This window comes from Haliotis asinina, chromosome 9 (genome assembly GCF_037392515.1).
Source record: "Haliotis asinina isolate JCU_RB_2024 chromosome 9, JCU_Hal_asi_v2, whole genome shotgun sequence".
Classification (NCBI taxonomy): domain Eukaryota; kingdom Metazoa; phylum Mollusca; class Gastropoda; order Lepetellida; family Haliotidae; genus Haliotis; species Haliotis asinina.
The window spans coordinates 56,202,703-56,471,540 of NC_090288.1; the positions used below are offsets into that span (position 1 = coordinate 56,202,703).

The 268,838-nt window shown below is 40.9% G+C and overlaps 13 protein-coding genes across 20 annotated transcripts; 5 read left to right on the plus strand and 8 right to left on the minus strand.

Moving 5' to 3' along the window:
- Window positions 1-9,800: 9,800 nt before the first annotated feature.
- Window positions 9,801-11,048, plus strand: LOC137297338 (probable G-protein coupled receptor B0563.6). The gene has a single exon (XM_067829349.1). It carries the CDS (start codon window positions 9,801-9,803, stop codon window positions 11,046-11,048), a length of 1,248 nt encoding a protein of 415 aa, XP_067685450.1.
- Window positions 11,049-14,943: 3,895 nt separating this feature from the next.
- LOC137296194 (uncharacterized) lies at window positions 14,944-29,156 on the minus strand. 2 transcript variants are annotated; one of them, XM_067827925.1, is made up of 8 exons: window positions 29,132-29,156; window positions 24,996-25,089; window positions 23,528-23,827; window positions 20,092-20,175; window positions 19,345-19,404; window positions 18,871-19,009; window positions 18,594-18,690; window positions 14,944-17,469 (listed from the first exon to the last, which is right to left on the minus strand). In XM_067827925.1, exons 5-8 carry the CDS (start codon window positions 19,391-19,393, stop codon window positions 16,150-16,152), a joined length of 1,605 nt encoding a protein of 534 aa, XP_067684026.1. In that variant the 5' UTR covers window positions 19,394-19,404; window positions 20,092-20,175; window positions 23,528-23,827; window positions 24,996-25,089; window positions 29,132-29,156; the 3' UTR covers window positions 14,944-16,149. The 2 variants fall into 2 exon arrangements, with proteins under 2 accessions (XP_067684026.1, XP_067684025.1); XM_067827924.1 differs by lacking the exons at window positions 23,528-23,827; window positions 24,996-25,089; window positions 29,132-29,156 and adding an exon at window positions 28,359-28,458.
- Window positions 29,157-33,204: 4,048 nt separating this feature from the next.
- LOC137296198 (uncharacterized) lies at window positions 33,205-42,322 on the minus strand. The gene is made up of 10 exons (XM_067827932.1): window positions 42,212-42,322; window positions 40,398-40,503; window positions 39,395-39,508; window positions 38,724-38,854; window positions 38,217-38,301; window positions 37,212-37,252; window positions 36,668-36,847; window positions 35,767-35,914; window positions 34,819-34,870; window positions 33,205-34,305 (listed from the first exon to the last, which is right to left on the minus strand). The coding sequence occupies exons 1-10, from the start codon at window positions 42,315-42,317 to the stop codon at window positions 33,823-33,825; spliced, it is 1,446 nt and encodes a 481-aa protein (XP_067684033.1). The 5' UTR covers window positions 42,318-42,322; the 3' UTR covers window positions 33,205-33,822.
- A 9,169-nt stretch (window positions 42,323-51,491) lies between these two features.
- Window positions 51,492-57,735, minus strand: LOC137296279 (uncharacterized). 2 transcript variants are annotated; one of them, XM_067828033.1, is made up of 5 exons: window positions 57,624-57,724; window positions 57,199-57,267; window positions 53,520-53,649; window positions 52,681-52,802; window positions 51,492-52,330 (listed from the first exon to the last, which is right to left on the minus strand). In XM_067828033.1, exons 1-5 carry the CDS (start codon window positions 57,688-57,690, stop codon window positions 52,023-52,025), a joined length of 696 nt encoding a protein of 231 aa, XP_067684134.1. In that variant the 5' UTR covers window positions 57,691-57,724; the 3' UTR covers window positions 51,492-52,022. The 2 variants fall into 2 exon arrangements, with proteins under 2 accessions (XP_067684134.1, XP_067684135.1); XM_067828034.1 differs by lacking the exon at window positions 57,199-57,267 and having other exon boundaries at window positions 57,624-57,735.
- A 2,225-nt stretch (window positions 57,736-59,960) lies between these two features.
- On the minus strand, window positions 59,961-66,877 carry LOC137296697 (uncharacterized). Its single transcript, XM_067828521.1, has 5 exons — window positions 66,774-66,877; window positions 65,683-65,754; window positions 65,301-65,430; window positions 64,123-64,268; window positions 59,961-63,059 (listed from the first exon to the last, which is right to left on the minus strand). Exons 1-5 carry the CDS (start codon window positions 66,838-66,840, stop codon window positions 62,725-62,727), a joined length of 750 nt encoding a protein of 249 aa, XP_067684622.1. The 5' UTR covers window positions 66,841-66,877; the 3' UTR covers window positions 59,961-62,724.
- A 3,751-nt stretch (window positions 66,878-70,628) lies between these two features.
- On the minus strand, window positions 70,629-74,843 carry LOC137296618 (uncharacterized). The gene is made up of 5 exons (XM_067828428.1): window positions 74,731-74,843; window positions 74,236-74,280; window positions 73,497-73,629; window positions 72,939-73,090; window positions 70,629-72,517 (listed from the first exon to the last, which is right to left on the minus strand). Exons 1-5 carry the CDS (start codon window positions 74,795-74,797, stop codon window positions 72,210-72,212), a joined length of 705 nt encoding a protein of 234 aa, XP_067684529.1. The 5' UTR covers window positions 74,798-74,843; the 3' UTR covers window positions 70,629-72,209.
- A 3,289-nt stretch (window positions 74,844-78,132) lies between these two features.
- LOC137295996 (ankyrin-3-like) lies at window positions 78,133-95,634 on the plus strand. 3 transcript variants are annotated; one of them, XM_067827616.1, is made up of 13 exons: window positions 78,148-78,401; window positions 79,884-79,973; window positions 80,541-80,762; window positions 82,517-82,645; window positions 85,504-85,593; window positions 87,612-87,719; window positions 88,572-88,691; window positions 89,467-89,556; window positions 90,467-90,583; window positions 92,010-92,075; window positions 93,157-93,270; window positions 93,489-93,587; window positions 94,091-95,634. In XM_067827616.1, exons 1-13 carry the CDS (start codon window positions 78,345-78,347, stop codon window positions 94,226-94,228), a joined length of 1,440 nt encoding a protein of 479 aa, XP_067683717.1. In that variant the 5' UTR covers window positions 78,148-78,344; the 3' UTR covers window positions 94,229-95,634. The 3 variants fall into 3 exon arrangements, with proteins under 3 accessions (XP_067683719.1, XP_067683717.1, XP_067683718.1); XM_067827617.1 differs by having other exon boundaries at window positions 78,174-78,401; window positions 93,517-93,587; XM_067827618.1 differs by lacking the exon at window positions 90,467-90,583 and having other exon boundaries at window positions 78,133-78,401.
- A 2,083-nt stretch (window positions 95,635-97,717) lies between these two features.
- Window positions 97,718-105,732, minus strand: LOC137296081 (26S proteasome non-ATPase regulatory subunit 6-like). Its single transcript, XM_067827743.1, has 8 exons — window positions 105,566-105,732; window positions 103,502-103,707; window positions 102,978-103,123; window positions 101,168-101,387; window positions 99,804-99,912; window positions 99,215-99,383; window positions 98,498-98,603; window positions 97,718-97,930 (listed from the first exon to the last, which is right to left on the minus strand). Exons 1-8 carry the CDS (start codon window positions 105,708-105,710, stop codon window positions 97,862-97,864), a joined length of 1,170 nt encoding a protein of 389 aa, XP_067683844.1. The 5' UTR covers window positions 105,711-105,732; the 3' UTR covers window positions 97,718-97,861.
- Window positions 105,733-109,795: 4,063 nt separating this feature from the next.
- On the plus strand, window positions 109,796-206,572 carry LOC137296189 (DCC-interacting protein 13-alpha-like). Of its 3 annotated transcripts, XM_067827906.1 has the most exons (23): window positions 109,811-109,976; window positions 113,225-113,323; window positions 116,166-116,225; window positions 117,560-117,631; window positions 119,502-119,589; window positions 120,956-120,997; window positions 123,292-123,404; window positions 154,945-155,123; window positions 157,120-157,284; window positions 160,151-160,235; window positions 160,839-160,862; window positions 165,888-165,997; window positions 166,692-166,734; window positions 167,268-167,339; window positions 168,594-168,667; window positions 170,289-170,426; window positions 173,552-173,673; window positions 173,990-174,098; window positions 174,307-174,393; window positions 175,277-175,367; window positions 176,685-176,735; window positions 177,810-177,869; window positions 198,528-206,572. In XM_067827906.1, the coding sequence occupies exons 1-23, from the start codon at window positions 109,923-109,925 to the stop codon at window positions 198,726-198,728; spliced, it is 2,139 nt and encodes a 712-aa protein (XP_067684007.1). In that variant the 5' UTR covers window positions 109,811-109,922; the 3' UTR covers window positions 198,729-206,572. The 3 variants fall into 3 exon arrangements, with proteins under 3 accessions (XP_067684008.1, XP_067684009.1, XP_067684007.1); XM_067827907.1 differs by lacking the exon at window positions 160,839-160,862 and having other exon boundaries at window positions 109,796-109,976; XM_067827908.1 differs by lacking the exons at window positions 160,839-160,862; window positions 198,528-206,572 and adding an exon at window positions 179,186-179,270 and having other exon boundaries at window positions 109,796-109,976.
- On the minus strand, window positions 133,214-138,903 carry LOC137296657 (angiopoietin-related protein 1-like). The gene is made up of 4 exons (XM_067828476.1): window positions 138,658-138,903; window positions 136,638-136,720; window positions 134,530-134,695; window positions 133,214-133,631 (listed from the first exon to the last, which is right to left on the minus strand). The coding sequence occupies exons 1-4, from the start codon at window positions 138,797-138,799 to the stop codon at window positions 133,252-133,254; spliced, it is 771 nt and encodes a 256-aa protein (XP_067684577.1). The 5' UTR covers window positions 138,800-138,903; the 3' UTR covers window positions 133,214-133,251.
- Window positions 145,192-153,439, minus strand: LOC137296656 (angiopoietin-related protein 1-like). The gene is made up of 4 exons (XM_067828475.1): window positions 153,264-153,439; window positions 147,343-147,425; window positions 146,511-146,676; window positions 145,192-145,607 (listed from the first exon to the last, which is right to left on the minus strand). Exons 1-4 carry the CDS (start codon window positions 153,403-153,405, stop codon window positions 145,228-145,230), a joined length of 771 nt encoding a protein of 256 aa, XP_067684576.1. The 5' UTR covers window positions 153,406-153,439; the 3' UTR covers window positions 145,192-145,227.
- A 2,491-nt stretch (window positions 206,573-209,063) lies between the features above and the next one.
- Window positions 209,064-216,342, plus strand: LOC137295801 (toll-like receptor 13). Its single transcript, XM_067827353.1, has 2 exons — window positions 209,064-209,097; window positions 213,762-216,342. The coding sequence occupies exon 2, from the start codon at window positions 213,782-213,784 to the stop codon at window positions 215,927-215,929; it is 2,148 nt and encodes a 715-aa protein (XP_067683454.1). The 5' UTR covers window positions 209,064-209,097; window positions 213,762-213,781; the 3' UTR covers window positions 215,930-216,342.
- A 4,622-nt stretch (window positions 216,343-220,964) lies between these two features.
- On the plus strand, window positions 220,965-262,010 carry LOC137297099 (uncharacterized). Of its 2 annotated transcripts, XM_067829082.1 has the most exons (6): window positions 220,965-221,320; window positions 255,397-255,456; window positions 257,222-257,342; window positions 257,937-258,091; window positions 260,818-260,950; window positions 261,588-262,010. In XM_067829082.1, the coding sequence occupies exons 1-6, from the start codon at window positions 221,275-221,277 to the stop codon at window positions 261,820-261,822; spliced, it is 750 nt and encodes a 249-aa protein (XP_067685183.1). In that variant the 5' UTR covers window positions 220,965-221,274; the 3' UTR covers window positions 261,823-262,010. The 2 variants fall into 2 exon arrangements, with proteins under 2 accessions (XP_067685183.1, XP_067685184.1); XM_067829083.1 differs by lacking the exon at window positions 255,397-255,456 and having other exon boundaries at window positions 220,966-221,320.
- Window positions 262,011-268,838: the final 6,828 nt, after the last annotated feature.

Consider the following 268,838-nt stretch of genomic DNA (forward strand, 5'->3'; position numbering starts at 1 on the left):
CCAGTTTGAACAGGTGCCCCTGTCTTGCGCCGAATATCAGGAATGAAACAACACGCGATGCATTGTTGTCCCAAGTGTACACAGCACTGATGAATGGATGATACAAAGAGCAGGAAGATAATGCTCTGATGAAACATGTTTACACAAGGAGAAATGAACTCTCTATGCATAAGGGTTGTGTGGTGTGGGCAGTGAGAGTTGTCATTCTAATGAAGATGAAAGAACATGTATTACAATAACTACACATGGGCCATTTTGGTGTAGTGAAGATGAAATCAGTAGCCAGGAGCTACATTTGACAGGGACATTGGGGGTATCGCAAGACATGCTCAACATGCCAGAGTAATCAACGAATGAATTTGCTTCAAGTCTAATATAAAAAAATAAATAGAGCAATTAATATTGTGAAGTGCTTATGTAACCGTTTAATGATATCAGCAAAACACTGTCAAAAATGGAAATATATGTTGATCCTGCCTGAGTGCAAAACTACAGAGCTGGTTGATGACAAACAATCGACAATAGTATAAATATTTCTGCTTGTTGTTCAGGAAAATGATGTCATTTATCTGTAAGGTAAATTGCTACTATTAATATATTTCATAATGACATCCATTTTGATAACAATTAAACTTTATTTCAACAAGAAAACTTATAATCAATCTGTAACAAGTATCTTTTATGGAAAACGACATAAATTCGTCAACCATCACAACTATATCTCCATTTTGAGAGACACATGTATGCTACTCCCGTTTTATAGTCACGTTACTTATGGCAGCAGTTTTAGCCATTGTATCAGAAATACAATCTACTTGACATCGTTCCATCAATGGTATGACAACGTTTTCGCAATATTAATTCAATCATATCTGGAAGGTAATGAAGTAATGTACGTTACGATAACGATGTGCCTACCAACACCCGTGAATGTAGACAACTGAACTGAAAGATACTTTTGATGAAGTATTTCAGTCACAGCCCCTTTCACCTAACAATTTCAAATCAAACTCACATATTGATACTATCTAAAAGTCTGTCATACTTTTGTTAATTTATATCTCACATATTATAAGTATATATCAGAATTCAGTAGTATAATCCTATCACAATCCATTCAACAAATGGAATTTGGATGCCTAATTATATTTCCTAACACTAAACGAACTGAAAATGTCATCTTGTAAAACTATTATCATTCAGCATTCTTCGATTCATAATTCATATTACCACAATGTAAATTACGTTACTTATACATTAACGGCGAAACCTATCTAAAACTTGTTTCACTTGTCAAAGTTTTATTTACATTGCTTATTTATCGTCAATACCAGACAACAAAACTCAATACTTCCACGATTTTTTCCAAATTACGAAATATGGCGGTAACATGAATTAGTTCTGATCATGAATAAATGGCAAGATGAGTAAATACAGAATGCTTAGTTGGGGCACATATATAACAAAGAGATCGCCAGGCCCCAAATGTACACTAAAGTAGACTATTACTGGGATGCTAGATTTTGAGTTATAACGGTAATGTATGATTACATGCTAAAATAGTCTCAACTGATGAGCATATATTTCCATATTGTAAGAAAAATCAATGTTAACGAAACTATATGTTTTAACATACCGGGATTTGATGAACAGGTCAATCAAGAAAAGTGATCATGTAGGTCTGTGCGATGATGTACAACAAGAAAAGCTGTAAACAAACACAAAGTAACATGGGCAAATTAACCCGTGTGTATTTTGGCTCTTTTATGGCACTATCTATAACAAAACTTCCGCTGGATAAAGGTTTACCGCAAGCTCAATTGCAAAAAGTACACACTATTGGAAAAAATGCTGTCATAGAGCCAAATGTTTACTTCTGACGCTGCAATATGACTTAGAACCATCTTTAGAAGGTTGATACTGATTATTGTAAACAGTATTATTTACAATATCTGCACAGATACATCTTAATTTAACATCAAATTTGAAATCACTAACAGCCAAAAGGTCGGTGACAGGAATGGTCCCAATTATCTGAGAATGAGTGTCAAACGGTGGGAGTCAGTACATAACAATCACAATGAAAACAACAGAAATCAACACCCAGATTGGCAGAATGTTTCGAACTGCTGTCACATTTATGCCTGTTTTACTTCACATATAAATGGCGTTTTCTGATTTGCCATGCTGTCTTCTATTATTTTCAATGCCCCCCACTTACAAGCGAGGTACATTTCAATATAATCGTTTCATTCACAGAGGTTCGCTAAGTGCACGAATCGATACCCATGTTTCAGACGGTTCAGAGTTAACATTGAGGTGCTTGGTAAGATAATACGTTGTTCATTGGTTCCTCGGGGCCCATGCGATGATGTACCCTCGATGTTTGTTTATGGTATCGTCGTCCTTTGGGCACAGGGAACATAAACTAACATCGAGGGTACATCAACCCATGTTCCCCTCGTGACTAGTGAACACCTTATATAATCTTACGTCACACATAAATGTCGCTTTCTGATTGGCTGAGCACTCTTCAGTTATTATCAGTGTATCAAACATTGCCAGTCGCAACTCATTCGGTACTTCGTGGTCGTACTTCTTATCTCGAGTAACACTGATTCACGTATGATGAACGGAAATTATCGATGTTTTGCGACTGCAAGTCGATGGAAGGGAAATAACTCTAAATCTTTTTCTTGTGTCGTCTGCAAAATCTAGCGATGGCTACGAAAAGATTTACCTCGCATTCCACTAAATATATTTTGACAAAACGTTCAAATTTAGTCCGTGTGAATACTAAGCAGAGAAATTACACCGCGGTGACTTTACTAGGACAATACCTGCGGGAAAAACAGCAAGATTCATATAGGTTGACTGAAGTGTGTTTAAAATAGTTCAGAATTAACATTGAAGTGTTCTGTAAGATAAATACCTTGTTCACTGGTACCTCGTGGACCTTGGGCAGATGTACCCTCGTGACCACTGAACAACTTATAATGTATGTTGCATGAAACAACGAATGTTTCCTTCCCAACTTCCTGGGTACTCGTGTCAGTGAACACGCCATTTTTGATAAAATCGCTTCCCGATAGTGATGCCATGCGTATGTCAATGTTGTTATGTACTTTTGATATTTTCATTGAGGTGAAGTGAGGTTAGAAATAAAAATACACACGACCCTTTCTATCTTGCTGCTTACATTTTCACTTCTAATGCTTCTTTTGTATTTTACATCCGTGTGTTCACCTGATTAATGCCCGTATTTACATCGTTACGTCGGTAACTCTAGCCTGTTTAGCTCGGCAAACTCGCCCTCATAATGGCATAACATTTCAGCTCTTATAGTGCGGGTTATGCATTCACTATAAGACAAATGAGTGTATATTCTCAAACATTGAATATATATTAAATATACTGACACATAATAAAAACGCAAAACCCATTTTGGTCATTTCAAAATTATTTTACATAATGAATTCAATTATCACACTTAGATCACTTGATGTAAGGTCGCCAAATGAAACCATAAAAAGATTTGGGTTCGAGCCATTTAATGTTCCTGGCAATGGAATAATTCGACAAAACACAACTCTGGCAGTTTTCTTAGATCTTATAGGGTGCATGGTTACCGTGACATGAACGAGCAAAATGTGGTTTTCGACACATAAAAGGCATCATGATTCGATTGTTTCACTACCAGTCACAAAATGCCACGGCTCAACGAACCACAGAGGAATCAAGCCATTGGGATGCTGTTGGCCGGAACATCACTGCGCGAGGTTGCCCGCCTCTTTGGAGTGCATCCATCAACTGTCCACAGACTCCAGCAACGTTATCAGCAAACAGGAAGTGTTCGTGACCGTCCACCACCAGGCCGACTTCCGGTTACGACACCACGTCAAGACCGACACATCCGACGAGCACATCAACGGAACCGCTTTCAGACAGCAGCAAACACAGTTCGTACCACAGTAGGACGTAACGGACGGCAAATCAGCACTATGACGGTGATAAGACGTCTGCAAGCTGTGGGTATGAGATGTCGTAGGTCATACCGTGGAAACATCATGAAACCACGTCATCGGGCTGCCAGACTGCAGTTTGCTCAACAATATCGCCTTATGCTACCCAGATTCTTCAACCAGTGTGTCTACTCTGATGAGTCAAGGTTCTGTCTATGCTTTGCCGACGGACGTCAGCGTGTGTACAGACGGCTACACGAACGTTATCAAGATGGATGCGTTATTGAGAGAAATCGCTTTGGAGGAGGCAGTGTAATGGTTTGGGCTGGAATCAATGCCAGATTTCGAAGCCTTCTGATTGTGATTAACGGTACACTGACAGCACAGCGTTATGGTCGACCAGATTTTAAGACCTGCTCTTCAACCACTACTGAACAACCATGGACATCAGCAAATGCCCTTGACATTCCAGCACGATAACGCCCGCCCCTACACTGCACGTCTTACCAGAGACTTTCTACAGCAAGCACAGATACCAGCCCTTCCCTGTCCAGCTGTTTCACCAGATTTAAACCCCATTGAACATTTGTGGGATGAACGTGAACGTCGTGTCCATCAACGTCAACGTCAACGTCAACGTCAACGTCAACCAAACAACGTCGCTGAATTGGCCCTTGCTCTACAACAGGAGTGGCAGGACATTCCTCAAGCATCTGTTCTACGTTTCTGCAAGTCCATGCCACGACGACTCCGTGCTTGCTTGCAATCTCAAGGGGGTCACACTCGTTACTGACTTTGATAAGGGGGTTTGTGTGTTAAACTTGACGTGCTGCGTCATCAGTGTGCAACACATCATCTTCTTAACATGCAAAGGAAAGACAATTAAATTCTTTACATGACTGTATTAAAACTTATTTGCAAATGATATGGTTTGTCATTTTTTCCTAGTATGAAATGGGTTTGCGTTTTCATTGTATGACAGTATATAGCTAAAAAGTTCCATTTTGGTTCCCATTTTGCGAGTTTTTCGTATACACTTCCCATTTCAGTTACAATTTTAAAACGTTTGAAACTTCGCATAATTTATTAGGCTTAACAACTGAATTCTCCAATAGCCTTTCATTTGTAATACACTTGTTCTAACAATGTCTACTGATTGAAATACTTAGCGTGTGCTTCGTTACTGTCTAGTTCAGACACATTCAGTCTGCCACGTTAACATATATCGTATGTGGTCGTAAGATCAATTGTAATGTCGACAATCTAAATTTCGAAATTTCTGTAGGCGTATATGTAGGCACAAGTGTAGGTTACTATGTTCATACCTGTATATGTTGATATGCAGGGTCTTATGCAGGTAGCTGTATAAGTTGATATGTAGGGTGTTATGCAGGTAGCTGTATATGTTGGTATGTAGGGTGTTATGCATGCAGCTGTGTATGTTGATATGTAGGGTGTTATGCAGGCAGCTGTGTATGTTGGTATGTAGGGTGTTATGCATGTAGCTGTGTATGTTGATATGTAGGGTGTTATTCAGGTAGCTGTGTATGTTGATATGTAGGGTGTTATGCATGCAGCTGTGTATGTTGATATGTCGGGTGTTATGCAGGCATCTGTGTATGTTGGTATGTAGGGTGTTATGCATGCAGCTGTGTATGTTGATATGTAGGGTGTTATTCAGGTAGCTGTGTATGTTGGTATGTAGGGTGTTATGCACGCAGCTGTGTATGTTGATATGTCGGGTTGTTATGCAGGTAGCTGTGTATGTTGATATGTAGGGTGTTATTCAGGTAGCTGGGTATGTTGATATGGAGGGTGTTATGCAGGCAGCTGGGTATGTTGATATGGAGGGTGTTATGCAGGTAGCTGTGTATGTTGATATGTAGGGTGTTATGCAGGTAGCTGTGTATGTTGGTATGTAGGGTGTTATGCATGCAGCTGTGTTTGTTGATATGCAGGGTGTTATGCAGGCAGCTGTGTATGTTGATATGTTGGGTGCTATACAGGCATCTGTGCATTTTGATATGTGGGGTGTTATGGAGGTAGCTGTATGTGTTGATATGTAGGGTGTTATGCAGGCAGCTGTGTATGTTGATATGTAGGGTGATATGCAGGCATCTGTGTATGTTGATATGTAGGGCGTTATGCAGGCAACTGTGTACGTTGATATATATGGTGCTAGGCAGACAGCTGTGTATGTTCATATCTAGCCACAACTATGTAGATGTATGAAAAGACATTTGCAGTTTGGTATGTAGGCGTCCCGGTAGATTCATGTAAGCACCTCTTTAACTGGTGGTGAAATGAAAGCCAAACTCTTTTGGACCATGCACTTAAAATTGCAGTGGGAGCAAACATGAACTCGTCACTATATGGCGTGAATAATGCCGATGTGACGTAAAACCAACTCAACTCAAATATGTGTTCAAATGCAGGTAAATCGATTTATCATGGACAGCGTTCTCGGCAGGATAAAGCCACCGGATGTTTTCTGTATTCGTTGGGGTTATTGGCGGATATCGACGCTAATCAGAGAGGTCATAACCAAATTTTAGGGACTGCTTTCACAGGAACATATGTTAGATTTGGGATAGTGCCTAACTCCGGATTCGAATGGGACTCAGCCCAACAAAAGAACTGGAATCTGTACTGAGAAAGTGCAATCCCAAATATGGCGTAGGTTACATATGATCACTTTCTAAATGGTATTATGTAATCATATTTAAACAAATATGGCGATCATGTCCGGATTGACAGCCGTATTCACGTTACTATCAGTGCTTTCATCCAAACAAATTAATGTCTGCTAATGACAGATGGAGTGGATTACGAGACGAAGACAGAAATCCATACAACACCAGTTCCCCGACCGACTGCCAGTTTTAGGGAGCATTGTGCTTTTGCTTGTGACTTGGCAAATTACTGTGCACTAATTTGTGACGCAATATGTGTATGCACATTCCACGTTTAGTTTCATGAATTGTGGCACTTGAAAAAAACACAAAGCAAGTATGGCATTGTCTGAAAAATAGGTTACCACACTCTGCATTAGGAATATACACAACATATGTGTACAAAATTGTACATATGTGTACAAAATTGTAAGGATCATTTTTGAATTTCATTTTGCGTTTCTTTTTTTGAAGAGTGTATTTCCTCACTCATCTATATGGTTTTAAATATCGGTTAAAAGCAGATTCTATTGTACAATTCAGACTTTTTATTACGAGTTCGTATCTATATAAATAGTGATGACACCAGGTGTTCTCTGAAAGATGAGTGTACGTTGTTCACCGATGGCACACTAAGCTACACACACAAAAACAAAAAGGCAAGTAACACGTCGAGAGAATACCTTTGCCGATTCAGCCTGGTACGGATGTTTGTGATTGTTACTGATTAAGTATGCCGGACACACCCTGTCACGGGATACACAATTACGCCTTGTATCTACGTGATTTTATGTGAAATAGTTGTTTTTTTCCTCTTGTATGATCGACAGTCATTATTGTTAATTATCCTCAAAACATTCAGTTATCTTCACCTGCCGCTGCATTCACACATTATTAGCCAAACTAGACTCACTATCGATCAGTCAATCAATCAGACAATAAGTATATATCCGTAAGACTAGCTGCAGTAAAACACGCGGCTTATGACTGAGGCTTATGACTGAAAATACAACCTCGCGTAATCAATATTTGCGCGTTATGCGGAATTAACAAGACACATGAAAATCAACAATTAGCATTTTAACATTACCTTCACCTTTTAGCATCACCTTTTACCAATGCATACAGCCGGCAGATCGGTCACGTCATGAGTGAAAACTATGTTTTAGGGTTCATTTTCGTCTTGATGTTTTTGCATTAGTGCTGAAGAGTAAAAACACATTTGCTGGTAAACTTTGGATAAAAACCTCTACTTTGAAATTTGTGATTTCAGAATAGTGACAGCAAGAAAAAGAAGACTTTTTGTCTACAAAACACTGAATCTTACGTCACACGTTTAAGTGCGCGAAAAATAGATGTCCGCGAATTTACATTACATTACATTACGCATTCTTTTTTCTGTTAACTGTGTTTGCACTTGCTGAAATCGTTAAGACAGATATTCGATGACGCATAGGTTTATCACTCTCATGTCCACTGCCACTGCAGAACAGTAACTACAGGCCATATCTAAAACCGTTTTGGAAAGCTAATTGCCTAAATGATGCTCATCATGATATGCGAGTTGCCAGGCTTACATAGGTCAATTTCGGTAAACCTCGGGAACATGACTTTTAACAACGTTTTCGATGTCTGTTTCGGAAATAAAAGAGATCTCATAAAAAAGAAATGCTAAAAGAAATTGAGTTATCTGCTGAATTGGACGTAAACACTTTCTACAAACTGTCCGAAAGCTACGGAAGCGTATTAGGGCCACGGTGAAAATTTGTTTTGGTGTCACTATCTCCTACGTAGGACTTAATATCTCCTACGTAGGACTTAGTATCTCCTACGTAGGACTTAATATCACCTACGTAGGAGATACTAAGTCCTACGTAGGAGATATTAAGTCCTTACGTAGGACTTAATATCTCCTACGTAGGACTTAGTATCTCCTACGTAGGACTTAATATCACCTACGTAGGAGATACTAAGTCCTACGTAGGAGATATTAAGTCCTACGTAGGTGATAGTGACACCAAAAAAAATTTTCACCGTGGCCCTAATACGCCGCCGTAGAAAGCAAAGAGAAGTAGTTACAGATGTATCTACACTTGATTACGGAGGCGAGAGCGGCTCAACGCCCTCTGAAATGTGCAGAATATGGGGCAAGTACTATGCTGATGTAGCTCAACCACATGAATCAGAAACAATCGATGATGATTTAAAAATTCATAATTATATATCAGCTATTCCAGGAAATTGATAAAAGCAGTACCGACAAATACGATGAAGACTTTAGATTTGATGAAATAAAGGACGCTATTAAGTCTCTCAGCTAAAACAAATGCCCAGGTCCCGACAAAATTACAAACGTGCATTTAATATATGTTGATGATATGTTCATTCATCATGTATGTAAACTATTCAATCATATAATTATATATCAATATGTCCCATACAAGTATATAATTGGAATGGAAATATACAAATATAATATACAAAGATAAAAATGATAAAAACGACCTTAGAAACCACAAGGGTATCCCGATAACATCTAGCTTTGGTCAATCAATCACACATTTCAGTTCAAAGCGTCTCTGACAGAGAAAATAAAAATGGTCTAAGAGTCAGTTTCTTTGGGGCAAACCGGTTATGGCAAATATTTGAACTGGTCACAGAAAATCAGTGATCTCATGAGGTCATCGTGGAAAGAGTAAGCATGTCATGTTTCAACTATTAATAATACCCACAATTGACATTTCAAGACTCATATTGTCACATGGGGTCATATGGATTGAATGCTTATCAAGCAATATCTGGAGTAATTCAAAAAGGACTTTAACAGAGAAACCCAAGTTTAATTCAATAATGAAAACATGTTACTTAGTTACATTTATGGAATAAGAATAGTAATCGATATTGCCTTATTGGTAAATTTCGTCATAAATGTTCCTCATTAAATGTATTGGGGCGGGCTTGTGAAATATCTGATTTGGGGCGGGCTTGTGAAATATCTTATACAAACGTGAGAGAGCCCCGGATTCAATGATTTTACTGATCTGAAGGACAAGCATCCGTCCTCGTTAACCTATAAAAGGCCGCTGAAGGAGCGGTGTTATCAAAAGACATCATGTCAGGCATTCTCGCACTCGTGGTGTTATTTCTTGGTTCCACCCACAGAAATATGTTAGCTGTAACCGGCAAACATGTGAATCTAACGACCACAAGCTTGCCTTCTACCAACACAAGAAGAATTGGCACAACGGTCAAGGAGCTAAACACCGAGGGAAACGTTGAAGAAACAACGCTAATGCCAACAGATACGACTCCCTCAGACATGCAACAGCACTCCGCATGCAACAGCACTTTCAACTGTTCATCAGATCCTGTGACTTCTATGAAAGACAGCGTACCTGAGGAAAAGCTTCTCTCGTTGGAAACATATTTGGCTTTTCAGAAGTATAACGATCCTGTAAACGTCTTCCTGTTCATGTTGGCCCTCGTCTTGAATGGTTGCAACATCGTAGTGTTCATCTCACAGGGCCGGAACTCGACCAACTTCTACCTCATCGCAATAAGTGTAATGGACATCTTGTATGTAACATGTGTCATGGTTAAAACCGTATATTACATGACGTCGAGTGATTTTACGACATTGTTTTTCAGCACCTACATTATCTACATCGAGTTGTACTTCAAGCCTGTGTTCCAAAGAACCGTCTTCTTTCTTGTGTTCCTGGTGTCTGTGGAAAGACTACTAGTGGTAGTCTTTCCCCTGAAAGCTAAAACCTTTGTGTTCATGAGACGTCCCAAGTCAATAATCATGATGGCATTCTTGATCCCTTCCATTTACTACATCTTCAGTCCATTCCGTTATAAGATTGAAGCCACAACAGACCAAACAACAAACGCTACGGTATACCCTGTTGTTGCAACACATCACGATCAGGCGTTCCTCCGAGCTATGAGCACTGCGGGTAATTTTATATTTGTCTACGCACTTCTCCTTGGAGGTCTGTTGCTTAATCTACTAGTGGTGTGCGCTCTGAAACGCCATTCCAAGAAAAGACAGCAGTTAAAGACTACAAAAGACACAGAGAAAACAGCAAGACAAGAAAGGCAGACAACGGTGACGATCGTCACCTCGTGTTCAGTGTTCCTCTTCCTGGCCTTCCCACATGCAACCAATGCGTTGGTTTTCAGTATCATTCCAGGCACATACGGGCCGTACGGACGTTACCAGTATCTCTTTAACATTCTGCAGGATCTCGGTTCAACATTGACGAACCTGGGCCTGTCTACTGATTTCCTTGCCTACATCTGGCTCAGTACAAGTTTCCGGACCACCTTCTTCAGAATCGTTCGTATCAGGCAGGCTACAACTCCCACCAGATATACTGACCAGAACACGGGCCATACACGTACGTCGTAGATAAATACATGATGACATCTTTGGATCTGAAGCCATAGAAATATGAGAACTTTGTCACATTGTAAAGTGTTGAGCACTGTTTGAGTGTGGTGTGTTTATTTCGTTACAGTTAGTGCATACGTTATGAGTTCAATAATGGTTTGTCTGTTTTGTGCAAATGACGAATATGTTTTCTAGGGCTTGTTAAAGAGATCGATAATCGGAAATATCTTCGATGGGAATCATCATGGAGCATTATCGACATGAAAATCATGTAAGCGATTACATCATCAGGGAAGAGTTGTGTTGAAGTAGTTACAAAATGTTTTCAGAAAATATACAACGTTGGGTCTTTATTATTAAAGTTGGTACAGGGCGGGTGTTAGCTGGTAATACAAGTCTTAGCATGTCACCACTGATGTAAAATGTTGTTATAGTCCAAATATGTCATCAATATTTCATACATTACAACTATTAATTTAAAAGTATATATGAATTCTCAATTATGCCTATATTTCCGTACACAAACGAGTGTAACTCAGGTTGTAAAATACTTAAAACCAGACATAATGTAGACAATAGATAAATGTTTGCACTGGAGTTACCGGCAGCATGTCACTTCCTGACTGACCATCGGCTGTCAATCTGAAATGCTTCTGGGTAAACGAAACGGAAGCCTTTGTGTTGGTATTACCACCGTCCAGTTACAGTCGGACATACATTAGGGAATTTATGAGAATATTGTATCAACCAGGAACAACCCATGAAATAACAAAGGGATAATGGTGACAACAATTTACAACTCCTACGTGTTCGTCCGACTTATAATCAGGTGAGGTTTGACTGTCAAGTCACTGTGCATCTGAATAAACCTTGGAACGCTGAATTCATCTATTATACTTTAAGGAAAGACATTTTCATGGGCTATTTCTGTGTTCGTTTGATTACATGTTGAAAGTGTTTTGTGATTACAGTGTTAGATTTTGGCAACTTCAAATCATATATATTATTGTAGATGTTCAGCTACAGGCGTACGTTTATTTTCAATGTATTGTATTTAGGAAGGGGTGAACCGTGGAAACACTTACATCAATGTAAAACTAGTACGCATATTCAGGCTGATAAAAGCTTGTATGAGAATGAGTACGGTGGTGCGTATAGGCACTGCCGTAAAACATCTACAATGCGTGCACTAGTTACTGTTTCATTATTTTAAGCTGAGGATACCAATAGTAATGTAATGTGTTATCGTATGTTTTTGTCGTTCTGTAAACTTGAAAACATGCCCTAGTAAGGTATTAAAACAAATATATTAAATTTTGAGATCCTTTATTTATTTATATAATGTTCCAAACATGTTGATGTTCTGCTAAGCTCAATGGTTATGAAGATTCAAATAATATGTTCACGTCAGTCAACTGTGTATAATTTTTTTTATATCTTCTTATACTGAATGGAACTGTAATTATTGAATCTGACACTCTGAGTCTGAATACACCCTGGAACGTTAGCAACGCGGATGTCAGCATTACCCCGAATCCATGTATTTTATTTCAAGGCAAAAATTACTATGAAATAGCACGTTCGCAGCTGGTGGAGAATCAAAAGATCCCAACCTTCAAAACTGTGAATCATGGGATAATCAAGATAATCCATCTGAACTAGTCAGCTTAACCCATACAATGCCAACACTCCCGATCCTTCTGGCAAAGTTCTCTGGTGTCGCTTAAAAGTGTGGCCCATAAACCTGATGAGCTCAGTAACAAACTACTTGCCAAACTACTACGTACACCAAGGAAAGTTAGCGACAGTGGATCAATGCATCGGTAAGAAAACGCATTCTGGGAGTCAGCATCCAGAAGGATATCCTTGCATCCTATGTCACTAAGGCCATGCACCTTCCATGCATTCTTTGGGTGAGAGGTAAGGATCCTCAGTCCCTGGATGAGATAAGACAACATGCCCAGTTCGTTGAACAGCACCATACATTGATTTTATAAGGAGCGTTCAAAGAAGAAGCTGACCAGATAATCGTTTCACACATACATGCACACAGACACAGACACACACACACACACACACACACACACACACACACACACACACATCAGCTGTGTTGGACTAATTAGAGAGCTGTGATGTTTTGAAGGAGCTGTGGTGAAAATGTAAAAAAAAAAGAAAGCAAAAAGTGTTTTACGGTACATTTACATTATTCATGGTGATGCATTTACATATCAATACATCCTCACGTTGAGAGGGGAGCAACAATGGCTATAATCACTCACTTCTATATCATCCATTGAAGAATCAATGACCCCAGCCATTCCGGTCAGATGATTAACAGACAACAAACAATCGCCAGTGGGGTTCCCCTATCTCACCACTGATAACCGAAATTTACATGACCAACTTTGAAGAGTCTGCCCTATCATCACCCCCTTTCCAACGACTCTGTTAGTTCAGAAAAGTGGATGACATGTGACATGGATGAACTCAGTACTCCCCTCGACCACCACAACCAATAACATCCCTGGATCCAATTCGCTATGGAGACTGAATATCAGTAGAGACTACCTTTCCTTGATGTGTCCCTTACTCTCATGACAAGATCACCCCTTCTATTGGAAACCCACCCACACCGATCATTATCTCCATTACCTGTCCAACAATATTCCTCAGATCAAGCGAGCCATATTAGCAACCCTAACTAGACGAGCCAAAGTCATTTGTGACCCCGCCCATCTTCCAGATGAAACAGACCACCTCAGAGCGAGGTTACCAGGCTTAACGGTTACCCCAAACGTCTAGTAGAAAGAACTATAGCTTTAACTCTCCAGCAGCAAGATGAACGACCTGCCTAACCTGAAACTTCCATCAGAATCAGAATATTCTACCATGGCCAAAAAGCAGTTACCACATCAGCCGTCCCATATAGAAAACTACCGGCAGCGACGTAACATTTTACTCTGATAAGACCCTGAAAAGCAAAAACCTGAGAGCAAATGGACGAGTTTCCTCCACTAAGAAACCAAGCAGACCCAGGGGATGCATATACTAACTGCATTGTGATTGTGATCCACATGTATACACTGATGAAACATCCCTCCCATTTGAGTTACGACTGAACGAGCACAAAACATCTATGCAAAACAATGGAACAAACATCAGCTGTTTCAGGGCACATCATCAAAAACCCTTCCTACTCCACTGACTTGCAACATTCAGACATAGTAACCTCTAATGTCCATGATTGGCGCAAGCGCAAGCTATCAGAGCTTTTAATGATAACGCAGTTACAACCACAGCTGAAAAGGGACCAAGGAGTTGACATACCCTGTGTCTGGGAAGTCGATTACATCATGGTTAGCCTCTGACCGCATCTGCTAATCACTTGTATAAACGCTTCCCTAGTGTCAAAATATACTTATTGCCTTATATACTTATCTCGCCCTCTCATCACAGGCTTCGTATTCAATATTGTATATACATGCAACACTGGCTTCTTGTACAAATTAGTATATATACTCATTGATGTATCGTGTTTGTGTCAGTTCACCTGACGAAAGGGCAAGAGTTAGCCCAGAAGCGTTGTGACATACAATAAAGAAGGAGTTGTCATCTATGTTAGTTTTCTTTACTTCAATACCAACTTCTAAGTGCCTCTCATGAATCTCAGCTATCCATGTGTACAGTCATCCATACAAACATGTATTCATGTTCATAGCTATTACTGTTTGTACACAAGTATTCTAGTACATACGTATTAGTGAACATAGATTTTACGTACTCGTTTGATTGTGACTGTACACAGTCCTGTATGAGGGAAGATGTTCATGTACACAGGTACAGTGTATAGACATACTCAGTAGACCCGGTTAAAGTCTTGCACAGAGTGAAAACAGAAGTTATTTAATTCTTTTTTGAAAAATACTTTATTGGGACAAAGAAGAACTATAACAATAGTCCTGTTGTATGTGTAAATGAACAACAAGGGTAGACAATTTCCAAAAGCAATATTGCCACGCACCATTTTAGCTGGCGAGTTTCAGCTATGGCCAGCATTAAAAAGAAATATTTCTCAAGCGTAAAGGAATTAACCTCAAGAGGGAGATTCTAACAGTATCATGACAGCGTTTATGAATGACTACCAAAGAGCGACGACACCAGTACAACCAGTGGTACTTTTGTAGAAAACAAAACAAACAAACAAAACTAAAAAAACACCAAATGAAAAAAAACAAACACCCCCACCCCCCCAACCCCCCAAACCAACAACAAAAAAACATCCACCGCTCGTCGAAACCTTCATTGAGAACAGCATGCTTGGTAGCTTTAACCTTAGTCTGTGGAATGTTCTATATCATACAGATTTAGGGAGGCTTTTTAGGGTCACACTTTTAATAAAAAACATGAACTGAAATTGAGTAAGTATTGTTTTAGCAGTAATAAATGCATCACAGCAAACAAAATAAACATAGGAGCATGAGTACACATAGTAATGCCCTACGCTTCAACTCCGAGCCATGGCATTTAGTTCGCTGATCCACCAGTGCACACAAATGTGGACAAAGCACCACGCATGCAGTGCCAATATCAGTTAGGAATATCCGTCATGACAGATCTAGAGTCCACTTGACGTAGAAGGCAAATGGTGAAAATGATATGAATGCACCACTGTAAATCCTGCACGACACTATTTGTACGCCGAACTGTCAGCATACGAAAGCTGTTTTTAATGTGAAATGACGATGGAATTTATCTCATTTTCTTTAAACTCATAAATTTTCGAAGGCGCTCAAAAGTGTGCTGTGTGACGAGCTCAGACAGATAACTCTGAAAAGGATAATGTCCAACGCAAAAGCAAAATAAACATTCAAAGGTAATTCATGTAACGCAAGGATAAATTCAACGGAATTGTCTTGTACCTATTTACAGATTGTAGGATTGTCATATATTCATGACATTGTTTGTACAGTAACTGCAACGTCAGATGTGTAGCACGGTACACTTCGGCTTCTGGTGGACCCTGTGACCGCGTTGACGGTGAAAGTTAGTGGCTGCTTGCTGCAAGATGTGTTAGAAGAGCATTAAAATCACACCAGGGCCAGACCTAGGTTCTTTTTCAAAAGTCAATCTTATTTGGTGTTGATAATAATCTTGGTCGATATTCTTTTTTGCTTTTGTGGGAAACAGACTTAAATCGTAGCCTGTCGTATAAGCTCTCCTCACTGTCACGAGATGTGACGTCATTTCCGGAATCTAGTAACCTGACAACTGTTACGCCACAACTATCGTTCTGTCCTTGCGCTGTACCGTGCCCTATTGAAGAACCGGAACCACGAACATCATCTTTCGAAGCTGCATCGTCTTCTACAATACGAAACGTCGCTCCACCCGAAACTATCCGTTCTGTTTCAGATTCAAGCACAAAATAGTCATTTCTGGGCAGACGGCTAGATACCGTCGAGACGTTGTCTTGGTCACAGGATTGGGTGTCGTTTTCAGAAGTGAAGCTTCTGGAAGACGAGGAATAGTTTGTAAACGTTGGCTCTAACACAAAGTAGTCATTTCTTGGACTCCTTAAGCTAACTCCAGCTTCCGAGGGACGGGAATTGGCGCTGAATCTCAGAGCATTTCCACTTGAAATATTGTACACAGCTTCTGAAGAAACCACGCTGATTGCGTCTGGAGTATCATTTGAACGAAAGTTGTCCTGGCGTTCCGGAAAAGATCTGACTCTTCTTCCATTCTCCACGTCCCCGTGACCACGCCCTCGATGTGAGCTGACGTACCTGTCCCCGTTTAGGGAGGACCTGAGGGAGAACGTCCGAACGGGAACAGGAGGCTTGTGGTGTCGGTCGTTCCGTAGCTCACAGATATCTTCAAGGACAAAGTAATCATGCCCAACTCCTGGTCCGGTTTCTGTATCGGAAGAAGCTGGAATGTCCGTAGGGGAAAGCCTGTTGCGTTGTATGCTTTCCATATCGAAAGTGAACAGCTTTTTGAGAATTTGTCTCTGACTGAGACGTCGGACCAAGCTATTGTTGTTACCGTCCGGATTGTCCAGACCATCGGATACAGACAGATTCTTAGGACTTCTGTCCAACCTGTCATATCCACACGACGGTTGGTCAGTTTTTTCCAGTGTTTTCTCTTCAGTATCCAAACCCCTGTTCTCCCTGTTCAGTCTCTCCAGTTCCTTGAAACTCAAATGGTCATATATACATGGCGCAGGTTTAGACTCCTCTTTGGAAGTGTCAGAATTTTGTCTCGATCTTGACCATTCTTTGCCATCAAGAGTTTCATATATGACCTCTTTCGCAGCGGCCGGGGTTCGGTAGGGCTTCACGTCTTGAACCTCGGCATAGATGTTGTCTGCGTTGTCGTTCTGCGACATTGCATACGACGACGTCTTACATAAGCAGAAGCAGCAGGACGAGCCCTGTGATAAATGTAAATACTTTTGTTTAGTTATTAGACATAGAAAAAATGATCAGTCATTACGGAAACGAGGCATAATTTCTTGTTTTAAGACGATGTATTTCACATGAACACCGCAATCGATGATCTAAGTACATAGCACATCTAGCTTTATTAATCCTGCCTGCCATGGACATTTACATATAGCACATCTAACTTTATTAATCCTGCCTGCCATGGACATTTACATATAGCACATCTAGCTTTATTAATCCTGCCTGCCATGGACATTTATATATAGCACATCTAGCTTTATTAATCCTGCCTGCCATGGACATTTACATATAGCACATCTAGCTTTATTAATCCTGCCTGCCATGGACATTTACATATAGCACATCTAGCTTTATTAATCCTGCCTGCCATGGACATTTACACATAGCACATCTAGCTTTATTAATCCTGCCTGCCATGGACATTTACATATAGCACATCTAGCTTTATTAATCCTGCCTGCCATGGACATTTACATATAGCACATCTAGCTTTATCAATCCTGCCTGCCATGGACATTTACACATAGCACATCTAGCTTTATTAATCCTGCCTGCCATGGACATTTACATATAGCACATCTAGCTTTATTAATCCTGCCTGCCATGGACATTTACATATAGCACATCTAGCTTTATTAATCCTGCCTGCCATGGACATTTACATATAGCACATCTAGCTTTATTAATCCTGCCTGCCATGGACATTTACATATAGCACATCTAGCTTTATTATTCCTGCCTGCCATGGACATTTACATATAGCACATCTAGCTTTATTAATCCTGCCTGCCATGGACATTTACACATAGCACATCTAGCTTTATTAATCCTACCTGCCATGGACATTTACATATAGCACATCTAGCTTTATTAATCCTGCCTGCCATGGACATTTACACATAGCACATCTAGCTTTATTAATCCTGCCTGCCATGGACATTTACATATAGCACATGATCATTAACATTTTCACTTAACTACTTTGCTAATCTACCTTAACGATTAATAGCATGCCAAAATACCATATTTGAATCTCCGAGACTAAATTCACTTGAAAGGAAGTACAATTTGTCGGCACACCACAACCTACTTTAGGTTCGATCTCAGAGTATATGTCGACGTCAACGAGTGACTTCTCAGTGTTCTCAGGGTTGTCTCCCTTGATATCTGAAACTTTACCATTCCTCCTAAAAGAGAATAGACAGAAATTATTGATAATTATTGTCACATATCGCAGCCTGTGTATCGTTAATCTAAGAAAATAGTAGACGATTTATTTATTCATAATAACAGATAATTCTACATGCAAGACATTTTATGCTTGGAATTGTCAGCTGTATTCAGTTCCACATTGCAGTATAACTTACTTATTCCTAGATCGTTTTCGTTTGAGTATGGCGGCTACAAGTACTGCTATTAGGACGCAAGATGTGATGAGGCATCCCACAATAATAACTGTCGTCATGGTAACCTGCGGAACCTTCCTGGACTGGCTTGGTTGCATGTCTGTAAAAAAGGTTCAGTAATATTGATAAGTCATCATATTTTCTCTTCTCCTCATTACTTCAGGATAGTGATGAGGTAGACTAAGCCATTGCTAGAAGTGGACATATCATATTTCACCCACGTGGGGAATCGAACCCGAGCCTTAGGCGTGACGAACGAACACCTTAACCACGAGGCTACTCCACCGACCCATACCAGTGAACACGTTTGTCTTCGTTCATTTGATATGTGATGGCACCTGTGCGGAGTAGCGCTGTTTCAACAGATGAAGTTTTCACAATGAAGTTAATTAAAGCCCAACACATTTGTTTTAACCTACAATCCGCTTTACTTACCATATTTATTTGGGTTGAATGGAAGAAGCGGGATAACCGGGGTTGTCATATCGTTTTTGCCTGAAACAGAGAACACCAGCTGTTTACCAACAATCCTCTGTGACATATTGCCACGTATTGTAATAATGCAAGGACCAAAATAATTACTTGTTTGCTGTTTTACGCCACACAGAGCTAAAATTCAGCAATATGACGGCGGTCTGTAACTAATCGAGCCTGGACCAGAGGATTCAGTGATCAACAACATGAGTATCGATTTACGCAATACGATGGCATGTGTCAACCAAGTTAGCGAACCTGACCACCCGACCCCGTGTGTCGTCCCTTCCGATAGGCAGGTGTTACTGAAGAGCAGTTCTAACCAAAGAATTGAGGGGATAACAGATAAAAGAGGAAATACGTATGACATATTTACCGGTAAAAGTTTGCATTACATTTAACTAACAAAGCACCTGGTACATGCACAAAACTGACGCATGTACACAGCTTGACATGCTTGCAATGGGTGGATGTACAATAGATATGAACCCATCTGTTGATAACCTATGTGTATCCAGAATTCAGCATGTCATTGAGTAGTGTACACCCATATGGATAGATGGTGAATATTTAACATGTGTACATCCAGATATATTGATACGTCTTTCTAATGAGAAGTGTACATTTCTCGACGTGACATGCCTAACACCGTTTCTGACCTGATATGAAGTCGTCCAATTAAACTTCAGTTCATCAAATACTGCTCACCTTCAACGTGGGTCCGAACCAGGTCCGGCGGTGATCGGTGGGTATTCCCCGTTTGAGGACGTCTGATTATCCTGCCGTCGGCACCTATGGACAACCAGGTAAACATCTTTTCATTGATCAGTGAAATCTCCCTCAATCATCTTCCACATTAAAGGATGATGATTATGCAAAAGTGTAGAAGTGTAGAGACAAAAGATAGCTGTACAGGCTGACAGAAAAAAACTGAATTCCTGTCTCGAGGGCTTCATTCGGTAAGCTAACAAAGACGAACGGTTCATCATCATGGTGTCACACATCTGACGCGGGGATACCTTGTGCTTAAGTAAGCTCATTTAATAAGGTCCTTTGTCAATGAGGTTAGACTATTGAGCTTATTTCCTTATAGGGCCTCGGCTGACGCCTGTTGAATACCGGGACGTGAGATATAGCGGACGCTGGGCGCTTATCGCGGGGAAGTTTCTTTACAGAGGATGTTCGTTAGGAGAGGGTGAAGCCCGACAGCTATTTACAAGGACAGAATCACGCAATGTGAGAATTGTGAAATGTTGCCGTAACGATCGAGTCGCCATGACTGCCACCTCTGCACGGACGGTCATGACACTGGCGATTGTGGGCGAAAATAGATCTATACAAGCTGCCACAGCACATATCGACTCGTTTACATATTATTTTTACACAATGTTTAAAACGTTGCACGCGAACTATCACACAGTTAGAAAACTGGGCGACTGCTAACAAGCATTTGATATACAGGTCATATCCGTCCTGCTAAGACTGTGTAATGTACAAGTGTTATCCCAAATTATCAAATTATCAGCTTTTCGATATCGTTCGCGTTCCACTCTGTTAACTTTATAAAATATGTAAAATACATATCCTCTTCCTTCGAGGGTAATACGTAGTGTGTCATTACGTCAATGTGTCAATGATCACAGTGTCATTACATCAATATGTCAATCACCAAAGTGTAATTACGCCAATGTGTCTGTGATAAAACAAATCATTACGTCTATGTGTCAATGATTAAATGCGTCATTACGTCTATGTGTCAATGATTAAATATGTCATACATATGTCAGTGATATAATGGGTTAATATGCCAATATGTCAATGATATAATGTGTCATTACGCTAATGTGTCAATGATTAAAAGTGTCATTACACGTCAATGTGTCAATAATATAATGTGTCGTTGCGTCAATGTTTCAATGATTACACGTCTCATTACGTCAGTTGTTGATAATATAATGATTAAATGTGTCACTACGTCAATGTGTCAGAGACTAAATGTGCCATTACGCCAATGATTAGATTATTATTACGTTAATGTGTCAATGATATAATGTGTCAGTACGTCAATTTGTCAATGATTAAACGTGTCATTAAAGCTGAAGTGTACTGTTTGCCCACAGACACGCCTTCCTGAACCATGGCAGTCCAGCAGTCTAACCCAACACTTACAGCCTGACATACTCCATACTGTACAGCCTTGTACTTAGACAATAAGGAAAAAACATCGATGAAATGACATCCGCCTATTCAGCACATACAGGAAAATACTGGAGTTGTTCAGACCCTTGGCTATTGAAACAGAAAATCAGGAGACGTGACAAACGATTGCACAAATTGTTCAACGCGACATTTCAGAAGGAATAGCAATTGCTGAGTCGTACGGTGACACAACGTCTTCAATGAACACAATCCTTACTTATCTGGCTAATACTGTCTCAGCCTTTACGTCCCGTATTAAGCACAAAAGCTAATCGCTCAGTCATCACTGCAGCTGTGCCTTCATTCAAACGATATGACGGTTTGGCTAAGTATTCATGATTACTGAAAAGGTTCAGTTATGCACCGTTCTACTAATATTCCAGCAATATCACGATTCCAAACACGTGACAAGAGGATTTCATTTTATAAATATCTAAGAAACATGTTGCTACCTCTCAATTCTCTCCCTGGAAGAAGAGTGAGTGACTTTCATTTTACGCCGCTGTTGGTAATATTTCAGCTGTGTATTAAATGGAAGTACTCGAAGCGGTGCCTTCGGTTTAAGTCCATGACTTTAACCACTAGCCCACTGTGTATACCTTTTAAAACATGGTTCCTTCGTGTTTTCAATCTAGATATCGATGCTATTGCTTCTTTACAAGACTAATGTTCCCATTACGCTGTTATAAGTGTTTTACGATTTGTCTTCGTGTTTCTGTGGGCAAAAGTGATTTTGCACTAGGTGATAAATTGGACGGTCAACTCCAAGAATTATACGTTGTTACGAAAACTGCTTCGTCGAGTGAATGTAACGTCAACGCCAGAAAATAACCAGTCTCGATTTTCTGCCGAATCAGATTCAACTGGACCGATCGAGAAGACCATATACCGGCGAAACTTCTTGATAACAGCGTAAACAACAACAATCCCCCACCCTAGAAGATCACTTAATGAATATAAACAACAAACACAACAACAGATAAAAACAACAAAAACTGACACAATGCATATGAAAAGGCAGTGCATTGACAATGCACAAATCAAGACGCTAGAAACAGAAACTGTTGACAGCTTTGATAGACAGCTGTGCCATGTTACAAGTTACACTATAGTATATCATTATCTTAACAATAGCCATATTTTGATGTACATCCTCATTCTACATTATAGTCACAAACAATGCCCGGGGGTAATCATGTCGTATTGTGCACGTGAAGCCAGGTGAATTGACTGACAGTCACTTAAAAAACCCAGGACATAATGGGGGAAGCTTATATGATAACGATTATGATAATGAAAACGATGATGAAGGTGATGGGAAGAACAGACATTAATATTATTGGAATTTATTGGTCTTTCGTCGGGATTTCAAGACTATTCGGGAAAGGCGTATACATTAACTTCATTCACTTTGTGCTTAAAACTCATTCTATATCTCTGATTACTCACACAGACACACTGAAACCCCAACCACATACACGCACGCTACTTCATCATTACTTCATCATTACTTCATCATCTCATCTGGCCCACACCTTAACATCTACCTATGTTCACTCGATGCAGCCACCTAAGAAAAATGTCACCTCACTTAATAAATTTCTGTCTAAATTCCATTCACCTTACCTCTAAACCATAAACCACGTTCCTTGTAGCGGAACACGCCTCACCCCTCCTGTGCAGCACATAGGATCTCATGCGAGAACACACCACAGGGTAGGAAGATGTACAACAGCCATGTCACAGACGTTCCTGCCTTCCATACACTAATATTGTTTGTTCCAAGGCATTCATTACATTAGTTCATCAGTACTTGGATGAAATAACGAAAGGGACACGATTCAACTCAAAATACATTTTTTCAACCGTACATGCATATGTAAACGTATACACTCTTCAGACAAAGTATTAGAACGAACTGTCAAGAAATATCAAGATGCCATACCTGTGAGAGATAGAAGGAATCTTGACACGAAGAGATACCAGTCCTATATTAATCTTGTCCACTAGCTGAGTGCACATCTTGAAGATTTGACCCAACATTCATCGTACACACAATGCCATAATCAAACAAACAGGATATCTGTGTGTCATAAGTGAACCGCTCAACCGCTTAGGTTGAACGTCTGTCAGGCACCATATGGCTTGGTTGGGCTGTACGTACGTGACCTCTCCTTGTAACGGTTTCTAGAATCACATCAGATGTGTCCTTTTGGATGCTTAAGGTCGAGCATCCAGTTCCGGCCTAAGGGATAAATGTGCATTTGTATTGTGTACCAAGTCACGAAGAATGATTTCATCAGTATTATAAATACCGTATCTTAAATGGGTCACGTTATTGCTATTTGTAATACAGCAAACACACACACGTGCATGCGTGCATTTATTCATGGTATCTGTCCGTGCGTGCAGATGTTTGTGATGGGAGTTGCGTGTGTGTCTGTGTGAGTTGGGTTTGTGTGAAGTGTGTGTCTGTGTGATTGCAGTTTGTATGTGTGTCTGTGTGATTGCAGTTTGTATGTGTGTCTGTGTGTGGATGGAGTTCGCGTGGCTGTGTGATTGGAGTTTGCGTATGTGGCTGTGATTAAGTTTGCGCTTCTCAAATTATCCAACCGATTACACTTGGCAACACATACGATGCATAGGTTCTCAGAGATACGTAGAGGTAGTTCTTGCATATACACTTTTTTAAAGATTCAGATCTGACAGCTTTTCTGTATGATCAGCTTTTCTGTATGATTTTCTTCGCAGCTGCGATCGGTATCTTTGTTGACACTGCTGGCAAGCTCGTTGTAATGACTGTTTAGATGATTGGGTGCTTTGAGAATGCAGAGCCAGCAAAGGGAGGTAATAAAATTATCGTAAATGCATCAAGGGAAAAGTAGAGACTTATTGGAATGTATACCCTGGATTGTGTGTGTGACGTGTTTTGTGAGTGTGATGGGGTTTGTTTGTGTGTCTGTGTGTGATTGGAGTTTGCATGTATGTCTGTGGGAAGGAGTTGTTGGGGTATGTGTGACGTGTGTGCGTGTGATGTCTGGTATGTATGTGTACATGTGTGTTTTATCACAGTTATCAATAAAGTGACCATTCTGAGATAAGTTGTATGTGTATTTATGTACATCCAACTCTCTTCTATTTCGGAAAATACTATATATTAATTGTAGAATAGTCAAATTTATTTACAATTTATAAACATCCATTACAATTATTACCAACGTCGCCCATTCATTTTTCGATAATTTCTGATTTATTACACACACACGTTTCATATTTATAGAATGATGTGAAACCTAAATATCTATATATCTGCTGAATACTTGAGTAACCTGAGTTCCAGTATGTATGAGATAGGTATGCGGATTACGAAACACTGTATCAAGAAAGTGGAGAAGGAAGACGAGAGTGCCTACATTTCCAGTCTTGTCCTCAACAACGGATGCACATTTCCAGTGTGTTTGGTACCGTCTGCATTTTTTAGGATGATTTGTCGAACAATAGGTGGTCCTGTTAAACATATGAAGCTTACTGAAGATATACTGAAGTGAGGTGTAAAAAGCGTTTTGGATCTGTAACCGAACACATATACAATTCACACCTTGCTGAGGATCAAATCTTGGGTTCTACAGAAAATTATATTTATGACGTGGGATTCCAGCATGGGTCTGAGTTTTCAGTATGTCACTGCATCTTGTGGATCCTATACCTACTTTTGACATGTATTGTTGATCTGTCAATGACTCGTTCCATGATTTGCAAAAAGGTTGAATGGTGCTATGAAAACTATTATTATTAACTATTGTGTATTAGGTGCATAAGGTTAGAATAAAGGGTCTGTTTTGGTTAAAGACGGGTCACCACATTATTATTTATCCAGTTTTAAATGGATACAATTACAAATTATACATCTACGTTTAAGTGAAGTTGTGAATTTTTGTGAATCTTATCAAAGTGTGAAAAGTATATTCAATCTCTATACATATCAACGTTACGCAAAGCAACCATCTCCCCTCACCACAACGACTGAAACTATCGCCCTCCCACTCACCACAATAGCTACCACCGCCACATCACAACCACGGCTACTACATGACCAGCATGGCTACTGTCGTCACCATGACTACCACTACCGCCACCAAAACTTCTGCTTTCATGCCCACTACCGTGACTACAACCACCACTGCACACTCGCCATCACTGTCCACTGCTAATTACTATGACTGTCTTTTTAAACCTGTTTCTAAGATAGAAATGCCCCTATGTACTAAACCACCAACACGACTACCACCACAGTTGCTACAACGACTACTACCATTGCACCACCAACACGACTACAACTTCCACACGACTACCTCTACCATCAGTACAGGCCGCCAATGTCCTTCCCTTCACTCGCCACCATGACTACCACTAACACAACGACTACCACTACCAAACCACCTAGAAAGATCCACCTTGACTACACATCTACCACAACCACCTCGACTACACAGCTACCACAACCACTACGACTACACAGCTACCACAACCACGACTACACAGCTACCACAACCACCTCGACTACCACAACCACCACGACTACCTCTACCAAACCACCTAGAAAGAACCACCTCGACTACACAGCCACCACAACCACCACGACTACACAGCTACCACAACCACCACGACTACACAGCTACCACAACCACTACGACTACACAGCTACCACAACCACGACTACACAGCTACCACAACCACCTCGACTACCACAACCACCACGACTACCTCTACCAAACCACCTAGAAAGAACCACCTCGACTACACAGCTACCACAACCACCACGACTACACAGCTACCACAACCACCACGACTACCACAACCACCACGACTACCTCTACCAAACCACCTAGAAAGAACCACCTCGACTACACAGCTACCACAACCACCACGACTACACAGCTACCACAACCACCACGACTACCACAACCACCACGACTACCTCTACCAAACCACCTAGAAAGAACCACCTTGACTACACAGCTACCACAACCACCACGACTACACAGCTACCACAACCACCTCGACTACCACAACCACCACGACTACCTCTACCAAACCACCTAGAAAGAACCACCTTGACTACACAGCTACCACAACCACCACGACTACACAGCTACCACAACCACCACGACTACCACAACCACCACGACTACCTCTACCAAACCACCTAGAAAGAACCACCTCGACTACACAGCTACCACAACCACCACGACTACACAGCTACCACAACCACCACGACTACCACAACCACCACGACTACCTCTACCAAACCACCTAGAAAGAACCACCTTGACTACACAGCTACCACAACCACCACGACTACACAGCTACCACAACCACCTCGACTACCACAACCACCACGACTACCTCTACCAAACCACCTAGAAAGAACCACCTTGACTACACAGCTACCAAACCAACTAGAGACAACCATCTCGACTACCACCACCACCTACCCTTCGCGACACTACGACTACAGCCAGTACAACCACCAAGACTACTACTATCAAACCACCAACCCCATTCACCACCGCGACTACCACCACATCACCCCAACACCATCATTTATCAACAGGTAGGCATTTCACAAGGTCAGCTAAATGAAGACTAGTTTCATCCCGGACCTAGACGGGATCTTTCTAGAGTAACAAACAGGACAGACTCAAGTGTCAGTCTCCTGTGGAGTCCAAGATCAACATCTCAGTCACGTGACGACAAACCCAGCCATTGATTTTCTTCCTCAGGGGCTACATATTTGTTTAGAAGAAGCAAAGGGTTTTTTACTCTTGTTTGTCGTCCTGATCCTCCGGCCCGTTCCCGCAAATAGCACCTGTGTCTTCTGAAGATACTTAGAACCGTACGTTAATCCTTGTGGGTACCCAAAGGATGACATCTTACAGGCACAAACCGTTGGGGTGTGGCGAAGGACTCACACTCATTCAGACCCAAGAGATAAGTGTTGAATGTAATCGTTGGCGAGCCAACGGAATCGAGTGGTCAGACTCGTTGACCTGTTTGACACACGTCATCTGTTCTCAGTAAGGGTCACTGGACTGTCTGGTCCAAACCCGAATAAGTTGGTTAGGTGGTTGGTGGTAATTACTCTGCAGTATTCCAGCTACATATATAGCGGTCAATAACCGAGTCTGGACCAGACTATCCAATGATTAGCATCATGAGCATCGATCTACACAACTGGTATATGATGACAAGTCATCGGGCCGGACCACCGGATCCAGTGAGTCGCCTCTGAAAACCAACTGTCACCTGGATCTTCACGGGTAGACGGAACGAGCGTTATCATGTCCTTAACGTTACCCGCATGAGTACATACGTCATACATCTGGAATATTGTTGCTTGGAGCTTTATATAAGGAAACAAACAATTAGATCAGTATACCCCTTCTCATAATTACGGTGTCTAGCTCAGGAATTCAAACTCAGCAATATCCACCCATATGACGGCGGTCTGTAAATCCAGTGATTGATGTCATGAACATTGCCCACGCAGTTGGCATACAATGACATACATCAGTCGTGTCATCGGCCTGACAACTTGTTGGTCTCTTCTCATTATGTACCACAGATATAGGCCGAATGGGGACGTAGGTTATCCCATAATCCCTCGATATACAACCTACATGTTACAACTTGTAACAGCTGATGTTACAACCCTTGTTACAACCGATATTACAACCTGTTACAATAAAGTCCAGTGCGTGCTACTGTCAACTCACCCGAGTACAGACAAGGTCTTCGTGTTGACATACTGGTCAGTACGTGGTGACAGCTCATGCGGGAATAGACATGTGAATACAGTACACAGCCTCTGATCTCGAGTACATTCAGACAAGAAGGGGGACAGGAAGAACAATCGGATGTTAACTACAGCCAAACCCCAAAGCTCTCACAATTGAGATAGGACAGCCTTCGTGGGCAAGAAGATTGAGCGTTAGCCCGGATATCGAAAGGTGAGTATTTCGAACCTCGGTCGCATTGAGCCAAAAGATGTTAAAGGGTGGCACTTGTTGCTGCCTTGCCTAGTTTTCGGATTCATGGGGGAGTTGGTCAGCTTCGCGTGTGTAAGTATGGTTTTACGCCGCTTTCTAGCAATATTCCAGCAATGTCACGACGAGGAACTCCAGAAATGGTATGACCGTTGACGTAAAACCCTATCCCATGCAGCCTAGTGAGGCAAATTATTCGGATAAATGATCTGGAAACCAATTTCAGTAACACTTCTAGATGAAATAATATAACATACAGCTGGTGGTTCGGGTAATGCTTATACAACAAATGTTCATATACTATATATATAACGAACTGGGTGATACGAAGAACTGTTTTCTTTGTTTTCCAGGCCACTAACTGTGTAAAATACTATAATACTACGGTTATAAACCCAAATCAGTGGCCTGACTTCGATACAACCGTAGTTTACGGTGTACAAATATGAGATGCACAAAACCATGACTGATCCTACACTAAGTGAAGACAAAAGGCAGCTTACCTCCAGAATATCCGTTAAAATGATTAAGAAGAATCAATACAACTGCCGTTTTATATACCGTTCAACAAGACCATAAACAACTTATAAAACACTTCACGGGGGTCGAGATCTCATCAGAAACAATGGGCCTCGAATGCATCCCATAATAACAACAAAAGCGCCAAGTGGGTGTAAACGTGATAATATCGACTACAAAGAGACGGCAAGTGGTCGCAACAAGTCCCACTCAACTCGAGTTCCTGTCCTAGCTTATCTCACCCTCAGAACTCTTATCCCGTCCCCCAGGCGGGCACAGCTTGAGGGGTCCTCGTGGTGGGAATGTGTCCTTACCGATAGAGCAGACGACAGACAGCGATGGCGTCGTGTGGCCGTTACTGTAGGAGGAAGCACACAACGCCTCAGCTAGTCCAGATGTCGCTGACGGTAGTTCATTGGCCAGGGACGTCTGCGGCCACTTGCCAAAATGCAATTAGCGTTAAATTTAGTTGTTTTGAGTGGGCTGTCAGTAGTCTCAATCTACTCTATGCGACATTGCATATTCTGATAAACTAATCTCTTTTATTGGTGTGGTTGATAAGAGTAGTTTACAATCTGAAATTGCTGGCTTGGTAATCTAGATGAGTTGCATATCGTGGTCGAGTGCCTGGAAGGGATACTAGTGTTGTATATACGGTTTAACATTAGTCTGTCTCACAGTTCCTAACACAGTATTTTCCCCACTGCAAAGCCAGGCCTGCAATGCCAAGTCTCTAAATGAAGCAAGTCTAGATTTCCTCAGATTTTGAATCTCGGTCTCACTGGGGCTCTTTTTCAATTTAAATGGGTTTATTTGTAACTATCAAAGTAATACATATCCAGAGATTATCATTAGTCTGTTCCTGAGCCGTATTGTTTCTCCATCTTAAACGACTGGAATGCTTCAGAAGGGATTAACTTAAAGCTAGTGTAGGATTTCAATCTGTTCAGGTTAAATCTGGCAGCTCTCTTGGCCTCCGCTCAGAATGTATGTGATTTTTACCTGTAGAAAGTATATATCTTCAACATCTGAAGCTGATAACGTTTCACGACATCATTCCATTGTATATTTAAATTCATGTAACTGATAACTGTGAAGATCCGTGTTAAAAAAATTATTGATCTCCATTAACCCATGTTTGCCGTAAAAGGCGACCAACATGGTCAGTGGTCAGGCTTGCTGACTTGGTTGAAACATGTCATCGTATCCCCATTGCGTACATCGATGCTCATGGTGTCTATCACTGGCTCGTCTGGTCCAGACTCTTTTAATTACCGACCGCCTTCATGTAGCTGGAATAGTGCTGCGTAAAACTAAACTCATTCACTTAGTAACTGAATGTGTCACTTCTATATTGTTTGACTGTTGGGATTTGTCAGGTACACGCATATATAGATACGTTATGCTTTCACATTTGTTAAATCTGCAGGTGACCGATGGGGTGAGTTATTTAGGTTACTCAACAATATTCCAGGTATATGGCGGTGGTCTGTAAACAATCGAATCTGAACCAGACAATCCGGCGATCAACAGCATGAACATCGATCTGCGCTATTGGGAACCGATAACATGTGTCAATCAAATCTGCGAGTCTGACCACCCGATCCCCTCTTACACTCCATTGTAGCAAGCAAGGGTTGCTGATGACCTGGTGACCTGATGATCTTCACGGGTGATGTATAGGTGAGCTGCAGTTGGGGTGGGGATTATACCGGCAATCTTTGGGTTGGAATCAAGAAGAATATAAGTTACAACCATCTTCACACGTGCAGCCGCAGCCGCTAGTATTTGTAAATAGAATCATATGACCTTCTCCTTGATGTATATTTTTGTACCTTGTGGTGACATTGTAGACTAATACATAGACTCTGAAGTGAACATATTTTACTGAAACAATAGTTCCTAAATAATATTCATAAACTGTAATAAAACTTTCTACATTTTCAGAGACTAAACAATCCACAGAGCATCTGCAATACATAAATGCGCATGCGTGTAAAGATTCGTATTACCCAACACTTAGTCTGTCTCACAGTCCCTAAACCACATTATTTTGCCTAATGCCAACCCTTCTCTGCAGTGCTAAAGCCTTGAGTGAAGCAAGTCTAGAGTTCCGCAAGTTTTGAATCTCTGGTCTGCCCTGGTCTGCCCTGGTCTGCCCTGGTCTCCTTTTCAATTACAATGGGTTTGTTTGCTATTATTAAAATTATAATATTTTATATATTCAGAGACTGGGCCTTAGCCTACTCAACACGAAATCTGTGTGTGACAGGGATGCTTGTTTCTTTAGTACGAGCTCTCAATGTTACTCACTTTAAGTCATTTTTAAAGAATTCATCATTTCTTTTTACCAAATGCTGTTATACAAAGCAGCCTAAGGACTACACCAGTCACATGTCTATGTTAAGGCTTGGCAGTTACGATCACCTTAACGCTAAGATTGTTTTGCACAACGACTCCCGGGGCTTCAATGAAACAACTCAAGACAACACGGGGGTTGTGTATGTTAGTGTGTCATCAGTGTGGTCACACGTGTCCGAGTGACGACAGTGAGGTAACTTGAGGTCTTGGATCAGGAGGATCTTAGAGGTTGGTGGTGGAGTTGAAGTATACGAACGATGCTAACAAGAGATTAACTGATTACTAGAAACTAGTGTCCTCGCTAGTGAATTTGGCAGATTTTCACTGTGCTGAAAAATGGCTCCCTTGATTTGCCACATATCACAGACTTCCATGGGCTGCACTGGGTGCATTTCTTTCATGGTCTGCACTACAGGCTAGGTTTAATTCAGAGGCCAGGTGGATGTCAAAGGAAGTCATCGATCTATACCCACAGCCTGGAGGACCTAATGTATCACATGGCATAAATATGTCACAACATACATGTATTTCACATCCTGCACACCCCACCAGCATTATATCTTGTTCAAAATCATGTGTAGAAAAAACAACATCAAAGCTGAGTAAATGCAATACTAGAAGTCTTACAAAGTGTAATGAACGCTTGGTGAATTTGAGGTGATACTTGAACAAGACAACACTGCACAAACAGAAGAAAGAGAAATAGTGAGTCAGCTTCCCGTCGGGCCTTACCACTTCCGCCAACATTTCCGGTTAAACTCAGTGACATGAGCACTTACATTTAATAGACGAGCTAGTATTATTTACAAGCCTATCACGAAATGCGTTATATAGACATTGTTATAACGCAATGAACATCGTGATCATCTTGCTGCGTGCACGATGGAAGCTTGATCGAAATGACGACAATGAAACCTTAATTATGAGTGTCACGTGACGGAAACAGGGAATATTTTAGTGTCAGTGTGGGATGTAGACACCACACGTGAGTCCCGGTGTATACCACTGGGATAGGTCAGCGTTAGCAAGAGGAGACATTATGACATCCAGTGTTTGACTTCATGTGACAAGTGTGCGAAATAGTTTCCAAATGTCGTTAGCCAGTCGGGTTAGCTGTGCCTGAAGAGTTTCCAGCTCACAAAATTCTTCAAAAGCTTGAATGTAGACACGGGTTTCATCATTAAGCTGCTAGTATGATGAACTGTTTTTATAACTGTATAATAAATTGACAAGACGGGGTGAAAAATATATTTTACAACATAACCTCATAAAGCTTACAAAATTGTAGACGTGTCGCCCATACGCCAGGTCACGCGTGCATTCCGGAGAAACTAATTATTCAATTCATGGTCGAGGCTGTCGAGGAAGTTTTGATGTGATAATTCGTATTCGTAATAGTAATATATATATACACAGACAAAAGACAAAAGTTTGAAAATCATTAGGACACCTACAATTTCTTAAATTCTGAACCGATTTCACACTTTCATGTGATCCTGAGAATGACGTTAAATACGTTGCATAAGACCAGGTTCGATTCCATACACGGAGCGTATAGTTGGTGTTCCCCGTCCTGACGAGGATATGACCGGCAACACAGAACATTCTGCAGCCAGGTCTTGCGATCGCAGATAGGTTTAGCGATGAATAAATTTATAGGTAGTGCTACAGAAGCATACAAGAACACAAATGGACAAACATTAAAATATTTAATCAAGAAGATGGGAACATTAACAGTGTCACTCTTTATCAAAATGAAGATGTATGTGCAATAAAAGTAACAGTTTATCTCCTGATGCGTTTATGACAATTACAGTCTCACACAGTGAACCGATCTGTCTATCATCTGTCTGTCTACCTATCACATAACACACACACAAACATTTTCTGTTCTGTTTATGTTTTAGTGTCACATATATACAAGTAAAGTGGGACGGTGGGGTAGCTAAGTGGTTGGTGCGTTCGCTCGTCACGCCGGTGACCCGGGTTCGATTGCCCACATGGGTACCATGTGTGAATCCCATTTCTGGTGTGCCCCGCCGTGTATTACTGGAATATTGCCAAACGTGGCGTAAAACACAACTCACTCACTCCAAATAAACCAATCCATGTATAACAGAAGCGAAAGCACATAGATATGGTATATCGAGTATATTGTGCCAAGAACTCTTTCAGTGCAAATATGTCGGTAATGAATATTTTCTTGTTGACAGTTGCACCAGCAAACCAGTGCCTGTACTATGATTCTTCCGAGGGTGGTATTCGCCTCAAAAGTCGATGCACAATAGCCTACACCAATTGTAAAGGGTAATTGTTAGTCAAAGGAAAGCTTTGAATAAGGCGGTGTGTCCGGAGTCTCTTGTGTTTTCTCTAGGACAAAATATTTATGATCAAGTCCCTTCCCCGAGTCCTCTTTGTCAATCGTGTTATAAGGCGGCTCAGCCCCTTCAGCAACTATTGTGTCAGACGTTTCCTGTCTGCTGGCCTGATGCCGAACATCATCCACAGTTACCTCCCCTACCACAACTGCGTGATTATACTCATTGTTTATCACTTTTTGTTTCAGCTTCAGCTTTGCTTTGCTCAGGTGGTCATACATATGCGTCAGCCCGTCATGGTTCTTCACGTGGTCGCCCAGCCGGTTATACTCATCAATATCACCTGATCTTACTTCCGGTTCAGTCAAATCAGCGGAAGTTGCGTATGGTGGAAGTGTTCCGATGACATCCGGAAGTTCGTAGGTGTGATATTCCGAACTAGCTGCGTCACTATGTTTGTCACAGAGGGCACGTCGGTCCTGAAATGAACCACAGTGCATGACATTTTCAGGTACACATACAACACCTGCCATTCACAATATTTGCCTGAAAATGGAAATATTTTTTCTTGAACTCGTACAGAAGTATGCAAGGTTGGTCTGTAAACATCTCAGACAATCAAATGATCGAATGGCCGAATAGTCCAGTAGGAGAATAAGCAGACGTGTGATACGATATCTTGCACAGAGAAGTTGTAGGTTGACATGTTTAATTTTAGGACGCTTCGGTGCAGATTCCTGTGAGTTTCCAATTTGATTTACACTAAACTTTCACAGACGCTTATTCCTAGTAACGTGAGAATACTTAAGTGAAACTCAAGTCTTTCACCGTACCAGATACCGAGCCAAAAGAGTTCAAATGGCTAACTTATTGCCGCCAATCTTCTGTTTCAAAATAGAAAACTGGCGGATGAACTATGACCAAATTACTGTCAGTTACTAGTATTCATAGCCTTGTCTCCCTTGAATATGATTATGCATAAATATACTTACATCTTCTTTAACCTTGACATCTGAAGATGTCACATTTCCACTAGAGGACTTTCTGAAAGAAGAACAATATGAAATACAGTGTAATGTCATTTAGTGGCAGAGATCTCATTAACACTGTTACCAGGCCATCTTTCTCAGATTGCAAGAGGCTTTCTGAAAAGAACTCAGGTCGTCACCTAATAGAGTGAATAAAACGTTCATCCACCTGTGGAATTAACTTCCTAGCCAACTTTGTAAGAATCGAAAATGTAATTTGCTGATGCTGCTTGGGTGTAATTTTAGTCTGGTTGTGTCCATGATGTATGATAGGTATATTCATAGTGAAACAGTGTCCCAAGTGTGATATATTGTATACGCGGATAGTTAGTTATTGGCAGCTATTTTTAGACTTGTGCTATATTTACAAAGAGTTCTAGAAGGTACTACAGAGTGGTACATCTATTAGAGTCTTCCGCTTCTAGATTATTTTTATTGCTATAATCACCGCTTTTGTATCACACTGCCTGTGAATTTGTACTGCTGCTGTAATAACTTTACAGAGGTTTGACTTAATTTGTAAAATTAATTAATTTTTTAATACAATTGTTAGTTACGAAGCACTTGTTTGTTTCGAGGGTTCTTTAACTGACTCACTCATTGTTAACTACTGCATTAGTTTCAGCTTGAGAATCAACATGTAACAGTTGATACACCGGTCACACACAACATACCGCTTTAGAGTGAACACTCCTTGTTTGTCCCAGCCACTAGTCACGATAACAACAAGTGAAGTGTTACGAATTTATATAGGGAAAATAATATTGCGGAATTGAAACCATAGACATTCCGCAATCAAGACCCAATGCCTCTCACCATGATGGGGTCGCCCCTTCCAAGGCCACCTTATAAAGCTACAGTATTACTGACGCTAGCGTTATACAACATTAGCTTACTCATGACATTACTCACGTCATTCGCCGCCTGCAGAAGCTCCAGAGGAGGATGAAGGAAATGGTAAGGACTACACCCCCTGCCACGCCCCCAATTATCCCACCCAACAGGCGACCATTCCCATCTTCGAAGGTACCAGTGTTCGAGTTCAGACTAACCCTAGTTCCTGAAAAATATATAATCAACATGTGTCATATAAAACCAGAAATATATGTACATATTCAAATAGATGAGCAACTAATTTTCATACTTAACTGACATGTACGGTATTAAAGAGTCCTTATAGTAAACAGTATATAACATATACTGTAAAGAGAAAGGGTAGGTAGGCCTAGAGGTTCGCCGGAAGCCTTAACTCGCTGTTTACCTGTTTCAGATGCGGAACCCTCTGGTCTTGTGTTCGAATCCCGGTTTCGACGGTAAAAGATCTATGTCACTATACCTCTGTACCCCATATTGGTACGACCCGTGACGATACAAGATAGAACTGATCTTCAGTAACCCATGCTATTCATAAGAGGTGACTAACGGGATGCGATGGTCAGACTCGCTTATGTGGTCGACACGTGTCATCTGATCTCAACTGACAAGATCAATGCTCATGATGTTCGTCACAGGATTGTTTGGTCCAGACTCGATTATTTACAGACTACCGTCATGTATGTGGAATATTGTTGAATGCAAAACTAAACTCTACAATGTCATGCATAATGCTTAAACATGACAACCCATGAAAACTGACACACTGTTGTAGTGTGAACTGCATTGACCGCTGGCGGTTGTGTAGCCTTGCCTCATGAGTGTTCGCTTGTCATGTCGATAATCCTCTCTGGTACAAGGTGTGGAGCCCATTACTGGTTTCGCCACCGTGATATTGCAGGAGTATTGCTTAAGATGGTATTAAACCATACCCACATACCATTAGATGAGGTGGTCATTTCAATAGCACGGGTGTCAGTTGCGGGAGTGGAGACGGCTGATGTCATGCTGGTGGATGGTACTGTTGACGATGGAGAGGTCGCGTGTGTGGTGGTCATCATCGTCGTCGTCGTCGTCGTCGTCGTCGTTGTTGTCGATGTCGATGAAGAAACACCGTCACCTTGACAAAGAATACAGATCACAATATATCAGAGTCACTTTATCGTAATGCACAGTATCGTAATGCATCAATGCTCATACCAACACAAAAAAGAGCTATTTCAGCAGTATTACTACTTATAAAGTTATTTTGTTTAGAATTCAATATTCCAATTATTCAATCGCGTAACCGAGTGAGTAAGTATGTTCTTGTACCGCTTTTAGCATTGTTCTAGCAATATGCCAGCACGGATCACACATTATACTCATGTGGGCAATCGAACCCGGGCCTTAGGCATGACGAGCGAACACTTTAACCGGTAGGCTACACCACCGTCCATCACATTTGTTTGTGAACAATTCCAGTTATAACAGCATATACTCACACACGTTGAGTTTCAGGTACCGACATATCCTGATGATAAAACTGAAACACAGAAAGTAGATTTTCTTTCGTTCTTCTGTGCGAGTGCGTGTGCTTATGTGTGTGTACCAAACAAAATGGTGATTGAAAAGCTATTATAAACACTGATCCAAAAGAAGCATATCCCAAATAACCATCACATGGACTCATACGAGAAGCAACGTTTCTGAGCGCCGACTCCAACGGAATTATCATGGAATTTCAATTCCTGTTTTGTTGTTGCTTAACGCCGCACTGAGCATTATTGGAGCTATATGACTGCGTCTGTCAAAATAACTGAGTATGGACCAGATAATCCAGTGACTGATATGTTCTACAGCAGTCGTATACAATCACATTACAAATCAGCGAACCTGATGTCTTTGACAGACTCTTACGACACACTGGGAATCTCATTCTACTATGAGAATTCCAATCAGTCTGTCCAATCAGTCCAATCCAGTCGGACCAGCAAACTCTGCAATCACTGGCTCGACTTGCTAGTGAATTTTCATGGGGTCATTTTGTAAATATATCGCTCTCTCGGCGTATTAAGTTAACACACTTTTAAATCATGCAAGAGTATGGCCCGATCAAAAAGTTCATCATATTAGCAGTTTAATTATGACACCCTTGTCTACAGTCACATTTCGGGCTAGTGAATTATGTTGTGGGCGAGTAATTTTCAAATATAGCTTTGTAAACTATTTCGGACACTGACTCCATTTAGTCACCATCCTACATGAGCGGAAACCAAAAGAAGATTATTCAGTTTATCCAATAAATATTCATTTCTGCCAAGGGGGTGCACTATCTCTTTGATGTAATCATTCAGTACTGCGCTAAAACGTGAAAGATAAATACCGACCCAAGTTGAATATGATACGTAATAAACAAGCATATTTATTACAAGATCAAAATATCGTGATATATTTCAATCGAGGTCCATATAGAGAGGAATAACGTTGTTCAGCACGTCAACACTCACCTTTGACATTTGGGTGGTTTTGGTCGACGCATGTTCGGTGACTTGCGGCATGACACGGTCTCTTCTTTACACAGACACTTGAACTCTGAAACCATGATCCGGGTATGAATACAAACGTAACTGTCTAAGTAACAACGCTGTTTGGGAGAAGCACACCCTCCTTTACTGAATCATGACTGAATTCACAACATGCACCAGTTACAAAGACGTCAACAATACCATGGTAGGGGGGGACACCAAAGCGAGTTCACATGTTGCACCAATATGGGGATTCGAACTCGCATTTCCGGTGTGAAGAACGAAGTTCAACGCTTTAACCACTTAGCTAACAACCCGCTAAGATTACTGAACTACGTTGACTGCCATAAAACTGCCATAATCTCTTACTTTATACCTATAAATACCAACTTCTATATGCCTCTCGAGAATCGACTATTCATGTCTACGCCCCCTCCCAAATGAATGTGTGAATAAACAAATAAACGAACGAACGAATGAAAGAGGTACCTGCGTCGTTACAATTAATACTAAAACTGTTCCCACACTCTTGCAACACGTCCTCCATGACAACGTAGCTCAGTGTGTCATCGATCTCCAGTTCACAGGTGTTTCTTCCATGCTGAAGGCAGACCAGAAATCTGAAAAACATACATGTTCACAGTATCCGGAGCGTCCGTAGGTGTCATAGTTATTGTGAAACAGATTACAGTAATGGGACCTACGTAAATACTTCGAGTCATTCAAAGTTCGATGAAACGTGAAGGTCCGGGGTAGAACAGACTTTCAGCAACCCATGCTTGCCATAAAATACGAGTATGCTCGGTGTGAAAGGCAACTAACGGGATCGGGTGGTCAGGCTGGCTGACTTGGTTGACACACGTCATCTGGTCTCGTGGAGGCGTCGAATGTGGCCCCAGTACTACTTTATGACAACAGGCAATGACATGTTTCATGACATTTCAATGCTTCTGGTTTTTTGTGAAGTCTCCAAATAGAAGACTTAAACACGAACGCTTACTTTTATTTACTGAGATTTCACTTTTTCGAAAATAGCATTGCTTTTGCTGTACAGTATTGGTATGCTTGATAGTAACTGTAACAACTAGCTATTGGTTGTTCAACTGATAACACACATTCTATATACTCTTTTGGGATATGTTTTGCTATTTAACTATTACCCAACAGCGGTGTCAAAATCCTGCAGGGTCATGGTGACCCCTTGTACCGCAGAGCTGCCGCCATTTGCCGGAGGGGTTGACGTTGTCGAGGAAGAGAAGATTGAAGTCTGGCGTCTGAGGAGCAAATATGTATAATTAAATACGGATCATACATTATTAGATGTGAAAGATATAATACGAAATATGAATATGATATGATCAAATGTGAATATTTTGTTAAATGGGAATAGCTAGGAATCATATATACCAAATATAAGATTATACTGTTAAATATTTATTGTATATATTAACAAATAGGAATCATATATGCATAACAGTAAATTTGAATATAGTGTATATTATTCACTTTCGAATGTCAAATATAAAGGATGCATATACTTAAATCTGAATAATGAAAAGACGTTTTTCGAACAGATAGATTTCATAGAGTTTCAAGATCCTCTGTATAGATTTTAGAAGGTCAAAGTTATGACTGTTTATGCTGTATCTTAATGCTATTGAGATCAAAGTAAAGAGGTCAAATAGAAGATCCTGTGAAGATCCTGTGAAGATCCTGTTTAGAGCTGATCTTCAGCAACCCACGCTGGTCGTGAGAGGCGACTGACGGGATCGGGTAGTCAGGCTCGCTGACTTGGTTCATATCATCCGTGTTATCATATCACAATTGCGATGTTCATGGTGTTGATCACTGGATTGTCTGGTCTACACGGGATTATTTACAGACCGCCGGAATATAGCTGGAATATTTCTGAGTGCGGCGTTAAACTAAACCCACTCACACAATCAGAAGCGTCTGACATTGCATAACTATTTAGCATAACTCCTGGCAATAATAGTGATAAATAATATTAAAATATGTATTTTTTCACTAAAGCAAGAGGTTGTGTAAATTCTTATAAGGTTATAATCCACAAACCTATTTCAGGTGTCCCCTGTCAAGATAAGTTGTTAAAAGCGTCCAACAAACATTTCTCGCTCTGATATATCAGATTCAGTGGTTTACCTGAGTCTGGTGTGTTGGGGAACCCCGGGGGAGGGTAAACTGGCATAAGTCGCACCCCCTGGGACTTCCATACTCATTGCAGTGAGGAGTCTCAGGAAGGCCATCACTGGTGATAAAACCATTAATAGTTGTGTAAGGAAAATGACATTGAGCATTGTAAATAGTAAATACATGACTGTGTACTGTGGTAATCATTAAGATACATTTATACTTTAGTATTTAGTGTTGACTGTCCATTAACTGTCACCTTAACGCTGCACATGCCAAATTGCATAACAAAACAACTAACACTAGGAAATGATTTCTATATACATTATTATAATGTAAAAATGATGTGATTAATGAATGGGAATATGTCAAAAATTCAATTATGATCATCCTACTTTTTAGGTTTTTTGTACACATCCATGATGGGAAACCCCTGGTGGATCCACTAAAAGCTCCAGTGACTGTTAAGAGACCTTAAAAGTGGATTGGGTGGTCAGAAACTGAGACTGCATGTTCTGTTGCCCCTGCTTCCAGTAAGTGCCGGGCGACGTGTTAGGCAAGTGGTTAAAGCGTTCGTTCGTCACACCCAAAACATTTGTATGTCAGTTTCTCCACTTTGCCCTGTACATGCACCAAATGTTCTCGTGAGTTATCTCTAGAGGGAGTGATTTGCTTTTGTATGTCGTGTCTGCACATTGGTGTGCAGTATACCCTCAACACATACGATAGTCACTCGTTTATGATAGGGACGGAATCACACTTTATACTCTCTTTCAGCCGAGATACTAATTACAACACATTTGTTTTCAATTTTCCTAGTTATACTCTAAACAGCTGATAGTAAGTAATACAGTTACTTATTGCACAGTTCCTACTCATAAAGCCATGCAAAGTTATAAACTTTTGGAAGAAATACATAATGGAATTGCCATAGATTGTTTTAACAGTACGAGTCAACAATCAATCATAACCCTGTCCCATATTAGGACGGTACGTGAAAACTAGATCAGATGAGTAATACACATGCTCAGTGCCATGGGGGCCATGATTCAACAGGACTGCGCATGCGTATAACTGTATATATTGCCCTATGGCATAAGATGCTAGAGATGCTGTGATACAAACGTGTCATATATCACGGACCCAATATTATCCAAATGCATAACCAAATTGATATTTTATTCAATGATATGACATCCGATATGTAATCGAAACCTTAGTTCTCCAAACAAAGAAAAAATGCAATATTTTTTCACACTTTTATTATGAAAGTTTATAAGTTTTCGTTTGTTAGTTAAAAAATCACCGCATAGAAAAGATATACATAGGTACATATTAGGGAACTGTAACATACATGTACATATGTCGTCCTGTGTATCAAGTTAAAATATAATATCTTCCAACAAAGATGCATTCAGTGCGACAAATGTGCAAAAGTAAATGCCGTTTGGACAATTGTCACAAATCACAAATGTATGAATACATTTCAAATTATATACTTTATAGACAACGGGGAGGCTTACATGCACATTCAGATCCAAAATGTTGAAAAAAAAAGATTTACAAAATTCTGAGAAAACAGTTCAGCTATAAAGTAGAAATTATTTAATAGTATCTACAGTATCTACAATAGCAACTGACCTCATGTATCGATCCACGACTTAAACTTCCCATATGACTGTAGTGAAAAACACACACGTACATAAAATTCACAGCTATATTTTTAGTGTCAGTGTAATAATAATAAAAAACCCTTTGTTATAAGACACTACTAAGTCAAAATATATCGCAGTTTTTGAAGTCGAAATTGAGCGATAAACACTTACGGTATATACAGATAGATGCGCACATCTTCCCAGTGTGAAGCTTGTCTAACATGTGTGTTCCAGTGCGGGCAACAGTCCATGACTGGACTTCAAACAGGAAGTCCATCCCCGGAAACACGCTTAGCCCCCTTATTCACAGATACTGACTCATGTTTCTTTAATTCATACACCATACACTGTTCTTTGGAGGTGTAGTATAAAACAACTTTATTTCTTAACAATGTATCTTTCTAAGAACATATTTGGGGAAAAAGATAAAAACATTACTTATCAATTCCCGTTGATTTTGCATTGCACAGGTAAAATTATGTGATTGGTTCTTCGTGACGAACTGCAATTTGTTAAGGTAATATGTGATGCATATCAAACTTGATATTGCATATTATCTCATATCTGAATTCAAAAAGAAACACCGGGGGCGTGACACGACATGATTGATGGCCATACGTCATGGTGAAATCAACAACTCCTCACCAGGAAATGAATATGAGGAGCGGGATCACGTGACGCCATTGCACCCAGATACGGACACTGTTCTGCGTGTGAAAGTGCACCTTGCGATAACCCCATGTGTTGGAAACATACATAATGAATATAGTATATGGCTCATGTCATTTGTTGCGTAGTCTGTTTATCTAATGTTGCTTTTTCACATATAGATGGATCAACTAGGAATACAGCAAAAGAAAACTTCCTGATTCAATGCTACATTATATTTATCTAAACAGAGATGAAATACTAAAGCTAACTGATATATACTTTTAATTTTCAGGAACTGCTTTGTGCAAGTCCAAATGATAGTATCCTTGATGTATATTTGTCAAATTGTGGCGACATACATGATATCAAAAGACAACCGGGAGAAATTTTGTTATCATACGTATCACATGTTTAAACAAAGATGTTTCAAGGAGCATCATCCGTGGTGTCCAGACACGGGATGGTCACCGCAAAGAGGTTTCAACATCTGAAAAGCGATCATTCCTATTTTACCCAATATGTGTTCGCCCCACTAATCACGTTAATATATAAAAAGTTCCAAATGAAACGCGAATCATTTAACACAGAGGTGAGTAAAGAAATTGATATTTGCTTATAAAATCACGCTTGAAGTGAACAAAGAAATGATCTTAATTCATAATCACGTGTTTGATAATGATAGACTTGTGACGTCATTTAGGAGTCATGTGGAAATTGCATGAAAGGGCGCGGTGGGAGAGCTGGGTGAAGCGCCAGGGTAGTGATCCAACGAGGATGAGGTGTCGGTATCGAGCCCACCTGTGACCGGGTGTAAAATCCTAGGACTCAACTTTGTATGCAGACTCTTTCTGTGTTGGCACAAGCCTTAGTGTACAGTACACAACCCTGTGCTCTTAAAAGAACCCATGAATCCGTTGGTAGATGACCAGATGACCAGATGGTGGCCACATGAACACGTGCAAACGCCTAGATGCTGGTACAGCAAGGTGCAGTGAACTTGGACAATGTACCGTGACTGCCCAAGTCCACCCAGCTGTGAATGGGTACCTCGTCAGGATGAGGAAGCCACTATAAACTCGGTGCGCCTAGAGGCTGTAAGAATTGTATACTCCCTAGGGAGTTAAGATTGACATAAGATGCGCCATTAAGACTGACATCCAGTGATCGGTTGAAAAAATATCAGCACCATGAGCAAGCACTATGAGCGCTGTATAAAATACATAATAATCATCAAGTCGGTGCCATCAGACCACGCAACCGACAGAAGGAGTATCTGAGCACCACTCTACCTTGATTTCGTCGTAATAGTATAAGTAATACTAGCACGCTTATATGACTCTCATACCAGGCCGACTGCCTTCTCACGGCGCTACGTACATCGCTATTACACGATAATTGGACACTATCGTACCTTTTCGATACTTTTTAACTCCCAGCCATGTTGTCAACCGCAGTGAACTAATGACTCACATAGCCACTACATCCTCACGGTTACCAATTTTACAGCTGGGTGAACTGAGACAATGTGGATCTAAGTATCTTGTCCAAGGATACCATTCAAATGTTCCCACCTCGGAACCCCAACCTAGGTGCTTCCACTGCGGATCAAACCCGGAGCTACAGTGTGTCAGTCATAAGCCATAATCACTGCACTATTGCGCTGCATTTCCTTCATGTCCTTCAAACGTTTGTAATATTCACGTTTGACCCGGATGAAATGTTGTCTATTTGGCAATGACACCGGCACCGGCACCGGCACCGGCACCTCCTTTAAGTGGCGTGATGTCGTTGAGTAATCGCATTGTGTTGGAATGGTGTATTTCTTCTGAGAGGTTCAATTTTACATTGTAATGTCCAAAAAGAACTTTTAAGAGGCATGGCCGCTGATGGCCTGAATGGTGGACGAACTGATGGATACAGTGATTGTCCTGACCTTGTGGCGTTATCCGGGACGCCACACGAGATCGTCTGTAGAATATCCGTTGGGATCATATCATACATGTCTGCATTATCAACTATCACTGTTACATATGCATAACTGTCATAATTGCTACATTTACACCTGAACCATTTGTTTGTGTGGATAGCATATCAGTCTACCGAGGCACGAAAAATCAGTGGTGGTATCAGATATCATCACACTCGGTGAATGTCAAGGTCATTGATCATAGCTAGTGGTCAGGGACACAACACCAAGACCATTCGTTAAATACAGTCTTACCCTCTGACGTTGCTTAAATACACAAAGTCAGACATTACCCAGTCTTAATCAAATTCCACGGGAAATGCATCCAATATACAATTATAGGTTGGTGATAAGGCCAATACCTGTTTTTAAGGACCCGGGAAAGTAATACTGACCGAGGACGAAGACCGAGGTTAATATTGCTTTTCGCGGGTCCATAAAAACAGACGCGGGTCCATAAAAATTGACCGACTTCACCAGTCCATAACCGAAGAAAAGCTTCTTAAACCAAATCATGATCATGTAGTCAAGAACGGTAATTATATTTTCACTACAAACCAGTAACGTTCTCGTTGTGGAAACAATGTCTATGAATTTAGATATGTGAATAACAGGGTGAAATATACTCTATGAATAATAGCCTGAAAATAGGTGCGTTTTGAATTTTGATTTGAATACAGTTAACGATGATGAAAGTATGCTGTCCATAGGATTGTTCCATAGTTGAGGAGATGCGTGACTGAAGGTCTTCTGTCCATAGCTGTTAAGATTTTACTTTGGTATGTTCAGATGTTCAGAGGATGCAGATTTTGAGATCGAAAAGTCTTTTTAGGGATGTAATGTACTAGCATATCAGAGAGACATGATGGTGCCGTGCCATTCTGACATTTGTACACCATACATGGCACTTTAAATTATATTTACAGACGAGTGTTACATGTTGGAATATTGCTGATTTCAGCGTTAAAACAGCCCCTAAAAGACGAACAAAATCCCAAACGACAACAAACAATAACAAGAATAGACAAAGTCACCGATATCACCCGCAATGACACAATACTCTTCACAAATGTGTCCATTAGTTATCACTATGTGGGTTTCATTTTATGTCACGTTCAGCAGTATTCCAGCTCTATGGCAGCGGTCTGTAAATAATAAAACCTGCACCAGATAATCTTTGGATCAACAGGATGAACATCGATTTACAAAATGGTAAGTGTCAACCAAGTGTGGACTTTATTGCAAAGTGGAAGGGGACTTCTGAAAGGTTTTAAGGTTCTGTTCCGGAAAAGAGCATCAACACCAATTTCAGTCAAAGTCAAAGTTGACTTGCTATGTAAACGCAACATATGTTTTAATCAGAAATCCCAAACTAGGAAGAGCCACCAGTACACTACAAATTCTATCTATTGCCAAGAAAACTAGTCAAACTTGTTGCCATGGATGCATAAAAATAGTTTATCTAGAAATCCAAAACTAACAAAAGACACCAGTTCACCACCAGAACTATCTATGTGTCAGGCTTAGTGAAGAAATAGTGAAGGGTTTTAAAGTTCGCTGAAAAAGCCCAGAAACATCAATTTCAGTCAAAGTCAAAATTGTTGCCATGGGAACGCAAACAGATCATATTCACCAATCCAAAACTACCACAAGGCACCAGTTCACCATAAGACTTATCTGCGAGGGGATGTCAATAAGTTTTGAGCCTTGAGCATTTTTCATACCCAGGTGTCACAGCCTATGGTACGACATTGAACCTTGGGGTGTAGCTGATGTGATATATAAGTTTTGGTATCCTACTCTCAGAAGTTATTGAACAACTCACATTGACATAGAGACCCCCCTCACGGCAGTGAAAATGAATAAAATTAAGTATAGAGCAGTAATTAAGTTTTTAGTTCTTGAAGGAAACTCGGCGAAGAACATTGAAGAAAAGCTTTCAGCAGTTTATGGGAAGTCTTCCCCTTCATCTGCTACCATCAAACGATGGGTCAATGAATTTAAGCATGGTAGAGAGAGTCTTGAAGATAACCCCCGTCCAGGTCACCCAACAACAAGCACTAGTCAGGAAAACATTGACAGAGTGCATAGATTTGTGCTGGACATAGAGGAGACCACGGGCATTTCACACAGATCCATCGAGACAATTCTTCATGAACGTCTTCATGAACGTATCGTCATGTCTAAGGGTTTCGCCAGTTGGGTGCCAAGAATGCCTACAGATGAAATGAAGCAAACCAGGGTCACCATAAGCAACTCCATGCTAACCAGATACAACAAGAACCCAGAAGATTTTCACTTTAGGCTAGTAACCTGTGATGAAACCTGGATCCACCACTATGATCCTGAGAGCAAACAAGAATCCATGGAATGGAAACATGTCACTTCTCCCAGGACCAAAAAGTTCAAAGCCTCCAGATCAGTGCAGGGTAATGGCGACAGTCTTCTGGGATAGCAAAGACGTCATCCACATAGGTTACTTGTCAAAAGGAAGAACAATGAATGGGGAATATTACGCTAACTTGTTGAGGCAAGTGTGACAGTCAATCAAGGAAGATCAGACGTGGTATTCAAGACAATGCTCCAGTACACACCTCTCGCGTTGCAGCCGCTGCTGTCCAGGAATGCGGGTCCAAAATCTTGCTGCATCCCCCCTACTCTCCAGACCTGGCACCAAGTGATTACCATCTGTTCCCAAATCTCAAGAAACACTTGCGTGGTCGTAGATTTCAGGATGATAATGAGCTTATTGCTGCTACTGAGGCTTGGTTTGAGGACCAAAAATGGCGCCTTCTACAGAGATGGCATCAGAAAAGATGGAACAAGTGTCTTGACTCACAAGGGGACTATGTTGAAAAATAAATGTGGTTCATACCAATATTTTGTGTTTTTTTATGCAAGGCTCAAAATGAATTGACATCCCCTCGTAAGTGACAAGTTAGGTGAAGACATATTGAACGGTTTTAATGTTCTGCTCCGGAAAAGGCAAATGTGCACAGACGCTTGGACGGACGAAGCACATTTTTAATACCCTCCCCAAAACACGTTGCGGGGAATAATAAACAGAACAAACAAGTGCAAAGAGGAACAAACGGGAAAGCAACAAGATAATCCCCCTAGAAACTCCAAAGCTTTACCGTCTACCACGGACAACATCTGAAAAACCATGCACCTTTAATCAGGTTAGTACCATCGTACAGGAAATCACCACTTTCATAATAAGCAATTTCTAGGTGAACGAGCAACAATCAAAACCTGGAATATTGGCCTTTTACTTTTAGACACCTGGAGTAACGAACTTGAATGACCGGAACAACGGCATCTTCACTAATAGTGAGTGAGTTTAATTGTACGCCGCTTTTCGCAATATTCCAGCAATAACACGGCGCAGGACACCCAAAATGGGCATTTCACTCGTTGATAAGAACTGACTTCAATAAGCTGTTGCCCAAAGTTCGATATTTAAACGTAGAACAAGTGTGCACGTTTTGGGTAAATCTGTTGCATCCATAAACGCATAACCTTATTAACGAGATAAAGCATTACTAGTGGTGTAATCATAATCCGCCATTCAAGCCGTTGTGAATCGACATGAGTCTGTGGAAGTGTTTCTCGTCTAAGACACACGCGATGTGCCGCCATGCACATACGCAAATGATTCACCCTAAAGGTACAGCAATACCGTGTGCATATTGCACGTGGATTCCTGCTTTGTAAACAAAGATGTCATACAATCAGTAAAGGTCGACGGCCTTCATCAATTCGGTCGCTCCCGTCCTTAACGCTGATTCACCCTGTTGTAGGCGAACGGAAATATAAGTGCAAGCTTTGATTCAACTGACTCAGTTGGGCCTTCAGAAGCTATACTTAACACCGGCCACTTAATAACAGTGTGAGTCATCGTGATGTCCCCGGTTTGTGGCCGACTGCATAGAACAGTACAAGAAACAACGCCAACCGTGGAGGAGTTGATAGTGTGATCGATTTCAGAAGAGCTGCACCAAAAAAGTTCTCGACATTCCCAAATTTGAGCTATATGTTTCCACATATGATTCTATTGAACGGGTGTCTTTGTTGTGAATCAGCGTTGATATGATACACCTAATATTAATATTATATAGCAATTAGATATTACAATAAAATGTATGGTATAGATCCGCTTTCACTGGGTTATCTATCCTACCCGTTTCAAGCGGATTTTCCATGCAGTGCCAAGAAATGAGTTAAGGAGACTCAAGGGTCATGTTGAACATTTACCATGCTAATAATCGGAACGTTTCACTCTTGTGACACAAGTAACTAATTTACGTTATCAAAATGTACGTTTTTGTGAATTAGGGTGACAATTCGACAATAATTCCAGAAATAGGAGAACTTCATGCCCAATCATTAACATTTAGGCATAATTTCAATTTACATAAACTCTTCCATGGAAACAAGATTCAGTTATGTTCTAAATAATGAGTATCTTGTTTTCAGAAGACATGCCTAGATGGCGGTATTGGACAGAAGTTGAAAGGGGTCAAATAACTAACCTCAGAGATTCTGGGGTGACTTGGAAGAATATGCAACAAATCATTGCTTCAACATTCAAGGCAAGTGGTAGTGTAACTGATCGTATAAGATCCGGCAGGACCTGATGAACAACTAAGCGTGGAGACAGAATTATACCAAGACTGTGCCTGAGAGACAGATTTGTGACGCAGCATATACAGGGGCAGACTCCGAGGTATTTTAAACCGACGCATCAGTCGTTTATATGAATTTGGCCCCAAATGCTACGAACTAAACACTTTTTGAACAGACGTCAACGGAAAAAGATATTTTTTGAGTCTAAGCACATGAGCGTTTTGGTGAGCACATGAGCAGGATTGGAACAAGGTCATATTGTCCGACAAATCACTATTTTGATGCGTCAGTAATAGACGCCGAATGGAAATATGGTGTTGTTCTCCCGAGAGTTATCGTCATTACTGCTCTCAGCGCACGTTAAAGCACCCATCCCAAGTCCATGCGTTGGGCCTCGTGTCACCTAATGACCCGGGTATCCTGAAAAAGGTGCCTGGAACCCTGAAGAGTTTGAGGTACCAGCAAATAATTATAAATGATATCAAGCAACACCGTGAATGTCGCGTTTATGCCCACAAGGAAATTCGTATTCCAGCAAGATAAAGCCCCTGCCCATGTATCGAAATCCACGCGCCATATTTTGGCGACCCAAGGGGTACCAGTGCCTGACTGGCCCGAAACTTCTCCTGACGTGAGTCCCTCCAGTATGTCACTGGTAAAAGAAAGTTGCCACAGACACGCCTACATGAAGCTCAGAGCTTAAGGAAGCGGTTAAGTGATGATTTCCATAAGCCAACATTAAGCAGAGAACGGGGAATATACCCTTAACAACAATCACCGACAAAATTCAAAAACAATTTTCGGAGAGGAATATATTTTGTAAATCATGTCATGAATAGCTAATGACTTAGATACGAGAAGTGAAAATATATTCAGAGTCACCGCCCTGTTTCCTTTGCAAAAGCAATCTCTCTTAAAAATCTATTTCATAACAATGTCACAAAGATGAAAACAAATATATCATTATATCAAACGTGTTCAGAATGTAAATTCCTCTGGAATTCCAAGTTATAAGTAATCCCGATGTTGTGAAATACGTTTCACCACAGCACATACCAGATGTGTTTCAGCACACGTGCGCAAACCCTCATTAATGAGGTAATGAAACTACTGTCTCGCCAAAAAAAAGACCATATCGCCTATGACTCACTATCAAGTCGTCATGATACCGGGTGTTCGCCCGCCCATGGGTCACTATTTGAGCATCTTGTCTCTCTGGTGACAGCCGTCGAAACACATGCATAGTTAAGACAAGTGTTCATTTAAAGTACACACAACATATGGCACAAGTCAAACTATGGAAAAGCATCTGACAATGATTTTAAATGCTTGCAATTTGGAAATGTCGTGAACATTAAACTTTCCGGAAAGTGAAATGTTAGATCATGATCAAAGTTTAAATATCCCCGACAATAACTTTGATACAGAGTATACTTTACATAATTACTTGAAATACATTTGCTGTCAAAGGTCCAACTTTGTACCTATTATCTCTGGTTATATAGTGTTTCGCATTCTCACGCGCATAGTAAAATGTAATACATATTTCAATGCTCATTAACTCTGCAATGTGAATTTTCCCCGGCATAATGTCAATTTATTGTCACGTCATGAAATTGCAACGAAAACAATAAAAAATAAATAAATATATAATACAGTCTTATCTGATGTCATTAGAACAGACCCCAACAGCCTTTGCTGAGCAGTAAGTGGATCCTGAAGTAGGCATACCACGTGGATCCGGAAATAGGGCACTTCGGCGATCCGGAGGTAGGGTGCTAAACGGATTCAACACGGTGACTTGGTTCACTGGTGTCATTATTCCCTGTCGACATAGACGTCGGTCATAATATCAACCACTTGATTACCCATGAGTTGTAAATCAATAAGCAACATAATGCAGAGATATGGGATATCCACGTGCACAGTTACCCAGAACCGTTGTTGCTCAGCAAAGGATACGTATTTGACCAAGGTGTTTGGTGAGACACATGTGTGATACATGCTTACCCAATCATATGTCTGAACTAACCATGTTGTCTTGAGGCATTTCGCTACTGAGTGAACATACAGAGCCTTTGCAAATGATAATCACTTCGTGGTTCATCGTTGCTAGGCTCGGTATTCAATATAGATCATACAGAACGATCATCGTTAAACGAATATCGATCGATTATCGATAAATATCGTTGAAGTAACTCTGAGTAAACAATAAATTCCATTTTTATTAGAATTTGTAAAAAAAAATGAAAGAAATCAACATATTTCACATCGGTAAATATACATAATAAAGATTGGATTACCAGTCGTGCAGAACACGTCAACAAGAGATCAGTCAACAATTAAAGACCTAACCTTGTGTATTTCTGAGTAAATGTTTTTAACATTTTATCACAATTGTCCATTTATGATATTGTCGTTTACATAATTTTCATATCGATAATCATTAACAATAATTCCATCGACAGCATTTCTGATTATCGATCTTGTTTATCCAGTCCTAGTGGTTTGCTATTTTCCCACTCATGATAAAGGTCTGACAATTTCGCTTAATCAGTGCCAGTATAAAGTGTAGTCTAGTGGCTGAAGCGTTTCCTCGTCACTTTGAAGAGCCGGTTCGTTTCCCGACATGGGTACAATGCGTGAACCTCATTTCTGGTGTCCCCAGCCGTAATATTGCTGAAACATTGGTAAAGGCGGCCACAACTAAGCTCACTCACTCCCTCCCTCACTCACTCACTCACTCTTATGTTCATACAGTCTACTGGGGAATGCATGCGGATTTCGTATGACTTCAGTATAGGAGGGGGGCGGGGCATCTGGTGGAGGAACATCGGGAGCACATGCAGGGGGTGCTGTTGGGGACATTGCGATAGTAGATACAGGCTCGGTGCCGGGTTCACGGTGGAAGGCAATGCTGGCACTTGTTTGGGTAGTCCTGTTATCAGTCTCTCCAGTAGTCCTGTAAGCACCCCATGGGCTGTCCAGTGCAAAGTTATTGCGTGTGCCGTTGTTCCATGTCAAGTCTAATGGCTTGTCTCGACCTGGAACCAAGCAACACAACTTTATTCAAAATGTAGGGCGTCAACACCTGAGAAGAAGCGATGCCATTTCACGAAACATCACCATCCGTCTTACCTGACACAGTAATCTTAGTAATCAGCTTTACTGCACTTCATCATTCGTCTCACTTTGCACAGGTGCACTGTGTCTGACACAGGTGTTGCACACACCTTAAATATCATAGTCAACAGAATATACCAAGAGCTCCCAAAGACGCGGGCATACATGAGTAGCTATCATCGACAAAACAAATATCTTTGTCTGGGGCAGCACAGTTGTCTATGTTTGCCTGAGATGTCTGCGGGGAAGTCGTGAAGGGGGTAACACTCACCTTTACAGCAATCATTGCAGGTATACCCCATGGACTTCAGACAGCAACACACTATGAGAGCAATAATGATCAGCAGTACAATGGCTCCTGCTCCAATGCCTAAACCCAGCTGAAGAGCGACTCTGAAACAGAGAGGAAACATCAAATATCGTTGCTCTGATGACGCACGTCTGGCTTGATCGTCAGGCGATATTCATGCATACTCTTCACTCACCATAGTTGCTGTGTTTAATGAACACTCAGTCTCTCCGATACGAAACCTGTCTGCGCCAGGATCTGACGACTCCTTCTATCACAATCACAATGAAGTAAAGGTGCTACTTGAACCAATCACGTGTAAGCTTTCTTATATGATTCGGCTTCATTTCTTACTTCCTTTACAAAGCACAGATACGATGTACTCGTATAGGTGACGAGGTGTGAATGCAATAGCCAAAGTCAAAGTGTGTTCAGGTTTCAAAATTGTCCAGTGTAAATGAAACAGTTGTACATTTCAGAGAAAAAATGTGAATACAAACCCTACATACAGCATGTGTGTACAACAAGGATGTGATAAACACAAAGAACATTCAAATTTGTTCAGCACCCTTTGATATATCTTACTGTTGAATGAGCCCCGATCTTAAAACTATGGAGCATATCTGGAATCTGGCCCTAGTGAAGCTGCTTTACACGAGTCATTGCGTAACGTCCGTTTAGAAGAGGCTAATAGGGGCTATTTATCTGCTTCGATAGATCCGACTGATCCGCGAAGCTGATTGGAAGCTGACGTATTCACCTGCCCATGAAGTGACTTCCTGTGGGGTGATCAGATGTTCCTGAACAGAAATGAAACTTACTTGTCTAGATCACAGCAGTACTGCTTGTCGACTTCCCCACAACACCCGCCTTTGGAGGCACAGTCGAACCGGGAGGTTGAGGTGAATGAGCTGTATTTGTCGGCCTTACAGCAGTACTTGGCATACTTCTCTGAAATGTTCCCGCAAAGATGCGGATTAGGAGCGGTCTTCACCAAACTATGCTTACAATATCGGGGGACCTTTGCTAATGCATGTTATAGATGCTCATGGCGATAATCACTGAATTGTCTGGCCGATCTGTTAAAAACTGCTATCATATAGCTGGAATATTGCGGTGTGCATCCTCGATATCTCCAGTGTATACGTTCCGATAAGTCTCCATTATTCCCTGGACGCATCTACGGCTCTGCCCGATAAATTTATTACCTCCCTTTGCTGGCTCCGCCTTCTCACAGTAGCCAATCAGCTAGGCCGCCGTTATAACCGAGCTTGCCAGTGTCAACAAAGGTAGCGGTCGCAACTGCGAAGGTTTGCTCGCAGTGCGTCCAAGAATTTAGGGAAATCATACAAACAAATTGACAGGTCCGAAACTTTAAAACAACATATGCAAGAACGCCTTCTACCTCTTCCAGAGAACCTCTGCATGGTTTCTGCTCCCAAGTACAACCGGTTAGATAATTCAAAAAATGAAAGTGAGTTGTGATTGGTTCGCTCAACTTTCCAGCGTAGACACCTGACAGTCAAAAGACAGTCAAGGGAGGTAATAAATTTATCTGGCAGAGCCGTAGATGCGTCCAGGGTATAGTGGAGACTTATCGGAACGTATACCCTGGAGATATCGAGGATGTGCGGTGTGAGGCTTAAAGGTTACATGCAACGTAAAACACAACTTTGCAGATTCTGATACCTTTCGGTATGCACTTACCGAAACAAATCAACAAAAATGCCAGTTCAACCTATAAAGTTAAAAATCACGCGATAAAAAAATTCCGCGAAATCGGAGTTCAAACGATGCACTAAATTTCCCCCAGCACCGGGGAGCTTGAAACAGTATGCATGCTCTGAGTATGAGGTCGTGAGCAGCTGTTTAATCTTGGTTGTGTACACGAACAAGTAAATAATCTACTTGTTACATAAAAACACGTGTTGATTGTGGTAAGCAGTCGCTCTCACAAAGAAACCTCAATGTCTGGTTTATTGACACCCATATGTCTGCCTGCCTGTCTGCTTAAGACAATATGCCATACCAGGGAGGGAGTGAGTGAGTGAGTTTAGTTTTACGCCGCTTTTAGCAATATTCCAGCAATATCACGGTGGGGGACACCAGGAAATGGGCTTCACATATTGCACCCATGTGGGGAATCTAACGCGGGTCTTCGGCGTGACGAGCGAATGCTTGAACTTTACAAAATATATTGATTTATGACTCGTGCACCCGAGTCCTGTCTCTGCCACACTATGTATTTAGGCATGTGTGATACTTGTACACGTGGCATGTTATTATATCTGTGGGTTTGCAAACAAACTACATCGAAAATTTTCTCGGATGACTGGATCTGACGGAAACTGGTGCAAATCCTTGTCGGTTTCAAGTCCTGCTTCGTATGTGGATGAAGGGCAGTTTCCAGCCACGCAGTAGTTTACCATCTCTACTGAGATGATATTGATTGGATCGAACGCAAATTCAGAGAACATGCATTTACAAAACCGAACATCTCTATATACATTCTTTCTGGATAACAACTTTTTCTAGTAAGTGTATATGATTTTGCTTGACAACGGTATATGAATCCATACTGAAACGACGGATCAAGTACAATATTAAAAGTTGTTATCCAAAAAGAATCTTACCTTCTTGTGACTCGCCATATTTCTAAAATGTCCATCAAACAGATAATCTTTCTGTACACACAATGAGCCCTCGGCGTATCAGCAAATGAGCCCGCCGTTACATTTGAGTGCACACCCGTCCGCTATGACTGGGTTCGGTATCCCGAGGGTTTCGTTTCGGGGGAAGTAAGCCCAAGTACAAAATATTGCACGTTTGAATTGCGATTGTACGTTTATAATTTTATTTGTTTTTTAGAAGCAGCAATGTATACTATAAGTCATGAATAAGTGATAATTGTGTTTTAATTATGTTTGATTTTTTGGTTGCATGTGACCTTTAAGACAACACACAAACATACAATCAAATGAACTGAAACAGAATCATAGATGTGTGTTTGTATAGGATGTTTCGTCTTAATGCAGTGTCATAGTAAACACGGTTGTTCATCAGCAGTATTTACTGACTCATACTGGTCATACACTGTGACCTGATGTGCCGGCTGCTCAGATTCGGTGACTCATTTAATTGTGTATCATCGTGACCCGGTGACGCACTGATTGTGTATCATTGTGACCTGGTGACACTGATTGTATGTCATCGTGATCTCAAGAGTTATTGTGTGTCATCGTGACCTGATGACTCATTGTGTGTTATCGTGACCTGATGACACTGATTGTGTATCATTGTGACCTGGTGACGCTCATTGTGTGTCAGCGTGATCTCAAGAGTTATTGTGTGTCATCATGACCTGATGACTCATTATGTGTCATTGTGACCTGGTGACCTATAGTGTGTCATTGTGACCTGGTGACACTGATTGTGCCATCATGATCTCAAGAGTCATTGTGTGTCATGGTGACCTGATGACACTGTGTTTTAATGTGACCTGGCGACACTGATTGTGTCATCATGATCTCAAGGGTTATTGTGTGTCATCGTGACCTGATGACTCATTGTGTGTCGTCGTGACCTGGTGACCTATTGTGTGTCATTGTGACCTGGCGACACTGATTGTGTGTCATCGTGATCTCAAGAGTTATTGTGTGTCATCGTAACCTGATGACTCATTAATTGTGTTTCATTGTGACCTGGTAACACTGATTGTATCGTGATCTCAAGAGTTACTGTATGTCATCGTGACCTGATGACACATTGACTGTGAGTCATAGTGATGACTCATTGTGTGCCTCAATAGTTGTTTGTCACCGTGACCTGGTGACTTATTGATTGTGTGTCATCGTGATCTCGAGACTTATTGTGTCACGGCGACCTATTGTGTGTCATCGTGATCTCGTGACTTATTGTGTTGACCTGGTGACTCATTGGTAGTGTGGCATCGTGACCGGGTGAAATTTTCTGAACAATGGTCATTATCGAAACCACTTGTTATTTCCGATTTGGTATTAAACACTTAAGTATTTTGTTTTCTTGTTTAACGGGGCATTCCAGCTATAGGTTTCTTATTATTTGTATTCCGAAATCCTCATATTGAAAAGGACCCTTGGAGTCTGTTCCACTATCCTATATTGTTCTCTCTTGAACGTGATTGTGATTGAACAGTTACACACCGTTGTGTTTATGTTGCTTGATAAGCCGAAATACTTCCAGTTCAACACAACCTCATTGTGGATGGCTAAATTAAGAATAGGTCGGGGCCAATGTTGTACTTCGAGACTGCTGTTATTTCGACATATCCAGGTTGATTCATATTTTAAGAGATCTACAACTCTGTTGATAAAAGTCGTTTCCATAAAGCGTGCATCGACCCTGTTATGTTTGACCTTCATGGATATCGTTCCCAAAGAGCTGGGACAAAACGCTTGTGTTTTTTCCATGTAATACCGTGGACCTTGCACCGACACATTATTGAGTTAATATCATACATACCTTCGGGTATATCAACTGGCCTCCCGTTGTTGATATAGGGGCTGTCACAAGCCGCGCCGCCGTAGATCACAATAAATAATGCTTCTGTTTACATTGGAACGTGTTGCACTCATAGGATATAATATCACAGGGATAAATATTAACGGTGAACCGTTTTTATGACAAGACAGTTTAGCCAGTATATATTATTAATCTAATAAACGTTGATTATTTGTTGAAATTGAAAGTGTGTATTTACACTTTTACTTGATACGTGTGACAGTTGTGAGGTTTCAATCTATTCACTTTCTACAGTCTGAGCTTACAGGTGTGAAAGTAGGTCATGTTGTCCGGTGAATTCACCTTTAAACCTTTGGATCTGAATTACCGCTATAAACAGGATGTTAATGACGAGAAGTAACAAATATGGGTAAACAAAGACTTACCTGCTACATAGTGTACAAACAGAAGACACACAACAGGGAAAGTTGATGTTCTAAGTATACAGTCCATGCACCACCGTAGGTTATAGTGACGCGTGTTGAGTGCAGCGGTGTCACATGTGATAGTGTCCCGTGTAATAATATACACCAGGAGAAACCATTTCCTTCACGTTTTTACGATTTAACACTCATTAAAACGTTAAAAGCAAAAGCAAAAGCAAAGGGAAACCTGTTTGTTACTTATTTCATTTTACTGAGTACACGACAAGCGGTTTTTGTTCGTTGCCCTCACACAAATAAAAATGTGATATGGGAAAATCGTAAGATTTTGTCTATAGGTGGCATTAATTTAAGGTGTAATTTAGGATATGTTGAAGATGAATTCCATTTCCTTCTGCTGTGTCCTTATTATAAGACATGTAGAGAACTATTTGTACCACCATATTATCATAACAATCCATTCCATGATAAATTTGTCTCACTTGTCAACAACAAATTCTGCTCTTGTAAGGATGTCACTGTTCCTAAAACAATTATCACGTTCAGTAGTCTGATATATCGCTTGTACACCGTAAGATTTGTAAGATGTATGTATCAGAGCTGTTTCAAAGGATCGCTTAAGAGAGTACCACTCAATAGTTTGTTGTGCATCGCATGAACTGAGTGTTTATTTACTATATTGTTCATTAGAGATCGTGACCAAATATTGTGCTCGAAGTGTGTGGCAGCATCTCTTGAAGACCAATTTCACTTCCTTCTGTCATGTCCTTATTAATAGGGATTTAGAAAACGTTTTACAATAAATATTATGAAAATCCATCCCGTGAGAAATTATGTGCATATGAAGAAGATGTCATTGTTTCTCAAAAGAAAAGCTTCCTGTAAGTACCGATGCATTGTGGATCGATGTATCTTGCGCACGGTGTGATGATTTTTGTGTCTTACTACTATGGGCCACAGCAGTATGGGCCACGAGACCTCAAATACAAATAAAAGCTACCACTTGTCACATTAGTGTATTGTTTCTAAACGTAAATACGAGACGAACTACTTGTACAGCTGACATTATGACTACTGACTAACCAAGGTTCGACACCTTCAACACTTACCTGATCTAAAAACACTTGCGCAGTTATAACCGAATTTAATTGTATGGAAATAAAGCTTCCGTCTTACTACCTTTAAAATACACACATAACTGAATAAAGTGAGTGTTTTACCTCTAAAAGCCTACACAGCAAAATGTGTCAGTTCGCTGCACATTTGGTACACTGGTATACAGTTAAAGCATAACATAAACAATTCTAAACGCGACAAACCCCTTCCAGTATTATACAAGTTTGTCGTAACATTTTGAGCGAATGAGAGAATGAGTATGGTTTTATGCCGCTTTTAGCAATATTCCGGCAATATCTCTGCAAATAACATCAGAAAAGAGCTTCACACATTGTTCCTATGTTGGGAATAGAACCAACGGCGACGAGCAAACGGTTTAACCATTCGGCTACCCCACCGCCCCTGCTACATTCTACCTCAGGTGTTAGACCGTCAGGTGTTAGAAGCTCGGGTGTTAGACCATCAGGTGTTAGACCCTCCCAGTTAGACACTGACTTTCAATATCGGTTTTATCTCAGCCGTTTTCCAAGATAAGATTCTTGATAGTTGATCCTGACATCACATTTTTTCGGAGGAGACCCTGTTTCCAAATCGTGTATTCCTAGTCAATCTATTTTGGACGCGTGGTTCAAGTCTATACACATTGAAATGAGGCAGGAGTACTAAGGCATTGCAATAATGTGAACGTGTCCACTGAACATCCCGCAGTCAGGATCAGTTATCTGGTTGGCCTGGATACCGGACTGAGTTAGAACTTGGTATGGTTACCCTTCATAGACAGGTTGACGGTCGGTTTCACTTTGGACTTTCTTTCACATCGTTGTTGTTTTACGCCGCACTCAGCAATAATCAAGGTACACGGCAACGGTCTGTAAATAATCGATTCTGGACCAGACAATCCAGTGATCAAAGACATGAACATCGATCTACGCAAATAGGAACAGATAACATGTGTCAACCTAGTCAGCGAGCCTGACCACTTGATTCCGTTTGTAGAGTGAGTTTAATTTCATGCCGCACTCAGCAATATTCCAGTTACATAGCGTGATTTCGTTTGTAGTACCTCACGACGAGCATGAGCTACTCAAGACCGGTCCTTACACGGATGTTCATGGTTTCGAGCAGTATGAAGGCGGTGTGCAACAACTGCGCCTGGTCCAGATAATCCACGCGGTGGTGGAGCAAGGGAGGTAACCGATGAAAAGAGTAGAACAACGAAATATCTTTGTCAAGGAATATTTTGTCAAACATTTATTCAGTTCACATGAAATGTAAGGGTTCACACACACACACACACACACACACACACACACACACACACACACACAAAAAAAACAAAAACAAAAAAAAACCAAAACAAAACAAAACAAAAACAACGACAAAACAACAAAAAACAAAACAAAAAAAACAAAACAAAAAAAAAAAAACCCAAAAAAACAAAACAAAACAAAACAAAAAACAAACAACAAAAAAACAGAAAAAAAAAATCTCCCTAAAAGGAGAATCACTAAACAAAACAAAAAACTTCAATCACCTGATATTCAGACACATTTCTTTCTCGGATATACATGTTTTGCCAATTGTGCAATAAACATAATCTTTAAACAAGCATGAATGTAAAATGTAAACGAATATTACTCAACCGAGTAATCCACAGCCAAGCATAAATACAGGATGCCGAAATTAGCGTTAACATGTAACACACCTTAAATGTGGGATGACACTTTCTCATTAAATTTCCGATTCCAGTACATATTTCGGTTGAGTCACATGCAAGATTTGAACCCTGTGAGTAAGGCAACATATCGCCAGCACACGAAATCAGCGATCTAACCCACTCAGCCATGCTTCTGAAAACAAAGTACTAGAATCTGTTTTACTGAGAAAAAATAACCACCAATGTACCACGTTTCACAGCTAAATACATTAAAACCACGTCTCTAGGTAGCGATGTTTCCTACCAGTAAATATTGACATAGGAATGAAAAACGTAAAAGTGTTTTGAAGAACCGCGAAGAGTATTACTGCTAACTGTTCTCACCCAAATAGCTACAACAGCAGATCTTCATCGAGTGGACGAATATGATTTTACGTCAGCCATAGCACTATTCCGGCAATATCACTCTTGAGACAGCAGAAGTTGGCTTCATTCATGTGGACTATATATCGTGTGACAAGTGAACGTTTTAATCACTAGGTTCCACAATCGTTCTCTTATAGAACTGCCTCGACTACTAGAATAATTGCAAGCGTGTTTGCATCGCGTTCTTCTTCATACTTACGGGTACAGAACATAGTTTGTGCCTGAAGGAACTCACATACAACGTGTTCAAGACGCATGTCTTAGTGTGAAATGCTATTTTTTAATTTGGGGGATTTTAAATTATGTACGTTGCATATGATGTAGACGGAATGAAACAGAAGTGTACATAAGAACACTGTTCCCTAGATTTACAGCTAAGGTAAAAATAAACAGTTTAAATGACAACTTCTAAAAAATAAAAACACAATAAATAAGACTGGGGTACTGGTCACGTATCTAGATTTGTCTCTTCGAATGATAGAATTGTTCATCATCCATGGGCTCAGCATTCAGTAAAGCCTTGATGCAGGGCTACTCAGATTACAACTTGCTTTTTAATAACATATTCGTTAAAAGGGCATTTTTAATAGTAAGTACCCATAACGGTCTCTACAGCAAGATGGGCGCAAGTGATTCACAGAAGTTTACGCAATAGGCAAATCTGATTTATAGATCTTTCGAAAAGTATTTTCAAGAAATTGATCGAAATGTTTTCTCCAATACTCTGAGATACTGAAAACATAGTGTTGTCTACAGAGTAATCAACAGTCACAACATGTTCGAACTGGCCACTAATTTTAGTTCGGTATAACCATAGTTGCTTCTACGAAGTGTGTAAATTGTAAAAAGTATGTTGAGATCGAAATCCTGTGATCCTGGGAAAAACAGTGCGCCTTTGGGCAGCTGAGGTTCGCTATATTCAGAACTTGTTTTAAGATTGTTCTCTATAACATATACTGAATATCAAAAGAAACTTAACTTTGTTTTTGTCAACTTTTTACATAGAAGACATCAACATGAACTCTTACTGTGTGATTTAATGTTTTTTTAACACAATTTCTAAACTTGCCTTTCCTTTGCTGTTCCGTATAGTTTACTGCATATCGCTCTCTTCCAAAATAACACACCATGTCCATGTGAGGACAGAAAATACTAACAGATACTAAGGCACAATTCGAAAATACCATGTTAAAAGCCTTTGGAATCCGACAAGTCAAGGAGAAATATTTCGACTTACATGTTTACTTACATGTTTATATCAGAATGAAATGTGTCTTTACCCTTTGAAACTCATAATCAATCTCCACTAGTATGACAGAGCTAATGTTCTTTGTAAGGTGCATTGCTTGGTGAGATTCTAGGTGTTGTGATGCTGATTAGTCAGGAAGTGAAACATACGGCCAAAGTAAATGATAATATTAATTTCGTATGCGTACTCTTACAAGGGTGTGTGCTTGTGTTAGTTGATACAGCTGTTAGTCGTAAATGACCAATGGTTGGAGAAATGGCTATCGTATCAGGCTCCTTTTGGCACTATTTGATCAATATCACTGCAGAGGACACCAGGCTTCGCACATTGTATCAGTGTGTTGTAACAAGCGCCGAGCCAACACTTTAACCACTGCGCTACCCAACCATCCCCCATGTACAGATGCAGTATAAGGAAGGTTGATACCCACGTCCTACGTCTTCCAGGACTTGACGCCCTACGTCTTCCGGGACGTGAAAGCGAGTGAGTATTGTTTTACACCGCCTTTACCAACATTCCAGTAATATCACCAGAACACCAGAAGTGGGCTTCACACATTGTACCCATGTGAGGAATCGAACTCGGGTCTTCCGTGTGACGAGCGAACGCTTCAACCACTACGCCACCACCCATGACGCTAAAGAATGTCTGACCAGTCATACATTCGTTGAAGCGTGGTGCTTTCCAGTCTGCGGGAATATGTGCGGGTTCTGTATGACATCAGAGTATGACGGCGGTGGGGCATCCAGTTCAACACGTGAATTGTACGCAGGGGGTGCTGTGGGCGGTGCTGGGGCGGGTGCTAAGGCGGGTGCTGAGGCGGGTGCTGTTGGGGTCGCCGATCTAGGTGCTGTTGGGACCATAAGTGAGATAGGTTCAGGGTCGGTGTCTGGCTCATTGGTGGACGAAATGAAGGATCTTTGTTGCCTCCTCCTGTAGCCATCATCGGCCAGGTGGTCCCAGTAACTGATTCTTTGCTCCTTGCGGCGAACTGCAACCAACCACGCACGTATCATACTTTACTATTTTAAGGCCTTTGGCATTTCACTTACATATGTAATTACCTTTACCCCTTCACATTACCCCTATGCCTTCAGCTGAAGTGGTCGTCGTCTGCACGGGTACTACAGATATGTACCCATGACGCATTTCTGTATACAGAAGAGTACCCCAAACAGCACCAAAATACTCTGTACCTAACACGGGAGACGAGTCCATATTCTGTAACCCCCAAAACCGAAAGCGTAAACTATGTAGCTGACCCCGTTCAACTAATTGCGAGTGGTATTGTGCACTGTGAAATATTTGTTAGGGTGTATTGCCGTGTCCGATCAAGACACAGTTCCGATCAAGAAAACTGCAGAATGGGTCCTTGGGTACGTTTCTGCATTATGATTTTGGATAGGATACGTCTGTGTACACGGATACGTACCAGGGGTACGTATCTGTAGCACAAGTGCCGACAATGATCCCTTCATCCTCAATCCTCATTTGTATATGTTGATCCACTGTTTGTTTAGTTTCTTGTTTCGGTAACGCCTCGATCAACAGTATTTCAGCTACATAACCAACAGAGGTACGGTTTGATAAACCAGTGGGTGATATCATGATCAACGACCTTCCTCGTTCAATGACATCCAGTAAGCAGCCATGTTAGTTTGTCTAACCAAACAATCCACAAATCTCGTTGTACAAGAAACAATGCCTGTTTGGTGTGCTGACCCCTATATCGTCAGTGAAGGCAGTTAATACAACGATTACAGGAGCAGTGCTTCATGCTGATATTTAAGTGTCATAGTTCTGTACTCCCAGCACGAATGAGTGTGTTACCTGAATTCTTACACAAGTTTCGTGAAATCAGTATGGCAGTGTGACAATCTGTCTGCTACATATTATGTCTTAATCCCTTTGAAATCCCCTTCGGAAAAAATGCACTGATTAGAACCGCCTTGCATCCGTGTTGGTTTCATTGAATTGATGAACAGAAGCGGATGTTTATTGTTTGCAATATAATGTGTGCGTGATGGTGAGAAGTCAAGGGAGATAACTCTAACCTCTACATCTGCAGCATCCGTCGCAGTAGATTTCCTGGTTCAGATCACTGTAGAAAGACCTTACGCAACAGTATAAGATGAGCGCGATAATGGCCAGCAAAACCAGGGCACCACCTGTTATGCCTAGTCCCAGCTGAAGAGCAATCCTGGAAGCAATTCTAAAGGGAAACATATATCGCCACACCTTCATTTGTTGACTATTACGAGAAAGTGATTGAGTGAGTTTAGTCTTACGCTACTCTTAGCAATATCCCAACAATATCACGTCGGGGAACACCAGAAATGGGCTTCACACATCGAGTGACCAGCGAACGTGTTTACCACTAGGCTACTTCACCCATACTACAGCGTCAAGAGTCTAGAATAGTGGTCTATGTGCTGGGGACAATCTCAACCACTCGCCTCAAGAACAAATGTTATTTACAGGCGCAGCAATGCAACTTCACCAAATTACATTTCTGACTTCACTCCATTGTCTGATAGCTCCGTTTCTTTTCAGGAATGGAACGATATGCACCAGTTTCAATTGTAAGATCTTGATAGTTCGTACTCTTTGTCTTACATTTGGCTTATGAACTTTCCAATACTTTGAATGTAATTTAAGTGAGGTAATATTACCTAACAATAATGAACACGAATGGAGGGTTACTCGGAAATTACCCTCTACATAATACTGACAGGGGCGTAAAACCATATCTATTCACAGATTTCCCTTTCTCTTTATTTACTATTTAATCTGACAACTTCTTTAGTGAATGGCAATGTCAGTGAAGCATGTACAGTTTCCTGAGCCAGATATACGTTTTGCAAAAACAATTTAGCCTCATTTCTTTAGTTCTTTTGAAATTATTTTGGTTACTCAGTTCAGGGGACGGCAAGGGTAGCTCGGTGGTACAACAGTCACGCGCTGAAGATCCGGGTTTGATTCCCGACAAAGCTTGAAGACCATTTCTGGTTTCCTTGGACGTGATGTTGCTGGAATGTTGATAGAGGCGGGTTAAAACTATAGTTATTTACCCAGTGCTCTACTTAAAATGTTATAAAATCCGCTCAGAAACGAAAGTGGAAATATCCACAATGTAATGATGCGCCTGTTAAGAAAGTTCGTTTTTTTCGCGGCACTGACGTGCACTGGAGGGGAGATCGGATCTGCCTCGAGTATTGTCTCGAATACTTACTTGTCTCGATCACAGCAGTACTGCTTGTCGACTTCCCCACAACAACCTCCTTCCGAGGCACAGTCGAACCTGGAGGATGCGGTCCACGAGCCGTATTTGTCGGCCTTACAGCAGTACTTGGCATACTCCTCTGAAACACAATCAGGGGCAGATGCTTGTATATCTGGAAGCCTTTCATCTTACCACCTGAGATTTCAAGAAACCATGTGGAAATTGCAAGACCGAAGCTATCCTAAAATTTGTGATCTTGAAATTTCACTATATATGTAACATACATGAAATCAGTCTCTCTTTCTGCGTGCCTAAAATATACTCTCTGGTAACACGCTCGTAAGCATGCGCACACGTACGCGCGTGCGCACGCACAGTTGAATTTTCGTACCTGCTGGTATATGAACTGGCCTTCCATTATCAGAGTACGGGCCTCCACACACTGCGCCAGCAACGGGGCTCTCTGTAATGCATGAACGCGTTGTTAATCACTGGGCGACAGATATAAACACAGTAACATTATCAACGATTTTACATAATGGAAAAACATATGATATACTTTGCAATGAAGGACCAGCATATGCATTCATTGTGTTTCATGTCTTTCAGTATTTGTAACGAAACTGTAAATGGTAGAATGTACAGGAAAACACATATTGCTAAAGTTACTTTCTTTCATGGCAAATATTTTTTTAAACGCAGTTTGAACATATCGTCGGTGACCGATGCATTTGTACTTGTAATATATATATTTTTGTACCTTGTCTATAACTGACAAAAATTGGTTTTATGAAGTTATAAGCACTGAATAATTCAATGAGGCGACTGCCATCATACAAAACAAATTGGAGAAGAAAATGATTTTGTTTTACGTGCATTTAGAAGGGGAATTGTATAGACTAACAACTAGTCTCTGAAACAATCATATTTCAAAAAAGAAAGATCAAAGTAAGAAAACATAACATATAATGAAAAGGGGAATATCTTCATTTTCAGTGACTCTGTAAATCTACACTTGTCACATTTTCTTGGCTTGGACAGATTTGCTTCTGGGTCTGTATGACAGACTAGATCACTGTAACTGCCCGTTTACATTTCTGTTTTAGTGAACCACAACGGCGAGAGGCTAAAACGTAGAAGGTGCACAGAAAATGTTATGCCAGTGACGCGTTCCACATGAATACATGTGACAATATATCACAGGGTACAATAAAACTGCAACACATGCTTTGTTGTCATCCAAATCAACCAGGACAGAATGACTCTGAGGACTGAATTACTTTGACACATGTTTTGATATAACCTGTTTCATTTTAGTTCTATTTAGCCACGATCCGTTGCAAGGGAATGTGTGTTTGAGAAATGGGTCAACCACTCGCAGCCCCGTGAAATGGAGGCTATTGAAGTACGTCGTGTCTACCTTGGAGTCCATTTTAACTGGATGGAAACACAGTAATAGTTGGTGGTATATCAGTTACTTACCAGCTATATATTGTACAACTAGAAGAGACACGAAGGGAAAACTTAACCATCGGAGTAGACTGTCCATACACTTCCGCTTGTTGACACAACGCTGATGGAAGCGGTGTCTTGGGTATTAGTTCCCCGGAAAATATGACACAATCAAAGCAACAAGCTCATGATTTCGTGTCCGAGTTAAAACTGTTTCGAAATCTACAGCAGTCCTGGCTCATTTTAGATGCATTTCACAACAGTTCAAGAGACATTCGGCAACCAAGAATGCTGTAGTATGTGATCGTAACACTGTTAAAGACGACTGTCACTTCATTTGTCATGCTGTTGGGTCAAAATATGTTTCTCTCATATATTTTGTCCACCTCGTCCAACTGAAATCAGCTGATATTCTCCTCTAATTCATGTACAATTAGATGTAAGACGATTGGAAATGTTGCTACTTATACATATCATGCTTTGTTCTTGACGAAGCACATTGAATTCACAGAGTATGTATTAATCTCTCTCCACTATAACATGATCATTTTACACTTTGAGACATGCATCCAAGGGACTCTAACATATACTCACATAGCTGTGTTTGGTTCAGCAGCTGCAAGCTAATATATTATAAATAATTACAATTTGAGATTGACAATAACTTCAGAGTACGTTTATACATATTCTTAAACCATTATGACTCACGGTGTCTTTATTCAAATAAACAGATGAGGAAACAACTGACCAGTAATAATGTTATTATGAGGAGGGTGTGGTTTTGTTCACTAAAATGTCACATTGATTAGACAGACTGGGCTAGTACCACAACAATAATAATAATAACAATTTTTTGTAAGTGTATACTTACACGTTTTACTAGGAGTCTGTAGATTCAGGTAGAGAGTGGTAGACTGTCCATTGTATACATGTGTGTATTCTATTCTGATGACCTGTGTTCAAAGAGATTTTTTTCTTTTTGTCACACATCTCTTTTTGGTTCATTTTGAAAAAACATTTAGCGATCGTTTGACATTTGTAGATGTAGATTTATAAACACAAAAATCGTGTGGCATCAAAGTCTAATAAATAAATAAATAAATAAATTCAAAGTAGTTCTGGACTCAGATTCATGTTGCAAATACCATACTGCTATAAAATAACCCCTATAATACTGATTCCGTGACTCCCAGAAAATAGGTTAAACACTTCCATGTTCTACGCTACATAAACTGAACAAAAATTTCTCTGTTTTACTTATTCTATAATCATATTTGTGTTTTTGTACCTTGAGTAGTAGTAAAACGTTTTGTATAATATTTTTAACGGGAACGCTGGCAAAGCAGACGATCAGAAACCGAACTAAGGGACGCAACTCCTGTATGTAGACCCCCCAGACTGATATCGATCCGATCTCGTATCCATGACACAAACACGTAGCCTGCTGCCCCATATATACCGTCATAGTGTTGTCAACCCTTACGGATCAGAGTTAGAACTGGTCTTCAGTAACCCATGCTTGTCGAAAGATGCGACTTACGAGAGATTGTTTGATCAGGCTCGCTGAGCTGGTTGACACATGCCACCCTATCCCAACTGCGCTGATGATCACTGAGTTGTCTGGCCCAGACCCGAGTGTTGATTGGCGCCGCTATATAACTGCTGTAAATATTCCTGAGTGTAGCGTTACGGTTACACGCAAACAAAATCTTAGTTTTGTCGACGAAGTATTATCCGGTTGAGCCAGCAATTGGCAGAACTAAAGTTTCTTCTGCCATTGCAGGGTAGATTAATTTTCAGACAAATGTCTAACGAACGAAACTGAGTAGTTACACGTTTGATACATAAGATAGAACTTGATTCGAACAGACTCGGACATAAACCCACATCACCCTCCAAACAAAAAACGCTTTAACAGCATTGCCAACACAAGATAATATAGGATTGTTAAGACATTATGATATGCTTGACAAGTATTAGATAAGCCAGCGCAGTGAACACATTTGTGACAAGCAGGCGGGGCAAGTAATCTGGACGAATACACATGGTTGCTACTAGTAGATTGGCGATTACTCATGCGCAATACATGCTGATCGTGGCGTGAAATCAATACCGCTACTGTTTACACATGTCTCGTAGAGCGATTCAGTCCAGCAAGCCACCTTCACGACACGATTCGCACGAGGCAATGGAACGTTTCACATTTTAGTCGACAACCTGTTTCCATCTTGTTTCAAACGGAAAGTTCTGGAGGGCGTTCCCATGTATACAAACTGGGGTCATTTGTCAGGTGGTGGCTCATCTAATATTTCCCAAGCAGTAAGAACCAGACCTATAACATGGTCAGTCAGAAAAGTAGGGCATCATTTCGGATTTATCAGTATTGTCAATCAATACATACGTTTTATGCATATAATACACAATAGAAATTAATTAAACAGCACAATTAATGAAACTCAGCCATGTGGTGTACTATAAGTAACATGGACATTCATGCCTGAATCATCCCCGCCAGTCCCATAATGTCTGCAGAAAGTGAATCAAGGAATCCCGTTTATGCATGGTGTCACGTGTTGTTTATTCAGTGAAGGGTATTCAAACCTTGGGATTATGTTGTTGACGGTTAAGGGAATAATGAATGTTTAATAATGTGTTCCTTGGTAAATGTTTGTGTCACACAACTTGATTATTAAAGTAGATTGTTCGGGGATCTTGTGTTTAAAACTACATTCAGAGACATCTCATGACTTCTACTCATCAAATGATAAGTCTGAACTAGACAATCAGGTGATATTAGCACGGTTGCCCTGCGTGGATCATAATTGTCATTTCGTGTCTTGTGCCCATCCGAAACCTTCTGAAACATTCCTAACCAGCGTTAAGAATTTCGGGACAAGCCGAAAGATTTTGGGAAACAGGAAGTGGTGAGTAGTGCCTTACACACGACTTCCGTGTAAGATGGAGGAATATCTATGTCAATGTCTGGACTGGTCTGACATGAAGGGGTCACCGGCGTTGACAACACGTTGTATCCCGGATGACTCAGAACAAACTTAAACTCAAAAGCAAAGAGATAATGCATTTTCCTTGGTCCTGAGAAATGGAGGTCCAAGGGTGGAGTCAACTCACTGGATTTTGACAATTCATGTATATGTTTTTTGTCACTTGCTTGATAACGGTGTTAGCACCTACACCAAACTGTCGCACTCAGTACAATTAAAAAGTTGACTATATGTCACTTGGTTGATAACATCGTCAGTAACTATACCGAAACGTCGCACTTATTGATTAAAGGAGGTGCCTATCCATAAAAGTGATGCCTCTCAAAGAAGGAATCAAAATTTACTTATTACTTAAAGACCCTTTTTCTTACTTCGACTAGTTTGACTTGTGTGTATTGAGCACATGATTGACTCTTTAATGCCACAGCGTCATGCAGGAAGTTAAAATAGTTTCATTGCAATTTGGTCTACCCCTTTTGCAAGTATTACTGTACTATACTGGCACAACAGGTCCACGACGGGTCTCCAGTAACAGTGTGACGTGTGTGGGGAAACGAACTGGGGTTTCATTCTGGAGTACATATATTTCTGTATGTGTCTGCACTGAGTTCGTTGCCAAAGTCAGAATCCTCTGATCGTGAGTTTGTGTCTACAGTGTACCATTTTTATACACCATGGTCCTTTAACTCACTATCCATGCTCGTCGGTTTCACCAAATAGGAGAATGTCTCACAGAACAGAACTTGGTACCGAACTCACTCACTGAACATAATCGCCTGCCTTCGGTGGTATCATCGTCACAGAAGAATGTAAGTGGTTAGATATTGTTAGACTTATTGTAAAATTTCTAAAGTGGACACAATCAAGTACACATAATTTAATATGGTAATATATTCATGTAATATGCATTCAAAATTCAAAATGAACACACAAAAGTGGATCAGGGCCACAGTAAAATCATGGAACATGGATTTCCTTCCTTGCACGTGATATAAATGCTCTTTCTACCACTTCGGTCGCAAACAATGGTGAGAGAGGTAAAAAAAACCAACACAATTAAATTCTTCCATTTGGAACACACACACACACACACAGAGAGAGAGAGAGAGAGAGAGAGAGAGAGAGAGAGAGAGAAAGAGAGAGAGAGAGAGAGGGAGAGAGAGAGAGAGAGAGTATTGTTGTAAACGCTTGTAATGTGCGTGAAGAAAAAGAAATCTCTCTCCCTCTCTGTGTGCGCGTGCGTAGAAGGTTGGGAGGTGCTTTGTTCGTACTATGCACCGTTTCCAGCTATCTGAACATTCATGCAGTTTCGATGCGTACGCCAAGTCAGTGAGTCTTACCACCCAAATGCGTTAGTATATTTGCGGGGACAAATGTCTGCAGCAATCGGATGTTGACAGTGGGTAATGTTGAGGTCACCGGACGCATGCGTTTTCTTCCAGTGCATGCTTGAGATATACATATTCAAGAATTTTGTAACTGTTAGTTGACTTGAGTGTAAACCCTTTACTGTCGTGGTACAACTTCACACAATTATGACCTCGCGTGACCCTTGATGCGAGATTCCCAGGCCAATTATCTGTGAGTTTGTTGTTTAACGCCCCATTCAGCAATATTCTAGCTGTAATGCGGCGGTCTGTGGAAAAATCCAATCTGGACCAGACAATCCACTGATAAAAATCATGAGCATCGATCTCGCAATTGGTAAACTGACTGTGTTTGGTTTTATGTCGCTTTTAGCAATATTTCACCAACATCAGGGCGGGGAACACAAGAAATTGACTTCACACACTGCACCTATGTGGGGATTCGAACCCGGGTCTTTGGTGTAACGAGCCAACGCTTTCACCATCAGGTAAAAGATGACGTGTCAACCAAGTCACCAAGACGGACCACCTGATCCGTTAGTCGCCTCTTACTACAAGCATGGGTTGCTGAAATGACCAATTCACACGGGTACATCGTTGCTACTAAACAGGCAAAAAAGCAAGGCTAAAATGCTTGTGTGATAATTTCCGATGTAGTTCTGAACAAAACTAGATGTTATAAAATGTATTTTATTGTAAACCGACCCACCAACTGGAAACGTTCGTAGCCCTGAGGATTCTTAATTTGAATGTAGCCAGTGTGTTAAAAAAGAGCTTAAGAAGTTCGTAGGGCCACGAATGTTTTGAGAATAGCTCTCCAGATGAAAAAAAATATGCTATCCTCATGAGGTATAGGTTCCCAGGTGAATTACAATATGGCGCCACCATGTCATGTACTGACAACAGTAACTTTAAAATAGAGGTGGGTATCCCAAAACTGGATAAATGAGGTAGCCTGTTAGTCGTTTAACACCGTACTGAGCACTGTTAATTCAAGCAGTATTTCTGCCAGTAAATATTCCAGTCTGATCATTGTTATGGTTGTCCTTCGTGGATCTCAAACATCACCTTGACATTTTTGGTCATTGAAAAACTTCTTAAACATTGAAACCAGTTCTATAGCTACTTTTTTCGGGACAAGTCGAATCACTTGATGGTTGCACACACTGTCGAGAGGAGACGAATATTTCTGGATGGGACACGGCATCCGTGTATGATGGCGGGATATGATTTTCTGTGTCGGGACTGGTCTGACTTTGAGGGGTCACCGGTGTCCTGAAGACGTCTGGATCTGGGTAGGGCTGGTGGCGGGGTTCATACACCTCTGTATCGAATGTCGAGTCAGCGTTGCTCAAGTTGACAGGGATGCTGCTGAACGGCATGGCCGGTTTCGTTGAATCTCGAACTATTGGTGGAAGTGATATACACATAGTGAGGACAGACATAGACATCAATGACTAAAATGGCAATATTTAAGTAAAGCTACCTGGCAAGACGCTACTTATATCCTGATAATGTATGTCCAGTCTGCGTCCTGGCTGAACACCTGGCATATCTTGCCTCACCACACGCCACACGCATTTGAAACCCTTTCAAACCACACCTACAGAACATCCTTTAACACCACAACATTAAACCCTTTCCACTCCCCATATACATCACATCCTCTCCATATCCCATTAGCGCCACATCCTCTCTACATCCCACTAACATCACATCCTCTCCACACCCTACTAACATCACACCCTCGACATACCCTCCCTAACCAGTATCACGATCTACCCATGTATCACTGTATCAGTCAATAGTGCGTTGCCCCTGCTGACCTTTACACCTGCAGCAGCCGGCACAGTAAATTTCCTGGCCCTTCTTGTGGTAGCTGATGTTCAGGTAGCAGTAGATGACGAGAGCTACGATACCCAGGAGGACGAGGACGAGGACAGTGAGGCCAACTCCAAGGCCAATAGACAAACTGGAACTAACAACGGCATCTTCTATCATGGTCGTGTAAAAGTGAAACACACACACTGAAGTTCACGCAGTTTCATATAAGGATACACGATTCGTTCATAGGGAAGTAGGGCCACTCCACACGTTCATTGTGGATAAAAATGTTAAAGGTGCACTCGGCTCTGTAAGGTCGAAGAGGCCCCGTGTTAATGAATTTCTGAAACCTAAGCAAGTAGAAAGCTCTTTGGCTGCTAACTGGGTGCCGTTATTTGGAATGACTCCTGAGAGGCTACGGTTCAACCCCACACACCTCATATGTTTTTGTAAACAGATGACGAAACCACGAAACGAGCTAACAATTTAAATGCATACCAACCCAGTGACAGACCCTCCAGTGTGGCTCAAATGAATAAAAGACGTCCTTGCAAACTTACATAGGGACGTCACAGCAGTACTGGGAGCCATAGACCCCGCAACAGCCACCTTCGTCCTCGCAGGAAAAACGCCGGACTGTAGTGCGCCCTTTGAAACTGTTTTCCTTACAACATGGTCTCGCCAGCTGGTTATCTGAATCACATGAACAAATAAGCACTCTGTTCAAATTCATGTAACTGGCCAATAGTGCCACAACTGTCTGATCAACGTTACCACGGTACAACCATCGCAATCTATCAGGTCATATGTGTATTGTTTCGGCATAAGATGCGAGCGCATCCTCATCCTACACATATTTTGCAGCCATTGTGTCAGTCGAATCCACATAAAGGATCATCGACCGACAAGTGCGATGGGTTTGAGGACAAAAGCTTCCAGTTACGAATTGTCTCTTGCATACAGTAGAATTAAATCCGGGCCTGTTTTCAGACTGGCTGACATTCCTTGTGACATAGTCACCATAACCACAATAACAACCCAGGTAGGTGAAAGATGGATAAACGTAGGCAAATACAATACCTGAGGGAAAAACAGCAAGATGGAAGATTCGAAACGTTTCATTCACACATGTTGGCCGAAGTGTACGATCCGATATCCATGCTTCAAACAGTTCAGAATTAACATTGATGTGTTCGGTGAGATAAATACGTTGTTAACTGGTTCCTCGGGGTCCCTTCAAGTGTACATAAACCCCTGCCAACCCAACATATGATATTACAAATATCGAGCTACACTTACCCTTCGTCACACTGCTCCTGGGAAAGCATGATTCAGCCCGGCTAACTACAACAATTCAACAAAATATTAAGACGTGATCAACAGCAACTGTATAAAACGATTTGAACTAATTTAGGCTACACTAAATGATAAAAGACTCTCTAGAAACACCGTACTGGCGAGTGTTCGCACATACGGAACAAATGTCATGAGAAACAAACTAGAGACGACACCGGTTTAAACTAAAGCTGTGTTCACATGCGAAACGAAATTTCCCCTGTAACAAAAATAATCCCTAAATTAGGTTCAGTATTTTAACACTTGCTAATTATGTAAATAATCCACACTTTTATACACATATGAAGCGGACAATTTTAGCAGATCTCGGGATGACCCATTTAATCCGGTTGCCACTCTCGGGACACAACTACTTCTCTCAATCTATCAGTCATGAGACCGTCAGTTGACATCACAATCGACAATGGCCACGAGCCAGCAAAACCATAAATTACGTACCTGAAACATGGCCGAGGAAGAAGAGAGACAAAACCACTAAAACTGAATAACCGATACCGATGTCCATACAGGTTGATGGTTATCATCAGGTATTGAGCAATGTTGACACAACCGGTGTACAGGTAAAAATATCACCCGTAATTTTAGGTGCGTGTTGAGAATTGGGTCAGACAAGGGACAGACCTGTGTGTGCGTGCGTGCGTGCGTGCGTGCGTGTGCGTTCGTGCCAGTGATATGCCTCTGTTATATTCTAATCTTGTTTGTTCTTTCAAAGGGGATGGACATAATCAGGTGTTTGGACAAGCTACTAGATGCCTTGTAGTATCCGTTGAGTACGATGTGGACGTCACACGAGTAGAGTAAATATTCAACGGACAACGGTACCTGGGTGATGGGTGATCTGATGTCGGTGTTGGGTTTGGTTTCTATCAAACGAGTATATGGGTATCATGCGATTTAGATAATGTCTTTATCAAGTTGGAAGAGGCTTATTCACTACTGTCCCCTGTATAGTTCTCGAAATCTATGATAACGGCTTCTCACCGTCACAATGTTGTACATATACGTGATAATTGTGGATATGACGGTGTGTGCCTTAAACGAATAGGAGTACAGAATTGCTTTAATCTGAAAAACACCCAAGAAATAAATACTAGCCTTCCAAAGTGGCGTTTTGTTTGCCTTAATGTTGGTGTTATCTAATTTATATAATATTTAAATCTTACGTTGCCTTGTATGGTACACGAAGTACAAAATGGAGTTACTATAGTGCTGTTCTATGTTTGCTTCGCAGCAAACATGTATGTACTATGTACATAACGTGGCTGCTGATATCTGACCATAAGCGATAGCACGTTAATTAGACACACAATGGCGATGAATTCCTATAGAAACACGCGCCGCTTAACATGAATATATTTTATGCCAAACATTACTCCTGAACATGAGAATCTCCACTAGCATCCAAAAATTCTGCTTGCTGTTTGATGCAACTTTAACATCACATGAACAAGTGAGAGCGATACTGTTGGATTCGGGCAGTATTTACCATTAAGTATGATGGTGAACTGCTACCTGTAAACAATACGTATTATTTTGTATTTCTAATTTCCAGTCACAAACAAAAGGAGGCCAGACAGGCGAATGTGTAAGTAGTTTTACTTCATGGAAAACGCATATTTATGGAATATTTCAAAACTAGATCCTTTTGCCACTTTGCTCCGGAAACAAATTTCTAGGGACATAGATGAAGAGAGTGAGTGAATTTTACGCCGCTTCTAGCACTATCCCATCAATATCACGGCGGGGGACACCAGAAATGGGCTTCACATATTGTACCCGTGTGCATGGAGAATCGAACATTCGAAACTAGGCTTTCGTCACGTCTACAAGATAACACCACGCTACCCTTCAGTAAGTGCGTGTCGTGACGTCTACAAGATAACACCACGCTACCCTTCAGTAAGTGCTTGTCGTGACGTCTACAAGATAACACCACGCTACCTTTCAGTAAGTGCGTGTCGTGACGTCTACAAGATAACACCACGCTACCCTTCAGTAAGTGCGTGTCGTGACGTCTACAAGATAACACCACGCTACCTTTCAGTAAGTGCTTGTCGTGACGTCTACAAGATAACACCACGCTACCCTTCAGTAAGTGCTTGTCGTGACGTCTACAAGATAACACCACGCTACCTTTCAGTAAGTGCTTGTCGTAAGAGGAGACTGATGAGATCGGGTGGTCAGACTCCCTGACTTGGTTGAAACAAGCCATAGTATCCAAATTGCGTAGATCGATACCCATGCTGTTGGATTGTCTGATCCAGACTCGAATAATTGCAAGCTGCCACCATATAACTGCAATAATACTGGGTGCAACGTTAAACAACCAACCCATAAAAGAGTGAGTGAGCTTCTGAGGTGACATTCTGTGCAGCTGTATGAACGGGGGAGAATGGGTTTAACACATTGTATCCATGCTGCAGGGAATCGAACCCGATCTGTGGTCACAAGGTCACCACACTGCCTTCCGTATCATTATAATACACATCTACACCAGCTTTTACAAGGCCTTTGTATCAAATCACTGTTGAGTAACGACTTGTGATAAAAGTAACGACAGCAGTAGTAGAAGTAGCAACAGAAGTTGTAGAAGTTGTAGTGGTAGCAGCAGTAGTGGTGGCAGCGGTAGCAGTAGTAGCAGCAGCAGTAGAAGTTGTAGTAGTAGTAGTAGCAGGAGCAGCTGTAATAGAAGTTGGAGCAGCAGCAGTAATAGTTTGTGTTGTAGTAGTTGTCGTAGTAGTCGTTGTAGTCGTTATAGTTGTAGTCGTTATAGTTGTAGTAGTAGTTGTAAAAACAGTGCGGAGTAGCAGCAAAATCACCAATAGCGATATTATCATCGTCGTCGTCGCCATCATCATCATCATCATCATCATCATCATCAATATTGGTAGCACCGTAAATATCCGGGTTAGAATGCTGTCTTAGAAAAGGCATCGTAACCTGACTGAACTGATGCTCATGATGTCACACACTGGATGGTCGGGTCCAAGTTCTATTTTTAAAGATCATCGCTATCTTTTTGGAAGATTGGTGAGCACTGGCTCGACAAAACATAAACGTTGTCGGAGTAATGTTGCAGCAGTAGCTAATATTGTGATATGATATTTGTCGTGAAGAGCTGAAGGTTATTTAAGTTTCACGTAAACACCCTGAGATTGTCAGTGGTCCGAGTCTAGTGTGTCCTAATAAAAAAAGACATGGGTTTGCTTTCAATAAGCAAGTCTGGGATTACTGCTAATCCTATTCAGTGAGCTCCCGTCCGTCACACTGATCGTGTTTCAAGCTGCCTTCGAGATTGTTGATCGTAGCAACCAGTAGATTTGCGTGCCCCACTCACGCCCCGTTTATCCATTAGAACGGTAGCGGAATTAGAGGGGCCTTGTCAGGGTTGCACATTATCTCTACACCCGATCCCGTCCCATCCTTCAAGCGGTTAATCCACTATAGAGGCATCTTGAAAATGCGATTATGGTCAAGACAAATAATATAAGACCGATAAACACAAATTACATAAAATATGTTGATATAGCTAAGGCAACCCGTATTGGTTGATTGGTAAATAGTTGATCAATAACTGATAATAAGGAGTCAATAATTCCCAGCTAGACCTGTACCAGCAAGTCTTTCGACAGTATAATCAATGCTTTAAACACACATCGGCCCTTAGACAAACATAACATGAGCTTACAGCTACATGTATATTTTTAATCAAAAAGAACATATTAGCGTTTTATTATTGAATACTTGTCTGATAAACGACAACATATAAGAATTTAATCAGCTGAGGTATTCTGAGTATGGGGGGTTCAAAGATCAATTCTATTGTTCACCCATACAGAGCCCCTCCAATACTTGACAAGGCATTGTAACCACCACGAATCATACAGGCAATGAAGGTTGCCCAACACGCACGTGTTTGGCTGGGTTTAATTTCCTAGCCCACGCGAAGGAACCAATATGGACATATTCCACAGACTTCACAATGACACTTTGTAGGATCTTGGACTGTTCACGTGCCATGTGGAGTGATATAATCCCAACAGCTCGTGGAAATGACAGAAATGACGAAACGGGTACAATTTGAAGATGACTACAGTAACAGCGAAGTTGTAAGTATGCAACCCTGTCTGACTGTATACAGTTGAACTATCGAATTAGTGTGGATAAGAGAAAGCCATACGGGCCTTTTCTGCCAGTCATTTATATTAGTGTGCTGTAGTCAAGTAATGAATACTGGTAGTAATAATGCTGTGCCATTCAGCGACAGATTAGATAGGTATTTTGTGACGTCAGTGTTGTATAGTGATGTGCAGCATTATCTTCCTACCGTCACAGACTGGCTGAACAAGCGCTATTTGTGTACGAACGTTGCCACCACTGTTGCTACTTATTTGATTTATTAATGATTAAAGTTATGGGTGTGGTAAACAAGGCAATAACATGCCATCTTGGATGGTCAAAGAGGAACTGTTTTCGATCCTGAGATCACACAGTGTGCGAGATCTCATCATACACAGTGTGAGGTGGACAGTAAATATAGGGCTTAGGAAGCAATATAAAATATCAAGGAAGACCCGGTACCTATACATGGATCACGGCTTAATTACGCTGAGTCTCTGAATTTGTATTGTTTGATTGTTTCTCTCTCTCTCTCTCTCTCTCTCTCTCTCTCTCTCTCTCTCTCTCTCTCTCTCTCTCTCAATAATCTGTCATTCCCACCCCACGAACCCTCCCTTCAGTACTACAGTATTCATTACGACCTTCTTATAACGGTATCTTACAATATACTATAATCATAAATCTTCCTATGTAGGTCAGTGTATGATGGAGGTGTCCCTCATTGTGTTTATGTATCGACACGGTCTATCGTCTCTTGTACCTGTGCGTTCGCTACATGTTTAGTGGCCCAGTACAATAGGCCGGGGTCACTAAACATACCTGAAGGTGAGCAGGTAACATGGCATGAAAGGAAGGCGTTAGTTCTGTTGTAAACACTAGACCTGTTTCCCGGATACAACGATACGATATGTGTTAATTTCTGAAGACATAACTACGAACATTTCCGATTATATAGATATGGTAATTTTAGAGGGAAATTGGTTGATTATACGTGGCAATGACACAGTTGTGTAACAACAGTCTGCTGTTCAAACCTCTACATGATCACATGTACGTATTTACACTTCAATATCTGTTTGGAGCGTTTGGGTAGTCCAGTAGTTAAATCATGCACAGACTCGGATTCGATTCCCCTTACAGGTGCAATGTGTGAAACCACTTCTGGTGTCTCCCGCCGTGATATTTAGGATGTTTTGCACAAAGCGGTGAAAATTCCAAACCAGTCTGAATCTATTTTCAATATCGATACGTTATATATTTTAAAATCAAATAAATCTCACGTTTTAAAACTAACTTACGACAGTCGTTGTGCCAAGGTCTCTTTGTGGAATAAGATCCAGTGAACACACTTTCTATCACAGATTAATTTGTTCTCGGACAGTCAGAGGGAGAAATATACAATGTATTCCACTTTAATGTACACACATATAAATGCACATACCTTTAAACATCCGTGACTTTTATTTTCACAGGAACCGCTGCATCGCGATTGTGCGGTGGGATCCTTAGACGACATCCGGAACTTCTTCAACAGCAATCCTAAACTAGACGATCTTTTCTACGTAAGTGTTGTTCACCTAACCTTCTTTTCAACGGTACATATTATCTAATTTTATTCCAATACAAAACACTTGGATCTTGTAAGGCGGTGTTACTGGTTCCTGATGCCAGCTATGTTTCACGAATATATGAGTTGTCCGTTTATCATTACAAGAAACGAAGGTATAACCCCATCATCGCTTCACTTACAGTTTTTAAGGGGTGGCCTAGCGTAAAGACACGATTTTCCATGAGTTGTTTCCCTTAAACTTGCCAGGAACCTGGGATCATCGATTAGCATTCAAGATCTGGTCATGCTACGATGTTACCATATCTTGGTGTCGCCTAACCTCTTACTCCATGAGTAGTATCAAACTGACGTTATACTCTGCTTACCTAAATTGCGCATAGAGCAAATGCAAACGTTTCAGAACTTTAGATGAAAGAAAACATGCGTTACGTAACCACTGCCGTTTGTGGACGTATCTAGTATCTTTATAAACCTAGCAGGTTAGACGCATGATATTTGAACAATATCACTGACATGTGGGCTCATTTTCGTGCTGGATGTTTTTATGTACTGATAACAGGAAGGGTTGTCTCCCCTGCACGTTGCAATACTGAGTGACCGCAATGACATCATCGATGTGATTGACGTCCTCATCAACAATGGCGTTGACGTGAATGCTCAGACAGAGACGAATAAAGATACAGCACTGCACTTAGCAGTAGAAAACGGAGAGTTTCCTCAGAACTATGACGTCATAGTCAAACTAATCGACTGCAAGGCCGATGCTGAAATCCGCAATAAGGTGAGAGCAAATGTCTACGTGGAGAGATGGTATGGAGTATTAGAAATAGTAGCGGAGATAACCCAGGGAAATCAGGCTGCAGGGCACCTCTCTTGGAGATTTCTGGAATTATCCAGTTATGCTCCATAGTTTACCTGCATTATGCAGGTAGTTTTTGGTTTTAATTTGGTATCATTTCAAACCGACATCACTTTCACCATCACCAAATATCTTTATGTTGAATGAGTTTACTTCTTACTCAACCTGAGGGCGGCACATGCTGATCGTGGTAGCGTCTTAAGATTGCTCAGACCATAGATCTTAACATAAATATTGTTAAATATAAAAGACAACAAAGGATAGGCGAAGAAACAAGATTGGACGGACAAAGACAATCGCATTGCTTTGAACCTGTTGACCTTATGTCAGATCATATAATATAAATAACAGTACTGGTAAACACATATAAGATGATCCACGACCTGACAAATGACCCCAATTTGCATACTTGGGAACGCCCCACAGAACGATCCACTTGAAACAAGAGGGAGACAGGTTGTCTGATAAATATCGAGAAGTTCATTTTCCCCGTGCATTATCGCCACCTAAACCCCATGTCTTTGAGATCATTTCGAAAACTTTCCTTAGAACCCTTGTAGTTCAACAGACACTTTGCCATATCACACATCGTATCCAGAGTGGGTAGTTGTGCTTTTACGCCATATAAACTTTGTACAAATGGACGGGCTGCACACCGGTCGAAATCATCAAGTTTGTAACTGCAAGTTATGGATTTGCGCAACTTGGTAGGACTGATAAATGTAGGTCCACTCGCACTCCTACCACCTTCTGCCTTAATGCGCTTTAAAGCTGCCGTTGAGAGTCCAGTAGCAAGGCTACTTTGTAAAAGAGAATCTGCTTTGGTTCCACAATTTTTTTTCTTATACATGATGACATTGTATGCTATCTCCCTTGCCTGAGAATGAACTATTTGCCCATGTTTTCCTAACTTGTACATTTTTTACTACCACTGAAATCTGTTTAACAGCATTGAGACAGGTGTACAACAGTAGTGAGACAGGTGTTAATCAGTAGCGGTGTTGATTTCATGTCACGGTTAGCATGTATTGCACGTGCATAATCGTCAAGCTACCTGTAGCAGCCAAGTGTACTCGCCCAATTCGTTGTACCGCCTCTCTTATCACAAATGCGTTTAGTGCGCAGGATCATCTAATATGTGTCTAGCAGTAAATAGTGACAATGGTACAGGTTGGCTAGCTAGTCAGTATACAATACAGTAAAGTTACATATATACTGGTTTCATTGTGCTTAGCCTTTGGACTTATTGACATATCATGGCAATGTCTATGAAAGAGATAAAACTACCCATCAATAACAACAAAACATAATTGGTTTTGTAAATTCCCGTACGCTTATAAAACCGTTACCTTTCATTGCCATACATCGCATCACAAATATGTATCATCAGTACGTAAGATTTCTTCTTAGAGTGGCATTCTCGAAGTTGGGTAGATGAAGGATGAGGACTATTGTTTATGGATATACAACTTCATTATTCTGTATAGGCGGCGTTTCGATCACTTGCTTTACAACGACATGAATCTGTGTCGAAACTTTCTATTGTGTCGAAACTTCGTCCATGCAGAATAGTGAAGCTGTATATCCATTAAGAATAGTCCTCATCCTTCGGTACGTAAGGTGATAGATACCGTTGAGTGCCAAACACAAAATAATCATTTTCCATATTGTTGCAGCGACTCCGCTCCGCCTATGACTGTGCACTGGCCAAAGGCCATGACCTGGTAGCCTCAACGCTGGACGGATCCAAGAGCACCAACGAGGTGCAGAATTCCTTCCGTGAACGATACGGGGAGAAGTATGCTGTGAGTGGCCTTCTGTACTTTGAGTGTCGTAATTCCTCCATGAGGATGAGTACCCTTTATGGACCCCAGCAGGACACGTACTGTTAATCCAAGAATAATTGTTGTTCAGAGGAGTGAGTGAGTGAGTGAGTGAGTGAGTGCGTGCGTGCGTGCGTGCGTGCGTGCGTGAGTGAGTGAGTGAGTGAGTGAGTTTTACGCCTCACTCAGCGTTATTCCAGCTACATGGTCGCTGTTCCAAAGAACTAAAATGGGATTACAATATCTTGATGGAAAGGTGTATCGGCTGTGTAACATATCTGTCTCTTCGTTCAAATAATTATAAGGCCCACGTGGTCTACAGGACACAGTGCCTGTCCGGAGCCTAAAGGTCGGGGTTCGATCCCACCCGCTTCAGACTAAAACACGTTAAAAGATGATACTTCTTGTCACCAAGGCTGAATCTCGTCATTGACGGGATAAAACAAGGAGTGGTGTGAGTCGCATTCCGTGCGGGTTATCCATGTTAAACTGCATGTAGATATATCTGTCACTTAACTCTCCATATAAAACTGGCTCTAAAAGACGAATCAGCTGCAAACACACTCACGTGACGTTAAGCCACATTTCATCCGGTCAGTCCGTGCAAGGTAATTAGTGTGCCGTTACAGACACCGTATCCCATAATACGCCAGTTGGCGTGTACCAGACAATCAGCCCAGGGTTGTTGAGAAGTTCACTGTTGTATTGATGATCTTGAATTGATGTTCATTGATTGACGCTCATTTGGGATTGTTTCATGCACGATATCCTTAACTGGTGAGTCATAATTATAGGCTACATCCCTGGCTGACCATAACGTAACTGGACTTATTACTTACCTGTCAGAACATGTTCCCCAAAGCCGACGTAACAGGCGTGCGCACTGACCTGATTGATTCTGTTCGCGACTGCAATGATCGTTGCTTTTCGAAATCTGAAACTGGATTGTCTAGTCCTGACACGATAATTTACTCCTGTAATTTGTCTAGCACGGCTCTACACAACCTACGAGGGCTGGCTGAAAAGTTCTAAGCCTCACTGTGAAAAAAAGTTACAAAGTCCACGTTTGTAATTTATTTTTCTACATAGTCCCCTTCCAAGTTCACACACTTTTGCCAGCGATGCTGCAAGGCCCGAATCCCGGTCAGGAAGAAATCTTCTTCAGCTACCCTAAAAAAATCAGTCACAGCGGAAATGACGTCATCATTACTTGCAAAATGGCGACCGGCGAGTTCCTTTATCATTTTGGGGAACAGGTGGAAGTCAGACGGAGCCAAATCAGGTGAATAAGGACTATGGTCAATGAGTTCAAAGCCACAATCGCGGATTGTTGACATGGCCACCACCGATTTGTGAACAGGCGCATTGCCTTGGTGGAAGAGGACACCTTTAGCGATCATCCCTCGTCGTTTGGCTTTGATTGCTTCTCGCAACTGGTTCAGTAGATCAGCATAGTATCTGCCGTTGATAGTTTGACCTTTTTCAAGATAATCAATGAGCAGAATACCCCTGGAATCCCAAAAGACTGATGCCATCACCTTTCCAGCTGAAGGAACAGACTTGGCTTTCTTCGGAGCTGGTGAATCAGGATGCTTCCACTGTTTTGACTGTAGTTTTGTTTCTGGTTGAAAGTGATGTATCCAGGTCTCATCCATGGTTACAAATCGTGCCACAAAATCATCGGGATCTGCTTCAAAACGACGCAAATTGTCAAGGGACGTCTGGAACCTGACACGTTTCTGTTCTGCTGTCAAGAGCCTTGGCACCCATCTTGCAGAAACTTTAGTCATTCCTAATTCGTTGGTGATAATATGCTCAACCCTCTCATGAGAGATGCCCACTACACTAGCAATATGTCGAGTAGTCAATCGTCGATCATCCATCAACATATCGAGCACTCGCGTGATATTTTCTGGAGTGGTTGCTGTTGAAGGCCTTCCTGGGCGTGGGTCATCATGAAGGCTTTGTCTGCCATGCTTAAATTCTGCAGCCCACTTCTTTACTGTGGAAAATGAAGGAGCATCATCCCCTAGAGTGGAGACCATGTCAGCATGTATCTGTGTTGGGGACATCCCTTTCTTTTGCAAGTACTTGATGACTGCCCTGTATTCAGTTTTGTCCATTTCTGATGATTTCAGAGGGTAGGTTTACCAAAAGAGCTGTAGTTGAGATAAAACTATTAGTACGTTTGTAGTTCTTGTGTCTATGATTCACTAAATGATTGTCCTCATTGGTGGCAAACACCTGTCTCTACCTGGTGGGGAAAAACCACTCAGACTGAGAACTTTTCAGCCAACCCTCGTACCAACGAACTAATGAGATTGATAACACACGTTCCTTTCCCACACTTTAAAACTTTGTTGTTTTTTTATTTATTTTAGTGTGTTTGCTTGTTGTTTATCGCCGCTTCTAGCAATATTCCAGATATATGGGGGCGATCTGTATATATTCCAGTCAAGACCAGACAATCCAGTTACTGACATCGATCTACGCATTTGGGATACAAGAGCTTGTGTCAACCAAGTCAGCGACCCTGACCACCCGATCCCGACTGTAGTCTCTTAGAACAAGCATGGGTTGCTTAAAACCAACTCTAACCTATCTCCATTGGTCTATACGCCTTAAAATAGATTAAACGTGTTTTCTTTGATCCTGGCGCTACTGATTGGGAACAAAATTTTTTGTGTGAACGAAAGTTTTATGTGATGGTAGCTATTGCAATCAACCACCTGTTACCTGACAAAGAGTATCATATTTATGGAATTAACAACGATATGGCGGGAATGGTGTAGACTGTAACTAAAACAACATTCAGTTTGTCCCTGGCGTCCGTGTTGCAGCCCATCCTGAACGAGGCGGTGTTGGAGAGTGATGAGGACACTATGAAGGAGTACATCAAGAAGGGTGCAGATCCCAACTACATCAACAAGGTATATACGTAGGCTTACAAGACACAACTTACCTGATAGGGAGTAGTTTCAGGCGTCGTTATGGCAACAGCACAGGGTGCGCTGATCTATTCTCTTTGAAGTCGCCTTACAACCTGTAGACACGTTCACTCATTCTTATATATGTGAGAAGAAAGGATTTATTTCAGTTAGTGACAGTTTTCTCCTTTGATTTAAAATAAAACTTTTTGGAAAAGGACAAAATTGCAGAAATATATGTCACAAGTCACTGTCAGGAAACTGTCTTGGATTAAAATTCTTGATGAAAGAGAACATGTACATATTAAAGGTCACATGCAACCAAAAAATCAAACATAATTAAAACACATTTATCACTTATTCATGACATATAATATACATTGCTGCTTTAAAAAAAACAAACAAATAAACAAAATTATAAACGTACAATCGCGATTCAAAAGTGCAATATTTTGTTCTTGGGCTTACTTCCCCCGAAACGAAGCCCTCGGGAGACCGAACCCAGTCATAGCGGGTGGATATGCAATCAAGTGTAACGCCGGCTTCCGATTGGCTGTTTCATTTGCTAATATGCTGAGGGTTCATTGTGTGTACAGAAAGATGATCTGTTTGATGGGCATTTTAGAAGTATAGCCAGTCACAAGAAAGTAAGATTCTGTATGGATAACAACTTCTTTTTGTGTACTTGATGCGTCGTTTCAGTATGGATTCATATACTGTTGTCAAACAAAATCATATACACTAAAAGAAGTCGTTATCCATGAAGAATGTATATAGAGATGTTGGGTTTGGAAAATACATGTTCTCTGAATTTTCGTTCGATCCAATGAAAAATTATCTCAGTAGAGATGGTGAACTGGAAACTGTCGTTCGTCCAAGTACAAAGAAGGACTTGAAACTGACAAGAGTTTGCACCAGTTTCCGTCAGATCCAGTCATCCGAAAAAAAATGAATGTAGTTTGTTTGCAACCCACAGACATAAAAACATGTCATGTGTATCACACGTGCCTAATTACATAATATGGCCGACACGGGACTCGGGTGCACGGGTCATAAATTATCTTATTTTCTTTATGTCGTATAGTCTGATAGGTGCTAAGTTCAAATTGCACGTGGTCAATGATTGAAGCTGTGTATTGCATGTTGTCTTTAGCAGACAGGCAGACAGACATATAGGTGTGGATAAACCAGGCATTGGGCTTTCTCTGTGACAGAGACTGCTTACCACAATCAACAAGTTTTTTTTACGTAACGAGTAGATTATGTACTTGTTTGTGTACACAACCAAGATTAGACTACTGCTCACGACCTCAGACTCTGGGCATGCATACTGTTTCAAGCTCCGCGAACCTATTCACTGCGCATGCGTCATGAACGCAGCGCATCACAGCTGTTGAAACCAGTTTTTCCCCCAGCGCTGGGGGGAATGTAGTGAAACGTTTGAACTCCGGTTTCGCGGGCTCTTTTTTCATCGCGTTTTTTTCAACTTTATAGGTTGAATTGGCATTTTTTATGATTTGTTTCGGTAAGTGCACACCGAAAGGTACCAGAATCTGCAAAGTTGTGTTTTACGTTGCATGTGATCTTTAAGTTAATAGACTCGGTCACTCATTCTTATATATGGGAGAAGAAAGAATGTATTTCACTTAGTGACTTTTTTTTTTCCTTTTGATTTAAAAGAAAACTTTTTGGTAAAGGACAAGAATAAAATGCAGAAAAATGTGTCACAAGTCACAGTCAGGAAACTGTCTTGGATTAAAATTCAGGATTTATTTCAGTTAGTGACAGTTTTTTCCTCTCCCCCCCCCCCCCCCCTCTCTCTCTCTCTCTCTATCTATCTCTGTGTGTGTGTGTCGCTTTCAAATTTCCGGGATCCGCCCATGAACACACTTTCTTCCTGGCAGCACGATTAGATAATGCAATCTTGTATTTGAATTTCGTTCGCAAAATGTGAGCGCTTGTTGTCCTAATGTACGTGTTACAATTAATGCCACAATGCTGTTTGATATGTATTTCTTCAGTATGGCGCCGGCGCTATCCACTATGCACTCACTCGCTGTACACTTCCTGTCATGCGCGTGCTGGACATGCTTATATCCGCCGGGGCCGATGTTGATCTCCGAGACGATGTAAGTATCAAAACACAAGCACTGTACATGATTTTAAACTGTAGACTTGATTAATTTATAAACAAACATAGAGTGAATCTTTGAAAAAGAAATTATGAGAGAAAAGTACAGAAAACAAACTTTGGGATCAGCTTGATGAACGCAATCGGTAAATGCGGTAGTGTGTCAACGGTTAATTACTTGATTTCGTGGTTAGTAATGCGTGAATTTCATTCAGGAGTTTCGTATTGCGACGTTTAAAAACAAAATCACATTTTATTTTCTATATCAGTTGCGTGAGTGGCAAGTTGTACCAACGGGACATATTTGCCCTTTATTAACTTTCAGGGCCCATATTTCCGAAGCTGTCTCACCGCTAAGATAGTCGTAAGTGCCATACATTGCCATAAACTTACGACTATCGTAGTGCTGGGAGAGCTTCGAAAATCTAGGCCCGGTGACCCATATATTTTTACCGTCAGTTTGCCAGTTTGCCAATTTGCCAATCGGAATCTGTAAGAACCGATTACCTGTACTGGTTACAATGCGACGTAAACGTAACATAGCATAGTTTTTAAGGTACAAAGAATAAATACACATCACAGTTTTATCATAACAAACCTGGACCTTGACTTTCGAAGTTCTTTTAATGTAGTCATAAATGCCATACATTGACATTAACTTACGACTGTCTTAGCGCTAAGATCTAGGCCCAGGGCATAGATGCCTCCATCGTTTGAATTAGCACTCAACTAAGGACTAATATTTAGGAGTAGACACGGTTGTTGTGCTATTAAAGCTCATATGTTGCCCATGAGCTCCTTCGTCGTGCCAATGTAATGTGACCGGAGATAATCGGAATGTTTCTTTCAGGAAGGCGACAGTGCTCTTAACCTGGCCATCAAGAGCGATGATCTCCGCAATAGCGGTCAGATGATGCAAGTGGTCAACCTTCTCCTTGATAGTGGCGCTGATGTCACCTTTAAAGATCTGGTAGGCAATGCCCAGCTACACTAAAGCACCTCCAGGTATTTAGGCGGTGATTAACGCATGTGTTTGGATTGAACGTACCAATGTGTTGTTATTGGTTCACCGGCAGGTAGGGTACGCTCACACATTCTCTTCCTACAGAGGTTACTTATCATATCTTCCTACGAAGCACGACTCAAAACGCCCATATTTCCCAGTTTTCGTAAAACCCCCTAGCGGCAACAAGTCGCAACACGAATTATCTCTCTTACATGGACTTAGATCCAACTTGACTAATACAAGGAAATGTGGAGCCACAAATATCCCTCCCTTTGGGGACATGTGTTGATGTGTCAGACATGACTCTTAATAACTAGCTTGTCTGTTGTCAACGAGGGGCGATGAAGACGTCATTACATGACGGAGTTCTGTCTAGAAGAAATGTTTGCGCATCGCACAAAGGGAGAGGCACCAGTTTTCCCGAAGCATAGGGAAATTATTGAGGCTTTGCGAATGATCCATTTTGAAGCAACGTCACCGACTGCACAATTAAAATCCTGAACGAATCCTGAACACTCGCATCATGAAAGCGACGTGTTAGAACAGAGGTTATCTGGGAAGATATGACAAGCAGTGGGGAGAGAATGACACTCGTCAGATAGTGATTCGGAAATACCTGCTTTTGATACAGACCGTAGCACACAAGAGACTCTTTCAGCAGCCATTTGTTATGGCTGTTATGGTAAAGGTTTTGTCGCTTTTTCATCATCATCAGTCAAACGATTATGATTATTAATAGGACGGCAAGGACGCACTCAAGCTAGCCAAGGAGCGACAATACAGTGACGTGGTTGCAGTGTTGAGCAAGTCCAAGTCGGAACATGTGAAGGTATGTAAATCAAATGAAACCTTCTGTTGTAACTTCACTTACGGATTTGCCGCAAATCTTTCGTTCGAAATTTGAAAAAAATGAAAAATAAAAACCAAAATCAATGTCTTAAATCGGTTCTCTCGTAACAATAGTGTTAAGAGAGACTATGTACAAAGCATGATCAGAAATATTATTAAATAATTACAAGGGGTGCATCCCTGCCATATGGTTCGTTTCGAATACATTTTCGTTTTGCTTGGCCCTTTTTGGTTGGTTCAAACGTAGAAGATCGATAGTTGTCCAAATTGTTACCTCAGACTTTGCAGACCGACAGATCAATGTCGTTAATGGCACTATAACTACCCCACACATATATCCACATCCACATATATTTGCAGCAAGAGTCGAAGAGAACACCAATCGTGTACCTGCCAGGTTTCTATTGTCAGCTAGTTTCAGATCCATAGGTTTGCTGGTGCTTGTCAATGGATTCGTCGTCCAAACAGTCTTTGATATTAATGATACCTAGCTGATGCAAGATATTTATTTTTCGTCAAAAGGCAAGCATTTTTTCAAGCACAGCAAATCGGACGGGGTTGTTTTGTAGACAGTAAATGTTTTAACGGTCACGTTGGAAAGTAGCACGACTATGCTATAATATTGTGTTATTTCTTTGGGCAATCCCCCTCCCCCCCCCCAAAAAAAAAAAAAAAAATAATAAAAAAAATAAATAAATAAAAAAATAAAATAAAAAAATAAATAAATACATTGTTAAGAAAGGGATACCTCATTGCAAACCTTTTCGGTATACTTTGCTATTCATGTAATCTGTGCATGGTAAACAAGCAATATACATGTAGTACTTCAACACAAGGTCTTCACAGTACAGTGAGCTCCAATAAAATACACTACTACATGCGTAATATAGGATGGAGAACACAGCCCCGAGCCAATGCCCGAGAGTAGTTCGGAGCAATCTCCGGAACCAGAGCCAGGTACCTCTCCGGTTTCCAAACCGGAAACAATGTCATCACCGGAACCGGAAGTGAGTATGGTGCATGTGAATAACCCCCTACGACGACTAACCTTCTCACTCCGTGTGTTTTGTTATACTGATTTCTCTTACTGAAAAGGAAGACCAGTCATTAGTACTTACTGAATAAATGGTGTGTGTCTGTTTTACTTGTTTTGATTAAATTCGGTGTGTTGCACATTTATTTGTTGACGTAGAAGCAATGCACTGTTCATGCATTATATATGATATAATGTACTTATTATTCAGTTGAAAGCATGTTTATGTTTACAGCGTGGTGCACGATGTATTTATATGTAGAAGCATGTTCTCTTTATGCTTAATAAATTCTATACCGTCGTTTTTATATAACTTTTTGTTTACAGCGTGATGCACGATATTTATTCATGTAGACGTGATGCACTTTTCATTTATGCATGATCTGTTATACTAACCTTTTTTGCAGATAATAATAAATATTATTGTAGTTCTATCCAAATGGGTCAGCCTATTTGTTTTCTGAACATATTCGAAAAGACCAGTTGCAGTGACTTTTATTCTTTCGAGTGACACTCCAAGACGCTTTCCCCCGATTTGAATATCTCCTTGAAGCCTTCGTTCATGACTTTAACATATGTCTTAGTGCTGTGTATTTATTGGAGGGGCGAGTGGTCTACTGTGTTTCAATTGGTTTTGCCTAATTGCTTCCCTTTGGCAGATGTGCTTGTCGTGGATTTGTATCCTGAATATGGGCGTTGTATATTAGAATCATATAGTGGTTTTACCAACTTGTACACATTCACGACACTGTCATGGCTATAAGCGTAACTGCTATAACTGAAAGCTGAGAAACAACTGCTCAAAACTCACTCCAAGCGATTTGTCAACGTTTCGTACACTGAAACCGACATTCACCCAGCAATATCAGTGTAAGGCTGGTTATACTGCCATCAAATAAGACGACGTTTTCAGCTGTATAACGGTTTTCAGTTTATCCTACGAGATCAGTAAAGTAGAGAAATATCTCTAAAGCAATCGATTGCCTAAGCACTAATACCAGACATCTTTGGCAGGTCTTTGGTTAAGTGTCTTGACACTTGCAGAATGTACTGAGACTACAAACGTCCTCTCAACGTTAGTCACACATGAATTTTCACTTACTGCCTTTTGTACTGACCCCAGTCGGAATTCCCAAAGAAACAGGCACACAATGACCTATTATCGAAAGACCGGAATAGATCTTTTTGTCCCCTGATTTTGTGGGCGAAACGAAATCATCCACTGGTATGTCTGATCTAGACTTGATTTGTGACAGCCCGGTGTTACATGAATGCAATCAAATCACTGTTACAAGGTAGCACAGCCGCCTGGACTATCTAGTTGATTCAAATGACTACATTTGTTCTCTATGACCATGTTTTACAGACAAATTCCTCTTCACAGTTTTACAATATTTCAGCATGTGGTGATGGAAGCCCTGGAGGACACACGCGAAACCGATGGCAGCGTGAACAAGGCGAATGAGGTGCGTTGATGCAAACCTCCACAAAAAAAGATCGTAACGTTTGTGCATTACGACACACATCCTACACACATGACGACATGATTGTAACGTATGTACACGGCGACACAGACTGTACTACATGACGAAATGAGTGTAACGTCTGTACATTACGACACATATCCTACACACATGACGAAATGATTGTAACGTCTGTACATTACGACACATATCCTACACACATGACGAAATGATTGTAACATCTGTACATTACGACACATATCCAACACACATGACGAAATGACCGTAACGTCTGTACACGGCGACACAGACTGTACTACATGACGAAATGATTGTAACGTCTGTACATTACGACACATATCCAACACACATGACGAAATGATCCTAACTTATGTACATTACGACACATATCCTACACACATGACGAAATGATTGTAACGTCTGTACATTACGACACATATCCTACACACATGACGAAATGATCCTAACTTATGTACATTACGACACATATCCTACACACATGACGAAATGATTGTAACGTCTGTACATTACGACACATATCCTACACACATGACGAAATGATTGTAACGTCTGTACATTACGACACATATCCTACACACATGACGAAATGAGTGTAACGTCTGTACATTACGACACATATCCAACACACACGACGAAATGATTGTAACGTCTGTACATTACGACACATATCCAACACACATGACGAAATGATTGTAACGTCTGTACACGGCGACACAGACTGTACTACATGACGAAATGATTGTAACGTCTGTACATTACGACACATATCCTACACACATGACGAAATGACCGTAACGTATGTACACGGCGACACAGACTGTACTACATGACGAAATGATCCTAACTTATGTACATTACGACACATATCCTACACACATGATAAAATGATTGCAACGCCTGTACATTACGAAAACATATCCTACACACATGACGAAATTGTCGTAACGTCTGTACATTACGACACAAACCCACACATGAGCCGAAATGATCGTTCCATGTTTACACTTGACTAGACAGATTATAATGCGTATGTACATTCTAGGACGGGCTGTATCCAATTCACCAGGCTGTGTTGAAGGACGACCCTGAAGAGAGGCAGAAGTTGTTGGAGACGTTGACGGAAGCTGGCGCCGATATCAACGTTGTTGTCAAGGGGGTGAGTAAAATAGAGGAGAGATATCTAGATATATACACAGGTACAGCAATACAGCGACTGGAATGACAAAGGTATTGCTCAGATCACGTCCAGTAGCCGAAAAAGTGCTCAGTACAGCATTAAACAACGTAAGAAAAAAACGATATGATTCTTTCTTTGTTCAACACTGGTGTTTCAAGATTATGTGGTAACATTTAGCACCCCGTGATACGTTACAGCTTGGTACGACTCCTCTCCACCTTGCAGCGGACAAGAACAGGGTCGACTCTGTCAAATTCCTCCTGGAACATGGTGCTGACAAGACTAAGAAGACGCTGGTAGGTCTTTGTATGGCAGATTCCTTGCTGATACATATCACAGGATCAACCGAGGCGGCGTGTGGTTCTCCCATATATGTAGCTATGAAATGTGTACTGTGTGATTTCTATCACTGGGAGTGGGCATGGTTATATCGTGTTATTTAGCTGGGTGATATTCAGCTATCAAGGTCTTCGTTACCGTTAACGTACCAAACAACGGGATTACACATCTTTGTCGCTGAAAATGTTAGGCACGCCCTCAATACGATATAATACTATATCTTTGCAACGCCACTCTTTATGTTTTACCACCACGTATCCTTGTTGCAAGGATCGGGTGGTCACGTGTCAGACCCGCCGTCTAGATTGGTTCATGAAGGTCATTGTATCCCGATCACAAGATCTGTGTTCTTGATATCAATCACTGGATTCGAATATTTACCCATCCCCGTCACATAGGCGAATATTGTGGCGCAACCAAATATACCAAACGTTCACTTTACCCACTGGTATCCCTACAGGTCGGCAAGACAGCGTTTGACATGGCGTCGGAAAAAGGACATACAGAGGTGATGGAGCTGCTGGGTGACCGCCATGACATCGTCCAGGACAGGTGGAGGAAGGGGGCCAAGAAGTCCAGCTCCTGCATCATATTATGACCTGCATACCTGCAGCACCACAGACTCACGTGCAATCCATATGCTCCACGTCTTGTGATACTGAACTGTGATACCAAGTTACAGCGTGTGACGTTTATTGAACACGATGCTGGCTCATCAGGCCAAATGTACACCCTCTGTGTAACCGTGTACACCACAGCTTAAAAAACACAAGAAAAAACCCACAGGGATAGGAATTGTCGCAATATTGGTAGGTGACATCCAAGATGATTAAATTTACATATTATATCAGAACTTGTGTATGTCATGCGACACCCTTTTGTCGAAAGCAGATTGAAAGTGTCGGATGTACATTTATGGGTACATAAGCTTTTTTCAAAACGTCATTTGCCAATAAAATTCACGTACTTTGATTGTAAGACAGGATAAGCTAATTCATGTTGTGAAGTGGTGAATGAAAAGGGAATTACAGCTGGAATAAAATATACAAGTGGGCCTATCCCTCCAAAACACAAAAGAACCCCCAATATCGTCAGTCTGTTACAGAACATCGGTAATAGCAATGTGCTTACAGCCACATCGCAGCAGAAGGTCTTGAGGGGCCGTAACTCGCCTTCACAATAGTACCAATGCAAAGAAGAGAAGCTGTAGGTGTTCGGCGAGACCAGACAGCACCTTCGTCACCGGCTTTCACCACCCTTCTTGATGTCAGTTCAGGATAGGATCGGGTGAAGATCTTGAAAAGTGTAGAGACCCAGTAAGTGGCTCCGATTTTAAGAATCGGCAGTCGCTGACATAAATGTCGTAAATAATGCAAGAGAAATCCTTTCAATCTTCTTCCCAAGTCAATTCCACGACCTACCCATAAATGGACTGTGGCCTAGGAGGTAAAGACAGTCAGCGAACTTATAATGCTGTAGTTAAAGTCGGTAATAGCTCTATGATGCTTGATGATGCTGTTTGTTGTGTTACCCCACATATTCGGCCTATTGGACGGTGTTGTGTGAGGAATATATCTTGGCAATCCCGTGCTTGACATAACGCGCATCCACCTACACAAGTACGATACAACAATGTGTATCAGCCACACGACCCGTTAATCGTATCCTACCACCACGGGTAACTGAAGAGAAATTACAACCACAATGTATAAGACAAACATGGGGTGCTGAAGACCCATTCTAACCCGGATGTTTATGGTGTCTTAATCATGTAACCGGGGTTTGCATAATGAGTGCCTACGAAACAGCATCAAACACATCACAGTTCAAATTAATGAGTGCCGCTCCTGAATGGGGATGTATCCGCCCGCCCTGAAACAGTGGCTCCTTGTATACTCCTTGTATACTCCTTGTATTTATTACATGATATTACATTGTAAATTATTTTACACCGGTGTATCTTAATGCAAATAGCTGTTCAAGAAAATAAATGCTTTCCAAATACGTGGTTCTATTTTTCCGGTTTTCAATCTTTCAACCGTTTCTGGTAACCAGATTTGGCATCATCGTTTAAAACACTAGCAAGACTCAAGCAGGAAATCTCGGCTCAGTTCCGCGAAAAGATCTCAACGTGAAGGTGATAGTAACTTCCTTGTTATAACCCCGGTTAGCACTAGTAGTAAAGTTAAGACGTCTTTGTGGAACTGGGTCTAGATTTTCGAAGCTCTCTTAGCGCTAACATAGTCGTAAGTCTGTGTTAATGTATGGCACTTACGACTATCTCAGCGCTAAGAGAGCTTCGAAAATCTATATCCTGGGCCATAATACACACGTACTCATTTAGATTGCCTTTTCAGCGAGTGATCGAAATTATGAGTCAGGTTGAGGTTGAGATCGATCGCAGGTGCGTGCACAGGGTTTTACTTGCCCTAACTAAAACGCCCAACTAACAGGCTGCACCATTGTCTACAAATGGATACTCTGAAGACACACTTAAACACGAAAGGTCCCGAGGATGAGGAGGGTGGAAAACGGTACATTTCCTGTCAAGATGTGAGCGGGATTGAGACGCCGATCTTCTATGAACTATCCACTACACCACCGAGAGTCATCTCTCAGAAACGGATACTGGGAATATCACGTTCTCGGAAATCCCTCGAGATAAAATAAAACTGAACCAAATCAGGCACATTAAACATATGCTGCGTTGTCTACAGTAGGACCATGTCTTGCATATAGTACTTTCCAGAAGAAAAGTAAGCACCGAACAGCTCAGAGTTTTCAATGCATTAAGCCCGTTTCATGACTTCCTCTATCAGTCTTAAAAAGACATCAAATGGTCAAATAGTGCCAGAACGTCAAGATTTATTACATCACAAACAAATTGCAGTAACAGAGGAGTGTTGTCATCCAAGTGACAGCCATATATCAAGACCAGTGACTCCAACAATGGTGTGTTATTGCAACAACAGTACCTATCATCTATTCAGTCTCTGTGAGCAAGTGTGGTTTTACTTTTAGCAATGTGCCAGCAACATCATGGCAGGGGACACCTCAGAAAGGCTTTACAGATGGTATCCATGTGAGTAATAAGAGCAGGGGACACCTGAGAAAGGCTTCACAGATGGTATCCATGTGAGTAATAAGAGCAGGGGACACCTCACAAAGGCTTCACAGATTGTATCCATGAGTAATCAGAGCTGGGAACACCTGAGAAAGGCTTCACAGATGGTATCCATGTGAGTAATAAGAGCAGGGGACACCTCACAAAGGCTTCACAGATTGTATCCATGAGTAATCAGAGCCGGGGACACCTCACAAAGGCTTCACAGATTGTATCCATGAGTAATCAGAGCTGGGGACACCTCACAAAGGCTTCACAGATGGTATCCATGTGAGTAATAAGAGCAGGGGACACCTCACAAAGGCTTCACAGATTGTATCCATGAGTAATCAGAGCTGGGGACACCTGAGAAAGGCTTCACAGATGGTATCCATGTGAGTAATAAGAGCAGGGGACACCTCACAAAGGCTTCACAGATTGTATCCATGAGTAATCAGAGCTGGGGACACCTGAGAAAGGCTTCACAGATTGTATCCATGTGAGTAATCAGAGCTGGGGACACCTCACAAAGGCTTCGCAGATTGTATCCATGAGTAATCAGAGCTGAGGACACCTGAGAAAGGCTTCACAGATGGTATCCATGTGAGTAATCAGAGCTGGGGACACCTCACAAAGGCTTCACAGATTGTATCCATGAGTAATCAGAGCTGGGGACACCTGAGAAAGGCTTCACAGATTGTATCCATGTGAGTAATCAGAGCTGGGTCTTTGGCATGAGGAGCATATGCTTTAACCAGCTGGTTACCCATCACCTTGTCGTAAAGGTTTTAGGTGATCAGACTCGCTGACGTTGTCGACAGACGTAATCCTATTTTAATTGCATAGACTGATGCTCATAATGTTGATAACTGGATTGTCTGGTCCAGACACCATCATTTACAGACCATGGTCCTATACTGGAAACAGTTTTGAGTGTGGCGTTAAACAATAAACATGAAAGTAAAAACTCAAACAATTACTGAATTGACTGTTTGATACCTTTAATACACCTTGAAACAAAGAATGCATACATTTTGACTGACATGAAGTAAGCACAGGGTGTGTTCATGATTATAAATATGACAGCATGATGATGTGGACTTATGTACAAAAACTTGGATCCTAACATTAAATGTTGATGACTCGACTCAACTTCTGGACTCTGTTCAACAAGATGTCGCCTTGTTTGATGGTTGCCTGCAATGAAAATGCAAGGGGATGACATGCCATTCAAAAGTAAGCATTACAGAACAATGCAGACAGTTCAAAGCCTGTACATAATCAACAGCTGGTCTGGAAAACAAGTGCTTGAAAATTATAATACTTCTGTTCAGTTGACAAAACCACAGGGTGGGTTTGAAATGAACATGTTAAATGTATTTCTAAGTCTGAACAAACACTCATGTTGACAGACCAAGGGAAGTAACTCTGTTGGAAACGTAGGGGAATAGTCATGGACAGCTCAGATGTTTACAACATTTTTTGAAACCAACAAGCATGGTTATGGTGCCGACAAACCTTGGAACTATTTGGGGGTAACTGGGAATCAAACCCAGAATCATAAGTTTCTAACAAGTCTGAGGGACACAACTCTGCACTGCTTCCTCCAACTGATAAACAAGAAATACAACAGACAACAATATCTGACAAGAAAGTCTCAAAATATTTAATTTTCTGTGCAATTTCATTTTTTTTGTATGCTGCTGTAAAAGTCACACACATCACATGTAGAACAGTCTCCTGAGAAAGTACAGAATTTCTTACCTGGTACTGCCAGTTTTTACTGTCTGGTCTGTTGGTCTCAACAATCCCTCCCACTTTGTCAATCTTGCAGTGAAGACGCCCAGCTGCTATAAAGCGAGCCAACTCCCTGTCAACACAATCCCTACAATTACAGACTACCTGACACAGACATCACTTCATGCATGTAGGGGACCAGCTATTCGCATGCACATTGTGGAACTGGATTTGATGCCTCTCCATTACCAAACAAAACTGCACTACATTTCTTAGAGTGAGTGAGTGAGTTTAGTTTTACGCTGCACTCAGCAATATTCCAACCATATGGCGGCGGTCTGTAAATAATCGAGTCTGGACCAGACGATCCAGTGATCAACAACAAGAGCATCGATCTGCGCAATTGGGAACCGATGACATGTGTCAACAAAGTCAGCGAGCCTGATAAGTCACCTCTTACGACAAGCATAGTCACCTGGGTTGCTGAAGGCCTATTCTACCCCAGGACCTTCATGGGTCACATTTCTTAGAGGGGCATTTAGATGTTGCTGAGAGTGAGATAGGGCCGTTTACAAATGTTGACATTTTTCAGTGAGGATTCTAACATCTGCATCAACATATAAAGCAATGAGTGAATGCTTATCACACGCTTGATGAAAATGTCATAAAATACACATTGATCCTGCCTCAAATACATCACAGACTACATTACATGATTTTACAGGGTTTTTTATCCAGACGCACCTGTCCATGAAGTCTACTGTAACCCCGAAAGCATCAGCCATGTAGTCTAGAGTAAGACTGCGGTAGGACTCGAGAAGCTGAGCATACGCCATGATCCTCATCTCCCTCACGTAATAGCGGAAGTGTGGATACAGGTAGCGGTCGTACTTCATCAGTTCTTCAACAGCAGCTGCAAACACAAGCATGTGAATAAGAGAGGGAGGGTAGAGTGTCAGATTCACTGCCACACAGGTATTCAGTATTCAGTGATTTTAACATACAGACTGAACAGAACCAAGCTGATTCAATTGAAAACCTCAATTAAAATATTATTAATCCAAATGGAACTCCTTCCCACAAAGTAAAGAGATATCAATACCAGCATAACATCCAACAGAGTCATGTCGGTTTGTATTCCTGTCACTATTCAATATCCAGGAGAGTTCATATATTGATTAGAGAAACAGGCATTTAGTTATAATGCAATGCAATTAAACATGTTAAAAAGAGTATTCTCAAATAATTGAGATATTGGTGATGCAGCTACAGTTCTCTAACTGCCAGTCAGCTGGGAATAACTGGGAGTGTAATGAATAATGTAAGACCTTACCCAAAGCCCTGAAAAAATCTCCATAATGGCAGTCGTATAGGGAGAAGAGATACGACCTGACATCAGGAAGACTGTGGAGAACTTCTAATATCTCAGATCCTTTAACAACCTGCAAGAATTAGCTGAGTATAATTTCCACAAACAAATCAAAACCTACATGTGTTGCTTCAATGTACTGCTGCAAAGGTCCAGAATATCAGTTACAAACTATCAGCAGCAACCATCAGGTACCAATCACCAATCATAATTGCTGTGCTAATCAGTGAGTGAATGGTGTTTTATGCTGCAGGTATACGATGGAGCACTGTAAATAATTAAATTTTGTGCAGACAATACAGTGAATAACACTAGAAGTATCATCCAGAGCAGTTGTATTCACAAGGACAAGAAATTACTGGCAAATTTAGTTCACAAAGACTATTTGAGCCCAACTCCATCTCAGATGTTGGGTTGTCCAGCAAAACATCATCCACTGATCATTTGACAGTGAAACTATTCACTACATTTTTTTAACTATGTTCACAACTAAGCATAAAGCCATTTCCCTGGAGTTCAAAGTTTTAAGTTATGGAGGACCCCAGATAAAACTGCTGCAGGAGCAAAGTCAATGATCTAAGGACCCTATCCACTCAAGGATACTGATCAGAGTCCAATTATGACAACATATTCAACATTTTCTAACATCATAGTAATAAACACTTCATTCCCTGTCAGAAAGTCTGAAGTGATGCAGTCCCTTTGCCCATTTGCACAATGCGATCATAGAGCTATGACGATCATAAATTTCATACTTAGACATTTTATACTTTAACATAGGCGTATATTGTTGTGGTGTCAAAAGAGCTTTCTCAAGTGGCCTCTTGGCATCTGCATGTCAGTGAAAAACCTAGAAAGAATATCAGCGGCCAATGACCACTGATGTCTGGCATACCAAAGGCAGCAAACAGCAACACCTTTGACGACGGCCACAGCTGCCGCCCATTCAACCATAAACTTTAAGTTAAAGTGAATGAGTTAAGTTTTACACCGAAATCAGCAATATTCCAGGTATATGGCAGCGGTCTGTAATTATATACATATGGTGGTGATCTGTAAATAACGAAGTCTGGTCCAGACAATCCGGTGATCAACAGCATGAGCTTCATAACTGAATATGATGACGTGTGTCAACCAAGTCTGCGAGCCCAACCACCAGATCCCGTCAATCGTATTTTAGGACAAGTATGGGATACTGAACTTCACTTCTAACCTTTTTCACAGGCTCGTCATCCTTAAATCTAAGGATGAAATTATCATCATATAGCATCTACCAACAGAATAGCATATCTAAAGAAAAGACATGACCATAGACAAAAAAATCATACCTTCTCCCTGAGATCTGGCCTCTCTAGCGCTATCATGCTGCAGAAGACTGTGTAGGTTACAAACATGTGGTAGTCCATCAACTCATATGATGTGAAGGTGGCTATTGTGTCCAGGAACAAGTTGGCTGCACTCTTGAAGTCCCTGATCGACATGTTGTAGATACCACGGTACACCTTCAGTCGATTACGTCTGTCCCAGTCACCACCTTCGTCTATCAAACTGAAACAGACAGTATTCATGCCCAATACCAGTGTATGCAACTCCTAAAAATAACAGGAAGCCCACCGGGCTGCTAACTGAACAATGCTACTGTCCCTGTAAACATTTAACCAGTCGTGTATTAAAAATAGGAACCGGAGAGGTGTTCGAATAATGTAATTTATGAACTATCAGAAAAGAACAACACTGTTCATTGGCTGAAAGCATTCTCTAGACCAATCACATTTAATGTTAGATAAACATGATAAATGGGCAGGCTGATATGTGGAAGTTATGGTTTGATTGATCATGAACTAAACAGACATTGTCTAGCTACCACATTTGTAAATTATTTTACAAATATTTCCTGTAGTCACTGACATGGTCAAATGTATACCCTTGGAAAATGTATTGGCCCACAGGCCTGGCTATGAAATAAAGCTGTGATGTAACTAGCAACCAGAGGGCCCCCAGGCAGACACTATTTCATACACTACCAATACTTTCAGCTTGCCATATTCAGCTTTAATCATGTTAATTTATAATTAGATAGCCTTTTATAAATTATATTCAAGACCTTATCAGTATTTGAAAGTAACACAGATGTTACAGAGAAAAGCAGGACAATAGCAAGGATGCCAAAATACAATGATACAGTGAACTTTAAAGAGTCTTAAGAATATTCCACTTTGTTCACATGCAATCTGACACAAAAACAAAACATACCAATCATCATGATCTTGATAAATATCAGCGCAGCAAGCACAGAATCCAGTGTTTTGTTAAATACCAAATTTTGATTGGGCATTTTTACATACAGATGGGGCATGTGTCTGAAGCATATGACTTCAGTCAAGTCATCACTGGTTCATTCTTCTGAAAAGAATGGGTGCTGATAACTTACTGCAACACTCAATATTGTGGTACTAATAGTGCGGCATGTCATTCTGAATAGACCCATGAAGGTCCGGGGTAGAATAGGCCTTCAGCAACCCATGCTTGCCATAAAAGGTGACTATGCTTGTCATAAGAGGCAATTAACGGTGTTGGGTGGTCAGGCTCGCTGACTTGGTTGACACTTGTCATCGGTTCCCAATTGCTCAGATCGATGCACGTGTTGTTGTCTGAACTAGACTTGATTACTTACTGTTTTGTATACTGCCATATGGCAGGAATATTGCTGAGTGTGGCACTAAACTTAAGTCACTCACTCATTTTGAATAAATGAAACAGAACAGAGTGAGATGAAATGGTATGCTTCACTCATATAGCAATGTCAAAACATGGCAACCCAAGCTGTCTTTGAGGTTGAAGGTTAACAGGGACAGTTTTCAAAAAACTTACTAGCCTAAGCTTATACAACATGTTAAATGTGCTTTGTTTGTGGAGCTGGATTCAAGTCCTAGATATTCTAGAACCACACTACCAAACATGGTGACTCATCCAAGAACTCTCAAGTCTATAACTATGTCGTGTAACATGCTTGAGTTCATCTATATTGTGTCCACTGCTCTTTGAACCACACTATATACCCCACACATAATCACATTAATATTTCATGGGGTGGTTTATGTTTAGATGGTGTGATGTAAAAACAAAATCATAGATTACCTTTGTGCTTTTTCCAGATTCTTTGTGATGATATCATGGTCCATGTAGAACAACCCTAGTCTAATGAGATGAAATACAATATCGAGTCTGTAGCCTAATGTTACTGTCTTCTCATACGTCTTGCGGAATTGGGACAGGCATTCATCCTGTAACACAATACAACCAAATTCTAATAACATTTCGATCAACAAGTTGCTTGTCCTTGGAGAAAGACTAAATCTACTGCTGATTGGTCACATGATTTGTCAATCATAACGACATGCCTACACATGCTACTAATTAACAATTCATGTCTAACTTACACTTACAACGTCCAGCATTATTATGAGTTTAACACTACATATACCAATATAAGCTGAATCTGTTGCATGGTATACACATAAAATTAGCACAGTTTGACCAGTTATATAAGATGGACCCAAAATGGTTGAGACGGTAAAAGCTGGGGACACAATAACGTAGTTGTATCAATAATGTAATCACTTGAACATCCGTATCAACATACACATCCCTACACTGGCTACCTTATCTCCGATCTTGCTTAAGTATTCAGCCTTCTCCAACATGAAGTCACGGATCTCTGTCTCTCCAAGATTCTTTTCAGCATCTTCAATAGCCTCATCCAGCTTCTTCAGTTTGTCAGTATTAGCTGCCTTCATCTGCTGGAGGAGCTTGCTGTCTAGGCTCCATCCCAAGTCTCTACAGACCTCTTCATAGTATGGGGCCATATCTGAGCAACAGAAATAACATTTATGGACATTTCCTATATGTTGACCTTGTTAACCAAGACAGAATGCAAGAACATATTATACAGACCATAACCTACCTTACAAAAGAGAACATATTATCCTACCCTCCTTCTTTAGCTGACCACACCAAAAGCATAATGAGAGTTTTGCCATAACCAAGACAACATGTTGATAACAATTGAATCATCTAATTACACTTATTGGCTTATGAATTTTCAATCCTGTGTGGACCAATGTTTGAATCTGATGGGGTGATTTATTGTTTGATCTAATGATGCAACATTGTGATACCCACTTTGAAATGATGCATTATCCCCTAAATTGTAACCACATCCTGAAAGTTCCTGAGTCAAATATTTTCAGAACTTTCCACCCATTTTCTATCATAATTGAGTTCATTTCAGTTCTGATGTCTCCTAACACAAACCTAACCCTATGCGTCTTTAAGTGTCATGTAAGAAAATAAGTCAACAAAAGTTGCTGCAGACATTGACAGATGTTCAAGTTATTTGAATGGCATGAACATAAATGTAAACAAGCTGGGGCAACCTACCAATCTGCCTAAAATAGGCCAAATGGGATACTATAGGTCATCCTGCCTATTTTGCTATTGGCTGATCAGCCTTTAATTATGATATTTATTATAAAAATTTGAGGTGGTGCATTTCTGCATGAGGACACTAATATGATTCAAGTTTTGATGTACTAAGTTTTTCACTCAAACCCTTTTTGAGAATTTTCATCACAAAATAACGTTAAGTCTTTGAAGGGCACTTAGAAGTGAAATACATAACAATGAAGATTTTTATGGACATCAACCTCTTATTATGAGAAAACAATGTTTCAGAGTTAATGCTTACTCCTTCATCAGGTGACCTGATGAAGACTTACTCTTCATCAGGTGACCTGATGAAGGAATAAGCATTAACTCCAAAACGTTGTGTTGTCATAATAAGAAGTTGATATCCATAAAAATCTTCATTCTCAAAATAAAGTTGTTTGGAAACTGCTCATTAAGAATGAGTCCATAACATTTCTGACAATTTTCACTGAAAATCAATGACATGGATATTCAGTTCTAGTTCTCAGAGAAAATCTATGAAAAATTGTGTTCTTAATGAAACCTCTTTTCCTGAACATTACATAAATTTCAATTTTGCCCCCAAACATTGTTGTTTTTTTTAAGGTGAGGAGTCCATTAACTGTTCATGTCTATGATCAAATGTACCATTTCGGGTGGAAATTAACAGTTTGTGAAATAATTAGAAACAAGTCCAACTATAGTGCGAATGTCCTACAGTACAATATTCCGAATGGCCTATAATATCCCGCTTGGCTGGCCTATAATATCCCGTTCGACCGATTACAGAGAGATCTGTACGTTTCCTCAACCTGGTAAAAAGAGGAATTTAAATAGTCAACTACTGACCCCAAAATTACAGGCCCCAAAATATTTACTCTTTACCATCACATCGCTGAAATATTAAGTACTCAAGTAAACAAGCTATGTCCACTCACACACTAATGATGAACTAATCTCACACCAATAATTCATTTGTTTTGTTTTTCCAGATTTCTTAATCCTTAAATCCTTTTTTCGATCGGCGTCCTTACTAATACTACCATGTTATTACTAAGGCGACCAAACTACATACCCGAACCATAGTCTATTTCTCACTGAATGAAGAAACATTACTCAAACTGGGTATATACATTCTAATTACGTATTTAGCATAAGAAAGGTCTCACGATTTTAGGATACATTATCATTCAGGCTTTATTATGGGCACTTTGAACATGACACATCAAAATTGAAGATGGAAAATATGATCAACTCACTATCTGTCTTGATAGCTTCAAGCAATTTGTTTTGTATACTCTTGTCATGTTTATGTTTGTCCGACGCTAACATAAACTTTAACTGTGCTAGCTCTAAGTTAGGGTTTTTAGGTAAACCCTGCTCCTCGAGATTTTCAGCCGGCATTTTGGTGAAGGAAGTGACGTCACGAAATGAATACGGACTAAATATGTGTTATATTATATGTATTTATCAAACCATATATGCATTACTCAACAGATATTGCTATTTCACTGTGGAAAATTATATAATCAACATTATCTTTTCAAAATCAGAAACGTATAGACTTATTCACAAATTAAATTAGACGGTTTTCATTGCTGCGATACATAGCACAAATATGCTAACTTCCTATCAACCAGTAACAAAAGTCGACATTCTGCGCGTTCTCACACGGCGAACTCAAGTTTGATCTCTTATGATTTTCGTCAAATTTCGTAATTTATACGTACGGAGGTCATGTTGTTGTGAAATTCATAGAAGGACGCGTTTAAAAGAAATTGGAAACAAAATAGGAATCCTGCTTATGGGTGTATTTTGAAATCTGTATGTCGTTTTTGACAATCTCAGGTGTCACTATTAAATGGCATTCGGCAAACCGAAATTCGTTATAAAAGAGTTTGAAGCATGATAATTTGCAAATTCATCACAGGGCGGGGAAACGAAGTAGGCGCGATACCGAACCCAGTCAGGGCCAGTGGGTGTTCACTCAAGTGTAGCGACGCCGTTTCATTGGCCACTGGTTCATTTGCAGATACGCTTAGCGATACGCTTAGCCGGCCCATTGTTTATGAGTTATGGGCCCGATGGGTGTTAATTTCAAATTGCATGTGGTCAAAGATTGAAGTTGTACATTGTATATTATTATTAGCAGACAGGCCGGTAGACATATAGTGTCAATAAACCAGACATTGAGTTTTCTCTGTGACAGAGTCTGCTTATCACAATCAACATGGTTTTTTTATGTAACGAGTAGATTATTTACTCGTTTGTGTACACAACCAAGATTAGACTACTGCTCACGACCTCATACTCCGGGCAGGCATGCTGTTTCAAGCTCAGCGAACCCATTCACTGCGCATACGTTATGGGCATAGCTGTTGAAACCACGTTTTCCCCCAGCGCTTGGAGAAAATTAGTGAATCCTTTGAACTCCGATTTCGCGGGCTTTTTTCATCTCGTTTTTTTCAACTTTACAGGTTGAATTGGCATTTTTGATGATTTTTTTCGGTTTAAGTGCATACCGAAAGGTACCAGAATCTGCAAAATTGTGCTGAACGTTGCACGTGGCCTTTAAGTAACATTAACAATATATCTGAAGATGAAAACAAGTGGATTTAGAGATTGAGGAGCTTTCTCAATATTTGATTTGCGATATTTGGCTGATCAGTAGTCTCCCCTTCACGCCTCAGAATATGCTAATAGCGTTTGTTGGTTTATGTCGCAACAAGCAATATTCCAACTTTACATGGCGGTCTGTACATACCCACGTCAGACAAACCACTGATTATTTTTATAAGCATTATTCAAACCATCGGGTATGATGACACTCAGTCAGTCAAACGACCATGGCCTCTAGATTTTTCATTGGTGGAACTGTATTTGTTTATGTCAAATATCCCGTGAGACAAAATCTGGTAGGCCCGAGAAGAACCAGATAGCATCTAGTCTCCAGCTCGCTGACTTGGTTGATGCATGTCATTGTACCCTAACTGCGTATATGGTGCTCATGATGTCTATCATTGGGTTGTTTGTTTATGACTCGATTATTTACAGACCGCGCCATATAGCAGGAATATTGTTGAGTGTGGAGACAAACAAACAAACGGAGGCTGTTCATGAACCTCCAACACTGTCAGACAGGGTACACCTGAACAATGGGGATGAAGAAGTGCATGCGAAGTTCAATAACACCATAATGGCTGGAGAGAACAGAAGAGACACTCATCCGATGATTTTCCAGGAAGTGTTGCAAAGTATGTCTTGTACAGATCCATGAACGTAGTGTAACCTCTCTCAGGGACATGGAGTTGAAGATTAGATAATGACCAGGGTGTTTTAAGATGTTCACCTAAACGATCTAAGGCACTTTATCAGGCGATAAAGTACACTTTCTGCATTACGCCATGCTGCCGTTCTGGTCTGTCCCCTCGTAATCACACGCTCTTGTTAACTGACGCCTCTCAAACATGTCAGTTGTCGTTGTCACATCATTAGAGCAGCAGATCAGTTTGCCTTGAACGAGGACAGTTTATGTAAATGAAACCGTCGCTTTTCTGCGTAGATAAATGGATGATTAGTATTAAATTTAGCATCTTGAAAAGAAAAGCGAACTGTATATCTGAAGTATACATGTATGTGGTTACGTAGTACATATCATGACCTATGGAAGATGAAGGAGGGACATGAGAAAACTTGGAGAAAAAGATACCCCAACACCTGGCAGACGTTTAAAGTATGTAATTTAGAGACGACAACGCAGCTGAAATCAACTAAGGGACCGTTCATAATTTATCACTAGGTGGGGGGTAGCTCCTCCTTCAAGACTTAGGACAAAACAAATGGCTCCCCCCCCTCAACACACACACAAGCATTCTATGTACAAAAAACATGCCCACCCAACCACCCCCCCCCCCATCCCCCGCCTATTTAAAATAATAAATTAAAAGCAAATAGTAAAACTGACACATTCGTTTTCGCCTTTCAGTGTCGTAAATTAACACCGTCATGTTTCAATAGGCAATCAGTGGTTTTAAGTTCTAACAAGTAACAAATATGTTCAGCTGTAAAAGCAAATGATACGATACGCTTGACACTAAATAAGAACGGGAAACTAAAATCAGCATTTGGGGAATATAAATTGTACACAACATTTTAAGAAATGATATTCAATTTGCCATTACAGCATCACATTTTAGTCTAGTTTGATATGACACGCCTACGGATATACAGAGGGGTATCTACCTAGTTCAATCATTAATTCTGATAGAAATACCTGTTTTAAAGATAATTCATTTATAAAATTATAAACGGCTGTTTTGATCTCTATTATATGGCAGGCCTTCAGGAAGTATCGATGTCGGCCTGGCTGCTCCATACCTTTGCTAATCTGTTTCATTTTGTGTGTGTCTATCGATGTTCTTTGTTGGAAACAATAATTGCTCTTTTGTCTTCTGTTTAATCAACTCATTTATGAACCATGCTTCCTATGGGTATTCTCCAGCAACTGGGGAGTTCCCACTTTCTTTGTAGGCATGTGGAAGCACCAGCCATGTGCACTCAACCGTTAATTAACGTGTCTCATAACTGGGAGGGAGTTCCCATAAATGGGAGGACACCTCTAATGGGCGCCAAGAAATAAGCGTCGGGCTTCTAATAAGCGCAGGGTATGTTTTGCATAATGTACATTCATGTGACACAAAAACAAACTGTTCTGTCTGTCTGTATAGTCTCCTGATGCAAAATTAGCTTTACGCTCACTAACACCCAGTAGCGCAAAAAGAGCCGGGTCTCCAAAAAGTGCCTTAAGCGGGTCTCTTGATGTTCGTTCGTAAAAGTTACACAACTGACTGAAGGAATGTTTAGGTTAGAAAACGATAAAAAAAAGTCCAAGAAAAAAATTTAAAAAACCCCAAACAAACCAACCCCGCCCACCCCCCAAACACACACACACACACACACACACACACACGCGCACGCACGCACGCACGCACGCACGCACGCACACACACACACACACAAAAATAATATGAAAACCTTGGATGGTAATGAAAAAGAACTAGAGAAACATATTTCACTCTTCTCGTTTAGCCTAAACTGTCTCCTACACAGCCAGTAATTCCAGAAATTAGTGAACACTTCTTGAACGGGAATTCTGAGAGAATTATCATATTCAGTAATGGTAATTTGTATTTAACGCATAACATTTTCTCACAGCATCGTCAAACCACAACTTAACCCCAGTCTACGGCTTATGTAAAAACATACAAAATGTGATAGTTCAGTGTTACTCGAACATGAATACTTCAAGCGTTACCTCGTCTCAGTTGTATTCACTTATGTATCGTAGACCTAAAACAACGACTTACAAAACGAAGAAACACGATTTATTCCGTTGTTTGTAAATTAACGATTTAAACAAACAGGATGTCGGCATGAAACACACACAACGGTGGTTGCCCATAGGATTAACCGTCGATTGGTTGTTAGACAAATAGTATGCGAGCAGTCGGCGGTAGAATGTCATGAAAACTACCGAAGACAGTAAACAACTACGAGATATATTGCTCTCAGATAATAGCGCGGTAACAGTGGTCGACTAACTGTATATGTTTCAAAATGCCAGACATAGAGAAGTTGCACTTAGAAGAGGCACTGGAAGACAGCCCTCAGGTATTTAGTTTGGCAGATTGAAATCGACATGCTATCGAGTGGGAGTGACCCCAACTTGTCGGTGCAGTTGTCAATATCCAGTCATAAATAACCCTTTTAATTGAAATCGTTTCTGGTACATATGTATGCATGCAGCGCATGGCGGATTTAATGGTGTTTGTGGTAAATATGAATTGAGATGCATTTCTTAAGAATTTGTTTTTCGGTGTAATGCATTTAACAGGTGCTCATTTTTGACATAAACATTGGACTTCTCTGCAGCTAATCTCGAGCTACCTCGGCGATATATCAGCTGTTTCTCTGTTGCAAAGTCGGCATTTAGGGCTAAGATTGTGTATGCATGGTTATGCAGATACCTATTATGCATGTTATGATTCACAGGTCGTCTCTCAAGTAAACCTCAGTAATTAATTGGTCCCATTGATGGATGACCCGCAATTGTGTGATTGTTCAGTGCAATAAATGTAACCACTGTCTATAATCAAGCTAACAGAATGACAACATCTAAGTACTTTTTCATTGATTGATTCAGCTTATGACAATGCTTGCATTCCTTACTCATTGATCAGCTGGTATGTAATGGATCAGTGCATGCTCAGCAATGCATTAATGCATTATGACTGGAACTAAATATTCTGAGTGTCTGTAGCTGTATTGGTAGTTTTTAACTGAATGGCTTTTTCAACCTTTTTAACTGAATAATGTTTCACAGCACATTCGATATGTCTAACTTTCAATAATCATTTGGAACTGATTTGTAGTCTTGGAGCCATTTAAAGTTTAAATTGCATGTGCTTGCTGCAGCTTATGATGGTTATGGATGTGACTTTTAAGAAATAAGCATATGCTGTAGCTTTTTTGAGCTGGGTCATTTGAGTTGTGAAAGGGCCTGTTTGTTTTTTAGAAACTGAAAAAGTATAACCAGGATTTATTTCTTGACCACTAATGGTGCCAGATTCTCCTTGACCTTACTTCTGTTTGTTTTTCCGTCTTCTGAAATATGTTTCATGACTTGTTTCAAGTGCTCTTTTCCTTGAAATTCATAGAATATTGATATTCCACCAGGAAGTTTTTCACGAATAATTTGTGACAGACAATTTAAAGAAATAATGAATTTAATCAGATATTCTGTATACTAAATCACATTGAGGAAATTTATATATACCTTTAGCCATAGGCTCTAGAGGGCCTTAGGTCAGTAGAGATTATTGTTGGAAAGATGTAAATGTGTTATTATCAGTAGTTTATATATATTATTATTAGATCTGAATTAATTAATGTAAAATTTTATTGTCTGCACTTAGCATTGATCACTAGATTGTCTGGTCCAGACTCGATTATTTACAGACCACAGCCATGATGATGGAATGTTGCAGAGTGTGGCATAAAACTAGACTCACTCACTCACTGACAGCACTTAGCAGTATTCCAGCCATATGGCAGCGATATAGCAGATTACTGTAAATATTGTAGTCAGGACCTGACACAATAGTAACTGAGCAAATATTCACATCATCAGGGTATGATGACACATCACCAAGCTTACCAACTGATCCATTTTGTCTTCTCTAACCCTGAATTCAGGTGGAAGCTACAAAATCAGTGCATATGCTTATGTGAATAATATAAATCAATGGGTGAAACCTGACAGAGGTGCATTGATGTTTATTGACCAACTTGTTTTGGAAGTAGCAGATTGAATGGGTAGAAGGAGGACATGGCAACTCCAGCTGTTGCTGATATTGAACTGACAACTCATTCCATTTCACTGACAAATCTGAAGCATGTAGTATGTACCTGACAACAAATTCCATTAAACTGAAAACTGTTATACCAACGTAGTATACATTATTCACATATGACAACAATTTCCATTAGAATGAAAGGCATTAGCATGTGCAATATTTGGAAAGCAAGACACTTGAAATTCCTGGGAAAACTGGAAGTGTAAAATGTGCATACCAGGAAGGAAATTACTCAATCATTCCTAGGTAGATACATTGTGGACAGGTGCTTCAAGGAAAAGGGTCAGATTTTGGGAAAAAACCACCAGTCTTTCAAGAATTTCTGTTTTTGGAGGTGAAACTCAGAACTGTGTAACTAGTGAAGATCTGGGTCAGAACTGACCTTCAGTAACCCATGCTTGTTGTTAGAGACGACTAACATGATCGGGTGGTTAGGCTCACTGACTTGGTTGACACATGATCATATCCCGATTATGTAGATAGATGCTCTTGCTGTTATTCACTGGCATGTCTGGTCGAGACTCAATTATTTACAGACTTCCACCATATAGGTGGAATTTTGCTAAATGTGGCATAAAACTCACTCATAACCATATGGAGAAATCAGGTAATTGATCACACAAGAAATGGAATATCAATAATTATCTTCCCTCACGCATTAATGTCTGATTGGCTGAGTACTCATCTATTATTTTCAATGTGCCCCATGTACCAGCAAGGCGCATTGCAATACACCCCGCTGCCAATAGCAACTCATTCGGTACTTCGTGGTAGTTATATTTTTGTCTCATGTAACATTAAATGACGCATGATGCATGGAAATTGCCGATGTATTGTGAATGGAAATTGATTGAAGTTAGATGCCTTTCAGTCTGTTATTCAATCTAGTGATGGCTATGAAAACTATTACTGTTGTAATACTTGTACATGTTTATCGAATATTTTGCAGTGTTTAATTCACTGTGGTAAACAGTGTTTAGTTCACTGTGGTAAACAGTGTTTAGTTCACTGTGTTACGATGGGTACAGGTACATGTTTATCGAATATTTTGCAGTGTTTAATTCACTGTGGTAAACAGTGTTTAGTTCACTGTGTTTCAATGGGTACAGGCACATGTTTATCGAATATTTTGCAGTGTTTAGTTCACTGTTAAACAGTGTTTAGTTCACTGTGTTACAGTGGGTACAGATACATGTTTATCGAATATTTCACAGTGTTTAATTCACTGGTAAACAGTGTTTAGTTCACTGTGATAAACAGTGTTTAGTTCACTGTGTTACAATGGGTACAGGTACATGTTTATCGAATATTTTGCAGTGTTTACTTTACTGTGGTAAACAGTGTTTAGTTCACTGTGTTACAATGGGTACAGGCACATGTTTATCGAATATTTTGCAGTGTTTAGTTTACAGTGGTAAACAGTGTTTAGTTCACTGTGTTACAATGGGTACAGGTACAGGTTTGTTGATGATTGAACTACTAGTGTTATGTTTACTGTTGCAGACACGGAGTCTTCTGTCAGTGTTTGAAAAAGATGCTTTAATTCTGAAGAAGTACACCAGCAACCTGCATAGTTGTTGCCAGAGAGTCATGTCTGCACAGGTGAGCTTCTTCCCATGATTTTCAAACAGTCCTTTCTGTTTTATTCTCATTTCCCATTATAGGGCCAAGTTGACTGTGTCACTGTACTTTAATGTGCATAGTTATGTCCCTTGGGATTGCCATCACTCTGATCAGGGGATGTATCCCATTTCCATCCCAATTATGTTTGCCATCAGTAGTCAATTTGTATCAGTAGTCCTCACCAAAATCGTGACTGTTTGAAACTTGCATCGTTACAGGCTATGCCAGTCATATAGCTTGCACACTGTTATTTTTCTGAAATACCATTGAAAGCAGTAACCTCTGCTCTCATTTCTGAATTGTTGCATTTTATTTTTAACTTTTTACTAAATCAATCAGGCGTGTTGGGGAACATTAAACACTGGTGTAAGGCAGGGATTGGGAAAGGCAGGGACCATGGGTCATTTTGCACATTAGGATGAAAAATGGCACATTAAAATTGTTTACTGTTTATACAATGACAGTTGCCCATTGTAAATTTAGAAAAGGCCCATTGTCAAAGTTCTCTTTTGCAATCCTTGGAAAGGTGGTAACTAAATTTCAAGTAATTCCATGACATTTAATGGGCTCAGTGAATATGTTTTGGGTTAATTTTTCAATGAACTAGATAAAACTACAAAAAATCAGGTGACATCCACTTAAGGAATACCATTTCTTGATTTGTGGGTAATAGAATGGGTTTAGCTTGAGCTGCATTATCGCGCTGTGTGACGTCACTGATTTCATACTGTTGTGCATAATATTCATGTGTTATTAGTGATATAAGCTGTCAGTGAGGTTATTGTTGGTGTATATCTCTGTCCTTTGATGGACTGCCTCTTTGATTTTCAGGTCATTTTTTCAGTTATGCCTCCACAAAAGCCATATGTCGAGAGGTCAAATCTGAATATGTCAGAGTATGCTCTGAATGTTGCTATTTAATAAGTGGTTTACGGCTTGGAGGAAAATTCAGTGTGATTTCATTTGTATTCATAGCATGATGGTCCAACTGTGATGAGTGCTAAGATAGTCGTAAGTGCCATACATTCACATTAACCTACGACGATCTCAGCGCTAAGAGATCTTTGAAAATCAGCGCCCTGGATTTAGAGCCCTTGCACTGAAGCTTTTAGAGTAGAGTGATGACAGTGAACATTGAATAGTGGGAGATTTGTATGTTGATTTGTTTGTTGCAGTCTGCAGTATTCCAGCTGATTAATGTTAGTGTGTAACTAAAGAAATCAGTCACCTTATATGACAGACATAGTAAGCTGGGCCTAGATTAAGTTCTCTTAGCACTAAGATAGTTGTAAGTGTGATACACTAACATTAACTAATGACTGTCTTAGTAACTACATGCATCTTCATGTGTGAATAGCAGAAGACATTAGAAGGCTGCAAGGCTGAGTGACCCCAGGATGACCCTCATTAAATGAATTATTTCTTTGGTCGAAGTGCCAAGAAAAGTTTTTCCTTCTTATGTGGTTAAAGCATCTGCAGAAGATCGGAAGGTCGATGGTCAGGTCCCAGTCTGGGTCATTCCAGAAGATATTAATTAATAAAACAATGGTTGTTTTGGTCTGGTGTCTGGGAGTCTGTGTCAGGTGTCATGTTCAAACTTCGGCACAGTATCACTGTTATGCTGGCGACAATCAAACAGACATCAATCCAGGCAAGTGTGCAACCACATGTACCTCAGTGTAAGTACCACAGCCTTGAACTCAACATCACTTCACACCACCTCTTACACTAATGTGGTGATAAAGTTCGAGCCAACAACTGGACTAGCCTGGGCGTGTCGTGGTGTTTTATGGTACACTTCCCTCTCAACACGTAGAATCTTAACATATTGACCCAGGTCATCATTATCCTGTTATGACACTGATGCTCTTCCCATGGGGCCTTACTAATCGTGTTGTCCTTGATAAGAAATGTCATTGATTAATTGTCTGGGACACCTTAGTGATCTTTACAGACATGGTACACAATACAATTTATGTGTGTATAAGGCTGATATCTTTGCATCATGGTTTGGATACTTCAGTGCATGGTCATTTGAAAAAAACATCGCAATTTTTAAAAGATGCTCTAAATGTAGTTTTTTGCTTCAAAGGTTTAAATTTGCAGTAATTTGTTGTGTGTGTTTATAAAAATCCAGTTTGATATGTTTGTGTTTAGGTCTGTAGTAACAGTTCTTTGATGTTTCTTACATAACCATGATGTCAAGGGCAAATGTTGCCCAATCATTCTGCTAGCACAATTCAGAGCTGCCTCCCTTTGGCACTCCAGTATGTTATGATCATCAGATCAAATCATAGATATGTACTGATCATGTTTGTTCATTTGACAGCTACATTCACACACCTGTGGGTTAAAGATAGTGTTAAATATGTCAAATGTGATTCACATCTGCAGTTCCTAAAACATCAGGGGTGGTGTGCTAGCTCAATGGTTAAGGCATTTTCTCAACACGGACAGGTTCTATTTTATCACATGGGTACAATGTGTGAAGTGTCAAGCCCATTTCTATTTTTCCTCACTTTGATATTGCATAGATATTGCTAAAAGAGTTGTAAAACGCAACTCATTTCCTTCTCCCACATCAAGTTGATGTGCTATGATATTACCCATCACTGACTAGGTCTTTTCTCTGTGGGGGCGGTGGGGTAGCCTAGTGGTTAAAGCGTTCGCTCGTCACGCCAAAGACCTGGGTTCGATTCCCCACATGGGTACAATATGTGAGGCCCATTTTCTGGTGTCCCCTGCCGTGATATCGCTGGAATAGTGCTAAAAGCGGCGTAAAACCAAACTCACTCACTCACTCACTCTTTTCTCTGTGCAGAATGAGCTGTGTGCAGCAACTCAGGCCCTAGCTCAGCAGCTCCGAACATATGAAGTGCAGGTAAGTCAAGTACTGAAACCACACATTAATGTGTATGGATTTTGAGGTAACAAATTCAGTATGGAAAAATATTAGAATATGTAACCATGGGGATGGTTTTGGTATAGAAAGATAGATTAATGTTTTGTGCTTATTAGGAAAATATACTGATGATTCTCGAGCAGGTGGGCAGGATGTTGACGACTTTACTACATATGTTTAATGAGTTGCCAGAGATTATTTATCAGTATACTAAAACATTTAAGTGATATTTCTTTGTTTCATTTTTATTGTTTACTTTGTTGCCTTGTCAATGAAAGCTTGTTTAGTGATAATTCCATTAGAGCACTAAGTAAGTTATACATGATTTCTTTCCTTTTGTGTTGATTATTTTTAAGTAAATCTGTAAACTATCAATTTGAACAGTCATCGTAATAATTATAATCTAATAGAAAAACAAATACAAAATGAATATGTGTGTACATGTATATCAAATTTATCCTTTTCAAATAACCAAAGAAAAACCCTTGAAATATGCCATGTTTGTTCCTTGAAAAGTGCAAGTGGAAACTAGTGCCCCAGTCTTTTCTTTTCTGTGCTGCAATTTTAGTTATGTGGAGTTGCCTCTTTTTGGGATGTCAGAAGCCTATGACGGTTCAAATTCCCCGGATTAAACCCTTACTCATTTGAGGTCTGTCAGCATTGGGCCCATAACTACCTTGGATGTGGGCTTCATGTGGGATCCCATCCACAAAGCGTTCGTAACATTATGACCTAGTTAATCTTATGCTTACGAATGTTGTAGCTTGACGACATCTTTGTGGATGGGGGCTCTGCTTTACATCAGGCTTTACTAGCAGTTTGGTCTCTATGTTATGTCTGAAATACTGGCCACTGTGTCTTAAACCAAACCAATTTCCACACTCACATATATGCTTGTATGTATCCATTGTTGTGAATATTATCAGTTACATCATCAATTGCAATGCCATGACTTACCAACATGTATAACCTTATGTCACCTCTTTATATATCTAACGTATGTCTTTTTGTGAACTTACAATATAGACTGTTGTGCCACGATTTACCAGCATGTATAAAATCATATCATCTCTGTATAACAAACATACCTACTCTTGTGAATACTACCACTTACAGCAGTGGGCATAGTGTCATGTTTTACGAACATGTACAAGCTTATTATCACTCTGTAAACATGAATGTACCTACTGTGGTGAATAAATATTTTCATTTGAAAAAAAATATTCCTCCGTCACACAAATGTATTTCTTACATGGCTGTGTAGTATGATATATGTTTTGTTCATATGTGTATGTTTGGGTTTTATGTTTCAGAAATTCCCCCTGGAAAGTGAAAACAGTATTTTAACCACAACTCTCAATCAGTTTGCAAGTTACCTTGATGATGTAAGTGTATAGGAATACATGACGTTAGAAGGAAGATTTTTGTGGATATCAACTTCATTATTGTGAGAACACAACATTTCGGAGTTAATGCTTACTCCTTCATCAAAATGCATTAACTCCGAAACGTTGTGTTCTCATAATAAAGAAGTTGATACCCATAAAATCTTCATTCTTGTGTATTTCACTTCTAAATGCCCTTCAAAGACTTAATACATGACATTGTTTTGGAGCATAATTCAGCGGTAAAGAAATATATTCAAATTAGGTTCTGATATGATTCAGGATTCCAAAACATTGAGCCAATAGACAGGGTTAAAGGTTCAATGACTTTTTGGTTTTGTGTGTATATTTCAATGTATTGTTACCTATGTTTTGTGAGAGGTGTAACTGGTGTGTTACTGTGTGTATGTTTCTAAAGTCATTCCCTCTGTTTCATGAGAGGTGTAGATGGAGTAATTGTGTGTGTTTATTTCTATATGTCATTCCCTCTGTTTCATGAGAGGTGTAGATGGAGTAATTGTGTGTGTTTATTTCTATATGTCATTCCCTCTGCTTCGTGAGAGGTGTAGATGGAGTAATTGTGTGTGTTTATTTCTATATGTCATTCCCTCTGCTTCGTGAGAGGTGTAGATGGAGTAATTGTGTGTGTTTATTTCTATATGTCATTCCCTCTGTTTCATGAGAGGCGTAGATGGAGTAATTGTGTGTGTTTATTTCTATATGTCATTCCCTCTGTTTCATGAGAGGCGTAGATGGAGTAATTGTGTGTGTTTATTTCTATATGTCATTCCCTCTGCTTCGTGAGAGGTGTAGATGGAGTAATTGTGTGTGTTTATTTCTATATGTCATTCCCTCTGTTTCATGAGAGGCGTAGATGGAGTAATTGTGTGTGTTTATTTCTATATGTCATTCCCTCTGCTTCGTGAGAGGTGTAGATGGAGTAATTGTGTGTGTTTATTTCTATATGTCATTCCCTCTGCTTCGTGAGAGGTGTAGATGGAGTAATTGTGTGTGTTTATTTCTATATGTCATTCCCTCTGCTTCATGAGAGGTGTAGATGGAGTAATTGTGTGTGTTTATTTCTATATGTCATTCCCTCTGCTTCCTGAGATACGTAGATGGAGTAATTGTGTGTGTTTATTTGTATATGTCATTCCCTCTGCTTCGTGAGAGGTGTAGATGGAGTAATTGTGTGTGTTTATTTCTATATGTCATTCCCTCTGCTTCATGAGAGGTGTAGATGGAGTAATTGTGTGTGTTTATTTCTATATGTCATTCCCTCTGCTTCGTGAGAGGTGTAGATGGAGTAATTGTGTGTGTTTATTTCTATATGTCATTCCCTCTGCTTCGTGAGAGGTGTAGATGGAGTAATTGTGTGTGTTTATTTCTATATGTCATTCCCTCTGCTTCGTGAGAGGTGTAGATGGAGTAATTGTGTGTGTTTATTTCTATATGTCATTCCCTCTGCTTCGTGAGAGGTATAGATGGAGTAATTGTGTGTGTTTATTTGTATATGTCATTCCCTCTGCTTCGTGAGAGGTGTAGATGGAGTAATTGTGTGTGTTTATTTCTATATGTCATTCCCTCTGTTTCATGAGAGGCGTAGATGGAGTAATTGTGTGTGTTTATTTGTATATGTCATTCCCTCTGCTTCGTGAGAGGTGTAGATGGAATAATTGTGTGTGTTTATTTCTATATGTCATTCCCTCTGCTTCGTGAGAGGTGTAGATGGAGTAATTGTGTGTGTTTATTTCTATATGTCATTCCCTCTGCTTCGTGAGAGGTATAGATGGAGTAATTGTGTGTGTTTATTTCTATATGTCATTCCCTCTGCTTCATGAGAGATGTAAAGGTTTGTTTTTGTGTTCAGATCAGTTCGGTGCAGCAGGTGTTAGCATCTCAGTTCTCAGAGACCATGATGTACCCACTCAGCAAGTTCCTTCAGGCAGACATGGATGGTAAGTATCTCACATTTTACAGCTGTCTAATTTGAGATTTTAAGGCCATTGATATTTTACTGCTCTGAAGTCCGTTTCTGAAATAACTGATGCACTCAATTCATTGTTTCAATAGTAGGAACTCCCAAGTCCTGTATTTAAGGAACTGGAGCCCTCAAATCTGTTATTTTGATAATTGGGGATTTCAAATCCGTTAGTTTGTTTTTTGCGCCCTCAACTTAATTTTGAAGAGTGGAGCTCTTAAATCCATTATTTCCATAATTGTAAATGGTAGTCCAGTATTTCAGAATTTGAAGCTGGTAAAGTTCATATATAATTTGAGCTCTGAAATCCATTATCATGATAATTTGAACTCTCAACCCATTATTTACCCAATAATAAAGTAAACTTTGGCCAATAAGATGAGACAGTGCATGACAGTGCTTGCTTATAATTTAAAGCATCATCCAGGAATATTGGTTATGCTTTCAAAATTGTGATGAAAGATTTACACAGAATGACATAAACGTCTATCTTCATCCAATATCCTTTTTATATAAATTCTGCCTCTCAGCAAACTATTGTTCAATATCCATATAGGGAATTTGATAATTGCTTTAATGCCTAATTCAGTTATTCACCCAACTGCAAAAATAAAGCAGGAGGTGGAGAAATTGTCAAGTGTGTCCTGAAATATTGTTCTACTCTTGGTGCCATTTCACTTCAGACACAAAAGAAACTGAAAAAGAATTTATTTGATGAGGCCAAGTTTGAAACAGGATTTTGTTAAAAACAGTGGAACCATGTTCACATAAATCATACTGTTGAGGTCAACATTCCTGCCCACTTTGGACAATTCAGTTCCACTGATCTCAAATCACAGATTACCCAAAACATATATCTGAAGATATGAGGAATTCTTACTAAAAGCGAGAACAAGATATTTTATCAATTTACAGTGAGTGAGTGAGTGAGTTTAGTTTTACGCCGCACTCAGCAATATTACAGCTATATGGCGGCGGTCTGTAAATAATCGAGTCTGGACCAGACAATCCAGTGATCAACAACATGAGCATCGATCTGCGCAATTGGGAACCGATGACATGTGTCAACCAAGTCAGCGAGTCTGACCACCCGATCCCGTTAGTCGCCTCTTACGACAAGCTGAGTCGCCTTTTATGGCAAGCATGGGTTGCTGAAGGCCTATTCTACCCCGGGACCTTGACGGGTCCAATTTACAGAGTTTATGGTAATGGATATGGCAACAAAACTTTAATGGCCCACCCCTCATAACCAAGGATGGGTTTTAGGTTTTCTATGTAGTCCTAGTCCAGTGCCATTATGAAATTAGCTTTTTTCTCTCTTTATGTTTGTGTTTGTGTTTCAGAAATCAGCACAATGTTTGAAATGTTCCAGATTGCATCTCATGGTGAGTATGGCTTTAGAGTTATCTCCCTTACAGTTCCATCACCATGACATCAGATCAGTGGTTCAGTGCATGCTGCTTTTATGTTCAGGTGACAAATTGATTCATAAATTTTAAACAAATATTAAACAGTCTAATAGGACCCTTTTTCTTTGTATTTCTCAGATACGTTTTTAATGCAGGGGGATATAGTCGACGCCTCATCTGTCCGTCCATCCGTTCGTCCATCCGTCTGTAATCATTTTGTTTCTGGAGCATAACTCAGAAACCGTTCCATACCAAACTTTTGCTATTTACAGAGTTTTGGCATTTTTATTTTTTTGTTTTTCCATGGAACATTTTAGTGTTAGTCGAATGGTGTGGTGGGCTTCGTTTCTGGAGCAGAACTCAAAAACTGTTCAATATCTTTCTGCAAAAGATAGATATATCGATCAGAACCTGAAATGGTGCCTTTTGCTATTTACAGGTTTTTGTGGTTTATTATTTACTCGGTTTCCATGGAAAAGTTTCAGTCTCAAAAGTGAGAGGTGTGTTTCGTTTCCGGAGCCAATATCCAAAACTTTTGTAATATCTGTCAGCAAAAGTTGTAAGATATGTGTGACAGATCCCAAAGTGGTGCCTTTCGCTCTTTACAGGTTTCTTTGATTTATTATTTTCTCTGTTTCCACGGAAATGTTTCGGACTTCATCTCAAAATGGAGGGATGGGCTTCGTTTCCGGAGCAGAACTCAAAAACCGTTCAATATTTTTCTGCAAAACTTGTTACATACATCACTTACTTAAAGTGGTGCCTTTTGGTACTTACAGGTGTTTGTGATATATTATTTCCTCGGTTAGCATGGAAATGATTCGGATTTTGTCTCAAAAGTGAAAGGTGTGCTTCGTTTCCGGAGCACATCTCTAAAAGTTCCTAATATCTGTCAGCAAAACTTGGTAGATATATGTGGCAGACCCCAACGTGGTGCCTTTTGCTATTTACAGATTTTTGTTATTTATAATTTTCCTGGGTTTCCATGGAAATATTTTGGACTTAGTCTGATGGCTCTTGTTGTTCGAATTTGTCCCAACTTGTTTCAAAGGCATTGAAAGGATTTGAAAGTAAGTTGACAAAAGGATCAAACGAATTTTGCGTTATTTCCATACGCTTTGGGAAAACTAAAACCTATTCCCCTGCATAATGCACAAACGTTTATTCTACACAAAAGTCATAGATTAATGGTGTCTCAATCGCACTCGTTCACAACAGATAAGCTAGCCAAATTAACTGTCTTGTGTGTCACATCAACGTAAATCTTCTGCAGAGGAATGATATTTGTGGCCCCACTATCTGTTGCTGGTTTCTGATTTTCATTTAGACACGGAATACCAAATCTATACTTCGCATCCTCCTTATCCTTCCGTTGGAAGTGAATGAAGGAAAAGAGAATGTTGAACAATTCACTTTGAGTAGTGACTCATGACAGAGCGAGTGAGTGAGTTGGATATTCTGCTGCTATTAGTGTTAGCAATATCCCAGCAATATCACAGTGGAGGACACCAGATATAGTCAGCACACAGCTATAGATTTAAATGATTTTTTATTTTATTTTACCACTGTGAACAGACCGAGATCACTGAATGACTAGTCATGTCCTGAAATTTTTTGAAGTACGATGATGGTCTTATCAGACATAACATCTTTGCTATAATGAGTTTCTAAGTCATATTTACCCAAACTACAACTGTACTTTTGAGTCAACCTGTTATTGTCTGATGTGAAAAGGTCATTACCTAATCCAGCGTGAGGAAGTAGGTTTCATGTCCTTAAATGAAACCCTGATTTTGTTTGTATTTGTCTTGCACATATGACAATAACTGAAGAAGATGATTGTCTTCATTCATTTTGTTCTCTTTAAGTGGTCAGTGTGGGTTTTGTCAATCATCTGTCCAAATGTCGTAGTGAACATGACTCAGTGGTCCAGTGGAGGTGTCATACTTCACTTGCAGCGTTTTGTCCCTTGGATTTGTAATCTATGACCATGGATGACCTGATTGTGCCTCAAAGTTTCTCTGTGTCTGACTCTATAATGTAATCAATGTTTACACCTACATCAAATAGAACCTTCCTTCCAACATTGAGCTAGCTTGTCGATACATTTAAAGCAATGTTAAACCAGACACTAATGAATCTCAATCTGGGCATAGTGAATCCTAGTAACACCAGTCTTCCAGTATTCCAGAACAAACAGTGTTAAACTAATTCACTCCATGTTCAACTGATATAGTGATGTCATGATGACACCTGTTTGTCTATTTCAGAACACGAGCAGGCTTTAACAAAATACATGAAACTTCCTAGCAAGAAGGACAATGAGAAAGCCAGGGTGGAGGTTAACGAGGAGCTCTATGCAATGAGGAAGAAGTTCCATCAGGTGAGACAGTAGTCATTCACCTATTACTTCTTCAAGAAAAGCAAGATTTATCGGTGTCTGCTTCTTTATTGTGGATAGCATGACCTATCAGTATATGCTCGTTCTTTCATCAGGTGATTGGTAATGATAAAGGAGTAAGCCAGAACATCATGATGTTCACAATAAGGAAGTTGACATCCATAAATCTTGCTTTTCCTATGCATTCCACTTCCAAATGCCCTCCGAAGATTTTTGACGTCCTTACTCGGCTGTATCTCTCTCATCAACATTTAGAGGCAGGATGGTATGGTCATCTTTGTGGCTGAATTTGTTGTGTATCCCTTTGACCAGAAACCTGGGATTCCTGGTTGGAATCCTAGTTCAGTTTGATTATGTTTCTAGGTGTGATGGCATCATACTCGGCTCGTGTCTCTCTAAGATGGTTAACACTGCTCAGCTGCTGCTATGCCTGTATGCCTTGATATTACTGGAATGTGTGGTTCAGAGCAATGTTGAAACTGTTATTTTAACGACCTTTATTGTTCTGAGAATACTTTTTCTTTCACAACCAGCCCTTTTCACAGATGAGATTTCCAGGTGAGAATATAGGTCTCCATCAACCTATATTTCAAAAGAGGTGACGAATTGGAAATACGGTTGTTTACTTGTCATGAGACACAGACTTAGTAGATTGTTGACAACATGGGTGTGTGGGCAGGATCAGTTGCTTGGTAACAGGGTTGATTATTTGTCATGACATACATACTTCGTAGATTGTTGCGAGTCAAGCATGAGTCAGTGGATTGTCTTGTCCAGCTGGCTTAATATAGCTGGAAATGTATTAGAAGCTGCCAAGTTTACATGGCAATTTGTCAGGGCAATTTATCTACCTTTCCTGCAGGATCCTTAGGGAAATTTAGAAATTATGAAATTTGGGACATTATGTTTTGGTAACTGAAATGTATGTTTATATTTGCCTAAGTCAAGTAAAAGCTTTAGAGAACTAAGGCCACTGTTCTTGATAATTTGGGATGGTTAGTTAACCAGTTAGTTGAAGATTTTGCTAACTATGCTTTGGGCTAGAGATCAAGTCGTCACTTAGAATATGTGAAGAATACTTGTTTGTCCCCTGCCATAATATACTCTTAAAAAAAGGTAGGGGAACCTGAAGTTTCAATTTGGATAGGAAGTGTAAATGTTAACAAACATTTCAAGGACAGACATCTTGTGAATGCACCTCCATTTCCCTCCCCTAAACACAACGCATGTTATGCACATGCACAACGCAGTAGCCCCATACACGTGCATGGGGTCCCATTCTTGATTTTGAACTTTTTTCAAGAAGATCGAGAAATCACACAGAACATTAATTTTGACACTCATCTTGCATCACACATTCGTTAACGTTTGTTTCTAGTCATTTGTTTTAAAATGAAAATTGTATACATGCAAATTACATGCCATACAACAATCATCTTTCAAAAGCGACTACATGCCAAATAACTATGGTTGTAAGGAAGTGCAAATGGTAATGCACTTTCAAAACATTCAAATTTCAATAATATCATATCAACATTAATTGACTTCCATAAATTTCCTAAATATCGGGGTGTGTGTGTGTGTGTGTGTGTGTAAATGTCAGTGGGGGATTCCCTGTGGGAGTGTTGCGGCATAGGTTTGCCGGATTATTGGATTGATTGATTAGGCTCGTTATAAACTCCTCTTGTTTAGGGGTGTAATTCCGGTTTGGATTTTTGCGAGAACAAAGTGAGTTTGCGACTGTATTGTCAGAGGGATAGTCTGACAGACTATGTGTATATAAGTTATTTGTAGTGAGATTTTTTACACATAAATTGGTAGAACAGCATGTGTGTTTGTTCTGTGGAACGGCTGCTCTCTGGGTTAGAGAGTTGGCATCCTGAGTTAAGACTTGATAACTGGGGAAGAAAAAACAGCACTACTGGTGGATGAGTTACTCTATATAAGATTAAGTGATTGAAAAGAAATTTTTTGCACAGATAAATATATGGCACTGGGGTGCCGCGACAGCAAGTTAGTTGTCGCACTTCACATTGCTAGTTGTGAGTGGAAGCAATATGGAAGTTCTAAAAATGTCCTTATGAGTGGCACCAGGTTTAATTTCCTGGTATTCATCAAGAATTTCATCCACGTGTGCTGCATTTTACTGTCAGAAGCGGTTTAATTAGCTGACTCCCTTATGCCTTTATACAGGGACCTCAGAAATGCTAACTCCGAGTGCATACAGACTTTCTGGAAGCATGTCTCCAAGGAAACACAATTCCCACACTTGTGGCCAGCCCACCACTGATACAAGCCACATACCCCATTGAGCTTGCCCTAATCATAGCTCAAGCTGCAAGAACGTATGCAATTACTTCATTGCGCATGCAAATCCAGCTCCGAAATGCCCAGCTGGAGAATATTGAGAAATCTATCACAGAGATCCAAGCGAGGGTCCCACCCACCACCGATACTGCCTCAATCCACGCTATCACCACCGCCATTGAAACCATATGGCACTCACGACCTCCCAAAAAAAAGGTACTGCAATAGACACTAAACTTGCGCCCTCTTACGCAATCTTTATGGGCAAACTAGAAAATAAGCCCAGTACCCCAACAAACCAACCTTTACTTAAGGTTTATCGATGAAATTTAGGCACTAGGACAAGCACACCTACAGTAATTTCTCAATTATCTCAATAATTATCACGTCGCACTATCAAATTCATGGCTGAATTTTCAAGAAACAAAGTCGCATTTCTTGACACTTCGGTCTTTTACAATAACAACCTCCACAAACTGGAGTTCACACTCTATTGCAAACCCACCCACATGCACTCATACCTGTTGTATACATCTTGTCACCCTAGACACATCAAAATGAAAGGTCCTTTCAGCCAGTTTCTATGATTGAAACACATCTGTTCAACACCTGAGGAATATGAAAAACACAGCCTCAATCTCATCAACTGTGACCTGAAACGAGGGTATCCAAAGAAACATATACAACAAAATTAAACCTGGTCAGATCTTAAGGACAGGAAATCTCTCTTATCCTCCCCCATTAAAGAACCAGGAAAACCCTCAGAATGGTTCTAGTCAGCTACTATAATCCCATGAACATGGAACCCAATGCAATTGCCAGAAAACGTCGGCACCTATCAAGTGGCTAAGACCTCTGTCAAGACACTTTTCCCTCACCACATATTGCTGCTTATCGCAAAATCAAACCCCTCAAGGATCACTTAGTCAAGTGCTCCTTTGACCCTTGTGAGATAACTACCACAAATCATTGGACAGACAGTGCAACTGCAAAATCTGCGAAACACTAAGCAATAGTGACACTTTCACAAGTTCCGTCACCCAAAAATAAGGCCTTCAAATTACGAAGCTACACTTGCCAATCCTGCAATGTAGTACACCTTCCTACCCGCAAACGCTGCCAGAAACAATATGTAGGTGAAACTAAGAGATGTTTCAGAATGTGACTAACAGAACACTATGCTGATATCACACACAGACAACCCTGTTGCACTTCTTCTCAATTTGGAACATCATGGCAAAAATGATTTATAATTCCAAATCATAACCCAACTCAGAGATAACCCAGACTCTGATACAACCACCATAAAAATGAGCTCCATACGTTCCACTCGCAAGGACTCAACGACAGGATTGTAGGCTGTAATATCCTTTTCGCCTTCTCTTTTTCTGTGGAGGGCCAAGTCTGAATCGTGTCTGATGTAAGCCACTATCTATCAAACGTAGCCTCCTTTCCCCGCCTATCCTTCTGAGCGACTACTTTTCGTTCACGTCCTAAATTTACTGACCAGAAATATAGAAAGATTTTAAAAATTATTAAAAGAGTCTGTTTGTAGACACAGTCCCCCAAGGGAGAATTAGAAATATGTTTTGTGCGTTTTTCCTGAGTGGGACTGCATTGGTGCCTTTTCTCACCAAGAGAGAGCCTGCTCAGCAAGGCCCTTTTCACAGACCCAACTGATATGATCATGATTCCTTGCTTCACGTGAGGTGCAAGGGTCTCAAGTCCCTCGCGTGAAGGACTTTTCATGCATGTGGGTATCGATCGTACACTACACCCAACCTGTGTGAATCGAAACATTCGAATTTTGCATCTGGCTGTTTTTCTCTCAAGCTTTGTCTTAGTAAAGTTGCTGCAGTGTAATTCTCCTTCTTAATATTTACGGGGACTACATTTGTGAGTTTTGTCAAAATTTATTGGGGTGCGAGGCAGACCTATTCACTACATTTTGCAGATGACACAAGAAAAACAGATTTAGAGTTATCTCCCTTCCAATGATTTGCATTTGCAAAACATCAGTAGTTTCTATGCATCATGTACCTCTCTGTATGAGTGCTGAGCCAATCAGAAAACGACATTTATGTGTGAGGTAAGGTTATAACATTTAACATTAGCCAAATAATTTCTTCATATTATGTTTAAACTTCATTGTTTGTAGGTATATTTTACATTTCTCATTATTTTGAAAGGGGATTTTCATGTTTAGTTGTTAACTGGGGATTTTACATTTACTTGATTGAAAGCTAAGTAAAAATTCATGTAGTTTAGTGTAACTTTCACTGCTAACCATTCTAATTTTTGTTTATTTTTCATTACATTCCTCTGATCATGAATGATTATTATGACAAAGAAGCACAGATTGTTTACCTGCTCTTCTATACAGGTGTGATGGTTGGTTTATTGTTCAATGCCACCCTCAGAAGGTTGTTCCAGCAATATGACAGCGGTCTGTAAATAATAGACTCCAAACGTGTGTTACACTCCTTGTAACTGTTGGCATTGTAGAAGTTTGTGAATTTATGACAGACGTTTTCTGGATGATAACACCTTTATTTGATGTCTCTAGGGAGATTCTTAGACTGGCATCTTAGACAAGATTTTTGATGCTCTAATGTACTAGAAATCAAGATGCTTTCCTAATGCTGATCGAAGTTTAGCAAAAAGTCCATGTAGATGTTTTTCTTGAACCTCCCAGCAAAGAAAGAATGCATAGTATTTTATGTTTTGTTGTAAAAAATGTACATTTCCAAATGACTTGTCCTCTAATATGTGCCTTTCATTGTGAGGCTGAACTAGATATCATCTGATTTGCTGGTGAACCTCCCCCTCATACCGTCTGACCTGCCCTATGTCGAAATATCCAGTCTCTAAGCCCATTCCACTCCCAATATATTGTAATTTCATACTCAGCTGATGTCAAAGTCCTTTGACCTGTGTTGAAATGAACAAGACTTTATCAAGGTCCCTTCTCACATGTGTTCTATATTTTGTCATGTTGTTAAGTGCCTCATGGCTATCGTACTTCAGCTGAAGCTGTCTGTTAGGAGATACTGTGCTTAAAGGGGCACTGATGCGGAGCGAATAATGTTTCTCGCCAACGGTCTAACTACGAAACCAAACTGCAATTTGGTCAGCGCCCGCTCCTTAGACCGTGACGGACAAAGGAACTGGGTTCCTGTCCATATCAGCAGAATTTTTTCACCTAAACAGTCTGGAGGCCGGATGCCCATCTTATGCCATTTCTTTGAAAATATCCATGGTATTCCTTGTCCGATCGTAACCAAATATCCCAGCAGTGTAGTACTTTTAGGATGCTTGGATGGTATAGTTACTGATCCAATTTGATCCTATTTCTGCGTTTTTAACCTCGATATTTAATCATGTTACATGAAAATATGATGTCTACAGGCACGTAGCAAGCCATTTGTTTCAGTACGGAAGATTGCAAAGCTTTATATTTAGGTAGTTTTGAGTGTTGGTTGAGCTGTGATAGCAAATATCATACGTAAATTTTGGTAGCTATGGTAGCTACAATAGTTTCTTATTTATGATAATAAAAACACAAAGTTGATTTATTTGAATTCGTAAACAAAAAACGATGACTTTGCCTTTGGTAGAGAAATCTGAAAATTTTCTTACGTAAAAAACCCCTTATTTCACCTATTTACCAAAGTACACAGCAAATGCCAGTGTGTATTCCTTATGTAACGAAATTCCGTTGGTATCCTCAAAACAGTTTCGGCCCATAAGGGTTTTCAGGCTGCATGCGACACAGAGATTACATCTTCCTTGCTGTAACTCGCGCTTGATGGTGTAAATACACGTGTTATTTGTCATCATTCCCTTAATGATATTTATACAGGTATAATTAGTAGTAACACCACTTCGGTTACTCAACAAAGGTTCCCATTTGGCATTTCTCCTGTCTGCAGTAAATGCTCAACATTATAAATTAAGGTCTGTAATGGCAAATGTATTGTACGTTATGTAATATGTGCATGTAAGTGATGCAAGAGGTTTTATCAGCTGAGTTACAAAAGCAAACATCGATCAAAGAATTAACCGATAACACACTGATTGATTAATTACTTTTATCTTCTAGCGGATTTGTCAAAAGGCAGAGTGTGTAGATGACAACACCCTGTCGTAAAGTGTGAGTGCAAAAACAACATGCTCCCTTCAAAGAATTAACCACCCTTGCGTTGATTGATTGATTGCTCATTATTGGTTAACTAAATTACTTAGAATAGTGGACATCATACAATTAGTTGCCAGGTGTGCTATCTTGGGAGACCAATGAGAGGTTTATCTGGTTTTCACCAACGAAAGACGTGAAACGATGTGTTACTTTTTCGCAAATTAGACAGTTGTAAGACACGCGACACAGAGCAGGATTATTTACCAGCTGCAGATGAATGGAATACGATTTCTTTTACGTGGATATTGATGGATACACTCCTGAACAAGGTAGTAGCCTGACATTGTTGCTATAAAATTAGTCTGTTTTACATTCAGTATTTGCACTTTGTTTTAATATATTTATTGTAGCATTCAGCAGAATCTGTATGACAGAAAACAGACACTAGATCGCGTATGTGTGTGAAATAGGATCCACATTGGCAATCTATACAATGTATAAATGTTGCTGTTATGTTAGAAATTTACTATGAGTATAAGCAGATCGTGTGTTCTTTTGTTAATTTTCAGAATCATACAAATATGACAATAAACTAATTAGGGTTATGAGGCAAAATATAGAGACGTTCATTGGCTTCGTTATTTTTCCGTCCTAATAGTGTTTTACCATTTCTACCACTGGCAGATGATTAACCTTCAAAGTGTTTCATTTGTTTTCATAATACATTTGTAGCGAAGTAAAAAATGACTTCACCTCAGTTGATCTGTCTATAATTAAACTATCAGTTGCGCCTACGGACTGCGCAGCAGAGGTCACGAACCAGTCACGAATTCTGGGATATCATCCGGGTACTCACGGGAGAAAAACAATAACAAAAGTTTACACCAGTCCACGGAAATTGCTCCGCATTAGTGCCCCTTTAAGCCTCCACGGGCCAATGAGCAGACTGTGTGTGAAGTTGTCATACAAATCCTGAAACTAATATACCCAGTCACACATAGACCTTGAAACAGACCTACCCAATTACATAGAGACTGTGAAACTAATATACCCAATTACATAAAGACCCCTAAACAAATATACCCAGCTACATACAAAACCTGAAACAAATATACCAAACTACATACAGACCCTGAAACTAATATACCCAGTTATATACAAAACCTGAAACAAATATACCCAATTCCATAAAGACCCAAAAATAAATATACCCAGTTATATACAAAACCTGAAACTAATATACCCAATCACATACAGACCCAAAAACAAAAATACCCAATTAGACACCGACCCTGAGACAAATATACCCAGTACATAGGGACCAGGCTGAGGAAAATATATCCAATCACATATAGGCCTTGAAACAAACCTACCCATGACACTAATATACCCAAATGCATGTAGACCCTGAGACAAATATAGCCAATCACATATGGACCCTTACATAAATATGCTGATGCATATGCAGACCTTGAACCAAATATGCCCATTCATGATGTCTAGAATATGTTGTAAGCCAAATACACAGTTATAAGAGATTATCAAGAAATGCACTAAAGGATGTATAAAATACATAAGATAGTATTTGTATGATGCTATAAGGTAAAATTAAAAGTTTAAATGCATACAAAATTTTCACAAGAAATATGATATACATATACGGATATAACACATGTCAACACTTGTGCAAGGTCATGTGATGCTTCACATGAGCTATAAATAGATTGAAAAGTTGTCATGTGACTCCACTGGTGGTTGCACAATACTCTCTCATCTCACTGGTCTGTCACATTGACCCTGAACAAATGTACCCAATGTAGACAATGCAAATCTAGAAGATGGGGCAAATGTAGGTACTATAGTTTCATGAATGAAAAAGAAGAAAGTCTCTGCACTCCTTTTCATCATATTTCGGATTATAATGAATGAACTGTTTTTCCATGTGAAATATTTTGTTAGTAAGTTGATGTCAGTCTATACTCTTAAGTGTTGCAGGCTATATGTTCATGATACCTGTAGCCTTGATACCATGGTTATACAACATTTCTGTCATTTAAGTGGCGAGTCTAGATGAGAAAACAGTACAAGGATACCAGTCAGCTTGTTTTCATTATCTCTATAGTTTAGAAAACATCATGTTTCTTGTTTTACTGATCCAATGATCGTATCTTTTTGAGAATAACAAAAATCCCACTTGAAAAGTAAAGTCCTTATTTTAAGATATATGGGAGTGAGACTTCGGCTATGCAAGGCAGCTTGTTTGATAGTAAGACTCCAGTATCTGGTGTCAGAGACTTTAAAATAAATTATCTACAATATTTGCATAAGAATGGCCCATGTGGCTTTTTACTTTGACTGGTGATTTTTTTTCCCTCCTACCTTTAGGTTTTCTGAGGATGAAAGTCTGTGAAACAAGAAATATAATTGATCTGGCCTAAAATTTTAATTATTGCTTTAGAGGTGTTTGATGTTTTGGCTTTTGTGCCGTTGGATGGAATCCAAGGTGGAATGTCAAGGTCACCAAGTGCACATTGCGAGATACATGTATCTACATGGCAAAGTTGTTGATGTTTTCAACTGACTGGCACTGGTTCTCATATATATTTGCATTTATATAATTTTACCTTGTATAGATAAATGGTCATGTGGTGGAAAATCTGTTGGGGTAAAACAATTTTTTGTGAAGTGTAAGTTTACAGATGTTGAAAAGTAGTTGGTGATAAACCAGAAATAGGCTTTTGATATCATTCACCTGCAGAAAGATTGGTTCCAGTAGAGTCTTTTGATAATAGACAGGGTAGCTTTTTCATTTTATATCATATTTTTTGTGCTGCATTTTCAGTGCTGTGTTACTTAGTGCCATGTATGAAAGTATATCAGAATAAAACTACATAGGACAGTATAATAATGGCAAAGCATGTGTCAGTTAAGCTTTCATCCATATTATCCCGTCCACATGTAGAGGTGATGTTTGTAGAGGTGATCAACAGGATGCTTGGGCTTAGTGATAAGGTTTATTGCATCATCATGTTGAAGTGTATTTTTTACCTCTCTTTTTTGACACCATAGTCTAACCCATCTGCCCAAATTTGTCTTAAACTCTAGTGTGTCAATGTCCCCATTCAAACCTATTAGTGGGATGCTGGGGCTGTAGTAAAACATTGCAGTTGATGATGATACTATTTAGGCAAAGTCACCAGGACAGTGTCATGCTATTAAACTCCAACAGGGGGGAGAAACTCTCATAATATCAAGTACTTGTTCATATTGCCCAGATCTTGATGACTTACAGGTAAATAAATCACAGGAATATTGCTATATGCTGCCTTAAAGAAGCGAAAACATGTCTTGTTACACTAGTTTATTAAAAAAATCTTCTGTGTATTAAATGTGAGACAGAGACATTGACACAAATTTCAAGGAGTATCCATATCCTCGCCAGTCTTTCCAGTAGATGCCATTGTAGTACGCGCCGGTTGGTGTGTAGCTGCCGCCATTGTAGTAGACTCCATTGAGGAGGGCATAGCTGCAGTAGTTGTACCACCATCCTGCACTCTGTTGGCTTGCACAGCCGTTCCGGTCTGGGCGGTCATATGTGGCGAAGGGCATGTTGTTGTTGAAGGATAGATCATCAGTGATCGAGCCAGAAAACCCTCCAATGTTCAGTGTGAAATAGGTCTGGTCTTGCAGACGGAAGTAGGAATAACGCACATTTTGAGCTACGTTATCCCATGTCTGCATGTTGATTGTTAACACATTATTACCTGAAGAAAATAAAGTTGCAAAAGTTGGTTGTTTGATAAGTTATGAAAGATGTTTCATCAGGCAGTTCGAAATATATAGGTAAGGAATTCACTGATGAAAATGGCAGTTTAAGTTAATTTGTGTGTTTGTTCTTGGATGCCAGACTCAGCAGTATTCCAGCTGTATGTGTCTGTATATAATCAAGACAGTCCAGTGACTAACATCATGAGCATTAATCTACACAATTGGCAAATGTCAGCCAAGTCTGTGAGTCTGATCACTAAATCATGTTAGGCGCCTTTTACAACAAGTATGGGTGTCTGAAGACCAGTTCTTATCCGCATCCTCATCTGTTAGTAATTTATGAAACTCTGTGACTCCACAAGAGATGGACCAGGTTTGTACTGCTAGGTTCAGATTAGCAAGGGGCTCTGTCCTGTGTTAAACACTTTAAGGGTCTGACTTTTTCAAAAAGGTAATCTTCAAGGATTGGTTTCCTCATAGGGACAATGGGGATAGCCATGTGGTTTTAATGTATTTCATTGTCACACCAAGGTCAGGGTCAATTCCCATGCACACACTTGTGGATTTTTTCATTACACTGCCATAATGTAGCTGGAATGTTGTTAAAAGTGTGAAGGATTCACTCACTCACTCTTGTTGGGCAATTATTGCGAAATTGGAATGGACAGTTTCCTTTTTTGTGCTGCAGTATTGTGAAAGAAAGTCTGTACTGCTTAGTGTTTCATCACTGTACTGGAAGCTATACAAGAAAGTACATACCATTAATAGTAATGATAAAAGTAGAAAATATAAATATTTGAACAATGTAATGTTTTCCCCATTGTTTTCTGCCAGGACCTCTTCACTTAGAATTCTGGATAAATTTTGGGTTATAATCTTCTTGTCCACCATTACCTGTAGATGTGAGGTAGTAGATTTGATTGAGTCCTGCCCAGTAGCTGTCCTGAACATTGCCGAATCCTGTAACATACTCCTGCCATTGTCGGATGAAAGTGACGGTGGGGGACATCCGTCTCTGTATGACTGTGAATGAGTTGTCTGCTGTGTGCTCACAATATACCTGTAGACATACACAGTATTGACAGCGCTGAAGTGACACAGTACTGACGATGCTGAATAGAGACCGTATTGACACTGCTGAAGTGACACAGAATAGACCATGCTTAAAAGAGACAGTATTGACACTTCTGAAGAGAGACAATGATGCTGAATGGAGAGAGTATTGATGATGCTGAAGAGAGACAGGATTGATGATGCTGAAGAGACACAGTATTGACGATGCTGAAGAGAGACAGTATTGATGATGCTGAAGTGATACAGTATTGACGATGCTGAAGGGAGACAGTATTGATGATGCAGAAATGACACAGTATTGACGATGCTGAAGAGTGACAGTATTGATGATGCTGAAGAAAAACAGTATTGTAGATGCTGAAGTGAGACAGTATTGACGATGCTGAAGTAACACAGTATTGATGATGGTGAAGAGAGATAGTTTGGATAATGCTGAAGAGAAACAGTATCGTTGATGCTGAAGTGAGACAGTATTGATGATGCTGAAGTGACACAGTATTGACGATGCTGAAGAGAGACAGTATTGATGATGCTGAAGAAAAACAGTGTTGTAGATGAAGTGAGACAGTATTGATGATGCTGAAGTAACACAGTATTGATGATGCTGAAGAGAGACAGTTTGGATAATGCTGAAGAGAAACAGTATTGATGATGCTGAAGTGAGACAGTATTGATGATGCTGAAGTGACACAGTATTGACGATGCTGAAGAGAGACAGTATTGATGATGCTGAAGAAAAACAGTGTTGTAGATGCTGAAGTGAGACAGTATTGATGATGCTGAAGTAACACAGTATTGATGATGCTGAAGAGAGACAGTTTGGATAATGCTGAAGAGAAACAGTATTGTTGATGCTGAAGTGAGACAGTATTGATGATGCTGTAGTGACACAATATTGACTATGCTTTAAAGAGACATTATTGACATTGCTTAAGAGAGACAGTGTTAATGATGCTGAAGAGAGACAGTATTGATGATGCTGAAGAGAGACAGTATTGATGATGCTGAAGAGAGACAGTCTTGTAGATGCTGAAGAGAGACAGCATTGATGATGCTGAAGAGAGACAGTATTGATGATGGTGAAGAGAGACAGTATTGATGATGCTGAAGAGAGACAGTATTGATGATGCTGAAGAGAGACAGTATTGATGCTGCTGAATTGATAGAGTATTGATGTTGCTGAAGTGACAGTATTGAGGATACTGAAGAAAGACAGTATTGATGATGCTGGAGAGAGACAGTATTGATGATGGTGAAGAGAGACAGTATTGATGATGGTGAAGAGAGACAGTATTGATGATGCTAAATTGACAGAGTATCGATGTTGCTGAAGTGACAGTATTGATGATACTGAAGAGAGACAATATTGATGATCTTAAAACAAGACAATATTGATGGACGATGCTGAAGGGAGATAGTATTGATAATGCTGAAGTTACACACTATTGACAATGATAATATTTGACTGTGCCTCTCCATTATTTTAAAGAGGAAGCTAATTTTTATGAATGAAAGAACATGAATCTTGCAACATAAGTCATATTTGGGATTTTTTACTTTCCCAATAAAGTACAAACTTTCGTACATTTTTGGTTAAGTCCCATCCGGAAGTCTTGGAAGTCGTTGTGGCTGAACGGGCAAGACGTCTGACTTTGTGTGCTGGCGATTAGGTGTCTGATTCTGAGGATGCGGGTTTGAATCCCAGATGAGACTCAACCAAAAAAGTCCAAGAATTTGTACTTTACTAAGAAAGTGAAATTCCAAATATGACTTATGTTGCATTTGACCACTTTCTAAATGGCATCATGTAATGATAACATGAATCTTGCTTTCCTTGAGGAAACTTACAAGTTGAAGGAGGCAAGTTATAACAGAATTATGTTTATCTTTCACAATCAATCACCTATGCACACATTGTTAAGTCATACCTGGAAGGGTGTGGTCTTGTTCATGTGTAGTGTGTACACGCCAGATACATTGTAGCCTCCAACCTTCCGTACCTCATGACAGTCTGAAACCAATAAAAAGCTGTAGCATCTTCATACAGATATATACTTCTCATAAAAAGGAATACCCAGTTGTTCCATCCTGCCACACTTAATATAGCAATGCATGACAGATTAATTATAGTAATTGTGAAATGCTTTTGATGGTGCTGTGCTCTTTAAGTAGTATATACGTGAGTCATGTTGATGAGACTAATTGTCCTGAGTTGCATCCCGTGCATGTTTGCTGATGATGGGAGTCAAAGATTTTTGGCATGTCAGAGTAATGCTTAAATTTATAGGGAAATTAACATTTAAATTTACTGGGAACAAATTTACAGTTTGTGTTTCTCATTTTTCTAGTTTGCTGAAATGTCATGTTACTTGATGTATGTATCACTCCTTCATTTTGTGTAAATTTATACTGTTGTGATTATTTGTTGTTGTTGAACCATTAAATGTCTGCAATTTGTTTTTGCTATCAAAATGACATGTACCATAATAAGTTTAACATTGACTAGTGACACTCTCTCATACATAGAATGAATCCATTTTGTTAAGCTTATGTTAAATATCCATTTTAATAGCGGTGCATAGATAAATTGCTTTATCCAGCTTCATGTAAGAATGAGGAGTTTTGACTTGTTCCTGTGACTCTGATGAAAAGCCATGTACAACCGTCACAATCTGCGAACAGGGAGTAAAAAGTCTTATCATCCCAGCATGAATTGGGGACCACACAAAGTGAGAAAAGCATGCATTGCCAAGCCTTTAGTAACGTGTGCTGCATTGAGGTCAGTCGATCAGCTGGTGTCAACAAGGCAGCAAGGAAACGTGAACCATGACATCTCACATTAATAAGAATTAGATGCGTATTGTTTTCTTGTCATAAGAGGTTACTAACGGGATGGGCTCGCTGACTTGGATGACAGTTCCCAGTTTTGCAGTTCTATGCTCATGCTGTTGATCACTGGAATGTCAGGTCGAAAACTGACTAATTTATAGACCGCCACCATGTACCTGGAATGTTGCTGAGGGTGACATAAAATTTTAACTCGCTCACTCACTCACTCACTCACTCACTCACTCTTGTGACGTACAAAGTCACTATTGTTTGTCTGCTAACATTGTAAGTATTTACTGGCACAATACTTGAAATAGCTTTCAAACTAGACACAAGGGAAATACAATATTATCTGACCTACATTCACTGTTGTGTGTAGTGTGGGTGTCTTAAAGTATTGCCAAATCCATGGACCCTGAGATAGGCACTATAGTGAAGGAGGACTGTATTTTGATACCACTGATATTATGATATTACGTTTTCTTAAGGTTGAGAAACAATCAAATTGAGCAGCACAGAACATTTGACAATGGTTGAGAGTGCTGCTTGCTCAGAGGTGTGCCATTTGACTGACTTTGTATAAGAGTTAAAAAAAAATTGACCAGAAAAAGTGAGCAAGCACACACACACACACACACACACACACACACACACACACACACACACACACACACACACGGACACACACACACGGACACACACACACATGGACACACACACACGGACACAGACACACGGACACACACACACACGGAAACACACACACATGGACACACACACACACGGACACACACAGACACACAGACACACAAGAATATGGAGATGCACCTAGGCACTGTGTGATAGAATGTTGAAATTCAGCACTTGGAGCTTGTAATGTGGTGAATACAGTTGATATACTTAATTTAATAATTTATACGCTGCAGGTATTTGGGGACTGCAGCCTGTGCTTGTAGCATGAGGTGGTTGCACTTGTAACATAGTGTCGGCTAAGTCATGAATCGCTGGGTTCAGGCATGTTTGTTTACTGGTACACCCACCTTTAGATCTGTTGACTATTCCACACAAGGCTCAATGCAACAGTGCTGAGCACAGCGTAACGTAGCACTCAGTTCTTACCTCCATAGAGTTTTGTATCATCTTTGTTCAGAGCTTTGTGGTGATACTCGGGCCCGCTGTGGCTGCTCTGGGATGAGCTGACGAGGCTGCCCATCAAGACAAGTCCCAGAAACACAGAAAGAGTCAACATAGCGTGCATCATGACTCTGGGATGGAGTGTAGTCAGTTATGGAAGTACAGCATTATATACTTCCATGTAGGTCAGCTGACTCATATCTCCTCACAGTTGTAGTCAACTGAGCCAATGGGGAGCCTTGAACAGCCTGAAACGGATCAATATGTAAATGCTGAGTAAAATGTGTACCTGAACTTTAACTGACTCTATTGTTAAGGACCTTTGCCCGGGGAATTTGAAATACCTGTTTGGATTATTGTATTATTGTATTGTTGGACCTTTGAACAACCTGGATAGTCAGTTCTGTGACTGACACACCACTTTTAGCAATTGAATTTACCTGAGTGTATGTACATGATGAAAATTAGATATGTGCAATTTGTAATCTTGGAATTAAGCAGTAGAATAAGTTTTAGAATTTGTCTTCCCAGTATGTGTGATTATGGACACACCACCATAAGGCCAGACAAATTGTATTTCTTGTTTTATGGATTCTTATCCTCAGAAATCCTAAAGGCAGGAGGGAATAAGTGATATGATTAAGAGTATAACAGGGAAATATTAACAGGCTTTTATGTATATATGTGAGATGAAAGGTTTGAATTAGTTGACAGGGCTTCGTTTTAGTGCCTCTTGGCATGCTAATATTGCCATAAAACATAAAAAATCTTTATGTGTTGTCTTGTACACACTGAGTTGGTTCAGTCAGTTTTCCTCTGATATAGCATGTCACCTAAAGTGGGAGAACTGCCACAAATGAAGCATGTCTGAGGTGTTTCGTATTTTAGTAACACTCACTCACAGGCTTGTGAACAGTGCTGACATAGTTAGAAATATAATCAGGCTGGACTGAGGTATAGGTTTCTGTCCAAGGGACATAACTCAACACTGGTGCACCTCAGAGGTCTGGGCCACTCAAGTCTCTAAGTATGTGGTGGATTGAGAGTTTTCAAAGTAATCATAATGCCCAGATCAACGAGGAGGTCAGGCACACGGATCGATGCATATCCTCATCCACTGTTGTAGAATGGTGCTCATGATGTCAGTCACTTGATTTCTGGTCCAGACTCAATCACTTAGAGACTGCAGCCATTTAGGGGTGTTCAGATCAATTAAAATAATCAAAGATTGGTTGCAGTGACTAAACGACCAAGCCATCAATTGCATTATTGAACACAAACGAAACTCTTGTGATAGTCTTTGAAACAGTTGACAGTGGAACATATATTTTAAATGGCCAGGGCCTGTTTTATTAGTTCACACTTTATTGCAAACCCACCCACATGCACTCATACCTGTTGTATACATCTTGTCACCCAAGACACATCAAAATGAAAAGTCCTTTCAGCCAGTTTCTATGATTGAAACACATCTGTTCAACACCTGAGGAAAACACAGCCTCAATCTCATCAACTGTGACCTGAAACGAGGGTATCCAAAGAAACATATACAACAAAATTAAACCTGGTCAGATCTTAAGGACAGGAAATCTCTCTTATCCTCCCCCATTAAAGAACCAGGAAAACCCTCAGAATGGTTCTAGTCAGCGACTATAATCCCATGAACATGGAACCCAATGCAATTGCCAGAAAACGTCGGCACCTATCAAGTGGCTAAGACCTCTGTCAAGACACTTTTCCCTCGCCACATATTGCTGCTTATCGCAAAATCAAAACCCTCAAGGATCACTTAGTCAAGTGCTCCTTTGACCCTTGTGAGATAACTACCACAAATCATTGGACAGACAGTGCAACTGCAAAATCTGCGAAACACTAAGCAATAGTGACACTTTCACAAGTTCCGTCACCCAAAAATAAGGCCTTCAAATTACGAAGCTACACTTGCCAATCCTGCAATGTAGTACACCTTCCTACCCGCAAACGCTGCCAGAAACAATATGTAGGTGAAACTAAGAGATGTTTCAGAATGTGACTAACAGAACACTATGCTGATATCACACACAGACAACCCTGTTGCACTTCTTCTCAATTTGGAACATCATGGCAAAAATGATTTATAATTCCAAATCATAACCCAACTCAGAGATAACCCAGACTCTGATACAACCACCATAAAAATGAGCTCCATACGTTCCACTCGCAAGGACTCAACGACAGGATTGTAGGCTGTAATATCCTTTTCGCCTTCTCTTTTTCTGTGGAGGGCCAAGTCTGAATCGTGTCTGATGTAAGCCACTATCTATCAAACGTAGCCTCCTTTCCCCTCCTATCCTTCTGAGCGACTACTTTTCGTTCACGTCCTAAATTTACTGACCAGAAATATAGAAAGATTTTAAAAATTATTAAAAGAGTCTGTTTGTAGACACAGTCCCCCAAGGGAGAATTAGAAATATATTTTGTGCATTTCTCTCAAGTGGGACTGCATCGGTGCCTTTTCTCACCAAGAGAGAGCCCTGCTCAGCAAGGCCCTTTTCACAGACCCAACTGATATGATTGTGATTCCTTGCTTCACGTGAGGTGCTAGGGTCTCAAGTCCCTTGCATGAAGGTTGCAAGGGATCTACAGTTTGTTGATAGCACAAACACAACTGCTTTGTGACAAGGACATTTTTAGGCTGCAGGAGATTCTGTGTGAGGCTCGACTGCTTTTGTTGGACTTTTCATGCATGTGTGACAGGTTGTTAATGGGTAGCTCTCTCCAACTAGAATAGTACAGGTAAAATAGCAGTAAAACAGACATATTTGAGAGAATTATCCATTATAAGTTGTTCACAGGTGACAAGGGGGACATGGGTCGATGTACCTTGGATGTTTCTTTATGTTTATATGCCCAAACATATTTACTGAACAGCTGAACTGTTAAGCCAACCTGTGTGAATCAAAGGATTCAAATTTTGCATCTGGCTGTCTTTCTCTCAAGTATCGTCTTAGTGAAGTTGCTGCAGTGTAATTCTCCTTCTTAAGATTCACAGGGACTACATTTGAAGTGTTGTCAAAATTTATTGGGATGCGAGGCAGACCTACTCGCTGCATTTTGCAGATGACACAAGAAAAACAGATTTAGAGTTTTCTCCCTTCCAACGATTTGCATTTGCAAAACATCAGTAGTTTCCGTGCATCATGTGCACATGCATCTGTGCATTGAAACGTACCTCACTTGTAAGTGTGGTACATTGAAAATAATGTATGAGCGCTAAACCAATCAGAAAATGACATTTATGTGTGAGGTAAAGGTTATAACATTTAAAATTAGCCAAAAAGTTTCTTTATATTAAGTATAAACTTCATTGTTTATAGGTATATTTTACATTTCTCATTATTTTAAAACGGGGATTTCATGTTTAGTTGGTTAACTGGGGATTTTACATTTACTTGATTGAAAGCTAAGTAAAAATTCATGTAGTTTGGTTTAACTTTCACTGCTAACCATTGTTATTTTAGTTTATTTTTCATTGCATACCTCTGATCATGAATGATTATTATGACAAGGAATCACAGATTGTTTACCTGCTCTGCTATACAGGTTTGATGGTTGGTTTATTGTTCAATGCCACCCTCAGAAGGTTGTTCCAGCAATATGATGGCGGTCTGTAAATAATAGACTCCAAACGTGTGTTACACTCCTTGTAACTGTTGGCATTGTAGAAGTTTGTGAATTTATGTCAGAAGTTTTCTGGATGATAACACCTTTATTTGATGTCTCGAGGTAGATTCTTAGACTGGCATCTTAGACAAGATTTTTGATGCTCTAATGTACTAGAAATCAAGATGCTTTCCTAATGCTGATTGAAGTTTAGCAAAAAGTCCATGTAGATGTTTTTCTTGAACCTCCCTGCAAAGAAAGAATGCATAGTATTTTATGTTTTGTTGTAAGAAATGTACATTTCCAAATGACTTGTCCTCTAATATGTGCCTTTTATTATGAGGCTGAACTAGATATCATCTGATTGATGAGCAGACTGTGTGAAGTTATCAGTAGCCTAACCTGTCATACAAACCCTGAAACTAATATACCCAATCACACATAGACCTTGAAACAAACCTTCCCAATTACATACAAACTGTGGAACTTAATATACCTGAAACCTTAATAAACCTGAAACAAATATACCCAATTACATAAAGACCCCAAAACAAATATACCCAGCTATATACAAAACCTGAAACAAATATACCCAATCGCGTACAGACCCAAAAACAAAAATACCCAATTAGACACAGACCCTGAGACAAATATACCCTGTACATACAGACCAGGCTGAGGAAAATATACCCAATCACATATGGACCTTGAAACAAACCTACCCAATGTATAGACCATGACACTAATATACCCAAATGCATACAGACCCTGAGACAAATATACCCAATCACATATGGACCCTTAAAGAAATATGCCGATGCATATACAGACACTGAACCAAATATACCTATTCATGATGTCTAGAATATGTTGTAAGTCAAATTTACCTATGAAAATATAATCTTTGGGATCCTTAAATTGTAGTTTGAATATCAATGAGTTGATTCAAGTTTCACCTCATTACAATGAAATACAAAAATGCATTGAAATACATTGGTAAAAAGTGTTTAGAAATGCCATGAGCCACACTGTACAGAGTTATAAGAGATTATCAAGAAATGCACTAAAGGATGTATAAAATACATAAGATAGTATTTGTATGATGCTATAAGGTAAAATTAAAAGTTTAAATGCATACAAAATTTTCACAAGAAATATGATATACATATACGGATATAACACATGTCAACACTTGTGCAAGGTCATGTGATGCTTCACATGAGCTATAAATAGATTGAAAAGTTGTCATGTGACTCCACTGGTGGTTGCACAATACTCTCTCATCTCACTGGTCTGTCACATTGACCCTGAACAAATGTACCCAATGTAGACAATGCAAATCTAGAAGATGGGGCAAATGTAGATACTATAGTTTCATGAATGAAAAAAGAAAGTCTCTGCACTCCTTTTCCTCATATTTCGGATTATAATGAACAAACTGTTTTTCCATGTAAAATATTTTGTTAGTAAGTTGATGTCAGTCTACACTCTTAAGTGTTGCAGGTTATATGTTCATGATACCTGTAGCTTAGATACCATGGTTATACAACATTTCTGTCATTTAAGTGGCGAGTCTAGATGAGAAAACAGTACAAGGATACCAGTCAGCTTGTTTTCATTATCTCTATGGTTTAGAAAATATCATGTTTCTTGTTTTACTGATCCAATGATCATATCTTTTCGAGAATAAGAAAAAAAAAATCCCGCTTGAAAAATAAAGTCCTTATTTTAAGATATATGGGAGTGAGACTTTGGCTGTGCAAGGCAGCTTGTTTGATACTAAGGCTACAATATCTGTTCTCAGACACTATAAAATAAATTATCTGCAATATTTGCATAAGAATGTCTCCGGCTTTTTACCTTGACTGGTGATTTTTTTTCCCCCCCTACCTTTAGGTTTTCTAAGGATGAAAGTCTGTGAAACAAGAAATATAATTGATCTGGCCTAAAATTTTAATTATTGCTTTAGAGGTGTTTGATGTTTTGGCTTTTGTGCTGTTGGATGGAATCCAAGGTGGAATGTCAAGGTCACCAAGTGCACATTGCGAGATACATGTATCTACATGGCAAAGTTGTTGATGTTTTCAACTGACTGGCACTGGTTCTCATATATATTTGCATTTATATAATTTTACCTTGTATAGATAAATGGTCATGTGGTGGAAAATCTGATGGGGAAAAAACAATTTTTTGTGAAGTGTAAGTTTACAAATGTTGAAAAGGTAATTGGTGATTAACCAGAAATAGGCTTTTGATATCATTCGCCTGCAGAAAGATTGGTTCCTGTAAAGTCTTTTGATAATAGACAAGGTAGCTTTTTCATTTTATTTTGTGTTTTTTTGCGCTGTGTTTTCAATGCTGTGTTAATTAGTGCCATGTATGATAGTATATCAGAATAAAACTACATAGGACAGTATAATAATGGCAAAGCATGTGTCAGTTAAGCTTTCATCCATATTATACCGTCCACATGTAGTTTTACCACCACCTGGCTACTTGTTTGTAGAGGTGATCAACAGGATGCTTGGGCTTCGTCACATGGTTTATTGCATCATCATGTGGAAGTGTATTTTTTACCTCTCTTTTTTGACACCATAGTCTAACCCATCTGCCCAAATTTGTCTTAAACTCTAGTGTGTCAATGTCCACATTCAAACCTATTAGTGGGATGCTGGGGCTGTAGTAAGACATTGCAGTTGATGATGATACTATTTAGGCAAAGTCACCAGGACAGTGTCATGCTATTAAACTCCAACAGGGGGGAGAAACTCTCATAATATCAAGTACTTGTTCATATTGCCCAGATCTTGATGACTTACAGGTAAATAAATCACAGGAATATTGCTATATGCTGCCTTAAAGAAGCGAAAACATGTCTTGTTACACTAGTTTATTAAAAAAATCTTCTGTGTATTAAATGTGAGACAGAGACATTGACACAAATTTCAAGGAGTATCCATATCCTCGCCAGTCTTTCCAGTAGATGCCATTGTAGTACGCGCCGGTTGGTGTGTAGCTGCCGCCATTGTAGTAGACTCCATTGAGGAGGGCATAGCTGCAGTAGTTGTACCACCATCCTGCACTCTGTTGGCTTGCACAGCCGTTCCGGTCTGGGCGGTCATATGTGGCGAAGGACATGTTGTTGTTGTAGGATAGATCATCAGTGATCGAGCCAGAAAACCCTCCAATGTTCAGTGTGAAATAGGTCTGGTCTTGTAGTTGGAAATCGGAATAACGCACATTTTGATCTTCGTCATCCCATGTCTGCATGTTGATTGTTAACACGTTATTACCTAAAGAAAATAAAGTTGCAAAAGTTGGTTGTTTGATGAGTTATGAAAGATGTTTCATCAGGCAGTTCGAAATATATATATATAAGTAAGGAATTCATCAATGAAAATGGCAGTTTAAGTTAATTTGTGTGTTTGTTCTTGGATGCCAGACTCAGCAGTATTCCAGCTGTATGTGTCTGTATATAATCAAGACAGTCCAGTGACTAACATCATGAGCATTAATCTACACAATTGGCAAATGTCAGCCAAGTCTGTGAGTCTGATCACTAAATCATGTTAGGTGCCTTTTACAACAAGTATGGGTGTCTGAAGACCAGTTCTTATCCGCATCCTCATCTGTTAGTAATTTATGAAACTCTGTGACTCCACAAGAGATGGACCAGGTTTGTACTGCTAGGTTCAGGTTAGCAAGGGGTTCTGTCCTGTGTTAAACACTTTAAGGGTCTGACTTTTTCAAAAAGGTAATCTTCAAGGATTGGTTTCCTCATAGGGACAATGGGGATAGCCATGTGGTTTTAATGTATTTCATTGTCACACCAAGGTCAGGTTCAGTTCCCATGCACACACTTGTGGATTTTTTCATTACACTGCCATAATGTAGCTGGAATGTTGTTAAAAGTGTGAAGGATTCACTCACTCACTCTTGTTGGGCAATTATTGCGGAATTGGAATGGACAATTTCCTTTTTTGTGCTGCAGTATTGTGAAAGAAAGTCTGTACTGCTTAGTGTTTCATCACTGTACTGGAAGCTGTACAAGAAAGTACATACCATTAATAGTAATGATGAAAATAGAAAATATAAATATTTGAACAATGTAATGTTTTCCCCACTGTTTTCAGTCAGACCACACATTTTAGAATTCTGGATAAATTTTGGGTTATGATCTTCTCGTCCACCATTACCTGTAGATGTGAGGTAGTAGATTTGATTGAGTTCTGCCCAGTAGCTGTCCTGAACATTGCCGAATCCTGTAACATATTCCCGCCACGGTCGGATGAAAGAGACGGTAGGGGACATCCGTCTCTGTATGACTGTGAATGAGTTGTCTGCTGTGTGCTCACAATATACCTGTAGACATAAACAGTATTGACAGCACTGAAGTGGCACAGTATTGATGTTGCTTAAGAGAGACAATATTGATGGACGATTCTGAAGGGAGATAGTATGGATAATGAATGCTGAAGTTACATACTATTGACAATGCTCAAGGGACACATTTCCAGTTTTCCATTGATAAAATCTGGTCCTAACGAGTGAGACATTTTGATAATATTTGATTGTGCCTCTCCATTGTTTTAAAGAGGAAGCTAATTTTTATGAATGACAGAACATGAATGTAACATTAGTCATATTTGGGATTTCACTTTCCTAGTAAAGTACAAACTTTTGTATATTTTTGGTTAAGTCCCATCCGGAAGTCTTGGAAGTCATGGTCGCTGAACGGGCAAGACGTCTGACTTTGTGTGGTGGTGATTAGGTGCCTGTCTCTGAGGATGCGGGTTTGAATCCCAGATGAGACTCAACCAAAAAAGTGCAAGAATTTGTACTTTACTAAGAAAGTGAAATTCCAAATATGACTTATGTTGCATTTGACCACTTTCTAAATGGCATCATGTAATGATAACATGAATCTTGCTTTCCTTGAGGAAACTTACAAGTTGAAGGAGGCAAGTTATAACAGAATATGTTTATCTTTCACAATCAATCACCTATGCACACATTGTTTAGTCATACCTGGAAGGGTATGGCCTTGTTCATGTGTAGTGTGTACATGCCAGATACATTGTAGCCTCCAACCCTCCGTACCTCATGACAGTCTGAAACCAATAGCAAGCTGTAGCATCTTCATACAAGATATAAACTTCTCTAAAATAGGAATACCCAGTTGTTCCATCCTGCCACACTTAATATAGCAATGCATGACAGATTAATTATAGTAATTGTGAAATGCTTTTGATAGTGCTGTGCTGTTTAAGTAGTATATGAGTCATTCTCGAAAGATGCAGCTTTTTCACGTATCAGGATTCAAGCGTCAATATAACCGTCAAATTTTCTCAGTATGTTAAAAATCTGATTTCTCCTTCATTAGCAATATCTAATCTATCTTGGGAATTTTTTATGACAAACAAAATGACCAAATACTTTTTATTTTGTTCCTTTTTGTTCCAAAGGATATGCATTTTCTCATATATCCGGGTGCAGAAACCTGACATCAGGTGTCTGCTGTGCACGAAATTTCATTTAAGAAAATATTGGCTCTGGAGTAGTTGAAAAGAATAGACCTTTTTATCATACATGGCAGATGTTTGTGATTTTCAAGCTGTAAAAAACAATCTTTTCCTCTTGTACACAAGAAAAATGTCTTTCCTGTAACAGCTCCGTAAAAGTATGAAATAAACAGTGATCTCTCACCTTGTGAAACTGGAACTCCCTATCATGCTCATTAACAACTTCTGGTTGAGAGTGATAAACATGTGGCGTTAAGTTCAAGACAAAACTTTTAAAGAAAATCAAGTAGAAAAGGTAAACATTTGCAAGTATTTTGTATGGTTGTCTTTTAAGTAACATCAATTTACAAAAGAAACAAACACTTTTCCAAAAATATGTGTTTCTCTTTGCATTTGGAATGATAATTACAACACAAGGAGGTTGTCTGAAATGGGAAAGGGACTAGTCATTATGTTCTTTCTGAATTTACTTTTGCAATTTGTCTCTCAAATAACAGTCTTTTCTGTAACAGCAATTTTGTTATTGGAAAGACCATCAGTGTTACTTCAAAGAAACATATCTTGATTAGTCACATATTCTTTTTATTTTAACGTCAGTGTCATTAACAGCTTAATTGTGATAAAGATCTAAGCTGTATATATGCAGAAAGTGAAACATGTTTTACACTTTCACTTCTGAATGCTGCTGTACTTATTTTTGTAAAAGGTTGTTACTGGAGAGACAAGTTATGTAACTGCAAAGACAATTCAATACAAATTTGAAAATACCCAATATATCTAGAAGGTCTTTGTTCATCTAGATTTGCTATGTCCTTACATTAGTACCATTAAGTTCATATTTAAAGTAACAATTGGTATTTTCCATAACAATTTGTATGTTTCACACCTTTCAAAAATTCCTGTTATTTAAAGGACTTATGTTCTTACTGCAAAGACAGTTTAATATAGATGATCTTTCATTTTTGTTTTTCTTTCCTGATTTATTCAGATGTGCATTAAGATATGAGACAAAATTAACTTATGCTTAACACAGAAGTCTGTTCTTGAAACTTTACATGTTTTATCCATTTTAGACTGTTATTTGAACGACAGTGTATGACTGATCATACTAATTATGACACTGTAATAATCAGTCTGCAAAAACAATCAAAACGTTGAACATACAGTTTCCTAAATAAAGTTAATTTGTCATAATTTAATACAAAAAATCAGTGAAACATTCATTTCTCTATGTTTTTCAGAACTGGCAAAATGAGTATGACAAATACAGAGATTAAGTTTGTTGATTTATGTGTTAGTTTGACAGCTTGAGGCAGATGATCAAAACTTTGATACTTTGTTAGTAGCCAGCCTGTTTAACAGTTTGATCAAAACTTGGATTCTTTTGTTAGCTGTAAACCTGTTTGACAGTTTGAGGATGGTGATCCAAACTTTGATACATTTTTACTTGTAAACATGTTTGACAGTTTCATAAATTCATGACATATACTGTCAAACTTGTGATTACATTTTTTTTCTGAGTTCCTAAAAGAAACAAATTTCAAGATGGTAACTGCTACGTTAATTGTTGTTTATTTAAAGCACGAAGTCTATAGTTTTTTAATTCTTCTTTGTCTTCCATTAATTTGTTCTGAAATGTCTTTCCAGTAACACTGACATGCCTATAGGGTAATAAGTAGGCAAAGTTCTAAAATATAGACAATATGTTTTGGTCTACAAGTATGGTAAAAACAGTACTTTTAGAAACTGATTGATTTGATCCTAGCTTATCATCAATGCCAATGATGTATTCTTATCCTAACTAAATATACAACCAAATTGTCTTCTCTGTAACAAACATGTCATTGTTAGTCACGTCATTTGGAGATACGGATATAACATGAAACACATACTATACTTCTGAACGTAACACGCAAAGAACTCTTTCTTTCATTACAGATATATCAAAGATTTTTGTTACAATTAAATAGTTTTTTTCAAATTTATTTCTCATATTTTCTTTCCAATAACATAAAGTGTCTTAGGCATAATGAGACTGTCTTTCATATAACAGGACTTGAAAGTAAATGTTTTATGATCTAAAGAGTAAGACATTGTCAGAAATCAATCAGAAATATAAAAAATATTCTCTTCAAATTGCCTTCCGAGCAATATTGTTTTACGACAGACAGTTGAGGGGATATCAAGAACATTGAAAAGTACCAGCAGATTTCACTTTTTCATCTGACAGTGTAGATCAGGTTTATTTCATAAACATGCAGTCATCATCAGAATTTTTAAGTGTGTGTAACAAAATAACAGGTAAGGTAGAATTTACAATGGAATATCTTTAGGTATCAATGTATTCTTAAGCAAAATATAAATATATCTGTTGTTACAGGAAAGACATTGTGGCTTTGACCTAATTAGTTTAATTAGTCTTCATGACAATACTGAACATAATTAAGCCTCAAATATTATTGATATGTGAACCATAACAATGTAGTTTGCCATTTGTGAAAATAGTGATTGATTATTTTGTGTTTGAATTATGTTTTCTTTTGTAAACCAAATGACCCGTGAAGGTCCCGGGGTAGAAAAGGCCTTCAGCAAGCCATGCTTGCCATAAAAGGCAACTGTCCTTGTCGTAAGAAGCGACTAACGGGATCAGGTGGTCAGGCTCGCTGACTTGGTTGACACATGTCATTGATTCCTGTTGCGCAGGTCGATGCCCATGTTGTTGATCACTGGATTTTCTGGTCCAGACTCGATTAAAAAACTAAACTCACTCACTCACTCATCGTACACCAAATAGCTGCAACTTTTGAGAATGACTCATATATGGGAGATCTAGTCACACTTTCTCATACACAGAATGAATCCGTAGTGTTAAGCTTATGTTAAATATTCATTTTAATAAATGTGCATAGATAAGTTGCTTTATCCAGCTTCATGTAAGAATGTTGAGTTTTGACTTGTTCATGTGACTCTGATAAAAAGCCATGTACAACCGTCACAATCTGCGAACAGGGAGTAAAAAGTCTCATCATCCCAGCACAAATAGGTGACCATGCAAAAAGAGAGAAGCATGCATTGCCAAGTCTTAAATAACGTGTGCTGCATTGAAGTCAGTCAATCAGCTGGTGTCAACATGGCAGCAAGGAAACGTGAACCATGGCAATCTCACATTAATAAAATTAGATGCGTATTGTTTTCTTTTGAATAGTTGAATAGGCCTTCTAAGCTGAGTAACCTATACTTTCCATAAAAGGCGACTTGTCATAAGAGGCTAACGGGATTGGGACGTCAGACTCAATGACTTGGATGACACATGTCATCGGTTCCCAGTTTTGCAGTTTGATGCTCATGCTGTTGATCACTGGAATGTCTGGTCCAAAATTGACTAATTTATAGACCGCCACCATGTAGGTGGAATGTTGCTGAGGGTGGCATAAAATTTAACTCACTCACTCTTGTGACGTACAAAGTCACTATTGTTTGTCTGCCAACATTGTAAGTATTTACTGGCACAATACTTGAAATAGCTTTCAAACTAGACACAAGGGAAATACAATATTATCTGACTTACTTTGACTGTTGTGTGTAGTGTGGGTGTCTTTTAACATATTGCCTAATCCTTGGACCCTGAGACAGGCACTATAGTGAAGGAGGACTGTATTCCGATACCACTGATATTATGATATTACCTTTTTATCCCCCCGGCATGTAATGCGGGGGGATATAGTCGACGTTTAGTCTGTCCGTCCATCCGTCCGTCTGTCCGTCTGTAATAATTTTGTTTCGGAACTCAGAAACCGTTCAATATTTTTAGACCAAAGTTGATAGATATAATGATCTCAATCTATAGTTGTGCCTTTTGCTATTTACAGAGTTTTGGCATTTTTATTTTTTGCTTTTCCATGGAACATTTTGGAGTTAGCAAAGTGGTGGGGCAGGCTTCGTTTCCGGAGCAAAACTCAAAAACCGTTCAGTATTGTTTTGCAGAACTTGGTAGATATGTATGACAGACCCCAAAGTGGTGCCTTTTGCTATTTACAGGTTTTTGTGATTTATTGTTTTCCTGGTTTCCATGGAAATGTTTCTGACTTAGTCTCAAAATGGAGAAATGGGCTTTGTTTCTGGAGCAGAACTCAAACACTGTCCAATATTTTTCTGCAAAACTTGGTAGATATACCAATCAGAAGCTGCAATGGTGCCTTTTGCTAGTTACAGGTTTTTGTGATTTATTATTTTCTCGGTTTCCATGAAAACGTTTCAGACATAGTCTCAAAAGTGAGAGGAGTGTTTCGTTTCCAGAGCAGAACTCATAAACTTCTAAATATCTTTCAGCAAAACTTGGTAGATATGTGTGGCAGACCCCAGAGTGGTGCCTTTTGCTATTTACAGGTTTCTGTGATTTATCGTTTTCTTGGTTTCCATGGAAACATTTTGGACTTCATCTCAAACTGGAGGTATGGGCTTCGTTTCCGGTGCAGAACTCAAAAACCGTTCAATATTTTTCTGCAAAACTTGGTATATATATATATATCAGTCTGAACCTAAAGTGGTGCCTTTTGCTATTTCCAGGGTTTAGTGATTTATCATTTTCTCAGTTCCCATGGAAACGTTTTTGACTTACTCTCAAAAGTGAGAGGTGTGTTTCGTTTCTGGAGCAGAACTCAAAAACTTCTTAATATCTGTGAGTGTTACTTGGTAGATATGTGTGGCAGACCCCAAAGTGGTGCCTTTTGCTATTTCCTTTTTTTTTGATGTATTATTTTCTCGGTTCCATGAACATGTTGTTGACTTCGTTTCCAGAGCACAGCTCGAAAACCATTTCATATCTTTCAAAAGATCTTGGCAGATATACGAGACAGATCTTGAAATGGTGACTTTTTCTGATTACAGATATATGGCATTTATACTTTTCATGAATTCCATGGAAACAATTCAAGCTTGGTCTAAGAACACAATAAGTAACTGTCCGATGGTTTGTCCTTTCAGATATGGGGGGATATGTCATCTTCTGATGACTCATGTCTTAAGCTTGAGAAACAATCAAAGTGAGCAGCACAGAACATTTGACAATGGTTGAGAGTGGTTCTTGCTGAGAAGTGTACCATTTAACAGGCTTTGTATAAGAGTTAAAAAACATGTCCAGAAAAAGTGAAAAAACACAGACACAGACAGACACACACACACACACAGACAGACAGACAGACACACACACACACACACACAGAGAAAGACAGAGAGAGAGAGACAGACAGGGCAGGTATTTGGGGGACTGCAGCCCGTGCTTGTGGCATGAAGTGGTTACCCTTCATGGATCGCTGGGTCCAGGCATGTTTGTTTGCTGGTACATCCACCTTTAGATCTGTTGACTATTCTACACAAGGCTCAATGCAACACTGAGGAGCACAGCATAACATAGCACTCAGTTCTTACCTCCATAGAGTTTTGTATCATGTTTGTTCAGAGCTTTGTGGTGATACTCAGTCCCGCTGTGGCTGCTCTGGGATGAGCTGACGAGGCTGCCCATCAAGACAAGTCCCAGAAACACAGAAAGAGTCAACATAGCGTGCATCATGACTCTGGGATGGAGTGTAGTCAGTTATGGAAGTACAGCATTATATACTTCCATGTAGGTCAGCTGACCCATATCTCCTCACCGTTGTAGTCAACTGAGCCAATGGGGAGCCTTGAACAGCCTGAAATGCCAATGTAAATGCTGAGTAAAATGTGTACCTGAACTTTAACTGACTCTATTGTTAAGGGCCTTTGCCCGGTGAATTTGAAATACCTGTGTTTGGATTATTGTATTATTGTGTTGTTGGACCTTTGAACAACCTGGATAGTCAGTTCTGTGACTGACACACCATTTTTAGCAATTGAATTTACCTGAGTGTATGTACATGATGAAAATTAGATATGTGCAATTTGTAATCTTGGAATTAAGCAGTAGAATAAGTTTTAGAATTTGTCTTCCCAGTATGTGTGATTATGGACACACCACCATAAGGCCAGACAAATTGTATTTCTTGTTTTATGGATTCTTATCCTCAGAAATCCTAAAGGCAGGAGGGAATAAGTGATATGATCGAGAGTAACAGGGAAAGATTAACAGGCTTTTATATATACATGAGATGAAAAGTTTGAATTAGTTGACAGGGCTTCATTTTAGTGCCTCTTGGCATGCAAAGCTATAAAATATAAAAATCTTTGTGTGTTGTCTTGTACACACTGAGTTGGTTCGGTCAGTATTCCTCTGATATAGCATGTCACCTAAAGTGGGAGAATTGCCACAAATGAAGCATGTCTGAGGTGTTTCGTATTTTAGTAACACTCACTCACAGGCTCGTGAACAGTGCTGACATAGCTAGAAATATAATCAGGCTGAAGAGAGGTATAGGTTTCTGTCCAAGGGACATAACTCAACACTGGTGCACCTCAGAGGTCTGGGCCACTCAAGTCTCTAAGTATGTGGTGGATTGAGAGTTTTCAAAGTAATCATAATGCCCAGATCAACGAGGAGGTCAGGCACACGGATCGATGCATATCCTCATCCACTGTTGTAGAATGGTGCTCATGATGTCAGTCACTTGATTTCTGGTCCAGACTCAATCACTTAGAGACTGCAGCCATTTAGGGGTGTTCAGATCAATTAAAATAATCAAAGATTGATTACAGTGACTAAACGACTAAGCAATCAATTGCATTATTGAACACAAACATAACTCTTGTGATAGTCTTTGAAACAGTTGACAATGGAACATATATTTAAAGTAGTCAGGGCCTGAAAACCTCTTTAATTCTTAGAAAACACACATCACTAACTGAAAAGTCATGACTGAATATTTCTTGAACATTCCAAGAAGTTTATGGTCATGATATAGTAGTCATCACTTTATTGTATCGAGTTCCATCCTTTTACACATTTCTGCAATAACAACCTGGACGATGATTGTTGGTTGGTAAGCAGTCATTGATTGTGAGATTGCACCCTTTCCCAACACTACAGCCATTTTCAGGTGAATTATTGGTAAGGGTGTCATTGAACAAACTCAAACAAACAAGGCAGAAAAGCCTGGAACTTCTTTTGTTAAGATTTGTGTACTTTCTTTTGCAGACCTCACTCCACTACTACTCAAGTCTGAATGCTGTGCAGTACAAGCGACGATGTTTCCTCCTCGAGCCTATCATGGGCTACCTCCATGCCCAGAGGTCCTTCTTTCAGATGGGTCAGGATGCCGTCTGCAAGCCAGAGATTGAAAACTTCCTCACAAACATAGCCTCAAGTGTTCAGAGGTACCGTCTTTATCTTTTGTTGCAATTTGAACTGATGATGACTGTACAGTGTTGGGTAAAGGTGTACACTCAAGGGTTGTATGTAAAGCAAGGAGCCAAATATCACAAATTCCGTGGCCTTGCTGTTGATGCCTTGGATTCTTTTTCTTAACACTTGATATGAAAGATCTTCAGTTTTACTACACAGGACATCTTGAACCTGCTTTGTGTTCCATTCCAATAATACTGACCAAGGACAAAGTCTGAGGTTGAAACAACTTCTAGGGTTTAATCTGATGATAATATGAACAGGTGTTGACTTCGGTATGAACATTTTGAAAGTTTTGTGATGTGAGAAAGAGACAAAATTGGATTGAACTTATGTTGAATCTACAACAATGTTAGTACAATCGAGTATTCTCATTCAATTTCTAGTAACCCATGTCAGGACTCTCAGTTAAAGCACCATACATGGAGTCGTGCATTTCTATGGATTGACACATGACCATTTCTTTGCCAAGTAATATGATAACAAACTATAGTATTCCCAGAAATTATTGAGAATCATGTTGCGTCATGTAACCCATCACGTTTATTAACTTCTGGCGTTTTACTTACATAAACATGTTAAGACATCATCCTTTTACAGTCTCAGTCTTGTTTTAGTACTTTGTTAGACCTCCTCGCTCAGCAATGCATGCCTGAATACGCCTAGGCACACTACCCATCAAAGTTTGTAGGTAATCGTGTGACAGGGTATCCCAATATTGGACCACCTCGGCCTTCATATCTTCAATATTTCTCAGTCCCTTTTGGTTTATTCTGTCCTTCATGAGTCCCCACACATTCTCAATTGGGTTTAGGTCTGGGCTGTAACTGGGCCAGTCTAAAACTTGAACATTTTTGCCCGACAACCACTGTTTTGTGTAGTGCAGTGTGTTTTTGGTCATTATTATGCTGGAAAATCCAATCATCTTCATACAATGTTTGTGCTGTCGGAAGAAGGTGACCATTTAGAATGTCAACGTATCTTTCTTTTGTCAAGTTTCCCGTGAAAACACACAATGGCGTCACTCCGCGAGCCGATATGCCACCCCACATGTGAAACTTCGGGCTATGTTTTGGTCGCTGGTAGATAGGTTTGACAGTATCTTTGGTCCAAATTTTCACACAATTAGGGAAAAGCCAAACAGAACTTTCATCCGAAAAGAAAACATTATCCCAATCTTGATTTTCATGAGCCCGACACCAGCTTAAACGTTTTTCCTTTTGTGCATCTTTCATCAACGGCGAGGGAATTCCACGTTTTTTCACCCAATTAAGTCTCTGTAATTCCTGCCTAACTGTTTCATTGCATACCTGAGGACTTCCTCTGCTAATCATTTCATTTCTGATGTTCTCAACACTTTTCAATTTGCCCCTACTCACAATTTGCCCAAGTCTTCGGCGATCCACATCACTGAATTTCCTAGGTCGACCTGCCCCTGCTTTGTGCTCTATCCCGGTTCCTGTTTGAATATTCTTCAAAGTTCTGTATACTGTAGACAGAGGAATACCATGTCTACAAGCTAACACTTTAGCATCAGCCTCACCCCTTTCAAAATCATCTAGAATGAGCTTTCTTTTCTCTCTTGCTGTAAATTCTGCCATGTCAACACAGGAAGCCGTCTGCTCAGACAAGGGAGATAACTCTTGACGTAATGAGTTGCCTTCTAAGCCTTCAAGAGTTGTCTCCCTTATTTAGTATGCTTAGTGCATAGTGAAAGCCCTTTTTCCAATCTTAGCATCATTAGAAAAAAAACAAAGATTTTCTCAATAATTTCTGGGAACACTGTATATAATGTAATTATATTATATGCTATCAGTACTATAATTTTACATCCTAGTCCATTTAAGCAAGAACTTGAAAGTCATGACCAGTTGTGTAGTATGTTGCAAACTTTGACGAAAATTTCTGTTTGTAATCAAGTTGGGATTTGTTGACTTCTTATGAAGAGGTGTGTCCATGTAATTTCAGTGTGCACCAGGAACTGTCAACAGAGACTCAGAAGACGGTTGAACTGATAGACACAATAGAGAAACAAAGCGCCCACCTGTATAATGCAGAGCCACCCATAGACATGCCGTTTATTCCGCCCAACACAGCACTCACCCAGAAGGCAGGATATCTCTTTCAACGAATGTATGTACTTTGCGTCCTACTGATCAGGCTGTGGGGTAGCAAAGTGGTTAAAGTGTTTCCTTATCATGTCACACACCTGTGTTTGATTCCCCAAGTGGGGACAGTGTGGAAAGCCCATTTCTGGTGTCCCCTGCTGTGATATTGCTGGAATATTGCAGGAATATTGCTGAGAGGGAAGTGAAACCTCACTCACTAGTTCACTTACTGTTTAATATGCTTTAACACAGATTTTCAATGTAATGTGTGGACGTTTTAACCATTAGGCTACCCAACTGCCCCATAATTTAACCACAGATCAAGGCTGGTATGTAATATAATTATTACATCTTTGCATATAGTGTGTAGGCATTTATTCAATGCTCATCTGTCTTTATGTCCATTTATATGTAATTGTTTCTTTTCCAGATCATAGCAAAAAAATGTTCAATATTTTTTAAAAAATATTTGCATAAAGATGAAATAGAACCTGAGGTGGTTCATTATGATCCCCCCGGCATGTAATGCGGGGTTATATAGTCGATGCCTCATCTGTCCGTCCATAATCATTTGTTTCCGGAGCAGAACTGAGAAACCGTTCAATATTTTTTTACCAAATTTGATAAATATAGTAATCTCAGCCTATGGTTGTGCCTTTTGCTATTTACAGATTTTTGGCATTTATATTTTTTTGTTTTTCCATGGAACATTTTGGTGTTAGTCTTAAGGTGGGGTGGCCATTGTTTCCGGAGCAAAACTCAAAAACCATTCAATATTTTTCTGCAAAGCTTGGAAGATATATGAATCAGAACCTAAAGTAGTACCTTTTGGTATGTTCAGGTTTTTGTGATATATTATTTTCTCGGTTTCCATGGAAACGTTTCGGACATAGTCTCAAAAGTGAGAGGTGTGTTTCGTTTCTGGAGCAGAACTAAAAAACCGTTCAATATTTTTCTGCAAAACTTGGTAGATATATCAGTCAGAAGCTGAAGTGGTGCCTTTTGGTATTTACGGGTTTTTGTGATTTATTATTGTCTCGTTTTCCATGGAAATGTTTCGGACATAGTCTCAAACTGGAGGGATGGGCTTCGTTTCCAGAGCAGAACTCAAAAACCGTTCAATATTTTTCTGCAAAACTTGGTAAAACTCAGTCAGAACATATAGTGGTGCCTTTTTATCCCCTCGGCATGTAATGCGGGGGGATATAGTCGACGCCTCATCCGTCCGTCCGTCCGTAATAATTTTGAACTCAGAAACCGTTCAATATTTTTAGACCAAACGTGATAGATATAGTAATCTCAGCCTATGGTTTTGCCTTTTCCTATTTACAGATTTTTGGCATTTATATTTTTTTTGTTTTTTCATGGAACATTTTGGTGTTAGTCTTAAGGTGGGGTGGGCTTCGTTTCCGGAGCAGAACTCAAAAACCATTCAATATTTTTCTGCAAAACTTAGATAGGTAGATATATCAGTCTGAACCTATAGTGGTGCCTTTTGGTATGTTCAGGTTTTTGTAATTTATTATTTTCTCGGTTTCCATGGAAACGTTTTGGACCTAGTCTGAAAAGTGAGAGGTGTGTTTCATTTCCGGAGCAGAACTCAAAAACTTCTTAATATCTGTTAGTAAAACTTTCTATATATGTGTGGCAGACCTCAAAGTAGTGCCTTTTGGTTTTCAAAGGTTTCAACAGATCTTGGCAGATATACGAGACAGATCTTGAAATTGTGACTTTGCTGGTTACAGATATATGGTATTTATAATTTTCATCAATTCCATGGAAAGAATTCAAACTTAGTCTGAAAAAGCAATGAGTAACTCTCAGATTATTTGTCCTTTCAAACGTGTGGGGGCCAGGGTGATATGTCATCTTCTGATGACTCTTGTGCTTTTCACAGATGTTTGGCACTTTTATTTTATTTTTTTTCTATGGAACATTTTGGTGTGAGTCTAATGGTGGGGTGGGCTTCGTTTCTGGAGCGGAACTCAAAAACCGTTCAATATTTTTCTGCAAAACTTGGTAGATATATGAATCAGAACCTAAAGTGGTGCCTTTTGGTATTTACAGGATCTTGTGATATATTATTTTCTTGGCTTCCATGGAAACATTTTGGACCTAGTCTGAAAATTGGGAGGTGTGTTTCATTTCCAGAGCAGGACTCAAAAACTTCTAAATATCTGTTAGTAAAACTCTCTAGATATGTATGGCAGACCCCGAAGTAGTGCCTTTTAGTTTTTAAAGGGTTTTGTGTTGTATTATTTTCTTGGTTTCCATGGAAATGTTTCAGACTTAGTCTCAAAATGGAGGGAAGGGCTTCGTTCCCAGAGCACGACTCAAAAACCATTTCATATCTGTGAACAGATCTTGGCAGATATATGAGACGATGTTGAAATTATGACTTTGCTGGTTACAGATATATGGTATTTATAATTTTCATCAATTCCATGGAAAGAATTCAAACTTAGTCTAGAAAAACAATGAGTAACTCTCAGATTATTTGTCCTTTCAAACATGTGGGGGCCAGGGTGATATGTCATCTTCTGATGACCCTTGTTTATGTATTTTGGGCTCTTTTTTTCAGGATTTCCACAGAAACAATTTGGACTTGGTCTAAAAATGAAGGGGTGGGCCTCATTTCGAGAGCACAACTAAAAACCTTATACTATATAACTTTACACAAGGCTTGAGACATATATCAAACAGATCTGGAAGTGGTGCCTTTTTGCTGTTTGCAGATTTTGAGCATTTATACTTTTTATGATCTCTACTTGGGGAAAAAACCCAAGTCTCAGATGATATGTTCTTTCAAATTTGTGGGAAGGGGGGGGGGGAGGGATTTTTCACACCCAGATGACACTTATTTGTAACAGATATTGCATTGTCTATTTCAGTAAACAAGCCCTCATCACCACTAAATGGGACCGGGTGTATTTCTTCACACAAGGGGGAAATCTGATGAGTCAGGCAAAGGAGGAGGTAGGTGTATCAGTGTAGTGTTGTTCATTTCATGGTGATGGCAACAATCAACTCCATCATCTAACAAACACTAATCACTGTCCCATTGTTGTTGCTCTCGTAGATTTCACTTTCTAACTCGAACTGACAAACACCTTGTGAAGTGCTATATCTGTAACAAAGCATGACTGCCATTGACTTTATTGATATTTTATAGTAGGTGCTTATGTTAATCTCTGACTTTGTGTTTTCTAACCTTTCTAACACTGTTTTCCTAATAATTCCATATGTGAAGATTTTGTCAAATGTTACTGTTAAGATTTTAAAAAGATTGTTACTTTGTTGTTGAAAGTTTGCTGTCTATTCTAATGGAAACAAATAAGATGGAAGTACAAGTGTTCCTATATTCCATTCACGTTTCTTCATATGCTTTGTATTGCACTGTGTGTGAAAATCTGGAAATAAATGAACACTTGTTTTCATAGTGTTACCTCACGCATTTCCTCCAGAAAATGTTGTTGTTTGTCAGAGGTTGCAGATTTTGTTTGACCTTGAACTTCACTTGTCCAAGGTTGCAGTTTCTGATATAACCTTCACCTTCTCTTGCTCTGTTGACCTCTCTAGGTCAGTAGGGTAGGCTCAGTCGATGTAAGTACCTGTTCTCATCTAGGATTTCATTTCGACCCTTCCTGTGCTTCCTGAACATTAAAAGTTGAACTGCGCTTGGAACAAATATGATGTCTCTTTTTTACAAATAGATTTTGTAAAGACATTATTTCTCTAGTAGCTGAAATGTGTAATGTAATCCTTGCTTATGTTCTGAAGAATTACACAGTATCCATGAAACTTCTCTTTTGCTATTCATTCACTGAAACAAGAGAAAGAAATATCTCAGAAACATCAGTACAAACAATAAAGAATTCTTTTATCAATAATCATTTTATCTTGTTCTAATACTTTCCATCACTGAAAAAACCTTTCAAGAACTCAGCACAAAGATGGAGAGACTGACTTGTTTGGTAGAGTTATCTCCCTTTTCTTCCTCCAGTGGTATTTAGTATGTTTTACAATTTGGATATTGTCTGTTTCGTAATCATTTTGTAATACTTTTTAAGATATCATAAGATTTGTGCATATTTTATGCAGTTCAGCTCTTAATGACTGTCTCACAGTCAGACCAAATATCGTTCATTTCAATATGATTTCCTGTACCCAGTAATCATAGTTTATATTTTTGTCTGAATGTGTAATTATTCTCTATTTCAGTGATGTTTCTTAGTATTGAACTTTGTTCTTCATAATTTAATAGATGCATGCATATTGGACAATTATTTCACTGTTGAAAAGTATATAATTACATAACGATTTTGATCTCTTAGGACATGTATGTTCATGTTAGTACGTCAGTTTTCTCATCACCAATGAGGTGATAGCAATGCCATGTCTCGTGTTCCTGCAAGTGTTTACCCATTTCCCTCAAGATGCACACAATATAACCATGGCAACTGGTCAGCTGGTAAACAAGCTCGAAAGACTGAGAATTCCTTCACTATGCTCTCTGACGTCTTTACACGTGACATAGAGAACACTTATCTCATACGATGGAATGTCTCATTGTAAGGTGTACAATTTTATCAAGCTTGGTTCCATGTGAATGAGGCAACTCGGTGCTACATCTACCAAGGTAATGACCAAATAGGGAAGCTGAATATAGGCAGAAAAACATGGCGGGCGGAGTTTTCGGAGTGCATGCTTGCTCCTTCATCAAGCGGTGGTAATCTTTGACTGGTTAAATTTTTTAAGGGCATTTAGAAGTAGAATGCATAAGGAAAGCAAGATTTAGGGATGACAACTTCTTCGTTGTGAATAATATGACTTTTTGGAGTGTATGCTTGCTTCTTCATCAAGTGGAGGTTATCACTCATAGTACACAGATCAATAATTTATTGTTCAGTATTTGATCAGTTGTAATCACAAACCCCATCATAACAGTCATAACATCATGCAAGTGAGTGAGTTAAAATATAAAGTCACATGAGCAATATTTGAGCCATACTATGAGGAAAACAGGTCATACATCAGTAATAAGTAATATTATATGATGACGTATGTCACCAAATGACAGTAAAACAACGAGAATATCACAGGTACAGACTGAAAGTATTTAGGGTGTGACATACAAGGGATGCAATACAACACTGAAGCAGGCCGTTGACCACCTGCAACTCAAAGTAGACCACCATTAAGGACTATTTTTACAAGTCAGAACGCTGAAACAGTTGTTAATGTCTTAACATAACAAACTTAAGAAACATGGAAACGAGAAACATACAATCTTAAGTCATCTGTATTATGACTTCAATGTTTTGTTTTTAATGCTTGTCGATCTGTCACCCGAGCCTATCGATAATTGTTGACGAATTTGAGGTCAGCCGAATGATTGATTGCTCCTGTACAAGTGGACACCACATTGACTGTAGAATAACATAGGAACAGATGGTTAGAATGTTTCGTCATGTACTTGTATTCTTGAAAACATGACACTGAACAGCTGCAGTAATATTTTTCATAATATCTTGAAATTAATCCCAAATTAATTTTATTATTAGAGGGACAACTGATTTATTCAGCCATGTGGTTTTACAAAATGTATTTGCCTGTGGAAATGGCATTGCTTCAGAGAATATTGATAAAGAAGAGTACATTCACCTATTTTCAATCAGTTTGGTACAATGTCTTATTTCTCTTGAACATAACATCTGTTTTGGTTTTTTCTACAGAGGATAATCCTTTGAAAATATAACAGTAGTCAAGGTGCGACAACTTTATCATAAGGTTTTTGAGAAGTTTATTACAAATCACACCAATCCTCCAAATAGAAATTACAAAACAGCCATTCACATATAAAAATGCTGCACTTTCTCCTTTGTTATACCCATGTTAAGTAAGGTGACATGTTGGAATTGTTTAACCCAAATTATTCTGAAATGTGCCATTTCTAAATACATTTCAAACAATGTATTCTGAGAAACACACTTTCACAAATGACAAGAAATCATTACTTTCTTGCAGATTGAAAATATTTGTAATCTAATGATTAGTCACCTTTTCTAATACATCCATTGTTTTTTCAGCAGTCACACATGGCAGTAAGACATCTCAAGGACTTCAGTCTTTTTCGTAGTAGAATATTAAATATGAAGTATGAAAAATCTAAGCTATGAATACACAGTGCCATTTAGAAAATGGTCTGGGATGACACACATCAGTGAAGTACAGATTCTAGAACTTTTGTTTGTGTGGGAAATATTTGGGATTTTAACGCATACTCTCAGAGTCAGTGATCTTACCCACATGCCACCATGGCTTTCAAATCAAACACGACAAACTTTTCTTCTTCTTCTTCATCTTCTTGGAGATTTATATAGTGCACATATCAACACATCTAGTGCTTGCTCGATTCACTGTTATTTTGTCCCTTGATTATTGCATGTCAGTCTCAATGGGACGTTGTATGATCTGTCTTAACTCCCTTGGGCTACTATTCTTGTTGATGTTATGATATAAAGATACAATTGATGGTATCTCTGTACCACATATTTTGTGTACAATTTGGCGACAGTAGTGAGTGGATTGAACTATTAGTGCACGTCACTGTTGAAAATGGTGTCATTGTCCGTGTGTTGCCTATATGATGAATGGGTGTCTTGTAAGACCTATAACAGTGTGTTTCCTAAGTGAATGACATCAAAAGACATAATTTTCATGATTTATACACAGTATACATTTATTGCCACAGTATTGATGAAAATACAAAATAAATTGTACCATCCATTCTTAGATTACAGTATAGTGTAGGTCTGCCATGTTTGTTTGCCTCATGGAGACTAAGAATCCATTGTGTAGTCATTACCTGGATGTGCATCGTCCGAGCATACACAGGGAACAGGCTGAAGATTACCACTTGGCCCCATTCCACAAATGAATATTGTAGGGCTAAGATGATTGTAACTCCCATACTTTAACATAGACTCATGACTGTCGTAGCGCAACAATGGGTTTGGGAAATGAGGACCTCATCAGTGTTAATGACTCTGCGAGATCAACAAGAAGAACAGTCCATTATGTTGATGTGGGGAGATCAAAATGTAGAGCAGTCTATTGTGTTGATGTGGGGAGATCAAAATGTGGAACATTCTATCATGTTGACATGGGGAGATCAAAATGTAGAACAGTCCATTATGTTGTCATGCAAAATCGAAATGTAGAAGAGTCCATAATGTTGATATGGGTCATCAAAATGTGGAACAGTCCATTGCGTTGTCATGGGAGTTCAAAATACAGAACAGTACATTATGTTGACAAGGGGAGATCAAAATGTAGAACAGTCCATTCATTTGATAAAGTGAGATCAAACTGTCACAGACAGATGAAATTGTGGAGGCATACATTTTGATGACTGTGGAAATAAAAAATGTTGAAATATCCACTATGTTGTCAAGGGAGATATTGAAAATACTATTAAATGACTGCAGTAACTGTTTCATCAAAGTTTATTTTGGCAAAGTTATAATCTTTTCAAAGTTTGTTTGCCAGTAGATACCATGAGTCCATTGGTTTACCGAAATATTTCAACATTTATTTTTACATCAAAATAAACATTAACTGAGAAACATTGATACATTTGTCATTATGAGACAAGAAATGTTTGAAATAATCAACAGCGCCTTCTACTAATGTCTGACATTGCATGGAAATCTAGATAGTATAGGGTAACCATGGTAATGTTATGAGGGGATGTGTGTAAGTTGTGTTTTAGGTCACTTTGACCAAAAGTCTACTGATATCACAGTGCATCAGCTCAGAGAGAGAGGAAATCCCAAAATGATAACGTCTTGGACATTTAGTACTCTGGTCACACCCATGAGCTTGTGAAGGATGCTGGCACACCTGAAAATAATGTGAACAGTGGTTTGAATCCTCATTTGTTGGTTTCTGCCCAAGGGATGGAACTCTACACTGGTGCACCTTAGACAACTGATCTATGTTAGTCTCCAAGTATTTGAGGGATTAAGAATATTGCCTGCATAACTTGTTAATTATTCTAAAGGGTTGTTTTATTCTTTTCATGCAACATTGTAACTAGCAACGCATGAAACATTGCATTGAAAGAATTAAGAAATTGCTGCCCTTCTTAATCTAAAATAATGATTTTGTTTCCAGTATTGGCAAATGACACTATTTTGTCCTACAACTGAGTATATATAGTGATTTAATTCATCTGGAATGACTCTAATATTGCTTTCATGATACCACAACAAATATATTGAAATGATGAAATAACTGAATTAAGACTCTGAAATCTCTTACTTCATGTATTCATATCTATCTAGTTTTATATAACTATCTCAAAAGCAAATTATTTTTCTGCTGCAAAACAAAATAAAAATATTGTAAATTATGGGATGGTCATTAATTGTCATAGTTAGTGGCACATCCATTACCAACATCTCGGTTGCACACCTCCTGTCATTTTGGCAGATAACTCAGTTCCTATTCTGTTTAAAGTGATTTCACAAACTGACGATTCAACTATGATTAACGTGTAAATATATAGGTATCGATAAATTCCTACAACTCTACCTGCGACTTACTGGAAGTGTTGTGTTTCAGTTTGCTGGCAGTCTTGTAATCGACCTCAATGAGGAGGGTGTGATCGCTGAGCCAGCGACTGCAGACGATCGCAGATTTGTATTTCAAGTTGTTTCACCAGGAAACAAGAAGTGAGTGACATTTGTGATGGTTCTAGGGAGACATTGCCAGGAGTAAAATCTGATTTTTAAGCAACAGGCCATCCTGTTCATAATTGAACAAAACCTTGCTGATAAATTGTGAGTTTCATGTAGGGTCCACGGGTCAAGTCATCTATGCTCTTCAGAAATTACCACTGCGGTAGTCTAGTGGATAAAGTGTTGCTAGACAAGCTGATGGTTGAAGGTTCAACATTAACAGAATGACAAATAAGGTCAGGTTGACTTGGATGTGTCCAAGGGGTATTCATATTAAAACTGTGGCCCACTTAGCATGTCTTCACCTTTACTAAATTGTTGGAACTTCTTTTGAAGTAGTGTGAAATTTGTCTGTATGATTCTGTATGACAAATAATGTTTAGTGATGTTACCCTGTTAACCTTCATTTGGATGGATATTGGGATTATATTGAGTAATATAATATATTTTATATGAGTTAAAGATAGTGTTAGAGAGAGAAATATAAAAAGTTATACGAAATCTTATTATTTCTGTACCACTCGTTTGATGTATTTATCTGATTGTACAACAGAGTAATGAGCAGAGAGATGAATTTTTTGTCCTGTTTTGAGACAAGTAGTATTGGTGTAGATGTATAATTACCTGTGACACCTGAGTGTAGGTAAACAGGTTGACTTGTGTTTTAATGCATGTTCTTGTTTCGCAGAGCTGTTATTCTTCAAGCAGAGAACTACAGGGAGAGGGATGAGGTGAGTACGGAGATGTGCATCTGAACTTAAGGTAGATATGAGTTCTTTGTCCCTCTCCATATGTTAAAAAGCCTTTGGAAATATATGCTTGATTATAGTATGGAATCAACACTAGATATTGAAACGGAACTGGATAATTTCTGTTCATATATGTTTGCATTGTTTGAAATGAGAGCAAGTGTTCCTTGTCATGACGAATGTTATAATCCTAAAGAAGCCTTTTGACTCAAACAAGAGAACAGCAGCACTCCAGGATAACCTTCTTTCTACTGAAGAAATGTCCAATTCAAATAAGGGGAGATAATTCAGAGAACATTTTTTTACCTTACAATCAGTCTGTCATCTGTGCGTCCTTCAACTTCATTTAAGTGGTGTGTACATGGTCATATTAGTACGATCAATGTTCTAAAGTTGGTTTTGCATGTAAAGAAAGTACACTTAATTATCTCCCTTGTTAGCATCTTCTGTTCCTTGATATTTCTTTCAAAACTTGGATGTGATCATGTGAAGACTTTGATCCTCATTTTTTTCAGTGGATTGCGACAATTAACAACATTGTGAAGGACAGTGGATATGTTCGAGGCAAAGCCACACCAAAGAAAAAAGTAGGCATACAGCAGTTTAATAGCTTTAATGTGTTCTTCATCAATGATTGATACTGTAACACAGGCTCCATGTGGTGAGACTCAAATGGTTAGCTGTCCGAATTCATGTTTAATGCAAGCTTCAAACCAGAGACAACACCACTAAAATATTTACTCACTGTTTATTCTTGTGAGATTTACAGCATTACAGCAAAAAAATCTAAGATGCCTCAATGTGAAAAGATGTTTTAGCATTGGTTGTGTCATCTAACGACCTCCATGTGTATGTAACTGTAACTGAAATATTGAACTCTCATGTGATGTTCATAACTTGGAGATATACTTTATAACAGTCAAGGTGTGTCGATTGCCCTGTTATTTAAATCTCTGCAATCATTGGAGTTATGTCCCTTGGTAATGCTGACAGAAAGATGCAAATGTAATCTAGGACTGTTATGTTGATGTGAAATGTATACATGAAAGCAAATTATTAGTAATAACCCATTAAACATGTTTTCAGATTATAGAACATGCATCAGCTATGAAACAATGACTTGATTCTGGGATGTTATGTGGACATCACATGATTTCAAGAGCTCTTTATATGTGTTGCTGGCAGCATGCTGAGAAAATGAATTATGAAACAATTTTCATAAGCATTGATTAAATGCAATATATAATGGATGCAGTATTCTTGTTGGAAAGACCCTGATCAATGTTTTTGAACCAATCACATTGATGCATACATTTGATTCTGCATTAAATTTATGATCACCAGGGCTCCTTTCACAAAGCAGGCTTTACTAAGGTTAAAGATAACCCCCATTCCTTAACATTGCACTAAGGCTACTTTAGTGACTTGTGATCATCTTAGTGCTTCGTCAAATGAGGCCCTGGGCCCCGTTTCACAAAACTCTCGTAAGCCTAAGATCTCGTAAGTTTTCTCGTAGCCATTGTGCCTCCTATACTGAAACACAGGAGCTATGGATGCTACGAGAAAAGTTACGAGATCTTAGGCTTACGAGAGTTTTGTGAAACGGGGCCCTGGAGTCTTTGGTAACTTTATCCAAGGGTTGCATGTGAATCCATACAATATTTAAGTTACTGAGGCCTACGGATGTTTGAGAACTTTCAGTAATGAAATGAAGAAGTGATGATTTGTGTCTGGGTTTCTGGCTTTCAGGTTCAATATAACTGTGTTTTTTCAACCAGTCACAGTGCTGCATACATGTCATTTACTTCCCAGTTCCATTCTGTTTGTTTCCTCCATCTCAGGAGCAGCAACCTGTATTGACAAAGACCCAGTCCCAAGATTCGGCTTCAGCTCCAGAGAAATCAAGTCCTGTTCGGTAAGAGTAATTACTAAACATTCTTCTCTGGATTTTTGTCCAGAGTTTCATTTTTTTTATATTCCACACAGCTGCAGCCATGCACACATTTTGATGGTTCATTGTTGACATGCTGAGGATCTATAAGTTATCCAAGCTGATGTGATACACTAGGTGTAACGATATGGTAGGGGCATCAAAGAATATGTACTCCATTATTGTGTGATACAGGACGTATGTTTGATATATTGATATTCTTTCATTGTGGAAGTTAATAAGTACTCTGAATTATCGGTTTTAAACTTTTGAGTTGGATAAAATTTTAGGTAGATTGTGAGGGTAAGGGTGTATTTCACAAAGCATTCAGAGCCTTAAGATTATCAATCCTGTACTTAAATATAGACTTGCGACTGTCTAGTCATATACTTGAATATAGACTTATGACCATCAAGTATTATACTTAAACACTCACTTATGACTGTCAAGTCTTATACCTAAACATACACATTGGACTGTCATGTCTTTTACTTAAACATGCACTTACGACTGTCAAGTCTTTCACTTAAATACAAACTAACAAGTCTCATACTTTAACACACACTTTTGATCGTCAAACCTTATACTGAAATATAGACTGACAACTGTCAAGTCTAATACTTAGATAAACACTTACGACTGACAAGTCTATTCTTGAATATGGACTTATGACTCTCAAATCTTACACTTAAATATAGACTTACAACTGTCATGTCTTATACTTATAAATATAGACTTACGACTGTCAAGGCTCATATGTAAACATACAGTTATGACTGCCAAGTCTTGTACTTAAACACACACTTACGACTGTCATAGAGTTATGATTGCTTTATGGAAGAGAAGCCAGAATGTATGCATGCTAGAAGCCAATGTGACTGATGATGTTTATTGTGAACTGGAAATACATGGGAATCGGTTTTATTTAGAGTTCTTAATCTGTGTACGTTCACATTTATTTGTCTAACAGTACAACGTTTAGTGTTTTACCAGAAAACAATACCGTATCGTTACACCATTTATCATATGTACACCAAGCAATGAGATGCAAACTGTCTGATGATTGTCCTGGTTCGTCTATTGTGGTTCTATTGTAAGCGTTGTCATGGCTGGGAGTAATGAGTCTGTGGAATATGTGGATGTTACCAGGATTTACTGCTAGACTTCTTTGTGTGCATGTTTGGTGTCAAATACATGTCTTTGTTAGGTCGGTAATGTTTTCAGGAAAATGTTATTTCAGCATTAAATTCTAATTTTGCATATATATTTCTAATCATATATACCAAGTTTTGATTAACATTAATCAATTTCTACCATGTTCAACATGATGCCATCTTGTTAGATGGTTTATATTCACCAAGTTTGAATACCTTTTGACATAATTTTCTGAAATTGAAGCATTTTTCAAATTAAACTTGACAACAGAAATGTTTTGTTGCACTGTGAACATGCAACCACAACAGTGGATGCATTGCTGGTATTGTTTGAACTAATATTTATATTATTTGTTACCATAGTAACCAGAGGACTAACTGCATGAAATTTTTTGTTTTGTGTTGTAATTGTAGTGCTGATTTTAGTCTTTTATTTCATTTTTGCCAATCAGTGCCAATCATTCCCAATCATCAACACCCGCTGCCACCCCGACGGACAATTTTGTAATCGACACTCCCATACAGTTTGACCTGGTCTCACCTTCTGATGAGAATCGCCAAGTTACGTCGCCCCAAACCGGTCCACCAAAGTTAGTACTGTTAATGACTTACTTCTCATGCATATGTATGGTTTGTATCTTAATAACTTTTATCTGACTATGTCTGTGTTGTTTCCTCATGTTTGTATTTGTCTTAAAGTTAACATGTCTTTTCATTTTGTTTAATGAGGTGTTATATGACTAAAATTGGTAAATGTAGAATGAACTTTAAACATTGAAACCATGCATATTGCAAGTGTTCAAATAGCTCACAAATTCTTTGTAGGAAAATTTTAAAGTGTGTTAAGGTTATTTCTAAATGCTCAAGTTAATCTTTGATCACTGCTTGAAAAATCACATTGGTTAAATGTTTCTTTGTGAAAAAATTATTAAACTGACTAATCAAAAGGTTTAGCAGGGTATTAGATTTGGTTTCACTGCATTGCCCACGTGTCATGTAGATCTATTCAGCAATAAGTCACTAAGACAGAAAGAATGTTTCTATTTCACTCATGCCATTAGTTATCGGTAGACAGGCTTAAACACCAAGCTGTCACCAAGTCCCAAGAGAAAAATAAAGTTGTCCAAACTGGTCGAGAATGTCTTAGATGTGGAATTAATCATTATTCTGGCCTCCATTTTGATTAATGTTTTGAATTTTGTAAATATATAGTTTTAGGTAAGATAGCTTAATTTCTGAGGGTACGTTTTAGTCTACAAATAGACTCAAGTCTTCAAACAGACACCAGAGGGAAGAGCATAATTTAGCAAATCATTTTCACATATATCAATCTCACTTCTTACCTAATGAATACTATTTTATACTTTCTTAATAGTGTGTTTAGTGTTTAAATTAACAGAGAATAGATATAATTATGCATCTTTAAAGTTACTTCATATAAATTCATTCAGTTTTAGCTCTTATTGAAATGTTTTTGTAGTCATTCTCATGGTTTCAAATGAATATCATGTAGCTTCTTTCTTAAATGATCCTTACCCTCGAGGTAGTCTCATGTGTGATACTTGAAACTGTTGCAGGACATGCTTACTTGTACTGTATTTTGAAGTATGTGTGCAGTGGTCTTGTTGTGCAGAGTTTATGTGTGTACGTGCCACCAAGTTGTGAAACTGTGTGCTTTTGATGTTATATATTATTTTGTGTTGTGGTTAGTTATCAACCCACACAGTTAGGAGTACAGTGATGTCGATGCACAGTTTTCAATTTGCAGTTAGCATGATACCAAAGAAAGCAAGAATAATTCCATTTCAGTGTGCGAAAGTACACTGGTCTTGTGGCCTTTAAAATTCATCAGGACCACTGACTGATAAATTTGCAGTGGTTCTGGTGGCCAGTGAATTTGTATTGTTTCATGAATGCTATTTGGACCAGTAAAGTACAGACAGGACCACTAATTATTGTCCACTCACTGGTCCTGTGGTCTTTTGGGAAATTATGACGGGTTTCTTTCCCTTCAATGATGTGTGATGTTTAGTATATTGAATATTTTTTAGACAAACTTAATTATATTATTTATCAAACAACACGGTTCATCTGAATAATTGTAATCTTACTTGACATTTGTCAAAGTCTCACATCATTCATGAAATACATTTTCTGTACATTGGAATGTGTTTGAGCTGGAGTCAGTGAACAGGTTTAGAGAATAATTAACGAGTGATGCGGAATGACTGTTACGTTGAATCATGAATTAAAATACTGTGCCTGGTTAAGTTTGGTGTTAATTTTGAGGTTCAGCTAGAAACAGTGAAAAGGCGAGTCAGGAAATAACATTCAATGAAGATACCCAAGTATTTTATATATTTGGTGACTATGATCAGTTATGGTATGTATTCTAAGGGAATCGTAGTGTCATGACATCATCACCTCCAGGTTAGAATTGGTCTTCAGCAACCCATGCTTGTTGAGATGACTTACGGGAATGGCTGTAATCATGTGACCAATCATGTGACATCTAGCAACAGATGTCGCCAGTGTATCAGTCATGCTCAGTACATTCCCACAAGCAGATGCCAGATGTCAGATGACAATAAAACACCTGTGCATGATGTTGATCACTCTATTGTCTGGTCCAGACCTGATTATTTACCGGCTGTCGCCATATAGCTGAAATATTGCTGAGTGAGGCAGTATACAACAAACCAACCATCAGCTTAGAGCTCTGAACCCTGGAATGGATGAGACAACAGCAATATTCACGATTATGAATATCATCTGCTGTGTCAGTTATGGAATTAGAATGGTCAGGAGCAGTTAGAAGTTGAATGTGAAGATGACAGGAGTATTATGCTCAGCAACAACCTCAATGTTCAAGAGTTTGTGGTCCCATACACAAGGGGAGAAAACTTAATGTCACAACTGATTGACAGATTGACTGTCTTGCTTCTTGGAACTTCCTCCATTTGTGAATATTCATACTGAGGAACTGGACAGAATCCTTGAAACTTTTTGAGTTTGATTCCCCACATGTATACCTTGTCCGAAGCCCATTTCTGGTATGCCCTGCCAAGAAATCGCAGGAATGATTCAAAAGTGGAACTGAACTCACTAACTGCAATTAACTGTGTATCTTTTTCATTTCAGCTAAATAGTTCTTTTGCACCTTTTGCCATGATTTTTTATTCATATCCCATTTATGATGCTTGTTTTAGTTGTTTTAATCTTAGCAGGTGCCCCTTAACATTCACCCATGCTCATCGGTTTGATAACTGGCAACAGGTCTGTGATCCAGGCACTTCAGACTTATCTTGAGACTAATGCTTAATGAGTATTCTGAAGAAATAGTTTGGATAGAAACAAAATAATTTCTTTTATTGGAGTAAATTGAAAAGGAGCCTCAGTGAGATGGGAGATTCAGAAAATGAAGCCCCTTTGGTCTGTGGAGGTCTTTAGCATTACAGAAAGGGATGGATGAAAGGGAAGTCAGTGAGACCGACTAATCTCCCACATCTGTTCAACTTATTGTAAGTTGAATTCTGTTTCAACTCTGCATGCAACTCTGTGATGAGGGTCTGAGAAAATGCATCATGTCAAGCAACTTGCCTATTGGTGTGGGATCATCACTGCTAGCCCTGAATAAGGTAATACCTGCACAGCTTTTAGATCAGCTCGTATGTTTCGGGCTGTGTAATCGTTAGTATATGCGTTTCTGTTTCAGAAGAATCAACCCATTTGATCAGTCATCTGTGGATTTGTTAGACTCTCCTGTGGACAATGCAGCTTTCTCTCAATCCTTCACTGTCCGTTTTCTGGGATCAATGGAAGTGAAGTCAGACAGAGGTAACTTCAGTATTGCATTCACTTATCTTTGGAAAAGTGAAAATTTGAAATGTCCTTTGGACAGTTTTGTTCCACCTTCTGACCACTGTTTAAACAAATATGTCTGCAGGCTGAGCACTGTACCAAACACAGTCTGTGCTGTCTCAGGCACACAAGCCTGATTTATGTATACTGAACAGCAAGACAAATGTAAGTTCCGAAAATATGAAATCTAATAAAAGTATGTGTCCATGTTTATGCCTTCTATTTAAACACTTTACAAAAAGCCAGAGTTGCTTTTCTTTTGGTGTTGAGTATATTGTCATCATGTCTTCAGGGGAACAGCTGGTTCATGGTACCATGAGGCAGATATTGGCAGCCCGGGCAATACACAATGTCTTCAAGATGACGGAATCTAGGCTGCTTGTCACAAATGAGTGCATGAGGTAGGCTGGCCATCTTGATTCTGCAGAAATGAGATTCCTGCTTCAGCAGTTTGAAAGGATGATCCTACTGAGTGTATCTGAAGTTTGTTCATTATCATCTCCATTCAAAGTTTTGTTACTATAGCATCTGTTTTGAAGAGATTATTTTCCAGAAAAACATTTATCCTACATGTACAGACTATTAAAACTTTTTCATAATGTGTTTCAGATTAATTGATCCCTCCAACAACACAATTCGGGTGGAGTTTGCACTCCCAGACATATCATTCTGGTCTGTCCATCAAGATAACCCCAGGTAAATAGCTCTTTGTATTCTTCAACAAAGCTCATGCCAGTAGCTCTTGGTTAGAAATGGAGCTCAGTAACCCTGGTTGTTGTAAGTACCAACTGATGGGATCAGGTAGTCAGGTCACTGGCTTGATGATTCTTGTAATGGTTTCACAGTTATGTTGATTGAAGTCAGTGGTGTCAAAAACTACTGGTATATCTTGTCCTGACTTTACCCATAAAGATTTGGATTAGAACTGATCTTCAGTAAGAGGCGACGAAGAGGCGTAAGAGGCAACAAACGGGAAACGGGTGGTCAGATTCACTGACATGGTTGACACATATCACTGATTCCCATTTGTGTAGATAAGTGTTCATCCTGTTGATCACCAGATTGTGTAATCCAGACTCGATTATTTACAGACCTCTGCCTTACAGCTGGAATATTGCTGAGTGTGGTGTAAAACTAAACTCACTCACTCTGGTCCAGACTTGATTATCTGTAGCTTGAATATTAGTGTGTGTGGCATGAAACGACACTGAACACTTGTGGTGAACCAACAAATGTGAATTGTGGCAGTGTGTGACCTGGAAGATGTCTTCATGCAACTGGGTGTGGTGGGGTAGCCTAGTCGTCAAGTATTTGCCTGTCACACAACAAATCTGTTTGGTTTTCTGCCATGAGTACATTGTGTGAAAACCATTTCTGGCATCCCCTCTTGTGATATTGCTTGAATTTCCTAAAAGCAGGTTAAGACTAAACTCATACACCATTGCAACTGATGATAGGATGGTCTGCCATTGATGTAGCTATGGACTGCTGTCACGTGGCTGACTTTGTATCAAACAACTCACTCCCAATTGTGACATTTTGCTGTGAGTTCCATGTGATTTGTTTCCATGTTTTGCAGGTTGTTTGGGTTTATCACACGGAATCGATCTGAAGGTGGTGGTGTGACGTTTGCCTGTCATGTGTTCGAAAGCAACAACTCTGCTGAAGAGGTATGGTGTGTTAGTAGTCCGAACTATGTAGACTCACATAAATGTGGTAATGGTGACTTGTTTAGAGGGATTTTTGTCAAGCATTTTCTAAGTGTTGTCCGATAGTTAAGTCTCTAACTCTCCAACCCAACACCTACTTAAATAAGATGATTTCCAAATGTATAACCACCACTAAACCTCAGGGTTTACACCATTGTAATGATGTCCTTCTGTTGATTTTGCAGTAATCCAAGAATTCACTAGTCATGCTGACGTACATCTTACACCAGTGAAACACTACAGCTATAGGTTATGGAATTGTGGAGAAATTATGTACAGGGGATTATTGACCCCGCCCTTCCAGACCCGGATGGTGAATTTTCAAACCATTCCCATAGATTTACATTAAAAAATGATCCACTTATCGGGACAGAAAGATCTGTGCACACGTGCATGTGTATGTGTCACGTCAATACCGTTCACCGCAAGACTATGTGATTTCATTGTTAATTTATCGGAAGGCATTTGATGTGAATTGGTTAGTTAGCCATCAAAACACTAGGGACGCGTGTCACTCAGGTTGTTCATTAGGATTTGGCAGGTGTGGGAACATCTCATTAGTAGCAAAAACACATGTTAAGTACTACACTGTAATTGTACTGTATATAGCACTATAAATCAACCCCTACTATCTGTTGTGATACAAGTGAAAAATAGCCTACCACATGATCTAGGTCATGTGATCCCATCCGGAAGTTTACCTTCTGCAGACAGCATAAGTCTGACGCAGTATCATATGTTTTCAGGGCATTTAAAATAAAAAAGTATATGCAATTTGCAAGATAGAGACTTTTTGTCATCGATGTACTATTTTCATCTAACTTACCACCAGAAGCTTCACACGCTACATGATTTGTTACCTGCATTCTGCCTTCCATGTTTCATCGGTACACCTATCTGCTATGATGATTCACTGATACTATTATTGACTGTTGATTTCACTTTTTGCTTCCACTTAGTTTTCACTTTTTGGTTGTTTGATCCAGTTAATCAGACGTCTCGCTATCCAGACAATTTTTGAGTGAAACCAATACGTCTGGATAAACAGGGTTCGACTGTACTAACCATGACAATGCTTACCTGGGAGAAATTGACAGTTGATTTTGAATAATAAATTATGATTACATTCTTATCTGTTTTTTTATTTTAGTTTATGTTGGAAGGTTTCTGTGGAAGGTGCAGTGAGCGGTTTGCATTGGTCAATCGATCCATCTCACGTTAATCCATTGCAAGTATGCAGTTTATGTACATGTGCTTACTGGGGTGTGTTTGTTTCAGATATGCCAGGCAATCAGTACGGCAACTAAGATTGCATTCCAAGCTATCATGGTGGGTATCAGCTCTCCAGTCTGCATACCTAACTCAGACACAGACACATGTAGATACACACAGATATACAGACATATGTGGCCATACCTTTAGACATACAGACATGCACAGATATACAGTCAGACATGTTTACAGACGTACACATATGTTGAGACATGCAGACATACAAACATACATGCACAGACCTACAGATATACATACAGACCTACAGACCTACACACAGACCTACAGACATACATACAGACCTACACACAGACCTACAGACCTACATACAGACCTACACACAGACCTACAGACCTACATACAGACCTACACACAGACCTACAGACCTACATACAGACCTACACACAGACCTACAGACCTACATACAGACCTACACACAGACCTACAGACATACATACAGACCTACACACAGACCTACAGACATACATACAGACCTACACACAGACCTACAGACATACATACAGACCTACACACAGACCTACAGACATACATACAGACCTACAGACATACATACAGACCTACAGACATACATACAGACCTACACACAGACCTACAGACATACATACAGACCTACACACAGACCTACAGACATACATACAGACCTACACACAAACCTACAGACCTACATACAGACCTACACACAGACCTACAGACCTACACACAGACCTACACACAGACCTACAGACATACATACAGACCTACACACAGACCTACATACATACAGACCTACACACAGACCTACAGACCTACATACAGACCTACACACAGACCTACAGACCTACATACAGACCTACACACAGACCTACAGACATACATACAGACCTACACACAGACCTACAGACCTACATGTAGACCTACACACAGACCTACAGACCTACAGACCTACACACAGATATGCAGACAGACAAACAGACAAACACACAGATATGCAGACAGACATACAGACAAACACACAGATATGCATCAATACACATACATACTAGGTATTGTAGTTTCTGTTTCTTAAGATTATTTAGTGTAAACCTCTAGTTCACAAGATGCAGGATTCTGATGATGTCGTGTGTTCTTCAGGAGAAGAGAAGTGGAAAGAAGCCCTCTGTCAGCAAAGAAGTAGACAAGGAAAAGGAGAAGGTGAGTCACGTGTAACTTGTGTCTACTTGTAGATGTGTTTACAGTAATAACACACTCGTAACTAGCAGTTTCGTATAGAGAGTCACCGTACCAAACATTTAGTATTATGGATATAGAACATTGCAGTTTGCCTATCATGACTATATTGTGCTGAATATTATGCCGTCGTACTAATTTGGAACTGTTCCTTTTTTTCACAAATCATTCACATGCTTAAAATATTAGCGTGAGCAAACTGTCAGTTCATGTTGTAGCTTCAATCTCATGTTTCTCTTGTAAAGGACAATAAAATTGAAGAAACCAGTCAAACGTGAATCTTTTAACATTCAGTTGATAGTTCTTTATTCCTCTGATTACTCGGAAGTTTCATTTTAGCATTGACATCTATGTTTTTGTTAGTCCCTGACTCAAGACATACATGTTTCTCTCTCAAAGGTCGAAGTGATCTTATATTTTTTCTTTAATTGTTTAATTTAATCAATCCTTAAATTTAATCCTCGAATATAGTAGAATTATCACTAGATTTATCATGCAGTCAGATTGCTTTCAAGCTTTGAATTGTGTAATCGCTGATGATGCAGATGGCTAGTTGCACTTAGTGTTTCTTTCAATTATTGATGACTCTCTTTTTTAAAACTTTTTGCTTTCTTTATTTTTCATATTTTCTGCTTCCATCCCTATGGAACTTTTATCTGTTTCTAGCTTGATGAAACTGAGGTGATAATCTTTTTCTTTTTTTTCATCAGGGATGGGATTTTTAAAAAAATAAATTTAACGTTTTATATTTGGAATCACACTTCCAAAGTAAAGTACAAATTCTAGATTGAAGCACCACCACCATAAAGGTGGAATATTGCTTTGTGTTACCAGACTTTCATTTTGTGGAAGACTGGGTGGCTGAGTGGGTTAGATTGCATATTTTTTGTGCTGGCAATTAGATGTCTCACTTTGAATGTGTGGGTTCGAAATCTCTGTTGAGAATCAACCCCATTAAGTGAGAGAACTTTACTAAGGAAGTGAAATTGCAGTATAATGTAAGTTCTATTTAACCACTTTCTAATTGGCTCTGTGTATTCCAAAACTCAAATGTTTTGTAAGCTTTTAAGAACATGATGATCCCATCTCTGTTAAGATATAGCTGAACTCTCATATTACATGACATTGGTGTGGGGCTAGACACAATACACCACTTTTCATGTCTAATGGTATCACCTGATGATGCCTGGACTTGCTATTGACTCAATTATATGGGTCATACCATGTCATATGTAGCGGTCACTGGATGACTATCACTGACTTTCACTTCCTGTTTCCAGAGTGATAGTGAGTGATACCAAGGACACGCACGGGATCAGTGGTACTTTGTTTGCACACCTTTTACAGGAAATATTCTACCTATACATGTCTCTAACAATCATCTCTCTCACCTCATTAACTGGTGTTCTTCCCTTTCCTCTATAATAGTCTGCTCTCTCCAACTTTCGTTCTTATTATTTCTGGGTTTTTTTTCAATGTTTTTGAATAGCATGTGGAACAGTGAAAGTAGTATAGGGAATGATAGTTCTGGCTCACTTTCAAGAAATGTCTCTACAAAGCCTTATTTAGTAAATAAGGCTTTGGTTGGGCCATTAGCTCTTGCTACTATTACCCCTACTACAAAAAAGTTGGCGGTAATTACTGTGCCTTGGTAGGAGGTAACACTGTGCCGTACGGTACGATCAATAATTCTTCTCTTACAAAACCCCTACCCGGCCCATCCCTCAAGTAGTACAAGTTAGGTTCGTCGGCTTTCATATCCACTTTATCTATGTTGTAAGTTTTGACTGACCATATAGGATCGGTGGCTCGCTTACGGCTATCGCCCTCGTGTTCCCCTATGTCACGTTTATATCGATGAAACAGTTTAACGTGAACCGCCTACGATCTCTTTGGTGTTCATAATAAAGGCTTGCTGGGCTTTTTGTATCCCCTGTTCTATGTACTTTTTTTTCTCGTCCTCGCTGATAGCAGACTTACGAGACTTGGATCGAATATCTTGTTTCATTCCGTTATATTTTTTGAGTTCAGAGAGGATTGAACGAAACTCCTCTTCTATCAGAGAGTGCCGTGGAAATTCGCTCACTCACTGTGTTCAGCTTTGCTTCGGCCAGAACCCTGATCTCGTCATGTTTCAATGCCTTACGATTAAGTCTGCGTGATACTAACTTAAGCGCCAATCCTGCCAACCCTGCCACCCCTGCCGTTATTTCAATACCTAGCACTATAGGTGCAGCCACGATGGTAGCCAACAACCCAACGCCTGCCGCCCCTAGTCCCATGCTGGTTGCCATAAGGGCAGTGTCAGCCCCGTCTACGATATTGAAAGCTCTATTGTACTTCTTACATAGTGCTTTCCGCGTGTCACGGTCTTGTTCTAGTTGACGTTTCACATCACATAACTGCCTCAAGCGGAACCCATCTACGGTTTCCAGCGTCTTCGCTACTTCCTCTACGACTGGGTACAGGCCCATCCTATAATGTATATTTTGAAAGATATTTTAATTGGGTTTCAGTTAAAAATCTATCAATGAATTTGAAGTCTACAAGTTCTAGACCATCAGTTATGGTAATAGGTAAGAGGCTAATAGACTTTTCTGTTGTAATATAAACTCCCTTACGGAGGCTTATTAAGTGGTTTATAGGACCCGTGGGGGTATCCCGTTGTATAACAATACGACAATATTTGTGTGCGTGTACGGCATGCCAGCGTATTGACACCCCGGGTAAAATTTGGTGTACTATTGCGATGTTTTCCTGGTTAAAGAAGACTTCTATGATGAGTGTGAAAGAGGAGTATATTCTATCAACAAGATCTTTACCATAAGGATTATTGCTAAATGTTATTTTAGTTTTTAATACAGACATTAACCTATTTTTCCCGTTACTTCTTATGGATATTAATACCTCCGGAATGAAATCCCCGACCCAGATACCGTTGTTCCTAATCTTAGAGACAAACCTATTTTCGTTTAATATGATATAAGGTGAGGTGAGTCTTAAGTTGATCAGCCATTTGGGCTCTTTAAAATCTGATAACAACACCCGTCTGTATACGTTGTCTTTGAAGTGCAGGATGTATAATTCATCTTCCTCACCAGGCTGATCGAATCCCTCCGTATCTCCTAGGTCGTTAAGCGTAGTGTTGGGACGATGACTGGTCATTATTATACTATTACGATATAATTTCCAACTGGTTTTTTGATAATAATTCAGGGGTTAACTTCATACCCATGAAGTGTATGTTGTCAGGTAGGAAGATCTTGGTTAGTGATATCTTGTTTTCCACGATCACGTTGACCCCCTCCATACTGGTGTCGGCTCCAACACCCACCCGCACGTAAACGTTGCAAACTTGATACTGGTGTCGTTTCACCCACCCGAGTTTGATCCCCTTCACGATCTCGACATCATTCCCCGATGGTTCCCCTAGGTAGACTTTGATGATCAGTGTTGAGTTTGCCGGTAGACTCTCTAGTATCTTGACCACGCCTTCGAATTCAGACACCAACTGCAATGTCACGTTTTGTATGGCCGGTTTACTCGATAGCATGTGGGCTGCTATAGTGTTGACTGGGCTGACGACTACGCTACGTCTCTGAGTTGGGACATAAGCCACGAGCAGGGTTCCATTGTTCACGACTTTGTTTAGGTGGTTGTCTTTGTTATCAGTAAACACGTAGGGAGAGACGAGTCTAATATTGAGAAACCAGTCGTTATCGGGTAACAACACCCACTTGTCATCTTCGGTGAAGACGAGCATATATGGTTTGTTTCGGGCAACGGTAGTGCTCTCAACATCGTCTAAGTCGAACAGTTTACCACCGAACGATGGGTATATTACCCAATTATTATTACCGGTGTTGACAAGGGCGTACTTAGTGTTGACTGTTGCTCTTGTGGTATCTATCATATCACTTAGGGTTCCACCGGAGGGGATTTCAATGCGTTTGTAAATGTTGTTTTTCAGTTGCAAGGCGTACGATTTACCATCTACTCCGGGAGCGTCGAAACCGCGCGTGTCTCCAAGGTCGGAGATCCCGATATTGACGCATTTTTTCACTCCGGGCCCTTGTGCGCTGGTCATTTTACATGAAGCGTTAAGCTGAGGTATCCTATATTTACAGGATTATGATTTATATCTAACACCGATATTGTCAGCTCAGGTATGTTGCCCTGGGTTAATTTCTTATACTGCCGTGGTGAAAACGACTCGGTTCTACCGTCGTTGTATTTCTCAGTTTTCACCGACACTGCTCTCAGTATAGTGGAAGGGTGACCTCCTTGAATGTTGTACGTTGTGCTCACCTGACTGAGATGAATGTACAGCTCTCGGTACGGTACTAGGTCGGGTAACTTCGTGCCTGTGACGGTTGTTGTTGGTTTTATCTCGTCAGGAGACATACCGAGCATCCTTGCTAATGGTCGGCCGAGCCTCAAAGGGTTTCTTCCATTGTTGATTAACACCACTGTACCGTTTGAGTCGTTCATCTTGAGTTCGGCTCCCAGGGGTTTGAAGACCTCGTCGTTTAGAGAGCACACGCTGTAGTAGCCGTCAGTTATCTGGCTGCGAGTTCCACTAACGAACAGCTTATTGTTGCTGATATTGATGTTAGTCCATTGCGGTAGGTAGGTGATATCGCAGAGTGCGACTTCGAGTTGACCTGACGTGTTATCGATCGCGTGCGTCAGCTGAACGGCCTCACCGCTCGTTATTCCTGGAAGTGTTATGTACATGTTAGAGTATATATGTTCATTATATAATAGTTTTAAAATGTATTCCCCTGGTGTGTTTTACCCTAAACTGGACGTAGATTTCTCCCCCATGAAGATCGTGGTTGCTCCTGAGTTGTATTTCAATGCCCAGCTTTTAGATGTGTTCGATAAGTATAAGCTTTCGGTGACTAACATCAAGGCAGTCCACGCTTGGTTCAACAACCCTATGCAGTTCTGGCAGAATCAATTAAACTTTGCCGTGTGGTGCGCTACAACGGGGTGTGGTGTGACATTGACTGACACTCGGCGTGGACCGCTGAGTCAGTCTGTGTTCAAGTTCCACGTGTACTACCAGGTCAGACGTATCCTTAAAGAGATCAGCGCCCCCCTCCCACAGGACAAAGCGTGGGACGCAACAAACAACCCGTACGATAGACGGGTCTACGAACGTATTTGCAATGAATTCGAAATAAATCCGAAGACGGATTGGCGTTTGCCGGGGCCGAACCACGGGTTGGGTATTCCTTACAGCGATGGGCTCTCAGTAAAAGCATTTAAGAAAGATTTACTAACAAACTTTATGAAACGAAAAATGTTTAGTCCTGAGAATTTTTTCCGTGAATTAGATGAAATTGTTCCTAAACCTACCAAATATGGGCCAAAACCAGTGAAAGATGCAAGTGATGATTTAATGAAACGAGGTATACTTAGGCAGGACTTTGCTTTGTCGAGTAATGAATGGAGGGATGATCGTATGGACTTTAAAGGTGGTGTTGCTTTCACAATCCAGAAAGTGGAGCAGTCAACTGCAGACGGGTGGAAAATGTTCATGCTGGACACGTCGAAAGGATTCACTCGTGCCGGGGTAGTCAGGTTGAACGACTCGATTCGAACGTACGTGTGGGCGCTGTTGGGTGCTCAGTCGATGACGCGTTCCAACATCATCGGTAAGGGAACTGCTTTCGACGCTCAGAAACAGTTCGTTGCCAACGTTGAGGATGCTATCAATTCTCCAGTTGATCTCCCGCGGGCCATCAACCGTTACCAAAACGTGTTAGAATACGCCAGATCGAAAGTCAACTACGTGTTCGGCGTGGGGTTGTACATGGCTCCGAGTGATATGCAACTGAGAGTAAAAAAAGTGGTGGGTTATAACAACAAAATAGTCATAGCCACGAAGGATCAAAAGTTGGGTATCAACCCCGATATTAACACCCCCTATATCCCACACATCCCACCACGTGAAAAGGGTATAGTGGCGCCGCCCCCGGAGCCTAAAGTTCATGTGGAGGTACCCCCCACACACTCTCATATTCAGGCTCAGCAGCATATTGATAATAAAACAGCCCTGGTAGTTGGTGGGGTAACTTTAGGACTTATTTGGTTAAAGATTTCTTAGCCGCTACGTACACCAGACCCGCCACGGCGACGATGGCTGCCCACATGTTTTGACTGAGCCACATGGCAGTTTTAGACAGAGCGCTCAACAACCACGAGACGATGCTACCCAGGATGCCGGGAAGGGCTTCGGCGGCTTTACCAGCCAGTTTAGCTAGGCCTTCCCCGAGTTTTTTAATCCAGTCTTTAACACCCCCACCGCCACTTGGAGTTCCCCCGCCGGCAGGTGTGGGGGTTCCCCCCGTCAGTGACACCACCAGGGTTGATATAATGAAACCCAATGCAGTCAGAATGCTGGCGATGGTGATCCCTTGCTCCCGGAACAATATCCGAATCCTGTTGGCTAAAGTTGTATCCTCATTCAGTATTCTATCGATTGTTTCCCGAATGCGACTGATCTGGGATCGAAGCTGTTCACGATTCGAGGAAGCGGCTTCCAATCGTGTACGTCTCTCGTCTTCTAAATCACGTAGTCGTTCATTGATACGACGCTTCATATCATCGTTTTCAGTTTCGTTGAGTTTGGTTTTTTCCTTAGCGATGTGCTCGTCGATTTCGTTCAGTTTCCCCATGTTGTTCACGAGTTCTCCACGCACGCGTTTCACGGCTTCGTCTAAGCCGTACAGTTCCCTTACCGGAAAGTCAAACCCCGGTAACGGTTTGTCCCAGTAGGTGCTCAACAGTTTTTCTATGCTGTCCGAGGCTTCTGTAGCACGCTCTGGTGTCATTTCATCTCTAGTGGTGAGGTGGGATCTGGTAGCTTGCAGATCTTCAACAACGGCCTTAGGTATTGCACCACCGTAATCATTCATGTTTAGATTTTTACGGATAAATTCAACACCATGGCGGCTGGCTAGAGTTGACAAGGCCAGTGGTTTTTTATTGCTCTTGTTAAAGAGGTCAACCCCTGGGTCAGACTTAAGGCGTAGAACACCCTTTGTATCAATAAAAAAATCCTTATGGTATCGACCCTGTGGTTCAACGTAGTTTTTATCTCTTCTTAAACTTTCGAAATAATCATTTACCGTTGTTTCCAAGAGTTCTTGGTTCAATGGTGAACTAGTAAATGAGGTCTCCTGCTCATCATCGAATGCCTGGGCACTAGCGCCCGGCATCTCATCCATAGGTATGTCTTCATCCATTAGTATTAAAAATATATTTCTTTTATATAACAATGTACGGCAGAAAATTAGATCCTTTCAGAAGATTGAGAGAGCCATTAGGAGCCAGAGCCGTGCGACAGTCGGTGACCATCACCAATAATCCCAGCAAGATAGACCAGAATCAAACTCTGCTGGTTAGATTTCCAAACCTTGGTGAGAATGACCTCATTGTACCAGGCACTGTTCGACTGGCGTTCAATATCATGTTGACCTCCGACAACGACAAACGCGAGCTAGTGCGGAACGTGGGTCGAGCTATCATCAAGAAAACGACCGTCAAGATCAGCGGTAACGAGGTGCTGAGCATCGACGACAGCGACGTGTTTCACTGCTACAGGGATCTCTGGAAAAGCGAGGGAGAACGAGCCAATGATGTGTACCAGGGTATCAGCAAATCAACCCGGGCGCGCATAGGGTACGTCTTCACGACAGACCAGCAAGACAAGCTATCGGCCGGTGAAAAGGCCATCGCTCTAGCATACGGGAATCGATTCTGCGTGCCGCTCGACTTCGAGTTGCTCACGGGACACGCGCCATTTTACCAGGCCGCGCTGGGTGATAGGCTCGAATACGAGCTCACGTTTAACGACTATAGCAAAGTAGTGCGTACGCCGAACGGTGATGAGGCCAGTTATACCATAGACAACATCTCTCTGGAGTTCGACATGGTCACTAGCCCGGAGCTGGCCAGGCAGGTTCGAAGCCAGTACTCTGGGAAGATGGCTATCCTGTACGATCGCGTACTGAGACATAGATCAGTCGTGCGAGATAAGAGCGACACTGTGTGGAATATCAACCTGAACGTGCCGGCGCGATCGATGAAAGGTATCCTGGTCGTCCCCGTGGAGTATTACGATCCATTCCGGAGGGACAGCGAGAAGTTTTTCAACCCCGAGATTGAAAAGGTGGAAGTGACCATCGAGGGCGTGCCCAACCAGCTGTTCAGTCATGGTATGAGACCACACCAGCAGTGGGATGAGATAAAAAAGCTACCAGTGGGGGATTACATAACAAAGGACCTGGACCTAAGCTCCGTGCAGATCGGTGAATACCTGACCACCAAGTACGCCCTATGGTTGGACATGCGATCCACGGATGATGATAAACTGCACGGTAGCGGGCGTCGTATAGATAACGGCAGCGAAGGGATAACCATCCAGATTACTAAGAAGGCTCAAACCGCTGGTAAGTTGAAATTATATCTGTACGTTATTATGGACGCGCAACTTAATATAGACAATGGGAGATTCGTGCAAGCCATCTACTGATGGGGGGTACCCCCCACTCCCCACTGACCCACACTGCGCTATAGTGTGCGGGCAGACTGGCTGTGGGAAGACCGTTTTCGTGTTGGATATGTTGGAGGGTTACTACAAGGATGTGTTCGATAACATCGTTATCATGTGCCCTACTCTGAGCATGAATAAAACGTACGCGCGACCTTGGGTGATGACGGACCCGGACGTACACAAAATCGACCCTGGAACACGCCTGCAGGACTGGTTGAAAGCTTTTCACGAGAAATTTAAAGGGGAACCGACGCTGTTCATACTGGACGACTGCAGCGCTAATCGCGAGATAACAAAAAAGAGAGACATGCTATCGTACCTGGCCTTCTCCGGCCGGCATGCAAATCACAGCGTCTGGGTGCTAACGCAGAAGTTCAACTCGGTGTTGAAAGACCTCAGGGAGCAGACGCGATGGGTGGCCTTATTTCACTGCAAGGACAGGGATTCGTTCGAGGAGTGTTTGAGAGAGAACGATGTGATGAGTAAATTAGAACGGGAACGGGTGAAGAAACAGCTCGCTGAAACTAAACACGCTAAACTCGTGCTCAAGACCGACCAACCAGTAGCATATATAGTATGCTAAAGCTAAGCAAAGCTAAGCAAAGCTAAGCTAAAGCTAAGCAAAGCTAAGCATATAGCTATGATATTCGAAGTGTTTGTCGTGTGCAACTTAACCTTCATTTCTCTGTGTTTTGTCTGCATCGGGTATTATATAGTTAAAACTAAATCTTACTTGTTATATTATAAGATGGAGTGTGAGGAATTGCTCGAACAGTTGGAGGGTACCCCCACTGGGGATTCCCCCAAGCGAGAGAAACTGGTGGCGTTGGCTGTTGGCGGCAAAGCCAAACATTACTTTGGAGACTACACCCCGGATAAAATTCACAAAATGTCAGCCGAAGAAATCGATAAGCTGTACGCTAGATACGAGTCCCGGCTCGGAGCAGAAATGACAAAGACAATAGGATCGGCTATGACCCAGATATACACCGGTATTGTATCACACTTCCTTCCCATTCCACCAGAGCGCCGACTTTACCTGTGGGAGGACCTCGAGAAAGACCCTTTTATCGAACACGCCGTGAGCTCTATCAGCTGCGGGCTGTACCACAAATATGGCATGTTGTTGGCTCCAGTGACGGCGGCGATTATCACGGCAAAACATTGTCAATTTGAGAGAAAGAATAATAATAATAGTATAGATGGATGCTGCACAGGAAACCCCAGTGGACACAGTGATGGAGGAGACCCCACCCCCAACAGTGAGTCCCGAGGTGACGGTGGAGACCACTTCAGTGGGGGTACCCCCAACAGTAACCAGGCAGAAGAATCCTAAGAGAGTAGCTGCCGGTAAAAAACGGTGGTGTAACCAACATAAAGTGACCAACCCAACCCGACTGTTGTTGGCTGTAGGCGTAACTGCTGCCGTGGTTATAACATTGTTATACGTGGGGGTACCCTCCCACAGTGAGGGAAACTCTGAGGGTACCCCCACGCCGCCGGCAGGCCCCACTGTCGACCCGCATATCATGTTATAATTTTAATATTTTATATCATATACATAATGTCTGAGGGGAAAACGTTCGTCAACGACGCATACCACGCCACAGTGGTCGCCAGTCTAGCCGTAGGGTACGCTCGGTTGACTAAAATGGTGCTTAAACAACCAACTATCAAGCTAGATTTCAACCTGCAGGATATGGGTATGCTCATAATGAACCTTGGTATGGCGATGGCCACAAAAGACATCCTAGTAAAACAAGGGATAATACCTGATAATATAATGAAATAAATATAGGGATGGCCACGATAGCTATGATGGCCGGTGGGGCGTTAGTGAATGCCCTGGCATTTTCCGGGAGTAATTTCCTATTCTCGAAACTACGAGATGGGGCTGAAATACAGGAAGAAAGGAAGCGACACGATCTCGCTATTGAGAACTTACAAAAGGCACAGGCCGAGTACGCTAAAAAACGCCTCCAGAGGATCGATTTCATTAACGAACAACTCAAGCGTGAAAACCATGCCGTTCAAACATTCAACGATGTCGATGAAGCAATGAAAGAATACTACCTACTAACTGGTAAACAATTGGAACCGCTCAATAAACCCACACTCGCTCAGTACTACACACCATCCAAGGGACAAATGAATCGTGAACTGGGCTTCATAGTGTTGGGTATAGCAGCTACTGCGTTGGTTGCGAAGCAATTAAACTGAAATACCCATATAAGTAAACATGAGACCCGCTCCATACCGATGCGAATATATACTTATGGGGAAGACTGAGGCCTGTGGTAGGAAATGCAGGAATCAGGGGTTCTGTTGTTTCCATATGGGAAGTCCTAATTACACGTGTTCTGTGTGTGGTATCGGGGTTAAAGGGCACTACTGTCTATGTAAAGCTCACGGAGCGAACGTAGTCAGACATCAACTCATCTACGAGAATAAAAAAGGCTACATAAAAGAACGTAGGCGACTGCTCAAGATAGACTCCAGTGCGTGAAAGGGTTACCTCCCCTTACTGTGAACCAATTAGACATTGGTTCTCTTAGGTGTAAACACGATGTCTACTGTAAGCGAGCTCAAGCGGGTCGCAAAACAGAGAGGTGTGATCGGGTATTCTAGAATGCGGAAGTCAGCATTGTTGAGATTACTAGGTTTAGAAGCCTCTCCTACAGTAAAACAATTAAAAGCTCAAGCAAAACAGCTTGGATACACGGGTTATTCAAACCTGGGCAGAGCCGGGTTAACCGCATTGTTATCACATGCCCCCGTAGCACGTCCCACTGTAAAACAACTGAAAGCCGAGGCACACGATTTGGGTTTAGGCGGGTATTCCCGTATGAGGAAACCACAGCTTTTAGAATTATTACGACAGAATAGAGCTATTGACCTACAGTTCGTGCGCACTGAGCATGCTGTAGGCAATTATTTGAGAGGTTGGCGCATGCGCGTTGATAGAAACATAGACATTACAGATATCAAGCCTCTGATAGCTGATAAGGTCAACCAGGAACTAAATAACCTAGGAAGTATCAAGTTTCAGATCACAGTGAAAATGTCGCTCAATAAGCAGGTTGGGAGTACCACTGAGTATGTTCAGCCTTACTTCCGAGGTAAACAAGAGGTCGTCACACATGCAGAGACCATTGACGCATCAATCGATACCAGTTTTCAGCAGATACGAGAATACCTAGAACGCTACACACACTTAGGGTCCGGGTGGGCTGTAGATAAAATCGATAATGTCTATCTAGACATAGCTAACTACGTGCCGTTCAGAGGCGGGTCATACCTAGCCTTGCCTCCCTACTATAGGAACAAACATGCCATAGTAAACGTTAAGAATAGAGGAAACGATTGCCTGAGGTTAGCTATCAGGTCAGCCTTATTTCCAGCTGGCAAGAATTCAGATAGGCTTTCTAGCTATCCCCAAGACGATGGGCTTAATTGGGATGGTATAGATGAACCCACCCCAATATCCCAGATCACTAAAGTAGAAAAACAGAATAATCTGGCTATAAATGTCTTTGGGCACGAAGGTAACACAACAATAGTACACAGGGTCAGCCCGGTGAAGGATCGCCAAGTTATCAATATATTCATGATCCAGCGAGGTGAAAAGTATCACTACACGCGGATAAAACATCTCAGCCGGTTGTTGCACGACCAGTCGAAACACGTTGGGGAAAAACACTTTTGTGTACGATGCCTACACGGTTTCAGTCGAGCTGATTTATTAGAATCCCACCGGGATGATTGTCAAGGTGCGGGGCAGACGGCCATACGAGTCGACATGCCTAAGGAAGGTGAAAATATCCTAAAATTCAGTAACCACAAGAACCAAATGTCTGTACCTTATATTATATACGCCGACTTCGAAGCCTTAGTTGTGGGGGATACCCCCACACCCCCCAGTGGTGCCGCCGGCGAGGCTCCCAGTGGTAGCTTCACCCACAAGACACAAGAGCATAAAGCCTGTTCGTTTGGATACATTGTCGTCCGTTGTGACGGGGAAACGAAAGCTCCGGTAGTGTATAGGGGGCCTGACGCGGCTGAAAGGTTTCTAAAGTGTTTGCAGGAGGAAGAAAAAATTATTAGGAATGCATTGTATAGAATAGCTCCCATGCGTATGACCCGAGTCGACAGGCTAGCTCACGCTAGTAGCACTAACTGTCACGTGTGCGACTCACCACTTAACGGTGATTCGGTGAGAGATCACTGCCACATAACTGGTAAGTATAGAGGCGCCGCTCACAACGCGTGCAACCTCAAGCTTAAAATCAACCCTAAGACAATAAACATCCCCGTTGTCTTTCACAACTTGAGAGGGTACGACTCACACTTGATCATGCAGGCCATCGCGAAAATAGATGGTAATATAACGTGTATCCCCAACAACATGGAAAGATACATCTCCTTCAGCTTAAACGGACTTAGGTTCATTGACTCGTTTCAGTTCCTCCTGTCGTCACTCGACAGTCTGGTCAAGGCCAACAATACCTTCCCTATCACCGATCGATACACAGACGCCGAGACTAGACCCCTGCTTATGAGGAAGGGTGTGTACCCCTATGAGTACATGGATAGTTGGGCTAAGTTCACCGAGACCAGACTACCCCCTATTGACTGCTTTTATAGCAAGCTGAATGAGGCGTCCGTCTCACGAGATGATTACTCGCACGCGACTAACGTATGGAATAAACTGGGTTGTAAGAACCTGGGTGATTATCACGACCTGTACTTGAGGACAGATGTACTGCTGTTAGCCGACGTGTTTGAGATGTTTAGGCAGACATGTTTAAAGCAGTATAAACTCGACCCCGCATGGTATTACACCAGCCCAGGTCTGTCGTGGGACGCCTTGCTTAAAAAGACCGGAGTTAGTTTGGAATTGCTCACAGATTACGACATGCACCTATTCATTGAGAAAGGCTTGCGAGGTGGGATTTCCATGGCATCCAAACGATACGCGAAAGCAAATAATCAATACGTGAAAGGTTACGATCCTAACAAACCAACCAATCACATTCTATACCTCGACGCAAACAACCTGTACGGCTGGGCCATGAGTCAGTATCTACCTACAGGGGGATTCGAATGGGTACCCCACGTTGATGTTATGGAGGTTGCACCAGATTCGAACAAAGGGTATATCCTCGAAGTTGACTTAGAGTATCCCAAGGAATTACACACATCGCACAACAGCTATCCCCTTGCACCCGAACGTATGAGGGTTAACACAGACTGGATGTCTGAGTACCAACATAACTTGTCAGGTGGTCGTATGACAGACGTTGAAAAACTCGTGCCTAACTTAATGAATAAGACCAAATACATCGTTCACTATCGCAACCTACAGCTGTACCTGTCGTTGGGTATGAGGCTGACCAAAATACACAGGGTGCTCATGTTCAACCAGAGCCCATGGATGGAGCCCTACATCAGAATGAACACAGACCTACGAAAAAAAGCCACCAGTGATTTTGAGAAAAATCTCTACAAGCTCATGAACAACTCGGTTTTTGGTAAGACTATGGAGAACCTGAGGAAACGCGTGACCGTGAAGCTGGTTAGATCTAGTGAGGAAGACAAGCTCAGGAAATTGATAGCCAGTCCGGCATTCAACCGTAATAAAATATTTACAGACAACCTGGTTGCCATACACATGAAGAAAAGCCACATAAAATTCAACCGGCCTGTTTACGTGGGGATGAGCATCCTCGATTTATCCAAACACCTGATGTACGACTTTTACTACAACGAGCTCAAGAAACAGTACGGCGACAGGTGTGAAGTACTGTACACTGACACGGATTCCCTGCTGATGGAGATTCAAACCGAGGACGTGTACGAGGACATGAAAAAACACCTCGATTTATACGACACCAGCGACTACCCTAAGACCCATACCCTACACAGTACGGTAAATAAAAAGGTCCTAGGTAAGATGAAGGACGAGTGTGCTGGCACGCCCATAGCCGAGTACATAGGTTTGAGACCTAAGATGTACTCCATACTGAAAGCCGACAATAGTGAGATTCGGAAGGCTAAGGGGGTTAAGAAGTATGTGGTGAAACAACACATCAAACACGCCAGATTCAAGGAAGCCCTGTTCAAGACCCGTACCTTTAGACATAAAATGAACACACTTAGAAGTGATGGACATAAGATATACGGACTGACTATAAACAAGACGTCCCTGTCGCCTATGGACACGAAACGTTGGATAGCTATTGATGGAATAAACACATACGCGTATGGACATGAAAAAATTTGAGGCTATTTACTACAGCCCGCGTGGGTACTGGAAAGGAGCTAACGCAGTAGATAAGCTAGCTAAAATAGCGCGAGTACCCCCGGAGGAAGCCAAAGCGTGGCTTGAAAAACAAGCCCTGTGGCAGATCTATTTGCCGGCACCACGCTACGTGCCTAGAAGGAGGTTCGGTATTAACATACCTAATAGCATTCACCAGGCAGACCTACTGTTCCTACCCCACGATAAGAGGTACAAGTATGCCTTAACCGTAGTGGACGTAGCCAGTCGTTACAAGGAAGCCGAACCCTTGACCACGAAAGATTCGACCCAGGTAGCCAGAGGATTTGAACGCATATACAAATGCAGCCCACTGACGTGGCCAACAGAGCTGCAAGTTGACCCCGGACGGGAGTTCATGGGTGCCGTGTCACAACTGCTAGCCAAACACGATACAAAGGTCAGGCGTGGCACGGCCGGAGCCCATCGCAGCCAAGCCATAGTTGAGAGATTTAATAGGACTTTGGCTGAGCGCTTGTTCGGCTATCAATATGCTAGGGAGATGACCACCCCTGGAAAACGATCGACTGAATGGGTCACGAGGTTACCCAAGGTGGTGTCGGCAATCAACCATGAAGTCACCCGTCTCACCGGTAAGAAACCGGCAGACGCTATCAAACTAAAATCAATAGTTGCAGAGTCGGCCGCTCCATTGCGTGGGAAGGAGAAACAGATACCAGATAGGGCCCTAGTGAGGTATCTATACCAGCCGGGGGAACACGAGGGTGATAGCCGTAAGCGAGCCACCGATCCTATATGGTCAGTCAAAACTTACAACATAGATAAAGTGGATATGAAAGCCGACGAACCTAACTTATACTACTTGAAGGATGGGCCGGGTAGGGGGTTTGTAAGAGAAGAATTATTGATCGTACCGTACGGCACAGTGTTACCTCCTACCAAGGCACAGTAATTACCGCCAACTTTTTTGTAGTAGGGGTAATAGTAGCAAGAGCTAATGGCCCAACCAAAGCCTTATTTACTAAATAAGGCTTTGTAGAGACATTTCTTGAAAGTGAGCCAGAACTATCATTCCCTATACTACTGTGAATGTATGGATCATGTGAATATGATGCATATCATGAATTAATGGAAACGAATATGAATGTCTATTCATGGATACAATATCAGTGTTTGAAGGTATATTTACTTTACCCAGTGACACTACAGCTCATAAATGAAAAAAATAGATTTCAGTATCATGACTAACCACTTATAGCCTAATGTTTTAGTGAACCGAAATGGCCTTGGCGACATGACTCACGTGATGTTTCTGCATGGCTTGTATTTGTTCATTTTGCATAACTTACTTCGGTAAATAATATATGATTTATGTGAAAAACCAAAGTGTCTTAAAAAATTCATGATTATTTGACAGTAATGACCAGGAGTAATGAACTGAAATGAAACCATTTGATTTTCCAACTGCAGGGTGAATCATCACCCCTAATACATATTAATATAGTTTGGATGTTTATTACGTCCTTTCATCTAGTTAGGATTCACTTGTTTATATGGAAAAAGGTAGTTTCCCTTCATGAATTCAATTCATTATTCATAGACTGTAGAGTGAATTATTTATGAACATGATTTTTTTTGTATTTTATTGTTTAAAAATAGTTTTACCTGTTTATCTAAGTGAGGTTTGGAAAATGGAAAGTACTGTACTTCACTTTTGTCATTTTGCCAAGGTTCTGAAAATATTTAAGCCATAAGCAAGAGCAGTAAGCTCATATGCTGCACTGTCTGCAGTGAATTACTTTTCTGCTTTATCAAAATGTTTCAACCAAGGCAATTGTATGACATGTTTGTCAGATTGATTCATTGATATTAACCATGAAGTATTCATGAAGAATGTTTGTATTTCTTATATATACATTCATAAAAATATCATATTAGCTTCATAGTGTTTCAAGGCAGCTCCAATATTTATCACAGTGAAGGCAGATCGCACAGTTAAACATATCGTAAAAGTATCCATGAACATATTCATGGTCCCTGTTTTTGTTCAGTGTATATGAATCTTGTAATCAGAGAGCTGATGGTGTTCCTGGTTATGTCTGAGCTGATGGTGGTAGTAGTGAGACATGTACTTGCTGTAGCTGATGTACCCAGTAGACGATGCAGCATGTGTGTCTGGTGTTGCAGGTGCTGTGTATGTAGAAGTCTCACCATAGACCCTCTCTTGAAGATCCAGAGTAATGTTGGTTTTCAGCAACAGCAACAGGATTGGGTGGTCTGACTTCTTTCCCCGTAGCCTAGGTTGATATTTATGATGGAAATCTTTCGATTGTGATTCACAGGCTGGTTCTACTGATGCTATTCTCTTGAGAGTTAGATTGAAGCTCATGGTGTGAATCTCTGGATTGTGATTTACAGGTTGATACTCATGATGTGGTTGTCTGGATTAGGATTCACAGATTGATTCTCATGATGTGAATCTCTGGATTGTGATTTACAGGTTGATACTCATGATGTGGTTGTCTGGATCAGGATTCACAGATTGATTCTCATGATGTGAATCTCTGGATTGTGATTTACAGGTTGATACTCATGATGTGGTTGTCTGGATTAGGATTCACAGGTTGATGCTCATAATGTGAATCTGGATTGGGATTCACAGATTGATTCTCATGATGTAAATCTCTGGATTGGGATTCACAGACTGATAATTGTGATGTGAATCTTTGGATTGTGATTCACAGACTGATGCTGATGGTGTGAATCTTTGGATTGTGATGCACAGGTTGATACTCATGATGTGAATCTGGTTTGGGATTCACAGATTGATACTCATGGTCTGAATCTCTGGATTGTGATTCACAGATTGATGCTCATGGTGTGAATCTCTGGATTGCGATTCACAGATTGTTGCTATTGATGTGAATCTCTGGATTGCGATTCACAGATTGTTGCTATTGATGTGAATCTCTGGATTGCGATTCACAGATTGTTGCTATTGATGTGAATCTCTGGATTGCGATTCACAGATTGTTGCTATTGATGTGAATCTCTGGATTGGGATTCACAGACTGACATGGATGGATATTGATGTGACACTGGGCATGTGTCACATGGGTTGCCATTATTCATGGAATGTATAGGATGTTGTTAACATCCTTGACATCCTTAAGTACTCAGGACATCCTGAAATTGTGTCAAATATGCTCAGTCATGTCTAATTATGGTTATTTTCAGATAAGCAAACCCATTATATTGTATATTAAGTTTTGAGCAGACATTCCACTGGTATGATACAAAGATCATCCAGCTGTTTCTCTAACTACTAGGAGCACTTCTACTTACTGCAGAGGCGAATGTCAGAAAAAAGGCCATCTCACTGTACAGAATTTCATTTTTATGTTTTTGTTTTAACTGTTTCATTACTTGATTCACTGTGTAAGATGGTTAATCCCTGGATCACCTTATTAATTAATATTTATTCTTGTTTGCATGAATAATTGAATTTCATATTATTATCAATCTTTTGTAATGTCTTATTGTCTTGATCATGTAGGAGTTATGTGTTGTGAGTGAGTGAGTAAGTGAGTGGTTTGTTGTGGGTGAGTGGGTGGGTGAGTCATTAAGTGAATAAGTGAGCGAGAATTACGAGTTAACACAGCTTTTAACAGTATCCCAGCAATAGGTTGATACACCACACCAGAAATAAATGGGCTTCATGCATTGTAATCATGTGAGGAATGAAACTGAGACTGGCCAACTGTAGATAAGTGTGACAGTGTTTTTGTATGAAATGTAATGATAGGGACCACCATGAATGAACTTCTCAAGTGTCAAGTGAATGCTTCAACCATTAGATTAACACCCCTTTAACACTCTGTAATGCTAATCAAATCCTTGGTGGGACTTGGCCAACAAGCTTGTGATGAAAGTGGTCACAGACCCTTCTTTTGTCAAAGAACTGCACCCTTGGAATGTCACTCCTAACTTTTGTATCATGTACACCCCCAGTGTTTAGAATCAAAGATCTATCTGTAGAATGCCTTGACTGTTCTATGGTGCTTGATGGGGATGTTTACAGTATCTTCCTCTATTATCTGCAGATATATGCTACTGATATGTGTGTAATCGTGTCATGTCTCGTCTGCCAGCAAATAAAATGAGGACCTGCATTACCCACGAAATTCAAATTAAATAAATAAATTATGGGTTGCAGATGATATTTTTGCCATAAAATACCATTGTTTCATAATCAACATGTTGAGTAGATATCCACAAGATTGGGTATATGTTCTGCGAGAAATATCGCATTTTTGTGATAGTGATGATAATTGGTCAGAACATGCTCTGGTTTCTTCTGGAACCTCATGTGTCTTAAAACAGGAGAGCTGTCTGTGTATTCTTGGATTATGGAGGAAGGAAATGCGATCAAACCCATGGAGTACCAACAATACCCTAATTGGTGTTGGTGTATATTTATAAACAATATCCTTGTCATGGTGTATATTTATAAACAATATCCTTGTCATGGTCCTAATACAGATACCTACCTCCACATGGTCTGGCAATATATGCTGTATATAATGTGTATTTACAGGTGATTTACTTGATCATTTAGAAAAATATTAATATTCTCAAGAAATATTTTTTCTTTGATTAGTTGTTGTAAAAGAGTGGTGAGATGGGGCCCTACCAATAACTTCACACATGGTTTTGCAGAATTCAATGTAAACAATACTGAATGGAATTCAGATATACAATGCACCTTTTTATAACGTATAAGTGTTTTTACATGATTAGATTGTGTATTAGAGTTTGGATTTCCATGCATGCTATTTCAGATATTACGTGCTTGAAACAAGCAACAAAATTCATGATCACATGTAAGGGGCACCTGCACCTCTATAGATCTATCTTTTGGAAAAAAATGCACTATATTGTGGAAAATATGTTGGTATTTGTTTAAAAGACAAGCGGTATTACTTTTGGAAGTACAGCTAAGATATTTTCCTTTTGTATGCCTACATTTATGTAACTATGTTATCCATTGACTACACAGCAACATATTTTTACCAGTACTGTTTTTGGCAAATGTACTTGCCAGTTTGTTTTGGGGAATATTTAAGCACTTTCTAACAAGATGTACTCTCATTTTCCCTGTCATGATCATTTTTGAACATATTGTAATTTGTACCCCGTTATTCTTGAGGAAACAGTGATGAGGAAATATTTCTTTGAATTACCTTTGTAAAGCATGAAATAAAGCATGGCAAGCTTGGAATATGATAGCTTGTTAGAGAAACCTCTAGAATATTTCCATGTTTCACAGTTTATGCATGAAACTAAAATTTCACACTCGAAATAACCATTAGTATCAATATTGAAACAACTGCATTTTTTTACTTGTAACTTTTGAACCATAGCATCAAATAATAATAAATAGTATAATATTGTATACGATGGAAGAGCTGTCTTCATGCTTCCTGTTTGTTGTTTTGACATATATATAAATATATAGTATAAGTAAGTCTGATAAAGATGATATTTAATATAAACATGTTTGATATTTGATCATCAATTTACATTTACCTACGTTGAAGCCTCAGGGGATTTTTATTTGGAATAACATTTCTGGATATGAGACATTGAAGTACTATGATAGATGTAAATACTGTAATATGTAAGGTATAATAATATGCATGATAGCTTTAAGATTTGTAGTACTTCTTCTTGTTCATTGATGATAAGATTATAATGGGTTTTCTCTGTCTTTCAGCGTCTACTACTTGAAAACATACAGCGAATGGACAACCTTGACTCCACCCAACTACCACTCAGTCCTGATGGGAAATTCCTCATTCTGTCCAGTCCTGACCAATCAGAGGTCAGCCAGATGTCATCTGACCCGAATCTACCAGTAGCTCAGTCCTGCGGTGATGGAACTGCTGATGTGGAGGGAGCCGAGTCCGAAGCGTAAATGACCATGGCTATCATAATTTGCCAATGTGTGCAGCCATGTTGTAATTTGATGTAGTTGAACAAGATGATATCATTCTGTGATAGACATGGTGTTGGATTCTGTCAGTGTAACAAGTTGACACTATATTTGTAATGAAAAGGCAACATTTTAAGCAACAAATCTTTCCATTTTCTTTTATTATGTGATTTATACAGAGATGCCATCCTCAATGATTTTTTGGTGATTGCATTGAATTTTAGTATCAAACTACGCCAAAATGATTGCACTAGAAATTTTATTAAATTTGAAGAAAATTCATTAGAATTTGGATATACAGACGAAAACATGTACATGTATTTTCGCTTATTAAATATGTTTTCTGACTTCACTTACCGTCCAGGCTGATTTCTCTACCTTCACGATTTTAAGCATTTAGTTGACTGCTAAGTTGAGGGTCAAAGTACTAATTCTGATTCTGTTTGCATCATTTTGGGGTTGGCATGTCTGCAATCAGTTAGATCCTGATTCATATTGAATTGTTTGTCAGTGTAAGAGATCAACTGAAATCAGATCTTTGATTTCAATAGCTCCTTCCGTGAAGATCTGACAGCCACAGATGGCTGCATGCAGTGAACTAATTGTGACTGACCAATCTAAATGAGCTATGTATGGGCTCTTGAGTCTGTTAGACATTAGTCTTTATGGTTGCCATCATTTCAGTGTGGAAATTTGAATTTATTAAAAGAAAAATCTTAGAACACTGATGTCCTTATGAACAGTAATTCGTTATGGAGGTATATGTGGTGTTGAGTATGATAGTTGCTGGTTGGCTGATCAGATAGCTCACCTGGTATGACTATATATATCATTTAGTGATGTTCATTTAGTAACATTGATAATGTTTCCACTATAAAAGGCATGTTGTCTTAATGAAAGTAACAAATGGAATGGCCAGAACATGTTCACTTTGGCAAGGAAATGACTCTGACCTCTAGCCGTTTTTTGGCTAATGAAATGCGACCTGACTTCTCACTCTGTTTTTGATTACTAGTATTTATTGGTTGTAGTGTTGCTAACAATTCTGCAAATTGTACTTCTTTTCTGTAAGTTAAGCGTTTTTCTGAAGTTGAACTTTCACATACTGGTATACACTTCTGTCACTTCTGATATTTTCAGTAACAGTTTTTGGTGTGTCTTACATCAAGGATCCTGTGATGACTTGAAAACACTTGACTTGAGAGCTTATGCATCAACCTCAAAGTTTCTATGCAGACAACAATAGCAATTTAACCTTGCCTGTGAATAGTGTATTCTATTTTTGCAGTTGATAATGGGAGAAAGTTCTTATTTGATTAATGTAAACAACAATTCTCTGTGTTATGATAGGTTGTTACTGCAGTTTGCTACCAATATCACGGTGGCTGTCGACATTCATGGTGTGGCTGTGCAGACTGTAGGTTGATTGTAATTTCCATGTCCCTTTATGTCAGGGTCTGATGCAGTCACCCAACTGCACTGTCCTTGAGTCATTGAGACAAAGAGCCTAGCCACCCAGTCCTCAAATCATGGAGTCTAGGAACTCAGTTACCAAGCACAGACCCAAGTCAGTCAATCCTGAAAGCACAGAGCTAAGTCAACCCCAAAGTGCTAAGCCCACCACCCTATTCACTTTGGACATTATCACCCGATCCACTTAGGATAGAGCCTAGCCATCTGATCCACTTAGGATAGAGCCTAGCCATCTGATCCACTTAGGATAGAGCCTAGCCATCTGATCCACTTAGGATAGAGCCTAGCCATCTGATCCCCATTTTAATTAGCTGTTGTGACCAACATGGGTTATTTGGAATTGTATGAGTCAGGAATTCATGACAGATTGAAGACTCAAATATGACGACAGGAGTCAAATAGGAGTCAAGATAGTATGGTTGAAGACTTGTGGAGCAGTTACTGTGTGTTTTCTGCTTTGTAAGACTAAACCACATACTTCTAATATTTTGTGTTTAAGTTCAGTGATAGTTATATAAATACTGTCTGTGATAGTTGTTTCTAAATAGTAAATCTGCCTTTGGAACAAAATCAAATGGTGTATACACATTGCAAGTTTTAGATAAAACTTCAAATTGATGCAGAAAAGTTACTTTTTCTATGGATATATACATAACATTTTAAGAGAAGCTTTTATAATGCTCAAAATATTTACAAGACTGAAAAAGTTATGAGATTTTACAATTTTTGGAGAGTTGTTACCCCCTTGATGTTTTCTGCATAATCTATGTTTTTGACACTTCTTACAGGTTCTTATGAGCCGGATCTATAGCAATCAACCATGATTTATGCAAAACACGGAACAAGTTGACTACTGTACATTTTGTTTGTGTTTCGCACGGTCACCTGAATGTTGTCACTGAGAAATTTGAAACTCGTACAGTATTACATTTGTCATAATCACAACATGCCCAAAGTTCGTTTTTTAACAATCAAAAATCAAATATTTTAGCATTATCATCAGTGAATATGTTAAATCTAAATTAGCCAGCTGTGACTTTTTAACAGTTGAGGTGTAGGTACAATTTGGAAAGTAATAAGTGATGCAATAAAATGCTAATAAGTTGTTAATGACTGTAGCGCTAGTCACAATATCATGTCCAGCTCACATGTTGATGAACAGGGTCAGGCACAAGGACTGGAAGATAGGAGGCCTCAAATTACTTTTGCCAAGTGGCAGTAGACTGAAAACATGTCTAGGAGAGGCGTGTGCACCTGTGCAATCCCTATTCCCCCTTCAGCCTTGTTCACAGCATCAGTTGCATGATATGATTAATATATAAGAAATGTGTATACTGTATTCCATAAAACTATAGATATGTTATGTGCATTTACTAGTTTATGACACTGTTTGTACATGTGGGTGGTATATGACACTGTTAAGAGTGATGGATGTTTTCTATTAATATTTACACAATTGTAACTCTTGACAGAGATGTTTTATATGTGTGTACATGATGAATTTGAAAAATTGTAAAATACTACAAGATGAACTTGTTGAGAAGGTACTGCACGACCGATTTATAGTGTATGTATTCGTGTACTGTGTGTATGTATATATATGTATAATGGGATATAGAGCTAGCTCATGTTGTAGCCATGCTGTGTATGAAAGCTAGCATTCAGTAGTGTATTCTTGCGTTCAGTGTTGTAGAACTGGTGTGTGTTGGCAATATATGTTATTTATTAACAAAGTCATTACTATTTGGCAGTTATAAACTGAACATGTTTGTTTAGGATATTAGTTTTGTATTCTACGCTTATTGGTTTAGCTTTCACTTCCATTTGAGAGATGTTGGTTGCTGTACAAGATTGGAGAGAAGATTAATATTGAAGCTATGAAAAACTATTTATCATATGATAGAGAGTGTTATGTGACAAAGGATGTTGTCATAGGGTGGAGGGTGTTATCATATTTTAGCAAATGTTATCATATGACAATATTATATGATAAAGGGTGCTGTCATGTGATATGGAGTGTTATCATATGATAGAGAGTGCTTTATGATAGCGAGTGTTCTCAAAAGATAGAGGGTGTTGTCATAATATGATATGAATTGTTTTGACATGAGGAACGTGTTATCATATGATAGAGTTATATGTTTGATATATAAGCCTTACATACTTGATAGCTCTTTCTGATAAAAATGCAAATGAGGTCACCAAATAGGAACAAATTCAAATTCCATGCATTGATTACATCTACTTGTTCACTAGACCACTGACGAATCCTCCTGACAAGTTTACGTGTTGTCAGTGTGTGAGACAAAGACACATGGTACAAATCTTTGGCACCATGTGATAAATGGGATCATTCCCTCAAACAGAGGAGTTACCAAAGTTACTTCAATGAGCAAAACTATATCTTCAGCATTAATTGCTTTGAATATTTCAAATATTGAGTAATAATATGTATTTTGGTTATCAAATGCATACAATACAATTTTATAATACAATGTATATGTAATTATGATACAGAAACACCTTTAGCTAATTATCTCTGTATGAGCTTTTCTATAGAAAGTACATTCGTCTGTAGTGGTTTATGTGTGAGCACTTTTATACACTAACAAACAAACAAGAAAACAAAACCTAAACCATTCAAAACAATGTAAACTGGCGATCAGTCATAATTCAACATGTCTGTAAAAGGTCCAGTTTCCAAGGTGATCTGAATATTTCCCGTTTTACACTTTTTTCTCTGTACATATTTGATCGAGAACTTAAGCAGATAGATTTGCATTGAAGTGAAATGTTTTGAATTAAAGAGCGTGAGCATGACGTCTTATGGAAGAAATAGGTCAAGAGAATGCCAATCAATTTGTTGATGATTTTTCTTTTTCAGTGAAAATATGCCTGCGATTATTATGACTATCAGTGGTTGAATTATTAATTTATAGTGAGACATAAATGGAATCTGTTGCCATTGTTACGAGTGCCATACTCCAACTGGCACATTCTGTATGTCAGAGTTTAGGTGTACATGACTCTTTTGTCTAGTTTTAAGGTGACCCTGTTTAGCACTTGTTAATTAATGTCAATTTTATCAGCTGATACCCACTTCTTGCCATTGATCAATGATGATTGAAGGATGTCAGATGCTTTTTAATGTAAACTGTTCACTGAATTCCTTACCTTGTCAAAAATTATGAAAATTTGGGTGAAAATGTTCCTGACAACATGAAATGTCTTTATTAAGCTGGGGATTCAAACCTTACACCAAGGAAAAATTTTTGTACTATATGTGTAACTGGAAAATAAACAGTTTAGTAGCTTTTTTTCACAAGACAATTGTAACAAAAAATGTAATCTAAAATTTTTCCTTACATCTTCTCCACCCATTGTCTAATGTTTAAAGCAAGTACAGATGTACTTGTTAAAAACTATTCTGTCTCTGTTTAGACAATGTTGAAGTTATAAAAACAGAAAGGTTGCTATTTTTAAACTGAAAAATGTAAGTTACATGCTTGCCCCATTTTTCAAAAGTTTGTTCATTAACAATTGTTTTGTTATCGCTGTTTGTATATGTTGAGTGTCAGTAGTATAACCACCCTGAAACCGAAACTCGAGGAAATGTGGTTATTAGTGGATGTCAAAGTTTTAAACTTGTCCCTTAGCATAACTAGACCTAATTTTATACATCGTGGGGAAAGGAAGCTTCATCTATCAGACGTCACGGCTTGAATTAATTTGCCAGCCATTGACATGTTTTACAAGCCCCTGTTCTTTTCTGAAGTCTCATACAAACTGTTGCCATGTAGCTGGGATATTGCGGAGCGTGGCATAAAACTCACTCACTCACTCTCTTTGAAGTTAAACCATGTACCCTTGACATGCCTTGTCTAAAAACATTAGATACCGTAAGTGAAGTGGATTTATCTTGACTTGCTCTATGTTATTGTGGTAAGGATCAGTGATTGTGAGTGAGTGACAGAGTGAGTTTAGTTTTATGTAATTTTTTGTGATATTCCAGCAAAATCATGGTTTGGGAGACAAAAAAACTGGTTTTGCATATTGTACCCACATGGGGAATTGAACTCTATCTTCGGCGTGATGAGTGAATGCTTTTACTACTCAACTACCCCACAGCCTCTGTTGATTTAGAAAACTGACTCATCCTCTAGTAAGTGCATGGCCTGTATAATTTGTTAAGTGTACTAACTGGAGTCTATTGGTATTTTAGTGACTGGTTTTACTCTAATATTCCAGCAATATCATTGCAGGGGACACTAGAAATGGGCTTCACAGAGTGTAACTGTGTGGGGAATCGAACTCGTGTTTTCTGCCTGACACGCTACCCTACTGCCCTCTTATGTTTGAAATTATGGGTACTGAACCTTAGTCAGTTCAAAGGCTATAGAGATGATAACATACATGGTTAATAAGCACTACTTCAAATGAAATTATTTCCTGCACCAGAAATGGAAATGCATTGTGACCATAGTTACCAAATTGATTAATGTATCTCTGTTTGTGATTGTTTCCTTATTGAAGGGAATTGAGAAGATTCACTGTTTTTTATATGTCCTTGTTCAAGTTGTAATGCCTTGAATCAGTAGGGACAGACATCTATATATATATTTTTCTCATTTCCAAACAAATGAAAGCGAAAATGTTAAATTGTAGAATCTATTTACATTTCAACATAATGGCACTACCTTACATAATAGGTTAAGGATCAAGAATGGCATGGTGTTTGTTTAGATTGGTGGTAGGGGTTGTTAAACGGTTGAGTTGTGATTTATTATTGGGAAGCTCACTTGCTCCTTTCAGAGAATGTATTGTCTTGATCCCGTGAAGAAAAATGTATCATAACACCAGTATCATGCATTACTGTTACCTTGAGTTGACTAATATGACCAGAAAACTGTGACTCTAATCCCAGTAAACTATGAAGGTCATTGATAGAATAATTGGTGTCAAACACATCTGATTATGATAGAATTTGTACCAACACAATGGTATCTTTAGCATTTATGTCACAGAGATCAATGGTACAGAATCAACCATGCAAGACACTATTATGGATTACAACTTCTTTAATTCTTTTAACATGACGTTTCAAGGCTAATTCTTGCCCCTTCGTCAGGTGGATAATGAACATAGGTAACATTGCAGAATATATACAGGTATACATGAAGCCAGAGAGGTAAGATGTATATACAAACCTGCAGACCATTCAACATCAGACTCAAAGAGCACAAAACTTCAGTAGGAAAATTAGTTCTGAAATCGGCCCTCTCTGAACACATCGTCAACTATCCAAACCACTCCATCAACTGGAAAAACACTGAGATCCTGGCTTCCAACATCAGTGATTTGATGGAGAAGGAAGCTTTGGGAAGCAATCAACATCAGAAGATTAGAACCTCAGATCAATAGAGATCAAGGTGTGTACCTACCCTCTGCCTGGTGTGTCAACAAGGATTCATAGACTCTCAATCTATCAGCTGTGTAAACATCAATGTACTGTTAAAACCCTTTCCTCCTTTCATCTCTCCTCTGTGATTGTACATACCTAACTACATTTATGTGCTTGTATATACATCTTACCTCTCTGGCTTCATGTATACCTGTATATATTCTGCAATGTTACCTATGCTCATTATCCACCTGACGAAGGGGCAAGAATTAGCCTTGAAACGTTGTGTTAAAAGAATTAAAGAAGTTGTAATCCATAATAGTGTCTTGCATTACCTCACCAACTTCCAAATGCCTTTGAAGAATTTCATCAGAATCAACCATGTCACAGTGCAAGTCCATTAACCCTGATCGTGAGGTATGTGGACCTATTTGGATCCTCAATGAATAGGTTTCATGCATAAGTGAGCAAATGAATAAGTTTAATATCATCTCGCTTTTAGCAATCATGGCAGGTGACACCAGAAATGGGCTTCACACATTGCTTGTACACAGGTGGGGAATCAACCCCAAGTCTTTTGGTATGCCCTAGTGAATGCTTTAACCAGTAGGCTAACTCACCACTCCTTCAATGCATTTAGGCATGCAGAATTATCACAGTGGCTTCATATCTTTATAATGTTTGGGTTCTGTAATATCTAATGCGCCTTCAGTGCTTGTCTAACAAGTAGAGGACTTTTTATTTTAGGGATGATTTTTTTCTGATGTACATTTTTGTCAAGGGTACATAATTTATTGGCCTTCAAGGGTTTTGGTTAGAATGCATTTTAGAATGACTCTTTTGTACTTCTTGTGATATGTACATTATGTAAATTCTCAAGCTGAAGCTCGTTGTTTCTAGTGTATGGCATCTGGTCTGCTTTTCTGAAAATAAAAGTGAAAATATGCTTCAATACTTGTACGTTGTCAGTATGTAAACAGCTGCATGTGGACCAGATAACCCATTTGTTCTGAAGAGTAGTGAGGAGCGGTGATTGTCTTGTATGATGACAATCAATACACCAAGTCTGACTACCCAATCCATTACTACCATCCTTCATGTACATTCATCACAATGGGGATCTGTTCATACCTGACAAGACATTTGTTTGTGTTGCTAGATTCATTAACAAACTGATTTCAGCATGTTCAGTCGGAAATTATCATAATGTGTCAAAGATGTGCAGAGAGGATGAGTAACAACTTCTATATATACAGAGGTGATGAGAGTAACATGAAGTCCTGACTGTGTTGGTGGTGTTGGTTGAGGCACATGTACCATTGGCCTTAGAGTGGTCTTTAGTCACACCTGAACGTCACATTTATAACGGCAGGCAGTCGGCCGATGTGGTGGCTGTTCTGACCTTGGTAGGGAATGTCTATTCTAATTGGAGATGGGATGGTTTGGGACTGTGTTCTTCTCGCTGTTGGAGAGTCGATGCTATGGTTCTGTCTACAGGTCGTTTGGGATAGCCATTGAGGTTGATCAATGTGTTTCTTAGATGGTCTATTTCAGCTTGGAGATAGTCAGGGTCGCGGATGGATTTAGCTCGTCTGGAATGGCGCGTTTGATCTGAGACTGGTGGTTGGAAAGGTAATGAATATACTGGTCAGAGTGGATGGGTTTTCTGCAGACGGAAAAGGTGATGTGGCAGAGGGGTTCTTCAAGGACACATCTGGGAACGTCAGTTTCTGTTGGTCCTTTATCTCCAGCGCGATCTGGATGCGCAGGTGCTGCTTGTTGAGATGGTCGAGGAGGATGGCTGCGTAATGGTCAGGATCTAGTATGCCAGTGAAGGGGTCATCCACGTTTCTATGCCAACAGAGTGTTTGGAAAGGGGATGTAGCGAAAGGGGATCTCTTTAAAGCTGGTCATGAAGGTCGCGGTGATTAGCGGCGACAGAGGTTGCAGCCGTGTTGTGGTACAAGACCTTCGGTTCCGTCCATTTCGGTTCAGTATGTAACAAGGAAGGGCAACAACATTCCGAAACGTCGCCCTCACAGCAATAAAGAAGTTGCCCATCCATATATTGTTATCCTTTCTTACAATTCCATCTTCTAAATACCTCTCAAAGAAGTAACGGTATATGATAATTAACTTCCGGGAAATAGTGCCCGTCTATCGATGAAATGCATAGGTTTTGACAAAATGATTGGATTTCTTTCTCCTTTTTATAATGGGTTTAAAAGGTTAATAAGATGACGGTACGAAAACCGAAAATACCATATTTTTTTTTATTGACTTACGGTATATCGCACCAAAGGCATAATACTGGGGTTCTGCTAATACCGCTGTATAGCGTTTCACCCCAACAAAGTGGAACCTGTGAGGACCCGGGTTAGAATATTGATCCTCAGTAACCCATGCGGCTCGTAAGAGGCGAGTGACGGAATCGGATGGTCAGGCTCGCTGACTTGGTTATCACCTGTCATCGTATACCAGTTGCGTATATTGATGCTCATGCTAATAATCACTGGATTGCTTGGTCAGATTCGATAATTTTCTGCGGCCATATGGCTGGAATATTGCTGATTGGGATAAGACTAAACTCACTCACTCACTCACAAAGTGGTTACACATCACATCAGGTTTCCCACCCACGTCATGATGACGTGCCGTTGCTGGAATAACTCTCAAAGCGACGATAAACCGCAAAACGCTCGCTCATTTATATGAGTCACCGCGTAGTATGCTGTGATGATTCTCGCTAATACAATTAATACTTCTTTCATTTCTGTTTTATTGTTCAATCGAAGTAGGCTACGTGACGATTCTATTCCTACTTGTATTTCCAACTGTATTCGCCACCAACCTGAGACAGCTCACGTATACTGTGACCGTATCAGAACGTGTTGTATAATCGTTTATGTATTTCGATAATTCCTTTGTACACTGGAAGTGCGTTTTCCGAGGCAACACTGGAACAGATCTAAGCCTACCTCAGACTAACATCTAACATCTAAAATCTAACAAATAAGAAACACTTTTTACAAGAAAACACTCACTATATTAATCTTGAAACAATATAAAAAAGTGAGCTCTGAAGCTTTCTACATTTTCAGAAACTGAAATTAGCCAGCCATTTTTTTTCGTTTAAGCCCGACAGGTTTGTAAGACTTTATATTTAGACAGTATTAAGGGGTTGTCCAGCCTTTTTAGCAAGTAATCGTTTGTAAGCCCGGGCTTTTAATTTTTCACAATGGACACTTACCCTCCTGGATTAACATCTTCTTTCCAGTTGTCTTAGACAGATGGACATTTTTCAGTGCCTGTATGGAAGACTAGCTAAGCAGATCTTAGTGTCGTATGTCTACCCCCATTGTTCCTACTTCAGTCTGTTTATTTTGATAGGTCCAAAGGTCACCTCAATTGTTATACTTCCGCTTTAGAAGGACATTACTCTCACTTATTGGATCCCGCGACGCTCTGCGGTGTGCTGTAAGTATTCGCTGATGTGTTTTAGCAATAACTGAATATTGTGTGAAAAGTAATAATTGTAGTAAGTCTTGACACTGATGCCAAGTAGTGAACCCTGTTTTAGGAAAATGAAGCTAAAGTATATCCTCTGTACACCGTTGTAATGAAATATGTCAAAAGTGAGACACCTAGATGTGTACGTTTAGCATTATCATTAACAGTATCATATGGTGTCGACAGCGGAACAAACAGCTGCATACTATTGAGAACAGTGGGGTAGTCAAGTGGTTAAAGCGTCTCTCGTCCCAAGTTCGATTCTCACATCGGTACAATGTGCGAAGAATATTTTTGGAGTCCGATACAGTGGTGTTTCTGGTGTATGGTTCAAAGAGGCGTAAAACTAATACCTACTGGGTATTAAATAACATTGTCATACTGAAAGAGTGGATCGTGAAACAAGCACCTGTATACCTGTATTCATCAATGTCAAACTGAAATGTGTCCACTGTGAAATGAACAATACATTGTGATATCATAGCAATACTGTCCAATATATGTTATTGTATGTTGATCAACACTTTAACCTTCGACCTGGTTGTAAAATTACTTGCCGCGCGTACGTACCGATGGGGGATAAAACAACACGGCATGTTCAATTGTGTCGAAAGTTTAGAGGAAAACAGTTGTATATCTTTTGTGTAACAAGTATAAGTTTCTCGTTGTGAGACGAGTCAATATTGAAACAAACGGTTATATAACTATAGGGTATTTAGCAACATAGTTATTTGAAATGGATCAGTGTTAAAACGGGCATCTTTATATGCAACATTAGAAATGGACTAGAACAAGCTGCAAACAAGGCACACAAGCACCCACGTACGTTAATGTGTCGAACATTCGGTTCTCCCGAGACCCGTGAAGGTCCAGGGGTAGAATAGACCTTCAGCAACCCATGCGACTATGTTTGTCGTAAGAGGCGACTTACGGGATCGTGTGGTCAGGCTCGCTGACTTGGTTGACACAGGTCATCGGTTCCCAATTGCGCAGGTCGATGCTCATCTTGTTGATCACTGGATTGTCTGATCCAGACTCGATTATTTACAGACCGCCGCCATATAGCTGGAATATTGCTGAGTGCAGCGTAAAGCTAAACTCACTCACTGACTCGGTTCTCCCGAACTAACCTTTGAACCCGTTCGAGTTCCTTCTATTATTCATCGTTATTCATTTTGGGGTCTCTCGAATTTCTCGACTGGATATGTCGAATTGCCGGTTGTCCCGAACACACGTGCCCGTGTTTTGTAAAATGGTATTAATATCCTTATGTTGACGTTAAAGGACCCTATGTATGTACTTCGTTATCCGATGATGGACATCGCCCAAAGTGAAGACAAAATTAAACATACGCGCAACACAACAGGAGTATTACATCGACACAACTGTGTTTGACCGTAGTATCTATTTCGCCACACTGACAATGACAAGCAGACAAATAAAGGTTTTGAATAGATTGCTAAATTTCTATGATACCAGCGTGCTGGAAGCTTATTTAGACCAAACATACTACGCTACAGAACAATACTAATACATCGTGAATTAAATAAGCCACGTATCCATTTAGCTCCACAGCAAAATGATGTGTCCAAAATTTGGTTTTAGTATTTACCTTATGAGATTTATATTCGTCTTATTCAGAGATACCAAATTCTTGATATGAAATTCAGTTTCAGTTTCAAAAACAACAGTCCCAGTCATCGTAAGTAGCTTATAGGTCTTGTCAGTCATCGTAAGTAGCTTATAGGTCTTGTCAGTCATCGTAAGTAGCTTATAGGTCTTGTCAGTCATCGTAAGTAGCTTATAGGTCTTGTCAGTCATCGTAAGTAGCTTATAGGTCTTGTCAGTCATCGTAAGTAGCTTATAGGTCTTGTCAGTCATCGTAAGTAGCTTATAGGTCTTGTCAGTCATCGTAAGTAGCTTATAGGTCTTGTCAGTCATCGTAAGTAGCTTATAGGTCTTGTCAGTCATCGTAAGTAGCTTATAGGTCTTGTCAGTCATCGTAAGTAGCTTATAGGTCTTGTCAGTCATCGTAAGTAGCTTATAGGTCTTGTCAGTCATCGTAAGTAGCTTATAGGTCTTGTCAGTCATCGTAAGTAGCTTATAGGTCTTGTCAGTCATCGTAAGTAGCTTATAGGTCTTGTCAGTCATCGTAAGTAGCTTATAGGTCTTGTCAGTCATCGTAAGTAGCTTATAGGTCTTGTCAGTCATCGTAAGTAGCTTATAGGTCTTGTCAGTCATCGTAAGTAGCTTATAGGTCTTGTCAGTCATCGTAAGTAGCTTATAGGTCTTGTCAGTCATCGTAAGTAGCTTATAGGTCTTGTCAGTCATCGTAAGTAGCTTATAGGTCTTGTCAGTCATCGTAAGTAGCTTATAGGTCTTGTCAGTCATCGTAAGTAGCTTATAGGTCTTGTCAGTCATCGTAAGTAGCTTATAGGTCTTGTCAGTCATCGTAAGTAGCTTATAGGTCTTGTCAGTCATCGTAAGTAGCTTATAGGTCTTGTCAGTCATCGTAAGTAGCTTATAGGTCTTGTCAGTCATCGTAAGTAGCTTATAGGTCTTGTCAGTCATCGTAAGTAGCTTATAGGTCTTGTCAGTCATCGTAAGTAGCTTATAGGTCTTGTCAGTCATCGTAAGTAGCTTATAGGTCTTGTCAGTCATCGGCCCCTTAGCGCTGAAACTATAATCATCATGGATGGATTTGTTGTTTATTTGTTGCTAAACAATGTATTCAGCAGCTGCCCAGCTTTTTTTGCCGGTAATCGACTCCGTTGATTCACACCGCGACCATCGATACACACATCTAGGATACGATGGCATGTGTCAAACAAGTGATAAAGCCGGGCCGCCCGATCTCGTCACTAGCCTCATACAACAAACATGGGTTGTTAAAGATCAATTCTAACATGGATTCTCACAGGCCAAAATACTACAATTGTATTTACAATTTCGAGGATTTGATCTTCCGTTTGTGACCTCAGATTAAGGTGATGGTTGTTATCAGTGTGACCAGTAGGAATACTTAAACGCAGCCTTGGCTTGCATAAAATGGCTACTAGATTACACATGATAAATTGTATGCAAACACACGAAAAGCTTTATGAGCGCACAGAGGAAAGGATATGTGCAAATAAGGCAAACAAATGTATGGGTAAATGTTTGGACAGTGAATGGATAACCCGGTTAAGAGAATGAGTTTATTTTTGCTCTGCGGTCTGAAAATAATCGAGTCTGGACCAAACAATCCAGTGATCAACAGCATGAAAAACGATTTACACAAATGGGAACAGATGACATGTGTTAACCAAGTAGGCGAGTCTGAACCGATCCCGTTCGTCGCCTCAAACGATAAGCATGTGTTGGTGACGACCACAATTCTAACCCGGACCTTCACGGTTCGACAACCTGCCTAAACTCATCTCAGATCATATTCACGATCTGTGATGACCCGGGTTAGAACTGGTCTTCAACAAAATCGTTTGAAGCATGTCATTGTATCTTAGTTTTGTAAATTGGTGCCCATGATGTCAATCACCGGACTGTCTAGTCTAGACGCACTTGCTTACAGATAGTCACCATCCACCCAAACTATTGCAGAGTACTGCTTTATAGTCATTGCAACACCACATGGAATTCCAAACAAACAAGCCCCTTAACCCATCCAGATATCAAATATTTGAATTACCTTTCTAAATAACATTAGATTTATTGGGAATGTGTGTTTCATTCTCACTTTACACGTTCCTTTTTTAAAATGAGTGCGATGCTTAGTAATCACAAATTATGTTCATCTTTGACTAAGTGCATGGTTAGACATTACCCTTTATCCACTAACATGTTCAGGACGCATTCGTATCAATTTAAATTAATTACTGACAATTAGTGTTTGAAAAGTGAATGCATTAAAGTGTAGGTAGGATTGTTAGTCTCCGCAATCCAGGTATGACTCAACAGGATGTTGACTAGGAGGTCAACGTTCAGGGGCATATTTTCTAGCGTTTGTGCGATAACTCCAGCCTTGGTGCAAAAATTCCAGCCAGCTTTAAGTCCAGCCTTTGTGCGATAAGTCTAACCTTTGTGCGGTTAGTCCGGCTTTTGTGCGAAAAGTTAAGCTTTTGTGCGATAAGTACGGTCTTTGTGCGATAAGTCCAGCCCTTGTAGATGCCATCGATCACGCTTTCTGCCACTATTTTAAAGTGAATGAAACTACTCTTGCTCAAAGGTTTCCGATCAGGGTTACAGTATTTAAGTTAGACACGTGATACCACTCACTTATACCATTTTGAAAGAATTCTGTAATATGATTTTATATATTTTGGTGTTCTTTGTTTGTTTCATTGTTGTTTAACGCCACACCCATCAACGTTCTAGCCACGAGGTCGCATTGTAAATAATCGAATTTGGACTACACAATCCAGTGATCAACAGAATAAGCATCGATCTACGTATTTGGGATACGATGACAACCAAGTCAGAGAGCCTGACCATCCGATCCTTCAAGTGGCCTCTTACGGCTAGCATGGGTTGCTGGAGATCAATCCTAACAAGGACCTACATGGGTCTGTGCTGAGATTACTTGCTATTAAGAAACACTGCTATTCAGCATGAGTAATATCTGTTATGTCTGTCAGTTTCAGGTCATTCTGTAACAATGAAACTACACACTCGTATCTTCTTCATCCTGTGTGCTCTCAATCTGGCCTGGGCGTCTCGTCAATCAAGATCGTGTGGGAACAATGTGTGTCGGTGCGGACGATCGGCCGAAAACCGAACCATACAATACATGGACTGTTCTAACCGAAGTCTAACTTTCATTCCAAAGGCAACAAAACTAGACAAAACCTCGCCGACTTACATATTCTTCAATGACAATGATTTAGCAGTCATAAATAATGACACATTTCGGAACATATCAAGGCTGAATGTTGTGTATCTGAGACTACGAAGAAGTGGTATTGTGAACATATCCAGCGATGCATTCTCCACCCTACCGCATCTGTTAAGGTTAGATGTAAGTTACAATCGCATCAATCTTCATCAGCTAAGAACCTCACTTAGATCTCTGGAAAACAAAAACTTCCAGAACCTGAATATGAGCCATATGCATATTGAGTCCATCCCAGAAAATATGTTTGCATCATTCAGGAATCTTTCTTCGATAAATATTTCACTTGCCTTCAATAGCCTTACATCAATCAGCCCTGACCATATTGGGGATGTTCCTGGTTTACAGTTTCTTAATCTTGCGTGGAACAAGCTGTCAAATTTTTCAATGTGGCAAAATCTGACCAGTAATATGAAAAAATTAAGACTTGATAATAATTATTTTAATGCTTTTCCAAATTTCTGTAAGAACCATAGCCATTCCTTTTTTCCTGACTTAGAAAGACTCAGTTTGCAGTTCAACTTTATGAGAACGATAATTTCAGAACACTACAGCTGCTTGAAGAAATTGAAGAAATTATATCTGAATGGGAATTTGTTTAAGACTTTGAAATCCAACATGTTTGCCGGTCTACTATCAATTGACAGTATCCAGCTCTCAGAGATCTTTGCCCTCCTAACCATCGAAAAGGCCCCGTTTAACAATACCAGTCTAAAGAAAGCATTTTTCCGAAAAAATGCGTTATACACTGCACGGCCTCGTAAGAATCTCAACATTTTCGAAGGTTGTTCATCTTTGGATCTGTTGAATTTGGCTGACAACATTTTAGATAAAACAAGTGAAGAGCAGTTTGATCAGTTATTCAAGCCAATTAGAAATTTGACTTATTTGATTATGGGAGGTTGTCGATTGACCAAAATCCCCAAAGCTGTGATCAAATACCTTCATAATCTCAGGGCGCTTGTGCTGTACAACAACAGGATCGGCTCTTGGCCAGACGGATCTCTTGACAGTCTGGTATATCTGGATACAATTTACATGAGGCAAAATGTCATATCGGTCGTCTCTGAATCGTCTTTCCCACCAGGATTCAGAAGAAGAGCCAAGCATATTGAGTTATTCTATAATTCGTTTCAATGTACATGTGAATTAAAGTGGTTTATCGACTGGATGAAGGAACGGCCACACGTCTTCAATTTACCGGAATATACAGAACTCTACAGATGTACGTCACCTGCTTCTGTTTATCGTGATGTCCTAGAGGACATACCGCTGTCAGAAAACATATGTTTGCTTGACCTGAACTCAAAAATAATCACGTTGACATGTTCAACGTTGTTGCTGGTGTTTCTTGTTGTCGGCTCGGTCCTGTATCGGCTACGGTGGTACTTACAGTATCTTGTGTACATGATCAGATACAGAAACCGCCATGAAACAGACACTGGAAACTATGAATATGACGCATTTATCGCCTACAGCGTTGCCGACCGTCCCTGGGTTATCAAGACACTAATGCCCATTCTTGAAGGTGAAGGTCAACTGAAACTATGCATCCATGACCGTGATTTCGAAGTAGGGAACCTCATTGTTGACAATATTGTTGATTGTATCGAAAATAGTCGCTGTTTGGTGATTCTTCTGTCAAACAGTTTTGCTCAAAGTGATTGGTGCCAGTTTGAATTGGCTCTTATTCAGAGATATGTACTGGAGAATGTAAATCGTCTGCTCGTGGTGGTCATGCTAGAAGACATCCATACGAGTTACATGACCAAAGCCATGACAGCAATGTTGCAGACGACAACTTACTTACAGTGGGGCGAGGAGGATTATGCAAGGACAGCGTTCTTTAATCGACTGCGGCTGTTGCTGCGCAGGCCCACACAGAAAGCCAGAATACGGACAAATTCGGTGTAAAACCATGATGTCATGGCCTTGCGGTTAATGTGTTCAACTCTACACAATTTGTGCCCAGTGTCTTCAGCACCGATATTGTACATCATCCTCAATCAGTGTAACGGAGTCATATGTGTGAGCCTGGCGTGATTGCTATGGGGTCAAAGTGTGCACCAAGTATATGCTTAAGTGCTCTGTTATATTTTACACAGTTTGTGTTCATTATCTCCGGCCGTGATATTGTGAATTATGCTCAATCACTGTAACAGGCCCATGTGAACCTGACTCAGTGTAGAAGTGCAGAAGTGTAGAAGCTTCTTTGAGCTTCCTGACAAGGGACGAATGAGCAAAGTGACTCGTATTTTCTTGTACGTTTTTCTAGGCACTCTTGTAATTTATACCCTGCACTGACAAATAATGGATTTCGTATATTTTATTTTGTTATGTATTGATTGTTCTTGACAGTTTAATATTTGCTGCCATTGTACTCATTTGCCACCAAAAGGATTCCAGGTCAATAAATCAATGTATCTTGTTGGACAACAAAAGGACAAAATGTAAGCCCCACAAACCCCACTTAATGACCACCGACACTAAACTAGCGCAGGACTCTGTTCTATCTAGTAGTAGTCAAGGCGTGTTAAAGCATCACAGCTACAATAGGACGACAGTAACGTTTTGAACAGTCAACACCAACGGTGTTTAATGCTTGCTTCCCTGAAGCCTTTGAAAGATTTCCAGATGAAATGAAAAGATGTTGCTGACAAATACAGTCTTTAAACAAAACAATTAAAATTAAACTGAGCGTCGCATCCTGTCTGTATGGTGTCGGGATGTGGTGATCTAGCCTATGCATCCTATATGCTTCCTGCTTGTCATAACTGATATCTATGGAAACCTAGAAGGAGCATTGTCGCGTTGTCGCGCAATTTAAGTGTTTTATTTTATGTTGTACATCTTAGAAGGGGAGACAATGCGACGTATTTTGAAAACTGATGCTATGCCGCATCGTCGCCCTGTGGATAATTAAAATACCCACTTTTCAAAGTACAACAATGCGACATTTGCGACAAAGGGCCGAAATGTCTCGTTATCGCATCGTCGTGCTTCGGTTAATTTGCCTTTTTTGGCAACGCGACGTTGTCCCTTCCATAAATATCAGCATTTGTTTTAAACATGTTTTCTTTTGTTATAGTTGACATTCTCACAACCATTTTACTGTGGTTTAGGTCTGTCAAAATGATTCACATGATTTCATCGAGAAAGCTTCAATACTGTCAATATGAGGCATAGTTTCAGCTCATTACTGTAAGCTTATAGCAGGTCACACTTCCATCGATTGATTGCCATATTGTATGCAAGAGTATCTATTAGATCATACAGGCATATATGTGTTAGATATTTTGTGTGCGCCTCTCTCTCTCTCTCTCTCCCTCTCTCTCTCTCTCTCTATATATATATATATATATATATATATATATATAATATATATATGTATACACACACAAATATATATATATATATATATATAGATAGATAGATAGATAGATAGATAGATAGATATATATAGAGATAGAAAGCTATAGACACACACACATATACATATACATGTATCTATGCCAATATGCTGTCATAGTATGTCATACATCTTCTCAGTAAGTATTAAATTGTTCACACGACCACACGAAATTGTTCATTACGCATCACCAGTGCATAGCACAGTCCCTAACATTACAGGCTAATTTCTCCTCTGACCCGTCTCAACGCCTTGGGTTTACTTTGGTGAGTGAGAGCTAAGCGGTATGCAGTTCAAAACGTGAACTAACTGTCACGGGCATTAAGCCAGGTATGTTAGAGCAGGCTATACTGTGTCAGGTGAGGTGAAACACAGGCCCTCGTGACATTGCGAGGATTATTTTTTAAATACATTTTGAGATGGCCCGTGACTTGAAACGCTTCGCAGTACAACATATCTAGATACATTATGCTGTGGAGCGTTTCAGGTCGGGGGTCATCTCAAAATCTTTATATTTTTAGACAAAAATCTTTAACCCTCGCAATGACACGAGGGCCTGAGAGGTGAAATGGGGTCGCATTTAGAGTACTACTGCGTTCATGTGTGTGTAGGGTCACTTCATGTACTAGCACAGACAGAAGCTGGTTTTATAGTACAAACTCGCTGTGATACCATGCCGCAGTCAAGCATGACTACCCCGACACATTATACAATCTCCGAGCCGACCAGTGTCTGTTTTACCCATTAATGCCGAGTGCCAGGTAGAGAACACCCCTTGCCATAGTGTAACGTCTTTTGGTTTGACGCGACCGGGAATGGAACCCTCGACCTACCGCTCTCCTTTGTAACCACTGCACCACAGAGGCAGTCGAAACCAATGTAGGAGAACAGACGTCTGATTAGCAGCAATTGAAGATTAGTGTCATCTGTTAGATACTATTGGTATTGCCTGGGGCTTGGTACTCTTCAGCAGAGTCCAAATGACCAACAGTTCTCAGTCTTTATGATGGTGGTCTGACAATAAAATGCTCTAGTCAAAACAATCCAGTGACTGACATCACGAGATCTCAGTTAGTCGCCCCTTACGACTCTTATATGTCCAACAATGAATCGTACCAGTCATATTTCAGCTACATACTTTTTGTAAAATGCATGATCCTTAATGAATGTTCAAGTATATAGCTTTGAACCAAGAGTGAGTGAGTGAGTTTGGGTTTACGTCGCTTTTGGTAATATTCTAGCAATATCACGGCGGGGAACACAAGAAATGGGCTTCACATACTACCCATGTGGAGAATCGAACCCGGGTCTGTGGTGTGACGAACGAACGCTTTAACCTCTAGGTTGCCCCACCACCCCTCTTGAACCAAGAGCTGCTGTAGACATAAATTTCAGTAATAAACACTCCTGGGATTAAAACTCACAATTACAGGTTTCTGGCACACCCAAGGGACGCAACTCTTAACCACCCGGGGCACCCGTGTCTCAATTATTGAAGAGTCTTTAATGGAGACTGTGTAGAGTTGTGGAACGAACGCAATCACACTGGTAGAGTGTGTTGACATTCGTGTGTACTGAGGAGGTAGGCGAGCAAAGGATATCTGTACGGGATCCCTGAACACACCTGCAAGGTGTCACTAACGACATATGTGATAGTCGAGCAACGTTTGTTCACTGTGAACGTTCTTGTGACTCATACAGTCTGATCACCATACCACAAACCACTTGGACAGTCCCTTATGAAATCATCCTTCCGTTTTGTTTCTCGGGAATGTAAGAGAACTTTCCGTTCATTCGAGGAAACACTTGACGATACTCACCACGCACGCACGCACGCACGCGCGATCATGTAAGATGTCGATGCGCTTAATCAGTTAGTAGGAAATATTTCTCAGTAACTTACTCATTTTAAACGGTTGTTGGATCTTGGGCGTCCGCATAGAACACCCAGCATTTGTATCTTGACCTTGAGCCACATTCTCGCGCTACATGCAGTGGTGTTTACCACTTCAAACGCTTGTTGATAAGGGTCCACACGCCGCTGTTGCTGTTTGCTGTTGCAATCATACGTAATTATATGCTACACTTGCCAATTTCAGTGTCTGCCAATCATGCTCAATAAGCAACAATAATATAAATACAATAGAATAATTATGTTCTGATTATGCGCAGCTCCTATTATTGGGAATTTACATATTCCTTGAACTTCACGTACATTACCCAGGTAGGGCTGACACCCCGAACCTGGCTTTCCTCTGTACTCCAGACCAACATGGACCATCTTTCAACTCCACTCATCGGAGATGTTATTTGCTCTTTTAGGAGAGCATACAACTGGTCCAGAAATACCAAAATCACCCATTGTCCCCTAACAGTAAAAAACAACAACAGACAAACACAAGACTTAATTGTGCAAAAGCATGACAATCCAAGTATCAATTGGCAAGTACAGTCTATATGTGGACTGTCCACCTACAGCTGGAGGCCGTCAGGGACTCTTGCAGGAGTAGAATGTTAAAGTTGCATCAGACCAAAACTTCAAATGGACATTTGAAGTCAGCCTCTCCCCTCTTTACATTAGAAGTTCACCTGGAAAAGGACAATCTAGCCCGATTTGTCGGAATCTGATTCTTCTTCTTCAGTAGCAGATATCTTTGATGATCATGTTTGTGTTTTGTTAATTATGATGAAAGATATGATTTATAACGGAAGCCAATTAAGGCTTCTCAGAGGTTCTTCATTTGGAGGAAACACGGTAAGGTGGTGACAAAACGAGAATGTAAGAGGCCTCGCAATCACATCACTGCATCACTTTATAACTGCATCACATCACTGACATCATAACATCACTGCACCACTGCGTCACATTACTGCGTCACACCATTACTACATCACACCATCACTGCATTGCAACATTACTGCATCACATCACTGCATGATAACATCACTTAATCACATTACTGACATCATAAATTACTGCATCACAACATCATGACATCACGGCATTACCACATCACAATAGACCAGTATTATTACAACACAAGATCACTACATCACTGCATCGCAGCATCGCATCACTGCATCACAACATCACAGCATCACAGTGTCACAGCTTCACATCACTTGTTGTGTATCATAACTGATGAAACGTTACATCAACCATTCGTTTGCCATACCAGGAATCGATTACTTTTATTATCATGATACTTAGTGAGTGTGTGTGTGAGTGTGAGTGTGTGAGTGTGTGAGCGAGTATGGTGTTACGCCGCTTTTAGCAATATTCCTGCCAGATCACGCGGCATCCGTTATACGAATCCTCTAATGTTACCCACTGAAGGTAACATTTGTTACTCAGTGGTGGCTAGGTTATTTCTAATTATTTCCAGTGGATCGCCGAAGACCCAGGTTCGATTCTCCACATGCGCACAATATATGAAGCCCATTTCAGGTGTTGTATGGTTAAATTACGGCGTAAAACCCAACTAACTCACTCACTCTTTCCCGTATCCATCATGAGCTGGATTACCTGTACCGCAAACTAGGCTTGTGATGAGGCACGATGTCATGAATCGGGTGGTGTGGGTGGGTGGCGTGTCAGTGACTCGGGTGCATGTGTCACCCACAACAATCACATCCACAGAAACAACGCCCAGCATTCCGATGATCTCATTTTCTCACTTCCTGTAAAATCACTCACGATTGACTTGATTGGACGAGACGCCACCCTATTTAGCGCCTCGTTCTGAATCTGTTTACTCACAAAGTTCAGAGTTCAGGTGGGAGCGTTATTGTGCATTCACGCGTTTCATCCTTCCAGTGGGACGAGCACAGCAATTCTTCTACAACCACCATGAAGGGGAACATGTTTGTAGCTGTGTTCATTGCGCTCTTATATGGTAAGCATTTCGTGATATTTCACACATATCGTGTTTTATGTGCAACGGTAACTTTACTTAATACTTCATGATCGGAGATTCTATCTTCTGAAACTCCACCTGCACAGATGATCGGCCGGGCATCCACCTGCTCGTCATAACGACGTATAAACATTTGAGTCATCAAAAATAGTTGAATGTACATGTCACTTCTTACATAAAAACGTATTTAAGAAATATACCTACCTGTGAATATATACTTTGTATTCATCAATACTTAACGCTGAAGCACTGCTTCCATGTAATTGTTGGACGCACCTACATAGAACTAGAACTAATGCCTGCACTAAACGTTCGTTTTAGTGGGACCTACAAACTAAGAGCCATTATGATACCCCTTGATATCAAATGCAGGTAGACCGTCGTGAGTTTTGACATGATCTGATCGAGAACCTTCAAGGACATGGCTAGATAAGTCATATTGTTAAGCATTTCAAGGACGCCCTTGAGCGTGCTTTTTTAAATGGTGACTATGACAACCTATTCACTTGACTGCACCAAATGCAGGGCAGTGTTACCGAAGACGAATGTATGCTTACATGCTTTCTCGGGCGCATTGGCTCAGTGCATTTAATTTCAGATCGTAATCACACACTGCTGAGATTTTACATTTTGAATGGTAACATCCCATGTGACTGCTTGACAATGCACATTGATTCAACATGATCTGTAATAAGTGTTAATTACATCTGAGAAACATTGTAGAAGAATATTAATGATAACAAGCTCATCTGTAAATCTAACCACTTGCATTTAGTAATTTGCATAATCGTTTTAAAGACCGATTCATAAATTCAAAGTTCATAATCTCTTTTAAAAACGATAACAATAACGTAAAAATTAGACTGATGCATCAAAGAAATCACACTGAAATACTACAAATTTTGTGGCAGTCAATATACCTATTTACAAATTATCTTATCAATACATTATTACCTAATTTCACCCCAACCTTCATCTTAATCCAAATCAAGCACCTCATTTCCCGGCACCACTCCCAAAATGCTACAACATGCTACGGTGTCACCTGTGTGAGCCTTTCTACATAGTGTGGGTAGAGGATGACGCCGTTGTCAGCTGTGTGGGCCTTTCTACAAGGTGTGGGTAGAGTATGGGTAGATGTTACGCCGTTTTCCGCAGTGAGGGCCTTTCTACAAGGTGTGGATAGAGGGTGACAACGTTGTCAGCTGTGTGGGCCTTTCTACAAGGTGTGGGTAGAGTGTTGGTAGAGGGTGATACCATTGTCAGCTGCGTGGGCCTTTCTACAAGGTGTGGATAGAGGGTGACAACGTTGTCAGCTGTGTGGGGCTTTCTATAAGGTGTGGGTAGAGTATGGGTAGAGAGTGATACCATTGTCAGCTGTGAGGGCCTTTAGTAGTATAGGGAATGGGGGTTCTGGATCACTTTCAAAAAAAGTCTCTACAACGCCTTATTTACTAACTAAGGCTTTGGTTGGGCCCTTAGCTCTTGCTACTATTACCCCTACTACACGTTTACCGTTTAACGTGTGTTGGTAGGAGGTAACACTGTGCCGTACGGTACGATCAATAATTCTTCTCTTACAAACCCCCTACCCGGCCCATCCCTCAAGTAGTATAAGTTAGGTTCGTCGGCTTTCATATCCACTTTATCTATGTTGTAAGTTTTGACTGACCATATAGGATCGGTGGCCCGCTTACGGCTATCACCCTCGTGTTCCCCCGGCTGGTACAGATACCTTACTAGGGCCCTATCTGGTATCTGTTTCTCTTTCCCACGCAATGGAGCGGCCGACTCTGCAACTATTGATTTTAGTTTGATAGCGTCTGCCGGTTTCTTACCGGTGAGACGGGTGACTTCATGGTTGATTGCCGACACCACCTTGGGTAACCTCGTGACCCATTCAGTCGATCGTTTTCCAGGGGTGGCCATCTCCCTAGCATACTGATGGCCAAACAAGCGCTCAGCCAAAGTCCTATTAAATCTCTCAACTATGGCTTGGCTGCGATGGGCTCTGGCCGTGCCATGCCTGACCTTTGTATCGTGTTTGGCTAGCAGTTGTGACATGGCACCCATGAACTCCCGTCCGGGGTCAACTTGCAGCTCTGTTGGCCACGTCAGCGGGCTGCGTTTGTATATGCGTTCGAATCCTCTGGCTACCTGGGCCGAATCTTTCGTGGTCAAGGGTTCGGCTTCCTTGTAACGACTGGCTACGTCCACTACGGTTAAGGCATACTTGTACCTCTTGTCGTGGGGTAGGAACAGTAGGTCTGCCTGGTGAACGCTATTAGGTATGTTAATACCGAACCTCCTTCTAGGCACGTAGCGTGGTGCCGGCAAATAGATCTGCCACAGGGCTTGTTTTTCAAGCCACGCTTTGGCTTCCTCCGGGGGTACTCGCGCTATTTTAGCTAGCTTATCTACTGCGCTAGCTCCTTTCCAGTACCCACGCGGGCTGTAGTAAATAGCCTCAAATTTTTTCATGTCCATACGCGTATGTGTTTATCCCATCAATAGCTATCCAACGTTTCGTGTCCATAGGCGACAGGGACGTCTTGTTTATAGTCAGTCCGTATATCTTATGTCCATCACTTCTAAGTGTGTTCATTTTATGCCTAAAGGTACAGGTCTTGAACAGGGCTTCCTTGAATCTGGCGTGTTTGATGTGTTGTTTCACCACATACTTCTTAACCCCCTTAGCCTTCCGGATCTCACTATTGTCGGCTTTCAGTATGGAGTACATCTTAGGTCTCAAACCTATGTACTCGGCTATGGGCGTGCCAGCACACTCGTCCTTCATCTTACCTAGGACCTTTTTATTTACCGTACTGTGTATGGTATGGGTCTTAGGGTAGTCGCTGGTGTCGTATAAATCGAGGTGTTTTTTCATGTCCTCGTACACGTCCTCGGTTCGAATTTCTAACAGCAGGGAATCCGTGTCAGTGTACAGCACTTCACACCTGTCGCCGTACTGTTTCTTGAGCTCGTTGTAGTAAAAGTCGTACATCAGGTGTTTGGATAAATTGAGGATGCTCATCCCCACGTAAACAGGCCGGTTGAATTTTATGTGGCTTTTCTTCATGTGTAGGGCAACCAGGTTGTCTGTGAATATCTTACTACGGTTGAATGCCGGACTGACTATCAATCTCCTGAGCTTGTCTTCCTCACTCGACCGAACCAGCTTCACGGTCACGCGTTTCCTCAGGTTCTCCATAGTCTTACCAAACACCGAGTTGTTCATGAGCTTGTAGAGATTTTTCTCAAAATCACTGGTGGTTTTTTTTCGTAGGTCTGTGTTCATTCTGATGTAGGGCTCCATCCATGGGCTCTGGTCGAACATGAGCACCCTGTGTATTTTGGTCAGCCTCATACCCAACGACAGGTACAGCTGTAGGTTGCGATAGTGAACGATGTACTTGGTCTTATTCATTAAGTTAGGAACGAGTTTTTCAACGTCTGTCACACGCCCACCTAACAAGTTATGTTGGTACTCAGACATCCAGTCTGGGTTAACCCTCATACGTTCGGGGGGCAGGGGGTAGCTGTTGTGTGATGTGTGTAATTCCTTGGTATACTCTAAGTCAACCTCGAGGATATACCCTTTGTTCGAATCTGGTGCAACCCCCATAACATCAACGTGGGGTACCCATTCGAATCCCCCTGTAGGTAGATACTGGCTCATGGCCCAGCCGTACAGGTTGTTTGCGTCGAGGTAGAGAATGTGATTGGTTGGCTTGTTAGGATCGTAACCTTTCACGTATTGATTATTTGCTTTCGCGTATCATTTGGATGCCATGGAAATCCCACCTCGCAAGCCTTTCTCAATGAATAGGTGCATGTCGTAATCTGTGAGCAATTCCAAATTAACTCCGGTCTTTTTAAGCAAGGCGTCCCACGACAGACCTGGGCAGTAGTATAGGGAATGACAGTTCTAAAACACTTTCAAGAAAAGTCTCTACAAAGCCTTATTTAGTAAATAAGGCTTTGGTTGGGCCCTTAGCTCTTGCTACTATTACCCCTACTACTTAACGTGTGTTGGAGGTAACACTGTGCTGTACGGTACGATCAATAATTCTTCTCTTACAAACCCCCTACCCGGCCCATCCCTCAAGTAGTATAAGTTAGGTTCGTCGGCTTTCATATCCACTTTATCTATGTTGTAAGTTTTGACTGACCATATAGGATCGGTGGCTCGCTTACGGCTATCACCCTCGTGTTCCCCCTACTACTTAACGTGTGTTGGAGGTAACACTGTGCCTATGTCACGTTTATATCAATGAAACAGTTTAACGTGAGCCGCCTACGATCTCTTTGGTGTTCATAATAAAGGCTTGCTGGGCTTTTTGTATCCCCTGTTCTATGTACTTTTTTTTCTCGTCCTCACTGATAGCAGACTTACGAGACTTGGATCGAATATCTTGTTTCATTCCGTTATATTTTTTGAGTTCAGAGAGGATTGAACGAAACTCCTCTTCGGAGATCTTACTATCAGAGAGTGCCGTGGAAATACGCTCACTCACTGTGTTCAGCTTTGCTTCGGCCAGAACCCTGATCTCGTCGTGTTTCAATGCCTTACGATGAAGTCTGCGTGATACTAACTTAAGCGCCAACCCTAACACCCCTGCCACCCCAGCTGTTATTTCAAAACCTAGCACTATAGGTGCGGCCACGATGGTAGCTAACAACCCAACGCCTGCCGCCCCTAGTCCCATGCTGGTTGCCATAAGGGTAGTGTCAGCCCCGTCCACGATATTGAAAGCTCTATTGTACTTTTTACATAGTGCTTTCCGCGTGTCACGGTCTTGTTCTAGTTGACGTTTCACATCACATAACTGCCTCAAGCGGAACCCATCTACGGTTTCCAGCGTCTTCGCTACTTCCTCTACGACTGGGTACAGACCCATCCTATAATGTATATTTTGAAAGATATTTTAATTGGGTTTCAGTTAAAAATCTATTAATGAATTTAAAGTCTATAAGTTCTAGACTATTAGTCAGGGTAATAGGTGAGAGGCTAATAGAATTTCCTGTTGTAATAGAAACCCCCAGGAGGCTTATTACGTGGTTTATAGGACCCGTGGTATCCTGTTGTATAACAATACGGCAATATTTGCCTTTGTGTATGCTAAACCAGCTCATTAACACCTCGGGTAAAATTTGGTGTACTATTGGGGGGTCTCCATTGTCTGAATACTCAAAGAAGACTTCTATGATGAGTGTGAAAGGGGGGAATATTATTTCAGGATTACTAAATGTTAATTTATTTTTGAAGAAAGACGTTAACCCATTTTTGCTAGTTCTTATTAATCCCCTCTCCGGAATGAAATCCCCGAGCCAGATACCGTTATTCCTAATCTTAGAGATACGCCCCAATTCAGTTAAAGTGATATAAGGTGAGGCGAGTGTTAAGTTGATCAACCATTTGGGCTCTTTAAAATCTGATAACGACATCCGTCTGTACACGTTGTCTTTGAATTGCAGGATGTATAATTCATCTTCCTCACCAGGCTGATCGAATCCCTCCGTATCTCCTAAGTCGTTAAGTGTAGTGTTGGGATGATGACTGGTCATTATTATACTATTACGATATAATTTCCAACTGGTTTTCTGATAATAATTCAGGGGTGAACTTCATACCCATGAAGTGTATGTTGTCAGGCAGGAAGATATTGGTTAGTGATATCTTGTTTTCCACGATCACGTTGACCCCCTGCAGACTGGTGTTGGAGTCGACACCCACCCGCACGTAAACGTTGCATACTTGATACTGGTGTCGTTTCACCCACCCGAGTTTGATCCCCTTCACGATCTCGATATTATTCCCCGATGGTTCCCCTAGGTAGACTTTGATGATCAGTGTTGAGTTTGCCGGTAGACTCTCTAGTATCTTGACCACGCCTTCGAATTCAGACACCAACTGCAATTTCACGTTTTGTATGGCCGGTTTACTCGATAGCATGTGGGCTGCTATAGTGTTGACTGGGCTGACGACTACGCTACGTCTCTGAGTTGGGACGTAAGCCACGAGCAGGGTTCCATTGTTCACGACTTTGTTTAGGTGGTTGTCTTTGTTATCCGTAAACACGTAAGGGGAGACGAGTCTAATATTGAGAAAGCAGTCGTCGTTATCGGGTAACAACACCCACTTGTTATCTTCGGTGAAGACGAGCATATATGGTTTGTTTTGGACGACGGTAGTGCTCTCAACATCGTCTAAGTCGAACAGTTTACCACCGAACGATGGGTATATTATCCAATTATTATCACCGGTGTTGACAAGGGCGTACTTAGTGTTGACTGTTGCTCTTGTGGTATCTATCATATCACTTAGGGTTCCACCAGAGGGGATTTCAACGCGTTTGTAAATGTTGTTTTTCAGTTGCAAGGCATACGATTTACCATCTACTCCGGGAGCGTCGAAACCGCGCGTGTCTCCGAGGTCGGAGATCCCGATATTGACGCATTTTTTCACTCCGGGTCCTTGTGCGCTGGTCATTTTACATGAAGCGTTAAGCTGAGGTATCCTATATTTACAGGATTATGATTTATATCTAACACCGATATTGTCAGCTCAGGTATGTTGCCCTGGGTTAATCTCTTATACTGCCGTGGTGAAAACGACTCGGTTCTACCGTCGTTGAATTTCTCAGTTTTCACCGGCACTGCTCTCAGTATAGTGGAAGGGTGACCTCCTTGAATGTTGTACGTTGTGCTCACCTGACCGAGATGAATGTACAGCTCTCGGTACGGTACTAGGTCGGGTAACTTCGTGCCTGTGACGGTTGTTGTTGGTTTTATCTCGTCAGGAGGCATACCGAGTATCCTCGCTAATGGTCGGCCGAGCCTCAAGGGGTTTCTTCCGTTGTTGATTAAAACCACTGTGCCGTTTGAGTCGTTCATCTTGAGTTCGGCTCCCAGGGGTTTGAAGACCTCATCGTTTAGAGAGCACACGCTGTAGTAGCCGTCAGTTATCTGGCTGCGAGTTCCACTAACGAACAGCTTATTGTTGCTGATATTGATGTTAGTCCATTGCGGTAGGTAGGTGATATCGCAGAGTGCGACTTCGAGTTGGCCTGACGTGTTATCGATCGCGTGCGTCAGCTGAACGGCCTCACCGCTCGTTATTCCTGGAAGTGTTATGTACATATTATAATATATAATTTATATATTATAATATGGATTTAGCACACTTGAAAATCGTGGTGAATGCAGATGGTACGGGGTTTAAAACAACCTTTATTGATATCTTTGAAAACTATATCGTGTCCGTTAATAACGCGCAGGCGGTGGTAAACTGGAATCAAAACCCAATGCAGTTTTGGCAGAACCAACTCAACTTTGCTGTGTGGTGTGCGACGACAGGGTCGGGTGTGACACCAGACTACGGTATAGACGAACTGAGTAAGGCGGTTATTTTGTTTCATATTTATTATCAAACGAGACGAATATTGAAGGAAATAAGTGCTCCTCTTCCCCAAGATAAAGCGTGGAGTATGACGAATAACCCCTATGATAGGCGCGCTTATGAACGTGTTTGTGGGGAGTTTGAGATTCCAACGAATAAAGACTTTCGCCTTCCTGGTGTGAACCATGGTCTCGGTATAGTTCTCGTGTACTTCTACAGGTCCGGAACATATTATGCCGGTTCTAAAGATGGTTCATACAACCCAAACCGGCATACATTTACAGGCCCCACAACGAATGAAAAGATCCATGTCAGCTGTATAAAGCAAACCAATCCTGATGCAGCCACAGCCTGGACTAAAATGATCTCAAAAACATCTAAAGAATTCACTCGTGCTGGTACAATACGCTTGAACGACTCGATTCGAACGTACGTGTGGGCGCTGTTGGGTGCGCAGTCGATGACGCGTTCCAACATCCTCGGTAAGGGAACTGCTTACGACGCTCAGAAACAGTTCGTTTCCAACGTTGATGATGCTATCAATTCTCCAGTTGATCTCCCGAGGGCCATCGACCGTTACCAAAATGTGTTAGAATACGCCAGATCGAAAGTCAATTACGTGTTCGGCGTGGGGTTGTACATGGCTCCGAGTGATATGCAACTGCGAATAAAAAAAGTGGTGGGTTATAACAACAAAATAGTCATAGCCACGGCGGGCCAAAAGTTGGGTATCAACCCCGATATTAACACCCCCTATATCCCACACATCCCACCACGTGAAAAGGGTATAGTGGCGCCACCCTCGGAGTCTAAAGTTCAACCAACACCACAGGAGGTGGCCCCCCATATTCAGACCTCCTATCAGCAGCATATTGATAATAAAACAGCCTTAGTGGTTGGTGGGGTAACTGTGGGACTTATTTGGTTAAAGATTTCTTAGCCGCTACGTACACCAGACCCGCCATGGCGACGATGGCTGCCCACAGGTTTTGACTGAGCCACATGGCAGTTTTAGACAGAGCGCTCAACAACCACGAGACGATGCTACCCAGGATGCCGGGAAGGGCTTCGGCGGCTTTACCAGCCAGTTTAGCTAGGCCTTCCCCGAGTTTTTTTATCCAGTCTTTAACACCCCCACCGCCACTTGGAGTTCCCCCGCCGGCAGGTGTGGGGGTTCCTCCCACCAGTGACACCACCAGGGTTGATATGATGAAACCCAATGCAGTCAGAATACTGGCGATGGTGATCCCTTGCTCCCGGAATAATATCCGAATCCTGTTGGCTAAAGTTGTATCCTCATTCAGTATTCTATCGATTGTTTCCCGAATACGACTGATCTGGGATCGAAGCTGTTCACGATTCGAGGAAGCGGATTCCAATTGTGTACGTCTCTTGTCTTCTAAATCGCGTAGTCGTTCATTGATACGGCGCTTCATATCATCGTTTTCAGTTTCGTTGAGTTTGGTTTTTTCCCTGGCGATGTGCTCGTCGATTTCGTTCAGTTTCCGCATGTTGTTCACGAGTTCTCCACGCACGCGTTTCACGGCTTCATCTAAGCCGCGCAGTTCCCTTACCGGAAAGTCAAACCCCGGTAACGGTTTGTCCCAGTAGGTGCTCAACAGTTTTTCTATGCTGTCCGAGGCTTCTGTAGCACGCTGTGGTGTCATTTCATCTCTAGTGGTGAGGTGGGATCTGGTAGCTTGCAGATCTTCTTTAACGACCTTAGGTATTGCACCACCGTAATCATTCATGTTTAGATTTGTACGGATAAATTCGACACCATGGCGGCTGGCTAGAGTTGACAAGGCCAGTGGTTTTTTATTGCTCTTGTTAAAGAGGTCAACCCCTGGGTCAGACTTAAGGCGTAGAACACCCTTTGTATCAATAAAAAAATTCTTATGGTATCGACCCTGTGGTTCAACGTAGTTTTTATCTCTTCTTAAACTTTCGTAATAATCATTTACCGTTGTTTCCAAGAGTTCTTGGTTCAATGGTGAACTAGTAAATGAGGTCTCCTGCTCATCGAATGCCTGGGCACTAGCGCCCGGCATCTCCGTCATATCTATGTCTTCATCCATTAGTATTAAAAATATATTTCTTTTATATAACAATGTACGGCAGAAAATTAGATCCTTTCAGAAGATTGAGAGAGCCATTAGGCGCCAGAGCCGTGCGCCAGTCAGTGACCATCACCAACAATCCCAGCAAGATAGACCAGAATCAAACTCTGCTGGTTAGATTTCCAAACCTTGGTGAGAATGACCTCATTGTACCAGGCACTGTTCGACTGGCGTTCAATATCACGTTGACCTCCGACAACGACAAACGCGAGCTAGTGCGGAACGTGGGTCGAGCTATCATCAAGAAAACGACCGTCAAGATCAGCGGTAACGAGGTGTTGAGCATCGACGACAGCGACGTGTTTCACTGCTACAAGGATCTCTGGAAAAGCGAGAGAGAACGAGTCAATGATGTGTACCAGGGCATCAGCAAATCAACCCGGTCGCGCATAGGATACGTCTTCACGCCAGACCAGCAAGACAAGCTATCGGACGGTGAAAAGGCCATCGCTCTAGCATACGGGAATCGATTCTGCGTGCCGCTCGACTTCGAGTTGCTCACGGGACACGCGCCGTTTTACCAGGCCGCGCTGGGTGATAGGCTCGAATACGAGCTCACGTTTAACGACTATAGCAAAGTAGTGCGTACGCCGAACGGTGATGAGGCCAGTTATGCCATAGACAACATCTCTCTGGAGTTCGACATGGTCACTAGCCCGGAGCTGGCCAGGCAGGTTCGAAGCCAGTACTCTGGGAAGATGGCTATCCTGTACGATCGCGTACTGAGGCATAGATCAGTCGTGCGAGATAAGAGCGACACTGTGTGGAATATCAACCTGAACGTTCCGGCGCGATCGATGAAAGGTATCCTGGTCGTCCCCGTGGAGGATTACGATCCATTCCGGAGGGACAGCGAGAAGTTTTTCAACCCCGAGATTGAAAAGGTGGAAGTGACCATCGAGGGCGTGCCCAACCAGCTGTTCAGTCATGGTATGAGACCACACCAGCAGTGGGATGAGATAAAAAAGCTACCAGTTGGGGACTACATAACAAAGGACCTGGACCTAGGCTCCGTGCAGATCGGTGAATACCTGACCACCAAGTACGCCCTATGGTTGGACATGCGATCCACGGATGATGATAAACTGCACGGTAGCGGGCGCCGTATAGATAACGGCAGCGAAGGGATAACTATCCAGATTACTAAGAAGGCTCAAACCGCTGGTAAGTTGAAATTATATCTGTACGTTATTATGGACGCGCAACTTAATATAGACAATGGGAGATTCGTGCAAGCCATCTACTGATGGGGGGTACCCCCCACACCCCCCAACAATAAACTGCCACAACTACCCACTGACCCACACTGCGCCATAGTGTGCGGGCAGACTGGCTGTGGGAAGACCGTTTTCGTGTTGGATATGTTGGAGGGTTACTACAAGGATGTGTTCGATAACATCGTTATCATGTGCCCTACTCTGAGCATGAATAAAACGTACGCGCGACCTTGGGTGATGACGGACCCGGACGTACACAAAATCGACCCTGGAACACGCCTGCATGACTGGTTGAAAGCTCTTCACGAGAAATTTAAAGGGGAACCGACGCTGTTCATACTGGACGACTGCAGCGCTAATCGCGAGATAACAAAAAAGAGAGACATGCTATCGTACCTGGCCTTCTCCGGCCGGCATGCAAATCACAGCGTCTGGGTGCTAACGCAGAAGTTCAACTCGGTGTTGAAAGACCTCAGGGAGCAGACGCGATGGGTGGCCTTATTTCACTGCAAGGACAGGGATTCGTTCGAGGAGTGTTTGAGAGAGAACGATGTGATGAGTAAATTAGAACGGGAACGGGTGAAGAAACAGCTCGCTGAAACTAAACACGCTAAGCTCGTTCTAAAAACCGACCAACCAGTAGCATATATAGTATGCTAAGCAAAGCTAAGCTAAAGCTAAGCAAAGCTAAGCAAAGCTAAGCAAAGCTATGATATTTGAAGTATTTATCGTGTGCAACTTAACCTTCATTTCTCTGTGTTTTGTCTGCATCGGGTATTATATAGTTAAAACTAAATCTTACTTGTTATATTATAAGATGGAGTGTGAGGAATTACTCGAACAATTGTCGTTGGAGGGTTCCCCCACTGTGGGGGATTCCCCCAAGCGAGAGAAACTGGTGGCGTTGGCTGTTGGCGGCAAAGCCAAACATTACTTTGGAGACTACACTCCGGATAAAATTCACAAAATGTCAGCCGAAGAAATCGATAAGCTGTACGCTAGATACGAGTCCCGGCTCGGAGCAGAAATGACAAAGACAATAGGATCGGCTATGACCCAGATATACACCGGTATTGTGTCACACTTCCTTCCCATTCCACCAGAGCGCCGACTTTACCTGTGGGAGGACCTAGATAAAGACCCTTTTATCGAACACGCCGTGAGCTCTATCAGCTGCGGGCTGTACCACAAATATGGTATGTTGTTGGCTCCAGTGACGGCGGCGATTATCACGGCAAAACATTGTCAATTTGAGAGAAAGAATAATAATAATAGTATAGATGGATGCTGCACAGGAACCAGTGGAGGTACCCCCAACAGTGGAGGAGACCCCTTCACAGGAACCAGTGAGGGAAGTGACCAGACAGAAGAATCCTAAGAGAGTAGCTGCCGGTAAAAAACGGTGGTGTAACCAACATAAAGTGACCAACCCCCGACTGTTGTTGGCTGTAGGCGTAACTGCTGCCTTGGCTATCTCGTGGTTATATACACGTGAGGGACGTGAGGTGGTACCTGAGGTGGTAACCCCCACTGTTGGGGGTGTGGGGGGTACCCCCACCGTCGACCCGCATATCATGTTATAATTTTAATATTTTATATCATATACATAATGTCTGAGGGGAAAACGTTCGTCAACGACGCATACCACGCCACAGTGGTAGCCAGTCTAGCCGTAGGGTACGCTCGGTTGACTAAAATGGTGCTTAAACAACCAACTATCAAGCTAGATTTCAACCTGCAGGATATGGGTATGCTCATAATGAACCTTGGTATGGCGATGGCCACAAAAGACATCCTAGTAAAACAAGGAATAATACCTGATAATATAATGAAATAAATATAGGGATGGCCACGATAGCTATGATGCTCGGTGGGGCGTTAGTGAATGCCCTGGCATTTTCCGGGAGTAATTTCCTCTTCTCGAAACTACGAGATGATCACGCGGCTGAAATACAGGAAGAAAGGAAGCGACACGATCTCGCTACTGAGAAATTACAAAGAGCACAGGACGAGTACGTTAAAAAACGCCTCCAGAGGATCGATTTTATTAACGAGCAACTCAAGCGTGAAAACCATGCCGTTCAAACATTCAACGATGTCGATGAAGCAATGAAAGAATACTATCTACTAACTGGTAAACAATTGGAACCGCTCAATAAACCCACACTCGCTCAGTACTACACACCATCCAAGGGACAAATGAATCGTGAACTGGGCTTCATAGTGTTGGGTATAGCAGCTACTGCGTTGGTTGCGAAGCAATTAAATTAAAATACCTATATAAGTAAACATGAGACCCGCTCCATACCGATGCGAATACATACTTATGGGGAAGACCGAGGCCTGTGGTAGGAAATGCAGGAATCAGGGGTTCTGTTGTTTCCATATGGGAAGCCCTAACTACACGTGTTCTGTGTGTGGTATCGGGGTTAAAGGACACTACTGTCTATGTAAAGCTCACGGAGCGAACGTAGTCAGACATCAACTCATCTACGAGAATAAAAAAGGCTACATAAAAGAACGTAGGCGACTGCTCAAGATAGACTCCAGTGCGTGAAAGGGTTACCTCCCCTTACTGTGAACCAATTAGACATTGGTTCTCTTAGGTGTAAACACGATGTCTACTGTAAGCGAGCTCAAGCGGGTCGCAAAACAGAGAGGTGTGATCGGGTATTCTAGAATGCGGAAGTCAGCATTGTTGAGATTACTAGGTTTAGAAGCCCCTCCTTCAGTAAAACAATTAAAAACTCAAGCAAAACAGCTTGGATACACGGGTTATTCAAACCTGGGGAGAGCCGGGTTAACCGCATTGTTATCACATGCCCCCGTAGCAAAACCTCCCACTGTAAAACAACTGAAAGCCGAGGCACACGATTTGGGTTTAGGCGGGTATTCCTGTATGAGAAAACCACAGCTTGTAGAATTATTACGAGAGAATAGAGCTATTGACCTACAGTTCGTGCGCACTGAGCGCGCTGTAGGCAACTATTTGAGAGGTTGGCGCATGCACGTTGATAGAAACATAGACATTACAGATATCAAGCCTCTGATAGCTGATAAGGTCAACCAGGAACTAAATAACTTAGGAAGTATCAAGTTTCAGATCACAGTGAAAATGTCACTCGATAAGCAGGTTGGGGGCCCCACAGGGGCCACTGAGTATGTTCAGCCTTACTTCCAAGGTCAACAAGAGGTCGCCACACATACAGAGACCATTGACGCATCAATCGATACCAGTTTTCAGCAGATACGAGAATACCTAGAACGCTACACACACTTGGGGTCCGGGTGGGCTGTAGATAAAATCGATAATGTCTATCTAGACATAGCTAACTATGTGCCGTTCAGAGGCGGGTCATACCTAGCCTTGCCTCCCTACTATAGGAACAAACATGCCATAGTAAACGTTAAGAATAGAGGAAACGATTGCCTGAGGTTAGCTATCAGGTCAGCCTTATTTCCAGCTGGCACTAATCCGAACAGGCCTTCTAATTATCCCCAAGACGATGGGCTCAACTGGGATGGTATAGATGAACCCACCCCCATATCCCAGATCACTAAAGTAGAAAAACAGAATAATCTGGCTATAAATGTCTTTGGGCACGAAGGTAACACAACAATAGTACACAGGGTCAGCCCGGTGAAGGATCGCCAAGTTATCAATATATTCATGATCCAACGAGGTGAAAAGTATCACTACACGTGGATAAAACATCTCAGCCGGTTGTTGCACGACCAGTCGAAACACGATGGGGAAAAACATTTTTGTGTACGATGCCTACACGGTTTCAGTCGAGCTGATTTATTAGAATCCCACCGGGAGGATTGCCAAGGTGTGGGGCAGACGACCATACGAGTCGACATGCCTAAGGAAAGTGACAATATCCTAAAATTCAGTAACCACAAGAATCAAATGTCTGTGCCTTATATTATATACGCCGACTTCGAAGCCTTAGTTGTGGGTGGGGATTCCACCAGTGATACCGCCGTCGAGGCTCCCTTCACCCACAAAACACAAGAGCATAAAGCCTGTTCGTTTGGATACATTGTCGTCCGTTGTGACGGGGAAACGAAAGCTCCGGTAGTATATAGGGGCCCTGACGCGGCTGAAAGGTTTCTAAAGTGTTTGCAGGAGGAAGAAAAAATTATTAGGAATACATTGTATAGAATCGCTCCCTTGCGTATGACCCGAGTCGACAGGCTAGCCCACGCTAGTAGCACTAACTGTCACGTGTGTGACTCACCACTTAACGGTGATTCGGTGAGAGATCACTGCCACATAACTGGTAAGTATAGAGGCGCCGCTCACAACGCGTGCAACCTCAAGCTTAAAATCAACCCTAAGACAATAAACATCCCCGTTGTATTTCACAACTTGAGAGGGTACGACTCACACTTGATCATGCAGGCCATCGCGAAAATCGATGGTAATATAACGTGCATCCCCAACAACATGGAGAGATACATCTCCTTCAGCTTAAACGGACTTAGGTTCATTGACTCGTTTCAGTTCCTCCTGTCGTTACTCGACAGTCTGGTCAAGGCCAACAATACCTTCCCTATCACCGATCGATACACAGACGCCGAGACTAGACCCCTGCTTATGAGGAAGGGTGTGTACCCCTATGAGTACATGGATAGTTGGGCCAAGTTCACCGAGACCAGACTACCCCCTATTGACTGCTTTTATAGCAAGCTGAATGAGGCGTCCGTCTCACGAGATGATTACTCGCACGCGACCAACGTATGGAATAAACTGGGTTGTAAGAACCTGGGTGATTATCACGACCTGTACTTGAGGACAGATGTACTGCTGTTAGCCGACGTGTTTGAAACGTTTAGGCGGACATGTTTCAAGCAGTATAAACTCGACCCCGCATGGTATTACACCAGCCCAGGTCTGTCGTGGGACGCCTTGCTTAAAAAGACCGGAGTTAATTTGGAATTGCTCACAGATTACGACATGCACCTATTCATTGAGAAAGGCTTGCGAGGTGGGATTTCCATGGCATCCAAACGATACGCGAAAGCAAATAATCAATACGTGAAAGGTTACGATCCTAACAAGCCAACCAATCACATTCTCTACCTTGACGCAAACAACCTGTACGGCTGGGCCATGAGCCAGTATCTACCTACAGGGGGATTCGAATGGGTACCCCACGTTGATGTTATGGGGGTTGCACCAGATTCAAACAAAGGGTATATCCTCGAGGTTGACTTAGAGTATACCAAGGAATTACACACATCACACAACAGCTACCCCCTGGCCCCCGAACGTATGAGGGTTAACCCAGACTGGATGTCTGAGTACCAACATAACTTGTCAGGTGGGCGTGTGACAGACGTTGAAAAACTCGTGCCTAACTTAATGAATAAGACCAAGTACATCGTTCACTATCGCAACCTACAGCTGTACCTGTCGTTGGGTATGAGGCTGGCCAAAATACACAGGGTGCTCATGTTCGACCAGAGCCCATGGATGGAGCCCTACATCAGAATGAACACAGACCTACGAAATAAAGCCACCAGTGATTTTGAGAAAAATCTCTACAAGCTCATGAACAACTCGGTGTTTGGTAAGACTATGGAGAACCTGAGGAAACGCATGACCGTGAAGCTGGTTCGGTCGAGTGAGGAAGACAAGCTCAGGAGATTGATAGCCAGTCCGGCATTCAACCGTAGTAAGATATTCACAGACAACCTGGTTGCCCTACACATGAAGAAAAGCCACATAAAATTCAACCGGCCTGTTTACGTGAGGATGAGCATCCTCGATTTATCCAAACACCTGATGTACGACTTTTACTACAACGAGCTCAAGAAACAGTACGGTGACAGGTGTGAAGTGCTGTACACTGACACGGATTCCCTGCTGATGGAGATTCGAACCGAGGACGTGTACGAGGACATGAAAAAACACCTCGATTTATACGACACCAGTGACTACCCTAAGACCCATGCCATACACAGTACGGTAAATAAAAAGGTCCTAGGTAAGATGAAGGACGAGTGTGCTGGCACGCCCATAGCCGAGTACATAGGTTTGAGACCTAAGATGTACTCCATACTGAAAGCCGACAATAGTGAAATCCGGAAGGCTAAGGGGGTTAAGAAGTATGTGGTGAAACAACACATCAAACACGCCAGATTCAAGGAAGCCCTGTTCAAGACCTGTACCTTTAGACATAAAATGAACACACTTAGAAGTGATGGGCATAAGATATACGGACTGACTATAAACAAGACGTCCCTGTCGCCTATGGACATGAAACGTTGGATAGCTATTGATGGGATAAACACATACGCGTATGGACATGAAAAAATTTGAGGCTATTTACTACAGCCCGCGTGGGTACTGGAAAGGAGCTAGCGCAGTAGATAAGCTAGCTAAAATAGCGCGAGTACCCCCGGAGGAAGCCAAAGCGTGGCTTGAAAAACAAGCCCTGTGGCAGATCTATTTGCCGGCACCACGCTACGTGCCTAGAAGGAGGTTCGGTATTAACATACCTAATAGCGTTCACCAGGCAGACCTACTGTTCCTACCCCACGACAAGAGGTACAAGTATGCCTTAACCGTAGTGGATGTAGCCAGTCGTTACAAGGAAGCCGAACCCTTGACCACGAAAGATTCGGCCCAGGTAGCCAGAGGATTCGAACGCATATACAAACGCAGTCCGCTGACGTGGCCAACAGAGCTGCAAGTTGACCCCGGACGGGAGTTCATGGGTGCCGTGTCACAACTGCTAGCCAAACACGATACAAAGGTCAGGCGTGGCACGGCCGGAGCCCATCGCAGCCAAGCCATAGTTGAGAGATTTAATAGGACTTTGGCTGAGCGCTTGTTCGGCCATCAGTATGCTAGGGAGATGGTCACCCCTGGAAAACGATCGACTGAATGGGTCACGAGGTTACCCAAGGTGGTGACGGCAATCAACCATGAAGTCACCCGTCTCACCGGTAAGAAACCGGCAGACGCTATCAAACTAAAATCAATAGTTGCAGAGTCGGCCGCTCCATTGCGTGGGAAGGAGAAACAGATACCAAATCGGGCCCTAGTGAGGTATCTATACCAGCCGGGGGAACACGAGGGCGATAGCCGTAAGCGAGCCACCGATCCTATATGGTCAGTCAAAACTTACAACATAGATAAAGTGGATATAAAAGCCGACGAACCTAACTTGTACTACTTGAGGGATGGGCCGGGTAGGGGTTTTGTAAGAGAAGAATTATTGATCGTACCGTACGGCACAGTGTTACCTCCAACCAATACACGGTAAACTGTTTCATAGACACCCAACCTTTTTGTAGTAGGGGTAATAGTAGCAAGAGCTAATGACCCAACCAAAGCCTTATTTAGTAAATAAGGCTTTGTAGAGACATTTCTTGAAAGTGTTTTAGAACTGTCATTCCCTATACTACTTGGGCTGGAAAGCCAAAAGCGTGGCTTGAAAAACAAGCCCTGTGGCAGATCTATTTGCCGGCACCACGCTACGTGCCTAGAAGGAGGTTCGGTATTAACATACCTAATAGCGTTCACCAGGCAGACCTACTGTTCCTACCCCACGACAAGAGGTACAAGTATGCCTTAACCGTAGTGGATGTAGCCAGTCGTTACAAGGAAGCCGAACCCTTGACCACGAAAGATTCGGCCCAGGTAGCCAGAGGATTCGAACGCATATACAAACGCAGTCCGCTGACGTGGCCAACAGAGCTGCAAGTTGACCCCGGACGGGAGTTCATGGGTGCCGTGTCACAACTGCTAGCCAAACACGATACAAAGGTCAGGCGTGGCACGGCCGGAGCCCATCGCAGCCAAGCCATAGTTGAGAGATTTAATAGGACTTTGGCTGAGCGCTTGTTCGGCCATCAGTATGCTAGGGAGATGGCCACCCCTGGAAAACGATCGACTGAATGGGTCACGAGGTTACCCAAGGTGGTGACGGCAATCAACCATGAAGTCACCCGTCTCACCGGTAAGAAACCGGCAGACGCTATCAAACTAAAATCAATAGTTGCAGAGTCGGCCGCTCCATTGCGTGGGAAGGAGAAACAGATACCAGATCGGGCCCTAGTGAGGTATCTATACCAGCCGGGGGAACACGAGGGCGATAGCCGTAAGCGAGCCACCGATCCTATATGGTCAGTCAAAACTTACAACATAGATAAAGTGGATATAAAAGCCGACGAACCTAACTTATACTACTTGAGGGATGGGCCGGGTAGGGGTTTTGTAAGAGAAGAATTATTGATCGTACCGTACGGCACAGTGTTACCTCCAACCAATACACGGTAAACTGTTTCATAGACACCCAACCTTTTTGTAGTAGGGGTAATAGTAGCAAGAGCTAATGACCCAACCAAAGCCTTATTTAGTAAATAAGGCTTTGTAGAGACATTTCTTGAAAGTGTTTTAGAACTGTCATTCCCTATACTACTTGGGCTGGAAAGCCAAAAGCGTGGCTTGAAAAACAAGCCCTGTGGCAGATCTATTTGCCGGCACCACGCTACGTGCCTAGAAGGAGGTTCGGTATTAACATACCTAATAGCGTTCACCAGGCAGACCTACTGTTCCTACCCCACGACAAGAGGTACAAGTATGCCTTAACCGTAGTGGATGTAGCCAGTCGTTACAAGGAAGCCGAACCCTTGACCACGAAAGATTCGGCCCAGGTAGCCAGAGGATTCGAACGCATATACAAACGCAGTCCGCTGACGTGGCCAACAGAGCTGCAAGTTGACCCCGGACGGGAGTTCATGGGTGCCGTGTCACAACTGCTAGCCAAACACGATACAAAGGTCAGGCGTGGCACGGCCGGAGCCCATCGCAGCCAAGCCATAGTTGAGAGATTTAATAGGACTTTGGCTGAGCGCTTGTTCGGCCATCAGTATGCTAGGGAGATGGCCACCCCTGGAAAACGATCGACTGAATGGGTCACGAGGTTACCCAAGGTGGTGACGGCAATCAACCATGAAGTCACCCGTCTCACCGGTAAGAAACCGGCAGACGCTATCAAACTAAAATCAATAGTTGCAGAGTCGGCCGCTCCATTGCGTGGGAAGGAGAAACAGATACCAGATCGGGCCCTAGTGAGGTATCTATACCAGCCGGGGGAACACGAGGGCGATAGCCGTAAGCGAGCCACCGATCCTATATGGTCAGTCAAAACTTACAACATAGATAAAGTGGATATAAAAGCCGACGAACCTAACTTGTACTACTTGAGGGATGGGCCGGGTAGGGGTTTTGTAAGAGAAGAATTATTGATCGTACCGTACGGCACAGTGTTACCTCCAACCAATACACGGTAAACTGTTTCATAGACACCCAACCTTTTTGTAGTAGGGGTAATAGTAGCAAGAGCTAATGACCCAACCAAAGCCTTATTTAGTAAATAAGGCTTTGTAGAGACATTTCTTGAAAGTGTTTTAGAACTGTCATTCCCTATACTACTTGGGCTGGAAAGCCAAAAGCGTGGCTTGAAAAACAAGCCCTGTGGCAGATCTATTTGCCGGCACCACGCTACGTGCCTAGAAGGAGGTTCGGTATTAACATACCTAATAGCGTTCACCAGGCAGACCTACTGTTCCTACCCCACGACAAGAGGTACAAGTATGCCTTAACCGTAGTGGATGTAGCCAGTCGTTACAAGGAAGCCGAACCCTTGACCACGAAAGATTCGGCCCAGGTAGCCAGAGGATTCGAACGCATATACAAACGCAGTCCGCTGACGTGGCCAACAGAGCTGCAAGTTGACCCCGGACGGGAGTTCATGGGTGCCGTGTCACAACTGCTAGCCAAACACGATACAAAGGTCAGGCGTGGCACGGCCGGAGCCCATCGCAGCCAAGCCATAGTTGAGAGATTTAATAGGACTTTGGCTGAGCGCTTGTTCGGCCATCAGTATGCTAGGGAGATGGTCACCCCTGGAAAACGATCGACTGAATGGGTCACGAGGTTACCCAAGGTGGTGACGGCAATCAACCATGAAGTCACCCGTCTCACCGGTAAGAAACCGGCAGACGCTATCAAACTAAAATCAATAGTTGCAGAGTCGGCCGCTCCATTGCGTGGGAAGGAGAAACAGATACCAGATCGGGCCCTAGTGAGGTATCTATACCAGCCGGGGGAACACGAGGGCGATAGCCGTAAGCGAGCCACCGATCCTATATGGTCAGTCAAAACTTACAACATAGATAAAGTGGATATAAAAGCCGACGAACCTAACTTGTACTACTTGAGGGATGGGCCGGGTAGGGGTTTTGTAAGAGAAGAATTATTGATCGTACCGTACGGCACAGTGTTACCTCCAACCAATACACGGTAAACTGTTTCATAGACACCCAACCTTTTTGTAGTAGGGGTAATAGTAGCAAGAGCTAATGACCCAACCAAAGCCTTATTTAGTAAATAAGGCTTTGTAGAGACATTTCTTGAAAGTGTTTTAGAACTGTCATTCCCTATACTACTTGGGCTGGAAAGCCAAAAGCGTGGCTTGAAAAACAAGCCCTGTGGCAGATCTATTTGCCGGCACCACGCTACGTGCCTAGAAGGAGGTTCGGTATTAACATACCTAATAGCGTTCACCAGGCAGACCTACTGTTCCTACCCCACGACAAGAGGTACAAGTATGCCTTAACCGTAGTGGATGTAGCCAGTCGTTACAAGGAAGCCGAACCCTTGACCACGAAAGATTCGGCCCAGGTAGCCAGAGGATTCGAACGCATATACAAACGCAGTCCGCTGACGTGGCCAACAGAGCTGCAAGTTGACCCCGGACGGGAGTTCATGGGTGCCGTGTCACAACTGCTAGCCAAACACGATACAAAGGTCAGGCGTGGCACGGCCGGAGCCCATCGCAGCCAAGCCATAGTTGAGAGATTTAATAGGACTTTGGCTGAGCGCTTGTTCGGCCATCAGTATGCTAGGGAGATGGTCACCCCTGGAAAACGATCGACTGAATGGGTCACGAGGTTACCCAAGGTGGTGACGGCAATCAACCATGAAGTCACCCGTCTCACCGGTAAGAAACCGGCAGACGCTATCAAACTAAAATCAATAGTTGCAGAGTCGGCCGCTCCATTGCGTGGGAAGGAGAAACAGATACCAGATCGGGCCCTAGTGAGGTATCTATACCAGCCGGGGGAACACGAGGGCGATAGCCGTAAGCGAGCCACCGATCCTATATGGTCAGTCAAAACTTACAACATAGATAAAGTGGATATAAAAGCCGACGAACCTAACTTGTACTACTTGAGGGATGGGCCGGGTAGGGGTTTTGTAAGAGAAGAATTATTGATCGTACCGTACGGCACAGTGTTACCTCCAACCAATACACGGTAAACTGTTTCATAGACACCCAACCTTTTTGTAGTAGGGGTAATAGTAGCAAGAGCTAATGACCCAACCAAAGCCTTATTTAGTAAATAAGGCTTTGTAGAGACATTTCTTGAAAGTGTTTTAGAACTGTCATTCCCTATACTACTTGGGCTGGAAAGCCAAAAGCGTGGCTTGAAAAACAAGCCCTGTGGCAGATCTATTTGCCGGCACCACGCTACGTGCCTAGAAGGAGGTTCGGTATTAACATACCTAATAGCGTTCACCAGGCAGACCTACTGTTCCTACCCCACGACAAGAGGTACAAGTATGCCTTAACCGTAGTGGATGTAGCCAGTCGTTACAAGGAAGCCGAACCCTTGACCACGAAAGATTCGGCCCAGGTAGCCAGAGGATTCGAACGCATATACAAACGCAGTCCGCTGACGTGGCCAACAGAGCTGCAAGTTGACCCCGGACGGGAGTTCATGGGTGCCGTGTCACAACTGCTAGCCAAACACGATACAAAGGTCAGGCGTGGCACGGCCGGAGCCCATCGCAGCCAAGCCATAGTTGAGAGATTTAATAGGACTTTGGCTGAGCGCTTGTTCGGCCATCAGTATGCTAGGGAGATGGCCACCCCTGGAAAACGATCGACTGAATGGGTCACGAGGTTACCCAAGGTGGTGACGGCAATCAACCATGAAGTCACCCGTCTCACCGGTAAGAAACCGGCAGACGCTATCAAACTAAAATCAATAGTTGCAGAGTCGGCCGCTCCATTGCGTGGGAAGGAGAAACAGATACCAGATCGGGCCCTAGTGAGGTATCTATACCAGCCGGGGGAACACGAGGGCGATAGCCGTAAGCGAGCCACCGATCCTATATGGTCAGTCAAAACTTACAACATAGATAAAGTGGATATAAAAGCCGACGAACCTAACTTGTACTACTTGAGGGATGGGCCGGGTAGGGGTTTTGTAAGAGAAGAATTATTGATCGTACCGTACGGCACAGTGTTACCTCCAACCAATACACGGTAAACTGTTTCATAGACACCCAACCTTTTTGTAGTAGGGGTAATAGTAGCAAGAGCTAATGACCCAACCAAAGCCTTATTTAGTAAATAAGGCTTTGTAGAGACATTTCTTGAAAGTGTTTTAGAACTGTCATTCCCTATACTACTTGGGCTGGAAAGCCAAAAGCGTGGCTTGAAAAACAAGCCCTGTGGCAGATCTATTTGCCGGCACCACGCTACGTGCCTAGAAGGAGGTTCGGTATTAACATACCTAATAGCGTTCACCAGGCAGACCTACTGTTCCTACCCCACGACAAGAGGTACAAGTATGCCTTAACCGTAGTGGATGTAGCCAGTCGTTACAAGGAAGCCGAACCCTTGACCACGAAAGATTCGGCCCAGGTAGCCAGAGGATTCGAACGCATATACAAACGCAGTCCGCTGACGTGGCCAACAGAGCTGCAAGTTGACCCCGGACGGGAGTTCATGGGTGCCGTGTCACAACTGCTAGCCAAACACGATACAAAGGTCAGGCGTGGCACGGCCGGAGCCCATCGCAGCCAAGCCATAGTTGAGAGATTTAATAGGACTTTGGCTGAGCGCTTGTTCGGCCATCAGTATGCTAGGGAGATGGCCACCCCTGGAAAACGATCGACTGAATGGGTCACGAGGTTACCCAAGGTGGTGACGGCAATCAACCATGAAGTCACCCGTCTCACCGGTAAGAAACCGGCAGACGCTATCAAACTAAAATCAATAGTTGCAGAGTCGGCCGCTCCATTGCGTGGGAAGGAGAAACAGATACCAGATCGGGCCCTAGTGAGGTATCTATACCAGCCGGGGGAACACGAGGGCGATAGCCGTAAGCGAGCCACCGATCCTATATGGTCAGTCAAAACTTACAACATAGATAAAGTGGATATAAAAGCCGACGAACCTAACTTGTACTACTTGAGGGATGGGCCGGGTAGGGGTTTTGTAAGAGAAGAATTATTGATCGTACCGTACGGCACAGTGTTACCTCCAACCAATACACGGTAAACTGTTTCATAGACACCCAACCTTTTTGTAGTAGGGGTAATAGTAGCAAGAGCTAATGACCCAACCAAAGCCTTATTTAGTAAATAAGGCTTTGTAGAGACATTTCTTGAAAGTGTTTTAGAACTGTCATTCCCTATACTACTTGGGCTGGAAAGCCAAAAGCGTGGCTTGAAAAACAAGCCCTGTGGCAGATCTATTTGCCGGCACCACGCTACGTGCCTAGAAGGAGGTTCGGTATTAACATACCTAATAGCGTTCACCAGGCAGACCTACTGTTCCTACCCCACGACAAGAGGTACAAGTATGCCTTAACCGTAGTGGATGTAGCCAGTCGTTACAAGGAAGCCGAACCCTTGACCACGAAAGATTCGGCCCAGGTAGCCAGAGGATTCGAACGCATATACAAACGCAGTCCGCTGACGTGGCCAACAGAGCTGCAAGTTGACCCCGGACGGGAGTTCATGGGTGCCGTGTCACAACTGCTAGCCAAACACGATACAAAGGTCAGGCGTGGCACGGCCGGAGCCCATCGCAGCCAAGCCATAGTTGAGAGATTTAATAGGACTTTGGCTGAGCGCTTGTTCGGCCATCAGTATGCTAGGGAGATGGCCACCCCTGGAAAACGATCGACTGAATGGGTCACGAGGTTACCCAAGGTGGTGACGGCAATCAACCATGAAGTCACCCGTCTCACCGGTAAGAAACCGGCAGACGCTATCAAACTAAAATCAATAGTTGCAGAGTCGGCCGCTCCATTGCGTGGGAAGGAGAAACAGATACCAGATCGGGCCCTAGTGAGGTATCTATACCAGCCGGGGGAACACGAGGGCGATAGCCGTAAGCGAGCCACCGATCCTATATGGTCAGTCAAAACTTACAACATAGATAAAGTGGATATAAAAGCCGACGAACCTAACTTGTACTACTTGAGGGATGGGCCGGGTAGGGGTTTTGTAAGAGAAGAATTATTGATCGTACCGTACGGCACAGTGTTACCTCCAACCAATACACGGTAAACTGTTTCATAGACACCCAACCTTTTTGTAGTAGGGGTAATAGTAGCAAGAGCTAATGACCCAACCAAAGCCTTATTTAGTAAATAAGGCTTTGTAGAGACATTTCTTGAAAGTGTTTTAGAACTGTCATTCCCTATACTACTTGGGCTGGAAAGCCAAAAGCGTGGCTTGAAAAACAAGCCCTGTGGCAGATCTATTTGCCGGCACCACGCTACGTGCCTAGAAGGAGGTTCGGTATTAACATACCTAATAGCGTTCACCAGGCAGACCTACTGTTCCTACCCCACGACAAGAGGTACAAGTATGCCTTAACCGTAGTGGATGTAGCCAGTCGTTACAAGGAAGCCGAACCCTTGACCACGAAAGATTCGGCCCAGGTAGCCAGAGGATTCGAACGCATATACAAACGCAGTCCGCTGACGTGGCCAACAGAGCTGCAAGTTGACCCCGGACGGGAGTTCATGGGTGCCGTGTCACAACTGCTAGCCAAACACGATACAAAGGTCAGGCGTGGCACGGCCGGAGCCCATCGCAGCCAAGCCATAGTTGAGAGATTTAATAGGACTTTGGCTGAGCGCTTGTTCGGCCATCAGTATGCTAGGGAGATGGTCACCCCTGGAAAACGATCGACTGAATGGGTCACGAGGTTACCCAAGGTGGTGACGGCAATCAACCATGAAGTCACCCGTCTCACCGGTAAGAAACCGGCAGACGCTATCAAACTAAAATCAATAGTTGCAGAGTCGGCCGCTCCATTGCGTGGGAAGGAGAAACAGATACCAGATCGGGCCCTAGTGAGGTATCTATACCAGCCGGGGGAACACGAGGGCGATAGCCGTAAGCGAGCCACCGATCCTATATGGTCAGTCAAAACTTACAACATAGATAAAGTGGATATAAAAGCCGACGAACCTAACTTGTACTACTTGAGGGATGGGCCGGGTAGGGGTTTTGTAAGAGAAGAATTATTGATCGTACCGTACGGCACAGTGTTACCTCCAACCAATACACGGTAAACTGTTTCATAGACACCCAACCTTTTTGTAGTAGGGGTAATAGTAGCAAGAGCTAATGACCCAACCAAAGCCTTATTTAGTAAATAAGGCTTTGTAGAGACATTTCTTGAAAGTGTTTTAGAACTGTCATTCCCTATACTACTTGGGCTGGAAAGCCAAAAGCGTGGCTTGAAAAACAAGCCCTGTGGCAGATCTATTTGCCGGCACCACGCTACGTGCCTAGAAGGAGGTTCGGTATTAACATACCTAATAGCGTTCACCAGGCAGACCTACTGTTCCTACCCCACGACAAGAGGTACAAGTATGCCTTAACCGTAGTGGATGTAGCCAGTCGTTACAAGGAAGCCGAACCCTTGACCACGAAAGATTCGGCCCAGGTAGCCAGAGGATTCGAACGCATATACAAACGCAGTCCGCTGACGTGGCCAACAGAGCTGCAAGTTGACCCCGGACGGGAGTTCATGGGTGCCGTGTCACAACTGCTAGCCAAACACGATACAAAGGTCAGGCGTGGCACGGCCGGAGCCCATCGCAGCCAAGCCATAGTTGAGAGATTTAATAGGACTTTGGCTGAGCGCTTGTTCGGCCATCAGTATGCTAGGGAGATGGTCACCCCTGGAAAACGATCGACTGAATGGGTCACGAGGTTACCCAAGGTGGTGACGGCAATCAACCATGAAGTCACCCGTCTCACCGGTAAGAAACCGGCAGACGCTATCAAACTAAAATCAATAGTTGCAGAGTCGGCCGCTCCATTGCGTGGGAAGGAGAAACAGATACCAGATCGGGCCCTAGTGAGGTATCTATACCAGCCGGGGGAACACGAGGGCGATAGCCGTAAGCGAGCCACCGATCCTATATGGTCAGTCAAAACTTACAACATAGATAAAGTGGATATAAAAGCCGACGAACCTAACTTGTACTACTTGAGGGATGGGCCGGGTAGGGGTTTTGTAAGAGAAGAATTATTGATCGTACCGTACGGCACAGTGTTACCTCCAACCAATACACGGTAAACTGTTTCATAGACACCCAACCTTTTTGTAGTAGGGGTAATAGTAGCAAGAGCTAATGACCCAACCAAAGCCTTATTTAGTAAATAAGGCTTTGTAGAGACATTTCTTGAAAGTGTTTTAGAACTGTCATTCCCTATACTACTTGGGCTGGTGTAATACCATGCGGGGTCAAGTTTATACTGCTTGAAACACGTCCGCCTAAACGTCTCAAACACGTCGGCTAACAGCAGTACATCTGTCCTCAAGTACAGGTCGTGATAATCACCCAGGTTCTTACAACCCAGTTTATTCCATACGTTGGTCGCGTGCGAGTAATCATCTCGTGAGACGGACGCCTCATTCAGCTTGCTATAAAAGCAGTCAATAGGGGGTAGTCTGGTCTCGGTGAACTTGACCCAACTATCCATGTACTCATAGGGGTACACACCCTTCCTCATAAGCAGGCGTCTAGTCTCGGCGTCTGTGTATCGATCGGTGATAGGGAAGGCATTGTTGGCCTTGACCAGACTGTCGAGTGACGACAGGAGGAACTGAAACGAGTCAATGAACCTAAGTCCTTTTAAGCTGAAGGAGATGTATCTCTCCATGTTGTTGGGGATGCACGTTATATTACCATCGATTTTCGCGATGGCCTGCATGATCAAGTGTGAGTCGTACCCTCTCAAGTTGTGAAAGACAACGGGGATGTTTATTGTCTTAGGGTTGATTTTAAGCTTGAGGTTGCACGCGTTGTGAGCGGCGCCTCTATACTTACCAGTTATGTGGCAGTGATCTCTCACCGAATCACCGTTAAGTGGTGAGTCACACACGTGACAGTTAGTGCTACTAGCGTGAGCTAGCCTGTCGACTTGGGTCATACGCATGGGAGCGATTCTATAAAATGCATTCCTAATAATTTTTTCTTCCTCCTGCAAACACTTTAGAAACCTTTCAGCCGCGTCAGGGCCCCTATACACTACCGGAGCTTTCGTTTCCCCGTCACAACGGACGACAATGTATCCAAACCCACAGGCTTTATGCTCTTGTGTGGGGGAAACCAAGGCTTCGAAGTCGGCGTATATGATATAAGGCACAGACATTTGGTTCTTGTGGTTACCGAATTTTAGGATATTATCACCTTCCTTAGGCATGTCGACTCGTATGGCCGTCTGCCCCACACCTTGACAATCCTCCCGGTGGGATTCTAATAAATCAGCTCGTGTGAAGCCATGTAGGCATCGTTCACAGAAGTGGGTCTTTCCTTTGTGTGCCGATTGGTCATACAACAGCCTGCTAAAGTGTTTTATCCATGTGTAGTGATACTTGTCACCTCGCTGGATCATGAATATATTGATAACTTGGCGATCCTTCACCGGGCTGACCCTGTGTACTATTGTTGTGTTACCTTCGTGCCCAAAGATATTTATAGCCAGATTATTCTGTTTTTCTACTTTAGTGATCTGGGAGATGGGGGTGGGTTCATCTATACCATCTCAGTTGAGCCCATCGTCTTGGGGATAGCTAGAAAGCCTATCTGAATTAGTGCCAGCTGGAAATAAGGCTGACCTGATAGCTAACCTCAGGCAATCGTTTCCTCTATTCTTAACGTTTACTATGGCATGTTTGTTCCTATAGTAGGGGGGCAAGGCTAGGTATGACCCGCCTCTGAATGGCACGTAGTTAGCAACTCGAAGTCGAGCGGCACGCAGAATCGATTCCCGTATGCTCGAGCGATGGCCTTTTCACCGTCCGATAGCTTGTCTAGCTGGTCTGGCGTGAAGGCATACCCTATGCGCGACCGGGTTGATTTGCTGATGCCCTGGTACACATCATTGACTCGTTCTCCCTCGCTTTTCCAGAGATCCCCGTAGCAGTGAAACACGTCGCTGTCGTCGATGCTCAGCACCTCGTTACCGCTGATCTTGACGGTCGTTTTCTTGATGATAGCTCGACCCACGTTCCGCACTAGCTCGCGTTTGTCGTTGTCGGAGGTCAACGTGATATTGAACGCCAGTCGAACAGTGCCTGGTACAATGAGGTCATTCTCACCAAGGTTTGGAAATCTAACCAGCAGAGTTTGATTCTGGTCTATCTTGCTGGGATTGTTGGTGATGGTCACCGACTGGCGCACGGCTCTGGCTCCTAATGGCTCTCTCAATCTTCTGAAAGGATCTAATTTTCTGCCGTACATTGTTATGTATAAATGAAATATATTTTTAATACTAAATAATGGCTGAAGACATACCTATGATGGAGATGTGGGATGATACTATGGATGATACAGGGGCCGAGCAGGAGACCTCATTCTCGCTAGGTGACGCACTCATGAAGGAGGACGCCGTCGACGATTATTACAACACAGTTGAAAATAAATCCAAACTCAAGCCGTTGGGAAGGGACTATTCCAGGTTTACCCTCGATAGCAATGGCACGCTGCGTTTGAAGGCTCACCCGGAGATCGATCTCGTGAATAAACGCACGAGAGAACCGCTTGCTTTATCAACACTGGGCAGTCGACATGGGAGTGACTTGATCCGCGATGAACTAGGTTTCATAGATTACGGTGGCACGCGACCTAAGCTTCCTCCGAAGGTCCGTGAAGATCTGCAAGCTTATGATATTAAAAAGGTGTTGGCCGACTACGAGAACAAGCCCTTCCCGGGTTTCGAACTTACCTTTCGGGAACTGCGGGGGTTGGACCTGTTGATGCAAACCATTCGTGGTCAGCTCTGGAAAAGCACGGCCAAAGTGAGTGAGATAGACGGCCACATCGACTATGAAAAGGGCAAACTCGGTGAAACTGAGGACGAGTCTATGAAAGCCACCATCGAGGAACGAATACGTAATTTGGAAGAGGAAAGGCAGGTCTGGTTGGAGACAGCGTCCGGCTACAAAGAAAAGCTTCGATCCCAGACCAACTCTGTGCGGGAAACCATCAATCAAGTCCTCTACCGAGACACCACGTTAGCAGACAGGATTCGGATATTGTTCCGGGAGCAAGGGATCACCATCACCAGCATTCTGACTGCATTGGGTTTCATCATATCAACCTTGGTGGTGTCACTGACAGGGGGTACTGTGGGAGTGCCCCCCACACCCCCCCGGCGGTGGTGTTAAAGACTGGATGAAAAAACTCGGGGAAGGCCTAGCTAAACTGGCTGGTAAAGCCGCCGAAGCCCTTCCCGGCATCCTGGGTAGCATCGTCTCGTGGTTGTTGGGCGCTCTGGCTAAAACTGTCACGTGGCTCAGTCAAAACCTGTGGGCAGCCATCGTCGCCGTGGCGGGTCTAGTGTACGTAGCGGCTAAGAAATTTTTAACCAAATAAGTCCCAAAGCTACCCCACCAACCACCAGGGCCGTTTTACTATCAATATGCTGCTGATTGGAGGCCTGAATATGGGGGGCCACCTCCTGTGGTGTTGGTTGAACTTTAGACTCCGGGGGTGGCGCCACTATACCCGTTTCACGTGGTGGGATGTGTGGGATATATGGGGTGTTAACATCGGGGTTGATACCCAACTTTTGATCCGCCGTGGCTATGACTATTTTGATGTTATAACCCACCACTTTTTTTACTCTCAGTTGCATATCACTCGGAGCCATGTACAGCCCCACGGCGAACACGTAGTTGACTTTCGATCTGGCGTATTCTAACACGTTTTGGTAGCGTTCGATGGCCCTCGGGAGATCAACTGGAGAATTGATAGCATCCTCAACGTTGACAACGAACTGTTTCTGAGCGTCGTAAGCAGTTCCCTTACCGAGGATGTTGGAACGCGTCATCGACTGCGCACCCAACAGCGCCCACACGTACGTTCGAATCGAGTCGTTCATCCTGACTACCCCGGCATTAGTAAACCCTTTCGACGTGTCCAGCATGAACATTTTCCACCCGTCTGCGGTTGACTGCTCCACTTTCTGGACTGTGAAAGCAACACCACCTTTAAAGTTCATACGATCATCCCTCCATTCATTACTCGACAAAGCAAAGTCCTGGCGTAGTATATCTCGTTTCAGTAAATCATCACTGACTTCTTTCACTGATCGCCCCCCATCATAAGGAATACCCAACCCGTGGTTCGGGCCCGGCAAACGCCAATCCGTCTTCGGGTTTATTTCGAATTCATTGCAAATACGTTCGTAGGCCCGTCTATCGTACGGGTTGTTTGTTGCGTCCCACGCTTTGTCCTGTGGGAGGGGGGCGCTGATCTCTTTAAGGATACGTCTGACCTGGTAGTACACGTGGAACTTGAACACAGACTGACTCAGCGGTCCACGCCGAGTGTCGGTCAATGTCACACCACACCCCGTTGTAGCGCACCACATGGCAAAGTTGAATTGATTCTGCCAGAACTGCATAGGGTTGTTGAACCAAGCGTGGACTGCCTTGACGTTAGTCACCGAAAGCTTATACTTATCGAACACATCTAAAAGCTGGGCATTGAAATACAACCCAGGAGCAACCACGATCTTCATGGGGGAGAAATCTACGTCCAGTTTAGGGTAAAACATTTGAAACTCTTATATAATGAGTATATATACTCTAACATGTACATAACACTTCCAGGAATAACGAGCGGTGAGGCCGTTCAGCTGACGCACGCGATCGATAACACGTCAGGCCAACTCGAAGTCGCACTCTGCGATATCACCTACCTACCGCAATGGACTAACATCAACGCCAGCAACAATAAGCTGTTCGTCAGTGGAACTCGCAGCCAGATAACTGACGGCTACTACAGCGTGTGCTCTCTAAACGACGAGGTCTTGAAACCCCTGGGAGCCGAACTCAAGATGAACGACTCAAACGGTACAGTGGTGTTAATCAACAACGGAAGAAACCCCTTGAGGCTCGGCCGACCATTAGCGAGGATACTCGGTATGTCTCCTGACGAGATAAAACCAACAACAACCGTCACAGGCACGAAGTTACCCGACCTAGTACCGTACCGAGAGCTGTACATTCATCTCGGTCAGGTGAGCGACAACATTCAAGGAGGTCACCCTTCCACTATACTGAGAGCAGTGCCGGTGAAAACTGAGAAATACAACGACGGTAGAACCGAGTCGTTTTCACCACGGCAGTATAAGAGATTAACCCAGGGCATTTTCTATGACAAGGCCTATGTCATAATTTACTCAATATGTCATAGATGATAGAAAAAAAATATTCATGCACTTAAAAATATGTAATATATAATGGAGCCAAGCTTCTATATTTATTAACTTGAAATGCTTCTGTTTATAATAAGGCCAAGACTATATATTTACTTAGACTGTAACAAGGACCAACAAGCATAAATATATAATACAAACTTAAAGCTTTTGGAACAGTATACTGGAGCGGCGTTTATATAAGCCACAAAACTTGTTCGACTATCCAGGTTTCTGCTTGGACGGAATGAAAAATATGTTTAAATCATTTAAATATATGCCACTGGAGGCTCAGCGCCTGCTGTTGTATCAGGTCGACAGTTTCCAATATTTGCAGGCCCTTGTGGCATTGTAAATCATCGGTCATTTTTCCACTAGAATCTTTCCCATAGTTTCTTTTATGTATTAACATTCAGGAATCATCCGTGATTCAGCATATTATTAAGTTTCACTTCGTGGTATTTCAGCGCTTTGGGAATAGAAATGTTTTTAACAAATAAAACTTTGTTTTATTATGACAAAATGGGCATGCAGGTTTTATTCGGGGCATGTAGATTTTGATCACCAGCTGGCAAATTAACGTATTGCAATAATGTGAATGTCACATCGACTCCTGGTCCCTATTAAAGCTATATTTTACTTATGTAACATAAATTCCTCAGTGGCGGACAACAACATGCTAGTGTGTAAACATTGGAAATAAACAAGTAAGCGCCAGGTGTTCAGGCTGTCCTGCTTAACTGACACCTAAACGACATTACATTGATGTACAACAGGCTACACCTATATGTCTGTAATACTTGCACACACATGTCTGGAAAAAAGTAACGTTATGATAACCTAGAGGTCTCCAAATAAGGCGAGATAATACTTCTAAATGAGAAATCTTGGCTACATTATAAACTACACTTAGAAATATCACACATGACATATATATGAAAGTGCTCAAGCATGTTGTATCTGTACAGCACGCAAATCATGTTCTAAAATGAAGTAACTGAATAAGACACCTGCACACCTGCGTCTACATGACACTTATACCTGTATATACCTGACACGGACAGCTGCATGTCCTGACTCTCATACCTGCATGTAACCGGCATTCAGATGTGGATGCATCTCACTTTAACACCAGTATGTACCCAGCACTAACACTTGTATGTACCTGACACTAACACCAGTATGTTCCCGACACTAACACATGTATAAAGCTGACACTAAGACCTGCACATGCCCGACATTCACTTCTGAATGGATGTAACAGTAACACAAATATGCGCTCAGCACTAACACATGTAGGTCCCCTACACTAACACGTGTACGTACCCCACACTAACGCCTGTACGTACGCGACACTAACACCAGTATGTACCCAACACTCACACCTGAACGCACCTGACACTAACACCTGTATATACCTGACACTTAGACTTGTATGTTCCCGACACTAACACCTGCATATAGCTGACACTAAGACCTTTATGTACCTGACTCACATACCTGTATGTAACTGATATTCACACTTGAATGCATCTGACACTAACATCATCATGTACCCAACACTAACGCATGTATGTACCTAACACTCACACTTGTGTGTACCCGACTCTAACACATGTATGTATCCCACACTAACACATGTATGTACCCCACACTAACAACTGTATATACCCGACATTAACACCTGTATGTACCCAACACTAACACCTCTATGTACCCGACATTTTTACCTGTAAAATAAGTATTCTGTGCTGCTTCAGAACCAATAAAGGTAAAAACACTGACACCTCCTGACCCGAGCGACACACACCTGCTACGAGGTAAGGGTCTTGTCACATCTTCTCACTACACACATATCAAAGGAAACACAACACAATGTTTTCTTTGGACTGTATTGTGCAACTACCCACAATATAGTATTGTTAACATTGAGATCATTCTGAGTAGAGTACGATTAAGTAGATTGTTTGCTTAGAATTTGGATCCTGGCATTTATTTTGCCGGTTTTGACACTTTTACACTCTACCTTTTTAGCTGAGGCGTTGCAGATTCTTGGTGCTCTTCAGCATTTCATATATTTAAATAGTTTAGATTGTTAAACTGTCTTTTTTGTTTGTTTTGCTTTTACTGCTGGGTACTAGCTGAGTGATTGAGCCCCTCTTAATAATTGCACTTATATTGTGTTGTTTGACAATCGGGATATGGAGTGATGTTATCACGTATGTTATGATGTATTAGAGAGATGCGTTGACTGTAATGAAAACACAAATGATGATATTGTAACTTGCAACCCACCTCTCATCGTTGCCCTCAGGGATATACCTGTCAATCCATTGTAATTTTACCTTAAGGACTACCTGTAGGCATGTTGTAAGGATCGTCTATAAGACTTTCACCCACTTAACCAAGATCTTTTTATGGACAAACCTTCTTTAATCTTTTGCACACAACGTTTCGGGGTCATTCCAGATCCTGATCCAGAGTTCACCTGATGAAGGGATCTGGAAGGACTCCGCAGCGTTGAGTGCAAAAGATTAAAGATAGTTTGCCCATAAAAAGATGTTGGCCATCTATAACAAGTTCTAAATGCCGCTAAATGGCATTTCACCCACATATCTGGATTAAAGTAACGTCATGTTAACGTTGGGATGTCAAGGTAAGATGAAATAATACTATGGTTCTTAATGAGAGATTTATACTACATTATGAAAAATACACTTAAAATACCAATACTGTTGACTGTATTGCTCGTGTATTACCTTGTAGCGATCGTTTCAATACAAACCTTTCCGAGGTAAAAGTTCAAAAGGTATGTGCGAATGTCCACTTTCGCGATTTGGTAAGCTGTGTTCTGATTGGTCCATCTCAAAGGTTACCTGACGCGACCTCCTACTAGGTTTTGTCAGACTCATTAGTGGAGTGTAAAGAAAAGTACTGAGACTAAGTTTACTTAAAATGGAGTTTGAGCATGTAGTTTAAGCATCTCAACGGCACGCAAATCATGGTGCTATTATCAAGGTCTGAAAGGTTTAAAAAGTTAACAATAAAACTGCACATAGTGTCACAGCATGACTGCTGAGAGTTTCTAAGACTCCAGCCCTGCCAACAACGAAGCACATGTGACGTATGTGGTCTTACTTTAGTTTGTTCAAAATTGTAACTGTTCACCCTGCAGAAAATGGGTACGCGGTGAAATAAGTCGCCAGAGACGCAAAGGCAGCTTGGGGTATCCGGGCTAATAACGATCGGATTGTGCACCTTGAGCAGGAGACCTAGCCTGGAAAAGGCGTGTTATAAATATTCACATTATAATTATGACAGTGAAAAAGCTGAGAGAAAGGATTGTGATGAATGTGCAATACAGGTTAAAGCACTAAGATGTATTAGAAAGCATCGTATCAGATACATACAACAGTAATGACATTTGATACAGTTGTTCGACAAACTCAAAATATATCAATGTTAAAATATCGGATAGAGTCTGGGATAAAACATTGGCAAGATAACACCTATTCTGTAAAGCATTAACACTGGAACTCTCATGACATATTGGACACAATACTGTATATGTCCCCGACATTTCAGGAGTTGCCGGAAAATGCGACTCCATGACCCCGTCGAAGGTGAAGAAGTGTATAGTCGAGTCGGAACTCTTCCAGGACTCAAAACTACCGACGAATATGTCGACAGCTACTGCATTTTGCAGGTAAGTTTTGCGATTAAGAGTACGCGATGCCAGTGTAATGTGATTGTATTATAGATAACACGCTGCCATCAAAATGTAATGCGGACTTGTGTTATATCACGGAAAACAACATATATGGCCATAGGTCAGGATGTTATGCATCTGACTACGTACATACGTGTGGTCGTATGTTGAATAAGTATACACCACTATCACATACGTTGGGTTCGTATGTTGAATAAGTGCACACCACAATCACATACGTTGTGGTCGTATGTTGAATAAGTACACACCACAATCACATACGTTGGGTTCGTATGTTGAATTACTATACACCGCAATCACATACGTTGTGGTCGTGTTTTGAATTACTATACACTACAATCACATACGTTGTGGTCGTATGTTGCAGAAGAATACAGGACTCGCACATACGCTGCGGTCGTATCTTGAATTAGTATACACGATGAGACAATATACACCTAACACATTCCTTCAGCGACACTCGTGTGACAGATAACTGCTCTCATTTAGAGAGGGGACTACAATGTCGTTTACCAATGTGTTTTCAGAGATAATGTTAAGAGCATGTGCAAATGCTGTACTGTTTTTCAGTGCCAATAACGGCCTTCAAACTCTGACCGGTTGTGTGGTGGAGGTGGTCAACGAATGCGAGGGCGACGAAAAGCAGAGTATGCTTGTCACGCAGCTGATTGACAAAGAACGGTACATGAATGGTCTCGGGCAAATGTGCAACTACACAAGTGCATGTGAGTAACTAAGAGCGGGTCTACTAATACCTACTGTAATATTGTAGTATCTTGCATACTGTAACTTGCATCTGAAACGTACATTTTGACTTCTATGAAATTTAAAGGGGTAAAAATGACACGATTCTCTCTCCTGGAAATTCATCTATTTCGAATGATTTTACCAAAAGTGTTAAAAAACGGTAGTTAAACTTTATTTGTTTTCACAGCTCCGAAACAAACGCAAGAAAAAACATTTTTTTCTATTTCCGTCAGTACTTTAGACCCTGATTTTGGTGCTGACTGCAGCTATGTTGATTTGATCAAATTTGTGTTCTCCGTCCACTTCAAAGATTTTACTTAATGACAAAAATGCCTCATTTCGTTCTCTCTTGTATGTATGTTGAAAATCAATCTATCAATCTCTGATGACTAAATTTACACATATCCCTCTTCGATTGCGCTATTGTATGATTGGTACTAAGAGCCCAATCACGTATTTGCTTTCGGCCTTTGGATATAACATTGAAACCTTTCGTTCTCCCTACAGAGAATTGTGAATAAAGAGTAATATAAGTATTAAATGGTCGTCACATCAACGTATTTCCCGCCATTATTACCTGCAACCAGTGGTCAGCGGAAGAACCTTCAAAATCTCATGGGATATCCTGCTGCTTTGTTCATAATATCAATCATTGGACCACCACACCCAGCTACAGTATTTGCTTACCATTGTGATCAAGCTGGAATCTTGAGTCTTTGACGTTTAAATGAAAAGAAAAGAAAAACGGCAATTTATATATACTCTTAAAAATGTAGGGGAACCTGAACTTTGAAATCTGTTAGAAAGAAAAACCCACCGAGGAAGGTTACAGTGACATTCATCATATGTATGCAGCATCATTTCACGTTATCACCACATGCAAACACACTGCATTGGAAGCACGTGTACGACATGGGAGCCTCCTACACGTGCATGGGGTGTCATTATGAATCTTGACGTTTTTCAAGCAGGTCGATAAATCACTGTAGACCATTGTTTCCGATAATTTTCATGCATCTGCGCATGGTCAGGCTTTTCAGGATGAAATCACACACTACTGACTGAAAATTGTAAACCTGAAATTTTCATGTCTTACTCCAGTCATCTAACCTGGGGATAACTTAACAAACCACCTTTGCTTTGAATGAAATCCGTATGGTGATGCATTCCCAAAACATCCATTATTATTGTATCAACATTGATTCAATCCCATATAAACTAGTGTCCAAAAGAAACGATACCAACTTTTTTCAAATTAGTTTATTACTAAGTGATTTTTTGTACAAAAACGTGCCAATCCGTATTGCATATCCTAAACAAATTGAATTTAATGGAAAATGCCGGGAACACTTTACCACTTCCGGGGAGAGAGAGAGCCATTGGAATGATCCTACAAGGAGCGACACACGTCGACGTCGCCAGAAGGTTGGGCTGCGCACGCATCACCATCACCAGATTGATGCAGCGGCTACGACAGACAGGTCACACGTCAGACAGGCCCAGGAGTGGAAGACCGCGAGTAACCACACTCGGTGAAGATCGTTACATCCGGGTAATTCACCTGACGACGTCCACGGGGCCTACAGCACTGGGTCACTGTCGATCAGTCGACAGACTGTCTACAGGAGACTACGGCAGTATGGTACCCGGCCCCGTCATCCCTACTGACGCCTCTCCTTACGCCTCGACATCGGCACGACAGATTGATGTGGGCCAGGCGAGTCCGACGCTGGCAACGTCGTGACTGGGCACGTGTTCTGTTCTCGGATGAAAGCAGATTCGTCATCTTCAGAAACGATGGACGGCAGCTTGTTTACCGAAGAGTTGGTGAACTTTTGGCGCTTAACTGTGTTCATCAAGTCCTGCCGTTCGGGGGTGGAGGGTTAATGGTTTGGGGTGGCATATGTGGTGACGTCAAGACAAGACTGTAGTAATTCGTGGAAATCTGAATGCGCAACGTTATCGTGATGACATCTTACGACCTGTTGTGGTGCCCTTTCTTCAGCAACAACCTCGTGGAATCATTTTCCAAGAGGATAATGCAAGGCCACAAACAGCTACATTGACACAAGACTTTCTTAACAACGCCAACATACAGGTTTTGCCATGGCCCGCATGTTCACCGGACATGAATCCCATCGAACACTCATGGGACCACCTCGTTCGGCAAATCCGACGTCGCCCTGTGCCTCCAGTCAACCTTCAGGACTTGGTACGATATCTTCTCGAAGAATGGCAACGCATCACTCCCAATGTCATTGGACGTTTGACGTCATCAGTCCGCGGGCGTGTTCTGGCGTGTATTGAAGCTGACGGTGGACATACCCGCTACTGACTTGACTTTGAGACGTTCCAGTTGACATTTCACATTGTTTCTCTGATAAGTGCTCTATGGAAATGCTCATTTTTCGACCCCACCCATCTTTAAAGTCTTGTCAAATTCAGTGTTCAAAAGTGACTGAAATGAATTCTTTTACAGATATTGAGAAATGATTTATCAAAAGAATAACACCAATTTTAACCGTGTATATTGTTCTGTTTCATTTTATGTCGTTGCAAACAAGTGGTATCGTTTCTTTTGGACACTAGTTTATATCCCACTTTCTACAATCGTACATTGAAAGTACAGCTCCCCTACTTTTTCAAGAGTATATATTCAGATTCAGTTAATAAAATCATTCTTGATGCCCAACATACGTTTCAGTTGTAACGCAGGCAGCATGTCCCCCTAAGCTCACGGTCGACCCGTTCTCCAGCTGTGTTGCAATTGCCGCTGTCAACCTCATCAACGCCGGTCATCCTAGCAACCTCAGCGTCTCGCTCGACACGATGTGCACGTAAGTGTGAATATTACCACCTTTACTAAACTCAGATAAGATATTTGAAACTGTCTATGATACTGTTACCTCCATGCTTGTACAATGGTCAAAATACACATGGGCAATTGACGCCATAGTGATGATATTGTGGTACTGCCGATGTAAATTGTCGTTTTCAAGTTGGGACTTGAATAATGAAGACATATACTTAAAACAACTTAATGCGGGAAGTAGAGTATTTCACATTCGTATAGTGAAACATATTGATCAAAAACATTACCGTAAACAAATTACCCATGCAGGAAATATTCATGAGAGTACTTCTGCTTGAAGTAAATAAACATGTAAACATGTAATAAAATTTCAAATTCATACAAGACCCTTCATTGCTGGAATTCCCGATGTTACGAACAGAGAGTATCAAGTTACACCTCGAACGGTATATGTACATATATATGTATGCTTCAATAAATACATGCATGAACACACACGCACGCAACGCACACATACACCCATACATAAACACACACACACACACACACACACATGTATAAACGCATAAACGCATACACGCATACACACATACATACATACGTCACAAATTGTGGTTGTATCCTTTCGAGATATCGATTTTATGTTATTTTGATCCAAACAGGTATTTCACAGAGTACAAGAAGTGTTTCCAAGACCTCCCACCGGCTGAATGTTCGGACGTTTCCATGTTCTACATAAACGGCATCAGTGGCGTGGAATACCCTTACTGTAGCCTGTCACAAGACGAGAAACGTCAAGCTATTGATAACTACCAGAATTATGTTAGCAGCAGTGCTGGGTTGGTGTGTAGCGTTTTGACTATCACCTTTGCCTTTGTTCTCTCAAAGATCATTTAACTCTCACTCTTGTTAACGTTTTTATTGCAGCTGTGCATATTACATAGTTTTGAATAAGACGCAGTCTTTCACAGACAAGCTTTGACAGAAACTGATTTCACTGATTTCTAAATCACTTTGTCACATCGTATCTGGTATGAGAGGGAGATACTTTAAGACTAAAAGCTTGGTAAAATTGTGGTTTACAATTGAGTTTTTCTTTGTCTTGATTGTATGGTACACAGTATTACACAACACCGTTGACCGACATACCTCGTCACGAGCTAATGAGGTTTACAGCTACCGATATGCATTATCAGTGCTAAAAACCTTTCTTGACCCCCCCCAAAAAAAACAAAACAAAACAAAACAAACAAACAAAAAAAAGCAACAAAAAAAACAACAACGCCCACCAATTTGCCTTGTTTGTAGTTACGCTACGTTAAAAGGAGATATGCTACACAGCATCGTCAGCTGTGGTTAAGTCATGATATACAATAGAGATTCCATGTTCCTCATTTTAACCATCGATCTTAATCAACTCTCATTCGTCATTGAATCAGACAAGAACGTGCAAAAAGATACTGAACATCTATTTGGAGATTTGTTTTATATACTGGACATGTTAAAGAAATATAAAACGAAAAAGATGTTCTGTATTTAGATGATAAAAGGATGTAATACAAGTTCAAATAAGTTTTCTTCATGGATTTCTGATCATTATATTCTTCACATTTAGTATGGGTTTGAAATAACAGTCTTTCACTTGTTAATTAATCAAATATTTTGATTATTTTTTTTTACTATCACCTTTGCTTCCATGTACGTTTTTAATAAAAAATAGAAAAAAGCAGCAGTTACGTTTTCTGGACGACACAGGGTTTGTTTGAATGCTGGTTAAAGCGTTCGTTCGCTCCACCTAAGACCCGGGCTCGATTCCCCTCATTCGGAGAATGTGTGACTTCTGGCCCCAGTCGTGATTCTTGACTATTTCCATATGCGACATAGGACACCGGGTAGTATTTTGTGCTGTTAGTCTTTAGAAGGGTTACACCTTTTATTGAACACAGAAAATAAGCGATTTTATTGCTTATGTATGTCGGAACTACTTCGTCACACCGAAGACCGGAGTTCGATATCACACATGGTTACTATGTGTGAAGTCCATTTCTGTGTCCCCCGCTGTGATACTGATGGAATATTGCTAAAAACAGCGTAAAATAGTACGTACTCCAAAGCGTCGTCAACGAAATTCGGAAACGACGACATGTGAAACTACCTGAGACTGCTACCCAGTATATTAAATACAACCGTTAGCAACTGACCATATCATTTCGAAACACAAATGGAATCCAGTTAAGTGAACTCAAAAGAAAATAGCTCTGAATGTGCAAGTTGTCGGATGAAACGAATCCCTTGTGTGAGAAACATTCATTATCCATTATTAGAGTGAGCGAGTGGGTTTCGTTTTATCCCACACTCAACAATATTCCAGTTAAATGGTGGCGGTCTGTCAATAATCCAGTCTGGACCAGACAATCTAGTGACCAGCAACATGAGCATCGACCTACGTAAGTGGGATACGATAACATGAATATACTAAGTCAGCGAGCATGACCACCCAGTCCCGTTAGTTGATTCTTATCACAAGCACTGGTTAATGAAAATGAATAATTGTAACCGTTCTAACTCATATTCACATACCGTGTTTATCTGCAGTCGGCCTTACGAATAAACGGATTGACTGATTGACTGGCCTCTCTGGACGAGGCGCGTTAGAGTCATGATATATATATCCCCTGATCACGTTGCCCGTCAGAAGCGTCTGTGTGTCTGTGGTAGGGTCAGCTGACTTCCAGCACTCGGTTGCGACAGTTCCATGGCAAAACTGATCATTGTTTCAGTGGAAATACTGTTCACTGGATACATGGCAAAACTGATCATTGTTTCAGTGGAGATACTGTTCACTGGATACATGGCAAAACTGATCATTGTTTCAGTGGAGATACTGTTCACTGGATACATGGCAAAACTGATCATTGTTTCAGTGGAGATACTGTTCACTGGATACATGGCAAAACTGATCATTGTTTCAGTGGAGATACTGTTCACTGGATACATGGCAAAACTGATCATTGTTTCAGTGGAGATACTGTTCACTGGATACATGGCAAAACTGATCATTGATTGCATGGCAATACTGTTCATTAGTTGCATGGGCATACTGTTCTATAGATGCGTGGTAAAATCGAGCTTTCCGAGCTGGGCACAACCGCCTACAGAGGTGCATGCGTATGTATCAACCTACACAATGCATACTGAGCTAGACAGAACAACCCACAGAGGTAAATGTGTATACACCAACTTATATAAAATAAAGAGAGCTGGGCAGAACAACCCACAGAAGTGCCTGCCTATATATCATCATACATAAAGCACACCAAGCTGGACACAACCCACAGAGGTAGATTGGTATACACCAACTTATATAAAATAAAGAGAGCTGGGCAGAACAACCCACAGAGGTGCCTGCCTATATATCATCATACATAAAGCACACCAAGCTGGACACAACCCACAGAGGTAGATTGGTATACACCAACTTATATAAAATAAAGAGAGCTGGGCAGAACAACCCACAGAGGTGCCTGCCTATATATCATCATACATAAAGCACACCAAGCTGGACACAACCCACAGAGGTAGATGGGTATACACCAACTTATATAAAATAAAGAGAGCTGGGCAGAACAACCCACAGAGGTAGATGGGTATACAACATGAAGCATACCGAGGTGGATGTCACATACCAAGGTAACCACAACAGAAGAATAGTTTGTTTTGCAAAACTTTATTCCTCCCCTTAAGATATAAGTAACCCCAATACCTATACTAAACTAATTCTACAGGTGCAAATACAACTAACTAATCTAACTACCTAACCTAGCTACATATACAGTTCTGTCTACCACTTATATTGCTAAAGTTATAATAACACTACTACTACTAACTACACTAAAATCCTAATACCCTCACTAATATAGATAATGATTACATATAATCCCAACTGGAAACTAAACAATTGAACTAAATAACAATAAAGGAATTTGCCACTCAGAGAGAACACTTTCTCTTTACAATGTAATCAGAATGTCAGTGCACTTTGGTTCCACTTGGTGACGTCATGGTATTTGTGTGGTATCCCTCACACCCAGGCGATGGTTTCCCTCACGGAGTTTATGGGGCCTGTGTAATGGTTGATGGCTGTGCCATCCACATCTCACATTACTAGGAGATACATGCTCCTTGTACAACAGGGAAGACTCTTGTCTGTCTCCTTACAGGCGGAGATAATACCCCTCTCCTTACTTTAAGGATAACCGGCCAGTTCCGGGACACTACGATACAATATAAGTAACTACAGTTACTCATTAAGACATGTGTCAGTGTCTTATACTTTATACATGTACTTTACTCCGATTTACATATTTGAAAGTGGAACAGTTTTTGTGGAACGGTAACATTCAAATTTTGAATGGCTTTGTGGCTATATAGTGTTACAATATGCACATATATCTAGAAATACTACATCAGTTAAACAATTTCTTGCTACATCTACTCAATCAATAAATACAAAAGTAATAATGATAATAAAAACTTACGCCAGCCAGCGTGAGATGCAATCCCATACAAAAGTTGAATCCATGCAGGTGAACACAGGGGTGATTCTGGCTGACTGTGCAGATTACTACCCTTCCTCACTATTTATACTGACCTCCCATACCCAAGCTACTCAACACCTCTCTATTGTTTACAAATTAACACCCCAGCTCTCTGGCCATACCTGGTCACGCTTCCCTGAACATAACCCTGTTCCCATAGTATTACCGAACATAATCTAACAACAACTTCCAACAATATATAACACACTCTAACAATACCATACTACATCTATTTACAGTACCATAAACTAATTATATAAACGAAATCATCTGTGATCTTGACAGTGGATACACTTACCCACTTACTTACGATACTTACGATGTTACAACTCGACCAATAGGTATTTGACAACACACTCTCATGTTCCATTTCAGGCCGGGCCGTGTGAACATCGTGAACATCGTCATATTCTCAGTCAGGTCCCAGTATTGTGCAGAATGTACCTATCGTAAACAGTGGTAAATCCAATAATTGAAGCCACTACATGCCAAACAACAAAAGCTACGAATCACATCATTGCTAACATACACAATGATCAGATGTTCCACCGAGGTATGAGCACTACAGGTCATTTCCTATTCATTATTTAACTGCTCACTTCTCCTTGAGGGAGTGTCTCTTAATGTACTTGTGGTTTGGTCCTGAAAAAAAAGAAACAAAGACAACGAAGCCGCCCCCAAAACCTCCCCTCAACCAAAAATAACCCCCCAAAGCAAAACAAGAATCAAAACAATAAGAAACAAAAAACGAAATAGAAAAAAATGTCTACTCATTTCCTTGCCTATATCTGTCTCAGCAGAAGTTTCCCGACCACCTTTTTCAGAATCGTTCGTATCAGGCAGATTGCACGGCCCTAATCTCCACGTCGTAGATAAATACATGATAACATCTTTGGATCTGATAGAAGCTATAGAGATTTGATAACTTATAGTGACATTCTGAAGCGTGAGGTTATATTCTCGTTACAGTTAGTACATACCTTTTGAGTATTCTCAGTATTCTTTTATTTGTGTCGAGTAAATTTAGAGTATTTTTCACATCAGTCTTATTCACTATTTGAACATGTAGAAACAATACTTTGTTCAGGCAGAAATTTTGCTATTAATTCTAAATCGGGAAACTTATTTAGAAAACATTAACGTCTCGTAACAAATGAACGATATTATGAGAATGTGTTTTTGATAATGATAGTGTCACGTTGATTAACTTGTCATTAATGTGGGTCACAAGAAGCACTGAGTGTGAACATGACGTCTTATCTCTATTATGAGTTTATCCATGCAGTCTTATGTTAAGTGTAGTGACCACTTATTCCACATCTTCCTGTGTATGACAGGGTGTTGGCCAGGGTCGTGTTTTATCAGCCTGGTTGTTTACGCTCTCTGATAATGGTTATAAACTAAGGATCCCTTTGGGGTAATGCACTATGTGTTCTTCTACTTGATGACATCACTCTGCGTAGTTGTACTGCTTACGGGATTAGTCTCTGTTGAATATTATATGTTACGCAAACATTTCAAGTTAATGCAGGCAATGCTTTTCCACACGCATACATTAGCAAAAATAGCATTCCAGTGAAAACAAGTGTTGTTTATGCCGGTGTGAACGTCAGTACATGAAGATCATCCTCTGCTCGCTCTCTCCAGGTATGTGAAAAACTGCGACTCATGGTAAATGTTAGCCATGATGATGGCTTATATTTCATTGGTCTTAACCCCTTACCTGCTGTACACATTTGACAAAATGTAATTCTACCATGTACATTGTACTGTTGTAATGTCTGGTTTGAGTTATCTCCCAAGGAATATGGTATGCCGGAATTACTACAAAACATTTATGCACAAAGGTTCTAGGTCTATCTCTACGATTCAGTTCAACTATTGCCCGAAGCTGTTTGTTTCTATACTGTCTTACACAGAGCAGCAAACCCTCAAATTCCCCGGGAGATTAATACGTGCTGATATCAGTTTTGTTTTAAGAAAACAGGCAAACTGTAACGGAGTTGCACACAATGAGAAATTGGCCAGCCTTCCTGTATGCGAGCGAAGTATGCGAAGGTTGGCAATGTACTTCCCTCGCTTAGGCTCGAAAGCAAACGTGAGACTGTGTTCTAATTTGTTGGTTCAAACGGGACTCACAAACCTTGTGTCACGACACAGTTTTACCGTAACAATTAATTGGAATTAAATTGGCATTCCCCCATCTACAAACTACAGTTTAATTACCATTTTATCTAATTAACATTGACAGGGAGTAAAGATGCAAGAACTGTTTCCATTTAAATGCCTGCTGAAGATTCGTTTTTCGTTTGCGTTTTCGTTACCAGTAAAAAGTAATAAATTTTAAACTTTTTGCTTTGTCTTGAGGTGAAACATTTTTTTTCAGTGGGCGATATACAAATGAAGATGGCCAGCGTAAAATTTAGAAATAGAAAACAGATCCTTGTATCCTAAGGGCGTGTGGGATTTGTATAGGCGGGGAGGGATGAGAAACACAGAGTTGCAACACGAAACCTGTTTTCAGTGACATATGAAACCTTCAAAACTTAATGGATATTCATCAGCACGGATTTACCTGAAACAACTTTCAAACCGAATCGCTGGGTGTAGAGTTAACGCGGTTCAAGCTGTGACCGTACGGGAAGTAATTTGATACGGTAGGTGTCTTCCTGGCTCGGGTTTGGCTACCTTTGCAAGAAGTACTAAACGTGTAATTGGCAAATGCGTAGAGCTTAACTTAGTGCAAGCTTGCCATAAATACATTAATACGCTGAACACTAACATGGATGTCGTGAAACAGTGACACAGTGGTGTCCACTCTTTTTCCGCTCCCGCTCCCGCTCCCACTCCCCTCTCCCCTGTCACTCCCGGCGCTGTTGCTGATCGTCCCCGTACTGGACGGCCGTGATTGACAACGCATGCGCAAGATCGGTTCATCCGGGTTACTCATTTAAGGAAGCCAACGCCAGCAACAGTAACAGCAGCCTTAGTTCCAGCAGTGTCCAGCGATATGATCAGGCGTCGTCTTCGGACTGCTGGAGTCCACTGCCGACGGCCATAAGCGGGACCAACTGAATAGATAGATTATCGATAGATTATCTGGCTCTGAACAACATTAAGGTTCCTCCATTCCCGTCTTTTCCCCCAGATATAGCGCTTATTGAACACCCCGGGACGAAATTGGACGTAAGACTGCTGCAGGTAGACAGCCACACGCACTCCTACAGTTGGAACAGAGATTAGTGTTTGAGAGGAACCACTTGCCTCGGGCACTCTTTCAGGGTCTTGTGAACTCAATGAGGAGATGATGTACGG

Bases quoted from the DNA above. Each gene is read 5' to 3' on its own strand.
- LOC137297099 (XM_067829082.1), top strand. From the start codon at position 221,275: ATGAAGGGGAACATGTTTGTAGCTGTGTTCATTGCGCTCTTATATG. The intron at 257,343-257,936 runs GTAAGTTTTGCG...ACTGTTTTTCAG, and splicing joins ACAGCTACTGCATTTTGCAG to TGCCAATAACGGCCTTCAAA. The intron at 258,092-260,817 runs GTGAGTAACTAA...CATACGTTTCAG, and splicing joins GTGCAACTACACAAGTGCAT to TTGTAACGCAGGCAGCATGT.
- LOC137296656 (XM_067828475.1), bottom strand. From the start codon at position 153,405: ATGATGCACGCTATGTTGACTCTTTCTGTGTTTCTGGGACTTGTCTTG. The intron at 146,677-147,342 runs GTATGACTAAAC...TTATGTCTACAG, and splicing joins ACAAGGCCATACCCTTCCAG to GTATATTGTGAGCACACAGC. The intron at 145,608-146,510 runs GTAATGGTGGAC...TATTTTCTTTAG, and splicing joins CTACTACCTCACATCTACAG to GTAATAACGTGTTAACAATC.
- LOC137296198 (XM_067827932.1), bottom strand. From the start codon at position 42,317: ATGGACTTCCTGTTTGAAGTCCAGTCATGGACTGTTGCCCGCACTGGA. The intron at 35,915-36,667 runs GTATGTGGGTAT...TATATTTTTCAG, and splicing joins AATGACCACCTCATCTAATG to GAACTAGGGTTAGTCTGAAC. The intron at 34,871-35,766 runs GTGAGTAATGTC...TTCTTCTTTCAG, and splicing joins TTCTGCAGGCGGCGAATGAC to AAAGTCCTCTAGTGGAAATG.
- LOC137296697 (XM_067828521.1), bottom strand. From the start codon at position 66,840: ATGGACAGTCTACTCCGATGGTTAAGTTTTCCCTTCGTGTCTCTTCTA. The intron at 65,755-66,773 runs GTAAGTAACTGA...CATGCATTACAG, and splicing joins AGTTGTACAATATATAGCTG to AGAGCCCCGTTGCTGGCGCA. The intron at 64,269-65,300 runs GTAAGTATTCGA...AATTGCTTCCAG, and splicing joins TACTGCTGTGATCGAGACAA to GATTGCTCTTCAGCTGGGAC.
- LOC137296657 (XM_067828476.1), bottom strand. From the start codon at position 138,799: ATGATGCACGCTATGTTGACTCTTTCTGTGTTTCTGGGACTTGTCTTG. The intron at 134,696-136,637 runs GTATGACTTAAC...GTATGTCTACAG, and splicing joins ACAAGACCACACCCTTCCAG to GTATATTGTGAGCACACAGC. The intron at 133,632-134,529 runs GTAATGGTGGAC...TATTTTCTTCAG, and splicing joins CTACTACCTCACATCTACAG to GTAATAATGTGTTAACAATC.
- LOC137296618 (XM_067828428.1), bottom strand. From the start codon at position 74,797: ATGGACATCGGTATCGGTTATTCAGTTTTAGTGGTTTTGTCTCTCTTC. The intron at 73,630-74,235 runs GTAAGTGTAGCT...CATGTGATTCAG, and splicing joins CAGGAGCAGTGTGACGAAGG to ATAACCAGCTGGCGAGACCA. The intron at 73,091-73,496 runs GTAAGTTTGCAA...TGCCGTTGTTAG, and splicing joins TACTGCTGTGACGTCCCTAT to TTCCAGTTTGTCTATTGGCC.
- LOC137296189 (XM_067827906.1), top strand. From the start codon at position 109,923: ATGCCAGACATAGAGAAGTTGCACTTAGAAGAGGCACTGGAAGACAGC. The intron at 160,863-165,887 runs GTAAGTACCTGT...GTTGTGTTTCAG, and splicing joins GTAGGGTAGGCTCAGTCGAT to TTTGCTGGCAGTCTTGTAAT. The intron at 166,735-167,267 runs GTGAGTACGGAG...CATTTTTTTCAG, and splicing joins ACTACAGGGAGAGGGATGAG to TGGATTGCGACAATTAACAA.
- LOC137295801 (XM_067827353.1), top strand. From the start codon at position 213,782: ATGAAACTACACACTCGTATCTTCTTCATCCTGTGTGCTCTCAATCTG.
- LOC137296194 (XM_067827924.1), bottom strand. From the start codon at position 28,416: ATGAGCTGTCACCACGTACTGACCAGTATGTCAACACGAAGACCTTGT. The intron at 19,405-20,091 runs GTGAGCAGTATT...TCTCTGTTTCAG, and splicing joins GGTTCGGACCCACGTTGAAG to GCAAAAACGATATGACAACC. The intron at 17,470-18,593 runs GTAGGTTGTGGT...CATTTATCACAG, and splicing joins ACTCTGAGATCGAACCTAAA to GGCTCGTCCTGCTGCTTCTG.
- LOC137296081 (XM_067827743.1), bottom strand. From the start codon at position 105,710: ATGCCGGCTGAAAATCTCGAGGAGCAGGGTTTACCTAAAAACCCTAAC. The intron at 99,384-99,803 runs GTAAGGTCTTAC...TTGTGTTTGCAG, and splicing joins AGATTTTTTCAGGGCTTTGG to CTGCTGTTGAAGAACTGATG. The intron at 97,931-98,497 runs GTAAGAAATTCT...TTTTCATTGCAG, and splicing joins GTAAAAACTGGCAGTACCAG to GCAACCATCAAACAAGGCGA.
- LOC137295996 (XM_067827616.1), top strand. From the start codon at position 78,345: ATGACAGAAATGACGAAACGGGTACAATTTGAAGATGACTACAGTAAC. The intron at 85,594-87,611 runs GTATATACGTAG...GTATTTCTTCAG, and splicing joins ATCCCAACTACATCAACAAG to TATGGCGCCGGCGCTATCCA. The intron at 89,557-90,466 runs GTATGTAAATCA...TGCGTAATATAG, and splicing joins CCAAGTCGGAACATGTGAAG to GATGGAGAACACAGCCCCGA.
- LOC137296279 (XM_067828033.1), bottom strand. From the start codon at position 57,690: ATGGACTGTATACTTAGAACATCAACTTTCCCTGTTGTGTGTCTTCTG. The intron at 52,803-53,519 runs GTAAGTTTCATT...TCTCTGTTTCAG, and splicing joins TACTGCTGTGATCTAGACAA to AGTCGCTCTTCAGCTGGGTT. The intron at 52,331-52,680 runs GTGAGTGTTACC...GCTTGGTTCCAG, and splicing joins CTGCAATGATTGCTGTAAAG to GTCGAGACAAGCCATTAGAC.
- LOC137297338 (XM_067829349.1), top strand. From the start codon at position 9,801: ATGTTAGCTGTAACCGGCAAACATGTGAATCTAACGACCACAAGCTTG.